This window comes from Mercenaria mercenaria, chromosome 2, assembly GCF_021730395.1.
Source record: "Mercenaria mercenaria strain notata chromosome 2, MADL_Memer_1, whole genome shotgun sequence".
Taxonomy (NCBI): Eukaryota; Metazoa; Mollusca; class Bivalvia; order Venerida; family Veneridae; genus Mercenaria; species Mercenaria mercenaria.
In genome coordinates, this window is record NC_069362.1 from 68,410,053 (window position 1) to 68,668,190 (window position 258,138).

Here is a 258,138-nt window from a genome sequence, read left to right on the forward strand (position 1 = left end):
CTGGTTAACGAACAGATGAATTTGCTGAATAATCAATTGTTACATAAAGTGTGGCCAGTATAATAAAGTTTCGGATTTCGAAAATAATTAAAGTATATGACTAAGATATCATTTACGAAGGAAAACGCCTTGCATTACTCATCAGTGGCACAGGGACAATATTTTGTAAATTTTCGTACAGATATGTGTAGTTAAAACCCTTATTTGATGCTAAATACATGTACATTTGATAATTATATGCCATTATATACACTTTCAACAAATTAGACGGGTAATTATATATAGATGGACGTTATTTGACAGTCTCTTTAGTAATTATCTCCAGGTGTATATTGATGATGTACTGGTTGCAATCTACAACCGACCAGACAATCCTTTCACTACCGAAGATGCTGTCGAGTTCCTTGTTAACTCAGGAGTAGGCTCCGGATATCTTCACAGAATTACAATACGTGTGTCCTAAAAAGCGGGAACTAGAACATTACAACCATATGACAGACCTGACTAATTCGAACATTTTGTGGACTCATGTACACTGAGTTGATATTACAAAAATAGGAGATTCACAAATGTTAATAAAACATTTTGTTGTTTGCCCCAATAATTCTTTTTACTTATCCTACACAGACTTTTATTAAAATCAGACTTCAGTTACAGGTAGGACATTAAAAAATGTATCAAAACTTATTCATTGATTCGCTGCCAACAACTATTCTATTACTGTACATAAAAAATCGAAAATCAACGTTCTGGCTGCTTTCATCGTATTTTTTTTTCAGTCATACATAAGTTGTTTCACGAATACTTATAAGTACTTTTTATTTTGTAGATTTAAGAAATAATAAGTTCCCAAACGTGGTTTATCGTAGAATAACCCGTGTTTTGAGTTAATTATTCTTATGCGTAAGAATATATCACGAACGCCGTAGGCCTAAGTGATATATTGTTTCGCATAAGGACGAAAAACTCGGGTTATTCTACGATAAATCACACTTGGGAACTTGTTATTTCGATTCTAACACGACACACTATATATAGCTAGTATCAACAGTGTTAGAAAAAAATGGTAACTACTTTTTACGACCCTGCTACGCACCTGGATCGGATGACGTCATTGCACGCGAGTGGTTTATTGCAGAATAACCCGAGATAGATTTTGCTCTACATATTTGTAGATTATTTGCTGGTCGTGTTAGAATATATTGTTTACTTAAGTCTGTTTCGTACATGGGCGACCTCAAAACCAAAACTAATCATACCGTATGCTTCTTGTATAATCTGAGATGTTATATCTGAAAGAATATGGTGGTTAAATGTCGTTAGATTAAGTAAGTACTGTTGTAATAATTGTACAAACTTCTTGAAAGTTTCAGTGGCAATTCTTGTTTTGATGGTTCACGGCTAGTTTACCTAATGTGGATGACATGGAAATAAACAGATTTTTCTTAATATGACATTATTATCAGTTCTTTTAAGGGGCACTGAAAGGTGGAGTCTAGCTCTACAGTGCGTGAATAATGGATATATTTCCAGCTGCTCATCCAGCAGTTAATGGGATTTAACTACGTTCAGTATAAGTGTGAATGCAGAAGACGGTTACTAGGAAGACTGCATTCTACTTGAAGAGGACTTTAAACTGGATGATGCAATGCAACGTCTTCAGATGTCAACTCTAACGGTTCCTACCTTAGTAACAATGCCTAAATATATTTAATTATTCTCTCGATAACAAAACCCTTGAGAGTGTGACTTCGTTCAAATAGGTTTCCTGCTGTATTCTCCTTTCGTGTATGTTTATGTATTTTTTGAACTTCTGTTTACTTTTAACTGCATCCAAGATTGGTGTATTCAGGTATTCAGTCGATGTACACGTGTAGACATTTACACGCACCCCATTTCTTCTGTGGCTACCAAGCCTATAAAATACCCTTGTAAGAACCAAAGTGTAAATTGTATCTCAGGTTTGGAGCCCAAACGCACAAAACGAAATACACATGTCAGAAATTGCGCAGAAAAAAAGTGGTAAGCCGATGTTGTAAAATAGAGAAAAGTGGAAACTTCACAGGTCGCTCAACACAACAAAAATGAAAATGTTGCAGGCTCGGTTTGATTGAGCATTGGAGTTATCAGAGTCACGTAGGGAATATGTGGGAATATCTTACTTGGCAAATTCTTTAGCAACGTAGTGATAACAACGGTTCACCACGGTTTTGTCTTAATTTACATGGACAAATAACTGTCTCCTGTTGAATCTTTACGCACCTGATAGGTCCGCCTAAATCTACCCTTTTCAGCAGTAACATCACTTGCCAATACTGATTTTTTTAAGTTCTCTTTTAAAGGATCTCTGTATAGTAGCCGTTTGTTTGGATTTGTCCAGTATGGCTGCTTTTAACAAATAAATCAGTGGAACATTACGAAAGTTCTCAAGGACATTCCAATTGTATTTTCGAGAAGTATAATCGCCAAATTTCATGGCTGTGCGAAATGTACTTAACATCTCCTAAACTCATAGAAATTGTTCAGCTTAATTCATGCCAGATGTTGCAAAATTTCGTTTTTATTTTAAGTAAAATCTAAATGTTTCGATTTAATTGATATAAATATATTTGGAAATAATGTCTAAGATAAATATGCATTAACTGTGATATGTTCAATGCAGCTAAAGACTCCAAAGGACACAAAACGGAGAGTGTGAACTTAGTTGCTATCCAAACCGTTACATGTACTAAATCCAAACCGTTAACTGCTTCTCAATCACCTGTATCCAACCGTTACACACTTGACACATGTGGCTGAGTTCAGAGGGTATTATTTCACAAAAGTACTCAACTTTAATACTAGAGAACGTCAACATATATATATATATGATGCGAAAATGTTCCTTCTTAATTTTTTCCTGATGACAAAATTGCAAGAAGTTTGATAATATTATTTAAGCTTTCGATGGAGGCCTTGAGAAACAAAAATCAAACAACACTAAATCATAGAAAGAAAAAGTTGTTTGACATGAAAATTGAACAGCATGTAAAACATGTATATTACTTTACGAAACAAGTGTCAGTATACTGATATAAACATTGAATTCCGGAAAAGGGCTGCCTAAAGGGGCTCCACTTCCGGACAGTTAAACGCCTTTTAAAACTCACCATTTTCAAAGAACTGTTACACATGTTTGTTTTGATGCATTTGCAATAGCGTGCGAGTGGTGAAATTTCACGTTACAAGGTGGAACATAGTTTTCAGCAATTGTTTATCTTTTTTTTCTTTACAAATGGCATTAATTTTCAAAAGGAGACAATTTTTTCTCAAAGATTACTTAAAATAATCGGAAAAAGTTGTTTCCCTTTGAAAATGAATGCCATTTGTACTTAAAATAATCGGGAACAGTTGTCTCCCTTTGAAAATGAATGCAATTTGTAAAGAAATAAAGATAAACAATTGCTGAAAACTGTGTCCACCTTGTTATGCGAAATTTCACCACTCGCACGCTATTGCAAATGCATCAAAACGAACATGTGTAACTGTTCTTTGAAAATGGTGAGTTTTTAAAGGCGTTTAACTGTCCGGAAGTGGAGCCCCTTTAGGCAGCCCTTTTCCGGAATTCAATGTTTATATCAGTATACTGACACTTGTTTTGTAAAGTAATATACATGTTTTACATGTTGTTCAATTTTCATGTCAAACAACTCTTTCTTTCTATGATTTGGTGTTGTTTGATTTTTGTTTCTCAAGGCCTCCATCGAAACCTTAAGGGGACGCATACTTTGAAATTAGAAAAAAGTGGGTGGGGTATTATAAAATTTACCTGCAAAAAAGTACAAGGTTTTGGTAAATGAAATGAATACTGTTTCAACTGTTATAAGTACACAAAGGATTGCTCACTAAAATAAAAATGAGAAAAACTGAAACAAGAAAGTAATTGTTGAATTACATAAGACTTCTTGTGTACATTCAAAGTCAACAATTATGACTTTTTGGTGCGAAAATAATAGTGCTTCACTTTGTCCAAACATTTATCAATGTCCTACAGATTCTAATTTAAAGAAAGAATGTGAAATAAGTTCACTGTCTTGTTTTTCATTTGGCATATGTGAGCTAAAACACATTATTTAGTTTGTTTACAAAGTAGTGCATAAGAAAAGATACGGTGGTCAAGGAATGCCACATTACAAAACTAAAAGAGTATATTCCCCTTAATACATTAAACATTTATCATTACAGAAGTCTAGTGGCTTACAATAAAGGCCTAGAAATGTTGCCATTATTAATTTTTAACTTGGTATTCATGAACTGCAATGCACTTAAATATCAAAACACATTCAACAAACTTTTGAAAATGTACTGTCTTAAAAATCCCTAAAATAAGTTATGAAATTTGGTTGAGAGGTCCAATCAATGTGTATTTGTGCAAAAGCAACATTCTAATCTTGTTCACAAAAGTTACTAATACACAGCAGGAATGTCAATAATCAAAACTGGACGAATATACAGTTATCCTCACTTTAATGTCATTTATAATTTGGCCTTGAATTCTCCACCATACTTTTCATAACTCTGTTTGCACGAGTTGCACGAGAATGCTGTCATTCACGTAAAAAAATGGGGTCAAATAAGTTGTAAATGCAATATCATGTAAACGTAGTTAATGGATTATGCAGTTCAAGATAAACTTTATCTCATAACGTAACGAACATGTATAATGTTGTAACAACAACTTTACTTACACTGATTTAAGTAGCAGTCGGTTTATAAGTGACTTTATTGATTCATTTTGTGTTTTGTTATTGTTGTCAAAAGTATAACGGAAGTGCCTCACAACTGAAGCGGAAACCAGTTTGATGCGCAAAGTAGTCCACTGTAAGTAATATTTTTTGACAAATGTCCACAGAAATTAATAATTTTCTAATATTAAAGACGAATATCTGAATAGGATTCATTATTTGATAAGAAATTATAATCATCGACATGTTTTTTTTAAAAATCATACACGTGCTGACACCTAAGTTGTCTCCCGTTGTTTATTAGAGTTACCTTTCGTCCGGCGCAGTAATACATTTGCATTGAATCGCCGAGAAGTCGTGGGAAAATTAAAAACCATGTAAACAAACTAAAATTAACCACCTTTTCAAGATGAATTTCAAGTGATCGACATAATGCATTTAACCTGCCTGACCTGTGTAGCATCTTAGATATCTGTTCTAAGGTATTCATTGTGTAGAATGTCGTGTTATGCCCTTGCAAAGCTAATCCCACTCTGATTTTTTTGTTTACATTTTTTATCAATGAGAAATATGGCGTCCATCCCGAGATGAACTGACGTGGCGTTAAATTTTTACACGTTTAAGCACACTTGGTGTGTTAGAAAGAAAATCTCATCCCTTCAACATTATTTGGAACACTGTTATTGTAAAAAACCTGTTTTTTCCTTATACAAAAGCTTAATATTTTGTGTTGAATGTACTTTCACAAACACCTCTGTTTTCCTATTACATTCATAGTACCACATCCTTATCCACAAAATACTGAATATTACAGGTGTCCATCAGTATTATATCAGTTTAGGAATATGTTTTTTATTTTCCCACCATCGATTTCTTGAATATGCACCCCTTCCGCATTGCTGTATGAACTGTGAATGTAGCAATATGCGTCCCCTTAACAGTTTCATTTTCGCGTCTTCATTGCAATAACTGCACGTTTTAATCGCTTGATAAATTAGACTGGAGTGATTTGATCTTTTTAGAACAAATAAATTTGACCTTAGGATGACAACTGAAAAATGTTTAATGTAGACCGTCACTGTCAGCAAAACTAAGATGATCTTTTTTTGCTCGGTGAGAGTCTATGTTAACAGACCCGACTACATGGCTACTGGTGTAGTTACAACACAGTGAGGATCATCCAACTATGCAAATGTTAACGATTTGACTTAGGTTCTGCGCTGTAGTATTTTGCTACAGCAACCCAATACTGCATTGTAAATGTAGGCAACCTGCCATGCTCTCGTTACGTTACTGTGGTCATAAAATGTTATTTATTTGATGGCATTACTTCTTTAATTAGCTATGGATTTCTCCCTTTCTATTTTTGAACTTATGTGTGCATACAATATCGAAAATCAAATGATTACAATCTGTCCATTTATTGAACCTTTTTGAAGCTTCCACAGCCTTCCTTTCTAAATCAGGTACATTTATATATGATGTAACAAAAATAACTTTCTGGAAACTGTAGAATGTTCCAGGATTTTCTGTTTGTTCTAAGCTAAACAAATGTAAATTTCTAAATCATATATATTTTGGGTATCAGTGCAAGTTATGAGACATTTCGGATAACATTTCTAGCTGGACTCAGTATTGATTTACTTTCAATATGGTGTCGAATCAAACATTTGTGTAACAGAATTCCACACAAGGCGCTTAGCGTGGGGACGGGGGCACTTATCATGACCTCTTCATAAACAGATTGAGACAAATCTGTTCTACTATCATATTGATTGATGGCATTCTAGACTCCTTATGGATCTTATAGGTATTGCTGTATATAAGGAATCAGGTTATCTTTTGAATGGAGCTATAATCATTTGTTATAAACTTATACTTAAATTACGCAGTTTGTATTAAAAGTATTGGATTCAATTAAGATTTTAATCAACAAGTTGTTAGAATTATATCGACAGTGATTTCGGATATAAGTGTGCATACAAAATGTTTAGTGTGGATTAAACTGTTTGGAACGTTGATAAAGCTACAAATCCATAAACAGATATATTCTAATGTTTTCAGGATTCTAATGTTTTCAGGACGTTATTCCCGGTATTATTCTGAAATTGCGTTTTTTGAATTTCTCTGCAATTGTTTAAAATTTGCTGCGACTTTTCCTACATCTGGCCACCAGTAACACTTACCTAAAATGTACATATTAATGCAGAAGGTTCTGTTATGTCATTAATATAGCAAATGACGATGATCCACTTAAACTGTATTGATTGAGAAGTATACTGATTAAAAATTAGCAAACACATTTTGATGTAATTACTTCAGTTGAATACACTCATTTTATGTAAATATTTGTAAATGAAATTACTTTATATCGAGTAGGCTTTTACATAAAAGACATATTAAAACTGAAACTTGAAACGAATATTGTCTGTTTTAACCTTTAATAACACTGCGGTACCAATTTCACAGCTCCGGGTTTTTGCAACATATTATTTCCCTATAATGTTTTAACAAGGCTTTTGGTCCATTTATTAATATAAAACATTTGTAAGGAAATCCTATAAGCCATGCAGATTAATTGCAGACTAGAGTTGACTAAGTCTATGTTCATATTCTAGATTAGTTATCTGATTTAAAGTTTGAATTGACATAATTTGCATGAAATTAAATTCTGGACGTTTCATGATTCAAATAATGTTCATAGTCTTTGAGGACTATTTTATTTGGCAAACTCTAGGTTTTTGTTTATTGTAGTATAATGACCAATGTTCATGACTTTGTCTGGGTAACTTCCTATGTACGGAGTTTCTTCTGTCATTTATAAAATGCAAGACTCAGAAAACTGAAACATTCCCGAAAGGACCTCAGTTACTGTCAGAATACATGTTATATGACCCAGGGAAGTGCCTACATCTTTAGTATCTTGAACAATGAAATTGGTCCAGTCGCTAAGGTGACTATGACGTCTAAAGACTAGCTGACAAACGATATAGAGTGTCCTTTGTTTAAACGTGTAGCTGGTGAGACCAAATATCTCATACATTTCTTATGGCTACCTTGCCTAAATGATTAGTGTACTAATGATTTGTAAATGATTTCAATTATGAGCTAGATAATTTCAGGGATCAGGCAAATCACCAAATGTTTCAACTATCAATTTTCAACTCAAAATCAGCAGCTGAAACTCATATAGGCTGGAGATGCTATACTTGACTGGTCTTTATGTCGAAGTTCCCTTCAGACAATGTCTTTGAACAACAACGTACTAGTCCTATCGCACAGATTCTCAGCCTATGTTCTCTTAATTAAAGCTGCAACTCAATAAGATTGCCCTGACTCCTGGATGCTCAGCGCTGATACGCTATCACTAAAAGCATTCAACTACCATATAGGTATAACCCTGATGCCTTGGCTGTACTTCGCCAATAACGCTGAGCCTCGTCTATAAGCTGGAACTCTCCTACTTTCTCAGTAGATCACCAAAACCTATGTCTCTGCCTCAGCTTTCCGATGCTCAGCCTATATTTGCTATCGTCTATAGCATTCAACTACCCTTAACGTAAACTCCTATGCAATGGCCCTATAGCTCGAAACCTTGTTGAAATTCTGCAACTCTTCTATAGTCTATGAACTTCAAACTTTTCTTTTTAATAATTTATCCGCCCTGACAGTGTAGTTGCAATAACTTCCTCATCAAGGTACTGGGATAAATTATTAGTTGAATCCTCGATGTGTCTTCTTCTGTCACTGTCGTCCATCTACCTATTTATACATTAGCAGACGTGAGCTTTGATTGGTGCTTTTTATAGAACTTGTTTCTGATTGGTCTAAAATCGAACATAGTATTTTACAAGGAGTACCTGTTCTAGGCCTAACTAAACTAAAGGAACCAGCGTGGGAGCCATCTGGTCTAGTCGCGTAATGGCTGCCAGGTATTTGAACACTAATTTTTCACTTGGCATGGCAACAGAGATCTAAATTGAGGCTAGTTTTTGTTTAAATTTCATTGTGGATGTATTGTTGACATTTTGGCAGGAAAAATGGGAGAGCAGGTTGTATTTGGTGAAGTCAAGCTCCATTTTAGTATGAGTAGTACTTTCAGGTCACAGCAGTGTGATTTTGATGTCAGTTTACAGTAAGTAAATGTGACCAGAGAAATCTTTCTTAGAAGATACATGACCCCTACTTTTCTTTTCATTTTATATCAGTTTTATCATAACTCTTTAAAATGAGGTAAGGATTTGTTCTCTGAAATGGGTCTAGCTATGTTTGGTAGCTCTTTGAAAAAGGTCAGTTTTATATAGAATATATAGGGGAAACTATTTAGGCTATTGTGACCTTCTAACAAATAGTTGGTTCCCTTTAACTATTGTATACAATATTATGTGTGATGCTGGGGTCCAGCTATCACTGTAATTAACCCAATTCGTCCATAAATGACCCAAATCCTATTATTTATAGCAATTAGAATATAATTATAGCCATGGTAGCATGAAAAGGGAGTCAGGCACTATCTGTGCTTATGTGTAACGTTATCAATATATCAAATATACAAATTATTCTGACAGTTACAACGATGTACATAAAATCCGTTAGTCGTAGCATTTCTGAAATCGTCATAAATAGTTGTCAGAGTTTACGGAGAGATTCTATTCAAAATGTAGGATTATGGAGGAATGATGTCTCCATGAAGTAGTTATAGGAAATGAAAGAGAGAACGAATTAGTATCATATAACCTATATGATATTAGGGAGAAAAACATAGTACTGAAGAGGCCACACAATTAAAGTGGAATTATACGCTTTTTTCAAGTAAAAATACAGCACAAATAGATATGTGTGTAAAAAGGGTGGAGGAAATTATAGTTTTTAACCAAGTATACCAAACTCTTCCTGTTGCCATTACGAAATAATAACTTTTTAAATATGACTTTTCTTATTTTGACTAGGGCAGTCTTTTTAAGAAAAGTCAAACAGCTTGCAGGAGTTGCTTCCCTTCAACCTCAGAAATCTCTACTTATAGTTAAGGGAGATCATTGCGTACAAGACTGAAGAAATGAACTATTTTTTATTAGTCCGATTTCTTCATTTCTAAAGCATCACTTTCAAATACTTATGCGGCATTATTGTTAATTAAACACATTTAAATGCACAGCAACCGAAAACTTGCTTTTATAAAACATTCACCAAAAACACACTACGTGCTGTAAGATGCGCATAATGCCACTTTAAAGCATCTCATAGATACTGTTGAATCGTCTTTTATTTTATCAAATTATCTGTTAGGTGCAATTTTGAAGAAAGCTAGATTGACATTTACTTTACCCCCTTAAATAGTTCAATACCTGTTGACAAGTTGAAGCTGGAAACTGATGCTTTGTATTAATGTGGTCTGTAGCTTACTTCATAAACTTTACGCATTAAAAAGTTTATTTAGTGAAAAATGTTATTTTATTCTTAAGTGTTTAGTAAAATGTTATCCTGTGAAGTTTTATGTCGGCTCGCCTCGGCGACACGGTATTTTATTGTGAAAACTTGCTAAAACTCTGAGCATTTCCAAAACAGATTGTATTTAAGCTTTTCTTTTCGTTATCAAAATGAAGCCCAATGCCGAAACACAATGATACGACAGTTATTGGCTTATTGAAAATTGACCAACAGAAACGAGTCTTTAAAAGCAGATATCTTCAGTACTTGAAAGCATTTAAAGTTCCAGTATATGAAAACAATCTGAAAAATGTGATAAGCCTTATTTGAAAGATCGATATTTTCGTAGTTTTGATCGTTAAATTTACTTGTATCTCCGAAATTGAACGTTGCCAAAATCACGCTTTCAATAGCATTGTTATTTGTTGCCTTAAGCTAGGGTCAATTAATGGCACGAGGACACTATCTTATATCATACGGTGGTATTGTGTTGGTTTAAAAGTGAAAGAAGATTTGTAAAAGAAGTTATACATCTGTAAATATCTACACAACAATAGCTATACTTAAATATATGTTCATAGTACCAAATTTGCAACTTGCCTAAATGTGTTTAATTAATTCAATGTCAAAACATATTAACTCCTTATATCTATATTTTTACAAAAAAAAAACACGTTATCTACTAAACTCCTTTTATTACCTCTTAAAAACTTATTCTAACAAATTTAAAATAGATCTTTGATTGCTAGAACACATGAACTGTTTGTGTAAAAAAAACTAAAGTTTTAACATGTTCTACTTTTTCTTACAAACATATTTTATCATAATTATATTTCAATAGTTTGGGTTTAAAGCAAGATTCTTTTTTTGTATGCTTTATGAAAACGTTTCCTTTGACAGAAAAAAAAAACGAAATCCAATAATAATATCATTCATGCGCCGATAGAAAAATTCGTTCCTTCTAGCTTTTATTTTAATTTTAAAATACATTTAGTGATAAAGTGCTATAAAAGTGCGACACACTTTGCTTGTTTGTGTATCAGCTTATTAATTGTCGCCATCGGTCACACGTCTGGAGGAAATGTAGTGCAAGAAACAGGAGAAGCTTTCATCGCCCTTTAGCGTGCTAGGTGTGAAGCATTTCTCCACGGGACTCTTATCCCAATTTAGTATTTCTAGTTGGAGGTACAAGGGCTCGAACTCACTACAGATTCTGGACTACTGTGTCTGCTCATTTGTCATACTACTAGGATTATATAACATGGCTATTTTACCACGTGATTAACTAAAATCACAGGCGCTTGAAGCTCTATCAATAAATATATGCATTACCATATCCCACCCACCCTATATACTAACTTGCGTATACTTTTTTTAATTGACAGAGCCTCAAGCGCCTGTGATAAAATCTTATATGTCTTAAAACAACTAATCTCAAAAACTTAGTGCGTGAGGTGCTGGAGGACGTGAGGGGTTTGGCATTTTCTATTACCTCTCATTAACAGACACAATCAAACGGAGTCTGCTATAATTTTGCTTGGATGTATTCTATGCTTCCAAAGAGTGTCTTCCTTTAGATTTAATTACAGAATATATTTACTTTATTTTCACATTTAAATTAGAATACACATGTAGGAGGAAAATTATCTCTTAGACTGTAATATTGACAATTACGAAAGCAAGTCTGATAAAAAAATCTTTTTCCCATTCGACTTTTATGTTTCACACTGGATACTTGGATGGTGAAACCAAGCCTGTATTTACGGGAAAAGAAGCCATTGTGAGACTTATTATATGCATTACAGATCTGGATCAATGCGATACAATCAATTAGATTATTATCGATATTATAGTCACTGAGGAATAAAATGTTTTAGTCAAACAGTCAGTCCCTACGAACTGAGATACACTTTACCTTACATCTCATTTATTTGAAAAGCTTTCAAACAACCACTTGTTAACAGGGTTGCGGCTGTTCGACAAACATCAGTAATGGGCTAAAACATGCACTTAATTTAATGACCGATATCTCTATCTTAAAAGATATAAAGAGAGCAGCTTTTTCCGTGACTTTTTTGCGCACATGTTATAAGTTTATCACAACTGAAGGTAGACCTGAACGGATATGGTTAACGAGGCATATTTTACGGTATGGCATATCGTGTATTATACAGTTATGATTCCGACAGTGTTTGGGAACGGGCTTATATTATACAGCGTTGCAAAATTTCCAAGACTGCGAAGCAATATTCATATTCTTATTGCAAATTTGGCAATTTCGGATTTAATCGTAGGTGCAGTTTTGATACCAACAGATATGCTTTCGGACATGTTCGGATGGAAAAGCAACAAATACGTTTGTTTGACTTGTCTAGGATTCTTTGTCCTAAGTTTAGGAACGTCTTGCTATAATTTACTTTTGATATCAATAGAAAGGTTTATAGCTATAAACTTTCCATTTCGTGCAAAAATGATGTTAACCAAACCAAAGATGGCACTTATGATATGTTTTGGCTGGACAGTTGTAGCAATCAATAGCTCGATACCACTGTATGGTGTGAACAGCTTTACAAACTCATCTACAGAGTGTGCTCATAATGTAGTCTGGCCTGAGGCCTATCAAATGTACAATGATTGGCTACTTACCACTGCTTTAATTGTGAATTTTGTATTTTATATGATAGTGGTGCGTATTGCTGTTAAAAAGGCACGTAGAAGGAATTACATTGGGGGTAATAAACATTTCAATATCCATGCAAAAGCTAAAACAGACTTACAGCACATGGTCACTATGGTAATTGTCCTCGGAACATTCGTGCTATGTTGGTTACCCTATGTTACACTTATTTTCATGGTCACATTTTGGGACACGCCTAATTTTCAATTTGTGAAAAGATGTACACTGATAATCGGTCTGTTAAATTCAGCAATGAACTGGCTTATCTATGGATACAGAAACAAAGAATTCAGAAAAGCATTCAAGAGTACATTGAAATGTAAATTCTGTTACAAGGATGACAACCGATTACCTCCGTCAGCAGCAACCAGCTATAGAGCTAGCAGTGTGGAATTTTGAATTTTACAAAAGGTAGACAGTCTGTCTAAAAAGATATTTATTTAAGTACATCAAATTTCACAAACTGAAGGAGATGGTAATATACCATTTCTTGCAAGAGAGGGAACGTTTTGAGTTGAAGGAATAGTAGTTATCTCTAAATCGTAATAAAATTTGAGGCAATATATCTATCTTTTTCATTGATGCAAATTATTTATTCCACCATATATATGTTTCGTATTTATTTAATAATATGTATTAATCTGCCGTAAGATTTTTGTTTTAAATGTATGATTGTTTTTGTATTGTTTTTTTGGGTTTTTTTTTGTTTTTGTTTGGTTTAACGTTGCACCATCACAATTATTGGTCATATGGCAACTTTCTAGCTTAGACCACAAGTGCCACTCCATGCATTATTTCATCCGACCTTCTGTAAGCCAGCTAGATGGCTTCCTCACATGAAGAATTAAACGCCCCGAGTGAGGCTCGAACAAATGTATGATTGTACCTATTTATAAGAATGGTGATGTAAATAACGTTTTTAATTATAGAGGGAAGTGTATAAACCTTGTTAATAGTATTGATAAAGTACTATCTCTAAAATAGTATATGTATAGTTTATGAAATGATGTAAACTCTAAACGAATACACATACAAACGTTGCAACCTATCATCGGAATTTTAAGGCAAAACATTATTTTTTTAAATGTGAACCAGAGCCATCTTTTACACTATCGGAACAATTGGCCTGCGGAATTGTACACGTGGTGCATAACTGTACAAACCCCTAGAGCTATACCCTCGTGAAATTATTCCGCAGTCGTAGAACTTCTTCCTAACATTTCGATATATGAAAACATGATTCTTCTTAGACCAATATGAGTAAATACAAAGACCTAATTAAGCTAAAAATTCAGCTTGCTCTTCGCATTGCATCAGACTTTCATAGCTCTTTGTTCTACGTTTTCCAGAACAAGGCTTTTTCTTGATGTGTCTTTACATATTTATGACAACACCATTCATAGTGGCCGCTATTCTACAGAACTACGTGTGTAGTTATATGCATTTATAATGTTCAAGATATCTTAATAAATTGTGAACAATGTTATTTATGGATTCTTTTCATTGCAAATTCCATCCATTTTGGACACAACATGTTTTAAAATTTGATTTTTTGGTTAACTGCTAATTGATTGTTGTAAAGCTTGCAAAATAATTATTTCGGCTTGATGGAAAGCAAAGCCTTTTAATTTTATTTGTATAGTTCACGAAAACCCCTACTAAAGATTTTGCAAATCAAGCTGTAAAGGGGTTTAATTAAGATGATCCTTGGAAAGTATAGTTAGAACGAAACACAGTTTGATTCAGTATGTTATAATAAATATGAATATTATATTGCAAATCTACGTAAGGAAGTGTCCCCGTACCAAACGAATAAAATTAGGAAGTAAGTAATCCTAAAATGAAAACACTTATCTCGGGGAAATTTTAGGAAAGATTAGCCGGTGGCTATATACATGGCATTTCATGAAAACGGGTCCCACTTAAGCGTTCATGCAGTACTCCTCAAAGGTACTTCAACCATAATGTAAAGGGTCTTCAGAATTGTCATCCGGTGTGACACTGTATGGGACGTCTACTGGTAGGATAGTCTCAAAAATGGTTATGATGCAGACACTCTTTTCCTGCTGTAAAAAAAGGAAGAAACTTGCACGGCCCTTGAAAACAAAAATTGGGAAATATACCGGTATTGAAATAATCTTTTCGGAAAACTTTGCTTTATAAAGATAACTATTTTACGACGATAGCTACCTACCTTTCTCGTGGCAGAAATAGGCCATGAAACATTTAAAATATATATGTTCTTTCCTTAGAAGAGAAAAAACTGTAAATGGAGATTATTTGAACATTGTCTCTCCGTTTGTTGGAAGTTTCTGACTGTAAATGACACAGGCAGTCAATGTTCATGTTTAATCTGATTAATTACTGTTTTGTATCCCTGTGTGTTATATCATCCTGTATAAATGATTGTTGTTTCTTGCACACCGGACTGGCGTTTCTTGCATACCGGACTGGCGTTTCCGGTGATTTTACCCATGTCGGCAAAACCCATCTGGCACCCCCCATGCCAAATAACTCTCGTGCCTCGGCTACCTGCGCTCGGGACGGATATTTCTATCCGATTCGTAAACACATGACAGATATTATTAATCCTGATATATTCCGTACTATAGTATCACTCTGCTTACTTTCAATGTTATTTCTGGATAACTGAGACCTGTCTTCTGCTAATAAAAGTAACAGATGACTCTTCACTATCGGTCAAAGGGAGACAAGACAAAATTGAATTATATTACCAACTATAAAATGAGCATGAAAAGGTCGCCATTTCTGATGCGTAAGCGTGCGTCCACCTGTAACAAAAAGTAAATAAAATAAAACACGTGCATATTTCATGATAAAAACGGATTTCAAAACTATAATTGTTACAAAGCCATCTATTAATGTGGCATTATGCGCATCTTACAGCACGTAGTGTGTTTTTGATGAATGTTTTATAAAAGCAAGTTTTCGGTTGCTGTGCATTTAAATGTGTTTAATTAACAATAATGCCGCATAAGTATTTGAAAGTGATGCTTTAGAAATGAAGAAATCGGACTAATAAAAAATAGTTCATTTCTTCAGTCTTGTACGCAATGATCTCCCTTACCTATAAGTAGAGATTTCTGAGGTTGAAGGGAAGCAACTCCTGCAAGCAGTTTGACTTTTCTTAAAAAGACTGCCCCAGTTAAAATAAGAAAAGTCATATTTAAAAAGTTATTATTTCGTAATGGTAACAGGAAGAGTTTGGTATACTGGGTTAAAAACTATAATTTCCTCCACCCTTTTTACACACATATCTATTTGTGCTGTATTTTACTTGAAAAATGCGTATAATTCCACTTTAAGATAACGATGTATGATACTTAAATATATGTATAAACTTATTTACCATCGCGTTGCAATAAAATTTAGCGTGGTTATATTTTCTGGTCCGTCGGGATCATGGAGTACATCACAAATCTAATTGTAAGAGAATTAGGAACTAAAAGCCGTTATTGGTGGCCGTGAGGAATTACCTGTTACCAAAGTCCGTATTCAGCCAAGTCTGTTGTTATTTTACTTGTTCTATGCTTCCAAAGGATATTTCTGTAGATTTTATTAATGACAATGGAAGTTCAGATGCGTAGACGCAGGATAATGTTGCATTTAATTAATAAATGTCTTTGCTATAAGGAATTATATTTTAACATCAGAATATTTACGAAAGAAATGTTGATTTTGATAGCATGCTCCTTAAACATAGCAGTCACAGTTACAGGTGCTGTTCAAAAATGATTTAACGTTTTGCTGTCAAAAGTCGATTGTTTTGTACAGTTCGACCTTTGTATAACATGGTCATATATGTTTACAGGTGAAACACACAGTAAGTTTCAATGGCTACACAAAGTCGCATTTATATATACATGTATCATGATTTGAATTCACCTCGTAATATCTTCATTCTTAGTCCACTAGTTTACCTGAATGCACGTCTAGACGCGCAGAGAAAGTATGACATCATTCAGAAGTGAACAACGTTTATAGTACAATGTGCTTGAATTTACAGTGTAGGATTCCGTTTTGATATTGTGCCTTATATAATGTATGTTCAGCGCATGTCCGATTCAAGACCAGCTTGTTTAGTCATTAGCTCGACTATTCATAGAATAGTGAGCTATTGCACTCGCCCATGCGTCGGCGTCGGCGTTGGCGTCGGCGTCGGCGTCCGCGTCCCGATTTTGGTTAAGGTTTTGTATGTAAGCTGGTATCTCAGTAACCACTTGTGGGAATGGATTGAAACTTCACACACTTATTTACTGTGACAAACTGACTTACATTGCACAGGTTCCATAACTCTATTTTGCTTTTTTACAAAATTATGCCCCTTTTTCGACTTAGAAATTTTTGGTTAAGGTTTTGTATGTAAGCTGGTAACTCAGTAACCACTAGTGGGAATGGATTGAAACTTCACACACTTATTCACTGTGACAAACTGACTTACATTGCACAGGTTCCATAACTCTATTTTGCTTTTTTACAAAATTATGCCCCTTTTTCGACTTAGAAATTTTTGGTTAAGGTTTTGTATGTAAGCTGGTAACTCAGTAACCACTAGTGGGAATGGATTGAAACTTCACACACTTATTCACTGTGACGAACTGATCTACATTGCACAGGTTCCATAACTCTATTTTGCTTTTTTACAAAATTATGCCCCTTTTTCGACTTAGAAATTTTTGGTTAAGGTTTTGTATGTAAGCTGGTATCTCAGTACTTACTAATGGGAATGGATTGAAACTTCACATACTTGTTCACTATCATGATCTGACATGCACTAAGCAAGTCCCATAACTCTACTCTCTTTTTTTTCAAATTATGCCCCTTTTTCGACTTAGCAGTTTTTGGTTAAATTTTTGTATGTAATCTGATATCTCAGTATCCATTAATTGGAATGGATTGAAACTTCACACACTTGTTCACTGTCATGATCTAACATGCACTGTGAAGGTCCCATAACTCTACTTGGCATTTTTACAAAATTATGCCCCTTTGACTTAGCAGTTTTTTGTTAAGTTTTTGTATGTAAGCTGGTATCTCAGTATCCACAAATTGGAAAGGATTGAAACTTCACACACTTGTTCACTGTCATGATATGACATGCAGTACAGAGGTTCAATACCTCTACTTTGTATTTTACAAAATTATGCCCCTTTTTCAACTTTTGTATTCATTCAATTGACAAGGCTGTTGAATAGTCGAGCGTTGCTGTCCTCCGACAGCTCTTGTTTTATAAATATTCTCAATATTCAAGAAATATTGACAACAAATGTAAGCCTTCTTTTTAATATACGCAGTAATTCACGAGGTATATCATTTTTAACCCTTAGCCTGCTGCAGGCGGATTTAACAGTCTTTGCAAACAGCTTGGAACCAGATCAGACGCCGATCAGGTTCCAAGCTGTTTGCTACTCTGACAATATTTCTTCCAATTTTGGAGCAAATTGAATGAACTTTACAATTTTAGCAGACGACATTTCCAGCAGACGACAATTTATCTAGCATGCTAAAGGTTAAGCAGGGTAACCTTTACAGCTTTACTCCTCTTTTCTGGAAAAGCGACTTAAAGTACAAATATCACGGAATCTATAAAAGGTGTAATAAATTAACGATAATAAATTACCGATTCAGTGCATAAAGATCTGGAACAATGTTGTCTTCACTGCTGCTTGTACCAGTTTTAAGACTCTACAGTTCACCAGAAATGTTTTATTTGGTTAAATGTGTGAAACACTGTGCCTATTTACTTGATCAAACAGCGCACTGCTGGCAACAAAATGTTGACGATACTCTCCAAGGGATTTCTGACAATGTTTTGATACATACACCCGGCTACAGGCACTTAATACACCATTAGGGCTTAAAATGCTACTAAACCACATCCATAGACCTGTTATTTGATCTGCCATGAAGGTAAGGAAATCTGATCTTTAGAAATAAGTTCTATTGATATTACTGATTCTATCGTTATGCAAATTCCATTCCAATTTACATAACTTATAAACGTTGCGTTTTATGCCTACACATTTTAATGAAATAATAGCTTGTATAATTACCTATAGAAAATATGATGACTTGGTCATGCATGAGCCAGATGTGTCAAAACTGTATTACAGCAGGAGCAACACACACCCAACTCACTAACTATATTACCAGCGGTTTTTTATCTAACATTATGCGTTCACGCGTTCACGCTTTTAACTATCATGTCAGTTTTGAGATCCCAACTCCAGTTACGAAACAGCGAACGTCCAGAGTTATCACCTGTATGAATAATGAGAGAATGGGATTAAATAGCTCTATATATGTCATATATATCAGTGCACTTGCAAAAGTATGCAAAAGATCGAGCATGCAAACCACATTGGAAGCTGGACTTACCATATAAACAACCCAGTCGTATTTCGGTTAAGAATAACATTTTCTTCTTTACTGTCAGAATAATACTTTTTGATTTATGTTCTAAAAACCAGTACTCGGGGCATGTGGGGTAATACACATTTCATTACCTCTCGTGAATGGACTCGATTAAAACGTGTCTGCTATTATGTTGCTTGTTTGTGTTCTCTGCATGCTATGAAAAGTTCTTTTTTCTGAATATATTATTATGAAATTTTATTTGATGATGAAAAAATGGTTCATGGTGGTAAAAACAATTGGGTTCAGCTGTGAGATATGTAGTAATGAAGTTTAGATATGTTTCGGTTAGATCAGCGTATAAATCAAGCACTTATATTAATGACAAAATTTGTACAATGTTTAAAGGACAACACTATTAAGAATGGCTCGGGACAATTACATATAACTTATAACTGTATTTGTATCGTGAGTGTCAGTTTTTTTTTTATTTAAACATATTTGAATTGGCGTAATATAAGGATATTTAGGCATTCTCGTGCAAAGCTAAGGTCTTCCTCATACAAGCTTGAAACAGAGAGAGGTAAATATAACAAGTAGGTTTTTCAAATCATGTATCTGGGTTTCAGTTTTGTTTTAGTTTACCCAAAATAGAAAAAGTGGAAACTCCATAGGTCGCTCAACACGACAAAAACGAAAATGTTGCAGGTTCGGTTTGATCGAGCCTGTTCACGGACGGTAGTGGAGATGCATGCTACCGTCCACGCACTCTAGCCCCGGGTCTAAGGCTGTTATGTATTAGAGACAAATATATTGTCATCAGTTTAGATTTCTAATGGGCTGCAAGTCTGTAAAGGTTATATTCAGTTTAAGGGCAATTTTGGATACGCAGTAGAACGTTTATTAAAGTATAAACAGTATGAAACTGTTGTTTGATTTTGTGTATAGATAAACCTTGACCAAAATGCAAACTATCAGACATTTGTATGTACAAAATTTTGTCATCAGTATATCTGTGATATCATAGGTATAATTGTAACACATTATTGTTAAAGAACGATTGATATACATAAAATAGATACATTTTCACTGACACTGAATTTGAGTTGTTTTTTTTTTTTTTATAAAAGTTAATGGTGAACTATTGTTTATTCAAGAGACGTTATGCAATTCGTTTCATTTTAAGCTCATCTGTTTTTTTGGGGGAAAAAATGATGAGTTATTGTCATCACTTGATCGGCGTCGGTGTCGGCGTCGGCGTCGGCGTCGGCATTGCCTGGTTAAGTTTTATGTTTAGGTCAGCTTTTCTCCTAAACTATCAAAGCTATTGCTTTGAAACTTGCAACACTTGTTCACCATCATAAGCTGACCCTGTACAGCAAGAAACATAACTCCATCCTGCTTTTTGCAAGATTTATGGCCCCCTTTGTACTTAGAAAATATCAGATTTCTTGGTTAAGTTTTATGTTTAGGTCAACTTTTCTCCTAAACTATCAAAGCTATTGCTTTGAAACTTGCAACACTTGTTCACCATCATAAGCTGACCCTGTACATTAAGAAACATAACTCCATCCTGCTTTTTGCAATAATTATTGCCCCTTTTGGACTTAGAAAATCAGTTTTCTTGGTTGAGTATTATGTTTAAGTCAGCTTTTTTCATTAACTATCAAAGCTATTGCTTTAAAACTTCCAACAGTTTTTCACCATCATTAGCGGACGCTGTACATCAAGAATCATAACTCTGTCCTGCTTTTTGCAAGAATGATGGCCCTTTTTAGACTTAGAAAATCATGGGTAGGACAATATTTCTATTATACAAAAAAAAATCAGATGAGCGTCAGCACCCGCAAGGCGGTGCTCTTGTGATAATCTGTTTGTCCCTTCGTCCGTCTTTATGTCTTTTCGTCAGTCAGTCAGTCAGTCTGGAAATGTTGATTCTGAGATAACGTAAAGATAAAGGCAGTTTGTAAATACGTTAATTTATATACCACATTCACCAGAGGATAACAATCATTCTGGTAAATTCCTCATGTTGTTTTACAAGATTTCTGAAACTAAAACTGAAACATTTTTATTTGATAAAACGCCTATTTTATACAACTATATGTTCAAAACTATTCAAACATAGACAACTCATTATGATGCATCTGGATAATCATAAAATACAATAAAAATATCCATATCACGTAAAATAAATACATAAATCCAAACTAACATTGAAGGAAAAGAGACATAGCTCCGCAATCCTCAATACCTAACGGATGTGTGCTAAAACATTACATTAAAATCTCTAAGATAGAATGGTTTTCAGATTTTTCTTGAATCGTCGAAGGATTAAGACTGTCTAATACTCAAAATATATCATTTAATAGTCTCGAACCTACATTACTTAACCTTCTTTCATTAAAAGACTTTTTTTAAATGGAAATTAAAAGGCTTTCTTTTATTAAATGGAACAGCAAACCACCCATCTGTAGTATCCGAAGACCTTAAACCTGCTCTATAGGGATAATACGGAGATAAAATCTCAGTCAAATAGATTGATGCATTTCCAACAGAGAAGTTGCACACGGACATAGATCGTGGCTTTGATAGGTAACCAGGTGGTAAAGGGCTTGTGTAGAACTGTCAAATTTCCAACGGTTTAAAACAAATTTGCACACGAATTTTAAATACAACGAATTTGTCTTTTTCACTCTCTGTTATACCATACAGTATTACATTACAACATTCCAGATGCGAAATAACTAGTGACAAAACAAGTATCTCTGTAGAATCCTTTGTGAGCCTTAATCCTAAAGTAGTTCAACATAGCTGTAAGACATTTCGTTTTAACGTGTACTTTGAAATACATATATACTGAGAAAAAAGCTTACCTGACATTAGTGCTTTTGACAGTAATTTAAAAATTATTGAATGTACAACTTTGAAATTTAGTCTACGCTTAGAACAATATATTGTTGATAAGTTTTCACAATTTCAACAAAATCAAATTATGCATCATATAAATTCGCTCATTTGTAGGACTTCAGCCCATCTTTGAAAAGTCACAAAAACACTAAAACACATAGAATTAACAAACTAGTAAAACCGCCATGAGAGAAGAGAATGACTACAACCCGTCCCCCCCCCCCCCCCCCCCACACACACACACACAGAATAATGGCGTTGTCGTGCCCTATCATAAAAAAAACCACTTAATTTGTGTGTAAATTTTATACATTTCCTAGTAAAAACTCAGAATCTACAAACCCTTATTTCTAAACAATATATTTATTCATTTTCTAAAAACGCATTTTTCATTTGTCTTTTTGTGACTTTTTAAAATAGACTTTAGTAGTAAAATTAATAAAATCATATTTTTGCGTCATTTAATACTATTGAAATTTTGATAAGTTAATATTAATAGATTGATCTAACTGTCCCCTTAATTAAAAAAAATGCCCTTTCAGTATTTTTAAACTATCTTTAAAATAGAAAATGGCGGATTAGCTCTTTGGTTCAGCACAGAAAAACACTCAAATACCTTATACTACATCCAGATTTTATATTGTCTCCCTCAATGTTAATTCCCTTGGTACAACATTAATTCCATTTTGCTCTACTGCCGTATATATAACAAGCTCAGTCTTCGAAGTGTCCATGTTAAGTTTGTTCTCATTCATCCGGCTGTTAATCATTATTGCACACTGTTCAAGTTCCAAGTTCTTTAATCACATGTAATTCGTTGATGATTGGTGTCGGTTCGAAACGTTTATTTGCAATATGATCATCACCGGATGTAAAGATAACTACTGTAAACGACTCAAAACATAAAGGTTCGCAGATGTATAAATGGCTACTGCAAAAAACTCATAAAAGCCATTACCAGATGTATAGATGTTTTCTTCAAACGACTCAACACGCAACATTACTAGATGAAAGATGACTGCTGCAAACGTCTCAAAACCCAACATGGTCAGATGTATAGATTGCTGCTGTAAAACGACTCAAACCACCACATTGACTTATGTATAATGACTGCTGCAAACGATTCAAAACAATACTGCCAGATGCACAAATTGCTGCTGGAAAAAAAACTCAAAACACAACATAACGAGATGTACAGATTGCTGTAGCGATACGACACGAAACATGAATTGATGGCTGCTGGCAATGACTCAAAAGACCATATTATCGGATGTATAAATGGCTGCTGGCAACGACTCAATATACCGTATTATTGGATGTATAGATGACTGCTGGCAACTACTCAAAAGACCATATTATCGGATGTATAGATAGCTGCTGGCAACGACTCATAATACCATATTATCGGATGTATAGATAGCTGCTGGCAACGAGTCAAAAGACCATATTATCGGATGTATAGATGGCTGCTGGCAACGAGTCAAAAGACCATATTATCGGATGTATAGATGGCTGCTGGCAACAATTCAAAAGACCATATTATCGGATGTATAGATGGCCGCTGGCAACGACTCAAAAGACCGTATTACCGGATGTATAGATGGCCGCTGGCAACGACTCAAAAGACCGTATTATCGAATGTATAGATGGCCGCTGGCAACGACTCAAAAGACCGTATTACCTGATGTATAGATGGCCGCTGGCAACGACTCAAAAGACCGAATTACCGGATGTATAGATGGCTGCTGCATTCGAAGTAGGTCGGTTACTGTCTTTGTTACAGAATTTACATTTTAATATAGTCCTAAACGCTTTCCTCAATTCATTGTTTCTATATCCATAAATTAGCCAGTTTATTGCGGAATTAAACAGACCAGGTATCAGTGTACATCGTTTCACAAATTGAAAGGTGGGCGTGTCCCAAAATGTGACGATGAAACTCAGTATAACGTAGGGTAACCAACATATCACGAATGTCCCTAATACAATGACCATAGTGATTACGTGGTGTAAGTCTGTTTGAGCCTTAGTATGAACGTTATATTCTGTTTTTCCTCCGATACTATTTCTCATGCGTGCTTTTTTAAGAGCAATGCGTACAACAATCATATAAAACGTAAAAGTCACAATTAATCCGCAGATAAGAATCCAATCGCAGTAAAGTTGATAGGCCTCGGGCCATACTACATTACGAACACATTCAGCAGACGAGTTTGTAAAAGTATTCACACCATAAAATGGTAACGTGCTATTGACTGCTACAAGTACCCAGCCAAACGATATCATAAATACCATCTTTGGTTTCGTTAGCAACGTTCTTGCACGAAAGGGAAAGCAAATAACTATATATCTTTCTACTGATACCAAAAGTAAACTGAAACAAGACGATCCTAAACTTAGGACAAAAAATCCTAGACAAGCCAAACAAACGTATTTTTTACTTTTCCATCCGAAAATATCTGATAGCATATCTGTTGGTATCAAAACTGCACCTACGATTAAATCCGAGAATGCCAAATTTGCAATAAGAATATGAATATTGCTTCGCAGTCTTGGAAATTTGGCAACGCTGTACAATATAAGCCCATTCCCAAACACCGTCGGAATCATAACTGTAGCATAAACAATATGCCATACCGTAAAATATGTCTCGTTTACCATTTCTGTTCAGGTATGTTATCGCTTGTGATGAACTGTAATACTGATAGAACGCGCAGTATATGAATTCACGGGAATATCTCCTGCATGAACACGTATTTGCTTTACCTTTAGACCTTCAGCTGATGCACTGTTTTTCTTATCTATGGATGTTCAAACCCATTACTGATACTTGTTGAACAAACACGCATTTAACTGAAAGCTTTCCAAATAACTCAAATGTAATGTAAATCGTATTTCCGTTCTTAGGGATTGGCTATAACTTAAAAACCTGTTATTCCTAAGCGACAGCAATATTGATAGATAATCTAATTGCTTTTATCGACAGGAAATAAGATAGCAATTGATACTGAATAGAAAACTCATTAAAGCATGCCATTATGATAACTTAAGCCATATAGTCCCCATGCAAGTTACTTGAAGTATGTTACGTTTATCTCTTTACACTTATAGTAGGAAGTACATAGAGTCAATAGAGTCAATAGGGCTAAGTTAAAGGATGTTGTATAGTGTAATAATGTTGGTCCTGTTCCTCTCATGATTAAACCCAATCAAACCGAGTCTGCTATCATTCTACTTGGTTGCATTCTATGATTCCAAATGATCTTCTTACAGATTTTATTAACTACCACAACGGCAATCTTTAAGTGCCGCGTGGCGGCCGTAAAATGTCTCCCCGTACTTGGATTCAGTGGGATCATGAAGTTCACTCAATATTCATGGGTAATAGAGTTCCGCTTAAGCTGGTGCTAGGGACATGAGTCGTGTTACACTTTCCATTACCTGTCATGAACAGACTCAGTCAAACCTAGTCTCCTACTATTTTGCTTGGTTGCATTCTATGCTTCTAAATGATCTTACATATTTTATTGTTATTGATTAAATGAAAATTTGAAAGTTATTATTTAACCTTTATATCTTGCAACAAGTGTTAGGAATGCTTTTACTGTAGCAAAGAATTCGCTAAAGTCTTAAACCTTTCGATTTGAAACATATTGTAACATATAACGACTAGGAAACCACAATGTTTAGGATTACAACTCAATCAAGCCAGCGGTTCCTAATCTCCTCTTGCCAGCGGTATATCCAGTGTAAACATTGTACACATGAGGACTTCGCGTGTCTTCCAGTTACGTTCCAGACTGTGGGACCGACACCATAATTTCAAGAATTGATTGATATCAGCCCAGTAGTGACGATCTAACTAAATGACAAGTTACCTTACCGGCGCCTCGAACAAGTACAGGTTATTCCTCTACCGGTTTCTTCCCAAGCATATTTGGCTTTTGTAAGATTCAAATAGATCTCTCCCTATGTCCAATCTTTTGATCTCAAACTTTCAGGAAGTTTGATAATGCATTTGGTAAGTGGTTTCTTCAAAAGGAATACACTGTAAGCCGGCTGCTTTAACACATATTTTGCAGATCAACGGTTTTTAAATATTATACAGTCGTGTTCCTTTCACATCTACAGTAGGCATATCATTCTAATATCAATAAGGTACTCAGAGTTAAGCATCAACACGTCTTATGTCAAATTGTGCCTTGGATGATACCAAGAAATACACACCTGGGTACAACGTCAGACGTCATACAGCACTTTAACTTAGTGTTATTATTAATTCCCTGTCGGTCCTGCCGGAGAAGACTTGTGGTTTGACCTTGTACTTCCATCCATCAGTCCGTCATAAAAGTAGAGCATGTGATTACATAAAAAATCTAGATATTTTTATGAAACATTTTACATAGGAAGACCGATGCAGTTTTGGGGATAAGCATTTCGTGGGCTGAGCGCGAGACTATTGTAACTGTATCTAAATAAAGAACAAGATACAATAATTTCGCGTTCAGCCGTCGATTTACATTTTGGTAGCATCAAACATATGGCTGCTATTGCAACAAGTAGACAAAAAGTAGATCCTACATATATAAGATATTCTAATGAAACATTATACATAAATGGAAAATATGCACGTCGTTTTATTAGGTCGGTTTGTTTTTGTCAGACTGTTGTTTTCCGTTCTGTCCACTAACCACTGAATGTACTGGCAATGTTCAAGTACAAGATATATTGTCCTGAAACCAGGTACATAAACTTGAAAGTTACACGGACGATTTCGTTATACATTTTTCCGTGCGTGCATCCGCACGTCAGTTAGAAAGGGAGGATCAAGCAATAACTTTAAAAGTAAACAAAAAGAAACCTGGTTTATCAATAAATAACATTTTTGGGAAAATACTACGAATGTAGTTAAAATATTTTTTCTAAGTTATACTCTACCATTTAAAATAAATATGCTATTATTTTTGCAGATATCTAAAACTTTCGAGCCAATAGTATTTACTTTATCATCTTTCGAAGCTCTATGTTCTGAAAAAATAGTATTAGAAATACAATCTATTGAGTTAAAACTTTTTATAAGATCTTCATCAAATCCAAACTCTTCTGAAAGGAAATCGTCTACCAAAATATAATCAGGTAGAACTGAAGTGTGCCCATTCGTGTCCCCTAACATAATACAATATTCATGTTTAGTACACATATCGGATACTTCAGATTGGAAAAGAAAAAACTCATCGTCGTTGTGAAAACGCGATTGTTGGATTGTTGAGGCGGGATATAAACTGCGCCAAAAATAATATCATTTTTGAAAGTTTTGTTAACATTGTTTCAACTTAATCCAGAATACGTATTCACAGTCGGATTGAATGATATCTATAAACTCTATCAGACTGTTTTAATAAAGTAGCATATACCTCCAGATTTCCTAAAATGAGGATCTTTTCGCGGTTTCGATAAAAAAAAAGTATAACCACTACCATTAACTATATCATACTGGCTAAGTTTGATTTCAGCAATGCACAAAATGTCAAAATTGTTTATCATTTTGATAAATTCAGGATATTTCGTTCTAGTCATCAAGCCAAAAACATTTATACAACCAACTTTTAAATCAGTTACTGAAAAAATATTTGATTCAGGAATGTTAACTGAAGACTGTTCATGTATTGGAACTTGAACAGGTTTTTGGCTGTTCTCTGTTATCAAACCAGAATTTTCTAAACTTACAAAGTGTTCACAAATAATTTTGGTTGAAGCACTTGGTAAATCCATACACATGTTACACAAGTACGTATCCACAATACCACAACTGTTACTGGTCGAAGTATCAACCATGCCAGAGCACACTACCCCCGGCACTTCCTATCCATAGTTACCGTTATCGTGCTACGTAGGCACTGAGCTCACAACTGATGCATCACAGTTTGATTTATTACTGCTTGGAGCCAACGAAGCCTCGTCCTCGTGTCTTGCAGTTTCCATATGATCAAAAGATTTGTTTTCATTAGAAACCTTTTCCAGAATAATGACAAGTGGAGGAGAAGTTGTCCCTGTATGAGAGTCAGATTTGTGTTCTGTCGTTTGACGTTGAGGACTATATGGCGGCCGGACAGGGCCATCACCAAAACCGGGGGGTTTTCCGTTGGCAAATTGTGCATCATACGCCTGACGTATACTGTCTGATTTAGATTTAAGTGAGTCTGAGATTCGTTTAGGCACATCCGTTATTCGAGGTTCCCTAAGAATTTCGTACCAGTCTGGAAAGAAATTACGAGTAACACGGCCATTCACTTTTAGAGCTGCCGGATACAGTAGTTTTACATTGTCTTTGCCAAATTCTTCCCGTTTTCACTGATCTCCCTGGGATAATCCCTAGACAGACCGATATTGGAATTCTTAAGACGAGGAGCACAGCCTATCAAGGCCTCGACCTCACCTGCATGGCTGAAGGCAGCAAATAAAAAATGGGATTTGCTTGTGACTTTTTGATTGTGGTGTGACGACCGTGGGGTGAAAACCCTACTAAGTCTAAAAGCACGAACAACGACACATTGTTGTGTTGTTGTTGTAGCATATGCAGGACAGCTTGACAGAGATATCAATATTATTAGTTTTTAAAAACCGATAACGAAGTAAATCCAAACCATTTATTTTTTCTATTAAGAGACGGAAAACTTATTGGGACTCAATTCTTTCTGTTAAATATACATAGTGTATGTATAACTCCCAATTAGGCAATAAATTATCAAAAAAACGAACATATTTTTTTGTAAAAGTCTATTTAAAGTTGTACAGAAAGTCAAATTTTGTGGACAATTCACTTCATGTTAGGTATTACGGTAGTTTTAGTTTATACAAGTTTATACTAATTTGTTTTAGCTCGATTGTGGTGAAAGCTTCAAGCTTATTATTCCACTCTCGAGTCCGTTTCCTGGAAAAACCAGTACTGGTGTCATATGAGAAGTCATGGCCGTGACCCCAGGGGTTGTCGAGCCCACAGCCCCTGGATTGAACGGCCGACACCTTATCCACTAGACCACCGCTCCCCTGCTGGCACGAGAGCACATAAATTGGTTCGCTAGTGAATTTTTCAAAATATATTATATAAATGATTGTGTTTCAACGAGGTGTAAGCAGTTCACTCATATACTTTTTCTACTGTAAAGGAAATGTCGTGTTCTTATACGACAAAGGGCGTTTTATCAAGCAGTTAAACATCTGTTAAGATTAACATTAGTAAAAGACTTGTAAGTAAACATTGGCCAGTAATTGATAATAATTTTGAAAATCTAGCACAGAACTTCACATTTTGTCACTATTCTGTCTAATTACAAGTCATCGTAAATTAAAAATTGAAAGTCATGTGGGATTTATCTGTTTAGACTAATATTAGAACGTTTATTTTGTCATCGAATACAAATTTATGTAAATAAGTTACAACTAGAACGCACATATTTTCTGTTAAAAAGGAAGTTTCCTAAATGATATAAACTTATGCGTAGTTTAACTATTGGTCGGTCAACTTTGCAGTCTAGTGAAGTACAGCCATCAAAAAACAATATTGACAGGATCTCCTCATTGACATGTTAAGTGTGTTGTTTTTATCAATATAGAACGTTCCTGTTTGTTTATCGTGCAGAAAAGTAATCTGTTCTTAAACATATATGCTTTGTCACAATATAAAAAATGGAAATATATTTTACGATAAGTACATTATTAATGACTGGAGTTGTGTTTGCGTTTGGGAGAAATATTCAGAGGCAGGTTGATAATCTTGAAAGAAGGTACGGGATGCATTGTTAAACTTACTAAATGTCTTAATATATGTAACATTGATATTACTCTTCTTTTTTTAAACGAAAAAAAATGTATACCAGCACACTGTTTTAAATTTCATGAGTCTGACACAATGTAAGTATTATTTTGTACGACTATCCTCTAATTTTTTCCAACACTCTGACCTTTGATGTGGGCCTACTATTAAAATATACGTGGCTCTGTGGCTGTGCTTTTTGTAGTGCTCTGTGCTTCCGAGAAAGAAATCTACCCTTGCCTTTTATCTTCTGTTGTTAATTCGGACCGTGACAAAATAGTATTAAACTGAATGGTTTATGTTGTAAATGTTTTAAAATCATTTAGACATAAAACATCTTTCCTCATTGCAAATCTTAAACCTCTTTTGCTTCATCTCACGAATTGAAAATTTTGTTACCTCTCATGAACAAACTCATTTAAACCGAATCTCTTATTTTTATTTTGTTTTGTTACATTCTATGCTTACAAAATATTTTCTTATAAATTTTAGTAATGTCATATGTTTTGGTTTCCCAAGGTATGAAAACGATTACATATCGGTGAGGGAAAATGTGAGAGATTTATGGAAAAGCATCAATCAGTTAGAAACAGTTTGCGGGATCGGTACAGAAACAACTACAGAAACAAATACAGTCAGTCCAAAAGCTAAACAATCTCCCGCGCAACATAAAAGTACACCTGTTATTTCACCTGTTTATGTTTCACAATTGGTACAGGGACTCTCCAAAGAGAAGGAATTTCTCCGAAACAGTTTGAAAGACATAACTGATTCAATCATTCAGGTGAATAACAGCTTCACCAACACCGTACACGAGAAAATGAGATATATGAGTAAAATTGATGTGACGTGTAGCAGTATAGAAAATGAAATGGAAAATGTACATAAGAAACAAGCTGTGATGTTGGTGCATATAGAAAGGACGAGGGAAACGTTGGAAACAGAAGTCGATGGGCTACGGCTTGTGATAAACCAAGCTTTAGAAGCGATGCAAAATAGTATCTTGAACAAACCGGGTAAGTAAGTGTCAAACTAGTAAACCATAAGCAATGCGTAATGAAGTAATCTGTCTTTCTCATAATGTTTGCTTCAGTAAGACACATGCATGTAACTCTTGAACATTGTTGGAGTTAAGAGTGTGATTTGACCAGTGCGCACCATCATGTTTACCAATGACCGGTCAAAGGAGATGCCCCACGGAATGCCTTCGTTTGTTGTCTAACTACTGTATTTATTCTAGGCATTTTGTGGAAATAACAATTATGTAAAAATCCATACATGAGCTGCTACAGGGATTCGTTCAGACAAGACTGATTTCTTGGAACTTGACTGTTCCAACTGAATCTTTGTTGTTGTTTTTTTGCGGTGTAATTACAGCCAGCAATTGCACCCTACAACTTATGGTTATGGTTTTGCGTACATGTTATTATTATTGTTATTATTATTATTATTATCATTATTAGTATACCAGATTTATATAGCGCCCTTTTCATGATCAATTTCACGTTCAAAGGCGCTTTACATAGTTCATGGTGCTTCAATGTTCTTTACTTGACGTATATAAGAATCATTGTGAAAATAGAATATCTTGAAATGATAAGGTGAACTTAATCTTTTAACAAAAAGTAATTCAACCTCTTTGCATTTCAGCTTCTTGTACTGACCTTGCTAAAGCCGGTGTTACCTCTAGTGGAGTTTACACTTTGCATTACAGAATGCAGCCGTTTACAGTGTACTGTTTAATGAATGAAAACGGTGGATATACATTCATTTCACCTGAAACATACATGAACGTTGATATTAAAAGCCTGTCTAACGACAACAGTCATGTCGTAATCCGACATAGAAGAACCAATGGGTTGCAGTACGAGACTCGGATCGAACAGATATCAAGATACAAGTCACGTCCATTGTCGGTCCAGTATAATGCTCATACAGGTTACAAAAGGTATTGTTAACAACAAAATGACACCTTATGTTTACGTTGGACTGAATCCTCTGAAGCTGGAAAATGGACGTAGCCATAGAGGAGACAGACAAGGTTACAAAGCGAATGGCAAAGATTTTACTTTCGTAAACTGTGACGGCAATCCTAATGGCTATTTTGCCTTCCTTTTCAATCACAATAATGTTGCTACACCAAGACGTGGAGAATCTCCAGCAGTTTCTAGAAAATGGATTGACTCCTCTACCAGAGTAACCGGCGACATATTGCCAGACAAGTTTATGTCTTTCTTTGAATTACACTTCGGCGGTTGCGGTGCATTTGCTGGGACAAACAACATTGGGGAAGTAACTGGAGGGGCTGTTGGCATCCCGTATACTTTACCTTAGGACTGATGTAAACAACACTCTCGATAACTGTCAAGCATCGTTCCCATGCACGTTCATGAATGGTGTATATCTTAATGATGGACGTTACTAACATTCGTTGCTCTCAGCGTATGGTGAGGGTTAATAGAACTCAATGATATATTGGACTTTTTATTTTCAGTCAAAGGAATCTTGCGTCTAACTCATGCCAAAATATACATAAGGAATCTGGCGTCAAAACTGCAAGTTTATTGTCGTGCATTTGCCATGTGGTACACATTAGCAGAATGATGAGTTTGCATACAATTCCTGGGCAACTTACCGTTGTTTCAAAACGGCCATATAGTATAAAATTTCATATCTCCATACGTTATAGCTATTAAATGTATTAATTAATCTAAATATAGAAGAATGAAACCTAAGAATTATGTTCAACCAATGTCTTTTTTTAACTTTCGTCTGTCTGTACGAGTAGTGGTGAATTTTAAAGAAAATATCAATATATACTCTACGAAAAAAATTCTGCAACAAAACATGTTTTATGCTATAACTTATTTATTACTTAACGTACAAGTATACTTCATATATCAAATAAAAAGCAATTTTGCAACTTTTGATTAGGTACCCTATGTGACTTTGAACATGACATTTGCCGAAACCGGTAATTCAATTTTCATTCTGTTTTCAGTATTTTGTTGAGATTGACTTGTACTTTTATTTGATATATGAATTATACTTGTACGTTAAGTAAAAAATAAGTGACAGCATAAAACATGTTTTGTTGCAGAACTTTTTTTGCCGAGTATATTTCAACTAGCGAATATAATGTTATTAGCTAATTTCTCATGTACCACTTGATGGATCTTTATCAAGCTTGATCTGTAGCATCAATATGAAGTCTTCCTAAACTTTTGTTCCAATGGGGCACTGGGCCCCCATTAAGGGCCACTAGCACTAAAAATAGAATACCTTTAAACAACTTCTGTTCATAGGTGCGCTTTGCACCTTTTAATGTGCATCTTGAGTTGAAGATAGAAATAAATTTTAACGACTTCTTCACATAATCCATTTCACGGATCTTTATCTTGATCTGTAGCATCATTATATGGTCTTCTCTAAAAAATTTTCAAATAGTTCTGCTTGGTCTCTTTTAGGGGCCACTAAAACTAAAAATATGAATTTGTATGTTTGTTTTGGGTTTAACGCCGTTTTCAACAGTATTTCAGTAATGTAACGGCGGACAGTTAACCTAACCAATGTTCCTAGATTCTGTACCAGTACAAACCTGTTCTCCGCAAGTAACTGCCAACTTCACCACATGAATCAGAGGTGGCGGACGAATGATGTCAGACACAATGTCTTTTATCAAATCGTCACGGAGAACATACGCCCAGCCCGAGGATCGAACTCAAAACCCCGCAATCCGCAGATCAGCGCTGTCCCTACTGAGCTAAGCGGGCGGACAAAAATATAAAAATATATATATATTCTTATCAAACTTGATCTGTAGCGTCTTTATATTAAAATTCGTCTCCTAAGTTTCTTTATATGAGGGTATTTGGACCCTCTTAGGGCAGATACAGATATTTAAAGTAGTATTACCTTTGAATGACTTCTTATCATGCACAGTTGATAGGTCTTTATTAGGGATGGGGGTCGAATACTGAAGTCAATATTCGAATATTCGGTTTGCCATTTTCAAATATACACAATATATTAAGTGATTGGCATATACACAATATATTCCGTTGTTTAAAACGTGAATCATCGTAATAAATATGGACTGTTTGATAAAATGATTTTCAAGATTTCATTTGACTTTACATTTAAAGTGTAATTAATTACAATCAAAAGTAAAACAGTCCTGTGTATCTACTTTGAGAAAGATAATATCAACAAGGCTTGAAGTTCTCTACAGTACTGGCTGATGCTACTCTCTCTGGCTTTTGCTCCATAATCGTAGTTATTGGTGAGTAGAAGTCATGAGTGTGGGACGATGAAACACATGCTGTTACTTCTTGTTGAATTCATTTTGGTTCCAATCAGGTAAGATTTTAAGCAAGCTAGTTCACTGTTATATAGAGCACAATGACCTTATTGTACATCAGATATTGTTTTAGGCTTGACCAGGATGAATTTTCTAGCATTGACGTTGCAATGCTAGTATATCTAAAATCCACTGTAACATATCGTGCATCTCTTCTATGCACTTGTCCAGTCTTGTTAGTATTGGACTATGTATATTAAAGACTTACCCTAAGCTCTCTTTACACAAGGGAAACAATCTGTTCATAGTGTGAAATTATTGAGTAAACACCGTTTGTCAGTCCTAATCATGTGTATGCCATATCAATCCAATGGAAAAGTAAGCTATCTATATTAAATGTTATGCAGGTTGGCACAGTCCTGCATCTAACAGTCTTGAAAATGTTTTCTTTTATTTTCACATATTTCTAGATATTTTCACATACTTGACCTAATATCCAGCAGTAGCTTTTTCAACATATTTTACCTTGTGCAATTCTGTGAGGTTTGACGTTTTTAAATAATCGTGTTTGTTGACATATTTCATCGCAAAAAAAAATTGTCACACTTTCCCCAGGGCATCAACTGATTTGATTTTTACATAATTTTCTTTTCAGACTGCTGATCTAGTAGTAATTATGCTACAGCTAGGCATGCTTTTTCGTGCTTAAAGGTAAAACGTGCATGGTTTGCACGAGGTATAAGGTCAATAGTGACCTAAGTCTACAATTAAGGACCCACCACGACCTAGTGACCTACTTTTTTCGCCCACAAAAACTTCGTAAAAATCATTCTTATCATACAGATAATATACAATTATACTACAAGTTTTTAGGTGGACAAATTAGGCCCTGAATAAATGTGTTTTCACAATTTCATCTGCAAACTTATTCAGTCAATCTCTTTTCAGCATAGTTGTAATACTAAAGGTGAATAACTATCTTACACTGTAGAAACAAAATGTGATTGAAATTTAACTAAATACACTGATTTCTGTACATATTGCTATATTATTTCAATAAAATGTTAAGACATTAAACACATCGTCTTGGCCTAATATGCCTAATATATGTCACTGTCAATTTGAAACTAAATACTTGTATATCTCATATTTTTCATGCAAATCATGTATAATTATCATCATGGAAATTTAAAGAAAATGATATTTTAATTATTTTTCAGACTGTGTACTATGATGCAATTAACTACACATTTATCTAAAATAGGTAGTGCCTACTTGAAGTTTGTATTTTTAGCTCCACTGCCTATGTTTATGGATCCCAATATACAGTAGAGTCATATTTCGTTATTGGTCTAACTAAGGATTTGTGGCAATCTGACTAAAGTACATCATCTTCTAAACGAAGATCTGAGGATGACCCATTCACATTCATTTTTCTGTATATTTGGATTTCCGACTAAGCTAACCGGCTGCCTGACACCTTACGTGACAAAGTCCGTTCCGTGACATAAGATACCTCTCAAAACACGAGGGCGCAGTCATGATGTGGTCGTCATAAGAATTGTAAACATGAAAAACCCAGGCTAAATATAGATTTTTTAAACTTCTACTTTCACTTTCAAAATGTTGAAAGCAAGGCTCTAAATGGCTAGCGGAAGGTCGTCAGAACGAGTCTATCAATAGCACTTTTTCAGATCCAAAGCGTAGCGTTAACTGGAGATGTACTTTAGTCAGACTGAGATTTGTGGCAAAGTTCTTTCACTATAGGTCGGCAATTGTATGTGTTTCTTCGTAGGAATATCATATGATGTTGTCATTCTGTGAAAGATCAGATGAAATATTGACTTGACTGTGTTGACTGTAGCTAGTGTTTTTCTATGTATATTATACGAACAAATAATTGGTTTTCTCTTTTTAGTTATAAATACGGATGACCTCACATTTGAATGGATAACCCTATCAACCAGTTGATCTCCCATGTTTGTATGTTTCTGAGATCTTACTGTAGAGTAATGGAATCTTCCACTGACTGTAGAGTAAGCAGTCATCTCTGAAGAGACGCGTGTAGAACTGTCTGGCATATCATAGATATACACAAGGAATAACAAAGGGCCGAGGACTGTGTCCTGTGGAAACCTAGATGTTACAGGACTTCGAGCAAACTGCTGACCTTCAAGCACAACTGACTGGTAGCATCCTGTTCAGAAATCAGAGATTCACTGATGCAGATTACTGCGTACAGTATAGTTGTATAGTCTTTCAAGTAGACGCAGGCGTGCTATCTTGTAGTATGCCCTACTAAAATCAAATAGCACAGCGTCCACTTGTCATCCTTCATCTAAGATGCTGTTTAATTCCTGAACTGTAACAATTAATCGCGATTCGTATGATTTCTGCATGCGGAATCCATATTGTGCTTCAGTAATAATACTATGGTTATCCAAATGTGAAATTGCTCGACTGTGTCTCGACTGTTGTTACAGTATCTTATTCAAATAGACTATAGCCACTAGTCCTAAATATAGCTGCTAACTCATGATACCATTATTGCTTAAAAGTGCAGCACCATTACGATCATAATTTTTAGACTTTATGGAACCTTTTTTGATTACTTTTTCTATCTTCATCTTTCGCGTCACTAATGCCGGTGTTGTGTTCTGTCCTGTACTCTTGTTGATATTTTTATCTTTTGTGTTTAGACATTTCCCAGTCAGGCTTGTTGCCACTAGCTTTTGCTTTTTGTAATACAAGTTTCTTTTTTCTAAGCAGAAAGGCGTTTTATACCTGGCACACAATGTTTGATGAGTTGTAGAATTTTAATAAAAAATAAGTTCCAAAGAGAAATGTTGTATGTATTAATTATCGCCGCTAAATTTGCTTTTATATATCTGCCTTTACTGTCTAACCCTTTGCAGCGACGTAGACATTTTCGTGCGCGTCCAGCCACAAAAATTGTTAGTAGAAAGTAAAAGAAAATCAGCCAAATGAAAAGGAAAGGAAAATTTGTCAGTGTTTAAACGATAAAAACAGGGATGAAGAGTAAGGTTATGGTGAAGTATGTTCAATGTTGCAAATAGCGGCACTGAACTGCTCAAGGGATTGAAGGAAGGAAATGTCAGGTGGAAAATTATTCCACATGACAATAGTCCTGGGGGAAAAGGAGTACTTGTAGTAGTCAGTGGTTGCAGAGACTAACCTGTAGGACAGCGAGTGATAATGGCGTGATTTCCTTGTTAGGAGGATGAGATAGTCTTCCATGGGGATTGCAACCAGTTGATATAAGAGGAAGTCGGGAGTCAATAAGCCGGAAATCTAGCATGCGCAATTTTAGACTGTATAATATGTCAGTGACACTGGAGGTGGACTTGAGGGGTTCGGAGTTGACAGTTATACTCCTGCGACAGAAACCTAAAGATTGATTTGCCCTTTTGGTTGACCTATTTATGTGGGCGTCCAACGAAAGATTATTTGAGATATCCACGCCAAGGTATTTTGCAAAGGTGACAGATTATAGAAGTGTATTATGCAGGTAGAATTGTGAGGGGCTAGGATGTTTCCTTCTTGTGACGTGGATAACTTAACATTTTGCGGGATTTTATTCCATGTCCCAGTCCAACTCCCATTTTTGTAATGTCTTAATGTCATTTTGGGTGGTATTTGAATGTTTGACAGAGGTAAATGACATGTATATCGCAGTGTAATCCGCTAAAAGACGCACTTTAGACTTGATATTTTGTGTGAGGTCATTTATGTATGCTTGGAAGAGCAGGGGCCTAAGCACGGACCCCTGCGGAACTCCAGAAGAGACATGTATGGGCCCTAATATTGTACCGTTTAGGATTACGGATTGAAGCCGGTTGTCAATGAAGCTCTTTTTCCATGTAAGGGTTTTGCCACGTATGCATGCCATAATTATACTTTTTGTCGTCAGAGAAAAATGTTGATATTTTGATATAAATATCGCAAAAAGTATTGAACGACCGTAAAGAAATTGTGTGAGAATGTTATTCAACATTAAGGGTGTGCACCCAAGGTTTTAGCACGTATGAGCACAAAGTGAGCTATTGTTGTAGCGCCGTGTTCATTGTTCTTCTTAGTCCGTCGTCATTCGTCGTTCACATTTTCACTGTTAACACTCTTTAGAGGTCGCAATTCTAGTCCAATGGTAATGAAACTTAGAATGTTATGTAGAAAATTTCGACAGTGTTTGACGATGGGTCATTGTGTGACTTGGTCAGATCATAAAAACCTTGTAAACACTCTAGATTCCTTTTTTTTTCTACTGCATCTATATAAGACCTGCTCACAAAATATTTATCTTAATAAAATCTTCATCAATTTAGTTTGAAAATAGATTATCTGGAATCAAAAATTACAAATTACAATCAAAAACAATCTAGTACCATCTGTGTGAATAAACTTTTAGTCAAAGTTTGTATAATGTGTATTAATTGATTTAGAATGCTAGCAGTTCTTGAGATGAATTGATTTCAGATTGCTGTATACTTTTCTCAACTTGCGATCATGTGTTCGCGAGTTTCTGGGTGTTTTTTTTTTACATACTCCACATGTCGGATCTACTTGGAACTGATTGAATTTCGCTCTATTTGCCCGTAGAGTGTATGTACCTGTTAAAAACTTTCAACTCTGCTTTCTGGATATCATGGATGTTAGGTCTGACTGTAGCATATACTGAATGGGTCTTTCCAACTTCCAAGGCGAGAGTGTTTATGTACTTTAGTAATGACTTCTCACTAATATCGTTCCTCCTTTCCTGTTCTACACTCTGGTTAATGCCATGTTTAGCATATCTTTCCACGTTTCCTTTTTGGTGGGTCAGATAGAATTTCATAATCTATGGGTAGGTTATACTGTATGAGTAGACGTCTTGCTCTGGAAATCATACTGTTATCTTCAATTGATTTCACTGCCATTTGTCGGACTGCGATATCATACTCTTTGGTATCTGGGGTTGTCAGGATGGAATAGAATAGGTTTAGCAAATTTTTATGAATCACTGTCTTCCTAGTAGGGCTGTTGTTGCAGTTGATGCAGTACGGTCAGGTAGCTGCTGAATTTGTTTTAAGATTTTAATTTTAATTTTTTCTAGGATTGATTCATCTTTCTTAGTGATTGGTAATGTTTCGAGTCCAGAGGTAAACCTTGGGACTACATACTTTGTCCAGTAGTGCGCTTTTATTTGTTTTGAAACCCCTGTTTATCCGTGGCATCCTGCTCCCATCAGAGAGTAAACAGTTCGTCTGCCACGCTCAACCCTTTCTTGGATGCTTAGTTTTCCGTCTTGACGTCTCGTGATACCTATATGCAAAGTTTTGTCAGTGAGATTGATGGCTTTACCATATACCTTGGGGTTTTCAAAAGTCATTTTGGAGTTATATTGTATGGTACTGCTCTTCATAGGGTTTATCTTGTATCGAGTATCATTCTTGGATTTGTAGAACCATCTATTTCATCTCTTTATCTCTCGTAGATACAAGTGCAAGGTCGTCTGCACAGGTTATGTGTTGTATTTTAGTTGTTCCTATTCTAACTCCATCAAAGTTCTGTTCCAGTTGTATTAGTAATGGGTTGTTGTATTTTTTGTAATGTCCCGAAGATAACACCCCTTCTTGTCTTACGCCCTGTAAAAGTGGGAAATTCCTAGACATTTGCCCTTTCTATTTGACAGCCGAGGACATGTTTGTTTCCGAGCCTGCAACATTTTCGTTTCTGTCTTGCTGAGCGGCCTGAGGAGTTTCCACTTTTTCTATTTTATTATCACAGCAGCGTTGTTTGTGCCGTGTGGCGGCCGTAAAAGGTCTCCCCGTACATTCAATCAGGGCTGTTATATTTCGATCTTCTCAGATCGTTCAGTACGACTTTTATGTCGTGAAATTGGTACTGTTTAGTTTCTCAGCTTGAACATTTCGGCCTGGGTGGTTCCAATACTCCGCTTCCATAGCTTTGGGTATTGTATAATCACCCCTTGGATATGGTGCCTGCTTTTTGATTTGTCTTTTGACAGTTCCTGTGATATGCAGGCTCCATAACCTCAGATCCCCTTTCTAAATTCCAGTTTGTTTAGTTCTGCTCATTGTTTTCTCGTTTAGGGCAAACGCATTATTCTAACTGGGGACCATACGCCGCTTTTCATGGAATTACATGCAAGTGTTTAATTGAAGGTTCCATCTGTGGATGTCTCTAAATTATTTTTGTACTTGTAGCATGTGTAGTTATTGAGTTCTACTCAACCCGGGGCTAGAGGGCGTGGACGGTAGCATGCATTTCCTCTACCGTCCATGAACAGGCTCAATCAAACCGAGCCTGCAACATTTTCGTTTCTGTCGTCTTGAGCGGCCTGTGGAGTTTCCACTTTTTCTATTTTGATATAGGTCTTTGAGAAGCAACCAGTCAGGATCTACTATTCCGTCAAAGTACAGCCTACGTAAAAGAACGCTATGGGATACTACGTCAAATGCCTTTTGTGTGTAAGAATCATTCTTGTTTATTTGTCTTCGTTCTAGTAGACACTCAGTTATCAGAAAGGCCGCAGTAAGGCTTGATTTGCCTTTTGTGAGTCCATACTGTAGTTGTGACTGAGATTGCAGTAATATTTCATCCTGACGGGTAGTTAATATTCGTTCTAGGATCTTGAGGACTATAGGTGTAACTGAGATACCCCGATATAGTTTGCAGGATTATCCGCGTTACCTTTTTGTGTATACTGGAGTGAGAATTCCGATTTTAAGATTGGTCGGTATCTTTTTGTCAGTGATAATGGAGTTAATGATATCTAGTAGTGTATTACTTTAGGACAGCTTTATCTCCGTTCAATATATTACATAAGCTTTGTTGTTATGTAGCCCATGTATTGCAACTCTTAATTAATTCATTGTTACCAACGGAATGGTATTAGTGCTTTTTTCACAAATATTCTCAATGAGTTTGGTGTCTTCTTATATTCTCTGTAGATATTCTTCACTGAAGTTATCGTCTTGAAGTGGTTGGGCCAACTTTTCAAAATGATCTGCCCGGGCTTTCGTTATCTCTTCGGGGGAATCACATACTAGGTTGACCGTCAATGGTTAGTAGTTCTCTTGGTGTTGTAGCTGTGGATCTTCTTCTCTTACAAGCTTGTAGAACATTTTTTCATCGCCTTTACTGTTCATTATATTCTCCAGTTTTAATTGTTTGTTTTTATTCTGAACTTGTCTCTGGGTTTTTCTTAGTATTTTCGTTGCTGCTATCATTGCTTGGAGTTTTTTTATTATTGTGAGTCTTTGCAGAGCAGCTGTTCTTCAATTCCCATCATCGCTGTTTGTTTTCTTTTGAAGCGTGTCTTATAGTTTTTCCCGTGGTCTTGAGATTTTATCTTTTGCGTCTTTTCTTTCTTAACGGGATGCTTCTCTTTTCTGCAGTTTTTAATATGTCTGTTAAGTAGTTAATCTGATTTTCAACATTTGTATCCTTTGTTTTCTTTGATTCATTCAGTAGATTTTTTGTAAGACTTTTATAATCACCCTTGTCACATATTTGTTCCAGTTTGGTTTTGCTTGACTGTTTGCCATTGTTAATCACGCGTAATTAGCACATTTATTTAGGATAGTATGGCCGTTATTTTTCTTATGTGTGACATAACATGTCAATATTTTTCTATTTTTGATAGGAAGACATGTCATACTAAATGACCATATATGGTTTTCATATCATTGAAATGCTCTGAAGTTCTGAAAATGAGGCCTGAATATTTTATTGTTTATTTGATATGAAGAAGGAACTGAATTGGTAGAATGTAACCTGATCGAATGTTTAGTGGCAGGGGCCAGTTACGTATTTGGCCCGGTTACGTTTTATAAATAAAATAGGTAGATGTACTTTAAAGGCATTTATATTCAATTGGTTATTTATGATGTTTATAGACCTATGAATTCCTGCGTACGAGTAAAGTAAACGGTTATGAGACACTTTTCTTTCCCCTATTATTTTCGTCTGGTCAGATGCTTTAAAAATATACATATGTTTTAGGTCAGTCATTTGCAGATAATACGGTATAGGTCTTGCAAGGTGTGCATTTTTGGCAATTTTTGCTTCAAAATTTAGTGTCCTGAAACCAGAGTTTTACTCGTTTTTATCATAGAAACAACAGAATCGGCAGGCTGAAAATGTCACATAATGAAGTGCTAAGTATATGCAATACATACGCTCAACACCTCCCTGGAATTTTTAATGATCATTTTTTCGCGCTGCTATCAGCGCAGATTTATGTAATTTTGAGATCGACTGTCCATTGCCCTCATTTAGGAATAACGTTAGTAATTCGGTCGAAAATGTGCTTCCGTGGTGTAGTCGGGCTAGAATGTAGTCGAAAGAAGTTCATAGTAAATAGATCCTAATGTTCCCATTTTTGCGCAAATTCGTGTAAACCGAGTGCTTTAATCACACTTTTTCACTACTAGAATCATACATGTCAAGTTTCTCAGACAAATTTCCAGGAGATCTGACTTGAAAATCCAGGAGATTTTATCGATTCGCAATTAATGTCTAATTTAGTAGTGTTTGGGCTTGTTTATTATATATTTAACACCAGTATTATAATTTAAATAGTTTATTAAATATAAAATACAACTATTACATATGAAATAGTTCATTATCTATTTAAAAACAGTATCACGCATGAAATACTCCACTGAACAGCAATATACTTCTCCAAACTTCAAAATACTTCTCCATACTTCAACTTATCATCTCTATGAATAAGATATTAAACAGTTTATTAAATCAATACTGTATTAATGCTTTTATCAAGATATTTTATTAATACATGTTTATCTTTAATATTTCTTATTCACTGGCTGTCTCTACTGTCAGTTTAATTTATTTTCATGAAACAATGTTTTTTTTCTCTCACAAACTTGCTTTCTTTGCTGCTGAACATAAATCTTTTGTAGGCATAAACTCTGTGCAATGTTTAACACTATTCAGTTTGCAAGAAATTAAAGCATTAACTGTGTCCTGGGCCAGATTGTCTCTACTGTCACGTTGTATCCTTCTTAGAATCGAAAAACGCCTCTCAGGGTCACAATTTGAGTGGGGCAGGTTGAGTGCTGCAAGTGTAACTTTAGACAGAACTGGAAATTGGAGTTTTTATATTTGATACGTCTGCCCACCAGCAGTCTAAGGGTGTGACCATGGGGTTCTCTTCACTGGCCTTCTGATTGAACTGAGGGAACACAGAGACTGATGTAAGCTGGTAGTCATGGACCTCGGCAGTTAGCTGTTCACAGTTGTCGTCATCTACTACACCCGGACGTCTTGCAAGTTTCTAAACTGAAAATACACAAACAAACATATACATCACTTTTGAGAAGATCATACTGTACTATTACCAAAACAGTAATAGGCCTGTTATATTCTAAATTTACTTGCCTTAATATCTGAAGTATCAATTTTATGCTGAAAATGCTATAATGCAATCACACAAGTAACTTAAATTAAATTTCCTGCATTTGTGTTTGTTATTTTTGCGTTATTTTGAATACTTGCCAGAATACGCATCAATGTCAGCCTTTGTGTGTGGTTTAAGTAGCCCAGTGCCTTCAGCGTCTCGTCTTTGAAAGGAAATTTTTCACCGTCTTTGATGTGACCTCTACGTAGAATGCTCGAACACCACTGAAATGAATATACATTGTAAAAGATATGAAACTGTTAAACAATGCAAGGATCAGAATTTAGCACTGTCACAATTAGTGCAGAATTATTTTTTTTAATACAGATGTACTATCAACAGTTAAAGATGGAATTTGATGGAGTGTTTATCAAACAGCAGCACACAATTTGTTTTACAACATATGTTCCTGAAAAATGTTGCTAGCTGAGTGGGACTGATGCTGTCGCTGTTGTCTGCAATGAACCGTCTGGCGCCCATACCAATTAAAAGTAGGTCGTTGTCATGTTGGCTACTTGGGTTCTTGAAGCCAACCTGAGTTACATGGTCTGTTGCACTGATGGTAGACATCTTGACAAACTTCACCTGGAACATCTTAAGCAGTCGCTCCATCTCAGCATGAAGGTATCCAACCAAGGAATCACCAGCCTAAAAGCACAAATACACTGAGGGTATCAAATACACTAAACAAAAATAAATAGCAGCATGAAATTTCTTTATAAATTCTTATCAACAGTTTTTTCTTTACGAGAGTTATTATTTACTATGCATAAATTGTGTTTCAAATCTCATCACTTTACCTGAAACATAGTGTTGAACTCATTGAGTGGCTCAAATATGAAGGCAAGGAAGTGGTATGTCAGCTGCATGACTGGGTCGGAGAGGCTTGTGGCACACCGATGGATACGAGTACCCTTCTTCTCTGATTCTTCATGGCTATTGAAATACGAACGGAGAGCAGGCCATTGCTGTAGGAGTCTCTTCGCACACTTGTGTAGGCTAAGCCATCTTGTTGAACAGTGCTCCACCAGTTTGTACTCTTCTGTGTCTGTGAACTCAGGGAATTCCCTGTAGACCGCTCGACGTTTGGCACTGAAAATACACATTAAAACTACTGCATGTATCTATCATTGTTATATTATAAAACTTTAACATTTTATCATTTTGTTAGTGCAGTCGAAGGGTTCAAACCCCAACATTAACTACAACTGTTTAGACATTTCTTGATGTTACTTATGTAGTAGAGGTGTAATACGGCGCTTCTACTATCAGCTAGCTTTTATGGTGACGTGGTAGAGTGTCCGCTTAGATAACTCAAGGTCCAGGTTCGGGCCAAGGAGATTTTTCGGTGTGATTTTTTTGTATAAAAACAATAATTTAAATCATGTTCTAATACCTGTGCTGGAAATGATAGTAAACGTCAATGAGTAGATCCTCAACATTGTTGTTCACGTACACGTGACAGAACGGAGTTGTTGGAACCGACCATTACATTGGCGTTGTCACTGCTATAGCCCACTAGGTTCTGCCACGGGCTGTTTCTTTCTCTGAAAACATAAGAAACTCATGATCAATATATGAAAAGTATAAACATAATATCAATCTAAAATTGTCATTTCATTTTCATTTTTTCACTTTGTAATTCCAGTCTATTGAATGCTTCAAGAAAAAGCACATTTACAACTGTATGAATCTAATATTTCAATTACATAATGTTATTACTTTTTAATACATAAAAATGAACTAACATATTTAAAGACATCTTGAAGACAAGTGAACAAGTTCTGTCCGGTGCCAATGTTACAAATTGGCATTGCCAAGAATTTTGTGGAGACACGGCGAATGGCTTTGTCATATACTCCTCACTAATATCGCAACACATTTTCATCTCCCTTGTCGTTGGACTCGTCCATGAGAATAGAAAATTTGTTATTTCTACGCAAAGTGGTTACTATATTGTCATACATCGGAGCTAGCGCTTTCTTAACTATATTTGTGCACTTTGTATTTTTGCATGTGAATTTTTTTGGCAATTGTCGAATCGTGAAACATTTTCTTCATCAGTTCTGATAGATGATCAGCGGCTAAGAACAGAATATTATGTTCTGCTATGAAGTTAGAGAACATTACTTTTGCCTTTGTCATATCATCTGCCGGATTACAGTTAAACATTTAACTGTGTCATTTTCGGTATACTAGCTGCTTCTTGCAATGTGAGCATTACTCTTTAAATGCCTGGGGTCGTATTCATAAAGCATCTTTCTAAGTATAAGATTAAGAAATTGATTATTTACTTAAGTATTACTTAAGTAAGAAATTTATTTTACTTAAGTATATTTGTTATTCATAAAACAGCTTAATAAGTAATTATTGGCTTTTATTGTGGACGAAAACATTAAAAAAACATTAATTTCAGACAGATACAACATGCATAGTTATGTTTAAAGTGCTTTTATCTGAAAAACAACAATTTAATCGTACTCACGACGCCATTTTGTTTTCTGACTTAAGTCATTTCTTACGTATCTTAAGTTTAAGCTGTTTTATGAATAGGACTTAAGTTTTTTACTTAGACTTAAGCTGAAATCACCACAAACCTAAGTAAATTTTCAACTTAAGTCAAAACTTATACTTAAGATGCTTTATGAATACGACCCCAGGTCAAACCATTCTTTCCACCACTAGCTATATTGATATGACTACTGCACAATTTGCAAAATGCACAAGTATTCCCTTTTCACTTATTTTCACACAGTTAAATTCATTAATCTATGAACTGTTGAATTTGCTAACATATTTTTTCTTTTTATTTGGCGTGTCTGCCAACGAATCTGCTGGTCTCTTAGCCATTATTTTGACTAATGATAATAGTGGAAGAAAAAATTTAATTTAAGTAACTTTCTACAATATTAATTATTTAACTCAAAATTAATTGATCATTTTTACAACAATAGAAAAAGTCATGCAACTAATATTTTTAAAGACTTCAAAATTCCATTTGATTCCCATCATTAAGAGGTCGGTTCTTCTAATCTTCCTTCACCCCATTCAATCAACAGACAGTTAATCGATAAACTTTAGCCACTGGAAAGTAAAAGTGTCTGGCTAAGGCTGACATCTGTCCAAAATTACACTAAAGGTATTTATTACACTATGCTTTTAAGGAAAAATGATTTTCCGGGAGATATTTAAGTTTTCCGTACGTTCAGGAAATTGGGTCTGAATCCGGGAAACTCCCGGACAATATATGTAGAATACATTCTGCATGAAATGAGACGGTTTTCATGTTCATACACCCAACATGGCAAGTTTTGCAGATCGAAACCGGAAGTTGGTGTTTATTGTAATATGTGCCATTTTTAGAGTAGCAGACCACCATTGACTGGCATTTCACTAGGAACTATTCAACCCCCTATTTTCTTTTCATTTTTTCGTTAATTTATTATATAACTTGAAAATCATGAAAAATAGGTGTAGGAAAAAGTGATGTTCTGTAAAGATAGGCTACTGGTTGCCGACCCAGATTCGGACAATTTCACAACTCTTTCATCTGTCATATTTTAATTTTTAATTCAAGATTCATGAAATGATACCTGAATCAAGTTCAGTTCTTCGGTGTCGCTAAACACAAATTTGTTTGTATATAAAAATAAACTGAACACGTCACTGAGGCCCGAAAGAGGGTACGTAAATTTAACGTTTTCAGCGTGTTGCAGGACCCAGAAATCGGACAGTAGGAAAATACTAATTATCATCACTTCTGTTTGACAGAATCACGTTTAGGTCGGTTTTAATGATAAAAAGACATTTTAAGTATTGTTAACCTTGTTTACATTCAACTGTAAATGTTTCATGCTGCTGAGAGTTTGAAAAATCCAGCTGGCCTACATACGACACAAAATTTTAGGTAAAACAATTTGGTTTAACAAGATACAAGATACAAGAAACTTTATTTTACGTCGGATATGAAATTAACAAATAACATTAGCTTAAAGCTATTTCCCGACAAACGTATGATATAGTAATAACAAAAATAAAATGAAAAAATAAAACGGCTGTAAAAAGAAAGCAGTCATAAAAGAACAAGGGAAGTAACTCTGTAACAGTACATAAACATTACTGACCTTGTTACTCCCCTTAAAAGCTAAATTAAAGCATACATGCTGAAAAGAGGGATACTAAATCAAGCAAAAAAAAATTAGTTAATTACAAATAAGTAGATGACATTATGGGTATTGTGGCAAGTGTAAAAACAAAAACCCTATCTAAGTAAATGTCCCAAAAAACTACCGAAAGAAAGTTGTAGATTTGGGAAAAAGGGCCTGGAGAGGTCATTCACTCCACCACACCCATATCTGTCATCTACCCTAGGAGAAAAGAAGCACACAAGTTAAAACATAAAAAACAAAACAGACAACTTACAGTACATATTTACATAAAATTAACTAAACTAAGACATACTAAGAGAGGAGCACATATTTAATAATAGGCTTTTTAAGCACATGCAGATTATTACTAGGAAAAACTAAACTAAATCTGTACCATGCAACTAAGAAAACAAAAAAAAAAAAATGAGGCATGAAGAGTATTATACAGAAGAAAGAAAAAAGAGAAAAAGTAAAACCTGTGGGAAAGCTGCTGATCTTGACCTAGGCCTAAAAACTGCCATAAAAGTAACTAAATAAAAAACTGATTAGCAAAAATAACACAAAAGTGTGACAGATAAGATGAGATTAAGAACAGATATCTCCTCAAATCAGATTTGCGAAGAACTGATCAGCAACTTTCTCGCAGAGAGTCATGTTTACATAAAATGTGATAACAGCAGCATTTTTTAAAATAAAAGCATGATAGAGAAAAAGCAAACAAAAAACAAGCAAGCAAAACAAAGCAAGCAGGACAACAGCACATACAATAAGCAAACATACAGCATACACTCACTGACACATGGCACATTTACATTTGGGGCCAGTCCAGGTGCGGACCAGTCTGACAAAGTCTTTGTACCTATCTATGGTTCTCATGTCATTTGGCAGACTGTTCCACACCCTGACGGCCTCAAACCTAAATGAGTTTCTTCCATACCTTGTTGTCCTTACTTGTGGCACTTCTAGAACATTTTCATACCTGAAATCATAATTAGAAGATTTTAATTTTACAATATTTTGCAGATATTCAGGCGAAAGATGGTGTATACATTTAAAAGTTTCGATGGCAATGGTTCGTAGTCTGTTTAGATGTAATGTTGTTAAATTTACTTTGTTTAACAGAGTTTCATATGAAGAAGTAAAGTCATTATAGACAATCTTAAGAGCTCTAAATTGTATTTTTTCAAGTTTTTCAGTGTTGGTTTTTGAACAAAAGTGCCAGATTAGAGGACAGTAATTAAAATTTGATCTAATAAAAGATTTAAAAATAATTAGTCTTGTATTTTCATTGAGAAATTTGCTCAGTCTCTGTAATACGTTAAGTTGTTTGGCGGCCTTTCTGCAGAGATTGGTAACCTGGGAGTCAAAATTTAGCTGAAAATCAAGATTGACTCCTAGTAGTTTAACCTCGTCTTCACATATTATTTCATTTTGACCTATGTTGAAGGATTTGACTGCTTTATTAGTTTTGTTTCCTATGCAAATGGACTGGAATTTTTCTGGATTAGCTTGCATTTGGTTTATATCGAACCAATCAATAAGGATTTGACTTTCAGATTCTAGAGTTTCTTTGAATACATCTAGATCCGTGTGTTGGAAAGAAAGGGTATTGTCATCTGCATAATTGTAAAGAGTTGACCTATGTACGAAATAGAATATATCATTTAAGAATATATTGAAGACCAAAGGCCCGAGGATTGATCCTTGAGGGACACCTTTAAGTATTTCATGCCATTCACTAGTAATTTTACCGAGTTTAACCCTTTGAGACCTATGTGAAAGGTAGTTTAGCATGAGTTTGCAGGCTTTCTCTGATAAACCATATGCCTCAAGTTTGAGGACTATAAGATTATGTGGTAAGCAGTCAAAGGCTTTGGATAAATCCATTAGTATGGCGCCTATATATTGATTTTCATCAAGGGATTTTTTCCAGTCTTCAACTAATTTTAACAAAGTTGTTTGGCAGCCATAGGATGACCTAAAAGCAAATAGATATGGATGGAAAATATTTTCAAAAAAGCCAGTTAATTGATCACTCATGATTCTTTCATATATTTTGGACATGGTGGGTAAGATGCTTACTGGCCTGTAATTTTTTTCAATGAAGGGATCATCTTTTTTATAAATGGGTCTAACCTGGGCTTGTTTAAGTTTGGATGGGAATTGACCTTTATCTATCATAGCGTTTGCTATTTCCTTAATTGGGTTTACAAGGCTGCTTTGACCTGCTTTTATGATTTTAGGTGGTATGGTATCCACACCCGTGGCCTTCTTACAGTCGAGTTTCTTGATGCAATTTCTCACTTTATTTTCTGTTATATGATTAAAATTAAAGTGCTCATTCTTACAATTGTTTAAGATGGCCTTGATACTAGGGTGTTCTTTATCTACCGGGTATTAATGGGAAAACATTGATACTTGTTTTATAACACGCAATTTTCTCGTCGGCATTTAGCAGATTGTAGATGAGTTCCTCTTGAATAATGTTGGGACATCAAAACATGTATGCTCATGCGCACTGAAAGCACATGCAGCTTCCCCCTGTGAGAGCTGTCACAACATTTCGTAACAAATGCAAATATTCCATTTTTGAAAGTTTAACTTACTGATTTGCAATTGTTGCAGATGATGTTGCACATAATGCAAACGTCTATGTACTTGTCAAGAAATGATCAAATATTACGCCAAAATAAGCGTTTACGCGACTGTTCGATATTCTGGGTCGTCCGAAATTCTGGGTCGCCAACCAGTACGTAAAGACCACCTGAAGTTGTCGTTTTTTATATAAAACAAAGAAGGATTTGAATTACAGACCTTCAACCTTCAGTAGTTTGGCAAATATCATAACATATGAAATATATGAAACACCGGTGCGAAAATTCGCCCCCAAACAACAACAACAACAAAATTCACAAATAAACAGGAGTAGAAAATGGATATTTTTTCTGAAAATAAACAGTATATGCTGGTAGTTACTATTCCTTTAACAGTGCTTGTATTGATTGCATCGATGACATACACAATTCGCAACATTTCCAGGATCTGGAACGCAGGCAAACCCGTTACCTCTGAAACAAAGTCGGAGACGGTTGAAAACAGCGATGATGAAGAGGAAGATGCAAATAAGCAAAGCAAGTGAATGTCTGCATTTAAATATGCAGACATTTTTGTAGAATAGAAAATGTTTAAAAATAAAAGTTTTCCCAATTTTTCACATGCACAGGAGTCTGAAATTGTGTCAATAACGCCCCAAAACTGGCAGAAGTCTTCATTTTGGAAAAGGAAGTGTCTAGCCGTCCGGTAACCGAACGCCTAGCCTGCGTTCTAGTCGTCCGGTTACCGGACGGCTAGCAAATCCTCAGGGTTTTTTCTAGTCGTCCGGTAATTGATTTCCTAATGAATAAGACATGATTTTATATAGTTTTAATGTTATTTACTTGAGATATCGATACTTATCTGTAAACAAAAGTTTGTGTAAATACATACAATAAACAGTTACGATAAATAACTGCATTATTCAGCTGATAAAATGGAAGTTTGCCGATCTCAATAATGGCGAAATCAACGTGACGTCACTTATTAAAATTTGTTCATCTTGAGGCTTCTATGGGATCGGAATTTTTAAAGTTTAATAACTTTTTCACTGGATTTTCAAAATTAAAACAGTTTTGAAGAACTTTCAATTTTCATATTTTAGTATTCAAATATTTTTTAATGCATTACAGTTTTAAATGACATCTAATTTCAAAAGCGGCAGCGTGATGTTCAAAACTTTAAGAAAAACAGTAGTTCAGCGTTCATAATTAATCCATTTTAATTTGAAATAATCATAGTCAAAATTAATGAATGCATTGCCCTTTTTTAAGCTTTCCATTGTTCAAAAAAATATATAGATCTATATAAATTTGTGTTTTAAAAATTAAAGTTTAGGCCGTTAGAAAAAACATCACTTTTTAGAATATCAACGGATTTGTAAACAAACACGATCTCTTGCGTTTAATTGACTGAAAAATCAGATAAGTATTGATATTTTAAGTAAATAACATTTAAAAGTATATAAAATCATTACTTATTCATTCAGAAATCAATTACTGGACGACTAGAAAATCCCCTGAGGATTTGCTAGCCGTCCGGTAACCGGACGACTAGAACGCAGGCTAGTCGTCCGGTTACAGGACGGCTAGACACTTCCTTTGGAAAAAGAATGTTTCTAGGGGTACTGGCTAGCATCCTACAAACGGACACTTTTGGAATATTTTTCATGATAACTCGGGGAAATAGATATATCTAGTGGTTGAAATTTCATGTGAACAAAGCTAGGTTCTCTTCCCAACTAAAAAGCTAATTTGTTTACTTCTAAAATTAGGTCAAGTACTTTTTCGAGGCCCGAAGGAAGGGCCACCAAATCACGTTGTTTTAAGGTCTAACAGTACCATGTTTCTGGACAGTGAGTTGTCACTTTATTGATTTTCAATTTATGTTCAACATTGCATTAAACTTTATTTTCAACCACGGGAAAGTAGTCATTCAGTGTCTGACTCATAGAATTGCACGAATTACCTCCCTTGAATCTATAATTTGATCGTATTTCTCCCGATCAAAACTTTTAAAATTTCAATTTTCGATTTTTGATACGAAAATGTGTTTTTAGGGTGTATTAAAATCATGCATGCACTAAATTATCGAAGCTGTGTGTCCCGGTTTAAGTGTTTACTAAACGTCTCGTCTGCTTACCTCAAATTTTGCATTTGGCCTTAATGGCGGGACGTCACGGAAATACTGTGCATGCGCATCGCGCCATTTCCAACTTCCCCCAACACGTAAACATGCTTCGTGAGTGCAGACAAAATGAAATTTAGCATTTCTTGTAAAATACTTAAATTGATATGTTGTAACCATGCGATGTTATTGAAAATCAAGCGTCTGTTTGATTGTAAACAGATAAGCAAGGTTTAAGACCAAAATAAAGCGTTTACGGGACTGTCCAGTTTGGTGGTCGTCCAGATTTGGTGGTCGCTAGCCACTACGGGTCCATACCTCTAGACAAGTCTGTTAAGGGGTTTTTAGGGGTATAACAGACCTCCTTTTTCTAGAGATTTAGGGTTATTTACATCTTAAATTTTGTTGAAAATGAAATAACAAATAAGACTTATTCAGTTTTCACCTAAAACTTTGATCTAAATGGTTTACAAATACCAGCGTTCACACAATTGTTTATAATATGAATTAAGGCACCGCCTGGAATGGGGATTTATCTTTTATATATTTGCATGCAAAGAAACTATTCTCTACTCAAAAGTGAAACTTCGAAAGAAGCTATTCACTTGAAACAGTATTTTTAGTTTACATTTAGTGTCATCATACATGTTACAGCAAATATCATACTTTGCACAATTTACGGGAAGCCGGTGTGACAGTGACTTCATTCGCCACGTTCTCATACGGTACTGGCTTTAGGATTTTTGTTTGTTTGTTGGCATTCCACGCAGAAACTTGATGGCCTTTACACTTCCTTACTGTTTAAAAAGTGTTTTTCAGTTGCAGATACACTTTCTTTACGAAAAAGAAATAAAGAATTATATGTTGGCATGGTGTACGAATTTCTGTGACTGATTCGGAGTGCTCTGTTGCTCATGCATGCAGACAACCAGTCTGCGGACTGTACATAAACTTGAAACGGAAAACGTTGAAAAAATTGCCTCGGTATATGCAGACAACAAAGACGAATAACTACATACGGACGTAACCGTCTCGGGGGATTTTCATCCCCTAATACTAAGGACTAATACTGTTTTCTGCTATTTTCACGTTATATGCGGTGTCGCGGTATTTGATATTTGCGAGAACAACAGTGTGCATAAAAATATGAGGGTCTGATACATTTTACACTTTCAAAGGAAGCGCTTTATTAAGTCGGATGCCAGACGGCGAAATTAGAATTAACTCCCTTGGCATAAGTGATGGTCACATGCACCAGAAATATGATTGGTTTAAAGTAAACAAGGACTAAAAAAAATGATTTTCTATTTGAAATAATATTGGAAAAGGGTTACGAAGTTAATAGGAAATAATAGCAACATAAACTTGTTTTTCTTTTCTTTATTCATTTATTCCCTTTAATAGTGCTTCGAATATTTGTGCAAACAGGCTACCTTTTCTTTCAAAACCTAAATAACGGAGGAACTCCAAATGAATACATTGTTCTGTGCCGATTAATTTATTGTGAAATAAACTGTTGATATTACACAGATAAATGAGCGTATCTAACCCTTGAAATTCAGCAGAAAAAAATAAGTTAGGCATAATAATAATTATGCACCTATTTGTTTTATTATTTAACAAGATATAATGATAATAGGCACTGAACTGATTGTTAAATGATCAATTATTTAAACCGACATATATGTAAAAGAAACTGTTTGTGGAATTGTCCCTTGTATCTTGTAACGGTTTCCAAATGTGTGAAAAACATAAATACACTAAGGGGTAATTATGATTAAAGAAAATTATTTTTTTCTCAACATAATTTAAAATTATTTTGTTTAATATTTTTTCTGCCGTTTGGACTTTGATTCCTTGTGATTTATTTGGTGTTCCTTGGTTATTTATGTTTCGAAAGAAATTGTAACCAATCGGATGAATGTTGGTATCTAATTCTGTAAAACTATTAATTTAGATCCAAGTTTAAGGTAAATACTGATTAAGTCTTACTTGTTTTTTCATTTTCAACAAAACTTTAAATGTAAATAACTCTTAATCTCTGGAAAAATGAAGGTCCATACCCCTAAAAAAAACCTAACGGGCTTGTCTAGAGGTATGGATCAATACCTTTAGAATCAGATTCTAGAGGTACGGATCCGTACCCCTAGACACTTCCTTGGAAAAAGTACCTGGGTTATTTTTAGCTCATCTGATTTTTTGAAAAAAAATGATGAGTTATTGTCATCACTTGAGCGGTTGTTGGCGTCTGCGTCGGCGTTGCCTGGTTAAGTTTTATGTTTAGGTCAGCTTTTCTCCTAAACTAGCCAAGCTATTGCTTTGAAACTTGGAATACTTGTTCACTACCATAAGCTGACCCTGTATAGCAAGAAACATAACTCCATCTTGCTTTTTGCAAGATTTATGGCCCCTTTTGTACTTAGAAAATATCAGATTTCTTGGTTAAGTTTTATGTTTAGGTCAGCTTTTATCCTAAACTATCAAAACTATTGCTTTAAAACTTGCAACACTTGTTCACCATCATAAGCTGACCCTGTACAGCAAGAAACATAACTCCATCCTGCTTTTTGCAATAATTATTGCCCCTTTGGACTTAGAAAATATCAGATTTCTTGGTTAAATTTTATGTTTAGGTCAACTTTTTCTCTTAAATTATCAAAGCTATTGCTTTGAAACTTGCAACACTTGTTCACCATCATAAGCTGACCCTGTACAGCAAGATACATAACTCCATCCTGCTTTTTGCAAGATTTATGGCCCCTTTTGGACTTAGAAAATATCAGATTTCTTGGTTAAGTTTTATGTTTAGGTCAACTTTTTCTCTTAAACTATCAAAGCTATTACTTTGAAACTTGCAACACTTGTCCACCATCATAAGCTGACCCTGTACAGCAAGCAACATAACTCCATCCTGCTTTTTGCAAGAATTATTGCCCCTTTTGGACTTAGAAAATCATTTTCTTGGTTGAGTATTATGTTTAAGTCAACTTTTCTCATAAACTGTCAAAGCTATTGCTTTAAAACTTGCAACAGTTTTTCACCATCATAAGTGGACACTGTACATCAAGAAACATAACTCTATCCTGCTTTTTGCAAGAATGATGGCCCTTTTTAGACTTAGAAAATCATGGGTAGGACAATATTTCTACTATTATACAAAAAATAATCTGATGAGCATCAGCACCCGCAAGGCGGTGCTCTTGTTTTTAAGATAGACTTCTGGGGTCTTATTGCTAGAATTTCAGACTCCTGTGATGTAAGCCTTACACGTTTGACTTATAAATCAGGATGGCTTATTTTATGATCTGATACATTGTACTTACCCATATCTGCGTGTTAGTGTTAATTTAGAAAAACAGTAATTAAACATCGAGTTTTTGGTCGGAATTAAGCCTAGTATTTTTGTACAGAGTCGGGTAAATATTGCTATCTTTGACCAAGTATGATAAATTGGATTAATTTATTACACTATTCATAAACAAATTGATTACCGGATGGCTAGAAAAAACACAGCTGATAGGCTCTAGAGGCATCCGGTTACTGGACAGCTAGAAAGCAGGCTAGGCGCCCAGTTACCAGATGGCTAGACACTTCCTTATTAAAGAAGTCCTCTCACAAATTTATCAAAATGGGGGAGCTTTGCCCCTTTAAGGGGCCACTAGTGCTAAAAATAGAAACAACTTTAAATGACTTCTTCCCATGAATTGATCAATTGCTAAATGGATCTTCATCAAATTTGGTCTGTAGCATTATTGAAAGGTCCTATCCAGACTTTGCTCAAATGAGGGTGCTCAGCCCCATTTAGAGGCTGCTAGAGCTGAAAATAATATTTTCTCTTGAACTGCTTGATGGATCTTCGTCAGACTTTATAGCATCGTTGTAATTTCCTCACCCAATTTTGTTCAAATGCGGGCGTTTAGCTGCTTTAAAGTAAGAGCTGAAAACAGAAATACCTAAAATGTTAAATGACTTCTTCTCATTAACTACTGTCTAGTCTGATTATCTTCGTCACAATTGGTCCATATTGTCATTGTGAGGCCCTCTCTCAATTTTGATCAAATAGGGAAACTTGGCCCCTGTTTGATAGCATTCATTGAACTTGATCTGAAGCGATTCATTATAAGGTCCTCTCCCATCATAAGGTCTGCTCATTTTGTCTAAAGATGTAAAATACTTTTATCAATTTACAAGTTCAGCCAGTCTCATTGGATTTTTGTCTGATAAATATAATAAAAAATATTAGTTAACTGAATGATGCCGGTAAATCTGTTTAAAATAAAATAAAGTAAAATCCCATAAACTCCAATCTACCTGAGGGAAATTGTAAACAAAACACCAAAATGATGCACATTTATGATTTAATTCTATCAAGCATTGGTGATACAATACTGGCATGTCTCTTGCTTTCTTTCCTGGATGCAGATGTTTCATTGATTTTTAGCTCGACTATTCATAGAATAGTAGAGCTATTGGACTCGCCCATGCGTCGGCGTCCGCGTCGGCGTCCGCGTCCGCGTCCCGATTTGGTTAAGTTTTTGTATGTAAGCTGGTATCTCAGCAACCACTTGTGGGAATGGATTGAAACTTCACACACTTATTCACTGTGATAAACTGACTTACATTGCACAGGTTCCATAACTCTGTTTTGCTTTTTTACAAAATTATGCCCCTTTTTTGACTTAGAAATTTTTGGTTAAGGTTTTGTATGTAAGCTTGTATCTCAGTAACCACTTGTGGGAATGGATTGAAACTTCACACACTTATTTACTGTGATAAACTGACTTACATTGCACAGGTTCCATAACTCTATTTTGTTTTTTTACAAAATTATGCCCCTTTTTCGACTTAGAATTTTTTGGTTAAGGTTTTGTATGTAAGCTGGTATCTCAGTTACTCACTAATGGAATGGATTGAAACTTCACACACTTGTTCACTGTCATGATCTGACATGCACAAAGCAGGTCCCATAACTTTATTTTGATTTTTTACAAAATTATGCCCCTTTTTCAACATAGAAATTTTTGGTTAAGTTTTTGTATGTAAGCTGGTATCTCAGTATCCACTAATGGGAAAGGATTGAAACTTCACACACTAGTTCACTTTCATGATATGACGTGCAGTGCAAAGGGTCAATAACTCAACTTTGCATTTTACAAAATTATGCCCCTTTTTCAACTTAGGAGTTTTTGGGTTAAATTCTTATATGTAAGCTGGTATCTCAGTACCCACTAATGGGAATGGATTGAAACTTCATACACTTGTCCACTGTCATGAGCTGATAAGCACTATGCAGGTTCCATAACCCTATTTTACTTTTTTACTAAATTATGCCCCTTTTTCGACTTTCTTATTCATTCAAGCGACAAGGCTGTTAAATAGTCGAGCGTTGCTGTCCTCCGACAGCTCTTGTTTGTTTAATGGTGAATATCTACAGATAAAGATGTACATGTACTTTGGTTCAGTGCTGTTGACTTTCAGCAGAATTATGTCCCTTAACTCTTATTATCCCCCGCCAATGAAATCAGGAGAGGGGTATTGAAATAGCGTTGTCCGTCCATCAGTCCGTCCGTCCGCAGCCATTTCTCAGTAACTAGCAGGTAGAATTTCATGAAACTTGAAATAAACGTAAACCAACATACTGTGATGATGCTCGTAAAGGTTTTTTTGATTGGTCAATTTCCCTTAGGGTTATTGCCCTTGATTTAATGAAAAATCCACATCTGCAGCCATTTCTCAGTAACAAGCTGGTAGAATTTCATGAAACTTGAAATAACTATGAACCAACGTACTTCGATGATGCCTTTTTTTTTTCAATTGGTCAATTTTCCTTAGAGTTATTGCCTTTTAATTGTTTAAAAATCTACAGATTTGTACATAACAAACCAACCAATCGGTAGAATTTCATTAAACTTCTTTCATTCTTTTCCATGAACATTAATTTTATTATAAACATGTGAAGTTTTGTACCCACACCTGGTCACCACCTTGCCTTGGTCACCCCCTACCCCCACCCCCCCAAAAAAAATCATTCCTTTTCTTTTTATTATTTTTTTTTCAAACCTTCCATGAAAATTTATTAGCATGCAAAGTTGTACCATTCCTCACTCTTCACTCAGTGTTGCCCACCACCCCGATCATGCATCCCCATTCCCCACCCAATTTTTTTTTTTTTTTTTTTTTCATTTTTAATTTTCCATCAATATTTACAATCAACATGTGAAATTTTGTACCCTCACCCAGTAACCCCCGCTGCCCCCCCCCCCCCCCCCCCAAAAAAAAAAGAAGCATTCATTTTCTGTTAAAATGATTTTGACTAATAAAATTATTTGCTTCTTAGTAACATCCTTAAATTTTTGCCAGATATTTTTTTGCCATTCCTCACCTCAAGCCCTTTCAGCGGGGGATACAAATTCATCAAATTTGCTTGTAGTTTTGAGTTCTTAGTTAGCTTGGAAATTTTGCCCTACAGGCTTATTATCTTATACATGTAGTATGCTTTTGATCTTGTTGGTGTTGATCTTGTTTCTTTTATCCTCACACTGGCCATAGCTTTATCAGATCAGGTGGTTCCAACATTGTTTGAGTGGTAAATGTTACGCAAAATGAGTGGACAAAATGAACATACCTGATCTTGTAGGTATGAATTTATGCAATTTATACCAGTTACAAAACAAATCAAATTAAAATGAGGCGTACCTAGAGCTAAAATGAGTGTGTTTCTTTGTACATTGTTCATTTAAGTGTGATTTGTGCTGTTTCCTCAAACACTTCTATGCAGTTTGATAGGGGAAGGAGATTTCGTCAGTTTTTGAGAAAATAGCAATGTATGCTGTGCTTATCATGATTGGGATATTACTGAAACACTTCATATTCAAAGAGCTAAGTTATCATACACTCGGAGCAACAGTTGCAACTGTGTTGCATTATATTTTTCTGGTGATATTAAATAACAAACCCAGATAATGTATGAAAATACACACATTTTGTTTAAAGATGTAGTCATTTGAACATGAAGGGTTTGAATAGTTACTTGATCACAATGAGCACTGTATATAACGCAGTATTCTCAAGAATTGATAAAATCTCCTTATCTGTCTGACTGTAAAATGGTTTTTGAGAAAACAGTACAGATATTACCTAAATGAACATGTGAAACTGAGAAAAACTCATTTGCACTCCAGGTGCACGAGTTGTTTTCATCTGGTTTGGTATACATGTATAACGGGAAGAAATTCCTTTAAAATATACTAACAATTTGTATACAAGACCAGAAATGTGTCATATTGTCCACTTGTTCTGCGTAATATTCACCACTCACACAGCGTTGGAACCACCTGATCTAAATAAGCTATGGCCAGTGCGATAATGTACTTCTACAATGTTTCAGGATGTTTATATAGATTTGTCATTACTGTTGTAGGTGAACAAGAGACAGTTGACAGTAAAATTGATCCAGTCCAGTACTGTGAGCATATCCAGAGTGAAGTTAAAAAAGCCCGGCACAGAGTAGCTACCCAAGAAATACGTCAGAATCTCACTGCAGAAGACATGGAAAAGGAGAGAGAAATCCAACGAAAACAGCTTGAAGACATTTTTAAGCTGATGGAACAGAATTCTGACAAATTTGGTGCGTCCAGTGAGGAAGATATTCGACAGCAGATGAAACTTTATGTTTAGTAGCATTTAAAAATTCCGAAAGCAGAGTTTTGTGATTCAGTACTATAACCAAAATTTGTTCAAAGTTAATTTGAATTGCTAAAATTTGTTTTAGAAGTTCAATATTTATGCATTGGTTCCATTACATCTACGTTAGAAATTATATGGGAGGGAATAAACTCTGAGTTCAATGTACCAGGTGAATCATTTTAGGACTTTGCTATAAACACATAAATTAATATGGCATCATTATGATTATGAAAATTTAAGAAAATTTTCTAATTATTTTTCTTTTTGTAGATTTTTGTTTATGCTGCAACAAGTGGTTAAGTTAGACTTCAATTGAATTTTTTGCTTATCTCGTACAGTCAGTACTCATTTAAGAAGTTTTGCGATATTTTTTGCCATCTTTCTGAGCATATCGAGGGCTCAGAACGAAATGGGTCTAAGTGTATATACAAATATACTTAGAAGCAGATAGACCAGTTTCGCTCTGAGCCCTCGATATATGAAAAGGGACTCGCTTCTAGATCTGTAATTACTCATGAAATGTTTCCTTTATGCTGATCTGTAAGTTGTGAGATTATCCTGTGATATTATGGTCTATACTGAAATAAGTCATTTTTCAGCTCCATTTTTCAATAAGATGTGTTAGTAATGTTTCAGAATCTTGCATGCAAATGTATGCAAACAATTCATGCTACTTTATATCATAATAATGTCAACCTTACTTCTTGTTTCCTGCAGTAGATTATGTGATGAACAGGTATTATTTTCCCTGTAAATGCCCATAAGTTGTCACCAACCTGGGATCGATGTAGATACTCAAGTTATTCATTAGAAGGTCATCTCCTGCTGGCTTCCCTTTCACTAACATTCTCAAGTCAAAATCAATGTCAGTTCAAGTCTGACATCAATGCAGGAAAATTCACGCAAATAATAACACAACTGTTATACAATTCCTTGGAAGCTGAGGATTTTGCAGCTTATGTGTTATTAAAACTCTGGGTCAGCTTTGAGAAAAAGTTTATTGAAATCTAGCATGAGAGCTTTCTTATCCGAGACAAATCTCAGACAGTGTTGAGACAGTCTTGAGAGGAGAATTTTCAAACTTAAAGAAAGTTAGTGAAAGTGAGACCTGATTTCTTACACATCAAATCTGTGTACTCATCAAAACCAAATCTGTGTACCAATCAAAACCAGATCTGTGTACCAATCAAAACCATAGTACCTTGCATATTATTTCTTAGGGTTGTCCTGGGTAGTGTTCAAAAATGACATAGATTGTATTTATGTTACAATGTATAGATATAGAAATATTTACTGGATATATACGTGTTTCAGTCCAGTGGTGTAGATATTACAAGTGTTCGTGGAACGTAATAATTATATAAGTGCCAGTTCTGTCTATTAATAGATTTATTTATGAATTCATTCTTTTTGTTATTACAAGTGATAGCTCTAGTATAGTTTATATTACTGGGTTATCTGGTGAAATTAAACTGCTTCTGCAAGAAGCTTCTACATGCAATTCATCTAGTTTACAAAGTTATGACTCTTTCAATACTGGTGACCTATGACTTTCATTGCATATCTTTGTTTATTAGATGAAGCGTACACCTTTAATACACCAATCTGCAAATATCTAAAATATTTTACTGTTTGTCAAAAAGTGCAGCCTTCATAAAAGACATTAATTTTAAATATTTCCCTGACAAAGGCCACAAAAACCATCATTTACTCACAGGACACACATTAGCTTTATGAGTCCGTTTTGTATGCAATAATGTTTTTTAATTTTTGCGACCTTTATATTGTTACTACATTTTGAAATGTATTTTCTCATATCAGCAATATATAAACGATATATTTACATTACAATGTATAGATATAAAAGATTTTACAGTGCAATAACCGGTAACTACTTGAACACACTGGCAAGTATTTAGAAATTTTTGTGCTAGATTGAAAATACTAGTAAATGAGTCTTAACATTTGGGCTAAGGGTTTATGACCCATACTAAAAATACATGTACATACAATAACTAGTCATTCGAATTAAACATCTTGAGAAAAAAAATGTTACTATTAAATCTACAATAAAATTTTAAAAGTACTTTTCATTGGTTTACAGACAGACACAGGTAAGGCTATACAAATGTTCGAGTCTGATAACTAAGTTCACAAATAACCTTGGAGATGTTGGATTTAGTAATAAAACAACTGTTGCATTTACGGCTGGGTCATTATGAGAATTGATCAACCTGGAAAAACTGATACCGACCTGAGGCTCTGCTCTCAGTCAATGTCCCTTTTCCCAGGTCAATACAACTGTATCAACTTCACTAAAATGCAATAATTGCCTAATGTATAACCACCTAATGTTAAAGGTTCAGTCGATAGTGTTGTGTTGATATTGTTTTGTTGTCGTCTTTTTCATGTTATTATTGTAAGCCTACATCTTTTGTGTTTCAAACCGTAGTGACAACATGTTTACCCAACTTTTATCACTTCTCATTCTGTGCTATTGCAATGGTTGAAAAACAATTTATATTAATGTAAATTGGACACAACATGCAAGTTCTGTATGATTCTATGTTCATCTGGCTTGTACTTATTTTGTTCACAACTGAGATCTATATCAGTATTGTCAGTAATGTTTAAATACACTAGTCACTAAAGCTTGCAAAGTATTATCTGATCTAATAATATATCTAAAATACTTTCACTAGTATCCAGTCCGACAGTATATAAAGAAACTTACACTATGACAGTATGTAAATACTAACACTATCCAGTCTGACGGTATATAAATACTTACACCAAAGTGTATCCAGTCTCACAGTATATAAATACTTACACTAAAGTGTATCCAGTCTCACAGTATATAAATACTTACCCTAAAGTGTATCCAGTCTCACAGTATATAAATACTTACACTAAAGTGTATCCAGTCTCACAGTATATAAATACTTACACTAAAGTGTATCCAGTCTCACAGTATATATATACTTACACTACAGTGTATCCAGTCTCACAGTATATATATACTTACACTACAGTGTATCCAGTCTCACAGTATATATATACTTACACTACAGTGTATCCAGTCTCACAGTATATAAATACTTACACTAAAGTGTATCCAGTCTCACAGTATATAAATACTTACACTAAAGTGTATCCAGTCTCACAGTATATATATACTTACACTAAGTGTATCCAGTCTCACTACAGTATATAAATACTTACACTAGTGTATCCAGTCTACATATAAACAGTACGTTATAAATTATCAGTCTCCAGATTGTATATAATACTGTTTACTAATGTGTTTATCAGTTATATTTATTGCAATTGTACTTTAGTTCTAAAGTGGAATTATCGCATTTTCAAGTTAAAATACAGCACAAATAGATAGTGTGAAAAGGTGGAGGAAATCATAGTTTTTAACCCATATTACCAAACTCTTCCTGTTACCATTACGAATAATAACTTACTTCTAAATATGACTTTTCTTATTTTGACTGGGGCAGTCTTTTTAAGAAAAGTCAAACTGCTTGCAGGAGTTGCTTCCCTTCAACTCAGAAATCTCTACTTATAGTAAGGGAATCATTGCGTACAGACTGAAGAAATTGAACTATTTTTTATTAGTCCGATTTCTTCATTTTAAAGCATCACTTTCACAAATAACTTATGCGGCATTATTGTTAATAAAACACATTTAATGCACAGCAACCGAAAACTTGCTTTTAATAAACAGTCACCAAATATCACCTTACGTGCTGTAAGATCGCATAATTGCCACTTTAAATTCGCATTAAAAGTAAAGAATTATATAATTTTGATCTGACTTTATTTCAAACTTCTGTGATTTATGAGCTGGAGTATTTTTTATTTTTGTTTTCGTGTTATTTCTATATGCTTTGTAATTATGCCCTACTTCGAAGAAGGAGGGGCATATTGTTTTGTAGATGTCGGTCAGTCGGTATGTAGACCGATCCGTTTCCAGATGATAACTCAAAAATGCTTGGGCCTAGGATCATGAAAGTTAAAAGGTTGGTTGGTCATAACAAGCAGATGACCCCTGTTGATTTTGAGGTCAGTAGGTCAAAGGTCAAAGTCACATTGACCCAGAACAGTTAAATGGTTTCCGGATAATAACTCCGGAACGCTTGGGCCTATGATCATGAAAGTTCATAGGATGGTTGGTCATGACCAGCAGATGACCCCTATTGATTTTAAGATTAGTAGGTTTGTCACAGTGACCCAGAACAGTTAAACGGTTTCTGGATAATAACAAAAGAATGCTTGGGCCTAGGATCATGAAAGTTGGTAGAAAGGTTGGTCATTACCAGCAAATGACCCCTATTTGGTTTGAGATCAGTAGGTCAAAGATCAAGGCCACAGTGACCAGGAAAAGTTTAACAGTTTGCGGATGATAACTCAAGAACGCTTGGGCCTAGGATCACGAAAGTTGATAGGGAGGTTGGTCATGACCAGCAGATGACCGCTATTGATTTTGAGGTCAATAGGCCAAAGGCCAAGGACACAGTGACCTGGAACAGTAATTCTGTTTTCAGATGATAACTTGAGAACGCTTGGGCCTAGGATCACAAAACTTCATAGCGAGGTTGATCATAACCTGCTGATGATCCCTATTGATTTTGATATGAGTAGGTCAAACATGCAATTACTGAATGCATCAAGGGGGGCATTTCGTGTTCTGCGAGCTCTTGTATTTTTGTTTTACATGAGGGATCAAGTTCGCATTTTGTGCATCATGGGAGCAAACTTTGAACCTTTATTATTTTGATCAAAGTAGTAATATTCATTTATTCCTGCCTGTGTACTGATTTTGTTTTAAACTTTAATGCAATTTCCACCCCATCTTTGAAATTACACTGTGGATATGTTCCAGCTACAATTTAGTTGTTCCTCATTATCATTTATATCATATTGGACAAGGTTCATAACAACTGTACAAACACAGACCTTTTACTTGCAATGGTAGGTGAAAGCTTTTATGTTTCTTATCTGCAAATTTGAAATTATTAATTTGATTTGCTTCAAGTTTTAATCTTTTTTGATTGCTTCATGTCAAGTAAGTGGTTGGATTTCTATGTATGTGTGAAAACCATGTTTTTTTTGCTCTGTCATTTTAAAGAATTGTTTAAGAAGTATTGTTCAGTGATGTTTTTTTAGCTCACCTGAGCCAAAGGCTCATGGTCAGCTTTTGTGACAGCTTTGTGTCAACAATTTCTAAAAAAAATCTTCTTCTTGAAAACCACTGGGCAGAATTACACCAACTTCACAGGAATGATCCTTGGGTGATCCCCTTTCAAAATTATTCAAAGAATTGATTTCCTTGCAGAACTGCCATGGCAACCGAAAGGAAAATCTTTAAAAATCAAAAGAAAGGAAAAACTTTAAAAATCTTCTTGTCCAAAAGCGCAAGGCCTAGAGTCTTGATATTTGGCTTGTGACATCATCTAAAGGTCCTCTATAAAAATTGTTCAAATTATGCCCCTGGGGTGAAAAGAGGCACCGCCACAGGCATCCTAAGTTTTGCATGGACTTATATAGGAAAAAAATTTAAAAATCTTCTTGTCTAAAACCACAAGACCTAGGCCTTTGATATTTGGTATGTAGCATTGCCTTGTGGTCCTCTACCAAAATTGTTCAAACTATTACCCTGGGGTGAAAAGAGGCCCTGCCCTGGGGGTCTCAAGTTTAACATAGACTTATATAGGAAATATATTAAAAATCTTCTTGTCCTAAAGTTCAAGGCCTAGGCCTTTGATATTTGGTGTGTAGCATTGCCTAGCGGATCTCTTACAAGATTATTCAAATTATATCACTGGGGTGAAAAGAGGCCCCACCCGGGGGGGTCACTTGTTATACGGGTATATAGGAAAAGGTACTTAAAAATTATTAGATCACAATTCCTAGACTGTTTAATTATATTTAACTGATGACCCCAAGTGATAAGGGGTCACCTGACTTTGACCTTGACCTACTTTCTTGTTTTTTAAGATACAACCTTGAAATTTGGATGACATGTACAGTTAAGTACACAGATCTTAAAACTGACTTTCAGTGATCATGAATGTGACCTACTGACCTACTTTCTTTATATTTTAGTATCAGTTTGTCATTTTAAACATGTGACTCATATTACTCAGGTGAGCGATCCAGGGTCATCATGACCCTCTTGTTTCTAATTAAAGATGCAAGTGATACAAAACACACAGGTATCATTCTCTTTCACACAGTTTCAAGTAGTTTTACCGTGTGACCATATGCAATTGTTTTTATTGTGAGAAGTTTGATGTAATATGATCCTCTCTTTATCACTTTGCATTTCACTCTAGTCTGACAGTTTGTGATTGCTTCAGGTTTTCAGAAATACTATTTGTCCAGTTTCATGAACATTTAAATATTTAGTTGCAATAAAAATAATGCTTCATGTAAGGTCATTTTATATTATGCAATAACCACGATCAGTCAGATGACCTTTTATTCTTAGGAAATATGTGTTTCCAGTGATGAATTTCAGGCTGTTTTAGTTTAGTTTAGTTTAGTTTATACTAATTTGTTTTAGCTCGATTGTGATGAAAGCTTCAAGCTTATTGACCACTCTCGAGTCGCTTCCTGGAAAAACCAGTACTGTGTCAAATGAGAAGTCATGGTCGTGACCCATGGGGCTCGAACCAACGACCTGGATTGAGGGCCGACACCTTATCCACTAGACACGCTCCTTAGCGTTTCATCCTAGCGTTCAAAGTGCACTGGCAAAAGTAGGAGTTTAACAATGTGAATTACCAGATACCACTTACAGCACTGTAAACCAAGGAATGAGATCATAATTTTTAAGTTAGAACAGTTCACCACAACAGTATATTCTCAAAATGAAGTAGTTTCAAAGTCCTTACTGGCTAAATATATAGCTACACTATCATTGTCAAGTTAGGAAGGTGTCAGTTGAGGGGAAAAAAACAACAAAATATTGCCATCGTGAACATTTCTAGGCTTACAGTATTTAGGATCTTTTGAACACACAGCAGATACACTGTAAATATGCAGTAATTTCAGGGTTTGAAACCTAAATCATGGTCATTTGTTGGTTGTGCCCATGTAGAAAATTTCAGATTTGTTAAAAAATGGTTTTTCATACCCATAATTTGTTTTTATTTATGTCAATTTTTTTTTTGTTAATAAATAAACTGTAAAATATTGCATGCACATTATATGTTCATGCAAGTGTACATGGTGTTTATAGGACTTTCAGTATATATTTTGTCTGAGAGATGTCAGAGGTCGGCCAGTAAAATATTTGGCAGAATTAACATATCTACATTTATGTAACATTTCTTATCTTTGTAACTGTCTTGTCATATGGTGAAGCACCTGATTTATATGTCTTGCAATGTTCAACAGATATTTTAACTGCTGCCTACAGCAATTTATGACACGTTTTATGAAATATCAAACTCTCAAATAGTGTATTCCAACCAATTCATTCATGAAACTGTTTAATTAGTTGTAGAGTACAAAGCAATATTGTATCACTTGAACTAAATTTAAATGGATCTTGAATTATATATTTTACAACCATTTATGTTTCTCTGTTATAGATTTTAGTGTTCTGATCTTTATGTATTGATCATTAAATGTTTAAAATGTTGGTGTATTATAATGTTCTTTATAGTTTAGCAAAGTTGTTCGATATTGTTGAATAAAATGTTTAAATTTTTAGTGAAGCTCATGTTTCTATTTGTTCATGAAGAATACAAGACATGCCTCCCTGGTATTGAAAGTTAATAACCCCCACAATGCCATTTACAAGTAATAAGAAAACCATAAAGGTCGTGTATCTCTCACCTGACCTAGTTCTCCTCAAGGTTTCATGAAAATCAGTTGAATATGTGACCCCTAGTTTGTTAACAAACCTTTAGTGTGATTCATCTAATGACCTATTTGGCCACATATGAGCCAGTTTTAGATTGGATGTAGACTACAGAGGAAAACATTCAAAGATTCCTGAAATTCGGGTATAAAATGTGGCTTCTGGAGTTTTGACAAGATCCAACCTGGTGACGTAGTTTAGACCAAATTTCATATCTGACTTGTATTTCATATAAACAAGTTATTCCACATCATCATCCACATCATATGACACAAGTTCCATAAATCTGGCACCAATTTTTCATGAATCATGCCCCCTTTTTACTTAGAATTTTAGGTTAACTTTGATGCATTTTCAATATATCTCTGTAGTTACAAAAGGGATTTGATTCAAACTTAAAACAATTGTTTGACATTACCACACATATCATATGACACAAAGGTCATAACTCTGGCACCAATATTTCATGAATTATGCCCACCTTTTACATAAAATTCCGGGTTAAAGTTTTGGTGCACTTCGACTCTTATAATTATCTGATATTACCGATCAGATTTTATTCAAACTGAAAATTGTAGCACATCATCATAAACATCATATGACACATGAGCTATAACTCTGGCACCATTTTTTCATGAATTGTGCCCCCTTTTTATTAGCTCACCTGAGCAATGCTGCTCTGGTGAGTTTTTGTGATCGCTCGATGTCCGGCGTCTGTAGTCCATCAACATTTAGCTTGTGTATGCGAGAGGCTGTATTTTTCAACTGATCTTCATGAAATTTGGTCAGAATGATTATCTTGATGAAATCTAGGCGGAGTTCGAAAATGGGTCATCTGGGGTCAAAAACTAGGTCACTAGGTCAAATCAAGGAAAAACCTTGTGTATGCGTTAGAGGCTGTATTTTCAATTGATCTTCAGGAGTTTTTGTCAGAATACTTTGAAGAAATCTAGGCCGAGTTCGAAAATGGGTCATCTGGGGTCAAAAACTAGGCCACTAGGTCAAATCAAGGAAAAACCTTGTGTATGGGATAGAGGCTGTATTTTTCAATTGATCTTCATGAGTTTTTGTAAGAATGATTACCTTGATGAAATCTAGGCAGAGTTCGAAAATGGGTCACCTGGGGTAAAAAACTTGGTCACTAGGTCAAATCAGGGAAAACCTTGTGTATGCGATAGAGACTGTATTTTTCAATTGATCTTCATGAATTTTGGTCAGAATGATTACCTTGATGAAATCTAGGCCAAGTTCGAAAATGGGTCACCTGGGGTCAAAAACTAGGTCAAATCAAAGAAAAACCTTGTGTATGTGATAGAGGATGTATTATTCAACTGATCTTCATGAAATTTGGTCAGAATGATAATCTTGATAAAATCTAGGCCAAGTTCGAAAATGGGTCATCTGGGGTCAAAAACTAGGTCACTAGGTCAAATAAAAGAAAAATCTTGTGTATGCAATAGAGGCTGTATTTTTCAATTGATCTTCATAAAATTTGGTCAGAATGATTGCCTTGATGAAATCTAAGTCAAATTTGAATATGGGTCATCTGGCATCAAAAACTAGGTCATATCAAATAAAATACTTGTTTAAACTCGAGACCACATTTTTGGTCCAATTCTTACGAAAATTGGCCAGAATATTTGGTTCCATGAAATCCCTAGGTCAAACATGTTTACACTGTTATGGTGTGTTTCTCAGGTGAGCGGCCTAGGGCCATCTTGTTTGAATTTTAGTTTAATTTTCATGCATTTTCAATATATCTCTGTTATTACAGAAGGAATTTGATTCAGACTTAAAACAATTGTTTGACATCATCACCCACACATGTCACAAGGGTCATAACTCGGGGCACCAATTTTTCATGAGTTATGCCACCTTTTTATATAAAACTTAAGATAGCTGTAGCACATTATCATCCACATAAAATGATACAAGAGCCATAAATCTGGCACCAATATTTCATGAATTATGCCCCCTGTTTACTTAGAATTGCAGGTTAATGTTGGTGCTCTTTGTTATTACATAAGGAATTTGATTCACCTCACCAGCCTCATCATGTGACAAGGTCCATAATTCAGGCACAAATATTTAGTGACTTAAATCCCCATTTTACTTAGAATTTCAGTTTAATCTTTAAGCTTTTTCACTATCTTTTTTCTTACTAAATGGATTTTATTCAAACTTAAAACAGTTGTTACACATGGTCACCCACATCATATAACGAACTGTCCATAACGCTGGCACCAAAATGCTGAGTTATGTCCACGTTTTACTAGAATTTCAGGTTCAAGTTATGTTGCACTTCTGTTCAATCTCACTTATTTGATTCAAACTTCAAATAGTTGCTCATTAGCCACATGATGTTACATAATGTCATAGTGTATTACTTTTGCAGAAATTTCCATTAATTATGTCCCTTTTATACTTATTTAATGTTTTGATACACTTCCCTATCTCTGTTGTTACTAAATACATTTGACACAGACTTAAGCTATTGTAAAATATCTTCATCCACAGAGTAAACAAACACTCCAGTGACAGCTCCAGCTTCCTCAGATGTGCCCTAAGTTTCACTATCCTGCATCGAAAGAGTAAAGCGTGCTGTGTCCTGTGACAGCTTTTGTGGAGTAATTGCAGAATCCAGATTTGCAGATGGACAGACAGATGGACAAACTGAGGGCATTCCTATAGTCCCCTGTGGAGTTCCACCAGTAGGGAACTAATACCAAATTGTCAATGAAAACGGAAAAACAGGTAATAAAAATCAAACTGCCCCAAATATCAATTGAAAATGGGTGTGATAACCTTTCTTCCACCCCATTTTCCAAATAAAATCAATAACCAACATTCCTTTTCTTATATTTCGAGTGATATTTCAATACATTAATATGAAAGCTGCAAAATATTGATCATTAATCAAAATGGAAGACTCGTGAATGATATTTTGGCAAATAGAGGCCCTACAGAAATGGCTCATAAATAGAGGATATTACATGAGTGTCTTTTTAGCTCACCTGTCACATAGTGACAAGGTGAGCTTTTGTGATCACCCTTCGTCCGTCGTCAGTCCATCCGTCCTTGCGTCAACAATTTCTTGTCTGCACGATAGCGGTTTCATTTATGATTTTATTTTAACCAAACTTGCATACAACTTGTATCACCATAAGATCACGGTTCCTTTCTTGAACTGGCCAGATCCCATTATGGGTTCCAGAGTTATAGCCCCTGAAAGGGCCAAAATTAGCTATTTTGACCTTGTCTGCATAATAGCAGCTTTACTTATGATTTGATTTTTACCAAACTAGCACACAACTTGTATCACCATAAGATCTTCGTTCCTTTCTTGAACTGGCGAGATTCCATCATGGGTTCCAGAGTTATGGCCCCTGAAAAGGCCAGAATGAGCTATTTTGACCTTGTCTGCACAATAGCAGCTTCATTTATGATTTTATTTTAACCAAACTTGCACACAACTTGTATCACCATAAGATCTTGGTTCCTTTCTTGAACTGGCAAGATTCCTTCATGGGTTCCAGAGTTATGGCCCCTGAAAGGGCCAGAATTAGCTATTTTGACCTTGCCTGCACAATATCAGCTTCATTTATGATTTTATTTTAACCAAACTTGCACACAACTTGTATCACCACAAGATCTTGCTTCCTTTCTTGAACTGGCCAGATTCCATCATGGGTTCTGGAGTTATGGTCCCTTAAAGGTCCAAAATTGGCTGTTTTGGCTTTTGCAGCCATATAGAGACTATATTTATGGTTTTATTTGATACAAACGTCCAAACTGTCTTCAACAACAATAAATCTTGGATTCCATGACAAATCAGATCCAATCGTAGGTTCCAGAGTTATTTTATATCTGATTACCTCCCATGATTGTAATCAAAATGGATTTATATCAGTAAGTACTTATAGGACCTATTTGAAATTTCATTATTGTTATTAGTTGGAGTGAGACAATCAGGGTAGATAACTATGGACTGATTTTATGTCAAATTACCTCCCTTTATTTCAAATTAAAATGGGTATATCGCCGTAACTAATGAAGATATAACTGATCTGAAATTTCATTTATGTCAACAGATTTATTTGGCAGATCTTTCTTTTGTTCACTTACAATATATATTTTTTTTAATTACTTCCCTTTTTCGTTACTATAAATAGCTTATTTTTAGTAACTTTTTTATTGGCCATAGGGAAAAACCGAGACCACTTTTCTGTGGTACAACATGGATGGTACCTCCAATTTATAGGTGTATTTTGACACATCTATACCTTGTAAGAATTTTTTTTTCTTTTTGTTTAAATTCTTCCCTTTGTTGTTCCTGTCCTTTGGATTTAGATATTTTTTCTGAGGACCTTCTTGTCCTCAAGTGCAATGATAACAAGTGAGCAATATAGGGCCATCATGGCCCTCTTGTCATATTGAATTTATTAAACGAGTTGAATAAAATAATAAAATGCAAGGCTCTGCCGAGCATTTTATGAATTTTATTCAACGAGTTGAATAAATTGAATGTGGAAAGTCACAAATGTACCGGTAATATTCTTTTTGTCACATGTTAGCCTTTCTTGTCGAAACGTAAAACATTTGACTTTCTTTTACTATATAAACAAGTCAATTTGACCGACGTCGCCTGCACTATAAATGACGTCGACGTCAAAGCTTTATTACACTAGTGTATTATCATTTTTATTTAATGGCTTTATTACACTCCCGCGACGTCAAACATGTGATAAACAAATGCTATGACATACTTTCAAGACAAAAACTACCAACTCTTGGTGGTAACACATAACATCACGATGTCCACGACATCATTTTAAAGCAACAATGTTTTGAAGTGTTTCTGCAGTAATCTATTTACTATGTTGGCATTACTAAACCATTTACCATCAAACAAATGACAGGTTTATGATACTGTCAAGAAGAAAGAGTATACAGACTTGTTTAGTTTGTAGTAAATTCACATACATTGTATCCATACTGGTTGACAATGCCCACATACAAATGTTATGGAATACTACTTCCTCAGTGGTGGAGGAAGACCCCTGGTGCAACTTCAATCATACGGATGGACACAAAGGTAGAACCATGAAAGAACTCAGTGGTAAGAGTGATGGAGCTTACCTGAGTAGTGAACACAGGGGTATGGATGATGATGATACTGACCCGAGCAGTGAGCAATGTGGTAAAATTTAACCAAAGTATTGAGCACAGGGCAATGTGGATACCCAGAGCATGAGCAAATGAGGTTAACATGAGGTGGTTTAGAGGAGCAAATGTCTATGAGCAGAAACAAATGTTCAATATTGATATCATTTTTAATCAATAATGCATGCATTGGTAAAAGCACTTTGAATTATCTAAAAGTCTCTATTCAATATCTTTAATAAAGGGACATGCAAATACTTTATTATTTTTTTTATAAAACTTAAAGATGAATTCCAAAAATGCATAGAAGCACTTTGAAATTACATTGTAATTGCAATTACAAAAGAAAACCTTTTCTAAATTTCAAAACAAAAAAGATATAAATCTGGAGAAACCCAGGTATTTTAACAAAGTAGTTTTATACACTATACACATTAAAATAAGACTTATCAGTATTTTATGAAGTATCAGTAAAACACATAATCAAGCATAAACACAAAATTGTATGTACTTAGTTTATCATTAATATTCAGTCCTATCTGGTATCATTATTCACTACCTGTCCGTTACAAATGATCTCTACTCGATGAGTTGACATTTTCAGATCTCTGTATAATTATGTTACGGTCATATCAATACCCACTTTGGACAATCTCTTACTGCAAGAATAGAATCAGTCTGGAAAATTAATGCTGTATTTAAAAACCAGTCCATCCGATATTATTATGCCAACATGTTCATTTGATAATCAGTCCTGGATCTTCACTTGTAAAAAAAGTATAAATTCTGCGCGAGAGTTCCTTCCCAACTCGTCTTGTTGTTTCTAGGACCCCAGCTCCCCTCCTCACCTGAAAATAGAGATGAATAAGGAATATTCTGCAACAATTATTGCAAAGTGTATTTAGACAGAAGGCAGAGCAATTGCCCCTAATGCTTATTATGCCTCCCCCAATTTCTGAAGGGACATATTGCTTTTCTTCAGTTGTCCACTGTGTATCTTTTACCCTGTGGAAGGATTTTCAAATAACTTTTAACAATTATCTGCTAAAATGAAAGCAACTTTCAGTCATGGCAGTACAAGATCAAGTTCAACTAGTGAAATCAAAGGTCAGTAGGCAGCATTTCAAGGTTATCTTAAGTGAGATCAAATGCCAGTAGGCAGCATTTCATATCTGCTCTGTTTTTTACCCCTTTTAAGGATTTTCCCTTGGAATAAATTTGTAAATAATTTTCATAAATGTGCTAGATTCCAGAACACTTGAAGACTTATCTAAGGAACAAAAAGACCCATTCCATATTAGTTAGATCCCTATTAGAAATCTATATTTTGTCTTTATAAAATTGTATAATTACCTACTTTTAGTATAAAAGCATTTCTTTTAGATTTTCACTCGATAGATATCAGGATATTTTAAAAATATGAACTTAAAGTAAGTCTGAGAAAGGGAGGTAATAAACCTTTCACAAACTTGCATTTCTAATTAATTTCTGGTAAATATTAGATATAAATGCAACTCTTTCACAAATACGATACAATTATAGTTCTAATTCAGTCCCTACTCTAAGTATATTTATCAGGTTTATATTTATGTTACCATATCTCTATCTTGGTCAGGCAACCAGAAAAATGAGTCTGTATAAACAAAATCTAACATGAATTAAGAACCATTAGTAAATGAACATATGTTGTGTAGATGATCAGATGATACAGTATGGACAAATAGCATTTTTATAAATACACATTTCTTTTTACTTCACCACAATATGATTTAACAAATCTAAATTCATATATGTAATCAATTATGAACAAACAAGAGTGCCAGACTTTCACAAAATACGCTCGTCTAAATATTCAAGGGCCATAATCCAAGAGTGCCTGGGGCAATTTGGTTGGTTATCAGACATTATGCTCAAAAACACTGTCATGAAGTTTGGTGAAGATCGGATGAAAACTGTTCGACTTATGAGGGCGGACAAGGTTAAATTCGCAGTTTTTTGAGTAATTCAAGGGCCATAAACCAAGAGTGACTGGGATGATTTGGGTGGTAATCGAACTTGGCCAGGATATTATGCCCACAAACATTGTCAGCAAGTTTGGTGAAGATCGGATGAAAGGTGCTCAACTTACAGAGCGGACATATGCCTAAATTGGCAGTTTGTTTTAGTAATTCAAAGGCCATAATCCAGGAGTACCTGGGGCGATTTGGGTGGTTATTAAATTTGGCCAGATATTATGCCCACAAACATTGTCAGCAAGTCTGGTGAAGATCTGATGAAAACTGTTTGACTTACAGAGTGGACATGCCTAAAATGGCAGTTTTTCAAGTAATTCAAGGGTCATAATCCAGGAATACCTGGGGCGATTTGGGTGGTTATCAAACTTGGCCAAGATACTATGCCCTTTGACCTTCAATTGTGACCTTGACCTTTGAGCTAGGGGTCCGGGTTTTGCACACAACATGTCATCTCATCATGGGGAACATATGTGCCAAATGATATTAAAATCCCTTAATGAATGACAGAGTTAAGTTATGGACCGGACACGAAACAGACCCTGTTCATACCATGTTAATATATGACTGCCAAGTGTGACCTTGACCTTTGAGTTAGGGGTCTGAAAGTTGGGCATGACACATAGTTTTATTATGGAGAACATCTGTGCCAAGTAATATTAAAATCCCTTCATGGATGGCAGAGTTATGGACAGGAAAAAAGCCCTGTTGACCTTTGAACTCCAATTGTGACCTTGACCTTTAAGCTAGGGTTGTGGGTGTTGCGAATGACATATCGTTTTATCATGGGAAACATTTATGCCAAGCAATATTATAATCCCTTCATGGATGACAGAGTTCTGGACCGTACAGGAAAAAAAAACTATTGACCTTTGACCTCCAATTGTGACCTTGACCTTTGAGCCAGGGGTCCGGGTTTTGTGCATGACACGTTGTCTCATCATGGGGAACATTTGTGCTAAGTGACATTAAAATCCCTGAATGAATGACAGTTACGGACAGACGGAATGATAGAATGACGGACAGATGGAAAAGAGCATTTCTATAGTCCCTGAAACTGGTTTTCAACCATTAGGGGACTAATAATTTAATTTGGCATGAAATTTATTAGCTTGCTTCAATTCTCGTGTTCAAATCTGAATTTAAATTTCAAATTGGTCATCCACTTATCCTGTTCATACCTTCAAAATGGAGAAAAAAATTATTTCAATATCTGTGCATCAGTGCTCAAGATAATATTTTGACACTGGGGGTAATTGACCTGTCTGTCACAGTAGCCTGTCAATCAAACTTATCCATGATCAAATTAGATATTGATTTTTGACACTCGCACGTGGACGGCTTACTGCTGCCAATTTCCTTCAACAAAATGACTGTCAAGATTAGCAGATAATTAGTAAGTAAAGTAATCTCTCTTCAAAATCTAACTTAAAACTGATTTCTATTGCTAAACTGTTGAAATGAAGTTAGAATTGTTAAAGTTATTTCTTTCCTTCAATCATAAGAAGTCTCTACAGACATGCAAACTTCTATCTTCCAAAATTAATAAGACTTAAATCTTTCATCAAACTTATATATGGCCAAATGAAAAGAAATGAATGGGCCTGCAACATTTTTTTTTCGTTGGAAATGAAGTGTTTTTTTTTCTTGAAAAATCTTAAAATACTAAAACTAAACTTCAGACACACATTTCATTTTAAAACTTCTATTAATTTAATAAATACCACATAGTTTTCCAAATACAGATGAAGGATTAAAAATCCTGAGGAATTCAAAACGAACTGGCTTGATAATGAAATCGGACAGAATCTCCAAACTTGGCACACAGGACCTGTGTGAATCATGTTGAAATACTAGAAAATTAAAACTTTTCATATGTGCTTCCAACTCAGAAAGCGGTCATCCAACATAGAGTGGTAAGAAACAAGTGAAGGTTTGCTTTCAGTGATACCTCTTTTTTAGACATCTCATTGGCTATGCTGACCTTTCAGGTTTTAATTTAAATGTATAAGAAACCACTAACAACAGCTAATAAAATATTGCCAGCAATTATTTCTGTTTTCATTTTTTTCATGAAAAAGATCAGGTGCATTGTTATCAACTCCCATGACAAAAAGACTAATTTTAGATATCCGTTTCTGGACCACTTAATACATCACTGTCCCTTTTTATGAATAAAACTTTTGCAGTGTCACCAGAAAAAAGATGAGCTGAAGTTTATTTTTATGTACAGATCCTTGAAATATTTACACCGGTGATTAAAACTGTCAAGGTTATCTCACCAACCAGTAAGTATTTAATAATCTGAATGTTAAACATACCACAATATTTTCAAGGAGTTTTATTGCCTCTTTTTCTGAAGAACATCTCTGGTATGCCTGAAAATGGAATATATAATTTCAGTGTCAGGACCCTTATCCATGAGACAAAAGACAGTATACATACTTCTCAGTTTTACCTCACACAAATGTTTTATTAAGCAACTTGCAAACAAATTACGGACATCATGGAAGGAACAAGCCAAAGTAAATGTTTCTTAACCTTTAGCCTGCAGGCGACAAGTGATTCAGCCTTTGCAACCAGTGTAGACTAATATCAGCCTGCACATCCATGCAAGCTAATCATGGTCTGCACTGTTCGCTATTCAGTCAGTAAATTTTCAGTGAACACCCCTTCGAATAATAACTGGTACTGCCCAAATTGGATGATGGACCAGTCCATTTTAGAAATTTAGCAGGGTAAAGGTTAATGCCAATGGTTAGAAACATGAACAAAGCTACAGACCCAAAATTTTTCTAAACGAGGAATATGTATATTATAATACCTGGAGTAGTTAAACTGTTTTTTCAAGGACTGTTTGAAAGTTTTGAAATTACAAGACATATACACACCTTCCTCAGTAATAATGGACTTGGATACTCAGCTATGATTGCCTGCGAGATATCTGGACTGATGTTCTTAAACTGTAACAATTGCTGTTTCCACACTTTCAGCAAACCAACACCATTCTTGTCCACCTTCACCCCACCTACTCCCTCCTCATGGAATGAGAATATAGGATCAAATCTGTCCTTTCTGAAATAGATATACAGTATAACCCCTATTAAAGTAGTTCTGCACATTTGGAATATAAGAATTTCTACATGTAAAATTTGATTAAACCTCAATATTTCAAAACTTCAAGACATATTAAAACAATTTGGCAAACAAAAAATGCAGGATCATGGCCTGAAGTTTTGCTAAACTCACATTTTTCATATACTTGTATGCCAAATCCAAGCTTATTTCTACCTTATCTTCATAAATGATGTCACGTCATTACTTCTGGTTTATCAAATGTGTAGAGCTACACCTCTCTAAAAAGGTAGACATTTTATTTTCCATTTAATGAATTCTAAGGTGTTTCAAATGGTAAGAATGGCACATAGGAAATAAAGCATAAATAAGGCACACTACAATTAAAATATAAAGTCTTAGTAAAATATAAATAAACAAGTGTGGTACTGGTGTGAGACAAGAAAATGTGAAATAAATTATCTCTCAGTCTCATACGGGTATTTTATTCCAAACTCTCTTGCTTCCTGGTGAGGATACGCTGCCTTCCTGCAGTGTTTGCAAGGACACACTATATACTTACGACATCTGAAACAAAACAGATGACAGTCATTGTCAACTTTAGAGAAGATTTAATCACATACTTAGCAGGTCTTTCAGCTACAGCTTTAGAGAACCTTCTGACCATGTCTGCCACATCTTCAGAGGTTTCTAGCATAAACGTGGAACAACCAGTCTGCAGCAGGGTATCTGTGACTGCTTCCTCTACATCAACACGAGAAACTGTAACCAGTCCAGGTTTATCTTTGCCTGGTTTACTTTTATGGTTGGGGTTAGCAGACTGGACTGCTTCTCTGTACTGTCTCTGTGTCTTAGATTTCACATCCCTGCATAAAAGGAAATTTTCACAGACATAATTAAATGTAACAAAACCATGTTAACCATTTTAAGCTTAATATGTTGCAAAATAGAGAAAGAATAGCTATTTTTCATTCTTTTCATTATTTCCAACATTGCGGGGACTCCGTGGCCGAGTGGTTAGAGTCGTTGACTTCAAACCATTTGCCCCTCATCGATGTGGGTTCGAAACCTCATTTGGGGCGTAGAATTCTTCACATGAGGAAGCCATCCAGCTGGCTTACAGAAGGTCGGTGGTTCTACCCAGGTGCCCGCTCGTGATGAAATATGCACGAAGGGGCACCTGGGGTCTTCCTCCACCATTAAAAGCTGGAAAGTCGCCATATGACCTAAAATTGTGTCGGTGCGACAATAAACCCAACAAAATAAATAAATAAATAAATTATTTCCAACATTATTATTATAGTCTGCTGCAATTTTCTCAATGACGAAGATGGTAAAATGTTTACTGGTGAATCATAGCATAGCAATTATGTGATGAAACTTTCCATTTCAGAAATTTAAGCTCAACATTAAAACACAGCAAAACTTGTATAACTCTAACTATAGAAATAAGACTGTAAATCAACTACATTGAGAATGTGTCAGTGTGATTCTGAAACACCTTTCAACTGAAGAGGACCCCAGATACAATATTTTTAAGAATGGAAAATATTTTGATCTTAAACAAGAGTGCCAATCTGTCACTGTATACACCCGTAACAGCGAATCAAGTTTTAATTCTAGAATATTCTACTTATTGAGTAGACAATATTAATTTTCACTTTTGATTAAGTCGAGGGCCATAACTATAGAGATAACATCCCAATCTGACTATTTATATAACCTGACCAAGATTCTATAAATAATACATCTTCTGTGTAAGTATGACATTAAATAAATAATACTAGCTTAAATGAGCACACTGCCAATTTTTGCAATTCTTTGAAATCCAAGGGCTACTACTTTGAAGACACCTATCTGATAACCTAGATTTTATAGAGATATACACTTTCTATAACTTTAGTCAAGTTTTGAGAATATACTGTGATATCATTTATATTCATGGGGGACTAGGATTTCATGTTATTCTTGAAAAAAAAAAACAAAAAAAAAACAAGCAAGCAAGTATGGTAAAACTTCCATCCATTTTATGTTTCAAATATGAAATCTACAATTTCAAATCCCTGTGAAACAGCTGTTCTGTCTAAAAGCATGAAATTCCTTACCAACAATTTAAATATCTTCACAGTATGTAATAGTTATTAATAGTTGTTATTCGAGGAATAGGTCTGCATGGCGTCTATAGACCTATGAGGACTTTGTGAACCAAGCAAGCTGATCATTGGTGCAAAGTTGTTTTTTCAAAATCTATCCCTGAACAACAGAGTTACAGAACTGACACAAAATCAGAATGGACATTCATTAAAGGGAGATAATTCAAAAAGTAAGACGAGTAGATTTAAGGTTCTTGCATGTGACACATCATCATGTCATATTGATCATTTGTGAAAAGTCTTTTTGTAATCCATCTATGAATGAACAAGTGCTGTTCGTAAGACAGCCAATGCTCAGCTATTCGAAATATTGTCCAAGAAGCAAGAAAATATTACTTAAAATGTTAAAACATCAAAAGAGTTTTAAGTTTAAAAGGGGACATAATTTGACCAAAATGCAGGTCAAAGTTATGAGACTTGATGCTATCAACAAGTTTTATAACCCCGAAGGCACATGTGAAGTTTCAACTTAATATCTGCATTTGTTCTGCAGATAGTAACTTGCACGCAAAACTTAAACCAGAATTTTCTAAGTCCAAAAGGGGGCATAATTTGCCCAAAATACATGTCAAGAGTTATGGGACTTGATCCAGTGAGGTTGGTAATTAATCTAGAAAACGAAAAAATATAAGTTTCAAATCTATATGCCTTTAAGTAATAGCTGTATGTACTTGCATGCAAAAGCCCCATGTGGTTCTGGGACGATCTGTGTATGAAAAGACTTGGAACCACTGCCTTACCCTTGCATGATCGTAAGAGGCGACTAATAGGGTCTTAACACTTGGTTTTGCTGTAACTCTGTGATTCCAGCAGGTATGCAAATTTTGATTCCACATCTCGTGTTTTTATTTCGATGTAAATGAGATGTGAAACCAAAATTTGTAATCCTGTTTGGCGCTATATAACCTATACTGTGTTGGTGCGCCGTAAAACCCAAATAAATAAATAAATAAAAGGGGCATAATTTGGCTAAAATGCAGGTCAGAGTTATGGGACTTGATGCTATCAACTAGTTCTATAACCTTAAAGGCACATGTGAAGTTTCAATTCAATATCTGCATTAGTTTTGGAGACAGTAACTTGCATGTAAAACTTTAACCAGAATTTTCTAAGTCCAAAGGGGGGCATAATTCGCCCAAAATACATGTCAGAGTTATGGGACTTGACCCAGTGTGGTTGGTAATTGATCTAGAAAAATAAAAAATGAGTTTCAAATCTATATGCCTTTAGTAATAGCTGTATGTACTTGCACGCAAAACTTTAACCAGGATTTTCTAAGTCCAAAAGGGGGCATAATTTGGCCAAAATGCAGGTCAGAGTTATGGGACTTGATGCTATCAACTAGTTCTATAACCCTGAAGACACATGTGAAGTTTCAATTCAATATCTACATTAGTTTTGGAGATATAAACTTGCATGTAAAACTTTAACCAAAATTTTCTAAGTCCAAAAGAATTTGCCCAAAATACATGTCAGAGTTATGAGACTTGACCCAGTGAGGTTGGTAATTGATCAAGAAAAATAAAAAATAAGTTTCAAATCTATATGCCTTTTAGGAATAGCTGTATGTACTTGCACACTAAACTTTAACCAGGATTTTCTAAGTCCAAAAGGGGGCATAATGTGCTCAAAATACATGTCAGAGTTATGGAACTTGACCCAGTGAAGTTGGTAATTGACTTAGAAAAAGAAAAATTAAGTTTCAAAGCTATATGCCTTTAAATGATAGCTGTATGTACTTGCATGCAAAACTTTAATAAAGCTGTGATGCCGATGCACACGCCAGGGTGAGTAGAATAGCTAGACTATTCTTTGAATAGCCGAGCTAAAAACTGACTGGTCATAAAGTTGGGACAAATGAACCAACAGACAGACGCTGCAGTTACTATACCACCCCAAAGGGGAGGGCACAAACAAGAGCTGTCACAGGAGACAGCGTGCTCGACTTTTTCGAAGCTGGATAGTGGAACTGGGCACATCTGAGGAGGCTGGAGCTGTCACTGGAGTGTTTAATGACTCCAATGTAGATGAAGATATTGGACAATAGCTTGAGTCTGTGTCAAGAGTATTAAGTGATAAGAGAGATAAAGTGTATCAAAACATTAAATATAAGCATAATTCTAAGCAAAAAGGGGGCATAATTCATAATCCATTCAAATCCATTTAGTAGTAACTGAGATATAGTGAAAAATCTCATAACTTATTTATTTATATGGTTACTAGAATAAAAATTTCAAAAGTGATTCTTTAATATATTTTGTACATAATCCGAAAGAAAACATGATACAAAAGCACTAATGCAAAATCCACTGTCACTATTGCAACGTCGGGTGATGCTAATCGGGGCAAATTCGGAAAATCGCGAAACATGTCAAGTGTTTACAATTGTGTCTTTAAAGAGTACATAAAGACATATTCTCAACGTAAAACACTGCCCAAAATATATGTGCATCTTTCGCGCCCTTTAGTCAATTCCTGCGTAACGTCATGAGCTGAAATCTGACGTCATTTCCGTAAACAACAGAAGTAGAGAACATTCGTCTTGCTGAAGCCATCAATATGGCACTTGAACAGCTATATTCCATGAAGTTTTGTGTATTAATGGGAAAAACAAAATCAGAGACACTCTCCATGACCATAGACAATTACAGCAAAAATTCAATGATGAAAACCAGCATATAAGAGTGGTTCACATCTTCAAGAACGATCCTTTGCACGATGTTGCCGACCGCCCAAGATCTGGATGCCCATGCACGTCAGGAAAAGCAGACGAAATTAGGGAGTTGTTGCAGAGTGATAGAAGGCTTACAATACGGAAGACTTAGCACGTCGACAGTCCATTCAATAGTTACTAGGGAGCTCGGCATGTCTAAGGTATGCGCTCAATGGATTCCTGGAATTCTAACACTTGAACAGAAAAATCAGAGAGTAGAAGACGCCAAGTCATTTCTTAGGCAGTATCGTAACCATGGCTACCGCTTCACAAACACAATAATCACTGCAGATGAAACATGGATTAGTGTATATGACCCAGAAAATAAAAAAAGACTCATGCATGTGGAAACATCCAGATTCACCATCACCAGTAAAGGCCTTAGTGAACCGCTCAACAAAGAAGCTAATGTTCATCATTTTCTTTGATTCGAGAGGCGTGGTTCTGTGTCATGCGGTACCAGCAGGGAAGACGGTCACAGCAAATTATTATTCGAAGGTAATTGTAGAACTTAAATGTTGATACATGTATATGTTATGAAAATGTATTTTACTGTTGTAATAAATATTTGATGTCACGAGAAAATCATTTGGTACGATAATTTTATCACAATTTCAGGTTATCAAGCGTGATCTGGTACGAGCAGTGAAGAAGAAAAGACAGGAACTTGATGGCAAATTCCTATTACATCAAGACAATGCACCGTCCCATTCCTCTGTGGTCACCAAACAACACTGAGAGAGTTGAGAATTGACACAGTGAAGCATCCTGCATATTCCCCGGATCTAGCACTGTGCGATTTCTGGCTCTTTCCCACCTTGAAATCAGAGCTGCGCGGCAGTAGGTTTAATGATGTTGATGACTTACCCACCGTTGTCCGGGAAACACTGCATAAAATTCCAAAGGAGCATTTCAGGTCATCCTTTGGCAAGTGGATTTGTAGGTGGGAGAAATGTGTATCATGCAAAGGCAAATATTTCGAAAAGATGTAAATTTTAGAGGTGTCAGACAGGCTTTTCAGATGCAATCATGAGTAGTTTGCCCCGCCCAACGTTACCATAGAGACTGTGGATCTTGAAAGGGTGCAATTTGTATCATTTTGTCATTTGGATTATGTACAAAATATATCAAAGTATCACTTTTAGAATTTTCATTCTAATAACCATATAAATAAATAAGTTATGAAATATTTCTGGATACTTTTCAAACACCCCTCGTAGGTTTGAAAAAAACAGAAGATATTATTAGTATACTGCAAAATTGAGTAATGGTGACCTTTCAACTTGACATCCAACATTTAATTCTGACTGCTTACAGAAAGTAAGCAAAAGAATTATAACACCATTCCGACTCCACTTCACCCACCATGTCTCTCCAAGGCACAGTCACAATGACTTTATAATATGTTTTAAGATTTTCAAGAGATTTTCGAACTTTTAAACATTATTTAAAGTAGTTTTGTACCTTCCCTCCATCTACCCAGTACATGTAGTACTGTTTCTTGTAACAGTTATTCTATGGATTGAGTCATACTTCTCAATGAATTATAATATATATTTTTACAGAATAACTCTTTTATCTGTTGTTTGGTTTAATTTAAGTCACAACATCAGGTATGGAAAAACAGCAATTTTCCTGCTTTTATCAAGATTGACATTCCCGGTTGTCAACCAAGGCATTATTTTAACCAAGAAACAACAACACTCTGACAGCAAGCCAGAATTTTGCTCACTCATATGAAAGAATTCTTTTGATCAACAGCTGTTACAGGGAAGTGATTCAACTTTCAACAGTTCTGACATAAAGACCCACCATCAAGCCGAAGCTGTGTTTCTCTGTTGTATCTAGTCAATGCTGTCTTTCCGTGATATGGTATTATACCTACCTAAAGTACTGTTCAAGCCCTGGTACAATTATTGTAATACTTTTGTCTGGTAGACAGGACTTCATCTGGTTGACATAACCTCTTACTGTAATACCTTCATTAAGCTGACCTCTCTGCTTCTGTAATGTAAAACATATTATTATTTCTCTCCTTTTACAGAGTTTTATGCCAATTTTCAACACCACCATAGTAATAAAATATAATCTTACCTATAATGACATTTCTATCAAGTAAAACAGGCAAATTCAGTCAATTTGTATCTTTAGCCTAATGGGATAAAGTTTCACCTTTAGAAAACATTCTCTGTCAACAAAAAGCCCTCATCTTTTTCAAAATGGATGTCAGTTTGGTCCCAATGTGTCATTCCTTACTAAAGCTATTTAGCTGAAACAGCTTAGTGATACATTTTTAGAAAAAAGTACCTCATTTCTAACAGAAGTTATTTGGTACAACATTTCATATTTTAAGTAGTACTACGTAATTATGTAAAGATGACCCTGACCAAAGCAAACAAAAAATGCAACAGAATCTTAGTCTCTGTGCAAGATGCCTTACTATGGAGTTTAGTTAAAAGTTCCACGCAAGCTTCCCAAATTCTATGTTTGGTTACAACACCTTATTTCTAAGAGATGTTATTGCACAGAAACAATTTTCTTCTTTCAGTAACGGGAACATTAACCTGCACCCCAAAAGCCAGAATGCATACCTCACTCTCCAAGAAAGCCACGTGTCCTAAGCTAAACAATGCCATTTGCAAAGTTATAAACTAACATTATACAGTAAACATTATACAAAGGATCATAACTTTTGTCTACATAAGGCAATCAAACTGAAATCTGCAGGGCCATACATGTATATCTCTAAAGCAAAAATTTAAGGGGCCATAACTCCGGAACCCATGATGAGATCAGTTTTCGAAAGGAACCAGGATATTATGCCAGTACAAGTTGTGTGAAAGTTTGATTAAAATTGAGTGCAAAATGTGGTCTCTATCATGTTCACAAGAAATTGTGTACAGATGAAGAGCAATCACAAAAGCTCACCTTGTCACTGTGTGACAGGTGAGCTAATACAACGATTCCTCTGAAAGGTTTTACTTTATTGTATTCTGTACAAGTGTCTCCATATTTGTTAATGGACAAACTGCAAATGCAATTATTAGTATTAAGACAAACAGTTATTGAAATATAACAGAAAAGAGTCTACCAAGGCTTTGATTAGTTTTGGGAGAATTTTTGGGTGTACCTATACCAAAGATGCAGCAGTGACAGTCTGGCAGGAAATCATTCTTCGAGTATATAAAACTGGTAATGTGACAGATTAGGTCCTCAATTATATTAATTAGTTCCTCAAGAATATTAACTGGTACTGTGAAAGACAAGGTCCTCAAATATATCAAATGGCACTATGAAAGATTAGGTCCTCAATTATATTAATTAGGTCAACAAGTATATTAACTGGTACTGCGAAAGATAATGTCCTGAAATATATCAACTGGCACTGTGAAAGATTAGGTCCTCAATTATTTTAATTAGATCCTCAAGTATATTAACCTGTACTGTGCAAGAATATGTACTACAGAAATAACTTACCAGTTTGAAAGTGTTGACCATATGTACAAAGTCTGTGACAGGTATCACAGCCATCATTTCTTGCTCCTCGATATCACTGTGAACTGTCTCTACCTGCAGAGTTATATACAAACATGCATAAAATCAATTATAGGTATGCACATCTAGTATCTCTATGAACTGTCTCTATCTGCAGGGTAATAATTATACAAATATGTATAAAATCAGTTATAGGTATGCACATCTAGCATCTCTATGAACTGTCTCTATCTGCAGGGTAATAATTATACAAACATGTATAAAATCAGTTATATGTATGCACATCTAGTATCTCTATGAACTGTCTCTATCTGCAGGGTAATAATTATACAAATATGTATAAAATCAGTTATAGGTATGCACATCTAGCATCTCTATGAACTGTCTCTATCTGCAGGGTAATAATTATACAAATATGTATAAAATCAGTTATAGGTATGCACATCTAGCATCTCTATGAACTGTCTCTATCTGCAGGGTAATAATTATACAAATATGTATAAAATCAGTTATAGGTATGCACATCTAGCATCTCTATGAACTGTCTCTATCTGCAGGGTAATAATTATACAAATATGTATAAAATCAGTTATAGGTATGCACATCTAGCATCTCTATGAACTGTCTCTATCTGCAGGGTAATAGTTATACAAATATGTATAAAATCAGTTATAGGTATGCACATCTAGTATCTCTATGAACGGTCTCTAGCTGTTATAAATATTTACAAAACAGCCATCATTTCCAGGTCTTGTGAACTGTTTTTTACTGCAACATCATTTTATCAAAAGGCAGCATTTCCAGGTGATGTGAACTGTCACTACCTTCAATAATCATTTACAAAGCAGCTAGCATTTTAAGGTGCTGTGAACCATCTTTTCTGGCACGAAACTTTTTTTTTTAAGCAATCAGCATTTCCAGGTCCAATGAACTGTCTCTATTTGTAATGAACATTTACAAAACAGTCAGCATTTCCAGGTCATGTGAGCTGTCTCTACAGCAAAAGATCTTAGGCATAACTCCAAAGCCTTCGAGACAATCAGTCCGGTTACAGAACTTGGAGATATTATACCCACAAACATTGTGATCCAGCTTAGTAGAACTCCACCAAGGCCAGTCCCAAGCCCTGGCTGAAGAAGGAGGAGGGTTGGGTGTAGGGCCAGCAACCCTACCCTGTAAAACCAAGCTCACTACAGAAACCAACACTACTGAACAAAGGATGGATCTACGGAATCGACCCTGGCGAGAGCTCATGACGTGGAGTAATCTGCAGACCAATTTACTCTCACCGAAGAACGTTACGCGGATTGCGACTTGGAATGTGAGAACGCTCTATGAAACTGGACGGACTGCACAAGTGGCTAGGGAAATGGAAAGATACCAACTAGATATTCTCGGGATGAGTGAAGTGCGGTGGACGGGTTCAGGGAGACTTTGCTTTGCATCCGGTCAGACCCTTTTATATTCTGGTCCAGCAGAAGGAAGTGCCCATGATGGCGTTGGTTTTCTCATCAGCAAGAGGACAAGTAAATGCCTCATGGAATGGGAATCAGTTAATGACAGGATTATCACAGCACGTCTCTGGTCAAAGTTTCAAATGACTTTAGTTCAATGCTACGCTCCATCTAACCAGGCGGATCAGCAAGTAAAGGATGATTATTACCAACAACTTCAGGGTGTAATTGACAATGTGGCAAAGAGAGACATAGTGTTAGTGATGGGTTATATGAATGCGAAAGTAGTTCACGATAACGTAGGGAGAGACAGTGTTATGGGCAAGGAAGGTGTTGGCCCCTTGATTGAGAATGGAGAACTATATGCGGACTTTTGTGGAAACAATGATCTTGTGCACCAGAATGGACAAGAGGAACAGGGTAGACCAGCTGGCCACAGACACGGGACTTATCACCAAGGACGAGATCATGGATGCAGTTGGGATGCTGAAGAATGGTAAAGCCCCAGGCCTCGGCGGGATCCCACTAGAAGCCCTAAAAGCTGATCGCAAAACAACTGCAGATCTACCTTTCCCCTCACTTCACTGTCTCAACAGGTGTGCATCAGGGTTGTTTGTTGTCTCCACTGATCTTCTCACTAGTGGTCGACTGGATCACGAAGACTGTGATCAGAGAGCCTAGGGGGCTTAGTAACAGTGGACCTTCACGAAGCAATTGGAAGATCTCGACTTTGCAGACGACATAGCTCTCTTGTCCCACACTCACCAACACATCCAGGAAAAGACACAGAGTCTGGACCTAACAGCCAAGCAGACAGGGCTCCACATCAACATCAGGAAAACAAAGAGCATGAGAATCAACAACAGGAATGAATCTCAGGTTACAATGGATAATTAGCCAATTGATTAAGAGTTTCACTTACCTTGGCAGTGTTGTGAGCAAGACAGGGGGCTCTGATGAAGATGTTAAAACCAGGATTGGAAAAGCAAGAGGTGCCTTCAACTCCCTATCCAAGATCTGGAGCAGCACAATTATTCGGCTGAAAACGAAGATAAAAGTTTTCAACTCCAATGTAAAGTCAGTTTTGCTGTACGGTTCCGAGACACGGAAGCACTCCAAGAGTACTGAACATAAGCTCCAAGTCTTTATCAACAACTGTCTCCACAGAATCCTAAAAATAAGTTGGCCAGAGAGAATTTCAAATGAAGAGCTCTGAAGGAGGACCGAGCAGAAGTCAGTAATACTCTCCATCAAAGAAAGAAAGTGGAGATGGCTGGGTCACATTCTGCGAAGAGAACAGGCAAACATCACCCGCCAAGCTCTTGACTGGAACCGACAGGGCAAATGAAAACGAGGTCCACCAGCACTGACCTGGAGAAGAACCCTGGATGCTAAGTTGCGGACAGTCAGGCTTTCATGGGGCGAGAAAAAGAAAAAGGCAGAAAACAGAGACGACTGGAGGACAGTGGTGAAGGCCCTATGCCCACCCGTGGGCGAAGAGGAATAAGTAAGTAAGTTAGTAGACACTGGACAAAAAGTGCTAAGAGAGAGACCTGACACTGTCAATTTTTGCAATAGTGTGCATTAAAAGAGTCATAACTCCAGACACTGAGGATCCAGCTGGTTTAGAAACTTGGCCAAAATATTTTACCCATAAACCTTATGACCAAGTTTGATGAACATTTGATAAGAACTGCTTAAGTTAGAAAGCAAACACTGTGAGATTTCATACTTTTCAGTAATTCAAGGGCCATAACTCCAGAGCCAGATGGTAATATATAACAGGAGCACCCCAATGTGAAGCAATATATGCCCGAAAGGTATGACTTTTGACCCCTAAGTGTGACCTTGACCTTAAAGTGAGTCATCCAAAACATGCACTCTGCACGTCATCTCTATGAGGTGGACATTTGAGCCAAGGTTTTTTAAAATCCTTCAAACAGTTCAACAGTTACAGAGTGGACACAAAACAAACTCATATGACCTTTGACTCCAAAGTGTGACCTTGACCTTGAAATGAGCCATCCAAAACATGCGCTCTGCACTTCATCTCTATGTGGTGAACATTTGTGCCAAGTTCCTTTAAAATCCTTCAAGCAGTTCAAGTTACAGAGCGGACACAAAACAAACTCATAAGACCTTTGACTACTAAGTGTGACCTTGACCTTGAAGTAAGCCATCCAAAACATGCGCTCTGCACGTCGTCTCGATGTGGTGAACACTTGTGTCAAGTTTCTTTGAAATCCTTCTTGGGGTTCAAGAGTTACAGAGCAGACACTAAATTGCTGACAGACAGACACTGGCGTCATAACATAATACATCCTTCAGGCATATAAAGACTAATTCAAGCTACCATAACCGGTACTACATTTCAGGGATGATACCTTCATATCTGCTGACATATTGCACTCTGTGACTTGTCTACGCCACATGATTGTAAATGGTAACGGAAGCTCTTTTGTTTCACATGTAACCCCTAGTTCTTCACACGCCTTGAACAGAACCACTCCCAGCCCACAGGTATTCACCACATGGGTGTCTATCAGTACTTTAATATACTGAAAACAGATATAAGATTTTGTTACATCTTTAACATCTTTTCTTAACAGAGAATGTTACTGAGAAAATTTTTCAATTCAGTCCCTCACTGATATAGAATATAATGAAATACATCAGAGTAAGTCACAAGAACTATGGACATGTTAATAAAACTTTATAATGATATGTAACAAAGTTCCTTATTTATATAATATTATAATCCATTTTCCTCACACTGTCAATTTATATATTCATAAACATCACAATGTATATTTTTTCATCTTTTTTTTTAGGTGCACATGGAAGGAAGTCCTTCTTAATGCCTTATTAACTTATCATACACTTTTCCATCACTTGCACTGGTGGTAAGCGATCGTCACAGATATGTACAAATACTAAAAAACATGCATACAAACAATTCTGCATCTATCATCACTGTTAAACTTAACATCAACAAGATCTGTTTAAAAATATGTTTTAAACGTGGACTTTTTTCCATAACAAACATATCTAACTGCAAACTTTGTGATAAATAGCCTGGCTGAGTAGTTCCCTTTTAAATTTATTTTCTAATTAATCTGCCAATTCTAGTAAAACTTAAAGCGGCATGCCTGAGGCAGGACCAGATCTTTCGACAAAAAAAAAAATAATTTTTTTTTAAGATATCTTGAAATAAATGCTATATTTCTTAAGAAGGCTTTAAAACTCAAGTACTGACAAACTTTATGTTACGGAAACACTGTTTTTACTACTTTTTACGATGAAAATCGAAAAGCGTTTGTCACGCTTTTACTCCAGGTAAACTGTCTCGATTATAAATATCTATATTTTGAAGTCATTATTCACTACTTCAGCTATAGCACTATTGGTTACGACGACGGGAAAATGTCTTTATTGTCGCGGCGGTCCGAGGTTCGATTCCCGATGCGGTCATCTTTTTTTCTTGATTTGGAACTTTTAAAATATTTTAGAATCAAAAATTCATATTCTAATGTTCGTAATATGACCAAACTTCAATCTGAAAGAAAGATAATTTTTTAGCCGAATCTCGAGGCATGCTGCTTTAAGAGTAATACTGCATAGTATTTCTACCATTGTCCAGTTGATAAAGGGAAAATCATTTTTGAAGTCTACAATACCCAGCCTCCACAAACCTTCAAACATGATCCCACAGCAAACTGCTTCTTGGATTCTCTCTCTACTTTTCTCATTTGCTTTTCTGCTTCTTTAGCTGCCTTTTGTTTTTCTCGCTCTTCCCTCTTCTCCTGGCATAAGAAATGAATGGAACGTTTAATTACCATTTGTATATTTTACATTCATATGTCAATCAGTTAATCAGACCGTTCATACTCAAAAATTATCTTGTGCAGCTTTTATAGGTACAGTATAAAGGTGTTTTTGAAATGTAAACAAACAAAAGAGTTTCATAAGAGTAAGTCTATACACAACTTTTTCAACAGAAGCACTGGTTCTTGTTGACCAAGCGGCAGTGTAATCTGTTTCAGATTTAAGTATTTCGGAGTGAGTTAGATTCCCAGTCCCGTATTTCTTAATTTTTAAAACTATTCAATTTCTTATTTTTCAACTGGTATGAAGACAACTCATGTTGTTGTCAAAGAAAAAGTGTTACAACCTTTTCACAATTTTAATAGAAAATAAATGCACAAAAATTATGTTTAAATACACTAATATGTTAATTCAGTATTGAACAATTTAAAGATACTGCCTATTTCATTTGAAAATAAGTACAAAACAATGAATAAGAAACCAGAGAAAAAAACAAGACTTACAAAAAACATGTAATGCAAAAATGTTTTAAAAAGACCGTTTTCAACACTGATGCAAGTTTTGAACCTCCACAACAACAACAAACTAGCTATTGGTGAAACTCCATATATCTTTTTTTCAGTACTAAATGCTACTGGCAGTCTATCTATACACTGCTCAAAACAAAGGGGCCATAATATTGTGCAGTGCTTAAACCAAAAAAGTTCCATGTCTATACTATTAAACAACTTTATGCATTTACTGAATGGCTTGGTGGTCAATAGTCAGAACTTATTGCCTGAAGACCAATTGTTTTCATTTTTCAACATTGACTGGTAAACCATTAAAGTGTTCAGTTACATGACAAGAGAATTTCAATGTCATATTTTTCCTTCTTCAAGCATGCAAAATTGAGCATTCATCTATAAACCAGTCAATAGCACGAACTATGCACTGGTGATTTATACATGTACTAAGTGTCATGTAACAATTTGTAGTAGACCTGTACACTTTCCTGAAGTCAATTATCAGAAAAAAGGTGCTATATCTAAACCAGTAACAAAGGTCAAGCAGCCAGTCTGCCTAACACAATCCCGTATAAGATGAACAATGTAAGTATCAAAATCAAACTGTATATCCACCTGAGCTTTCCTTTTGCTCTCTTCTATCTCTTCAGCAGTTCTTTTCTTCTTTGCTTTAACTTGTTCAGGTTTACCGACGTCCATTGATTTACCAATTCCTGGAGGCTTTACAATATCAGCTGACTTTTCAGTATTTGGTTCAGTGTCTACTTCCTCAGTCTCTACGGAGTTTCCTATTATCTGAGAGAGTGACAGCTTTTCTGCTTCGTCTCCTGAACTATCACTGAAGTTGTCTGTGTAATTAGTATCTGTTGATGGTGCAGTGTAAGTGCAACTGTAGGATTCACTATCTGGCTTCCTTATTTCCTCTGTATAACTGGTGCCAGGTTCAGACTCTTGCAAGACTGGCTCAGTGGTACTACTAGCACATGAAGACAAGGCACTGAACTGTCTTTTCCTTGCCAGCCTGTCTCGAAGACTACCCAGTTCTGGAAGACTTTCATCATCACTAGAGGAACTGTCTGATATGAAATCCCTTCTATTTGCCTGCTTCTTCATTTTGTCATCCAACAAAACTATAAACAGAAATAAATAATATATTTTTCTTTCACTAGGTCGAAAGCAGTAAGAGCAAGGAGAAATTTTCACCATGATAATAGTGGTAAGATCTGCCAGAAAATAATTGTCATATATACATACTGAAGATGTGTAACTTCTATGGAATGAATGAGGGGACAGTTTAAAGAACAGATTCAATAATAATTTCTACCATGCTAAACAAATATTAAACCAGATTTGTGAAAAATATAATGAAATAACTTCTTTAAAACACAGAATTTGTTGGGTTTAACATAGCACTAACACAACTATAGGTCATATGGCGACTTTCCAGCTTTGATGGTGGAGGAAGACCTCAGGTGCCCCTCCGTGCATTATTTCATCATGAGCGGGCACGAGTGATGACTGTGTCTACCATACAATATAACAAAATCCATAATGCAGAGTAATGGTGTTTGTTTTTTGAGCTATAATTTTTCATTTTGACTCCCCATTAAGATATTCTATATAATACAATTATAATCCTGACCGCTATCTTTGCTAAATAAAGAATTCAACTGTTTAGTTTGAAAGTTTATTGAAAATAATACAAAACTTGTACATGTTTATTTAATGGCCCAATAGAATTTCAAAGTGGTATTAAACAATAAACTTGACATTTAGCCATTTATTGAGTGTAAATAGTGATAATATAATTCAACATTGGAAAAATGGCGGAGACTGGAGTAAAATCACATAGAAAAAGAGAAAGACATGCTGGAAGCGTTTTGTCGGCCGAGAATAATTTAAATGTAGAATCTTTTACTGTTTCACTTGATTATTATCCTTGAAAACAGTTGAAAAGTAGTCCTGAAATTTATGGGGAAAATCCTTAAAAAGTCCTGAAATATTTGCTGGGTTGGTCTGTATTAATCCTTTTGAAATTTTGACTTTTATTCTCCAATAAATAAAATCAGTAAGGAGAATCTTTGGAAGCGCAGAATACAATCAAGCTTAATAATAGCAGACTGGTACATCATATAAAACATGTATATTACACACTATATAACAACTGCCAGTTTTCAACTTCAACTTTCTACTGCCGAACAATCGTCTAGGGATTATGACTGGCAGGCTACTGAGTTTACTGATATATACATTGAATTCTGGAAAAGGCCACACTTTTGGACAGTTAAGTGCCCTTAAAAACTCAAAAGTACAGTTACATATCTTTGTTTAGATGTACAAATGTATTTGCAATAATTTACCAGTGCTGAAATTTCACATCATTATGCTGGACATAGTTTAAAGCAATTCTTTATTTTAATAAATTTCTTTACAAATGGACCAGAATTCATTTTACAGGGAGACAACTTTTTGAGACTATTTTAAGTATCAATTGTGCCAGATAGTAACATGTAATGATCAGGCATATTGTTGGTAAAGATGTTTTCCTTTTTCAAATATTTCCATGTTTTGAAGGTATACTCAATATGGAAGCCATTAAGGTTTAGACCTAATTAAATGGCTTGGAAAATTCATTGAAACCTGAACTTCTACTTTCAAGCAAAAGTGATAATCCTACCACTATTAACAATCTTCTTTCGTCAATATGGGCCACCAGTGGCGAGTATATATAACAAACAGTTACTTACCCAGTCGCAATTAATGTGAAATATATCTGAATTTTTAGATTATTCTGTGAAAAAAAAACAACACAATTTTGCTTCTTCCTGTTATTTAACCGTATTTGGATTTTTTACTAGTGATTTCAAATTAAGCTAAACTTTGACCATTATCTCTCAGATATCCAAGAAATTACATATCTACTTATCAACAATTGTTATGAAAACAAAATAAATAACTGAATGTAGATGCATATTCCCTACTTTCACTTTATTTCCCGCCAAATGTCATATTTTATTCGTACGCCTAATTAATAATACAGTTTTATCAACAGTGATAAATAATGACTAGATAATTTTCATAATATATTAATTAAACTTTCTGTTAAAAGTTGGTGACATGGAAAGAATAAAATAAGTAAGTGTGCAACTTCTACTTAAGAACTCTTTTTTTTCTAAAGTAAACCAAGAGTACTACTTTAAACATGGCTGCGCCCTTGGTATCTGCCACGGCAATGTCGTTCAATAAATTAGCAGTTAGAACAAATTTACGGGGTATGTGCTTATATAATTGCATTAATATATTTAGATATAAAAACTTGCACCCTAAATCTTTATTGTTTATCCATTACATTTGACGCTTTGCGAAAGAGGGATCAATATCTGGGAACTTTGACCAAGGGAAACAACTTTTAATTTAGAAAGATGTTCGGATAAGCCATATGATCGGATAATACTTGAATGAGATAAATGTATATATGTTTCATCATAATGAGGTTTCTATAACAGAACACTATTTTTCTTTTAGAAAAAAAATGTTCAAGAAGCTAGAGTCAAAATAATTCGATGTTTAGATTGTTTTATAAATTATATTTGTGACAGTGTCATAGGTTGCAAAATTTTAGCCTAAACTATATTGCTGATACATATTGTCTATTGTTTCTCTTTCCATTGTAACAGTCTCAGGAAAAATGTGCAGCCTTGACCGGGATTCGAACCTTGGACCTTCAGCTTACCATGCCAACGTTCTACCAGTTGAGCTACCGTCGAGGCCACCCGATACGAGAACCACTACACACCTTAATTCCCTCTTAGTCTTACTGGGAGACATTGGCACTCCTGGCCAATGTCTGCCGCAGACTGTTAACCGAATTCAGATGCACACCCCAACCAAACTGCTTCGCCCTGCATGGGCTCCAAGGGTGAGCATCCCGGACGAGCCCCCAAATGTAACAGTCACAGGAAAAATGTGCAACCTCGACCGGGATTTGAACCTCGGACCTTCGGCTTACCATGCCAACGCTGTACCAATTGAGCTACCGAGGCCACCCGATACGAGAACCGCTACTCACCTTCCATCTTATTGCGAGACATTGGCACTCCTGGCCAATGTCTGCCGCAGACTGTTAACCGAATTCAGATGCACACCCCAGCCAGACTGCTTCGCCCAGCATGGGCTCCAAGGGTGAGTATCCCAGAATAGGCCCCAGATGTTACAGTCTCAGGAAAAATGTGCAGCCTCGACCGGGATTCAAACCTCGGACCTTCGGCTTACCGTGCCAACACTCTACCAATTGAGCTACCGAGGCCACCCGTCCCGATACGAGAACCGCTACACCATCTTAAGTACCATCAAGTAAACACCTCTGGTTCGTAAATGTAGTGTAACAGTATTACAATTGTAGCTTTTACTATAGTTAAATTAGTAAAACTAGTCGTTGCTCCCCCTTGACCATAAACAACGGACATGTACTGTTGACCCGTTACTTGGGCAGTTAAATCACATGACCTAAACTGACGGCCCTCAAATCAACATTCGCACTTGCCATTTTGCAAAACAACAGTGTAACACCATATTTTTATGCTAACAAATATTCCTACATTCTGTAGACATAATTTAGTGTTGTATCTAGACTTGAAAAAGGGCTGGGTGCTGAAGAATGAGGGCCATACATTCTTTGGCTCACAATTGCAGATGTCAAACTGATCTTTGACAACAAGTTCCATCACAAGTCATGACATTTGTTCCAGTGGTAGTCTACACAGTTCACTACCATCGTAATGATTAAACATATTTCCTGGCAATTTAGTAACAGTACTTACCAACTACCATAGCTTCCTGGAAATTACCAGTACTTTTCTATTTATTAATATACATATAAAAAAATGTTACAAAGTTTGTTTATTGGTTCAGTGAGACAATACATACTACTGTTTGCAGATCAAATTGCCCTTTCGCCATTTTTTATATCGATAGACTTTTACATTTACATCACAAAAACAGCGATGTTGAAGCTATTTTTGGATCTTGTCTACACAGGTTACTCTGCCTTTCCGACACGAGTAAAAAAAAAAATACACTGAATGAACTTGTTTACATTTGCTGCATTCATGACTACTTAAAAAATTACATTACAGGCATTTTTATGCCCCTGGCATCTACTGATGCGGGAGGCATATAGTGATCGTCCTGTCCGTCCGTCCGTACGAGGTTAACCAAATGGGACCGTTTCGTCTAGCGTCAATTACTAGAATGACTTGATACTAGTGCAGATGTAACCTGTGACCATTCCTCATCTTCAGACATCACCTGACCTCAGTTTGACCTTGACCTCATTCTGGACTTAGGTTGCTTTATATAGGCCATCTCTTGGTTAACCAAATGGGACCGTTTCGTCTAGCATTAATACCGCTTACAAGAATGAATTGATACTAATACAGATGTAACCTGTGACCATTCCTCGTCTTCAAACATCACCTGACCTCAGTTTGACCTTGACCTCATTTTGGACTTAGGTTGCTTTGTATCGACAAAGATGCCACCAGGGGCATCAAGCGTTTATTGAACGCAGCTCCTTGTTCTGCCTAAATTTCAGTACCTTTTGCTGCAGACTTTTCTTTTAAATAATGTGTATCATTCACAATAATTATAAAACGCGACTGACTCGTGGTCGAGTTGTTGGTTTCACTCCTCATTGATTGGAGGGCATAAGTTTGATTCCCGGAACCGACCATGCCTCTTTTAAAGTTTAGTTGAAAAAAGTTGGTAGTTTCTTACGGAATATGTGAGTCTTAATTAAAGTAGTCTGACTAGTTTGACTAGGAAACAGTTACAAGTTATTTTCTCCACTCGAAAGAAATTGTAATCGCTGGATTTGGGTTTAAATGCTGATTTTGTTGCAAATCTGAGATAAATTCAAATAAAACTTACATACATGTATCAAAAGGGGGATTCAGTTCCTCATTAATTTATGTAAAAATTATCATAACCCTAAAATACTAAATTTCTAGAAATTTAAACCTATGTATGTACGATTAACGTTACACATATATGTGTTAGAACCAATAACTTTACATGACCGTGTACTGTGCTTTAGCCTCAATTATTTTGTTCCTTTTAGATTGACCATCACAAATACAAAACAAACTACACGTCAGATTATTTTGACTTATGTGAGTCTATAACTGGTTCTTTCCACGAACGAAGACAGGGCTATCAACTGCCTGTTTGTAAATAACTGAAATAGTGTTTAAACGACTTCAAATAAATAGAGATATATAAAGTAGATAAATTCACATACACGTAAACCCCACCAAAAAAAAAAAAAGATATAAAAAAATTAGATCTATATTTGGAGTTAGATTCGCGATAGTTAAGCTACGGAAGACTCTCTGCAGAAGTTTGAATAACAATTTGTGTTGTGTAGCTTGAAGGTTCAATGATACCTTTCTATAAAACCTTATAGATCTATACCTTACTTGGTTGGAAATTTCATCGAACTAACGAAAAACGCTGTTTCCATTTGAACGTACCCTTACAGAAGAAAAAGGCCTGCTGCGTACTCTTGCTGTGTACATCAGCATATATGATGCGTACATGATGTGTACTGAAATCAAGGGCTTTAAATAGTACACAGGATATACACCGCACATACACCGATAGTACGTTTGTAGTACACTTTTGACATGCAAATGAGCTCTGCCGCATACTACTTGCTGCGTACATGCTGTGGACTACATAGTACACAGGATGTACGCTGGAGGAATTTAGTATGCGGGAAATAGTACGCAGCATGTACGCGGCACATACACTTTTCTCATGCAAATGAGCCTGCGGTGTACTACCCCTGCGGCATACATGCTGTGTACTCCTGTGGCGTACATGCTGTGTACTCCTGGGGCGTACATGCTGTGTACTCCTGGCCCGAGGCCTGCGGCATACATGCTGTGTACTCCTGCTGCATACATGCTGTGTACTCTTGTGGCGAAACTGCTGTGATAATGTAAATTCCTTACCCCACCAACTTTTGTATGCAAATGCTGATCATTTGGACAGAAAAAAGATATAACATCAATAAGTATTTACCCTTACCAAAATAATGTAGATTGATGTTATCAAATAAATTAGTATGCTTTTCTTCATCCACTTTTCAATGAAATAAATCAATTTTTGTAGCATGTAATTTGGTAAATATTTGAAGAAAATGGCGTAACTGCATCAAGGGGAAACAACTTTAATGCAACTAAATATAAGTGTTATGATTTATTATAGACGATGTGTGCGTAGTATGTATTTATTTTGATTAAAATCCATCTGAGAACAATCCAGGACTGGAATTATATAAGCATTTATACACTTTTACGTCCGTAAAAAGTAGCGCACCAAAAAATTTTGGATTGTTTTTTTCCAATGGGGCGAGCGCAATTAGCCAAAAAAGTTCTGAAAATATACGAGCGGCAAATCCGATGAACAACTTTTTAATCTGGTGAGGCCTTAATGAGTTAACATAATGAGCATTAAAGCTTTTATAAAACATGATAGAATGGTGTTTTGCTTAAGAGTATTCTAATAACAGTGAGAGCTATTAAGTCTTCTCATTCGGGCGCTGTTGAGGCATTATCTTGGTAATTATTTCATGTATTACAAAATGTAATGCAACGAAGTTCAAATAAGGCTTTTCAATTATCCAAGTTAGAAAGCTCCAGGATTAATTCAAAATGAAAAAGAATATATTTTTACCCTGCATGCAAGTTGCAGCTCAGAAATCACTAAGATGTAAGCTTCACAAATGAACATTGCAAATAGTAAATGGCAAATTTTCATTGTTCAGAATACCGGTAATCTGAACTATTCTATGCTATTAAGATAAAAGTTACTCGGAAATCAAGTTCTTGCTTCCAAAAACAAAAAAAAAATGTACAAATCCTCCCTGCATGAAGTGTACTTCAGACTTTTACCTAAAAAAATTCAAATTATAAACACCAAAAGAAAATGAACAAGTCCCTCCCGCGTATATGAAGTTTACTTCAGACTTTAACTTATAAAAAAAAACTGAGTATAAATGCCAAAAGAAATTGTACAAGTCTTTCCCGCGTATATGAAGTGTACTGCACAAATTTCAAAGTATCTGCGGTGTACATGCAGTGTACTATTTTCTTGTACAAGTCCCTCCTGCATACATGCAGTGTACTCCTTAAATTTTCAGAGTCTGTGCTGCGTACTTGAAGTGTACTAGTGACCTCCTGCGTACATGCTTTGTACTCGTCGAAATAGTATGCGGCATGTACGCGGCATGCGGTGTATGTAAAATGTACTCCTCTGGCGTACTACTGTGTTCGCGGCATATACACAGCAAATACGCAGCATGTACGCCACAGAGGCTTGCTTCTGTAAGGGTAGTTGACATATTCTATATTCTACTTTTAAAACAACATATTACCCATTATCACTTTATTGTACTTTACAATGTATGCAAGGCTTGACATTTCAAAGATAAGTCAGAGCGCGCTTTGTGTTATGTCAAAAAAACAAGGACCAATTCAACTCTTTCATGACAAGGTGAATGAATAATTTTTTGTGGATGGGGCGGGGTTAACCTGTCAGAATTACTCCAAAAATAGCTTCAGCATCACCGTTTTTGTGACGTAAACGTGCAACTCTATCAAGTTCAAAAAAGTTGAAGGGGCAATTTGATCTGCAAACAGTAGTATCACAATAAAGATGAGGTGTTCCTCTTCTGTTGTCCCATCCAACCCCAAACAAAACACTAACTGTCAGCCGGCGACAATTGTGCAATCTATAATTATGCTGTTTTCTCCTATTCTCAGGGGCCTAAGGGGTTGTTTTATTCCCATTAACAGATTAACTATTTAATAAATAGTATTTTGGTGTAATTTTGTAGAAAATTCACTTGTCTTTTAGATGAAGCCTTGAGCAATTACAGGAATTTAATTATTCGGATTAATTTTTTTGATACAGTATTTGATACCGCCCACAACCTCAGAAACTGACCAAGAGTTTCTCATATTTCCATGCATTTTGATTTGACTCTTCAGCACAAACAACTTGTAGAATTTAAAGCATTTAAATTACCATGGCGCAATAAAGAGATTATTCTAACACGACCAGCAAATAACCTATATACACAAAGGAGAAAATCAATCAACTGTTATTTTGCAATAACTCGTGCACGTGCAAAGTAGTGATGTCATCCTCTATGTATAGAATGATCCAGGTGCGTAGCATGAAGTGTAGATCATGTCGTAAAAAGTAGTTACCATTTTTTCTAACACTGTTGATACTAGTAAGTCATGTTAAAATCAAAATAACAAGTTCCCAAGTGTGATTTATCTTACCCCATCAGAAAAAAAAATAAGTATTATTATGAAAAAGCCAGTATTTTCATCCATCTGCGTTCAAATCACTTGAAATTTCCATTGTGTCAGTTTTGTCCCATACCTGTCTAGAAAATAACAAACGTGTATCATTTGACAACAGTTGAACTTTAAGGCAAAGAACGAGAATATGAGAAACTGGGATAAGTGTCAAAACTTTGAATGACCAAAAGGATTAATCACAGTTCACAGTCATGTAAAGTTATTGATTTTATAGTTTTGCTCATAATGATGTATAGACGCGATAAAAGTTAAATTATGGCCTTTATTTGACTAATTCTTTTGCATGGAAGTTGCTATCATTGCCAGAAAAGAACTTTGAATTGTAGGAAATTCAGTTACACAAATCTCTCCTAATGATAATGAAAGTCATGGCCCTTGTTGAACGTAGAAATAGTTGAATAGTCGAGAGCTCTGCCATACAGACAGCTCGTGTTACACGGCTACTAAACGCTAGCGCCACCGCCAAATTGTGGTGATAAGGAAAAGAGCTGTCAACATTTCCTTGGTGCAGCTATCGCCCGTTTCTGTGTCTGTTCATAGGAATGGTGTTCGAATACTGGCTGATATGAAAATATGCCACTGTCAGATTCGGGAGAAAAACTCCTGGCATCACAATTTGCATAATATTTTAATGAAATTACAGCCAACCTGTAGTAAAGGTGTTGTTACACGGAACTACATTCTCCGATTTTTGAAAAAAGTTCTATCAATAAAAATATACGATAAAATATAAATTTTACTCACGTGTTTACAAGTAGAAACGGGCGATAGCTGCACCAAGGAAATGTCGATAGCTCTTTTCCTTATCACTACAATTTGGTGGTGGCGCTAGCGTTTAGTAGCCATGTGTTATATATATTTGGGGTCTAATCCTCCGCCATCAGAATAAGGAAAATCAATATATAAACTAAATTGTGCAAGTGTATGCATCTTAACCTAACCAAATAAGTCCAGGTTCAGATTATATTTTATTGTATATTGTAAACTGACACACAGGGTTTAATGAACATGATAAATACTCTTTCTTGTGAGAAATTACAAAATGAAGACTTACTTCAGAATTTTTTTGTTATAATGAATGCAAGAATCATTAATGATATTCTATGCTTGATAATGTTTATTTAATGTTTGTTTATATTTCATATACTGTATATATGTTGAGGCACATATGGTAGATGTGGAAACCCAATGTGTAGCCTCTAGAAATAAAGTTGTTACTTACTTTCTTCATGTTTAAGAGTTACTTTCATTGTTCCAGTTTTGTCAGTGACATCACCTGTGCTGCAACATTGCTGCGGGAAGGCAACAAAGCCTCGAAGATCAAAGAACCCAAAAGGTGCAAAAGGAAAATATAGACGGCCTTATAAGTTTGATGGTGAATTTGTTTACAAAGGAGATATTTTAGTGAGACAGTTAGGCCTGACCAATTACCCAGGGGAAAATGTAAGTTGTTTGTCTTGAACTTTTTTTTTAAAGCCTATTGTAAATGAATCATACCTCTGAAAAGGTTTGCAGTTTAACTTTGTTAGGTGAATTAATATATCTTTAAAGTATGCAATTGAAGCAAGTTATAGGTGAATTACATTGCATTTTAGTATTAAAATTATAATGTCTCTAGGTGTATATATACAGTTGACACTTTCTTTTCAAAATTTTCTGGAATGCAATGAAGTTGTTTTAGTGTAGGTTATACATCATTTATCGACCATCTAATGGAATTAGGTTTTGCAGTTATGAATTGCAGCAAATTGAAAGCAGTACATAAATTCATTTGGTCAGTAAATGGTCTATAATCTATTTATGTTTAACAAGGAAAACAGTTCCTGTGGATAACTGTTAAAAACGCAAGTTTTTGCTAAGTATCTACTAAGTATGTAAGAGTGGTATTATGTACAAATAAGTGAGATGAAATTTGAAAATTTCAAGTTGCTACATGTAACTGGCTGTTCATGCTACTTAAAATTCAAATGCATGTGTATTGTGATCTGGCTAAAACGGACTTGTCTTAAAAAATTTGTTTAATTATTCAGGTAGGAATACAGAAGAACAACACCCTTTATGCACTCAGGGAAGGTATCGTTATGGTTTCCTGTGAAAAACTGAATCCATACCCAGACAGCCCATTATATGAGAGAGTAAAAAATGGAATGACAATATACAAGAAATTCTGGAATATATATCCTACACCTGTGCACGCCAAATTCAAGCTGGTCTCAGAAACCTGATTTTTATGGGTTTTATAGAACTTCATAACATTGTGGTATCTTTAGCTGAATGTTTATTTGTTCTGTTTGAATTCAGATTATAAAATAATGATTGAGAATATGTTCGTATTTTGAGCATTATTTTCTTCTATAAACTCAGTTAAGTTCGAAAACATGCAAATATAACAGATTGACTAGTTGTATTACATCATCTCACGCAACAGACTTTTAAAAAATGCTCTGCAATGGAATTTATAATTGTTGAATAACTAAGAAAATAGAAAGCTATTTTTAACTTTTTGTGCCAACTAAAGGGACCACGTTTTGTAGTAAAAAATCATGCTAGCATTAATAAAATTGAATTTTCAGTGTCACTCAAACTAAATGAGATCATCAACATGTTTACAGTATGATAAGATGCACTTGAAAGTTGAAACCACTGGAAAGTTTATGAAATGTGATTGTTGCTTACCTTGAATTTTGAAAATCTGGAAACATAGAAGGCAGGAAATGTTTGTCAATAAATAAAAGAAGGAAAAAAATAAATTTCTAAGTAGTATTTCTGTCATTCTGACCCTCACATATAACAGTGATGAGTATATTGATGCTTACTCCTGAGCTAAAGTTTTTGATATCTTTTTGGCTTGACAATCTGAAATTTTTCCAATAGTAGAGCTTTTGTTGTCACCCGTTCATCAACACTTTTGTCACAAATGTTTTGCATGTAATCTGATAATGCCCCTCTTCGAAGAAGGAGCGGTACCGTGTATTGTTTTGCAGATGTCGGTCGGTCTGTCTGCCTGTCAGTATGTAGACTAATCGGTTTACGGATGATAACTCGAGAACGCTTGGGTCTAGGATCATGAAAGTTTATAGGGAGGTTGGTCATGACCAGCAGATAACCCCTAATTATTTTGAGGTTTGTAGGTCAAAGGTCAAGGTCACAGTGAGCCAGAACAGTTAAACAATTTCCAGATTATAACTCAAGAACGCTTAGGCCTAGGATCATGAAAGATGATAGGGAGGTTGGTCATGACCCCTATTGATTTTGAGGTTAGTAGGTCAAAGGTCAAGGCCACAATGACCCAGAACAGTTAAACCATTTCCAGAAACCCTCGAGCTAGGATCATGAAAGTTGATAGGGAGGTTGGTCATGACCAGCAGATGATCCCTTTTGATTTTGAGGTTAGTAGGTCAAAGTTCAAGGTCACAGTGACCAGGAACAGTTAAACTGTTTCCGGATGATAGCTTGAGAATGATTGAGCCTAGGATCAGGAAACTTAATAGGGAAGTTATCATGACCAGCAGATGACCCCTATTGATTTTGAGGTGATTAGGTCAAATGTCAAATTCACATTGACGCAGAACAGTAGAACTTTTTTTGCTAGATAACTAGAGAATGCTTTGGTTTAAGATCACATTTGATACGCAGGTCACTGATCGCTGGTAAATGACCCATAATTATTGATTTGAGGTCAGTACATCAAATGTCCAGTGCACAGTGACCAATTAATTTCTGTTCCTTGTGCAGTTACTGTATGTATCAAGGGGGAGCATTTTGTGTTCTACAAGCTCTTGTTTCTCTAAAACTGCAAGGCATAATGCTTTCAAACATCACGTTGACCAAGAACAGTGTAAGTTTTGTGTACAGTGACCAAATAATTTCTGTTCCTTGTGCAATTACTGAATGCATCAAGGGGTGCATTTCATGTTCTACGAGCTCTTGTTCAGTTCAGATTTAAGACTTTGATGTAAGCATGTTCCTAAAAACTTCTTTAGGCTAAACATCACACACGTTTGGCATCATTAGATGACCTCATGGGGCACACGCTTTTAAGCAAATGTTAATGGAAGGACTTTTAAAATAGCTTGCTGCAATTAGGTTAGGCCAATCTCATTTAAAATTCACAGGAAAGATACTTGTACAACACATTACCAAAATCACTAAAGTAAAGTTTATCATTGCAAAAAGAACACCATGTCTTACAGTTGTTAAGCCTCGTAGGGTGATTGCCTTTGGTCAATAAAATCTTGGACGAGTTCAGTATTGGGTCATCTGGGGTCTAAAACTAGGTCACCAGGTCAAATAAAAGGAAAAGCTTGTTAACACTATAGAGAGGCCACATTTATGACCATACCTTAATGAAACTTGGTCAGAATGTTAATCTTGATGATCTTTAGGACAAGTTCAAATCTTGGTCAGGTGGGGACAAAAACTATGTCACCAGGTCAAGTCAAAGGAAAAGCTTGTTAACACTTTGGAGGCCACATTTATGACAATATCTCTATGAAACTTGGTCAGAATGTTAATCTTGATTATCTTTAGGCCAAATTCAAATCTGGGTCAAGTGGGGTCAAAAACTAGGTCACCAGGTCAAAATATCAAAGGAAAAGCTTGTTAACACTCTAGGGGCCACATTTATGACCATAATCTTGCTGAAACTTGGTCAGAATGTTAATCATAATGATCTTAAGGTCAAGGTCTAATCTGGATCAGGTGGGGGTCAAAAACTAGGGCACCAGGTCAAATCAAAGGTAAAGCTTGTTAATAATCTAGAAGCCACATTTATGACTTATCTTCATGAAACTTGGTCAGAATGTTAATCTTTATGATCTTTAGGTCAAGATCAAATCTGGGTCATGTGGAGTCAAAAACTAGGTCACTAGGTCAAATCAGAGGAAAAGAATGTTACTACTTGATCTTCATAAAACTTTGGCAAAATGTTTGACCCTATAAAATCAAGGTCAACTTAGGTTCTAACTTATCAGGGGTTAGAATTAGGTCAGGTGAGTGATAAAGGGGTTTCAGGGTCCTCTTATTGGGTTATTAGTTCAAAGGTCAAGGTCACAGTGATCTTGAGACTAGACACAGTTTCCACTAAAAAAGTAAAGAATGCTTTGGCCTACAGTTGCAGAACTTCATAGGATGATTGCCTATAGCCAGAGTAGGTGATGCTTCTTTTGTGGGGTTGGGCAGAAGGTCAAAGGCCAAGGTCACATATGGCAACCAGGTACACTTAAAAAGAGATTAATTGCACTGTATAGTGAGCTATGTCTCACTGTATATAAAAGTTCAGTAATTTGTTTCAGAACAATACTTTGTCTATCATGCAAGCAGTCAAAATATTGAGCAATACAGGACCATCATTACCATCTAGTTCTTGAACTGTGATAATGCACTTCTCAAGTATGGAGAAATCAGTCTATTTAAACTTGAAAAAATAAATACTTATAGAAGTCAAGTGATGTTTCATACATGCAATTAACATTTCACTGATTAGCACCTTTTAATAATGATTCTGCCCCTGGTGAGGTATTTTATATCCATGCTTAATCTTAGCAAATAACCAAATAGGGAAATTTTCTTGATAGTGTTTGTTCTGAGTATTGCCCAGAAATTTATGGGAATTTTTTGCCTAATAGGAAATGATTGAGCAAACTCTACTGACAGTGGTGATAAATGGTTGAGAATGAATCAATAATGTAAGATTACAATCCCACATGCATCATGTGATATGACAGATTGATGTATTTTTAGACATCCAGTGTTAGTGTATGATGTATAATTAAGTTACAACATTTCATTTTGTAACACACTTTAGCTTAACTCCAGAATACTTTCATTATGCCCTATTCGAAGATTTTACTCCAGACCTGTCACTCAGCAGATGGGTAACTATTATGTTTCCAAGTTATATCTGGAGAGCTATTGGCCTGAAAGTGTCAGACTTGATCAGATGAATGCTTGTGGTCACTGTACGATCTTTATTGTTTTCGGGGTCAACATGTCAAGGTCATACTGACATGGAGACTTGAAACAGTATTTTTATCAAGACCAAGAAAATGTTGGGGTTAACTGCTGTCTAAATTTGTTGTACATGTGTGGCAATTCTACTTGTCACAGAGACTTTGGTTTCTCATCACTGTATGGAGAGCACTACTAGCTGTAAGACACGTGTCTGTTTTCAGTAAATGCTGTGTTGTAGGTGAAAATTCAAGGTCACAGGGACTGTAAGTTTAAAATTTTGTCAAAATTTTTGTCTCTGTTAATAAAGTTCATTCGCTTTTTACCAGCTTGTCTCAGGTATGAAAATTAGATCACTAGGTCAGATTTATAAAAACAGTTACTGTAGAGCCTATATTTTCTTCTTCACTTGTTAATCCCCCGCCGTGGCGGAGGGATTATAGGAATGGTCTGCGTCCGTCCTTCCGTCCGTCTGTCCGTCCTTCCGTCCGTCTTTCCGTCCGTCCTTCCGTCCGTAACAAAATCGTGTCCGGTCCATATCTCCTAAACCCCTCGAAGGATTTTCATGAAACCTGGGTCAAATGATCACCTCATCAAGACAATGTGCAGAACCTATGAGTCAACCTTGTCGGTTCAAGGTCAAGGTCACAACTCGAGGTCAAAGGTTTGAGCCTGCCATTTTGTGTCCGCTCTATATCTCCTAAACCCCTTGAAGGAATTTTATAAAACTTGGGTCAAATGATCACCTCATCAAGATGATGTGCAGAACCCATGAGTCAGCCATGCCCGCTCAAGGTCAAGGTCACAAGTCAAGGTCACAAGGTTTGAGCCTTCCATTTTATGTCCGCCTATAATCTCTTAAAACCCCTTGAAGGAATTTTATAAAACTTGGGTCAAATGATCACCTCATCAGACAATGTGCAGAACCCATGAGTCAGTCATGCCGGCTCAAGGTCAAGGTCACAACTTAGGGTCAAAGGTTTTGAACCTTCCATTTTGTATCCGCTCTATATCTCCTAAACCCCTTGAAGGATTTTCATCAAACTTGGGTCAAACGATCACCTCATCAAGGCAATGTGCAGACTTTATGAGTCAGCCATGTTGGCTCAAGGTCAAGGTCACAACTGAAGGTCAAAGGTTTGAGCCTTCCATTTTGTGTCCGCTCTATATCTCCTAAACCCTTGAAGGAATTTATAAAACTTCGGTCAAATGATTACCATCATCAGAACGATTGTGCAGAAATTATGAGTCAGCTGCCAGCTCAAGGTCAGGGTCACACTCAAGGTCAAAGGTTTGAGCCTTCCATTTTGTGTCCGCTCTATATCTTTTAAAACCCTTGAAAGAATTTTATAAAACTTGGGTCAAATGATCACCTCATCAAGACGATGTGCAGAACCTATGAGTCAGTCATGCCGGCTCAAGGTCAAGGTCACAACTTAGGGTCAAAGGTTTGAACTTCCATTTTGTGTCCGCTCTATATCTCCTAAACCTCTTGAAGGATTTCATCAAACTTGGGTCAAACAATCACCTCATCAAGGCGATGTGCAGACCTTATGAGTCAGCCATGCCGGCTCAAGGTCAAGGTCACAACTGAAGGTCAAGGTTTGAGCCTTCCATTCGTGTCCGCTCATATCTCCTTAACCCTTGAAGGAATTTTATAAAAACTTGGGTCAAACGATTACTCATCAGAACGATGTGCAGAAATTATGAGTCCAGCCATTGCCAGCTTTAAGGTCAAGGTCACAACTAAGGGTTGAAGGTTTGAGCCTTCCATTTGGTGTCCACTCTGTATCTCGTTAAACCCTTGAAGGATTTTCATCAAACTTGGGTCAAATGATCACCTCATCAACAGCTCATGAGTCAGCCATGTCAACTCAAGGTCAAGGTCACAACTGAAGGTCAAAGGTTTCAGCTCTGTATCTCCTAAACCCCTTGAAGGATTTTCATGAAACTTTGGTCAAATGATCACCTCATCAAGACGTTGTGCAGAATTCATGAGTCAGCCATGTTAGTTCAAGGTCAAGGTCACAGCTAAAATCAAAGGTTTTACCCTTTCACTATCCATAGCAGTGGCGGGGGATTTAGCTGTCTTTCAGACTGCCTTGTTTAAAAGTTTTCAGAATGTTTATCATTATAAAGTCTATTTGAAATATGTATAAACTAGGTTGTCTTAGGTCACAAACTAGGTACCTAGCTGAAAAACATGTAAAAAAAAAATACTGTGGAGGCCACAATTTCTGAAATTTGAATATTCATTATTTTTCAGAATGTATCTTTGAAATCTATGATCATGTCAAAACTGGTTTATATCAGGTAAAAACAATTTTAGGTCACTAGGTCAAATCATAAAGAATCCTTGTCAACACTTTATACCAGATTTTCATAGATCTTTGTCAGAATGGTTGTTTCCATGAAATGTAGGTCAAGTTAGGAACTAAGTTATTTGAGATGAAAAATTTGGTCACTATTTTAAATCATATAAAGTCTTTGTTAATGCTACAGAAGCCACATTTTCTATCTCCATGAGTCTTTGTTATACTGTTTGACTTCCTAAAATCTAGGCTAAGTATGAAACTAGGTCAGCTGTAGTCAGAAACTAAGTCACCAGGTCAAGTCATAGAAAAGATTTTGTAAACAACCCTATCAGATTTACAAAAGACATGGTCAAGAGTTTAAATGTGATTTAGGTCCAATTGGATATAAGGTCATCTGGGGTATGAACTGAAAAGTAATGTGAGCAGTACAGGGACAATCATTAGAAAATCTTGTACTTAAGGACAAGCCGAAGCAGTAAAACGGTATTCTAAGCCACACTTTGAAGTGAATAAATAGTTTGGTCGTAGTTTCAAATTAAATAAATAATCTGGCCTCAATTTTAGGAATGTTATCCTAGAATCTCAAGATATAAATTGTTTGCTAACAAACAGCTTTTTCAATATTCCAGTTATTCTACAGATTCCAAGTAAATTTTAAGTTTGAAAGAAATGATTTCTAAACCTGATTTCTATTCTTAGATATCTTAGAATCTCTGAAAATATTTATTCAGATACTATTCAAGTCTTTTCCATATGCTGATCAAACCTCATCTTCTGTTAAAAAAAAAATAGAATTTTAAAAGAAAATTTGGTCCATTTTTGTCTCGCCCACTTTTAGCTCTCTAAGTTCAGAAGTTTTCATCCAATCTTCACCAGACTTGCTGACAATATTTGTTGACATAATATCTCGGACAAGTTTGTTAACCACCCAAATGTTCAACAGATAAGGGCAGTTGCCTTTGTTCAGAAGAAAGCCTCTTTGTTTTCTGGATCAAAGGTCAAGGTTATGGGAATCATGAAACAACCGAATAATTGTGTCTGATCAATAACAGGAACCTTAGGCCACAAATCTGAATAGCATTATAGTCTATGGTCTTGACCATGCTACTTTATGGTTTTGGGGTCAGACGGGCAAAAGTGAAGATCACATTAACCATCTGCAGTTGCTTTTCATCTATGATTTGAATTTTATGGATAATATTCACACTGATAGAAAACTTGTTTGCCAAAAAATATGTCAAAGTGCAGCAACATGTCTTGGCAACATGCACTGAGAATATGGCATCATTCGGATGTAGGAGACAAAAGTAAACAACATTTAAACTAAGTCAGTACCACTGTTTATAATGCATGTTATGTCATCATCGACTCGCATAGATAATCAGCAGTTGTTTAGATATGTAGAAATTTTGGCGAAAAGCAACTGAAATTTATAAACTAATGAAGCAGATGCCACAACAATGTTCGGTCATCTGTGTCTTGACTTTCAAGTAGTACAGACGATTCGCAAATGTCCCATACATGCTTAAAGACAGTGGAGGTGAAGGAAGAAAACAAAAAATCTGTGATTCCGCATTAACGTTAATGTACGACGCCATGGATAAAGACCAAGTATTCACGTTTAGCACCCTGTCTGAGATGCTTGGCATAAGTGATCTTACTTTTCGGTATTCAAACTAAACAAGTCATTATGAAAGCATCTCGAAGAAGGCACAACATCGTTAACGTCGTTAAAATATGATCACAGTGTGCCGGGTTGGTGTAAGTGACTGTTTTCAATGTGGCGTAACTCCTGGCTGTATGATCAGAATCATGTCAAATTTGCAGTACAGTGAGCAGAAAGATTGCGAATCACGATGGTATATTTTTTGTTTAGTTGCATTAAAGTATGTAACAGCTAGAGAAAAAGTCTACATTATTTTTGAACAACCCTCGTAGACTTTCATTCCCCATATCATGGAATCCTAGAAGAAGAACTATTGTTTATACCTGGTAATAAATTAAGAATAGTAGTAAAACTGATTTACAAAAGTTTCATTTTACAGCCAGCATTGATTCCATGTGTGGTTTTATGATAGACAGCGGAATACTTTAATACACAATTCAGAAAGCCATTCAACATATGACAGTCATTTACTTCTCCTTTCAATAATTTATGTATGAAGTATAACAGGCTTTGTCTATGATTTAGCATTAAAACATAATGGACTTGTCTATAAACATGTGTGCATAAAACAATTACATTTATGCCTGGGTTACAAATGTTAATGTATTCTTCGCTCCGGGAGAGCAAGCTTGTGAAGGCTTTTAAGTCTTGGATTACTAAGCAACTCTGTTCAGATATTATCCTTATGGTAAGAGAGGGGATTGGGTTTTGAGGTTATCAGTCTCTTACAGATAGGTACCTCACAGTGTTAACATATATTGCTAATATACAGAGATGAAACAGAAAGGTAGCACCTAGGTATTATGTAGCAGAGATATTTGGCATCCGCATGACCTGAATCTTGTTGAAGGATTTTCATGAAATTTTATTCTTGCTTTCCTAGCAGGGAAAGTATACATTTGTCCAAGCATGTGCCAGAGATAGGTATTCCTGTCTTTCCCTAGTCTAAAATATCGTGCACTTAGGTACTGGCACTACTATGATGTCATAAACTAATAAGACAAGAAAAATGATCTTTCATGCCTGTCTGTGTAAGACAGTTTTTTTCCCAACCCTCGGGACAGCTTGGATAAAGAAACCTTGCTAACGCTCGGTTTTTCATTCCACACTGTCCCTGTGGTAGGGAAAACCTGTCTTACAGTCAGGCAGGCATGTAAGATCTTTATACTCTGATGATCATCACATTATGCATCTTTTTGTGTTTCTGGCAAAAAGTCATGGTCATATCTCGAGATGCAAGGCCAGGATCATAACATGAAAGACAAAAGTTTGACTCTTGGATTATGTTAGTTTAGTTTATACTAATTTATTTTAGCTTGATTGTGATGAAAGCTTCAAGCTTATTTGAACCACTCTCAAGTCCACTTCCTGGAAAAACCAGTACTGGTGTCATATGAGAAGTCATGGTCATGACCCCAGTGGGGCTCGAACCCACGACCCCTGGATTGAGCAGCCAATACATTATCCACTAGATCACCACTACCCTTGGAATATGGCTTCTCATGAAAACTGAGTCAAATAATGGTCTTTTAAATTAATAAAATGAGCAAAATCACTAGTTATTGTTGAGTAATCATATGCCCATATTTCTTTTAAGTTCACCTCAGCACTGTGACCGGTCATTGTCCTTTGTTGTCCATCGTGCGTTGTGCATCGACATCTATCAACATTTGCCTTGTTAACATTCTAGAGGGATTCTTAAAGTTTGTTCATATTCTACCAGTATGTTAAAAACATCAGCCTCAGGCCACCAGAGGGGTAGTCTCTTTATATGCCCCCGCCATAAAATGGGGGGTGGCATATAGTCTTACCCCTGTCAGTGTTTGTGTTTGTTTGTGTGTTAGGGAAAGGGTGGTATTCGTGTCCGGGCCATAACTTTGACATGCATGGTCCGATTTCAGAATAATTTGACACAAATGATAAGCATGGATAGACGATGTGTCAAGCGCAAAACTATTTCATTAGCTCAAAGGTCAAGGTCACAGTCCTTGGTTGAACTTAGCCAATTTTCACTACATAAGTGGTCTTCGTGTACGAGCCATAACTTTGACATGCATGGTCCGATTTCAGAATAATTTGACACAAATGATAAGCATAGATAGAGGATGTGTCTTGTGCAAAAACCATTCACTAGCTGCTCAAAGGTTAAGGTCACAGTCCTTGGTTGAACTTTGCCAATTTTCACTACTTCTACAGATTACTAAATTTTCTGATTTCCTACAATATTTTTTTGTAAATAAATAGGGCCAAGGGTCCTTCTTTTAGTTTGTGAGCAGTACCATGCCTGTGACCTTTCTCATGTTGCGGGGGCATCCGTGTCTGACACATTTCTAGTTTATATATGTTATTATAATTCTGTATATAGTAGATACTTTGAAAACTTCTTGTCAGAAAACGAAATAATTTCACATCTATTACTCAGTCAAGTGAGCGATCTAGGACCACCATTGCCCTCTTGTTTTTAGCTGATCTGATTTTTTGAAAAAAAAATGATGAGTTATTGTGATCACTTGATCGGCGTCGGCGTTTAAGACATTGCCTGGTTAAGTTTTATCATTTATGTTTAGGTCAGCTTTTCTCCTAAACTATCAAAAGCTATTGCCTTAAAACTTGCAACACTTGTTCACCATCAATAGCTGATTCTGTACTGCAAGAAACTTAACTCCATCCTGCTTTTTGCAAGAATTATGACCTCTTTTGGACTTAGAAAATATCAGATTTCTTGGGTTAAGTTTTATGTTTAGGTCAGCTTTTCTCCTAAACTATCAAAACTATTGCTTTAAAACTTGCAACACTTGTTCACCATCAAAAGCTGACTCTGTACGTACAGCAAGAAGCATAACTTCATCCTGCTTTTTGCAAGAATTATGGCCCCTTTTGGACTTAGAAAATATTAGATTTCTTGGTTAAGTTTTGCGTTTAGGTCAACTTTTCTCCTTTACGGTTAAAGCTATTGCTTTAAAACTTGCAACACTTGTTCACCATCAAAAGCTGACACTGCACAGCAAGTACCATAACTGTACATTGCTTTTTGCAAGAATTATGGCCCCTTTTGGACTTAGAAAATCATGGGTAGGTCAGTATTTCTATTATACAGAGACAAAAAATCAGATGAGCGTCTGGCAAGGCGGTGCTCTTGTTTTTGTCTGGTCTAAAGTGTTTGGTATGCATTGAACTTGATAAAACACTCATTATATCAAGCCAGCGTGTCCCTTGCTCTTGGGTTAAGTTCACATTTAGGGTTCAGTCTGTATGTTCTTTTGTGAAAGTGCTGGTGGTAAACCACAGGACACATGCTTCAGTCTCCTTGCAACACACAGCTGGGTAGTGTGTCTGGACATATTTCCAGACTTAACTTAAATTTTGGGCTGAAAATGCATACTGTGAAGTCATTAATATTTGTGGGGGACTAATTTTCGTGGATTCCGTGGTTGAGTCAATCCATGAAATTTAATCCCAATGAAAAGTAAAAATCCCATTCATTTTATGTTCAAAAGTTGAAATCCACGAATTCGTACCCCCAAGAAATTGCCATTTTGACCAAAACCACGAAATTTCATGCCCAGGAAATTAAATGATTTTACAGTATTACCAGTTCTGCATAATAATACTAATTTTTAGGACACTACTTCACAAAAGAAGTCTTTGATGTAATTGTCAGGACGCCAATTCATTCCCTGGTTTACATTGAGACAATTAATATTCCTGTCAGAATCTGATGTTGATTTCTTATAATATTTGTTATCCTTTGCTGCAGAGTTGCTGCCTGACTGCATGTTAAATATCCATACATTTAATTTCCTTGGTGCATGTCATGGGGATAGGGACAGATTATATAAAGTAACTAACTTTCTGTTATAAAAGAAATCCACACGATCAATAGACCTTTACTTGTTACTCTTAACACAATAACTTGTTACTCTTAACACAATATCGGTGGAGATATAATGGGGTGAACTTTTCAATCATCACTTAACTACAGTCAGGGAATTTTAGAGGAACTGATGACAGACTTGTAGCTCTTGGGGCCTGTCATTATAAGATGATCTAAGAGCATGTGAAAATGGCAGCAACCCTTAGTGATTTTGTTTGTTCAGTGAGAAGAATTTGACTGGTTTATGTAGTTTGAGCACAGGTTGGATATGTAATTGGTCCATTCAAATGATTAGCATTTGCCATGTTTGGGAATAATTTGGCCTGAATATGATACCCATTTGCACTAGTAATTACAAAGTCAAATACATTCAGCATGTCAATTTGCATCAGAAGAAACAGCTTTTAATTTGATAGATTAAGCAACCTTTCTGACTAAATTTATATTAAAATCGGGCGTGCATTCCCCTTTGTCATCATCATTTTCAGAGAAAATTTCTAAGACTGTTTTCTTCAGCTGAGTTTTACTATTACATACATTGGAATGTATCTAATATAAGGCCTTGTTGAGCAATGAAATATATGATAAATGTGAATGTCTTGGAGAGATAAATTTTATTAGATATGTTCATGTGATATCCATTTAGCATATTGAGCCATGATCAATCTGTGTGACTTAAGTATAGCAGTAATTAAGTCTATAGTACATTATGTTGTTTATTTGTAAATAAATTCTGCAAGTAATAACTGTTATTTTTAATAACCAAATTATTCAAAATTATAAACAATATTGTGTTATAATTATTGGAGTGATATATCTGATCCAGACAAAAAACTGATTAACCTAACATGATTAAAGGGACATATTGTTGTGTGTTGGTGACATTTGATTCCAATAAAGGACAATATTGAGAAAACCCCTAGAGAGGACTAACAACCCTGTTTAAACAGGGATGAATCATTTTCTAATGATTCACAGAAGTCAGAACAATCAATGCTGGCTCACTGATTATTGCATTGGACTTATGTTGCATGGAGTTTAAGGGAGACATATTTTGCAACATGTGGCTTAAAAGCTTGTAGTGTTTTCTGTTGACGGAATTATAAACGGACTGCAGGATTTCTTGTCATATTAGTACAGGTTCATATTGGTATGTATATGCCAGCTAAAGTTAGTGTTATTTCACCTGCTTTTGGAATGATTAAAGATGGAAATTAAAGCAGTTGTTTGTATTTTTGTTTATTTATTTCAATAAATATTTCTGGCATATATATTATATCATATTTACAATAGTTGTAAATCCCGCATGATAACACAAACAATAACATGTTTGATAATTATGATTTTTCTTCATTAAAACATTCCAATACAGAAAATATTTTTGTATAAAATTACAGTATGCACTTGTCAATCTGACTAAAGTACATCTCCTATTACGCTACGCATAGGATCTGAAAACGACCTATTCATTGCCTCGTTCTGACGGCCCTTTCACTAGCCAATCAGAGCCTAGCTTACAACATCTTGCAAATCTACCTCTAGCATTGACTTTTGATATTTACAATTCTTATGTCGTAATGTATCAGATAGCCGGTTAGCTCAGTCGGTAGGCCACTTGCTTTGTAAGCGAGGGGTCCCGGGTTCGAGTCCTGGAATAACTGCAAATTTTTCTTACTCTTTGACAATCGAACAAGTCGCCTGATTGGATAACATAAAAATAGCAATAATGGAAATCCAAAATATACAGAAGACGAATGTGAATGGGTCGTTCTCAGATCTTCGTTTAGAAGATCAAGTACTTTAGTCAGATTGTGCACTTGTTAACTTCTATCATTGAAAACCTTTTTGAGTTCAATGATGCATGACAACCGTAACAATCAAACAATAATATAAACATGCTGTTGTTTAAATTATCATGCGGGGAGTAGTAACTTTTTTGTGTTGCATTGTTTACGTCTTGTTTTAAATATAATTTTTAATGATCAACAGCCAAGCAGAAATATTCATGGGTCATGTCTTCCTGCTGCTAGGTTACTTCTCTATCATTCTTTTTACAATGATTTTGTATGTGTGTTAGGCCTAAAAAAAAAAATTCTTTGTTTCCGGTTATGCCTTTAGAGCATCAGTAAGTTGATTTTTAACATCACGGGCCATGTTTAAAAAAGTATAAAAAGTGCAGTTTTGCAACTTTTTGTCAAAAAGTTGAAAAAAAATATTCTCCAAGGCCATAAAAACATTTAGGATAGGGCCAAAAATTTAGGGTAGGTCGGGATACCGGAAACAAACAATTTTTTTTTACGCCTTACTAAGGTTGGGGGAGGGTGAATTGGGGATGTCGAGTTTGCAAGTTAAAGGGTAATTTTGTCTTGATTTTATTAGTTTAGTGAATATTAGTTTTTGCCAGTAGCATCCAGGGAATAGTTGGAGAATCAAAGTGATAACACGTTTGTGGAGAAAGAGATTTTTTTTTTTAATATGATGCGATCAACAACACATGCAGTGATAAAATAGTATATTTTCATTTTTGGGTTTGAGCTTAATTATAGTCCTTTTCATGGGCTTCTACAGAATGTGAATGCACAGAAAATGTAATCTTAACCCTTACAGAAGAAAAAGGCCTGCTGCGTATTCTTGCTGTGTACATACAGCGTATATGATGCGTACATGATGTGTACTGAAATCAAGGGCTTTAAATAGTACGCAGGATATACACCACACATACACCGATAGTATGTTTGTAGTACACTTTTGACATTCAAATGAGCTCTGCCGCATACTACTTGCTGCGTACATGCTGTGGACTACATAGTACACAGGATGTACGCTGGAGGAATTTAGTATGCGGGAAATAGTACGCAGCATGTACGCGGCACATACACTTTTCACATGCAAATGAGCCTGCGGTGTACTACCCCTGCGGCGTACATGCTGTGTACTCCTGGCCCGAGTCCTGTGGCGTACATGCTGTGTACTCCTGCTGCATACATGCTGTGTACTCTTGTGGCGAAACTGCTGTGATAATGTAAATTCCTTACCCCACCAACTTTCGAATGCAAATGCTGATCATTTGGACAGAAAAAAACAGAAAAAAGATAAGTGACATGCATCAATAAGTATTTACCCTCACCAAAATAATGTAGATTGATGTTATCAAATAAATTAGTATGCTTTTCTTCATCCACTTTTCAATGAAATAAATCAATTTTTGTAGCATGTAACTTGGTAAACATATGAAGAAAATGGCGTAACTGCATCAAGGGGAAACAACTTTAATGCAACTAAATATAAGTGTTATGATTTATTATAGGCGATGTGTGCGTAGTATGTATTTATTTTGATTAAAATCCATCTGAAAACAATTTAGGACTGGAATTATATAAGCATTTATACACTTTTACGTCCGTAAAAAGTAGCGCACCAAAAAATTTTGGATTGATTTTTTCCAATGGGGCGAGCGCAATTAGCCAAAAACGTTCTGAAAATATACTAGTGGCAAATCCGATGAACAACTTTTTAATTTGGTGAGGCCTTAATGAGTTAACATAATGAGCATTAAAGCCTTTATAAAACATGATAGAATGGTGTTTTGCTTAAGAGTATTCAAATAACAGTGAGAGCTATTAATTCTTCTCATTCGGGTGCTGTTGAGGCATTATCTTGGTAATTATTTTATGCATTACAAAATGTAATGCAACGATGTTCAAATAAGGCTTTTCAATTTTCCAAGTTAAAAAGCTCCAGGATTAATTCAGAATGAAAAAGAATATATTTTTACACTGCATGCAAGGTGCAGCTCAGAAATCACTAAGATGTAAGCTTCACAAATGAACATTGCAAATAGTTTGGCAAATTTTCATTGTTCAGAATCCCGGTAATCTGAACTATTCTATGCTATTAAGATAAAAGTTACTCGGAAATCAAGTTCTTGCTTCCAAAAAAAAAATAAAAATGTACAAATCCTTCCTGCATGAAGTGTACTTCAGACTTTTACCTAAAAAAATTCAAAGTATAAACACCAAAAGAAAATGAACAAGTCCCTCCCGCGTATATGAAGTTTACTTCAGACTTTAACTTAAAAAAAAAAACTAAGTATAAATGCCAAAAGAAATTGAACAAGTCTTTCCCGTGTATATGAAGTGTACTACACAAATTTCAAAGTATCTGCGGTGTACATGCAGTGTACTATTTTCTTGTACAAGTCCCTCCTGCATACATGCAGTGTACTCCTTAAATTTTCAGAGTCTGTGCTGCGTACTTGAAGTGTACTAGTGACCTCCTGCGTACATACTGTGTACTCGTCGAAATAGTACGCGGCATGTACGCGGCATGCGGTGTATGTAAAATGTACTCCTCTGGCGTACTACTGTGTTCGCGGCATATACACAGCAAATACGCAGCATGTACGCCACAGAGGCTTGCTTCTGTAAGGGAAATTAAAGGGAAAATTTACCTGTTTTTGAAATTCATGGATCCATGATGACACTTCATTAAATTCATCAAATGACAGCACAATATTTCATGATAATTGTGCTATAGTATAAAATGGCCATTTCTCACATCATAAATAATCCTCCTCGCAGTAAGTTAATTCTACAATGAGACACCATTTGCTTCAGCATTGACAGTTAACCCTTAGCCTGCTAAATTTCTAAAATGGACTGTTCCATCATTCAGTTTGGGCAATACCATTTATTATTCGAAGGGGTGTTCACTGAAAATTTACTAACTGAATAGCGAACAGTGCAGACCATGATCAGCCTGCACGGATGTGCAGGCTGATCTTGGTCTCCACTGGTCGCAAAGGCAAAACCAATCGCCGCCAGCAGGCTAAGGGTTAAAGCACCCACAGACACCAACCAGGTTCTGATCTAGACATTACTTCCCTCCTAGCATAAAACTACTGTTCTTGTCACTGTTTTCGGGGTTGGTTTTGACAGGAGAACAGAGAGATTCTCCCACTCACCTGCTGTTAAAACACTTTTTTATATTATGCGCTTTTTGTTGCAAAGTGTACATGTATGAAGGCTACAAGGCGGATTCAAAAGGAAATGATGTCAATGTGATAAAACAATGCAGACATTGCCGCACATTTCATGGAGATTTAATGATGTTGAGAGACAATATATACATTTATAAGATTATGCTAGATTATAGCTTAGGCGCAATTGTTCATTTAGTGTTTTAACATCTTCAGAATCCCTCAGTTTTTATCTAGGTTTCAACCGTTTAAAGTGCATGACCCTGCAAATGTATTTGATATTGAAAGAAGAAGGAAAATAGGAAATAAAAATTCAACACATTTCAGTGTATTTTTGTTTCACTGTTAATCATCCGTAGAAATCTGCTTAGTTGATAATTTTATTAGTATGTGCATTAGCTTTCTAAGGCGTAAAAAAAATGTTTGTTTCCGGTATCCTGACCTACCCTAAATTTTTGGCCCGACCCTAAATGTTTTTATGGCTTTGGAGAATATTTTTTTCAACTTTTTAACAAAATGATGCAAAACTGCACTTTTTATGCTTTAAACATGGCCAGTGATGTTAGAAATCAACTTACTGATGCTCTAAAGGCATAACCCCCTTATTTGTGATCATTTTTTGACAAAAAAAAAAATTTCCGAGAAGTCTCCCTTAATAAAAAAAAATTCCAAAAAAAAAAAAATTCCGACCTACCTACCCTAATTTTTGTGAGCATGTTACCGGAAACAAGAGTTTTTGTTTTAGGCCTAATATAAGCCGAAAATGTATATGTTGCGGGATTCTTGTTTCCGTGGTAATGCATTAATTCTCTCACTTTTAAATGACTATGTATAATAACGGGTTTTTCAACAGCTTTGCACAGTGCCATTCTCATTATGACCATTCTGGAATATTAGGGTAATATCTGCAGAATATCTAACACTTTACATGGTACCCTATTTATTTTAACATTTAAGGTAACCATGGTGATAGAGATGCTTAAAATATCTTATATCATTTTTTATTAGCTTAGAAAAATATTAAATAATTTATCTTTCTCAGTTAATGTAGCTTCAGAGCATTTCAGTTCTAAAGGAAGCATTAATACCTTTTTACTTGCATTTTATTTAAACAAAATATCAAAGCTTATAACTTACAGCAGTATTTTGTATGAAAAAGTCATTGTCGTGCAATTATTATTTTCATGGAAAGTGTTGAAATACAGATAAAACAATGAAACTGTGTTCCTTAAATAGACCAGTGTCAATGCTTTTAAATTTTACATTTAGATTTAAAGGTTACTGGATTCGTTTCCATGGTAATATTAATTTAGTTCAAGGTATCACTGTTGTCTACGGTGGTATGTTTAGGACATGCAATTATTTTTTTAGGATTAAATTATCTTGAGCGATCAACGTCTTATCTCGTGCGCACGACATCTTATCTCGAGCGATCAACATATTATCTTGAGCGATCAACATCTTATTTCGTGCGCACGACATCTTATCTTGAGCGATCAACATCTTTTCTCGAGCGATCAACATATTATCTTGAGCGATCAACATATTATCTTGAGCGATCAATATATTATCTCGAGCGATCAACATCTTTTCTCGGTCATCTTATCAATATCTATTAAGGAACTTTGTGTTAATTCAGATCATTAGTAAAAACATACGGCTGCCACGGTTTTTGTTTTTATTTAGATTATACTTATAACCGTTTCACATGTTTGCAGGGTTAGACATTTAAATACGGAAACTGATAAAAAAGGCAGCAAAAAATCAGTGATGATGCAAAGAAATAAATTTAAGTCCTTGAAAAAAAAAATAGTATGTAGGCTTCGCTATGGAAGCCCTGGAGGGACAATTGATTCCCGTACTTCCCACTTCTGACTTCTAACTTTTGCACTTCTCACGTCCAACTTCTTGACTTCCTACTTCCTTCTTCTAACTTCCACACTTCTGACTTCTAACTTCCGCACTTCTGACTTCCAACTTCCCGACTTTCGACTTCTGATTTCCAACTTCCACACTTCTTACTTCTGACTTTTGACTGCTTACTTCCTTCTTCTAACTTTCGCACTTTTGACTTTTAACTTCCACACTTCCGACTTCCAGCTCCCTGACTTCATACTTCCGACTTCCAACTTCCACACTTCTTACTTCCGACTTCCAAAAAAGGAAAGTTGGCAGTCAGAAGTGCGGAAGTTGGAAGTCAGGAAGTTAGAAGTCAGAAGTGTGGAAGTTAGAAGTCAGAAGTGCGATAGTTAGAAGAGGGAAGTAAGAAGTGTGAAAGTTGGAAATCAGAAGTCGAAAGGCAGGAAGTTAGAAGTCAGAAGTGCGGAAGTTAGAAGAGGGAAGTAAGAAGTCAAAAAGTCAGAAGTAAGAAGTGTGGAAGTTGGAAATCAGAAGTCGAAAGTCTGGAAGTTAGAAGTGCGGAAGTTAGAAGTCAGAAGTGCGGAAGTTAGAAGAAGGAAGTAAGAAGTCAAGAAGTCGGAAGTAAGAAGTGTGGAAGTTTGAAATCGGAAGTCGAAAGTCGGGAAGTTGGAAGTCAGAAGTGTGGAAGTTAGAAGTCAGAAGTGCGGAAGTTAGAAGTAGGAAGTCAAGAAGTTGGAAGTGAGAAGTGCAAAAGTTAGAAGTCAGAAGTGGGAAGTACAGAAATCAATTGTCCCTCCAGGGCTTCCATACTTCGCCCATATATTAAACGATTTCCTTGTTTTCCCTTAATTCATACATGCAACTTTTCTGCGCGAATTTATCAGCCGAACTGAAATTTGTTGTTGTTCTAACATGCAGTATGCATCACTGGTTATGTTCATTTGATTTTGAAGATAGGACGACCAATTATATGCATTGCTTTCCCAATTGATGTGATAAACTTGTACATGTACTGCGGAATAGGCGGGACCCTAACTAACAACTTGTCCGTATGTTTTACTGATGACCTAAATGCACACACAAAGGGCCTTAATATATATAAATAAGATGTCGTGCGCTCGAGATAAGATGTTGATCACACAAGATAAGGTGTTGATCGCTCAAGATAATATGTTGATCGCTCAAAATAATATGTTGATCGCTTGAGATAAGATGTTGATCGCTCAAGATTTGATGTCGTGCGCACGAAATAAGATGTTGATCGCTCGAGATAAGATGTTGATCACTCAAGATAATATGTTGATCGCTCAAGATAAGATGTTGATCGCTCAAGATAATATGTTGATCGCTCAAGATAATATGTTGATCGCTCGATATAAGATGTTGATCGCTCGAGATAATATGTTGATCGCTCAAGATAAGATGTTTATCGCTCGAGATAATATGTTGATCGCTCAAGATAACATGTTCATCGCTCAAGATAAGATGTTGATCACTTGAGATGATATGTTGATCGCTCAAGATAAGGTGTTGATTGCTCGAGATAATATGTTGATTGCTCAAGATAATATGTTGATCGCTCAAGATAAGATGTCGTGCGCACGAAATAAGATGTTGATTGCTCGAGATAAGATGTTGATCGCTCAAGATAATATGTTGATCGCTCGAGATAAGATGTTGATCGCTCAAGATAATATGTTGATCGCTCAAGATAATGATAATATGTTGATCGCTCAAGAGAAGATGTTGATCGCTCAAGATAATATGTTGATCGCTCCAGATAAGATGTTGATCGCTCGAGATAATATGTTGATCTCTCGAGATAAGATGTTGATTGCTCGAGATAAGATATTGTGCGCACGAGATAATATGTTGATCGCTCGAGATAAGATGTCGTGCGCACGAGATAAGATGTTGATCGCTCGAGATAAGATGTCGTGCGCACGAGATAATTTAATCTTAAAAAAAAATAACATATGTCCTAAACATACCACCGTAGTTGTCTTCTGAAATATGAACAATTTTAGAGCATAGTTCTAGTATATGAGTACCAATCATCAATGGAAATGGAAAAAAGTAGGTATTACATATCAAAATGCCCAATTTTTATTTAAGACTGGCCGTAATAAGTAACCTCTTGCACCCAACTGTATTCCCAACAACATCTGTTATCATAATCCATTTTCTTACATTCCGAATGACATTTCAATATAAGTACATAAAAGACACAAAATATTGATCATTATACAAAGCGAAAAACTCATAAAAAACATTCCAGCAAATAAAGAGAAATTTTAAAATTTGTCAATGCAACAAAAGAGTAGAACCAATGTATTTACACATTCACTGAAATGTTGTTGTCTACCCTATGCTTATATTAAAGCCCATTCAAGCTATATGTAGAATAAGGAAAATTACAAAAAATTTAAATAACTTGTTCAAAGGATAATTAACTGTATGTGAATATTTACAATGAAGCTCAATGGTTATGAACTTATTGTTACAAAATATTAATATTCGAAGCTGGTGTTTGTTAAAAATTCATTGTCAGCAAGTGAAAATCTGACTAAAAATAATATATTACTGTTGCTTTTTGCTGTACAAACATAACTTTATAAAAAGCGATTGGAAATTTTGAACTTTGTTCCCTATTATAGCTTGAGCTGTTTATATTAGCCCAAACAATTGGGAGGGGTATCCAGACCGTTTAAATACAGAATGATGTATGATTTAATTTTTTCTATGATTTATTTGGGTCTGCAGTACCTGGAGGGTTCTTACAAATATAAAACTATAATGGTTTGGTTTTTAGCTCGACTATTCAAAGAATAGTCTAGCTATTCTACTCACCCTGGCGTCGGCGTCGGCGTCACACCTTGGTTAAGTTTTTGCATGCAAGTACATACAGCCATCAATTAAAGGCATATAGCTTTGAAATTTATTTTATCTTTTTCTAGGTCAATTACCAACCTCTCTGGGTCAAGTCCCATAACTCTGACATGTATTTTGAGCAAATTATGCCCCCTTTTGGACTTAGAAAATTTTGGTTAAAGTTTTACATGCAAGTTACTATCTCCAAAACTAATGCAGATATTGATTTGAAACTTCACATGTGTCTTCGGGGTTATAAAACTAGTTGATAGCAGCAAGTCCCATAACTCTGACCTTCATTTTGGCCAAATTATGCCCCCTTTTGGACTTAGAAAATTCTGGTTAAAGTTTTGCGTGCAAGTACATACAACTATTTCTAAAAGGCATATAGATTTTAAACTTATTTTTTCTTTTTCTAGATCAATTACCAACCTCACTGGGTCAAGTCCCATAACTCTGACATGTATTTGGGAAAATTATGCCCCTTTTAGACTTAGAAAATTTTGGTTAAGTTTTACATGCAAGTTACTATCTCCAAAACTAATGCAGATATTGATTTGAAACTTCACATTTGTCTTTGTGGTAATAAAACTAGTTGATAGCAGCAAGTCCCATAACTCTGACCTTCATTTTGGCCAAATTATGCCCCCTTTTGGACTTAGCAAATTCTGGTTAAAGTTTTGCGTGCAAGTACATACAGCTATTACTAAAAGGCATATAGATTTGAAACTTATTTTTTTTCTTTTTCTAGATCAATTACTAACCTCACTGGATCAAGCCCCATAACTCTTACATGTATTTTGAGCAAATTATTCCCCTTTTTGGACTTAGAAAATCCTGGTTAAAGTTTTGCGTGCAAGTACATATAGCAATTACTAAAAGGCATATAGATTTGAAACTTTTTTTTTCTTTTTCTAGATCAATTACCAACCTCACTGGGTCAAGTCCCATAACTCTTACATGTATTTTGAGCAAATTATTCCCCTTTTTGGACTTAGAAAATCCTGGTTAAAGTTTTGCGTGCAAGTACATATAGCAATTACTAAAAGGCATATAGATTTGAAACTTTTTTTTTCTTTTTCTAGATCAATTACCAACCTCACTGGGTCAAGTCCCATAGCTCTTACATGTATTTTGGGCAAATTATGCCCCCTTTTGGACTTGGAAAATTCTGGTTAAAGTTTTACATGCAAGTTTCTATCTCCAAAACTAATGCAGATATTGAATTAAAACTTCACATGTGCCTTCGGGGTTATAAAACTAGTTGATAGCAGCAAGTCCCATAACTGATATGCATTTTGGTCAAATTATGCCCCCTTTTGAACTTAAAACTCTTTTAATATTTAACCTTTTTGGGTAATATTTTCCTGCTTCTGGGACAATATTTCGAATAGTCGAGCTTGGCTGTCTTACGGACAGCTCTTGTTGGTTTAATTATTTTACTGGAAGAATGCAGTTGCTGAACCATTCAATTAGGGAAAAACAGGATATGGTTCTTGAGCTAATTGCTTACATTTGGTACACAGACAGCATTATTGTATGATATTAAAGTACATTTGTTGAAGTCTTTTTTATGCCAAATTTTATGCATTGTTTCCATACATTCCTGTTTTGCAGGATACATGAACGGCTGCAGCAAGAGGGAAAGTTAAAGGAAAGATCATCCTGAGTCAGAGATTAAAACAGACTGAAGTAAGAGAACTTTAATTTTATATTATTACTCCCAGTGTTTCTTCTGCTGGGAGAACTTTGAACATGAATCACAAATTTTCGTCAGTAAATGCTGGTAATGTTGTTTTCTAGCTCACTACAAATCAACAAACAACAGTTCACTTGTACTGACAATAAATGAACAATATGTAATCAATAGTTGTTTAGATTATCAGCTAATGTTATTTCAAAACAAAGGTTTTTATTGCTTTATTGCAGGCATTTAAAAACATGCCTTACTGATTCTCACATTGTCAGCTATATATGAGCCGCACCATTAGAAAACCAACATAGTGCATTTGGGACCAGCATGGATCCAGACCAGCCTGCGCATCCGCGCAGTGCGGTCAAGATCCATGCTCGCTTTCAAAGCCTATTGCAATTACAGAAACCATTAGCAAACAGCATGGATCCTGACCAGACTGCACGGATGCATAGGCTGGTCTGGATCCATGCTGGTCGCAAATGCACTATGTTTTCTCATGGCATGGCTCATATATTGTTCCGTTTTAAAGAGAAAGGAAACATTCCAAACATCTTATGTGAATAATATACATGTTAAATGATAGAAGTCCTGTTTGATTTTGAGGGTTGAATGTTCCATTTATATACTAATCCACGATTATGGGTCGGCATGATTAAAATACTTTGCCTTAACCACTATCCTATAAATAACATATAGCTAAATAAGACACTGACTGAATTTTTTTTTGTACTGTGACACAAGGCAAGTATGTAAACAATTGCAGGTAGGATATTAGTTTGATGCAAAAAGAAATCTCGTCATGAAATAGTGTATGGATTTCATTATACTGGTTTATGCTTTCACTTCTGACATGACATTGGCATCATGAGATGACCTCATGTGCCAGGATACATAACAACAGCTTTTATTTTGTCAAAATTTAATGCCCCTTTTTCAGGTTTAAAGTTTTGCATGTAAGCAGGTTTCTCAAAATCTACAAGGCCAAATGCTTTCAAATGTCACAAATATCTTTAGCATCATATAGTTACATAACTCTTGCTTTTACGTTGCCAAAATTTTGCCCCTTTTTAACATAGAAAGTTTTAGACAGAAGCAAGTTATCATCATAGATGACTTCACATTGGCAAGTTTAATAACTCTGGCTAATATTCTAGTAAAATTTGCCCCTTTTCCATCTGAAAAAATGTTGCTGAAACTATTGAATGTTAAAGCTAGTGGTAGGTGTCGAGCTTGCTGTCATTAGACAGCTGTTGTAATCATAGAAATTTTGCAGAACGTTTGCATTAAGCATTTTTCTCAGGAGTTTTTGACCAAATATTTTCATATTCTCCACACATCTTTTGGATCATTGTTTGAACTCACATGGCAAGTTTCATAACTCTGGCTTACACTTTGACAAAACTATGCCCCTTTTTAACAATTTAGCTAAGTTTTTATTTGTAAGCAATAATTGTGATGTGTTAATATTGGCTTCAAATAGTCAAGGGTGCTAGCTGTCATTAAACCACTCTTGTTATAATTACAGTTGAACTGGCTTTAGCAACCATCTGTATATAAAAGTAATTTGCTTTAAGAAGCCAGACAGCCAGCTTCCCAAAGTGATTTTCTGTTCATATATTTCAACTTATCTTAAGCAGCCATCTTGGCCACTACATCCACTGTCTGCTAAATACAGGTGTGGCTATTTATTTTGAAAAAAATAAATGGCCAAGTTTGATTAAAATTATAGTTGCCAGAATCACTATATAAGTGTTACATTGATTATTTTGTATAACTTTTCCTAATAAGCTGTAAATTACTCTCCGTTGTTACATCGCTTCCTGGTTGGTGACTGTTCAGAGCTGCGGCAAAATCAATTGTTTGTGTCACATGCAACTAACATTAAAAGCCGGCAGCCTTATCTGGTGTTTTATAACTCCCGGAAGATTAATTTGCTTCTATAAAGATGATTACAAAATAGATAGGAAATTAGAAAACCTCAGCCTGTCATTTACACAGTTTGTTTTCTCATAGTTAATCCCACGCTAAATAGTGTTTGAGAAATGGCAAGAAGTGTTGCAAATGGAGTAAGAAATCTTTTAGTAAAAAGGGTGTCTGATGTAATTCATTCCAATTTTTAAGATAGCCTCTTAAACTCGGAGAAAACTTGTTTTCTGAACTTTCTGTATAAATATCATGTATTTCTTGTACTGTATTTTGAAATATTCAGAGATCATATAATTTGCCGGTCACTGAAGTGTCTTTGTAAAGTGTAGTCTTCTTTTGACCTTTTTAAAACACATTGGTACAGTTTACAATAAACCACAAGACTTAGTTTGAAATCAGTATTGAAATATTAAACTGGAAGAAAACTTGAAGCAAAAATATATTGTGAAATAGAAATGTATTTTTATAGGCCCGTCTCTGAAAGAGCAGGGTGTATTATGTGAACACCATGGTGGCGGGCAGGCAACGTGCGGGCAGTCAGCATCCAAAGCATGTCCGCTCTCTAAGTCAAACAGTTTTCATCCGATCTTCACCAAACTAGCTGATAATGTTAGCGGGCATAATATCTCAGCCAAATCGCCCCAGTCACTCTTGGATTATGGCCCTTGGATTACTCGAAAAACTGCAAATTTAGCCTTGTCCGCTGTCTAAGTCAAACAGTTTTCATCCGATCTTCACCAAACTTGCTGACAATGTTTTTACAAAGTACATTAACCACCCAAAATGCCCCAGGCGCTCTTGGATTATGCCCCTTGAATTAGGCCAGGTTTGATGACGGGCGTATTTTGTGACAGTCAAACATTCTTGTTGTGTATTTTTTAACAAATCTGTTTGCATGCAGTCACCAACAAGAGTTAGTTATCATTTAGGAAAATATGGCAGGATAAACATGTTATTAATAATTACTTAATTACTTAACCTAGAAAATAGTAACATTTTATTCACTGTTATATCATAGGAAATACAGATGTGTTCATATATACCAGTGCAGGTATAACACAGATTTTTCATGTTATAACATCTGCAGAATCCTGAGGGACTGACAAGTGTGCAAGACCTGTAAGGCAAGGGAACCAGTGTATCCCAATGGATTATTACATGAAACAAACACATACTAATGTTATTCTAGCAATTAATGTGTAAAACACTACAATGAATATATTGTCCATAAATTTTAAAGTGTTTGCTTTGCTTTGGAGCACAAGAATCTCTCTGTTAACATTATGTTTACTCTTCCCTAAACAACCATGAAGAATGACAAGAACAGCAGTTTTCTGCTTAAATTATAAATAAAAAACATTTTTATAGACTTACAGAAGTGTATCCTTTGATGTTATGGCTCATAAATTGGAGTAAAGATAACTGGGTTTTTATATCATCATACACATCATATGAAATAAGGGCCATAACTCTCAAACTAATATTTCATGTATTATCCCTGGGGCCCCTTTTTACTTAGAATTAAAGCTTAAATGGTGCACTTTCACTTTATCTCTGATTTTATTCAAACTTAAAAGAGTTGTTTCATATCCACTCACATTATATTACATAAGGTCTGTAACTCTGGTACCAATTTTTCTTGAATTATGCCCCCTTTTTACTTAGAAATTTAGGATAATTTTGATGAACTTTGCATTTCACTATACATGTATCTTTGTAATTACATAATGAACATGATTCAAACTTACAGTAGTTGTTCCACATCATTGTCCTCATCATATGACACAAGGTCCATAACTCTGGTGCAAATATTTCATGAATTATGTCACCTTTTTTCTTAGAATTTCAGTTAGTATTGATGCTTTCACATCATATGATATCTCTGTTGCTACTAAATTGATTTGATTCAAACTTAAATGGTTGTTCAACATCATCACCCATATCAAATGACACAAGGTCCATGACTCTGGCACCAATATGATGTAAATTATGCCCCCTTTTACTTAGGATTTCAAGTTGTGATGCACTTTTGCTTAATCTCAGTTACTTCTAAACGGATTTGATTCAAACTTAAAATAGTTGTTTCACATTATAATGCCACATGATATGACACAAAGTGCATAATTTTTGCAGAAATTTTCCATGAATTATGTCTCTTTTATACTCATTTAATGCTTTGATACAGCTTACCTCTTCAGACTTTATATTTACGGCTATTAGGATGTGAAGGCAAAAGGTTTGATGATTAATTAATCCCCAGTGAATGCTGAATTGTCTGTTAGTTCTATAAGGTAATATAAACTTTTCATTCTTATAATTATAATTATTGTCATAGGAATATTATTGTACCCCGCAACAACAAAGTTGTAAGGGGGGTATACTGGTTTCAGGTTGTCTGTCTGTCCGTAGACACAGTCTTGTGCGCACAATCTCTCCTCATCCCCTTGACACAATTTAATGAAATTTCACAAGTGATCAGTGACAACAGCAGTTGTGCATGGGGCATGTTAGGTTTTTTCAGAAAAAAAAATTGCAGAGTTATGGGACTTTGTTTTTTGTTACTATACTATATACATAGACACAATCTTGTGCGCACCATCTCTCCTCATCCCCTTGACACAATTTAATGAAACTTCACACAAGTGATCAGTTACAACAGTAGTTGTGCATGGGGCATGTTAGGTTCTTTCAACAACAAAAATTGCAGAGTTATGGGACTTTGTTTCTTGTAAACATACTATGTACATACAGTGTGCATATGCAATCTTGTGTGCACCTAATCTTCCGAACCCTTGCACACTATTTAATGAAACTTCACGCAAGTGATCAGTACCAATCCTAGTTGTGCATGGTGCATGTTACGTTCTTTTAGATAAATATTCTGCATAGTTATGGGACTTTGTTTTTAGCTCACCTGAGCAATGCTCAGGTGAGTTTTTCTGATCGCTCGATGTCCGGCGTCCGTCGTCTGTCGTCCGTCTGTCGTCTGTCTGTCGTCTGTCTGTCAACATTTAGCTTGTGTATGCGATAGAGGCTGTATTTTTCAATTAATCTTCATGAATATTGGTCAGAATGATAACCTTGATGAAATCTAGGCTGAGTTCGAAAATGGGTCATCTCGGGTCAAAAACTAGGTCACTAGGTCAAATCAAAGAAAAACCTTGTGTATGCGATAGAGGCTGTATTTTTCAATTAATCTTCATGAATATTGGTCAGAATGATAACCTTGATGAAATCTAGGCTGAGTTCGAAAATGGGTCATCTCGGGTCAAAAACTAGGTCACTAGGTCAAATCAAAGAAAAACCTTGTGTATGCGATAGAGGCTGTATTTTTCAATTGATCTTCATGAATATTGGTCAGAATGATTGCCTTGATGAAATCTAGGCCGAGTTCGAAAATGGGTCATCTCGGGTCAAAAACTAGGTCACTAGGTCAAATCAAAGAAAAACCTTGTGTATGCGATAGAGGCTGTATTTTTCAATTAATCTTCATGAATATTGGTCAGAATGATAACCTTGATGAAATCTAGGCCGAGTCCGAAAATGGGTCATCTTGGGTCAAAAACTAGGTCACTAGGTCAAATCAAAGAAAAACCTTGTGTATGCGCTAGAGGCTGTATTTTTCAATTGATCTTCATGAGTATTGGTCAGAATGATAACCTTGATGAAATCTAGGCCGAGTTTGAAAATGGGTCATCTCGGGTCAAAAACTAGGTCACTAGGTCAAATCAAAGAAAAACCTTGTGTATGCGCTAGAGGCTGTATTTTTCAATTGATTTTCATGAATATTGGTCAGAATGATTGCCTTGATGAAATCTAGGCCGAGTTCGAAAATGGGTCATCTCGGGTCAAAAACTAGGTCACTAGGTCAAATCAAAGAAAAACCTTTTGTATGCGATAGAGGTGGTATTTTTCAATTGATCTTCATGAATTTTGGTCAGAATCATAACCTTGATAAAATCTAGGCCGAGTTCGAAAATGGGTCATCTGGGGTCAAAAACTAGGTCACTAGGTCAGATCAAGGAAAAACCTTGTGTATGCGATAGAGGCTGTATTTTTCAATTGATCTTCATGAATTTTAGTCAGAATGATTATCTTGATGAAATTTAGACCAAGTACGAAAATGGGTCATCTCGGTTGAAAAACTAGGTCACTAGGTCAAATCAAAGAAAAACCTTGTGTATGCAATAGAGGCTGTATTTTTCAACTGATCTTCATGAAATTTAGCCAGAATGATTACCTTGATAAAATATAGGACGAGTTCGAAAATGGGTCATCTGGGGTCAAAAACTAGGTCACTAGGTCAAATCGAAGAAAAACATTGTGTATGCAATAGAGGATGTATTTTTCAATTGATCTTCATGAAATTTTGTCAGAGTGATTGCCTTGATGAAATCTAGGTCGAGTTTGAATATGGGTTATCTGAGGTTAAAAAGTAGGTCACTAGGTCAAATTAAAGAAAAATCTTGTGTATGCGATAGAGACTGTTTTTTTCAATTGATTTTTATGAAATTTGGTCAGGATGATTGCCTTGATGAAATCTAGGTCGAATTTGAATATGGGTCATCTGAGGTCAAAAACTAGGTCACTTGGTCAAATCAAAGAAAAAACTTGTGTATGTGATAGAGGCTGTATTTTTCAATTGATCTTCATGAAGTTTGGTCAGAATGATTGCCTTGATGAAATCTAGGTCGAGTTTGAACATGGGTCATCTAGGGTAAAAAACTAGGTCATATCTAAGAAAATGCTTGTTTTATCGCAAGAGACCAATTTTTTGGTCCAATCTTAATGAAAATTGGTCAGAATATTTGTTTCCATGAAATCACTAGGTCAAACATGTTTTACACTGTTATGGTGTGTTTCTTAGGTGAGCGACCTAGGGCCATCTTGGCCCTCTTGTTTGTTACTATACTATATACATACAGTCTATATACATACAGTCCACATAATTCAGCAATCTTTTTGTACGTCAAATTGCAATGTACTGTGTCAGTGCATGCGGGGTGTACATTCATCACCTTTAGTGATAGCTCTAGTTTTGAGCTGGCAGTTAGCATCACATTCACTGGCATCACAAATTTAATGACTTATTAATCAGGCATAATCCCAGTACAGAATGTATGTTAAAATGATATAAAAATCATATGGATTGTATTGACAGGAAATTTTGCTATATTTATATTTTCTTTACTACATCATCTCTTAACTGACTTCTTGTCATAACTAAATGTTTCAGCAGTATACAGATATGTGATATATCATGCCACAAACACTTAGGAATGATTAGTTTTCCTCCATGTTCAGAATTTGCATATTAAATATATTGTCCAATAAGGACCCAAAGGAGTAGATATAAAAAGTCGAGTAAGTTTGACATGTAGCGCATGCTAAAAGCATATTATACTCTAGAGATTCCAGTCTGTGTACTAAAGAGGATATTTATTTCATATTAATCAAATAGTGTGAGCAAATTAGTTGAATAGCTACTTAAATTTATTAAAATCTGTCTCAGCTGAATTTGAAGGCTTTAATTCAATACAAAAGAGAGCATTTTGTTGGTTCTTGGCATATATTTCCTGAGGTGTTTTAATGGAATTGATCAGTTTAGCAGCATCCAAGTTTCATGAAATATTAATGTATTGAAGTGTTACAGTGGATGTGTTATGTGCTAAAGTGTTTTACGTTCCACTATAATTGACTTTCACTTGGAATTTGATATTACAATATCTGACTATAATACAATTATTTGGCATATTATTGGCATGCCACCTTAAGTCTGCACCTTTTTCGCATCATGCATTTCCCTAGAAATTTACTTAAATTAGATTTTACATTTTCCCCCCAAAGAAAATGAGGAAATTGTTACTTCTGATTCAGCTAAAACTTGAATTTTTCTTTAAAAAAAGCCAGCTTATAGCCAGTGATTTTGTGTTTTGGCTTAACAATTAAAACAATATGGAGTGTTACTGTACTCGCCCACAGAGTGGCAGTTTTTTGACAATCTTTTCAGTTGTCCCAACTACTTCTTGTATGATCATCAAACCTCATTAAAAGGTTTGTTTTTGAAAAGAGGCAGACATCATTTGGTATAGGTTCAGATACCCAAAAGTCTATGTCAGTGTGGTCAACAGTTGTAATAGTGTTGGTTGAAGTGTATTTCAGTTTCATTATTATTCCCCTGCAAGTTTCAGGGACTACAGGATTGCACCTTTCCATCTGTCCATCATTCTGCCATTCAGTCCATCAGTCCGCATTATTTTATGTGTCTGGTCCATAACTCTTGTCATGCATCAAGGGATATTCATAATTGGCACAAATCTTCTTCATAAACAGACTACTTGTCCTGCACAAAGCTTGACCCTTAGCTTAAAGTTCAAGGTCATACTTGAAGGTCAAAGGTCAAAAGGGCTTTTTATCCTGTCTGGTCTGGTTAACTCAACCATCCATCAAGGGATTTTAATATTTCTTGATGTGAAAGTCCCCATTAATAAGACAAATTGTTGTGCACAGTTTCAATCCCTTAGCTTAAAAGTCAAAGAATAGCATTTTCTGATGGTGCTTAGAGTTCTTGCCAATTTATGTTAATACTAAATTCTGCGTGATATTAATACTTAAAATCTATGATTCGTGTAGTTTATATCCCAGTGAAACCTGGTGTGACATACTTCTCCTTCATCTTTCATTCATGTAGAGGAAATATTTTTTTAAACAATATTGTAATCAACATACTTATGAAGCCACAAGTACCTAATGGAGAACAGCTGTATGTTACACCAGTCAGTCTTGTGTACTATTTTTGTCCCCTCACAGAAGATTTGCTGTGGGGCAGTTAGATTTGCCTTTTGTCCCTCTGAATTTGCAGGGACATGCATATCTCAAAAAGTATTTGACCTAGAGTCTTGAAGCCTTACAGGAATATGGTTCAGCTTGTGGAGTTGTGTGCCCAGAGCTATGTTTAGCAAGAAATATGCATAAAGGGCCTAAAAGTTTATGTTTCACATATCTCAAACTGTATTTGACCTAGATTCACTGACATCAAGTCCTATACACCCCAGTGTCCTATACACATAAATGAATTTAATGACATCATTTGAAGCAGAACTTCGATTCTGTCTGTTACATTAGCAAATTATATAAATTCTACCCCACTTGGGAGAAAAATTATATCTGGGTCAAATTTCAGTGTAAGTTTTCTGTTTAATTGCTTCTTCTGGTTGATTTAACTTTGTTAATGCAGTCAGCTTTGTTCACAATTAAATGTATTAAAATTGGAAACTGTTGCACAGTTGGAAGTGAATTGTTACAATACTGTACAGACATTCTACAAGGGACACTGATGTTATTTTTTTTAGAAAATTCAGTATTTCTATTTTTTGTTTGGGGCATATCAAACTGATGACAATATATTGCCCTTTGATCACATCATAAAGGCATCTCCCTGGGACATGACTATTTCATGACAAGAGTCTAGATTTACAGAAATAATTTGCTAATGGGTTTCCAGCTCAATTTGGTATGGTAATATAACAGAGAGCATGTAAATGATTGACAGAGGTGAAAATGAAGGATGATCTTTTACCGAAATGTTATATTTCATTAATAATGCACCAGATACACCATATAGTTCTGTTATGAGATAGCATTCACCATAGAGTTCTCTGATGACATTTTGTCTCTGACATATTCTAGTAATGAGAGTATGTATGGAAAGTGTCAATAAAAGTTTTTTTGGTACCTTTGACAATTGCAGTCTACCACTTATTTGTCTGTGCCTATTAAAGGTGGTTAATCAGATTTTGACCAAGTAATGGGTATTGTCGAAAGTTTAACAAATGATCATTTACACTTACAGTATTTGTGTTATCTGACTGCTTAATACATGTTAGACTTTCACATAAGGGGAGATAATTCAAATATGGAATCAGCTAGAGTTATGGTTCTTTGACTCTGCACTTCCTCTCGCTGACCTCTATCAATATATAAAGTACCAGTATCAAGTCAGTCCTTTTCATAATTTTGGACTTTTTGGCTCCAGATAAGCTTTTTACGAAAAGTGTGATAATTGAAAAATCGGACTACCTAGAGTTATTGTTCCTTATCACTGCACTTCTTCTCAATGAGCTCTATCATTGTGTCAAGTTACAACTTTGTACCATCAATACCTTTTTAATTATGCTCTAGGCAAGAAGTGTGATGGATGAACCGACGAGCAGACAAGGTTGCGACTATATGCTCCCTTCCTTCGGAGAACATAAACCTAGTCTTGAAGCATAGGAATATTGTTCATGATGTGGAGTTATGCCCCAGGAGTTCTGTTTAGCAAGACCAGTTTTGGCAGAAATATGCATAAAGGGCCTAAAAGTTTATGTTTCACATTTCTCAAACCGTATTTGACCTAGATTCACTGACATCAAGTCCTATACACACCAGTGTCCTGTACACATACATGAATTTAATGACATAATTTGAAGCAGAACTTTGATTCTGTCTGTTACATTAGCAAATTGTATAAATTCTACTGACCTACAGAAAAGTTTATGTCCATGTCAAATTTCAGTGTTAGTTCTCTGTTTAATTGCTTCTTTAAGTTGACTTAACTTTGTTAATGCAGTCAGCTTTCTTCACAATTAAATGTATTAAAATTAGAAACTGTTGCACAGTTGGAAGTGAATTATTACGATACTGTACAGACATTCTTCAGGGAACACTGATGTCATTTTTTTAGGAAATTCAGTATTTCTATTGATTGTTTTGGGGATATCAAAAATGATGACAAAATATTGCCCTCAGATCACATCATAAAGGCATCTCCCTGGGACATGGCTATTTCATGACAGAGTCTAGATTTTCAGAAATAATTTGCTAATGGGTTTCCAGCTCAGTTTGGTTTGGTAATATAATAGAGAGCATGTAAATGATTGACAGAGGTGAATAATGAAGGATGATCTTTTACCCAAATGTTATATTTCATTAATAATGCACCAGATACACCATATAGTTCTGTTATGGGATAGCATTCACCAAAGAGTTCTCTGATGACATTTTGTCTTTGACATATTCTAGTAATGAGTGTATGTATGACTTGTTCAAAAAGTGTCAATAAAAGGTTTTTTGGTACCTTTGACAAATGCAGTCTACCACTTATTTTTCTGTGCCGATTAAAGGTGGTTAATCAGATTTTGACCAAGTAATGGGTATTGTCGAAAGTTTAACAAATGATCATTTACACTTATTTGTTTTTCACTGGAGATATTGTTTTTTTAATTTGATCTTCATGTCCTGGTAGTAAAACCAGAGTAGAGTTATTTTAGCATATGTATAAATTTAATAAACAATCTTTGCCTAAGACGTCATATGAATATAAGAGCTATTTTATTAGCCCACCATCATCAGATGGTGGGCTATTCAAATCACTCTGCGTCCGTGGTCCGTCGTCCTTCCGTCCGTCCGTCCGTCCGTCAGTCCGTCCGTCCTTCCGTCCGTTAACAATTTCTCGTTATCGCATCTCCTCATAAACTACCTGGGGGATTTTGACCAAACTTTGTCAGAATGATGTATTGGTACCCTAGTTGTGTCCCCCTGAAAATCAAACTGGTTCAACAATTTTTTAGTAAGTTATGGCCCTTTGTTTATTTCTATAGTTTACATAGATTTATATAGGGAAAAACTTTGAAAATCTTCTTGTCCAAAACCACAGAGCCTAGGGCTTTGATATTTGGTATGAAGCATCATCTAGTGGTCCTCTACCAAGATGATTCAAAATATTCCTTGGGTCTAATATGGCCCCGCCCCCGGGGTCACATGGTTTATATACACTTATATAGGGAAAAACTTTGAAAAACCTCTTGTTCAAAACCACAGGGCCTAGGGCTTTGATATTTTGTATATGACATCAACTAGTGGTCTTCTACTAAGATTGTTCAAATTATCCCCCTAGGGTCAAATATGGCCCCGCCCCCGGGGGTCACATGGTTTACATAGACTTACATAGGGAAAAACGTTGAAAATCTTCTTGTCCAAACCACAAAGCCTAGGGCTTTGGCATTTGTAATGTAGCATCATCTAGTGTTCTCTACCAAGTTTGTCCAAATTATCCCCCTAGGGTCAAATATGGCCCCGCCCTGGGGGTCACATGGTTCATATAGACTTATATAGGGAAAGTTTACAAATCTTCTTGTCAATAACCTACAACATTCAAGTTTGGACTACCTGTATGGTTTTGAGTGGCAAGATGAACCTTGACATGAGTTACCTTTATTTTGACCTAGTGACCTACTTTCACATTTCTGTAGCACAGCCTGTCAAATATGGACCACGTGCATAGTTTTGTGCACTGAAAAAAACTTTGACCTTGACTTTGACCTAGTGACCTACTTTCACATTTTTTGAAGGTACAGCTTCAAATTTGGACCACATGCATAGTTCTGTGTTCCGAATTGGAATTTGACCTTGATTTTGACCTACTGACCTACTTTCACATTTCTCAGCTACAGCCTTCAAATTTGGACCACATGCATATTTTGTGTTACCGAAACAAACTTTGACCTTTACATTGACCTAGTGACCTACTTTCACATTTTTGATGGTACAGGCTTCAAATTTGGAACACATGCATAGTTCTGTACTTGTTCCGAAATAAAATTTGACCTTGATTTTGACCTAGTGAACCTACTTTCAACATTTCTCGAGGGCTACAGCCTTCAAATTTGGACCACTTGCATAGTTTTGTGTACCGAAATGAACTTTGACCTTAAGATTGACCTAGTGACCTACTTTCACATTTCTGTAGCTACAGGCTTCAAATTTAGACCACATGCATAGGATTGTGTACCGAAACAAACTTTGATGACCTTGAATTGACCTATGACCTACTTTCACATATTTTTGAAGGTACAGGCATTAAATTTGGACCACATAGCATAAATTTGTGTTCTGAAGTGTAATTTGACCTTGATTTTGACCTAGTGACCTACTTTCACGTTTCGTCCTTGAAATTGATCTAGTGACCTACTTTCACATTTCTCAAGCTACAGGTTTCGAATTTGGACCACATGCAAAGTGTTGTGTACGGAAATGAAATTTGACCTTGAGCTAGTCAGTAAGTCTTGAAATTTGGAACACTCAAAAATGGTACATTGGTGGGCGCCAAGATCACTCTGTGATCTCTTGTTATATTTGTCATATATTACATGTCATTGATAAATATATATTTAGCCGAAATTCATTAGAAATGCAAGTTGTTAGAATATTATTACCTCCCTTTACCTACCTTGGTTGCGCAACCAGGATAGATTGGAAATATATGAATTCCGAAGCTACAAACTATTTTAGAAATTGCCCTTTGGTTCAGATTGTTGAACTTTCTCAATATCTATCAAATGTAAATGTAAAATAAGAAATTACATTGAAATCAAAAGCTGTAGCCCAGTTGTTTAATACTTTCAAATTGAAGGAAGGTTATTACTTAAAAGTTGACAAAAAAATAAAAAACATTATTGCAGTAACATTTCTAATACGGATCTAACTCTATAAAATGCTTCCTTTTGTTTGTTAAATAAATCTCCGACAGAATATACGTAAACTAAAAAATGTCATGAAATTTTGCTTAAATGTGACTGACCAGGATTCTGCTTTTGCGACCAGTGCAGACCAAGTTAAGCCTGCAATAATAAATGGTATTGCCTAAATTGAATGATGGACCAGTCCATTTTAGAAATTTAGCAGCTCTTGGCATGTAACACTTGACGTTTACATGTAGCTGAAGATCTGAAGCAGTAAGAAATCCTGCACTTAACAGCTCATAGAGAAAATGTGTGCTTTAATTTATAGGAATGCAGGAAAGTATAAAATGGGTTTAAGAATAAGTCATGAATAAATCATTTCTTATCTACAGGATAGACTAGAGAACAACAGCCATTGAATGCCATAACATGTTGGTGTCAGGGCTAAGCTTTAATGAAAAGTTAAAACATGGGATTGATTATTGAAAGATAATTTGAAACGAGAATATTGATTTTGCATGCAACTGTCATCAGCTGCATTATTTGCAGGTTTGATTAAAAAGCAAGTCTTGTTTATTGCTCTCCAAACAGTTTTCCACAATAAAATGATGCAGAAATTTAGATTATATCTTATCAAGTAGAAAAAATGGAAACTTCACAGGTCGCTCAACACGACAAAAACGAAAATGTTGCAGGCTCGGTTTGATTGAGCCTGGTCATGGACGGTAGTGGAAATGCATGCTACCGTCCACGCCCTCTAGCCCCGGGTTGAGCAGAACTCAACATTTACACATGCTAAAAGTACAAAAAGCAATTTAGAGACATCTGCAGATGTATTCAAATGGCGGTAAACATGGAACCTTCAATGATACACGGGTTGTGGCATGTAATACCATGAAAAGCGGTGTTTCAAACCTAATTTCAGGGATTTGGAAAAGGTTACACATTTTAGCAGTGTGAAAAGTGAAAAAACAGGATTTCAAAATATTCTGACAGTATTTTGCTCAATTTTAACTGCTTCTGTAGCATAGTGATAGAGCACCCGCTTCAGGTGCAGAAGGTTGTAGGTTTTTTCCCCTAATTTGCTTCATACCAAAGATTTGAAAAATGGTACCAGTAGCTTCCTCCCTTAGCATTAAGAGGACAGGTTGGCGCCTGGTGTCAGTATAAAGTGACGGGGGGCGGGGGGGGGGGGGGGGGGGGGGGTTAGATATCATCCCCTGTGTCTAGGGTGTGATATTCCAATCAAACAGCACTATAAATTTGGTCATTGCACTCTATAAGACCCTAAGATGACACCATTGTTTATATGACTGAAAAATTGTTGAAAAAGATGCTAAACACGAACATACAGACGCATTTTTCTGGCACTTTTTGCAAGTTTCAGTGTTTAACCCTTATCATGCTACATATCTAGAATGGATTGGTCCATCATTCAATTTGGGCAATACCATTTATCATTCGAAGGGGTGTTCACTGAAAATTTACTGACTGGATAGCGAACAGTGCAGACCATGCAGTGCACGGATGTGCAGGCTGATCTTGGTCTGCACTGGTCGCAAAGGCAGAATCACTTGCCACCAGCAGGCTAAAGGTTAAATAAACTGATAAATCTGTAAGCATGATTATGTTCAGAACATGGATGTGAAAAATCTCCAAAATATTTATTTGGTTTATAATATTGTGCACAGTACTTAACAATGCTTCTAACACTTTCCCATGCCCTGTATTCCCTCTGTATTATGGCAATATCTTTCATTTTACTTAAAATGGTCTTTTCTGAAATTTCTCACATGTTGAAATATGTTATTCATTTTCTGACCTCAATCCATTTTTTAAAAGTCACAAAAATATACAGGGGGATGTTAGAAGTCAAACTAAGCTAATTGCACGGAACATGTATGTCTAAATAATTGTAATTTTGAGTTAGTTGAATGTTGGTATCTCTTATACACACTGAATTTCATGATTGATTTTACAAGCCTATAATCTCAACCTGTTTATTGCATTATTTCAGTATCTTGCATGAACACTAGAGCATAATTATGGAGTTTGAAGAGGTGGATATACAGTCTATCAGATTTCTGTGTTCTGATGGCGGCTTGCTGCAATCCAGCTTGTGTCCGGATATCACATGTAAGCTACCAGAGGGCGCTCTTACAATCGGCAAAAAAAGTTTTTGTAGGGTTTCTATACAGGTAAAAACGGCATTTGACTCTCTCTTTAACAAGTATAAAGCACTTAGTGATGCTAATGATTTAATCTTCAGCCAGTCTCACTATGTCTAATTGACCAAGTGAATAAGGTTGCAGACTTTGAATCACTTGTCCCCCACTGCTGTGGGTTTGTAACCTCATACAGGATGTAGAATTCTTTCATGTGTGGAAGCCATCCAGCTGGCTTACAGAAGATGAGTGGTTCTACCAAGGTGCACCTGAAACATTTTGCCTGGAGGAGCACCTTGGGTCTTCCTCTACCATCAAAGGCTGGAAAAGCTGCCATATTGTGTTTGTGAGACGCGGAACACAATAATACAAACATTGAACATTAGTCGGATATGTAAGTCTTTGCAAATCTCATAGCACATTTTCTTAATTGATTACACTGAAAAATTATGTAATTGGAAAGCCTATGAAAAAAAAAAAAAGCCTGAATAATTATGTAATATTGATGTTTCAGCTGAACTTGTGTTCCATCATAGTTTCTACCCTTCTCAAATATTTTTACTATTCATACACACATCATAGTTGTAGGTGATACAAATACTTATATATACAGGTGATGAATACAGATGAGTCGGTACTACACCGACATATGGGGAAAGATGCTTTTGTCTCACCTATAGTTGTCATTGAACCTGTAAGAAGAAAGTTCCACAAGTCTTTGACCAAAACAATTCCTCTACCAGGCTTTGGAGTTAAGAAATTTGAAAGTAAAAATGTGAGGATACTGTTCAGTATAACAGGTAAGGAATGAAACGTGGCCTGTCCTACAGACCTTTGCCTATATTGTCACTTCCAAGGAAATAAGCCAGGAGAAACATTTCATTTGTTTGTTTGGATTGATTCAATCAAGAAATCCACATATATTGGTCCCACATGAATATCAGTGATTCAGCAATATGCTGAAAGTACATTGTGTGATGAAATGCAAGATGCAAATATTGTGCTGTGTATTTCATTTGACAGATACTAGTATAGCACCAGATACAAAGTAGTCCACCCATCCATCTTGTCTGCTCCATAATTGAGCCATGCCATGGGAAAACCAACATAGTGGGTACGCGACCAGCATGGATCCAGACCAGCCTGCGCATCTGCGCAGTCTGGTCAGGATCCATGCTGTTCGCTAATGGTTTCTCCAATTCCAATAGGCTTAAAAGCGAACAGCATGGAGCCTGACCAGACTGCGCGGATGCGCAGGCTGGTCTGGATCCATGCTGGTCACATACCCACTATGTTGGTTTTCTCATGGCACGGCTCATATCATCTTAACTGCTGGGAAGATTTTCATAAAACTGACATCAGTTGTTGACCTCATCAAGATGATTTGCAGAGTGCATGGCCCAGTTGACTTGGTCTAAGGTCAACGTCACAGGGGTTAAAGGTCAATAAGCTTAAGTTTCTTACCACCTCAGATTGTCTAATCACTTGGAAGATTTTCATAAATCTGGTAATTTTACCTCATCAAGACAATGTGCAAAGCACACAACCCAGGTCACTAGGTCCAAGGTCAATACTTTGAGGTCAAAGGGCATATAGTTTATTCTAGATTTTGCTTGATATCTTCATAACCACTTGAAAATTTTTCACCAAACTGCTGTCAAATATTTACTCCCACCAAAATGTCTTGCAGAGCACACAACCCAGTTCACTAGGTCCAAGGTCTATTTCACACTTACAGGTAAAAGATATATTAACTCAAAGTTGTTTCTGCTCCATAATTTCTAAATGACTGGAAGCATTTTTCATAAAACTAGCATCAATTGTTCTCAGATGCAGTTTGCACAACCCAGGTAACTAGGTTCAAGGTCCAGGTCACATTGAAGATCGAAGGTCATGAACACAACATTTTACTTTCACTGTATCAAAGCTGCATCTTGGGGTATTTAAATCACCTTTAGTGATAGCTCTGGTTTTTAGCTCACCTGAGCCAGAGGCTCATGGTGAGCTTTTGTGACCGCTCAATGTCCGTCGTGTGACGTACGTCGTTCGTCGTGTGTTGTGTGTCCATCAACATTTTCTAAAAAAATCTTCTTCTTGAAAACCACTGGGCAGAATTGCACCAAACTTCACAGGAATGTTCCTTGGGTGACTCCCTTTCAAAATTATTCAAAGAACTGAATTCCATGCAGAACTCTGGTTGTCATGGCAACCGAAAGGAAAAACTTTAAAAATCTTCTTGTTCAAAACCACAGGGCCTAGGGCTTTGATATATGGTATGTAGCATCATGTAATGGTCCTCTACCAAGATTGTTCAAATTATCCCCCTAGGCTCAAATATGGCCCGGCTCCGGGGGTCACATGGTTTATATAGACTTATATAGGGAAAACTTTGAAAATCTTCTTGTACAAAACCACAAGGCCTAGGGCTTTGATATTTGTAATGTAGCATCATCTAGTGGTCCTCTACCAAGATTGTTCAAATGATCCCCCTAGGGTCAAATATGGCCCCGCCCCGGGGGTCCCAACTTTACATAGACTTGTATAGGAAAAAAAAGTTTAAAAATCTTCTTGTCTGAAACCACAAGACATAGGCCTTTGATATTTGGTTTGTAGCATTGTCTTATGGTCCTCAACAAACACTGTTCAAATTGTACCCCTGGAGTGAAAAGAGGTCCTGCCCTGGGGTCACTTAGTTATTATATGAGTTATATAGGAAAAAATACTTAAAAATTATCTGATCCTATTTCCTAGACTGTTTAATGATAACTACCTGATGACCACAAGTAATATGATTTCACTTGACTGTAACCTTGACCTGTTGACCTACTTTCTTGTTTTTTAAGATACAGCCTTGAAATTTTGATGACATACACAGTTTTGCAGACTGAATTTCATTGACCATGAATGTGATCTACTGACTTTCTTAATATTTTAGCTTTAGCATCAGTTTGACATTTGAAATATGTAGCTCATATTACTCAGGTGAGTGATCCAGGGTCATCATGACCCTCTTGTTTAAATGTGTTCTGTTCCAATACAGTGAACTGTATTTTCTAATTCAAGATAACAGAAGTTCATTTTTTTCAATCCATGTTCATGATCAAAGTCTGTACAAATTTTTTCTAAGGGTGTACTCATCAATTATTATGAACTGTCTGTGCATTTCGCTCCTTTCTCATTAATAATTCTCTTTGATGGGAAGAAGAATGTTTGTTGAATCATTGTTCCTTGGGTTCAATGGCGGCTGAAGAGGTACACATCAAAGGGGTATTTTCAGAATTTAGTAGGATTGCAGAATTTGTAGAGAGGTCTGAGGGCGGCTGCCTAATTTTTTTTTTGGAAGTATACCTCAAACGGTTCGATGCTGTGCCATCTTTTAGATTTGGATCTGCCCTTGCAACAAACAAAATTTTTACCATTTGTAGATACTGAGTTGAACAGACATTTTGCAATATATCATGTATTTATTAAATAGGGATATATTATAGGTCTGTTTGTGGCCTAATCTGTTCACCTTTTTATACGCCCGTTTGAAAAACGGGACGTATTATGGGAACGCCCCTGGCGGGCGGGTTGGCGGGCGGGCGGGCGGCGTCCACAGACCTTGTCCGGAGCATATCTTCTACATGCATGAAGGGATTTTGATGAAACTTGGCACAGTTGTTCACCATCATGAGACGGAGTGTCATGCGCAAGAACCAGGTCCCTAGGTCTAAGGTCAAGGTCACACTTAGAGGTCAAAGGTCAAATTCAAGAATGACTTTGTCCGGAGCATATCTTCTCCATGCATAGAGGATTTTTGATGAAAGTTGCACAATTGTTCATCATCATGAGAAGGTGTCATGCGCAAGAACCAGGTCCTAGGTCTAAGTCAAGGTCACACTTAGAGGTCAAAGGATACAAGAATGAAAACTTTGTCCGAGCATTTCTTCTTCAGCATAGAGGATTTTGATATAACTTGGCACAAATGTTTCACCACCATGAGTCGAGTGTCATGCGCAAGAACCAGTCTCTAGGTCTAAGGTCAAGGTCACACTTAGAGGTCAAAGGATACAAGAATGAAAACTTGTCCGGAGATGTCTTCTTCATGCATAGAGGGATTTGATATAACTTGGCACAATGTTCACCACCATGAGACGTAGTGTATGCGCAAGAACCAGGTCCCTAGGTCTAAGGTCAAGGTCACACTTAGAGGCCAAAGGTCAATACAAGAATGACTTTGTCCGAAGCATTCTTCTTCATGCATGGAGGGATTTTGATGTAACTTGACCAATTATACACCATCATGAGACGAAGTGTCATGCGCAGTTCCTTCTTTCGAATTACTTCCCTTGTTGTTACTATAAATAGCTATATTGTAACTTTTTCATTACAAGTCATAGGGAAAAATCGAGCCCACTTTTCTGTAGTACAGTATGCATGCTACATCCAATTTGAGGTGTATTTTGACCATCCTCTACCTGGTAAAGATTTTGCGAGGACTTACAATTTTTTTTGATTTTTTTTTTCTTTTTTTTTTTTTTTTTAAGATTAACTTCCTTAGTTGTTACTATAAATAACTTATATGTAACTTTTTTATAATTGACCGTAGGAAAAACCAAGACCACTTTTCTGTGGTACAACATAGATGTTACTTTCCAATTTTAGGTGTATTTAAGGTATCTCTACCTGGTAAGGAGTTTTTTGTGACTTAGAAAAACAAAACACTTAGTTATTACTAAACAACCACAAGTTAAAATTCCATTGCAAATACAGGTGCTAGAGTAAAGAAATTTGCTGTGACGGGCGTATATTGTGACATTCTTGCACTCTTGTTGAAAGGTATATAAGCATAATGATATGTATTTAGGTAATATGTCACAAAATAAGGGGAGCAGTGGTTTAGTGGTTAAATAGTCGAACTAATCCGACGCATACAGTCTGTTTTATATTGTGACAGTCAAACTGTAATGTCGCAGTGGCTGCAAATGTCAGAAATTAAAAAGCAGCCGCTCAGTGACAGTAAGCTTGTCTAGTGGTTAAAGTGTTGTCCACTGAATTTGGGGTTGTGGGTTCAGGCTCCACTGTGGTAATGACCACACCATCTCATGTGACAGCCAGTACTTGGGTGGAGCAGGAATGACATCAGACGTTATTACGTACTTGTTTATATTCTACTTTAAGTAACAATGGAATATGAACCATCAGCATTTTTCCATATTGATGTCTGTATTTCATGTCAGGTGTGTGACGTCATTTTAAATGTGTATCATTGCGTTATATTTTTTATTTACGTCAATATTGTCAATTTTATTCAACAAATTCATAATATCTATATAATATGAATATGTGTAGGGCCATAATTAAAAAATTGTTTGTTTGTGGTAACGCGACCAAAGTTTTTTGTGCAGGTAGGTAGGTAGGGATTTTTTTTTGCATATAATCATATAAGGAAAACAAATTCTTTTGACTGGCCAGAATAAAAAGTTGGGTGGCAGCGATTTTCATGGGTAGGTTGTGTTACCGCAAACAAATGTTTTTATGATAGCCTAGATGCCTATATATTAAAAAGCTTATTAGGTTTGCATCAAGAAATATGCAATTGCTCTTAAGCTGAATAGATTTATGCCTTAAGTTGCCCAGTAATTCCACGGCAGATCTCTTGCATATTTCGCATTACAAAGCTTTGAATAAACTATAATTATTGTCTTCTATCAAATTTTAGACAATATTCACCTCTCCAGCCAGGAGATCACTGTGTCAGGACTTTTATATAGAATTAAAAGAATTAAATAAAGAAAATTTAAAATACCTTTCTCAGGAAATGCAAGGCTTAGATGTAAAATATTTTACTTCAGGAATTGGCTAGTGGACTTGTACAAAATTTGTTCAAATTGGGTCCCTGGGATCAATTTTTGGCCCCCAAAACTTGCCTAAATTGATATTTACTTAACTTTCAGGGTCAGATGAGAATTCTGATTGGCAAGATATTAGTTCAGCAGTGAGTGAGAAGGCCCTGGATGAGGCAGTGGAACACGGAAAGCTGTTCATAGAACATGTAGTCACTGGCAGGTTGGTATGGACCTTTTAGTCACTGGTAGGTTGGTATAGACAGTGTAGTCACTAGTAGGTTGTATAGACTGTATTTTAGTTGCTAGCACGTTGGTAAAGAAAGTGTAGTCACTGGTGGGTTGGTATAGACAGTGTAGTCACTGGCAAGTTTGTATAGACCATCTAGTCACTGGCAGGTTGATATAGAGAGTGTAGTTGCTGACAGGTTGGTACAGACTGTGTAGTCACTGGCAGTTTGGTATAAACCATCTAATCACTGGCAGATTTATATAGAGAGTGTAGTCGTTGACAGATTGGTACAGACTGTGTAGTCACGGGCAGGTTGGTTTTGACCATCTACTTACTGGCAGGTTGGTATGAACTTTTTAGTCACCGGTAGGTTGGTATAGACCATCTTGTCACTGGCAGATTGATATAGAGAGTGTAGCCACTGACAGGTTGGTATAGACTGTGTAGTCACTGGTAGTCAATATAGACAGTGTAGTCACTGGCAGGTTGGTATAGACAGTATAGTCACTGGCAAGTTGGTATAGACTGTGTAGTCACTGGAAGGTTGGTATGCACATTTTAGCACAAGTAGGTTGGTATAAACAGTGTTGTCACAGGTAGGTGGTATAGACTATGTAGTCACTGGTAGGTTGGTATAGACCAGCTAGTCACTGGCAGGTTGGTATAGACCATCTTGTCAGTGACAGGTTGGTATAGACAGTGTAGTCACTGGCAGATTGGTATAGACAGTGTAGTCACTGGTAAGTTTGTATAGACTATGTAGTAACTGGCAGGTTGGTATAGACCATCTAGTCACTGGCAGATTGATATAGAGAGTGTAATCACTGACAGGTTGGTATAGACTGTGTAGTCACTGGCAGTTTGGTATAGACAGTGTAGTCACTGGCTGGTTGGTACAGCATTGTTTCTTTAGTGACTCTCTACTTAATTCTTTCAATTCATTGTTTAGTTAAAAACATGGCCCCCAGGGAGCGGGGCTTGTTTTTGGAAATTTTCGAAAATCTTTGCTATTGTATGTTATGAAAACTACTTATTATGCCCCTTCAAAGAAGGAGGGGTATATTGTTCTGCAGATGTCAGTCGGTCAGTAGGTTGGTCAGTCTGTCAGTTGGTATGTAGACCAATCCGTTTCTGGATGATAACTCAAGAACTTTTGGGCCTAGGATCATGAAGTTGGTAAGGAGGTTGGTCATAACCAGCAGATGACCCTTACTGATTTTGAGATTTGTAGGTCAAAGGTCAAGGTCACAGTGACCCGGAACAGTTAAATGGTTTCCAGATGATAACTCAAGAACGCTTGGGTCTAGGATCATGAAAGTTGATAGGGAGGTTGGTCATGACCAGCAAATGACCCCTATCGATTTTGAGGTCAATAGGTCAAAGATCAAGGTCACAGTGACCCACAACAGTTAAACGGTTTCTGGATGACAACTCGAGAATACTTGGGCCTAGGAGCATGAAAGTTGATAGGGAGGTTGATCATGACCAGCAAATGACCCCTATTGATTTTGAGATCAGTAGGTCAAAGGTCAATGTCACAGTGACCCGGAACAATTAGACAGTTTTCGAATAGTAACTCGAAAACGCTTAGGCCTAGGATCATGAAAGTTGATAGGGAGGTTGGTCATAAGAAGCAAATGACCCCTATTGATTTTGAGTTCATTAGATCAAAGATCAAGGTCACAGTGACCCGGAACAGTTAAACAGTTTCCAGATGATAACTCAAGAACGCTTGGGCCTAGGATCATGAAAGTTGACAGGGAGGTTAATCATGACCAGCAGATGATCCCTATTGATTTTGAGGTCAGTAGGATTAAGGTCAAGGTCACAGTTAAACCGTTTCCGGACAATAACTTGAGAATGCTTGGGCCTAGGATCACGAAACTTAATAGAGAGTTTGATCATGACCAGTATATGACCCCTATTGATTTTGAGGTCAATAGGTCAAAGGTCAAGGTCACATTGACCTAGAGCAGTAAGCTTTTGTGTACAGTGACCAGATAATTTCTTTTCCTTGTGCAATTACTGAATGCATCAAGGGGGGCATTTTGTGTTCTACGAGCTCTTGTATTGACAGGTTTGTTGTCGTATTTTTTGTGAACTGTACTTATATTGACAGGTTTGTTGTGATATTTTATGTGAACTGTACTTATATTGACAGGTTTGTTGTGGTATTTTATGAGAACTGTACTTATATTGACAGGTTTGTTTTGGTATTTTATGAGAACTGTACTTATATTGACAGGTTTGTTGTGGTATTTTTTGTGAACTGTACTTATATTGACAGGTTTGTTGTGGTATTTATGAGAACTGTACTTATATTGACAGGTTTGTTGTGGTATTTTATGAGAACTGTACTTATATTGACAGGTTTGTTGTGGTATTTTATGAGAACTGTACTTATATTGACAGGTTTGTTGTGGTATTTTATGAGAACTGTACTTATATTGACAGGTTTGCTGTTGTGTGTTGTGAGAACAGTATTATGGATGTACCAGAGACTATGACAGAAATGATGAGATCTTGTATGAATGGAGGTCTTTGTGCTGCTGTATGTATGTTTTTAGCTTTATTGAAATTATTGTAAGCCTTGAGGTAGACATGTTAAATGGTATGACACTTTGAAAATTTCAGTATTAGAAAGAATATATGTGAAGCGAATATGATCAAGTCCCAGATTTAGTGATGTCAGTATAAGTAATGGACAGATGACTTGAAATTTTACAAAAGTCAGTAACATAACATGCTCCTTGCATTTGGATTAAACACCTAGTAATGTTTTTTAGTGATTTACTAAAGTCATTAGAGAGTATTTGAGCTGCGCCATGGGAAAACCAACATAGTGGCTTTGCGACCAGCATGGATCCAGACCAGCCTGCGCATCCGTGCAGTCTGGTCAGGATCCATGCTCTTCGTTAACAGTTTCTCTAATTGCTATAGACTTTGAAAGCGAACAGCATGGATCCTGACCAGACTGCGCGGATGCGCAGGCTGGTCTGGATCCATGCTGGTCGCAAAGCCATTATGTTGGTTTTCCCATGGCGCGGCTCATTTGTTGTTGTTGATTTTAGTGTAATGACCAGCCCCACCTGGACCTGTTGCATGCTGCAAAACTGGCTGATGTTTCTGCACTGAAAGCCTGTCTCTCGTCAGAAGGCATGGACATTAACTACCAGAATAAGGTTTGTGTAGCACTGTAGATCTACTGCAGTTTGGTACAGACATTTCAAACAACATAGTAGTGGTTTAAAGCAAGTGTATACACCACTATACACCACTATGGATGGCCACTCAAATAAATAAATAATTTGGTTATGTTCACATCATATTTGGACATTTATGGTATTTAAAATGTTGCTGGCTAAAGATTTTCTTGGGGGTTGTGGGGAGAGGGGGGGGGGGAGGGGGAGAACCTGTGTATTATCGATGCATTTGTTGTTCACTTCAGTGTTTAACTTCCAATATTGATGAATCACACATAAAACATTTAGAAATAACACAAAACAAGGAAAGAACTCAATAAATATGCGCAAAAATGTACAAAGGCACTGTTTTTTACAGGGAGGTCAGACGGCCCTACATATTGCCTGTAAGGAGGGAAATGTAAACATTGTTAAAGAATTGCTCAACCACAGTGCGGACACCAACTTATATACTCAGGTATACTTTTGCCTACTATAATTTTGCTAAACAGAGCAGAGGTACCAAGCGATTCCCAGTGGGTGGGTGCTATAAATTTTGAGTAAATAAAAACAGGTATTTTACAGCTGTAAAATTTCGTACAGGAAATTCCGTAAACATTCTAACATTTCATACTCTTTTATTTCTTGTATTTTTTTCCCACTTTATGATAAGTTTTCAAACTAGCATGCTTTGTTGTCGGGGTTTTGCAGTCTTATAGTTGTATAGAAAGAAATTCCTTTGATACATTCTCGTAGTTATTCTTTAAAGCATCAGTTTCATGGCATATCCTGTCAGATCCCATCAAATTGCAAAAAAAATCAGTTATATAGAGAGACCTTGTCTTTGATTTCAACAAAAAAACAGAGCACTGGAGGAAGAAATAAAGATCTGCTTACATCATCTCCATGTAATAAAATCTTCTTCAGTTAATTAGTTTCCTCATCAGGAAGTATCTAGTAACAACAGTAGAAATATCTATACATTGATGCTGCCTTGTTGAATCAACTACTGTGAAATCATTGTTATTTGTGGGGGACTAATTTTCGTGGTTAAGTCAATCCACGAAATTTAATCCCAACGAACAAGTAAAATTCCCATTCTGAGATCCACGAATTCATAACCCCACGAAATTGCCGTTTTGATCAAAACCAAGAAATTTCGTGCCCACGAAATTTAATGATTTTTCAGTAAGCTAAGCATCTTCTTCTCATACAAAAACCAATGTTGGATCCCTGTATCTGCTTGATATAAATTTGTCAGTTTCCCTGTCTGCCTCTTTGTTAAAATACTTCTTTCACAAGTCCAGAAACATAAAGTTAAAGAAATCAAGTTGCAGTATCAGACAAGCAAAGAGATTATGGATATACATTGTAGTCTGTTTTCAAGTGAAAAGTTATTCATTCTTGAACAAAACCATGATGTATTTTGATTGTCTTTCAAAATTGTCTGTAAAGCAAAGAAAGATTATTGGATCAAACAAAGGAAAACTTATGAATTCTTTAGCAAGTCTCACACCTTATCTAAAACATGATTTGAAAATCATTGCCCATATTCTGTTAATTAGATGAAAAAGTCATGTACATCATTACAAAAAAAACAACAACAACAGATTTTGTTGAAACTTACTAATACTACATGTATGTGAAAGTGTTTTTTGAAACTTAGATTGAAATAGTGTTTTATGAAACTTAGATTGAAGTAGTTTCTGTTGAAACTTTAATTGAAGTATTTTTCCTTGAAACTCAGATTATAGTAGTGTTTGTCTGAATTTAGACTGAGATAGTGGAAGTAGTATTTGTTGAAACTTAGATTGTAATAGTGTTTGTTGAAACTTAAACGTTTTTTGAAACTCAGATTGAAGTAGTATTTGGTAAAAATTTAGACTGAAAAAGTGTTGAAACTTGGATTGAAGTAGTTTTTGTTGAAACTTGGATTGAAGTAGTTTTTGTTGAAATTTGGATTGAAGTTGTGTTTCTTGAAACTCAGATTGAAGTAGTGTTTGGTAAAATTTAGGCTGAGATAGTGTTGAATCTTGGATTAAAGTAGTTTTTGTTGAAACTTAAATTGAAGTAGTATTTGGTAAAATTTAGACTGAGATAGTGTTGAATCTTGGATTGAAGTTGTGTTTGTTGAATGATTCAAGCCTACATTCATTTTGATATATACAGTTCAACTTGGAGAGCACAAATTTGCCTGTTGGAAAACAAAAACTGTTGTTTTTATACCAGAAAGATTGCATTAATTCTGATTGTGATTAATATGTCTGAAACTAATTTTTTACATTTAATGTTGAGAAAACTCATTGTGTCCTGTTAGAAGCTGCTTAGTTCAGCTACATATATATTGTTTTTGATCAAGAAGTAATATTAACAACAGAATGTTAACTGGCATCTATCAAGTGAAATCACTTAACAATCACTATGATACCAATTAAACATGTACCTAGACACTAATTATGTAGTTTGAAGAAAGCTTCACTAAGGTTACAGAAGGTATGACAAGATTACATGCTGTAATGAGAGTTTCTGATCTGCTCTGTTTTATAGATCTTTGCATAAGCTTTAACATAAAAAATATTAACTTTCTGAGAGTGGCCTAGAATGCCAGAATTACTCAGGTGAACAACTACAGACCATCTGGTCATCCTGTTGTTTAACCTTCACCCTGCTAAATTTCTAAAATGGACTGGTCCATCATTCAATTTGGGCAGTACCAGTTATTATTCAAAGGGGTGTTCACTGAAAATTTACTGACTGAATAGCAAACAGTGCAGACCATGACGTGCAGTCTGATCTTGGTCTGCATTGGTCGCAAAGGCAGAATCACTTGCTGCCAGCAGGCTAACGGTTAACTTAAGTGTCCTATAAGAAGTCTCCTAAACTAATGATACTTTACAAGAGCTGAAAAAAGATTTCATATACCCAGCGGACAAATAGAGCTGTCATACAAAATCAGATCAATTTTATACATGGTGGAATTTATATTTCGGGATAAACTGAAGAATGAGCATTCTTTACATTTATTTATAAATGCACATGTTTTTGTCAGAATTCTGTGTGTAATTTAAATTGAATGTTTCTTATGATGCAGTCCATGATGTTGTATTTTGAATGTTATTCCTGTTTTCTTACAGAAAGGCAACACACCTATACATCTGGCATGTTACTATGGTCACCTTAATGTTGTTGAACTTCTGCTAGATAATGGCTGTGATGTCAACCAACCTTCTAAAGTGGGTATTTTTTTAACTTTTTCACAGTATATTTTAACATTTAGGAGATTGATTTTTAATCAACTTTTACTTTTTGAACATACAAGAGACATAATTATTCATTTTTCATTTAAAATTCTTAATCAGAATTAATAGTGAATTTGTTTGAAATTTTGATTTACATATTATTTATTTCAAAGCAAAACATACATACATGCAGACATTCAAGTGAATTACATATGAGTAAAATATACGTAGGGTTTGGAGACAAGACCTCTAAAAAGACTTATCAATTTGCTTCCTTAGGTGTGCAAAGTTTTGGCATTGCCCTTACAGAAGAAAAAGGCCTGCTGCGTACTCTTGCTGTGTACATACAGCGGTATATGATGCGTACATGATGTGTACTGAAATCAAGGGCTTTAAATAGTACGCAGGATATACACCGCACATACACCGATAGTACGTTTGTAGTACACTTTTGACATGCAAATGAGCTCTGCCGCGTACTACTTGCTGCGTACATGCTGTGGACTACATAGTACACAGGATGTACGCTGGAGGAATTTAGTATGCGGGAAATAGTACGCAGCATGTACGCGGCACATACACTTTTCACATGCAAATGAGCCTGCGGTGTACTACCCCTGCGGCATACATGCTGTGTACTCCTGCGGCATACATGCTGTGTACTCCTGCGGCGTATATTCTGTGTACTCCTGACCCGAGTCCTGCGGCGTACATGCTGTGTACTCCTGCTGCATACATGCTGTGTACTCTTGTGGCGAAACTGCTGTGATAATGTAAATTCCTTACTCTACCAACTTTCTTATGCAAATGCTGATCATTTGGACAGAAAAAAACAGAAAAAAGATAAGTGACATGCATCAATAAGTATTTACCCTTACGAAAATAATGTAGATTGATGTTATCAAATAAATTAGTATGCTTTTCTTCATCCACTTTTCAATGAAATAAATCAATTTTTGTAGCATGTAATTTGGTAAACATCTGAAGAAAATGGCGTAACTGCATCAAGGGGAAACAACTTTAATGCAACTAAATATAAGTGTTATAAATTTCGAAGTATCTGCGGTGTACATGCAGTGTACTATTTTCTTGTACAAGTCCCTCCTGCGTACATGCAGTGTACTCCTTAAATTTTCAGAGTCTGTGCTGCGTACTTGAAGTGTACTAGTGACCTCCTGCGTACATGCTGTGTACTCGTCGAAATAGTATGCGGCATGTACGCGGCATGCCGTGTATGTAAAATGAACTCCTCTGGCGTACTACTTAGTTCGCAGCATATACACAGCAAATATGCAGCATGTACGCCACAGAGGCTTGCTTCTGTAAGGGTGATCTAAAATGGAAGCATGTATACATGAGGTAAAATATGTGATTTTGGAAGAGAGAAAAATAAAATGAAAGAACAAGAAATGAAAACAAAAGAAATTTGCAACTTCTAAACTTTAGAAACTGATCATTTACATCTATTTGCGTTCACTGAGTGTTACATAAATGATTTTCTCTGTAGGTATTTTTGAAATTTTATTTTCCTATTCTTGTTGCCCAAACAAGATACCATAAGAGTTATTTTAGCAAAAGAGTAACTCTTAGACTTATAAACATACTTTGCCTAAGGATTGATATGAATATAAGAACATTTTTTATGCTCTCGCAATAGGAAGTCTCAGTAATCTATATCAATTAAGGACAAATATAGAACCACAGTTTCTTCAGGAGTCATTGATAATGCTGAAATTTATACATTTCAGGATTCTAGATTTCCACCATTATACCCAGCTATAATGGAGATGCAGTGTGATATAGTTAGATTGTTATTGTCAAGGGAAGCTGATGTCACCTGGATGTCTCAGGTAAACTATAGACAGGAATATATAACATAGCTTATATGATGCAAAAAAAGCAGGGTCTCCCCAATAAATTGAATGCCCTTTATGCACTATAAAAACTGAAAAAAATTTAAAATCCCCAAATTTTGTTCAAATTTGATTGCTCTCCAGAATATTGCCAAAAATTGAATTGTTCACAAAACTGCTTTAGCACTTAATATGAAAAACTAAAAAATTAAGCAGAGTGTTTATGCCTCTGCAGGTACCAAGAAAAACAACTTCCTTTTGAATGATATATAGCTTTTTTTAGCTCCTCTATTTGAAATATTTCGAAAATAGAGCTTTTATTGTTGCCCTTTCCTTGCAGCTGGTGTCCATGTCTAAAAATTTTTACATGTAAGCAGGTTTCTCATATCCTTTTAAACTTAACACGTCTTTTGCCTCATAAGCCAATCTCAAAGGACAAGATACAGAACTTTTTGTCAATTATATGCCCTTTTTGACCTAGCAATTTTATCAAAGTACTATGTTGCATGTAAGCAGGTTTCTAAGAAACTACCTGACTAAATGCTTTCAAAGTCATCAGAAGTCTGTGGCATCATGAGTAGGTATCACAGAGAAGGTTTCATGACTATGGCTTATACATGTATTTTGTCAAAATATTGCCCTTTTTGACATAGATATTTTGTTAAATTTTTGCTTGTAAACAGCTTTAAAATATTTCTCAGGAACTGCTTGATGAAATTTGTTCAAACACCACACACATCTTTTGAATCACTAGACAACCTCACATCATTATTTGGCAGAATTATGCATTATATGCAGGTCTCTTAGGAACTATTGTATTGAATGCTTTCAAACTCTTTAGAAGTAGTTTGCATCATGAAATGACAATTCTGAGCCAAGTTTCTTACTTACAACTTACAAAATTATACCCCTTTTTCAACTTAGAAAGGTTTGGTAAAGCTTTATATGAGCCGCGCCATGAGAAAATCAACATAGTGGGTTTGCGACCAGCATGGATCCAGACCAGCCTGCGCATCCGCGCAGTCTGGTCAGGCTCCATGCTGTTCGCTTTTAAAGCCTATTGGAATTGGAGAAACTATTAGCGAACAGCATGGATCCTGACCAGACTGCGCAGATGCGCAGGCTGGTCTGGATCCATGCTGGTCACATACCCACTATGTTGGTTTTCCCATGGCGCGGCTCATATGTAAGATAGCATTAAATGGAAGAACTTAACAAGTTAAGTGTGCTGTCAATACACAACTGTTTTTTTATTTTTAAGCTCAACATTTATCACTGATTACAATGAAACTACAGGGTTTGAATGCTTATGTACCTAGTTTCATTTCATAATAATTTATCTTCTCTAGTTTTACTGTTTTTATACGCACGTCTCTGAAAGAGCGGGCCATATGTGAACACCCGTGGCAGGTGGGCAGTCAGCATCCAAAAACATGTCCGCTCTATAAGTCGAACAGTTTTTATCCAATCTTCACCAAACCTGGTGACAATGTTTGTGGCCATAATATCTCGGTCAAGGGCGATAACCAGCAAAATCGCCACAGGCACTCGTGGGTTATGGCCATTGAATGACTCAAAATCTGCAAATTTAGCCTTGTCCGTTTCTAAGTCAAACAATTTTTATCCGATCTTCACCAACTTGGTGACAATGTTTGTGGCCATAATATCTCAGGCAAGTTCGACAACCAGCCAAATCACCCCAGGTACTCTTAGATTATGGCCTTTGAATTACTCGAAAAACAGTGAATTTAGCCTTGTCCGCTCTCTGTGTCCAACAGTTTTCATCCGATCTTCACCAGACTTGGTGACAATGTTTGTGGGCATAATATCTTGGCCAAGTTCGATAACCAGCAAAATCGCCCCAGGCACTCTTGGATTATGGCCCTTGAATTACTCGAAATCTGTTAATTTAGCCTTCTACGTTCTCTATGTCAAACAGTTTTCATCCAATCTTCACCAAACTTGGTGACAATATTTTGTGGGCATAATATCGGTCCAAGTTTGATAACCAGCCAAATCACCCCAGGCACTCTTGGATTATGGCCCTTGAATAAGGCCAAGTTCAATGACGGGCGTATTTTGTGACAGTCTGCCACTCTGGTTTATTTGTAGTTTTATTTCAAACTCTTAACATGGACCAATTTTTTTCCCTATAAAACAAATAAGGCTGAAACTTTGTGTTTTTATGCAACAGAATTATGTTAATACTTCTCAAAATTTATGTCATAGCCTCAGACGACTTAAAGACACCCATACAAAATGAACAAATATTTGGTGGATGTAGCCAAGGATGTAGTTAATTAACTGTTTCAATGATATCTTGTTACTATGGAAAATTTTGATTGAAAAACAGTTATTTGTCCTTGAATAAAATTATTGTTTGCTCATATGTGTATTATTATATCTTATAGGCTGCACCATTGTGATATATTTCTTTGCATGGAACTCCAGCAAAGATTCTTTCAACAATATGAGGCATGGAAAACCAACTTGCTTTCGCCAGATATCAGACAGCCTATCAGAGTCTGTAGATAGCGTGTACAGTACATACTGCGAAGCATGATGCCAACTGCGCGTCACTGTCGGATATGGTCCCAAACATATTGTTGCATTACGGCTCATCTATTGATATGTAATTGGTATAATAGCTCAATACCTGCTGTTTATTTCAGGATGGCCTATCATTATTGTTGATTGCAGTGTTCAGTACCTATGACAGGGAAAAGACTGTTGCCATGTTACAGTTACTGTTAAAGGAAGTAGATCAAACTAAATTGTTGCTTAGCGACCAATTAAGGAACAGAGTAAGTCTGAATCTGCTTTGCTGACTGGCCAAGCAATTGATTGCATATTGTTGCTAGTCTGAGATTGACTGAGCATGTGTGTGATAATAGTACGATGATTAAGCAGCATAAGGGAGAAATAATTGATTAATTCAGGAAATTGCCAGTAATAATGAAATGCTCTTTCACAATGCATATCAAATTCCTCTTGCTATGAACTAAGATTTTAATTTGGTCAGAAGATACCTGCTGTATAAATGTAAGATAACGGCAAACATTTAAGTATTGAAGGCTGAATGATTACAATTGGCACAGATTCAGTGGATTTTCACTAAGCCCTGTATGATATGTATAATGTAAATGTTTATATTCCTTGGAACAATCAGCCATATTTGGAGTGGATTTTTCACTCTCAATTTTAATGCATACCATTTACAGCTAATAAATGCATTTCTCTATATTCCGATTCTGCATTATACCTCATATGTCTTTCCAAATTTGCATTGAAACTTCACCAGTTTTATAGAGATTGTATTCATGTATCGTCAGAGATTGTACAGTGTGTTACATCAAGAATGAAATCTGCTATGTCATGATTTGTTATTATCTTTTACATCTTTTAATTATTTCAGGGTTTCTGTTGCCACGGTGAAGCCTTACTGTATAGTGTAACTACCAGACAAGCAGCAAAGGATCTCATTGGTCCAGTCAGACACAAACTAGCCAGTTACAGCAAAGATCTCTGGCAGAAAGATTTAGATAGCATAGAGGTTGAGTTTCTGTTTAGTATTTTCTGTCTATTCGTATTCAAATTAGTTTTGTATTAGTTTATATCTACAGATACAGAATTGTGTTTGCTTGATTAACCCTTAGCCTGCTAAATTTCTAAAATAGACTGGTCCATCATTCAATTTGGGTAATACCATTTATTATTTGAAGGGGTTTTCACCGAAACTTTACTGACTGAATAGCGAACAGTGCAGACTATGATCCGTGCAGGCTGATCTTGGTCTGCACTGGTCGCAAAGGCAGAATCACTTGCCGCCAGCAGGCTAAAGATTAAGTTAATTTTCACAAAGATGCTTTTCCCGTTTATTATGTTTTTTCTTCCAAAAACTTACTTTAGTTTTAGCCAGCCCATGTGAAACAATGATCTAATCACAATATAGAAATAATTGATTAAAAATGGCCAAGTAGAAAAAGACTTGACTCTCAGTCAAGAGGTCTGGAGTTTGAATCCCAGTCCATGTTCTGGAAATTTCTGAGATGCTCTCGAGTCTCTGTCTTAACTATGAGGCCAGTACTGGTTCTTCCTATGAAAGCTGGCTTGGCATGTATTGGTGCTACACATCAGGCACATTAAAGAACAAGACTGTCTATTCAAGAGCTAGGCAAAGTCTTAGCTGGACATGCCTGTAAACAAAGTATTTCTCTCTCTCTCTCTGTTCCGAGGGCTTTTGCTCTGGTCAGATCACTCTGTGTCTACTAGTAGAGGATGAATTTGGTTCCCTTAGTGGCTGTCTTTGTATGTACAGCACCTTTGAACGTGTTTATCAGGAAAGGGCAATATATGCTACAGTCATTTTGGGAGCAATGAGTCCATCAGTGTTACCAATCACCTTGTTATCAAATTTTCAACTGTAACATATCATTTATATTACAGAACTGTGAAGGGAAAACAAAAGAATATTTACACACAGTAAAGCATGGCGTATTGCTGAAAGTTTCAGAAATGTTGTCGCAGAATAACGAGCTTCACTTACAATACACAGAGGTAAAAATAATGTGTCATGCGTCTGCTTTTAAGGTTTCAGTGTCATGAATAACGTGTTTAGTTTTAATACAAGATTGTTCATTTTTATATAGCGGAATATCAAAACAGTATGAGGTTATATATTTGAGGAATAATTATACAGGCGCCATATAACTGTTTCGCATTGTTGAGATATGTTAAAATATGCTATTGCTATATATTCAATTCTAATATGTCTTTTATGTAAACAAATAGATGAAATAGGGAAGTACTAATTCATGGGGCATGTATGGTGCCAAATGTAGTAGGTTGTCATGACGTCAATTTGTAGTTTGAAAAAGTGTTAAATCACAGGAAGTAACACGTCGGGCAGAATAACTTAGTCCTGAGTGTATAGACATCTTACAATTTCTTTTTTTACGCCTAATAACCTATGCAGTATGTTTTCTAAAATATCATTTTGATTCTAAAATGTTCTTTGTATAAAATGGTACATCAAAATTTATGTAGTACAACTCTTTCTTGCACCTGTATGGTGCCAAATAAGTTATGTTGATGTGACATCATATTTCTGTGTTTTAACAGAAATGTGCATGGATTTTTTACATTAGAATACCTATTATTGCATGTTTATCTACCATATATTTTCATGCTTCTTTTTTTAGCTTGACTTTTCGAAGAAAAAGTAGAGCTATTGCACTCGCCCCGGCGTCCGTGTCGCCATTGGTTAAAGTTTTTGATAAAGTCAAATATCTCTATTACTATCAAAGCTATTGACTTGAAACTTAAAATAGTCATTTACTATCAAAGTCTACACCCGGAGAAACAATCCCCATAACTCTGTTTGAATTTCGACAGAATTATGCCCCCTTTTAACTTAGAATTTTTGGTTAAAGTTTTTGATAAAGTCAAATATCTCTGTTACTATCAAAGCTATTGACTTGAAACTTAAAATACTTATTTACCATCAAAGTCTACACCAGGAGAAACAAACCCATGACTTTGAATTGAATTTTAACAGAATTATGCCCCTTTTTAACATAGAATTTTTGTTAAAATTTTTGATAAAGTCAAATATCTCTGTTACTATTAAAGCATTTGACTTGAAACTCAAAATAGTTATTTACTATCAAAATCTACACCAGGAGACACAATTCCCATAACTCTGTTTGAATTTTGACAGAACTATGCCCCTCTGTAACTTAGAATTTTTGGTTAAAGTTTTTGATGAAAGTCAAATATCTCTGTTACTATCAAAGCTTTTTGACTTGAAACTTAAAATACTTATTTATCATCAAAGTCTACACCAGGAGGAACAATCCCCATAACTCTCATTTGAATTTTAACAGAATTATGCCCCTTATTAACTTAGATTTTTTTTTTGTTAAAATTTTTGATAAATTCAAATATCTCTGTTACTATTAAACCTTTTGACTTGAAACTCAAAACAGTTACTTACTATCAAAGTCTTCACCAGGAGACACAATTCCCATAACTCTGATTTGAATTTTGTCAGAGTTATATCCCTTTTTAACTTGGATATTTTTTTACTGGCAAAGCTCTTATTCAGAGTCAAGCACTGAGAAAAGTCAAGCGCACTGTCTTAAGGACAGCTCTTGTTTAATTTGTGGTTAGTGTACGTACTGCTACTGTTATGAATACTTTGAATTTTAAAACTGAAGATGGTATTCATGTATATGAACAAACAATATTGTAATATTGGAAAACAACGATAGAATATTGACAGATCGTAACAAAGTTCATTCTGAATTTATTTTACAAATTGTCCAGAGATGTGTAACTGTTTTATATTGAACAGAGAGATTTGTCAGACTTACACTGTGCCTGTCATTGTGGTCATGCAGATGTTACAGAAAAACTGATCTCTCATGGAGCAGATGTCAATCTTCGTACAAAGGTATACTTCTTGTTTCAAATATAAACTAAGCTTCTAGTAGATAGGCTAAAGTCATTTTCCCCAAAAAGGTAATGTGAGGCGTATATAACTACCTGTTTTGTTAGATTTATGTTTAGGAGTTAGTGAATACATAGAAAGACATAAAATAGAGCTTTTAAAGTATATGTTTAATATAATTAACCTGTTTTACATTAGATAATACTAAAAATTTGCATTTAACAGAACACTAGCCGATATCATATATTATCAGCTTATAAGCTACTTTGTGACTATGGCAACTATTGAAAATTTGCTTTCTTGCTTCTTGTAACACAAACATTGGTTTGTAATCAAAAGTAAAACTTTGAAATGTAAATTGTCAAGTTCCATAACTCTGGCACAAAGATCAGTCAGATGAGTTCAAAGAAATTACAGATTTTTACAACTGGCACAGCACTATAAATTTAATGATATATAACTGTGGTACATACTGAAATATTTGCAGTCAGAATACATTTCTTTTGATGAGGCTGTATCCAGCTATTTGATTTTAATTCCATTGCTGTCTGTTAGTGCTGAATGCAGAATAGACAAGAGGTTACAGTGCTAGAGTGGCCTGTTATTTACATGCATGTCATCCTATGAGCTTTGTGCATTTTACTGCATGTTGCCCTTAGAAGGTACATGTTATAACACAGTATTAGACCATTCACAGTTTCAGCAACTGATGCTAGTTGACAATATTATCTTTTCTGAGAATTATTCCCTTCAGACGTATGCAACACTTGAACAATAAACATAATCTGAAGGAAAGATAAAATAAAATTATAGATATTATACATGAATCACAAGTAAAGTAGTTTCAATTGGGTTATGAAATACAGTCTACACATATCATTCTGGGTTCTGAGTACTTGGAGATTAGCTTTAAATCCATGCATGTATTCATACCAAAAAGGAAGCCATTGAACTTTATTTCATTTCTGAAGTAAACATATTTGAGTGTCAAATCATTTTAAGTGGAAGAGTAACCGAGTGGTAATACAATCAGCACTATCAGAAGAGTTGTTTCCCTTTATTTGGATTGAAAGAAATCCTTACTGCATCATATGTGTAGAATATTGAAGTTACTTCATGCCAGGCTGTCCTCTATAGAATCAGTGCAGTGGAACTTCAGCTGAACTTGGATATTTCGAGCACCACCCTTTGCTAGAACTCATCCTTGGGTGTCAGCAAAATCCCTATATAACACATATATCTTGATGGCTCTATCTACTGATATTCAAGTTTAAGCAAAATAAGTTTGACTGTATTTACATATCATGAAACAGTATCTTCAGTTACAACTATTACTTATTGCATACTCTTTTGTAGTATTCAGACTTTAAATCAAACATCCTGAACTCGAAACGAACTAGAAATTTACTGAATTCAGTAAAATGCCCACATCATTTTATTAAGATATATACATGAGTTCATTAAATATCCACATAAATACATTAAAGTATCTGTATCTATTCATTAAGTACTTACATCATCAAGTCAGTAGAATATCCATTTCAGTTCATTAAATTATCCATATTAATTGACTTAAATGTCCATGCCAATTTATTTAGATATCCATAGGGATATAGTTTTGGCGTCATCCAGCCATTTGTCCAGAGCCATATCTAGGAAGTGGTTTGGAATATTTTAATAAAAATTCATGTATATCTTCACCACTATAGGGAAATGCAGCCTGTCAAGTTTCATTTAGATTGCCCAAGAAACACTAGAGTTATGGCCCTTAGTAGTTTCTAGGGTACTATAAATATGGCAATTTCTGCTTCATAACTTGACTGTAACATATTTGACTTAGAACTATGAAACTTCTATGAAACTTAAATTGAATTTAGATCACTATAATGTGGCAGTGCACACACAATTTCGTCAGGACTGCCTAAGTGATTTCAGAGTTATTGCCCTTTAATTGTTTAAAAATCCACATTCTGCACATATTTGTACATAACAAACCAACCAATTAGTAGAATTTCGTTAAGCTTCTTTCATTTTTTTCCCATGAACATTTATTATCAACATGTCAAGGTGTGTACCCACTCTTATCTGGTGACAGAGGTGATTTGAATTTAATACTGCTATGCAGTAAACCTCTATCACAAGATAGGTGCAAAAGTAATGTATTTATTTTCCAGGGAGGTCTTACCTGCCTATATCTGGCAGCTCAAGGCGGTAATATGGAAATTGTGAAAAAATTGTTGAAGGCAGGGGCAGAAACAAATACTGTTAACCAGGTAACAATCTTTGTTACATAACTTTTTTTCTAAATAAATGTTGGTCTACCACACAGGCTGAATGGTTTTCGAAAAAAAGTAATTTTGATATTGGACACAGGTGATGGCGGTTTGTGTTTATACCTAGCAATGGCAAAGAAATGTCTTCCATACTCAGTGAGAAGGTGCAGTCTGTTTATTTTGTTTATAAGTCACATTGACATCCAAGACCACAGTCTCTCACACAGTGCTCTCCCCTAACAGTAAAGAGACCTCTGCACCCACAAACATTTCTATCAAGGTTTTGATCAATCGTGGTGTTTTTTTTTTTCTTTGTTAGACATTTAATTTAAGTTATTGAAATTGTATCGAGTGTTTATTTGAAACATATGACAGATTTGGGTGATACAATGAAAAATAAAATCAAAAGTAAGGAAATAACATTTGAATTTCTTTTCAGTGGTCAGGTGATTTTCCTAGACATTGCAGTAGTTGTGACTAGCGCTAGGGGAGATAATCCCTGCTCAGTGTTTGCTAAGACCATTTGAAGACTGTCTGACTTTAATTTTTGCAAATAGATCTGCCATCAGTACATTATTTAGGTCCTGAGCAAGGATAGGGAATCAGCTGTTTATTTTGAAAGCATTGACCACATTGAGACTTGAGCCCACACAGTTTATTGGTAAAAACTCCATCAAACTCTGTGGTACTTGCAAATACAGGTCACTTGTCACTCTTCATAGATTTAAGAAGGATTAAAAAGGACGCAGTATCTGGTGTAGTTAGGTATAAATAAAGCAGCTGAAATAATAATTTTGTATTAAGTGTGAGCTAAATGTTACCAGCTTTAAACAGAAGCTGTTAAAATTTATAGGTACTTATACAAAGCTGAGGATTAAAATTCATAATATTTCTATTTACACCAAGTTATATGAGCCGTGCCATGAGAAAATCAACATAGTGGGTTTGCGACCAGCATGGATCCAGACCAGCCTGCGCATCCGCGCAGTCTGGTCATGCTCCATGCTGTTCGCTTTTAAAGCCTATTGGAATTGAAGAAACTGTTAGCAAACAGCATGGATCCTGACCAGACTGCGCGGATGCGCAGGCTGGTCTGGATCCATGCTGGTCGCACACCCACTATGTTGGTTTTCTCATGGCACGGCTCATATATAATTTACAGCCGGATGAATAAGAAAGAGAACAGTGTAACAGTAAAAACCTTTTATAGAATGATCCGAGTGTACAGTGTGTAGCTATACACACATTAAAATAGCGTTACTGGATAAAAAATCTGGTTTTAAAATCTATAACTTTCAACCAGTTTTGTGCGGGCTTCATTTTAACCATCAAAAGTATCACTGTATGAATGAGAAGTTTGGTAAATTAAAGACGAGTTGAGCGAGAGCTTATCGTTTCCATTTCCTTATCTGTAAACTACCTCATTTAACCCTTACCCTGCTGTATTTCTATAATGGACTGGTCCATCTTTCAATTTGGACCGTACCATTTATTATTCAAAGGGGTTTGCACTGAAAATTTACTGACTGAATAGCGAACAGTGCCGACCATGATCAGACTGCACAGATGTGCAGGCTGATCTTGGTCTGCACTGGTCGCAAAGGCAGAATCATCTGCCGCCAGCAGGCTAAGGGTTCTCTTTTATAAATGTTATTGTGCTCATTGATATGTTTCTGTATTTCCAGTACGGACTAAGTGCCAGTGATATTGCCACGGAGATAGGCCGCTTAGACATTGTATCAACAATTAAAGACTTTACCATCAGGAATGAATATCAGTTATCACAAAAAACTAACAGTAGTGCCAGTAAACCAAAAAGCAAGGAAGACATTGCTGTGAAAAAGTGCTGCTCTATACTCTGACCATTTCTCCAAGCTTTTTTGGTGTACGCTTCAGTGTAAGGTGTCATATCAGTGAACAACTATGGAGTGATGACTGTATACAGTCAAACCTGCCAGTATAAGTCATCCTTGGAAGATAAATAAATAAAGTGGTCTTTGTTAACAAGTTGTCTCACAATGTTACAACAAGCAGACTTATACGGTTTGTAGGTAAATAGGAAGCGAAAAAACAGATTAAACAGTTTTGTAAGGTTTAACATCACACTGACACTATTATTGGTGATATGATGACTTTGCCGCGTGAGTGAGCTTTTCATGGTGGAGGAAGACTGCTAGATGGAGAAAGATGCTAGATGGAGGAACACCCCAAGTGAGGTTTTACACCCACAGCATTGAGGGGCAGGTGATTTGAAATCCACTCAGCTGCAGACTCCCCTACGTTTGATTGTGATTAGCTCATTTTTTTCTAAGTGTCAGTTGTTCAAACTAAAAGACAGATGAAATATTTCCATAAATAACTAAACGGAAGCCCTAGAAATAAATAGTTATATACAGAAATGCTCCACTGTTTAACAATAAAAGTGGAAATTGAAGTGTATGATCACTTTTCCTCCTGCATAAGTTTAGTGTTTTAAGAAACTGCTATAGTGCTAAGTGGTATTTATGGAAGACAGTTATAGGTTAAAACGTCACATATTATTACAATAACTCACATAAAGATAGTCATATTGCCAAATGACTAAAACCTTTCAATGCAAAGTGTTATTATTTAATTTTCAGCAAAACGTTATCAATGCATCTTCAAACCTATATGAAAAGCACTCAAAATGCAGGGATCTTGTAAGGCATTTTGACCCCACCTACTTCCAGTGGAACGATCTGACAGTGACGATGTTCCACCTTTGTGATCAGTGCAATTCATCAGGAAAATATGTTTGAGTGGACCAAAATTGCAAGTTTGTTGTATTTAAGGTGATACAGATCCTTGGCATTGACTTTTGATGTAGTATTGTGTTACTGTTTACCTTAATGGCCTATATTTTCATTTTGATCTTCTGTGAATTCATTTATATTCATCAGTGGCAAATTGTTAGTCAAAACAAATAAAATTTCATGAAATTTTTAAGTAGACATATTGATCGAGAGGGCTAACATGCTTTCCTACGGAGGTGAAGGCCACGGGTTCGATTTCTGGCTACTCCCATTGCGGTGTGCCCTTAGGCAAGGCACTTTATCATGATTGCCTCAGTTGACCCAGCTGTAAATGGCTACCAGCAAATTGCTAGGGGTAAGGTATAATTGGTTTTAACTGTTCTTAAAATAGGGTCGCTCAGAAGCTCAGTAGAGCTTAGGTTCATTGTTTCACAAAGTGATGGTAAATAAACTTTACCACCACCTTTACCATCAATTCATTTTAAATCCACTAATTCATATTACCAGGACATAATTTTTTCGGCATATCAACAATTCCATGCTCATGAAATTAAAATATTTATTGTATGATCGTGTGAAAATTCTCATGTCAATCCTCAAGTGTGTACTTCTGTTATTTGTTTTGTAATATTCAAATCAGTTATCTGGGAGCCGTCTCCCTTGACTTGGTCAAAATTTCATACAAATAACAGAACATAGTAGAACCCGTTCACTTTGCTCAGTAGGGAGAGTGCATATAGGCGTACAACGACGTCCTGAGTTTGATCCCAAGGTTAGGTGTGTTCTCAAGGTGGAATTTGATAAAAGACATCGTGTCAGTAGTCATTTTGTCCTTCATGTGGAGAAGGTGGCAGTTACATGCGGAGAAGGTGGCAGTTACATGTGGAGAAGGTGGCAGTTACATGTGGAGAACAGATTAGTACTGGTACAGAATGCAGGAACAGTTGTTAAATTATCTTCCTGCTGTTACATAAATGAAATACTGTTGGCAATGAACCCAAAACAAACAAAACGTAATGGTATCTGCTCAGTGATTTGAAGGTTTATCAATCATATAGACGGTGATGGAGTTTTGAGGTTAAAGTGGCATTATGCGCATCTTACAGCACGTAGTGTGTTTTTGGTGACTGTTTTATAAAAGCAAGTTTTCGGTTGCTGTGCATTTAAATGTGTTTAATTAACAATAATGCCGCATAAGTATTTGAAAGTGATGCTTTAGAAATGAAGAAATCGGACTAATAAAAAATAGTTCATTTCTTCAGTCTTGTACGCAATGATCTCCCTTACCTATAAGTAGAGATTTCTGAGGTTGAAGGGAAGCAACTCCTGCAAGCAGTTTGACTTTTCTTAAAAAGACTGCCCCAGTCAAAATAAGAAAAGTCATATTTAAAAAGTTATTATTTCGTAATGGTAACAGGAAGAGTTTGGTATACTGGGTTAAAAACTATAATTTCCTCCACCCTTTTTACACACATATCTATTTGTGCTGTATTTTTACTTGAAAAATGCGTATAATTCCACTTTAAAAAGGACCAGTGTTACCTTCAATGATTACAACATCAAATTAATTTATTATATTGACGTTTCCTTCTGATAAAAGAATTGCTATAATAAATACCTTTTTTATCAGATCAAATTTACTATGAATGATATTGGTGCATACTTTTTTACATCTGTATAATTTGAAACTGAATTTGTCCATCTGCAAATAACTATCTTGCTTTGATTATGAAGTTTAACACAGATAAAATTTTGATTTCAAAGTTAACATTTTAACCTTAGTATAGGGAGCATTTTATCACTACATCTATATACCAAATTTCAGCAGATGTTATTGGTTACTAGGTATCTTGATGGGTTTTTTTCAACACTGATGGGGGGAAAGCTTACAAAATATTTACAGTATCGAAATATTTTGGTGCACCAAATACCAAAATGAAGAAATATTGGTTGTACTTAGCTTTAAATACATGTATAGTCTATTATTGATAATATGACATGTGCTTCATTGGAATTAAAGGTAAATTATTTTTTTAAGTCTTCATGTTTATATATTTATTCCCACCACTATTTGCTCTGCTAATTGCTGATCCATTCTGATCAGAAGTTAATAGAGAATGTTTGACTGTGGTCAGCAGATGACCCTGTTGTTTTTGGGAGTCAGTAGGGTAAAGGTCAGTGTCAAAATGACGTTTATAGAGTTTCCTCTCAATAGATAAAGAACACGTTAGCAAATAGTCATCAAACTCTGTATGATAATTACCATTGGCAGTAGATTGTTTGGGGTGTCAGCTGGTCAGTGGTGAAGGTGGTTACCTAGTTACACTCTATAACTAAAGAAAGTTATTGTCTACAGTTGTCAGACTCCATCAGATGATTGCTTGTTGTTAAGGTCAAGGTCACATTGACACTACAGAACGATTGCCTACTGTCGTCAAAATTGATTTGCCTGTGGTCAGTAGGTCATAGATGATATTGACCGTGAGTTAAACAAGAGCTTGTAGAACATGAAATGCCTCCCTTTATGCATTCAGTAACTGTACAAGGAACAGAAATTATTTGGTCACTGTGCACTGGACGTTTGACGTACTGACTTCAAATCAATAATTATGGGTCATTTACCAGTCATAAGTGACCTCGATATCAAATGCGATCTTGGACCAAAGCATTCTCTAGTTATTCGGCAAAATAGAATTCGGCTGTTTTGTGTCAATGTGATCTTGACCCGACTTACTGACCTCGAAATCAATAGGGGGCATTTACTGGTCATGATCAACCTCCCTATTAAGTTTCGTTATCCTAGGCCCAAGCCTTCTCCAGTTATTATCTGAAAACGGTTTAACTGTTCCAGGTCACTGTGACCTTTTCCTTTAACCTACTATCTCGAAATCAAAAGAGGTCACCTGCTGGTCATGACCAACCTCCCTATCAACTTTCATGATCATATGCCCAAGTTTTCTTGAGTTATCATCCGGAAACCGATTGCCGGTCTACGGACCGACCGACCAACATCTGCAAAACAATTTCTTTGAAGGGGGCATAAAGATAGTGTCTACTCAACAACAGTTACAAAAAAACGATTCGGCCCACAAACTACTTCGTAGGATGCTTGCCTGTTGTCTGTAGATGAAAGGGTTCAATATGTTTGAGGTAAAGGTTATAATGACTGCCTTTCAACTAAGAGGATGATTGCCTGAGGGCAGCAGTTGACCTGTTACGTTTTGGGGTTCAGCAGGTCAAAGATCGAGGTCACACCGATTGTTATTAGCTCACCTGTCACGCAGTGTCAAGGTGAGCTTTTATCATCGTCCATCCGTCGTCTGTCTACAATTTCTTGTGAACACGATAGAAACCACATGTTGCAACATATTTTTATCACACTTGCACACCACTTGTATTGGCATAATATCTCGGTTCCTTTCGAAAACTGGCCAGATTTCATTATGGGTTGAAGAGTTATGGCCCCTTAAACGACAAAAATTGTTATTTTTAGCTTGTGAACACGATAGAGACCACATCTTGCAATCTATTTTAATCATACTTGCACATTACTTGTACTGGCATAATATCTCAGTTCCTTTCAAAAATTGGCCAGATTCCCTCACGGGTTCCAGATTTATAGCCCCTAAAAGGGCCAAAATGTGCTATTTTTGGCTTGTGAACACGATAGAGACCACATTTTGTAATCAATTTTAATCAAACTTGCACCCAACTTGTATTGGCATAATACCTCAGTTCCTTTCGAAAACTGGCCAGATCCTATCATGGGTTCCAGAGTTATGGCCCTTTAAAGGGCCAAAATTTGCTATTTTGGATTTTGCAGCCATATAGAGACTTCATTTATGGTTTGATTTGATACAAACTTGCAAAATAATTTTAACAATAATAGATTTTTGATTCCATGATGAATCCGTCAGATCCAATCATGGGTTTCGGAGTTACGCCCCCTGATTGACTCTTGAAAAAGAAAAAAAATTGTTAATTTTTACCTTCTGAACACAACAAAAGTGACATTTTACATTTTATTTTAACCACACTTACACACAACTTAAGACACTATACGATCTAGGTTCCTTTTGAAAACCGGCTAGATTCCTTCATGGGTTCTAGAGGTACTGCCCCTGAAAGGGGCAAAATTTTCTATTCTGACCGTTTCAGCCAATAGAGGTTCCATTTATGCATTGATTTGATACAAACTTGCACATAATGTTTATCTGGATGATCTTTGGGCCAAGTTCGAAACTGGGTCATATGGGGTCAAAAACTAGGTCACCAGGTGAAATCAAAGGAAAAGCATGTCAAAAAGACCACTCTGACTCAAGATGCAAAAGCATCAACACATAAAAAGCAAAAACAAAGTATCTGGTTCAATCTTTCATGGAATTCTGAATTTCCTTGGATTAAGTAATATGCTGTAAGTAACAATCATGCATTCTGTACACAACTGTTGGCTCAGCTCAGTTCAATATAGGAAACTCGATGATTTTTTCATGAAAACTGCTATGTAGCACGTAAAAAAATGAGCGAATTAAAGTCTCCCTTATTTTCACCCAAATCTCCCTTAAAGTGGCATTATGAGCATCTTACAGCATGTAGTGTGTTTTTGGTGACTGTTTTATAAAAGCAAGTTTTCGGTTGCTGTGCATTTAAATGTGTTTAATTAACAATAATGCCGCATAAGTATTTGAAAGTGATGCTTTAGAAATGAAGAAATCGGACTAATAAAAAATAGTTCATTTCTTCAGTCTTGTACGCAATGATCTCCCTTACCTATAAGTAGAGATTTCTGAGGTTGAAGGGAAGCAACTCCTGCAAGCAGTTTGACTTTTCTTAAAAAGACTGCCCCAGTCAAAATAAGAAAAGTCATATTTAAAAAGTTATTATTTCGTAATGGTAACAGGAAGAGTTTGGTATATTGGGTTAAAAACTATAATTTCCTCCACCCTTTTTACACACATATCTTTTTGTGCTGTATTTTTACTTGAAAAATGCGTATAATTCCACTTTAAAAAAACCCTGTTGAGGCTAATCTCCTTTATTGACCATCAGGAAATATGGCATTTGTGCTTGTTAACACCCTAGAGGCCACATTTATGATCCTATCGTCATGAAACTTGGTCAGAATGTTTATCTTCATGATTCCTTGCTCGAAACTTGGTCATGTGGGGTCAAAAACTAGGTCACCATGCAAATCAAAGGAAAGGCTTTTTAACAATGCAGAGGCCACATTTATGACCCTACCTTCATGAAACATGGTCAGAATGTTTATCTTGAGGATTCCTAGGCCAAGTTTAACAGGTGAGTGATATAGGGTCATCATGACCCTCTTGCTTTCATAGTGTGATTGCGCTTGGTCAGGAGATGGCCCCTATTGTTTTGGTCAGTACCCCATGGGTCGGCATCACCATTGAGATTGAAAATACATGTTTCTGATATACTTAGGCCTATGACCTTCAAATTTCATAGGACGATTGTATTCCGATACCCCTGTTGTTTTTGAAGTCATTATGTCAAATGCCACAACATTCAAAGTACCTAGCTACTAGCTTTCACATGCCGTCATTGGCGTGAGGCATCATAATATGATTGTGTTAAAATCTTCGTGCATTTGGGCACTGGCTGGTCTGAATTTAAAACACAATCTTTGCACAACTTTTTCATGTCTCTCCTTTCTGAAATATTTTGCATTATAAGAAATGTGAGACCAAACATTAACACGAAATAGGAGAGCATAAATTCAGTACTTCCATATTCAGGCTGTATGCCAGTCATAGTTTAAATCAGTCCAATTAGCTGGTTAGGTCCTGTAATAGAGACTTTGAAAATAATTTTTGATAAGTGATGTCTTGTTGCTAACGGTTTGAAATGAAACGTTTCTTTCTATTAAATGGGCCAGACGAGAGAGCCGAATGAATTCTGCAAATTTTTATGCTTTACTCCGAACACTCTTGCTTCTACATTTACTGAGTAGTGTAAGAAGACAAATCACCGTCTCGCATATGAACTTCATAAATGAGTGTCCGGTGTTTTAATCAAAACGATACTTTCTTGAAACAAGAAATATCTTTAAAAAAGATGGTCAGCGTGATGTAACTGAAGCACAAGTTATATATGGGCAGAAACCTGTATTTTAAATCTTTTGGCAATGTTGAAAGGGGCCTCTGTGAAATTTTGTGTAAATGAGAACAGTAGTTCTGAAGAAGACTGTGTTTAGAAATTGGGAGGGACACACGACGGACACCAAACAATCACAAAAGCTCACTTTGAGCGTTTGGTGCTTAAAAGATGGTAACAGTAAGCAAACAATATTGAAATACGTTCTATACTTAATTTCTGGAATTGTTGGAAGCAACATGAACCCTTACCCTACTTCAGCTTATTATCAAATTTGTCTATCATTCAGAATATGTACAGTACTGTTTTCACCGGAAAGATTACTTTAAATTTTAAAGTCTAAAATTAAACAGTATCGGACATGTTGCAGGTTAGTAATGATTTGCACTGGTTAGAAATTGTTGCTGTAATGCAGGGTAAGAGTTAATGACTGTATAAAACAAATAACATTTTTGTAAAAACAAAACTTAAGGAAAGGAAACTTAACAAAACGGTAATAGCTTAACAAGAAAACTTAACAAAACAGAAATATGTCCGGATGAGCAGATGAATATTTGGTTACGCACACCTGTTCAAGTGGTACGCATATGCTGTACTTATAGGTAGCATTGTTTAAATATTGGTAAGATTTTATTTGTCATAGATCATTTTCTTAGAATCAGGTGCCAGACAGTCCATGGAGATGCATGTCTTGGTCCTTAAAAGGTAGCAGTTGGTAGTTTCCAGCCACAGATTCGAATTGGCCAGGTCAAAATCTGTCATTAGAGATAAAACCTTGAAGTGAAGGCTGTTTTGATGTTTGAAATATTTGTTGATGTGAGTTTGTGATTAACAAGTTTAAGAATGGTATGTTGCAGAAATTCTGGCAGATGCGAATGTAAGCTTGATGGCATCCTTTTCATATAACTGCTTGAAATGCATATATACCACTATCAGCATTGAGCGTGTCGTGAACTGTCAAATGTCATATAGGCCTCACACAGTTGAAAATAGTGAAAAATTTAATCTGATGACAGGTATTTTTGTCCAGCTCTGCAAGTAATACTTGAAACTGAGTATAGAATGCAAGTGGTCATTTGGCTCTATCATTTCCCCTAACATGTTAAGGCCAGTTGGAGATATGGCTAATTTGGGCTGAAATGTCATGTATTTTCGCGGGCTGAAATTATCTTTCAGGTGGCTTGTGGATTTAAAAATCTATGCTTTGTATGAAGTTTACTATGTATTTTATTTCTTCTTCAAGTAAGATGTAAAACCGGTATCTTTTTATTTTCAGGTCTGCATCTCGTAAGATATCGGAAGCCGTCTGACTTGGCCACATCGCTCGGAAGTCCGAAGTACTAGAAAAAACCGCCATCTGCTACCATAGAGGTTATAGATGACGAACGCGTTGTCATTTCACTCTGTGTCACACGTGACTCAGAGTGAAGCATTTTCAGCCTTTCCTCCAATCAGCGCCACTCTTACAAAATCTCTCATTATGGCTGAAAATACCGAGAATACCTTACCAAGCAATCCGATTGGAACATTATTCAGGCGGCATAAGGTCATACGAGGTCATAAAATCGTGCTTAATACGGCACGCCGAAAAAAAAATTTAAAAAATAAACGGACACGCGTAGGTGCAATAAATCATTATCTGGATCGGGTCTTGGTTGCTTTTGTAGCAAACAGTGACACGTGACTTTTGTGACTGTATAATTAATTTGGTATATCTTGTGGTCACTGCTCAGACAATTATAACAAGAAACTGTGTCGCAACTATCAATATATTTTCATCTATGTTATATATCCATAAGACATCGCTTTTACAAGACAAACGGAGAACGTCGACCAACTGCTTGACCCTGCAAAAATAAAAACAGATAGAAACCTCAATTAAACGAATTGCTGGGAGTGACGCTGAAAGCAACATTTCTCAGTGCCTTTGTAATTACAAAGCATGAGTGCAGTATCTTTGTGGTTCCATGTTACTTGCGGAATTGTAATCTTTCTTTTCTTCAAATTTGCCCTATTATCATTCGGTTATTTACTAATTCAGATTTTACACGAAATTCATAGTTCTAAGTCCACACATAATATATGATTCATAATATTGTATTTTTGTAAGTTTCTGTTTTAATAGTGTATGGAAATAGAATGAAAATAATACTGGTAAATGGAAGAATACTCATATAAAGAGAAGATCACTTGACTGTGTGCACTGTAACGTCGTTAATGGAACACCTTCCAGTACTGTAGTAACTTAAAATATGACATTAACTTATAAACTTACCGTTGCGGGCGCGCATTGTGCAGGGATATAGAACACTTCTCTGTTGGCAATGCCAGGACTGATGTTTGCAAATACAAGAGACTCCATAGTTTCCGCTGTTAAAACATAATTTTTTATAATTACAAAATGTTAGGAAAACGGTAGACCTATTCAGGAGCGGTCTGAAATAAGTTCTCTGCACTTAGATAAAAACAAAGATTTACATAACACATGCCATTAAAATTATTTGAGTCTCATTTTCTATCCACGACATATTTCACGATTATAGAAGTTGCATTGTAAAAACAATTATATATGTTAAAAGCAAAAGCACATCTACGCTAAAATACCATACTGTATACAAGAAAACTAGATAAGAAACAATTAATACATTAATACAGATACATATTTTTTTTAAAAATATATACTCTAGATAATCTATATATTTTACGCATATAAAACAGTTATGTTAATAATATAAAAAGGTATTATAATCAAAATAATTCATTTTCCGTTCTTAGGAAAGCCAGACCACCAGAAACTTCATTCCAACCATAACAAAACCGTGACACAGCCCGACATCAAGCCGATACTATAGGCGTCTTCCAATCGTTCTTCGTGTTACCTAGTACCGTACCTGCCATTTGAAAAATAATAAGAAAAAAGCCAAAGGTATTGTGTGACGTCTAATAGCATGTGAATCACGAGGGTAAGATTGTACAAAATTAACTCACTTGTAGCTCCATATTTCTGTCCAGTAATAGCCTCCAGATTGCCTGTAAGAACTTCAGAAACGGGTGCACAGGTGTCGGTAGTGACGGCTAGATATACCTCATACCCTTCATACTGTATCAAATATGCTTTTATTTTGACAGAGTTGTCCCCGAGGCCATAATACATGTTACTTGCTGTCTCTGTGGCATTGTCTGAAATGACAAGATATTCTCAAAACGTATACACAGATCGCAAACACACCTGATATTCTTCGTAAACTTTGTCAAAGTACGAAACCGAGACCAATTTCAGTGTGTATATCAGGTCTCGTGTATATCCCCTAGAACATAAAGATGAAATTTTTCTCCTTACAAAACGACAGGAGTTCTTAAATATAATTGTAATCATTCAGTCTTAGCCCGCTTTATGGTGTCTATGTGTAACATCTTAAAAACTGAATGTGATTCGACAATGATGTTTTAGATATATACAGTTACACTAGTGACACTTAGAAAGATTTTAACCTAAACATCTCATACACCTTTATTTAAATCTCTGGAGCACAGAAAAATGTATGTCACATTTCATATAACTTCTGTTGGATATCATATGAAATGTCCATAAAAACATAAGATACTATTTTTTCCATAACCAAATTTGTCCAAATGAAAGTCAATATGGCTTAAGAATAGTTTATTGCATGTTCATTGTGAATCCATTGATATCAGTTAAAAAGCCCATTAGTCAAAGCAAGGGCATAAACTGACTAGATATTTTCGCCTTTGGTCAAAATTTCTCACTTTTAGCAAGACAGTTGTAGGCGTGCAAATGATTACATATATTTTTCTTTGACCTGGGTTGGTAAGTTATTATAATACAGACTCATATACCAAATTGATTGAAATTTGATACAATTTTAATATAGTTCACATCCTTTTTTGTCCGACATAGAATGCGCATGCGCGACATTTTACTTCCATTACTAAGGAACGGGCTATGTATAAATTAATCTAAAACATAAGTCAACCAATAAGCACCTCTCTTGAAACTTTTAATCGTTTTTTTTTCAACAAAAACACGGATAAAGATTGATCAGCGCTACACTGCACAAATCCTTGCGGACTTAAATTAGATTTGGAAAAGCCTTTGATATTTCTGATGAGGTTATTGTTCACTTAAAGAGGAACCAATGAGCATAGCAAAGATCGTGAAAGGCCATGAACGCTAAGCGTGATTCTTCTGCTGCATGATTTATTGCTAAAAGTCTCGTTTCCATGTAATTATGAGATTCGAGCTTTAAACAAACTCTAAATTCTACCTTGTATATAGAAAGGGATTAAACTTTTTAAAGCCAGTATGTGCACAAAAATGTGCGTAGTATGTTTCCAGACGGACGAGTAGATCTTGCAGACATTGAACTGTCTTGAAACAAGAAAAGTAAATTTCGCAACACCTCTGCAACGGTTTTTAAAGCTCTCTGTACGCGGTCTAAAATATAGGGAATGTTGAAGATACTGTTGCAGTATGTAATTTTAAGACCTTTAAATGATTAAAAATTGATCTTAAGGGCACATGGAAGAAACTGTATCAATAAACCATTAATGCAACTTTGTTGTCTTTGTGTAAGTGGTCTAAAATGATTCATTACCGTAACGGATCTCAAATAAGACATTTGTGACAATTGAATATAAGTTTACGTTTATATTGTTCAAAAAGAATCTCGTATATTGGAAAAAAATCATTGAAATCTATCAACTGTTTTATTTCGGCTACAAAAGTAAAAGTGCTTGTTTACTATAGCGACACCCCTTCATGTTTGACTTATGGGACAGCTGTACATTAAACAGTATTCCTTCCATCGTCCCGATTGCGTTGCGTGCGACTTATCTTGCTCGGTTTTAGAGTAATGTCAGGTGACACACGTACCGGGTATGCATCCTGAGATCCATGGTGCGGCTACAGTACGCTTACAATCATTACCGGTCATAGTGTACATAATGTTCTGAAAAAGATAGTGTTTTAACATCAGTAATAATTCTCGTCTGACTACTAGCGTACTCAGCTAACATGAAATACAGTGATGGAAACGATTGATAATTATAATGTGCTTATATTTATGACCTGGCTGACTATTTATTAGAAATATTTTACATTGGCTAATTCTATCAAAATTTACTTTTTAGGGTAACTCGGCTACATTCATTAGATTTAGTTTCATTCTGTTCACGCGATATGCACCAAGTTACCTATTGATTTTAATGCTACAGCCTGTGCTAAAAATATCTCCGCCAGGTCAGAAAATATGCACTATACTGATTTTGAAATAAAGTTATAAATGTGATACTTCCATATAGGCCTTTATGACTGCCGACTGTTTAAACACCATGAATGATTAGTCAAATATTTTACATTTGTTAGTCTTTATTGCTCGCTTTTAAAATCTTTAAAGATGTCTCACATTTTTATGGTCGTTGACAACTCGCTGCATTACGGGATTGCCGTCAACTGTCAGTGTCTGGTTGTAGGCGACAATTCTGTTCACGCTGTCATAAGACATTCTCATCGTTCCCTGTTCAAACAAATATAAAGTAACCTCTGTTACTACATCTCGAACTACAGTGTAACCTCTGTTACTACATCTCGAGCTACAGTGCAACCTCTGTTACTACATCTCGAACTACAGTGTAACCTCTGTTACTACATCTCGAACTACAGTGTAACCTCTGTTACTACAGTGTAACCTCTGTTACTACATCTCGAGCTACAGTGTAACCTCTGTTACTACATCTCGAGCTACAGCGTAACCTCTGTTACTACATCTCGAGCTACAGCGTAACCTCTGTTACTACATCTCGAGCTACAGTGTAACCTCTGTTACTACATCTCGAACTACAGTGCAACCTCTGTTACTACATCTCAAAGTACAGTGTATACAAAACTCTGTTACTACCACATCTCGAAGAACAATTTTACCTCAGTTACCACCACCTCTTGAAGAACAGTGTAACATCTGTTATCACTACCTCTCGAACTACATAGTAACCTCTGTTATCACCACATCTCGAAGAACATTGTTACCTCTGTTACCAGCACAATCTAAAATTACAGTGTAACCACTGTAACAACAATCTCTCCAACTACAGGGTAACCTCTGCTAAAACACCTCTCAAACTACAATGTTACCTTTGTTACCACCACATCTCGAATTTCAGTGCAATCTCTGTTACCACCACATCTCAAATTACAGTGTTACCTCTGTTACCGCCACCTCTCGAAGAAACAGTGCAACATCTGTTACCACCACCTCTTCTTGTAATTTCTGCTAGCGACACCTCTCGAACTAAAATGTAACCTTTGTTATAACCAACGCTCCAACAACAGTAAAAGCTGTAATAATACATCCTCTTGCGGTACAGTTTAACCTCTATTACCAACACCTCTCCAAATACAGTGTAACCTCTATTACCAACTCTTGAACTACAGTGTAATCTATTCCAAACTTTGAACTACAGTGTGATCTCTGTTACCACCACCTCTCCAAATATAGTGTAACCTCTATTACCAAGACCTCTTGAACTACAGTGTGATCTCTGTTTCCACCAACTTTCCAACTACAGTGTAACCTCTGTTACCACCACCTCTCCAAATATAGTGTAACCTCTATTACCAAGACCTCTTGAACTACAGTGTGATCTCTGTTTCCACCAACTTTCCAACTACAGTGTAACCTCTATTACCAAGACCTCTTGAACTACAGTGTGATCTCTGTTTCCACCAACTTTCCAACTACAGTGTAACCTCTATTACCAAGACCTATTGAGTTACAGTGTGATCTCTGTTTCCACCAACTTTCCAACTACAATGTAACCTCTGTTATAACATCTCGAACTACAGTGTTACTTCTGTTACCACCACCACTCCAACTACAGTATTACCTCAGTAACCACCTTCTCTCAAACTACAGTGTAACCTCTGTTACCACCACCTCTCGAACTACAGTGCAACCTCTGTTACCGCCACCTCTCGAACTACAGTGCAACATCTGTTACCGCCACCTCTCAAACTACAGTGTAACCTCTGTTACCGCTACCTCCCGAACTACAGTGTAACCTCTGTTATCATCACCTCTCGAACTACAGTGTAACCTCTGTTACCGCCACGCCTCGATCCCAAGGTAATTTATGTTACCGCTATCTCTCGAACTACAGTGTAACCTCTGTTACCACCACCTCTCGAACTATAGTGCTCCCTCTATTATCGCCACCTCTCGAACTACAGTGTAACCTCTGTTACCGCCACCTCTCGAACTACAAGGTAACTTCTGTTACCGCTATCTCTCGAACTACAGTGTAACCTCTGTTACCACCACCTCTCGAACTACAGTGCAACCTCTGTTAGAACCACCTCTCGAACTACAGTGTAACCTCTGTAACCGCCACCTCTCGAACAACAAGGTAACTTTTGTTACCGCCATCTCTCGAACTACAGTGTGTAACCAATATCCGTAAAGAAGAAATAACTATTGTTTGATACGCCTCAAAATGTGTGTGTTTAAGAAAAGAACTATAGTCTGGTAGTGTAATATACGAGTGTTCACACTAGTAAAAATGTGAGAAAAAAAATCAAAACTGTACTTGCCTCCACGGTGATTGCATTGCCCTGGTTTACAATACCCATAACTAACCCCGCGTCCCCTTCCCACTGGTCCGGGGAACAGCAGAACTTTGCTGCGGATGCAGACGACAACAGGGCAGCGAAAAATACAAACATGGTGAACTGTTGGTAAAAAGGATTTAGAATTAGACTTGTTTTCATCTACACAACTCAATGGATGAAAGCGAAAACGGTATTATCTGCTTATCATTTTATGTACTTTTAGACCTATTTCGCTCTTACCAACAGAATTGCATTAATTGTGTATTCTCAAGTCACAGACTTTTCATTGTTATACATTTGCGCTCAGGCACCACCTGAAAATGTGCTCCAAATTAATAAACGAGTTTTTTTTAATATAGAGTAAGTTAATTTTTATGAACCAATCAAACATTTATGCAAATCAGATATAGTCTAAGTTTGCAATTTTATTTTTTAAATACTCGATGGTCTATGTGTGCACTTTAAATTGTATATAATTGTATAAATATTATTAAATGACAGTTACTCACTTCGTTCTCCCTGTCCACTGAGGTTATGAGATGAAGCTTGAGAGGTGTCGCAGATGATAGAAGATAACTTGACCTTTGCTTATCTATCTGTGTGAAGTATTGAAAAATGAGGCTCCGTGAAGGGTTATATACATACATGTACACTTGTAGAAAAAAAACGTGATATAACTCTACAACAGATCTAGAGACATTCAATTTAAATATTGTCAAAAGTAATTCTAATAATTATTGTACATTGTATAACATTTAGCCTCAATCTGACTAATAAAGTACTTGATCTTCTGAACGAAGATCTGAGAACGACCCATTCACATTCGTCTTCTGTATATTTTGGATTTCCAGTATTGCTATTTTTATTTTATCCAATCAGACGACTTGTTCGAATGTCAAAGAGTAAGAAAAATAGACTTGTTCGAATGTCAAAGAGTAAGAAAAATGTGCAGTCATTCCAGGGCTCGAACCCGGAACCCCTCGCTTACGAAGAAGGTAGCCTATCGACTGAGCTAGCCAGCTACCTGATACTTTACGACATAAGAATTGTAAATATCAAAAGTCAAGGCTACATGTAGATTTGCAAGATGTTGTAAGTTAGGCTCTGATTGGCTAGCGAAAGGGTCGTCAGAACGAGGCTATGAATAGGTCGTTCTCAGATCCTATGCGTAGCGTTATAGGAGATGTGCTTTAGTCAGATTGATTTAGCCTTACATCGACAGTGATTCATTCAACGTTCTAAACACGGGCTATTTATTCAAGTAACTTGCATGATAATTTAAGATGTTATTAAAACTATTCTATTTCACACACAAAGTATATTGAAAGCTATACATGGAAGCTTTCTTCTGTGTACTACAGACTTCATATGATCAGCCAACTGGTCTTCGGTTGTTGACCGCCCAGAGGGATGAAAGATGTTATTGTGCTGTCCTAGATGTGCGGTAGATTGAAACGGCATCCGTCCTTGTTTTCAGCTCTCCTTCACCCCCTTTTTCAAACCACGAGGGGTTCCAGTCGTCAGTTGTCACTGAATGTCCAGGACTATTATGGCGGATATGGTGCGATACTTCATTTCTACTTGAACTAGATCGTCCATGTTCACCAAAACGAGCTTTCCAGATTCTTTCTAATTCCCCGATGTAATTCTTTTTACATTGATATTGCTGATGTCCTTACCATTTAATATGGTGAACAGGGCCACAAACTTCCTTTCCTAGTCTGAAGAAAGTTGGTGTGTTAAAGTCTTCGAATCGAAGGAAGGATTCAAAGTTGCTCAGATGCAATATCTTATCTGAATACAATTTGCTTCAAACTTTTAGTGGCACATACTGCATGTGAAGATGGTCTGTACTAAACATTTTGCTATTTAGAGGGTGGCATAGTATTGGGGGCATCCATATTCAATGGACACAATTCTAGTTTCTTATAAAAATGTTGGTCAAAACATGTTTTTTCTTTTGAAAATATTAGTTTCAGCTGTTTGTTACATTATTTCCTGCATTAACTTGTATTTCAGGTTTGTCAGTACAAGACTAGTAAGTTATATCTACATGCTAATATTTTGCAGATGTAAATGCTATATTTGTGTATGGCCGGATGCCATCTTTGAACTTAAATGACCATCATTATAAAATAATAGCAAACCACCCAGTCTGAAGACATGATAGACACTCCCCATAACATTAACCATTGTTGCATCGTATTATAGTCCCGTGAAAGTGATATATACTGACCTGTTGTCATAGCGGTGGTCCCTTTTCATATTCATATGATACAGAACTGCAACAGTCACGTTTATCATTATACTTGAAAACACTTTCAAGTGAGCAAACTGCGAAAAAAGTCTGAGCGATGAGTATACAGACCTACCTACTTCTTTTGCTAAACATAATTCTGCTCACTACTGTCTGGTCCAACTTTTCCATTACAAGTTTTTTTTCTTTCATTTTTTTTTTAATTCGCCGGTTATAATACATCACTCGAAAGAACTGAGAGGGTCATACATATTTAAATTTTTAGTTTTTAATTTATCGACAAAAATGATTTTGATTGGGAAATTTTCATTGAAAATCTAAGCCATTTTTGAAATCAGATTTAAAAAGAAAATTTGATTTGAATTATAAAACTTTCAGTATAGCTTAGTTAGCGTACAAACAAGATTTCTATGTTAACGTTTTGTATAATTTCAAAATAAGTTATAACATTTGAACCCAGTGAACTTTAATGTTCACATTGTACATGTTGTATTGCATTATTTTCTTTAGTCTGTTTTTGTTATTACATGTAGACATTATAACAACATTATTGCCTTCTACTTTCTCGCGTTCTTCTCTCACATAACAGTTTTAAGGTTTTCTTGCGCGAATTACAAATGAATTTATTCTTTAGCCACTTCTTTCTAATATTGCCTAGAGAGCCTCGTTACTGCTTAAGCAAGAATTGTACCAAGTTGTATTAAAATACTTCAAAAAGACTCGGTGTTGTGACTAACTGAGGGGCAGCCATGGACTACTCGGGCTAACGATAAAATATAAAATAATTTGTTTCCAAGAAGCTAGTGAGACATAAATATAAGAATGACTGCATATAATACGCATAGAAAAACAAGTTCAGCTATACTATTTCAATTTATTTGTACATGTATAAATGTGCGTATAAATAACTCATTTTATTTGGATAAACAATTAATGTCTACCAACTGGCGCCTGAAAAAAGAAATAATACATACTAGAAAATCAAATTTCAGTCAGACATACTGATCTATAATATCACAGAAAAGTATAAATATAAATAATCATGTATCCGCAATTTTTTGAAAGTAAGAAACGTCAAAGACCCGAGTTTGCAAGGAATGAAACTAAAACGTGACTTGATTTATGAGGATTAGATGCTGACGATTTCATACCGACAGACTGACCTGGCGGATTTGATACCGACAGCCTGACCCTGAGGAATTGATACCGACAGCCTGAACTGGCGGATGTGATACAGACAGCCTGACCCGGAAGTCTTTGATTCGATACCCACTTGGGAAGGGATTGTCAACCCTCATACATAAACCTGATACAACTGTTGTTTTTTTCAGGAAGCGAAATCTTGCGATATTCAAGATGGCTTAAACCGATCTTTTGCAATTTAGCTAACATAGACCATTACTAGCAACAGTTTTTACTTGATTTCAACTATACATAATAATCATACAGGAGAAACGGACTGAAATCAAGAAAGTAGAAAATGCTTAGCTTGTCCGAGAAACAGTAGATGTTTTCGGCGGCGGAAGACGACATGACGGAACTGTCAAACGACATGGAAAAATTAAATGGTTCTAATGTTTAGCACATTCATTAACATTCACATCAGTAGTAGATATATGCGTGATTCGTTTGATAGGAAAGTTATAAGTATCATATGATTGTGTTGCTGATGAGATTCCAAATAGAATAACATGATCATAACATTCTGAACTAGTATGAAAAATACACTAGAAAGCTTCAGTTAATAGTACTTCTGAATATGATGTAACAACAACTACTACTATTTAATACTGTGTTAAGTTCAGCATCAATGTCTTTCTTTATAATTCTCTAACATAATTCTCTAGCATGATCTCATTTATTAACAGAACTTCTATTCTTTAATATAAATACTTCAACGTTAATTGCCCATGTCCAAAACTAACTTTCATAATAAAATACTTCAACGTTCATTGCCCATGTCCTAAACTAACTTTCATAATAAAATACTTCAACGTTCATTGCCCATGTCCTAAACTAACTTTAATAATAAATACTTTGAACAACGTTAATTGCCCATGTCCTAAACTAACTTTAATAATGAGCAAACATTCACCTCGAAAATTTTGGAAGTATATTAAGAAGTTCAGCAAAAAAGGTTCGAAAAATAATCAGATTAGTGAAGATGAGTTTGCTCAGTATTTTGCAACAATGTATAATACCAGAAATGTAGCTAATTTAGATTTCCATGACGTTACGAATGAAAACGGGATAACTATTGACTTCCTTGATGCTCCTATTACTGTTGATGAAATTAAGAAAACAATAAGTATGTTAAATAGAAACAAAAGCTCTGACATTGAAAATAATGTAGCTGATTTTTTTATTGATGCAAGTGAATTTATTTCCCCTTATCTTTGTATTATGTTTAATAAAATTTATGATTCGGGTATTTATCCTGAATCATGGAGTAAAGGTATGGTTGTACCTATACATAAAAAAGGTGATGTAAATAATCCTGAAAATTACAGAGGAATTACAATAGTAAATGTGATTTCCAAAATATTTTCATTACTGTTAAGAAATAGAATCAACAAATGGTGTGAAGACGAAAATGTATATAGTGATTCTCAATATGGGTTCAGGGATAATCGTTGTACAGCAGATGCCATCTTTCTATTACATTCCATCATTCAAAAGGTTCTTTCTAAGGGGCTAAACTCTGGTGCGTGTTCATCGATTACCAACGAGCTTTCGACACAGTCATTAGGGATGCTCTTTGGATTAAATTACTAGAGTCTGGAGTCAGTTGTAAAATTATAAATATGGTTAAAAGTATATATAATGTTGTTAAATGTTGTATAAAATTATCTTCGAGCTCGACTTTATCAGAATTTTTTGATGTAACATTAGGTTTGAAACAGGGTGAGCCATTATCTCCCCTGCTCTTTCTACTGTTTATTAATGACATCGAGCAAAGTATTGACTGTAATTCTTTGGCAGATAAAGACTTAGAACTGTTATCTATGTATCTTATACTTTTTGCTGACGACATAGTGTTATTTACAACAAGCCCGACCAGTTTACAAGCACAGATTGATAAATTGCATGAGTATTCCAATAATTGGGGCCTCAAAATTAATATCAACAAAACTAAAGTATGCGTATTTGAAAAAAGAAAATCAGTACATGATCATAATTTTCCTATTGATAATCAGAGAGTTGAAATTGTTGACAATTTTGTTTATCTAGGTGTTAAGTTTTCGTATACTGGAAACTTGCTGTCAGCTGTTAAAACTTTATCTGACCAAGCTCTCAGAGCATATAATAGTTTATTATCGCTTTTCGACCGTGTAAAACTAACTGTTAAAACAAAGCTTCAATTATTTGACTCTATGATTTCACCTATATTGTTATATGGATCCGAGGTATGGGGTGTTTACAACTATACTGAAATAGACAGAATTCTTATAAGATTTTGTAAGTATATATTAGGGGTTCGAACTCAAACACCTACCAGTGCTGTATACGGTGAACTGGGTAGGTTTCCATTATCTGTGATAGCAAAAGAAAGATCATTAAAATTTTGGCTGAAAATACTGAAAAATGAGAACTCTCAATTATATAACATGTATGCTGATCAATGCAATAGTATAACTGGTACTTGCTGGGCTAAGCGTATTAAGTCTATTATTGAACACCTTGGTTTTTCAAATATATTGTATAATTTTGACAAAAACATAAATTACTTCCCTTAATAAAACAACGCTTGTTGGATCAATACGTTCAAGATTGGTATAGCTCATTGAATGACTGTCCTAAATTAGACTATTATAGAAACTTTAAAACTTCGTTTTGTTATGAGAACTATTTAGACAAGATTGACAATGATGCACTTAGAAAACATTTTACCTGTTTAAGATTATCTTCACATACATTAGAAATTGAAGTAGGTAGATTTAGAAGAATTAATAGAACTGAAAGAGTTTGTAAATTATGTAATGCAAATGTTACGGAATCGGAATATCATTTTCTTCTGTGTTGCAATAGGTATGCAGATATACGTAAAACATATCTAGGCCACATATCGTGGCCTTCCGTAAACAAATTCAATAATTTGATGTCAACCAGAAATAAGAAGGTGTTATGTAATGTCTCGAAATTTGTTAAGGAAGCTTTTGAATTACGTAAAACTATCCTGGATGCTATGACTGTTTCTTATGATATTTGATATGATAATACTGTATGTGTTTTGCTGTACTTGTATATATGATTGTTGTCTTTGCCATTCTTGTATGCATTTGTAAATGGCCAAAGGCAAACTATTTTGCTGAATATGCCAATAAAATGAAATGAAATGAATAATAAATACTTTGAACAACGTTAATTGCCCATGTCCTAAACTAACTTTAATAATAAAAACTAACTTTGATAATGTCTACGTATTCTACGTTTGGTCACAGCCACGAAAACAACGTTTGCACTTAATTGGTTGTATGTTCTTAACATCACTGAAATCCTTTATCTAACTTACAAGATAAAGTATCATTTAATGTTTTTGTTAACAGTTCTTCAAATGACAGTTTTCAAGAAAATGAACCTAATATTCGAAATACTTTATGTATTGGTATTATTTTTATGAAGCTGAAATAGGTCAGTACTTTCATAGCATTTTGCATATCAAACTTTGAACAAATGCTGTTGTTTTACATACTAATATTGTATTTTCATATTGATACTTTATTATTCAATGCACAAAATACAAAAAAAAAACCTGCATGGGCGATGTGTATGCAGACATACGCAATTCAATTTTGTTTCTGGTATACAGGCACTAAATAGGAAAATGGCGCAAAAATGATCACATAAAAGCGGATTCAAATAGTTCTCAGATATTTTTTTTTGTTTTCTTCGTGTCCTGTAGAGCTATTTTCCGTACTTTCATAGCATTTTTTATGACAACATATGATAGATCCATCCTTGACATTTATGTAGCATTTTATTATACTGAATTTGAAATACGAAACCTTAGGTCATATACAGCCACTAAAATTAGGGGTTTCATTTTGAGTTGATTTTACAGATTATTTGACTGAGAATATTGTTCTAGCGTCAATCACGACCTCAACATTAATTTTGATTTTTATTCAGCTTTGCCAATATTCTTTAAGAAAATGTAAGATACAGACATTTAAACGGGTTGTGGTATGTGCCTCAGCCATATTAAGTCTGGAATAAAGAAGACTTGTTATTTAGTGTATTCATGCCTTCTATCGCTTAACCTTTGTCGTAACATGGTTTTCCAAAATCATTACCGTTGACATGTACCATTTTGATAGAAGGTAGTAAATCTGAAAATTTTATATTGTAAGTTTTGAATTTATCGTCAAAAATGGTTTTGATTGGGAAATTTCCGTTGTAAACTTAACCTTTAGCCTGTTCTGCCTTTGCGACCAGTGCAGACCAAGATCAGCCGGCACATCCGTGCAGGATAATCATGGTCTGCACTGTTCGCTGTTCAGTCAGTAAATTTTCAGACAACGCCCCTTTCAATAATAAGTGGTTCTGCCCAAATTGAATGATGGACCAGTCCATTTTAGAAATACAGCAGGGTAAAGGTTAAGCCATTTTTGAAATTATATTTAAAAAGAAATTTTATTTGCGAACAGATTAAATGTCATAAAACTTTCAATATATCTTTGTTAGCCTATAAATAATATTTCTATGTAAGCATTTTGTAAATTTTCAAGAAATGTTTTATCATTCGGGATGGTGATTTTATACAAAAACTACACTGTCATAAAATAAACATAATTTAGATTATTATCTTAAATATTCAAAAGGAGCCCACCACCGGGGCCTCTGCGTCCGGATGGTTAAAGTCGCTGACTTTGAATAACTTGCCCTTCATCGATGAATGTTCGAGCCTCACTCAGTGCGTTCTACCCAGGTGCCCGCCCGTGATAAAATAATGCACGGAGGGGCACCTGAGTGTTCCTACACTATCAAAGCTGGAAAATCGCCATATGACCTACAAGGATAGCTTTTAAAGAAGCTAGAAAGTGGCTTGCTTAGCTCTTGTTATGCGAGGGCTGGGATGGAGCTCAAAGGGATAGGCCATTGAAAAAGGGTCTTTGGACGTTTATAGTTCCGCCTCGTATAGAGCGTCCGCTTCTAGTGTGTAAGATCATGGGTTTAATCCTTGGCTGCGACCTACCAAAGACGTCAGAATGGTGCCAGAAATTACATTGCTTCGCGCTCAGCATTAAAAAAGAAAGAAGCTTCCCCTCTCTCACACACTCATGGCGATGGAACTCATCAGGAATGAGGTGTCGAGAGTTATTTATCTAAGTTAAAATAACTTATTTCACAATGGACCAGAAATAAGTATAAATCAAATAAAAAGCAAGGCCAAAAAGGTGGAATATGTTAGTGATTCCACATTCCGTACTACCTCAATATTAAGGTCCCGATGCAAATTTTGTCCTCACTCATTATTACCACAAAAAGAAGCAATCTGAATTATTCTGCCTTAAAATCTAAACGTGTAACCAGTCCCTGAAATATTTCCAGAGTTGAGATCTTAATGTCACTTGTTTCAGATATGCAAGCTTCTAAGAGCTCAACTGGCCCTGTTACCCAAAGTTTCCCTAACTGTTAAGCTCATTTCTGCAATTTGGGAGAAGCGATTGATGCTTCTACTTGCGAAAGATTGGTCCTTTGTGCGTCATTGAGCTCTTTTTGTCTGATGACAGAACAATCCTAGAATTTAGTGAGATAATGAGCAAATATGAGAATGACTACGATAGCTTGATTCAATACGCATAAAAAAACAAGTTCAGTTATACTATTTCAGTTTATTTGTACATGTATTAATGTGCGTACAAAGAACTCATTTTAATGGATAAACAATGAACGTCTACCAACTGGCACCTGAAAAGGAAAATAAGAGACAACTAGGAAATCTTCAGTCAGACATATTGATTCATAACATCATCATGGAAAAGTATAATTATATGTATTCGGATTTTTTTTTTAAAAAAAGCGTCAGAGGAACGAGTTTGCACGGTATAAAACCAAAAACAGACTCGATTTATGAGGAATTTATAGAACAAGTCTGGCTCGGACTGAAGTCTTGGGTCCGAGACACACTTAAGTCATACCTATCCCCCACCTTTCATGCCACTGATACTGCTTTTTTGCATGAAATGAAAGCATGCGATATTCAAGATTACTCAAACCGTTCTTTTACTATTTACTAGTAGCTAAAATAAATCGGTATTAACAACATTTTCAATTGATTTCAGTCATTCAAAAAATAACGTTGAAAAAAAGAAAAGGAAGCAATTCTAAGAAAGCTGAAAATGCTTAGGTTTGCTAACATATACTAACTAAAAATAATTACCTTCACGTTTTCTGACTGGCATTGTGCGGGTACAAAGAACACGTCCCTGCTGGCTATTCCACCCTTAAGGTTTGCAAATGTAAGTGCCTGCATCGTCTCAGCTGAAAAAAATCGAAATTTTATAAATGTACATAGACAAGGCAGAGAAGCCGTTTCTTGTTTTTTTTTCAAGATATTGTTCATTACATGAAACACTCTGTAAGTTAGCCATTCCAATATATTACAAAGGTATTCATACAATGAAGTAATAAGGTATTGAGCTTATTAAATAACAACGAAATCTACAAGACAGACTGAAGTTGTAAACTTACTTGTGTTATCTCCTGCAAAAACAGGATCCATTATTCCAGTTGATACTTCTGACACAGGAACACACGTGTCAGCGGTTACGGCAATATTTGTATCATATCCCCTTATTTTCATATTGTAAGCCTTGATGCGTACAGAGTTATCTCCAAGACCGTACCTGGAATTTGCAGTCGTCTCTGTGGCATTGCCTAGAAACAATAATAAGTATACAGAAGATGTCAAATAGTGTGAGGAAATACAGATAGAAATGCATTTAATTAAGGTAAAATTTCGCCTATCATGTTTTTCATTTTATATCTGGCCTCGTCAATGTTACAATTAAGCTAGCTCTTAATGTACATTTTCTCATCTACGTTACTAGCTAGCTTACGTGTTCTCGTCGGCGTTGTCAGAGAGAATATTTGATTGTTTCACTGTCTGATCGAAATATATTTCATCGAGTGAACACCATATGCAATTTCTTCAAGAATAGCGCAACATAGCGTAAATTACTGTGTTTACGAGTGAAATATATTTCGACCTTACTCTCAAACAAACACAATTTTATTTTATTTTATGTATTTTCAATGGTTTTTACAAGTTACACCCTTTTACCTGCGCAAAGACACGCGCATCGCATCATGATCATAAGGGTATGACGCCACGATATTTATATAGGAACACTGTTGATTAGTAATATGCTGTTTCCAGATTTCGTTTAGATTTATATCGCTTTATGATCCTGTAAGTATGTATATACATCAATATCTTTACAGAAGCATATTTTGCAAGGATTTTCAGATTATTTTTAATTCATATTGTTTCGCATTCAATTGTAGTTCTGTACCAGTTAAAAATAAAAATTGTATTTTCACTGTCTGAATATCAATTTTACTCCAAAGGGGTCCGGCACATTAGTGGATTAAGTTTAATGGCTTATTTTTGAGTACTAGAGCCATAATAATGTAAAAATCATACTAATATAACTACTCCCTAGTCCTAGAGCCATAATAATGTAAAATATCATACTAATATAACTACTCCAGAGCCATAATAATGTAAAAATCATACTAATATAACTACTCCAGAGCCATAATAATGTAAAAAATCATACTAATATAACTACTCCAGAGCCATAATAATGTAAAAAATCATACTAATATAACTACTCCAGAGCCATAATAATGTAAAAATCATACTAATATAACTACTCCCTAGTCCTAGAGCCATAATAATGTAAAATATCATACTAATATAACTACTCCAGAGCCATAATAATGTAAAAATCATACTAATATAACTACTCCAGAGCCATAATAATGTAAAAATCATACTAATATAACTACTCCCTAGTCCTAGAGCCATAAATCATACTAATATAACTACTCCAGAGCCATAATAATGTAAAATATCATACTAATATAACTACTCCAGAGCCATAATAATGTAAAAAATCATACTAATATAACTACTCCCTAGTCCTAGAGCCATAATAATGTAAAATATCATACTAATATAACTACTCCAGAGCCATAATAATGTAAAGTATCATACTAATATAACTACTCCAGAGCCATAATAATGTAAAAAATCATACTAATATAACTACTCCCTAGTCCTAGAGCCATAATAATGTAAAATATCATACTAATATAACTACTCCAGAGCCATAATAATGTAAAATATCATACTAATATAACTACTCCAGAGCCATAATAATGTAAAATATCATACTAATATAACTACTCCAGAGCCATAATAATGTAAAAAATCATACTAATATAACTACTCCCTAGTAGGGAGTAGTTATATTAGTATGATTTTTTACATTATTATGGCTCTAGGACTCAAAAATAAGGCAGTAAACTTAATCCACTCATGTGCCGGACCCCTTTGTTTATTTTGGAGGAGAATGATCTGTCTTGAAATGTGTGAATTACCATCTATATATTATATTTCATTTATATTGTAATGTATGTCAACAGTAATGCTTCAAAAGTAAAGTGTTTGTTTATTATAGTGTCATCCCTACTGAAAGGGCCAGCCAAGTTGGCTTATGAGACATCTACATACGTTGAACAGCATTACTTCCCGTTTCCTATTTTAAATGCCAGGCACCAGGCAGGTAGGCAATCGGTAACCATTATTTAAATAGCTGGCGGCTCATCAACCGGTCTCTTTTCAGTAATAAGACCCGTCTCTGACAGAGCTCGAACCTTCGACCTCCCGATTGCGGGGCAGGTGCCTTATTCATTAGGCCACCGCAGCTCGGTAAATAGAGGATTACAGCGTAAAATTATATTCGAGACTCTGTCGAGTATTTTATCAATTTTATTCAACAAATTTAATAAATTCAATGGGGAAAGACACAAATGTAACATTATTCTAAATTACACTTTTCCTGCTGAAACATCAGAATTTCTTCTTTCCTTACCTATTACGGACCAAGTCAAGGTTAATGCTTTATTTCACTAGTGTAATACCTAATTATGTAATGGCACCATGTCAGACATGCTGATTACTCATCGAGCCGTACCCATTTTTGAAAAAATACAGTGTACTGTGACAATCTATTGAAATATAATTCTAATCAGAATATACCAGGTATACAGTATGGGGCCCATGGCTCAGTGATCATAGTTCGGTTACAAACGCCGTCTCTGACTGTATACATTACACCCTGAAAATACACATTTCAGTTTTAATTAAAACACATGTTAAAAGGTCGGCACCCTATCAGTATGCATATCTTTAGAACAGACATGAAATGATACAAAACTATTAAGTAAACTTGCTTATTCATGGCATGGGTTGACAAAGTTCCCATTCAAGTCACAGTACAAATCTGATTTAATGCGAAAATTTACAATGAATTAAGGTTATATCTATCACAATATAATTTTGCTAAAACATGAAAGGGGCTGGAACGGGTGATGTGGATTTAGATGTATAAAAGCCTATGAAAAATGTGCGGCGGATGTTTACTGGGAATGAGTGGGGCACAATAAAATAAGTGCCTTACATTTTTATAATCGCTGACTATCCGTTGCTGTACATTAAAGGTGTCAACCTGCAAAGTTTGGTCGTAAGCAACAATCAGGTTGACTCCGTCATAAGACACTTTCATCATACCCTGCAATATAACAGTCAGATATATTGTGGTAAGAAAATTAACTGTACACGTGCATTATAAATAATTATTATCAACGAAAACCTGTATAAGTGACAAGAAATCAAAACTGAGATAACAAAATATTCATAAAGAACAATTTTTTTTCTTTCAAATCTAACATTTGAAGTAATTATCTTCTCTATTTCGAGAGTTACAATGATTTTAAGAAAGTCACCTAGGGCTTTTTTAGACGTGACGTTAAGAACCTTATGAAAGCAGTATGACGTCGCCGTGCATGGCGTGTATTTTTAAAATCATTAATACAACAAAATTTGCATATCTCTCACTAAACATAATATGTTTGAATATTTAAGAACAGTAAAATGATTTTACTGGAAAATAACGTAACCATATATTTTTGATTTTATCACTGGCCTTTTATTTACACGCCTCTATATTTTCATGTTGCATGGATGCTTTGGAATTTCCGTTACCATGACAACACAAATAACATTTATTTGTAAAATATGGTAGAATTTGATTTCCCTTACACAACTGTATTACAATATACTTGTTTCTAGTTTCTGCATGAACATACGAAAAACATGATTTTCCATTATTGCAATATTAATAAAGGTTTCCTCATCGAACGGCCTATATATATTCTCTTTATTTCCACCTTTCGTTGATAAATATTTATATTAATGCACGTGTACAATTCATTTTCTTACCACAAACATATTAAAAAGAAAATAGGAAAATACCAAATGCATTTATAAGCATTAATATACAACTTAGTTTGCTTTTGTTTCTAAATATCTAAATGAATAATATATTGTTAATAATACCCTGACAATTCATTGCTCATTTATATCATAATCATTTCCATTATAGGAAAATTTATAGTAGTTTAGGTAGGATTATTAAAACATGATGTAATTATTTAACACACCGCTTAGTACAGGCAAAGTGAACAAAAGCATCACATTTACCTCTGTAAAAGATGTTTTGCCATTCTTTACGGTTCCCATAACCAAACCTACATCCCCTTGCCATTGGTCCGGGGAACAGCAAATGTCCGCGGCGGCGGCAGACGACAACAGTGCAGTGAAAAATACCAACATTATGGAACTGTAAAATGACAAGGAAAGTTTAAATGATTAGAGAGTAAATGGTACATTTATGATTGAAATATATTAAGTATCTTGTTTCCAACTTTGCCAAGTATTTACTTGAATTGTACTTTATTTCAGTCTTTAGCTATGTTGATTAAGCAAACGCAAAGATAAATAAATATAATATATACTTGGAAACAGAAATAAGCACAAAAAATTCAAATCAAAGAGTAGATATATAGTCGATTCTTTCACTGGTGCATAACAATAAAGTTATAACAACCATCTGATTGTGTTTTAGACAAGATTCATAATGTTTTTATTTAATAAATAGAATAAAATCACCATAACATGCTGAACCAGTATGACAAACATCTGACTTACCTTGATATGTAGAAAGTTTCAGTCAATTGTATTTCTAATACAATTCAATAAATAAATTAATCCGATCAATTTAAATATTTAAAATAATGAATCAAAAACGAGATGGCAACATAAGCTTGCAGTAAACAAAGTTATAAAATAGGATTGCAAACGTACTCCGCACTCGCTCTCCAGATCAATTATAAGTTAGTTGGTCAATGTGTGCTAAGGATTTTATCTGCAGTCACTTTATCTCTGGGGCACACATGAGGGTCAATAAACTTTTCATGGACTGTCCACTTACACTGGTTTTCAAAATTTACAAAAAGACGACAGGTGTTTGATGGGTTCTAAGTTCTACACATGATATTGCACCGGCCGCTAATTACAGAATCTAACCCTGATGGAAAATACATTTCTTGGTTAATGAATTGTAACTGGTGAATACTTAGAACGGACAAATGACTTTGTTTCTTTTGGTCATAAAGTTTACTAATAACAAGAGATATGTCAAATTACCGTTATTTTAAGTTTATCATCAACTATCACAAAAACAAATTTTCTCTTTATATTTCGATGTACGCAAAAGGCCTCGTTTTTAATTCGCAGATCGGCGAATGACATATTTTAGCAGTCAGAATATGTAGAACTGTTTGACGATTTCGGCATACTTAGGTCAATAAGAAAAGGTATCATACTATCAGCCATAAAGTATTACAGTTTATTACGGGCAAAATAAAGTAAGAATTTTGAAAGTTTCATTTGCTTACTTAATGGAGGATGTGATGAACTTTTGATTGTTGTGATGTAATGTCTTCGCGCCACCAATGAATATGAAATAATAACAGACAAAAGTCGCAATCCGACATAGATTTGTCAAAAATCGCATGAAAAATGCTAATTTTGTCATGACGTTATACATCATTTTTAGAAGTAAATATAGTAAAACACCTCCAAGTTTTAATTTATTTAAGCTTTATTTTGAGAAACAAAGAGAAAAGAATTAATATTGAATATATTGTTGCTTGTTTGTTGCAAGTTAGATGTATACCATTCAAAATGGACTGAATTTCATGGTGATGTAGATCAACTTTACTAAATCCATACATGAAAACAATTTTTCTTCTTTCAAATATGTACCACTTTTTTTCTTTAAGGACACTCCATCATTTCATCATTCATTAATCATTTTCCATCCATCATAAGTATTTGAAAAAACATTTCAGGGATAGATATTATGTACAATATATTCTTTTTTCTTACTTTGTTGAAATATGTGGACAAAAATGTATTTTATGAGCATTGTATCCACATAATGAACATGCTGTTTATGTATAAATATCAATGTACTGAAAAGAAATAAAAATTGGAAAAACAAAAAAAAAGAATATTGCAACAAATATTATTTTTTACGTAAAGGCGGATAAAAATCAAATACCTCGATAGTTTCTCTTCGATTTTGATAGCATTTTTTTTTATTTCAATGGAGAAAAACTAACGTTTCATTGCAGATGACAAAACAAAATCGGAGCTGATACGTTGCTGTTTGCATTTGTAATGTTCTGACGTATTTCTTGTTTACGGACGTAAACTCCTTTCCTGCTTTTTGTTTAAATACGCTACTTTGAGAAATCTCATCTTTGCTGTTATTTGTTTAATATTTTAGACAAGAAAGAGATCATGACCTATCATGAATACCCGCCACTCAGGGAATAACTTGTCGCCTAAACAGTTACCCTCGAGCCGGACAATGCCACCATGAAGAATCTCATATTAATACCCGCAAACACGCCAGTCGATACGGCAGAAAACAGGCGCCATGGAGTCAGAAAAAAATGCGACTTTAGTGAGTTATTTTTTGTGCGCCCAAAGAAATGTTTAAACCTGATCGAATTCTATAAAAGCAAATATGTGCAGTTTTTTTACTTGTGGATTTGCTTTGGCTATAACTAGGTAATTTTCATGCAACAGAAACACATGTATATGAATCATTGTATGCAAATAAAAAATAAACAATTTGGAAATTACATTGAGATAAAAATGTATGCACTACAAATCACTAATAAATGATAAATTATAACAAACATATGAAAAATACACAATATAAATTACGTTTTTATTAAAACGAATGTTCAAATACAGAATACAAATGTACGAAGAGTAAATATAAATGAATGAAGAGCGAATACAGATGTATGGAGAGTGAACACAGGAATATTACGATTAAATGTAAGTGTCTGAATATCAAAGATTGAATGTAAGTGTCTGAATATTAGAAGTAGACGAGCATGGTATGAAAGTGCATTACTATCAAACACTTAAGGTAATATGCGCCACCTAGCGAAAGTCAACGGACCGTTATGAAATTTTGCCGAATCAAAATTGACGATATTTCCGATTGACTGGTATTTTTTTTTCATTTTTCTGTTATTCTCCATTTTGCTGCTGTAAATCTTCAAACTTGGCCACTAACGTCATTTTTTCAGCAGAGCGCAAAATGACGTACTTGGCTGGTTTTTCGAGTATTGTTTTTATATACAACTAAAAAACGGCAAAAATCCTTTATTTTCAAGTTTATATTAAAATTATCTCTCCAATGATATATAATATGTCATGTTTATTTCAACGTCACATCAGAGGCAAGCGATTTATGAACGCAAAATACGTAAAACTGACGTTGAATTTCACCCGAAATTTCGCGTAAAAACGCCTATATCTTAAGAACTGTGAGATAGTTTTTTGAATAAATTTCAACAGAAGTACAAAATTTCAATTGCTATCGATTCCTTAAAAGAAAAATAGGGGTCACCGATTTAGATTTCGCTCTATTTACCGTTGCACTTCCCCTACCCCCAGTAAAAATAACGATGTTTTCATACTTATTTCGTAAATTTCCATTAATTCAAATTCAGTGTCTTTTTCTGTTGGTGGATATAATGAAATAATATCAGTTTCTGCTGTTGGATATAATGAAATGATATCACAATAATGATAAAATGAAGACGTTTTTTTTTTTTATTAAATTTTTCAAACAGATGAATGTTTTCTAGAAAATGTTCTATACATGACAAACAGACATGTTTTATTACAGACAATTTTGCCTGAGTGCCTGTGCACTCTATATAGTATTTCGAAGAGTGCGCAGTTAATGATTCCATCTTTACATAGAAACAGTTTACAGAAATTTAGATTACGCATACGGTACTCTAATGAGGAGAGAAAGGAATTTGTCCCATAAGTTTATTTAGGGTGTTAAGAATCACATGTACCTCCAAGACGTCCACACTGCAAAGTTTCGCTCGTGGTACTTTTGATTAATGTTTAGTACTTTAACAAAATACTTGTTGTTTATATATCCCGGTAAACAAATGTTACAAACAACACCGAGGATAGTATGCGCCTGATATCAGAAGACGCAGGTTCATACATGTGCTATATATCCCGACAAGTTGTGGCATTTGTATGGTTTGAACCTACGTCTCCTGATATCAGACGCAAACTTTCATCGGTGTAGTCAATCTAGATGACGATCTTAACATTTGAGCCAAGCCATGAGAAAACCAACCAAGTGCGTTTGCGACCAGCATGGACCCAGACCAGCCTGCGCATCCACGCATTCTGGTCATGGTTCATGCTGTTCGCTAACAGTTTCTCTAATTGCAATAGGCTTTGAAAGCGAACAACATGGATCCTGACCAGACAGACTGCGCGGATGCGCATGCTGGTCGCAAAGCCACTATGTTGGTTTTCTCATGGCGCGGCTCATTTATGTTTTGACGTTTAAGTGACAGATATTGAATAGTCACTGTAGTAGCATGAATGACAAAGCAACTAAAATATATAAAAGAATGTGTAAGAACAAAGAATCAGTCTCTATATTTCCAAACTGCACTTTTAGCCCCGATAATCTATTGTTTTAATAGAACCTATGTAAAAACTGCACTCATGTATCGAAATAACTGCATTTTTATTAAGACCGCACCGTCTTCTGCGTTTTCTTATAAACCATTTTATCTTGTTTACCTCAAACGAACCGGCAAACTGAACTTCCGGCGGGATAGTTCGAACTTGTACCTGTTTCCTCTCCAGATAACGGTTTGTGCACACAAGTCACGTGCAGAATTATTTTCTAGAACGGTTCCTTTTGTCCCTATCATGCGTTCGACAGAATACCAAAGTAAGATAAAAATACACTGACATGGAAATATCCAGTACTGGCATGAAGCATACCTGCGTGAACATACATTTAAAAGTTAACGAAGTCTAAGAAGAACACCAAAATATCCGGTAATAGAATCTCTTTAAGATTGACTACAAACATTTTGCTTAGAACTTTAACATTTGATGTGCTTCACTTTTCTGCTAAGGTTTTAGCGTTTTGACAAATGTTTTTAATTTTATTAAATTTAAACAAAGTTTGCTTAAGAATTGAAGCTGCAACTACAAATAAAAATCAGCGTATTCTTGGTGAATACAACTTTCGGCTAAAATGCACTTTACCGATACCTATATCCTGTTTCAATAAAAAGGACTCTATGTGTTTCTGTGTCATGTATAGGAGAGCAATTTCCTGAAATTATTCATTTATTTCAATAATTTCATTTAATCATATCTTCTTTTTATCATTACTGGAATTTAATAGCATTATATTCACTAACAGAATAAGAAACGGAATTAAAATTTATGAAAATTTACGAAATATGTATAAAAACGTTGTTATTTTTTACTGGGGGTAGGGGTAGCGCCACGGTAAATAGAGCGAAATCTAAAACGGTGACCCCAATTTTTCTTTTACGGAATCGATAGTGATTGAAATTTTGCACGCATGCTCAAATTTATTCAAAAAACTATCTGACAGTTTCTGAAATATAGGCGTCTTCACGCAAAATTTTGGGTAAAGCTCGACGTCAGTTTTGCATGTTTTGCGTTCATAAATCGTTTGCCTCTGATGTGACGTTGAAATAAACATGTCATATTATATATCATTGGAGAGATAATTTTAATATAAACTTGAAAATAAAGAATTTTTGCCGTATTTTAGTTGTATATAAAAACGATAATCGAAAAACTAGTCAAATACGTCATTTTGCGCTCTGCTGAAAAAATGACGTTAGTGGTCATGTTTGAAGATTTACAGCAGCAAAATGGAGAATAACAGAAAAATGAAAAAAAATACCAGTCAATCGGAAATATCGTCAATTTTGATTCGGCAAAATTTCATAACGGTCCGTTGACTTTCGTTAGGTGGAGCATATTACCTTAACTTAATCATATAATTATTATCTCGTCTTTTGCAATAACAGAATTTCAAAATTCTTATCGTTTGGCAGTAATCAATATTAAATGACACGGGACCATCTGTGAGATTTTTATCAGTGTCATACTATGTGAACTAGCATCACTTATCGTAGAAAATGTCAGGTGGTCAGTGCTCCGTGCTATTACAGTACAGGGGCTCCTGAAGGGATCAACGGAACATGAGGGATGGTTAACAAGTGCAAAAATCATTAAAACCATCTTGTATCTAAATTGTTTCATCGATGGAATTTTTGTTTGTAACATATAAAATAACAATGTATATACGTTTTATACGCCCGTCATCAAAATGTTTACGAGATAAAAGCGTCCTATTTTCTAAAAGAGGTATTCCAGCATAGATGAAACTGGAACTTTTTGTATAGTCCCCTGAGAATAAAATTTCAAATGACCTATATTTTTATCCGTTATCTTTGGTGTGAAGATATATATCAACAGTAAAAGACCAGGTAGAAAATATCCTTGCAAATCATTTAGTGTTGATCCCTTAGCCTGAAAACATGTACTCTATTGTAGCTCTACTTGCGTGTGTCAGTGCTGCCGCGGCCTCTATCTGTTGTGTTCCTCCGCAATGGGAGGGTTCACACTCTTTCGTGACCACGATCGTACATAATGGAAAACCTATAGTCTCAACGGTAAGTTCACTTGTATCATTTATTTAAAAAAAAAACACACACACACACAACTTAGTTCCTCTTTCAGACTGTTTCTGTTCCTAAATGCATATTTCGATTTTCCAGTGTTTTTAACTAAGATTTGTAGAAATGAAATAAGTTTGTCCTAAAAAGTAGAATTTTCACAGACCTGTCAAATTCACAAAAGTACCAAGGCAATCGTTGAAATGTTGTAAATTTTGACTACGTTTTTTTTTTTTTTTTTTAAATTTTTTGAATAATTTGTACGTTCTCAATAATTGTTTATAAGTTATTTTCTGTATTAAACATTTAAAACATAAATTCTAATTCGTAATAGTAGCTTAATCAGGATTGCAGTTTTCAGATCTTTGTCTGAGAAATTGTGGCCATCACACGTGACTTTTGGATAACGTGCACATGGTTAAAACGTACCGATTTAGGTAACATTTTGCCTTCACTTTCCTTATTAGTTGATAGAGTTTCATAACATAAAGGGCATCGAATATAGCAAAATGAGTGTTTTTCTACGCTCAAAGCGTTTGCCGCGTCAGTACTTAGTGTTTTAGAAAAGTACTGAGAACTGATGGCAGACTCTTTGTGCGGAGGAAAGCTCATTTTGCTATATTCGACGTTCGCTCTTTATCTCAAGGAAAGTATATAGGAAAAATGTCAACTGAATAGGGACGTTTTCATCGTTTGTACGGTATTCAAAAGTCACGTGGGTTGAGCACCCTGGATTATCTGTGCTGTTGAAAATCAATGAAGATCGTTATCTCAAGGTTATGTGATAATTGTTATACTAGAGTAAAGTGATGACTGATATTTAAGGATTATGTGATGACAATTTTTTTTTTACATATTTAGGGTTATGTAACAATGGCCTTTGATGCTGTGAACCGCAAGATTGGACAATACGAGTACATCACCATTGGGAACACAGTTCAAAGAAGATACGGAGTGCTTTTAGATTATAACTCGGTTAGTTATATATTGTCTTTCATTAGTTGTCAGTAGCAAAATACTTCCCATGTTTGTTAATATCAAGCTTAACAGAAAGTATATATAACTTAATTAATGACGTGGGCCAGATACCAGTTCGATATTGAAAATATAGCAAATTTTTAAATCAAAATAATTTCGAACACCTTGTGATGAACAGTGTCAAATTTATAAAATGTTTACATTTCGCATATTTGTTTTCTTCAGAACACTAAATACATCATCAATGACCAGGGCAGATGTTACAAACATGCCCTTAACAGAAGGAAAGAAGATTTTGGAGGATGTATCCCAGGTAAATATACAGTATAGCGTTGTTTATCAATGAAAGAGACATGATTGCTGCATTTTAGAATATATATTCTAATATGCTTGTCTCTGTTAAAACACGCTTACGCTAGAATGTCGTCACGTTAACGTGTGGTGACGTCAAAGTTTTTGTTGCGACCAAGAAAGAGCGTTACTATATTTTATTTACTGTTTTAGATTAAAGGCATATTAGAATTGAAATAATTTATAGCAAAACCGTGTTTTAACACTATTTATACATTCAGGCGGTAATACGTCGTACAAATAATTTCACTCGGGCTGTGCCCTCGTGAAAGTATTACGCCCGACGTATTACCGCCCATCGTGCATAAATAGTGTTAAAGCACTCTTTTGCTATAAATTATTTCTTAAGTGTATATATTTGAAGCAATTCCAATACGTCATAAAAATGAAAATAAAAATACTAGATTCCACATTCAGTACACGCTTACAGTTTTATCGCTTCTAAAATGAATGGGACTTGCACTTAAAATTTACACTGCAGTATCAACTCGAATAGTTATTTAAGATACTTCATATACGTGTCAGCATGGTTATAAATAATTTCATACTTTGATGTCCATCCGGAGACGGGTTGCTTTAGAAACAAGAGCTTCTTTTTTCAGATAATTCCACTGTTGTCGGTCAGAAAGACGTAGTCGGTCTAGGCGACAATGTTATGACAGTAGACACATACCGTCTCGATTTCGGAGGTGTGGTCGCCTACATTTCTCTAACATCTGACAGTTGTGTCCCAGTGGTTGAGACTATCCGAGGATCACTTGACGGAAGTAAGTTAAGACTTGCCTAGTGTTTAATCCATCTTTTCAGAGACAAGTTTTTTTCTTTGATTTCTCTTTTAATCAAGACGATGTTTTTTTGTGTGTATTTATAATCATTTTAAAGAACTTAGTGGGCGGTAACAGGGACTTTTTGAATTTTCAAAATATCTTAATAATTAAAGTTGACTGAGATTGGGTATACTGTAAAGCTACTTTGACACCAAATAATTAAAAGTAATTCAATTTTGACATTATTTGTAAACTGACTGTAATAAAATTTCCATGATATCTTAGTAAGCACTAAAGCAACATTTACATGCAAATGCAAACATGTATCTGTAAGATTTTTTGAATTTTTTTTTTTTGTAACTTTTATTTTGCCAGTTTCTTTTTATAATTGGTAAAATACACTTTCGTATTAAACTTAACATTATTCAAGAAGTTATGAAAAGTGAAGAAAAAAGATTCTACTGACCTATATAGTAATGCATATAGGTTAAATCTTTAATGCCCGATTTTTTTTTATTGACTTTACACAATATTTTATCTACAGTTGAAATTACAAGTAAAACTGGTAGGAAAGGACATGTGCATCTAGTTGGTTCTTTCATCTCTAATTATTTTTTTCATTTATAACTTTTTTTGACGTTACAATATGTTTACAACTATTTCCGTTCACATATCCAATTCACATGAAAGCTATTATACATCAGCGACCTTGAGTGGACATGCGCAACATACTCTGTTTTCTATCTATCTATCCGGGTGTTGGTTCTCATTCTGGGTTTATGATATTAGTATTCTACCAAGAATTTTCAGTGTCGAGTGTGCGGGCATATGGCATTCCATGTTGACATTCCTTTTTTGATCATATAAACTTTTCCTACACCTATTAATAGATGATTTTTGTCAGTTTTGTAGAAATACTCTATAATAACCAGTAAATATCGGAGTTATAACACAACAGCTACAGTATAGTCGTGAACACAGAAACAGTCTTGAATGAAACTGAATATAAATATTTCATTTACAGACTTTGTGGACAAAATAATGCACCAGCTGAATGTCCCAGAAATTTTCTCACTACATACTTGAAAATACATGTACATTATTTCTTTCTAGGCCTGTTCCTCCAGAATTCACATTTCCTGAACATAACTGGTGGACTGAGTGCCCCAGAGAACCTGAACGCTCCACCAAAAGGTTGTGAAGCCGCAATAGAGTTCAATCCTCATTTTGTAAGTGCCTTCTTATTCCCGGTACATTGTCGTGCAGACCCACTTCTCAAAACCACGTGACTAGTGCATTCACATCCTTCATTAATAATCGAGTTTTGTAATGTTGCAAACTCTTGAAATATTTCTGTGCCAGAAAAAATGATACCCTACTAAAAGAACTGTGGACTTAGTATCGTTTCTATTGACAAAACCCTTCTTTTTGCACAAATGTGCGTTTTTTCATGGGATGATCAGGAGAAAAGCAATAGTCTGGAAACACCGAAACTCTCATTCAATCAATTGATATGTACGGAACAATTTTTCCAGACATAATTATTTAGATAAAATAGTACTGTTTACCATAAGTTAAGATTCAGTTAATGGTTTAGCTTTGCTTATTCCACGAGTTCACGCAGGAAACGTTAGTTTTATTTACTAAAACTCTCTCGGGCTTTCAGACACGCTCTTTTACTTAGCTGGTAATAGGACGTTAATGTTTACGAGTCTCACACACAACCGCAACCAAGCAAGTAGCCATACATGTATGATTTTCACATTAATAAGATACTACTCTGACAAAAAAATATTCCATATACGAAACGTCTGACCAAAGAAACTCTCGCAAACTATTTCAACTTGTCTTGAATTCAATTTTACACTCTCCAAATGAATGAGTGTTCTCTTCAAATAAATTTGCACGACTGTTACAAACGTATAACATTTTGCACATGGGTTTTGCATACAATGATTAATTTTTATTTCAGTCGAGCGGAGAAGCCGTGCCAAGCACGATAGGACGCCGCTCATACTTCCTTGGATTGTAAATTTCTTTGCGTGCAATTACCTAAATAAATACATGTTTTTCAATGACTGTATACACGTGTTTGATTATTTTTATTCTAAAATAAAACACACATCCAACAATAACTTTGTCCATCGACCACTGACCCCAAAAACAATAGCGGTTATATGCTAATCACAGGCAATCAACCTATGAAATTTGACGTCTGTAGGCCAAAGCATTCTCTAGTTTTCAATAGGGAATCCAGGGAATCCATGACAAGTGTTCTTCAGTTATAGACGAAAACCGAATTCCAGATCAAGGTCAAGGTCACCATGATTTTGCTCGTCACCTTTGATCAACCGACCTCAAACTCAATAGGATAATCTGTCAACCAGGTTGGAGTTTCGTCTACCGCAGCGTTCTTCACTTACCATTTTCGGTCTAAAGGTCACTGTCACTGTTGACCTTTGACTTTCTGACCCTTAAAACGATAGGTTCATCTTCTAACAACAGGCAATCAGACTATGAAGTTTGTCGCCTGTAGGCCAATGCATTCTTTTGCTATCGATCGGAAACCGTTTCATTGACCTTTTACTTACTTATTCAAAAAAAAACAAAAAAAAAACAATAGGGACCATTTACTGACCACAGGCTATCATCCTATGAAGTTTGACGCTTGTATTCTTTAGTTATCGAGCGGAAAGCTTTTTCAGTCTCAATATTACTGCGACCTTGACCTTTGACGAACTGACCACCAACACAAATAGGGATCCACTAATTTCCACAGGCAATTATCCTTTGAAGTTTGACGCCTATAAATATGCTTACGCACTCTTTAGTCATCATTCGGAAACGGACAGACGGACGGACGGACGGACTGCCGGTCCGACTACTATATGCCTCCCGGTTAGGACAGAAAACAATGCAATATATATGATTTAATATTTGTTCAGCGAAATATAGTACAGTCCAACTTTGTCAAGTGCTCCAACTTGCTCGGCCCATGGAAATTTATTCGAACCATAGGTAGTTCGAACCAACTGAATTTCAAATATAATTAGGTAAGAATTAGACTATCTCCTAGACTATGATATATTGTTTTAATTTTCATTGTTAAAATTGTGTATGTAACCAACCTATACCAAGACTAGCCACTAGACTGATAATAAATATATTTCTACATTTTTCTCCTTTTTTTGTCGAATTCAATTTCATAGAGACAAAAGCCAGCCTATTTTAGAGATTTCCACAGAGGAATGATATTGGACAAAGGATATAGACTGGCTCAGTTTACTATATTCAATCATAAAAATGTAAAAAAGATATATCATAGTCTAGGTGCTAGTCTAGCCTATACCCTATGTCCAATATCGATATTACAACTAGTTTTCTGTCAAAATCTCTAAAACAGGCATTTTCACCATCAAATAAAATAAGAGAAAAACTAGAGATGCTTTTGAGGAAAGCACATGTCTCCCACAACTGCCCCTATGAAAAATGTCTAGTGTCTCTAGATGGCTTAGATGAGTGGATCCAATTAGATGGTCTGGACGAGTGGATCCAATCAGTAATTCAAGGGCCATAAATCAAAAAAGACTGGGCGGATTTGGCTAGTTATTGAACTTGGCTAAGGTCTTATGGCCAAACACATTTTGTTCAAGTTCGGATGAGAACTGTTCGACTTAGAGAGCGGACAAGAGTAAAAAGGCCGATTTTTCAGTAATTCAAGGGCTGTAACTCCAAAATGCCTGGACCGATTTGGCTAGTTATCGAACTTGGCCGAGGTCTCATGGTCAAGCACATTTTGTTCAAGTTTGGTGAAGATCGGATGAGAAATGTTCGACTTAGAGTGCGGACAAGAGTAAAAAGGCAGATTTTTCAAAAATTCAAGGGCTGTAATTCCAAAATGCCTGGACCGATTTGGCTAGTTATCAAACCTGGCTGAGGTCTCATGGTCAAACACATTTTGTTCAAGTTTGGTGAGGACTGGATAAGAAATGTTTGAATTAGAGTGCGGACAGGAGTAAAAAGGCCGATTTTTGGTAATTCAAGGGCCATAACTCCAAGATGCCTGGACCGATTTGGCTAGTTATTTAACTTGGCCAAGGTCTCATAGTCAAGCACATTTTGTTCAAGTTTGGTGAAAATCGGATGAGAAATGTTCGACGTAGAGTGCGGAGAAGCTTTGTGACAGACAGACACACAGACACACACACAGACTGGAGTAAACTAATATGTCTCCCGCACCACTGTGTGTTGGGAGACATAATTACTATTGAAATTTTGTGACAAATTCTTTATTATCAGTCTAGTGGCTAGTCTAGGTAAGTCTTACTGGAGAAACATGATGTACTGCATTAAACAATTGTCTAAGGAAAGTATGGAATTGCTATAAAATTCAGTTGTATGCTTAGTCAAAACAATCACATTGATTGTATACCATATGAAGATAGGGATTTTATAAGGACCAAAGGTGGAGTTCAAGCAAAGCAGGCTATTCGATCGTTCTGAGTTCGTGCAAATGAAGTTGGATGTACCATAAAACTTCATACCATGCACTCAAAGTTTTTTATCCGTAAAACCTTTTTTTATATTTTTTACAGCTATAATTCCAGTAACTTTGTGCTGCCTTCAGATAAATTTATGATGTTAAGATTACTTTTAAAAACAGTGATGTGTTTATAAAGAATTAAAAAATGAAAAACTATTTTTTTTATTTGGGTTTTACGGCGCACCAACACAGTATAGGTTATATGGCGCCAAACAGGACTACAAATTTTGGTTTCACATCTCATTTACATCGAAATACTATTTAAATTCATATACATGTACTTTTCAACATTCTGTTCTCAGACAGACTGGAAAGCAAATGTGCATCATTGTTGCAATCTTTCAACAAGTGAATAAAGAAATTATAAAATCATGTATCTGTTCAGTCTTATTTCTGCAGATAGGATAGCCATGCAGTGGTTTCTTAGACAATAGCACCTTGTCTCAATAAACAGCTTTTGATTAACTAATGTCCATTAAATGGTCATAAAATTACATGCATGGATTAGGGGAAACTAGAGAAACTCTCTGAAGTCTGGGCAAAAAGTACAAACTGGAAGTACAATATCACCTGTGACTTTAAAGCTAACAAAACTCTACTGTTGTTAACTCGGTATAATGTTACTTTGACTTCAGCAATTGAGCAACGACGTTCCAGTAGGAGACACTGTACTGGATCGCAATACTAAATTCACTTGTTATGTGTATACTAATGCTAAAGTAACTCATTCTTCGTGGCGTAACCAGGATAGGAAAATCATATGTTAAAAATACTTCCAGCGAAAATCTTTCATATATTAATCCTTACCTGCTAAATTTCTGCAATGAGCTTGTCCATCTTTCAATTTGGGCAGAACCATTAACTATTAAAAGCGGTGCTTGACTGAACAGCGTTGAAAGCGGTGCTTGACTGAATAGCGAACAGTGCAAATCATGATCAGACTGCACGGGTTTGCAGGCTGATCATGACCTACACTGGGCACAAAGCATGATCAATCGTGTCTAGCATGATAAGGGTTAAGCACTCCTTGAACACATATTAATATAATGGTCATTTGTTTAAACTTCTTACTCATTACTATTGTTATAGAAAATTTGCACAACAATCAGCTTTGTCTGTAATGATATTTCAAAAAAGCTACTCGCTTCGGCGTAAGAGGAGTTAGTTCCGTTTTCTATCCGAAATCGGCATTGGACGAAATGTTTAATTGTATAACTTCTTTTTCCATAAATAACACTTTAGAACTACTACCTACTGGAGGAATAAGGTAAGAAATATTTTAACCATTCATTTTAACAATTCAACAATTCAATCATGATACATATTAAATACAACTCTCATGAATGGAACAAGTTTATTCCCCAAATTTTTACAGACAGATTTTTATTATTGTGACAAATTAGTATGTAGTGGCAACAAACAAACTGGTTGAAATACAAAATGTATAAAGTAAAGAAATAGTTACACAGAACCGAATTTAATAACTTTTGTAATGCACTTCTACAAATGAAATACATTGTATTGCTTGTATTGCTGCCGACAAAAACAATGTCAGGAAAATTACGAGAATTATACTGAAGATTAATTAAATCATCAAACATTCCTGTTAACAGCCCGAGAACTTAACTAAGAAAAATTCCTGCTTTGAATTATTAGACGTACTTCTATACTTAATAATGTAACTTTTTGTTGTTAAAATGTCTATTTCTATTGACATGCAATGCACATGAACTATGATAAACAATTTACATATATTCTTTATGTATATTCCAGCCAACTTATCTCATTACTTAAGTATTTTGGTACTCACTTAGACCTCACTCTTACTGTCTCTTTTAAATGTTATGTCTTCATGTATTCTGAATAGAATATTTAACATAAAAATTATTCTACATCTATTCTGTATACAGTAAAGTTTCAGTACAGAGACGCTCTGCCAGACACGATAGGACGCCGCTCACACTTTTTGGTATTGCAAACATATTTGAGAGCAAGCTTCATTAAAATTACATGCATATAGATGAATTATTTCTCAATATTGTGAGTAATGCGGAGAACCTCCGTTATGTACGATAAAGGGTCATACAAACTGGATATACATTACCATGAAAATAGTTTACTGCTGCAGTTACGATGATAGGTACTAGATTTTATTTTTACATCATTTCTATTTTGTTACCACAGAAATATGCCTGTTTTGCTTTGGCTACCTGGTTTAAAAACTAATAGATCTGTAAACATTATAAAAATCATACTTTTACATCGTATTTTTATATCTTACAAAAAACACTGTACTGTAATACAATGCATGACCTAACAAGTTTTTTAGTAAACAAAACAAGTAGCTCATTTCTATGATAATTTTTGGTGTAAATGGTGCTTAAATATCACATGTACTCTTGAGGTAGACTTATTGAATTCAAATTATTGTCAATAATTTCAAAATTAAGGTGACAGAGATTAAACTTGGGCGAAAACAGAGTAATACGGACGTGCAAAACAGGCAGACAAATAAGCTAGCCATACATTTATACAAATTGGCCGCACATACATATGAGCTGGCCACGCATGCTGGTCATACATATATATAAGCTGACCGCACAGATATATAAGTTTGCCGCACATATATACAAGGTGGCTGCACAGATATGTGCTAACCCGACAGATGTATAAGCATGTCACATATATACAACCTGGTCATACAGATATATAAGATTGCCGTACAGATACACAAGTTCAGTTGGCCGCACATATAAACAAGCCGCCTGCACAGATATGTGCTGGCTGTACAGATACATAAACTGTGCTGGCTGTACAGATACATAAACTGGCCACACATATATACAAGCTGCTCGCACAGATATATAAGATGGTCGCACAGATGTATAAGTTGGCCACACATATAAACAAGCTGCCTGCAGAGATATATAATCTGGCCACACAGATATATAATTTGGCTACACAGATATATAAGCTGGTCGCGCAGATATATAAGCTGGTCGCACAGATATATAAGATGGTCGCTTAGATGTGTAAGCTGGCCGCACACATAAACAAACTGCCTGCACAGATAAGCTGATCGCACAGATATACAAGTTGATCGCACAGATGTATAAGCTTGCCATACATATATATACAAGGTAGCCAACCAGATATATATGCTGGCCACATATATACAATCTGGCAGCACAGACATATGAACTGGTGGCACAGATGTATAAACTGGCCATACATGTATACAAGCTGGCCACACAGATACATTATCTGGCCGAGCAGATATATAAGCTGACCGCACAAACACTATGAGGCAACCTAATTATATTACTGAAATGTATGAAGTTTGAAAGCGTTTTCCTGAGTAGTGTTTGGGACACCTGCTAACGTGCATTAACCTCATTCGTGACGTGGATGCGTACAATGACAAAATGGTTTCAGTGAACGCTCTTCAAGTTGAATAGTCGAGATAAAAACAAACGTACGCCTAACTAATCAGAATAATTCTAAAAGAATATATTGCAAGGAATTTGATAGAGAGCTGTCCCTATGTTGACATTTTAAACTGAAACGAAACAATTTTGAATACAACTCCGTTAGAGCGGACTAAAGTCAAAGGGAATCTAATATCTATGGCAATGTAGCATGTGGTCATCGAATGAACCCTCGAGATACTCGTTGTGCCCAGGATAATGTACAGTAGGGCGATACTGGTCACGTTCTATAGGGACACCGTGACCATACTGATCTCGGTCTGTAGGGACACGGTGACCATACTGTTCACGGTCTGTAGGGACACGGTTATCAAACTGTCCATATTCCGTATAACTAAGGCGATTGCCTCCGTACGCATTAATATCCCGCTTATATTGTGAATTAACGTTTCCAACATAGGGTAGTGGAAGTAAATGGTTTCGTTGTGGCTGAACAAAATTATTTGGACTCGAATGGATAGGCTGACTATACGGTGATTTTGAAACTTCATTGTTACCTCCCCTACCAAGCCCACGACGATTTACGCGCCTGTTCGCAGGATAACAAGATTTTCCACGACCTCTACGATTTTTCGGTTTTGATAATTTAGATTTTGCTCTATCAGCGCCGGATTTTTTAGAAATGGAATTAGGTTTGCTGCCAGCTGTAAATTTAAACAGATTTGTATCCGTTTGTTTATCTGTTATCTTGATATCAATGGTACACGAATCATCCCTAGGACTGTCACCAGTTTGATCAATAACAACCCAGTCTTTGCTAAGTTCATCACTGTTTACTTCTTTATTTGAAGCAAAGTCTGTATCAGGTTTCTTAAAGGCATGTTTTTGAAAGTCATATTTATCACCTTTGTCTCCCTTAGAATCAATTTTATCGCCAGTCACATCCACAGCTTCAGCCGCAAGTTCCTCGGTCTTTTTCACATTTGTTTTTGTATCACACTCGTCGTTAGATCCATCCTTTGAAGAGGGTACTTCCTCCAACTCTGGCGGATTGCCCGAAATTATGTTTTCATCTATTTTTCTAGCTTTTGTCACTGGTTCAACCTCGTCGTCTTGCGAAGTGTTTATTGAGGCCGGTATGTCTCCGACGGATGTTTGATTCTTTGTTTCTTTCAGAACTTCCGGCTTTGGTGCTAGTTTTCTTTTTCCTTTCACTTTTCTCCTTTTCAAATCATTCATAAATTCAAATCTCGGTCTAAATGTCCCACGCGGGACATCGTCTGTTATTTGCTTGCTGCGAATCTTCTTCAACATTTCCTTACGTTTCTGGACATTAAACTGTGCTAATGTTTCACTGTGATGGTCACCACGTACAATAATTTCATGCCCACCGATCTCCGTCGTTAACTGCTCTTTTGGAACAAAGTGTGCTCTGATACAAGGGATAAAACTACATCTGTTCATCGCAGCCAGCTGTTTGTACACCCACAGTCGCCGGTTGTTCCTGAAAAAAAAAATCGTGCATCATCGCTATTTTTTTAATTGTTCAATTGAAATATATTAAACATGCAGAACATAAAAGTAATACAGGGTCAATAATGCCGACGAACAATTTGATACAACACTGTTAATGCTAAGGTTATCTTAGAGGTTAAAGATGAAAGGGACCTTAGAGGTTAAAGATGTAAGGGACTTTTTCTTGCCCACTCTAACTTTTCATGTATGCACCGACGTTGAAATACAAAGTTTTGTCTTATCAAAAACATTCACCATAACAAAATGAAGTATTGCATTCACGACCAATATGTAAGTAATGGTAATTTGACACGATTTATGAAAAGAAAAAAGACCGTACATAATTATTTCACCTTTTAATTACTTGCAAGACTCACACTTCTGTCACGTAGCGGAGTCTATATTTTGACCTAGTGACCTAGCTAGTTTTTGACCCAAGGACTCCCAGTTTTAAGCTTTACGTAGATTTCAGAGATAAAAACTTTAAAACGTTTTATAAAAATAAATTAGGCGAAAATATGACTCTTTTTTCAATCATCTGACCTAGTGACCTGGTTTTGACCCAAAGAGAAGCAATCTCGTGTAAATCAAATCGTAAATGTGGCCTCTAGTGTTTCTATAGTAACCATGTTTCTTTGATAGCGTCCTAGGTTTTGAAAATGTGTCCTTTAGAGTATTAACAAGTTTTTCTGTATGAAGAGACTGGCCAGGAAATGTATTCATTTGAGATTTTAATAAGGCAAATATTCTGACCAAATTACATTAAGATTGGGCCAAAATTATGACTTCTTTCTTGACAGAAAAGTTGTTATGCTGACGGGCGACGCCAGACAACGATGGACATGGCGCAACTACAGGCTTTCCAGTCAGCCAAAAAAGTAGGAGAAAAATATTAATAAATACATGTATGGCAAAAAGTAGGAGAAAAGTAGGAATTATTTAGGTATTTGATAAAGAGTAGGAGTTTATGTAAGCTACAAACTTTGATAAAAACACTTTTTTGGACAAAAAGGGCTTTTGCACTGAATTAACGACATTTCACTGTTTCACAATTGAATGCATTAAAGTCGCACCTACTGAATCCAAACTACGTTCATAAACCATACTATTACTATACAGTGTATATACTCTTTGAACATTGACAAAAACACTCCAAGGTGTTAATTTACATTCATTTGGGGTAGGTGGTTCTGGGGTTCTGGGCAGCAGTTTTAAATAACATAATTACATCATTATTACACTTTCTTTGATAAATTACTCGTGTAAAACACTGACAGAGACGTAAAAATGAAGAAATATTGTTTTTGAAAAACATCGTTCTCCATAACAAACAAAATCTACCTAAAACTTTGTACAAACCTTGTGAAAAAGACACCGTTTTCCTTAGCTACAGAGATGGGTGGAATTTCTGTTATAAATACTTCCATTCTCACAAGTGCATCTAAAGTTTTCCCGATGGCCTTTCCGTTGGCAAATGTGGCTGCGATAGTGTCCTGGGAGAAGCGTATATCATCCGGACTCAGGTATAAGTAGTTGCTAGGGTTACTAACTCTGTAAATAGATGACAAAACTGTAAATGAAGTGCATCTTTGCTTGCATTTCACTTATCATATTTTATATGTGTTCAGATTATCTTGTGTAATAAAAACAGCAAATGACCGCACGAGGAAAAATAAACCATTGAATTACTGCCATGCACTACAAATTCCCCTGATTTAGGCATTGTAACTAAAAACACAAAGTTCTGGAAGGCACTATGTATTTTAAGCTACAGTCACACATACGTATACCTCCTTGCGTTGAGGTACGGTGCGGATGGGATTGGTCTGTAGTGGACGGACACGGATAAATACGGAGAGCAGTACGTCTTAGTACGGGGAAAATGGTGAGAAACGGGGAACAAAAAATACAGGACGCAAATAAGTACTACCGTAATTACGTTGAACTACGTTTTACTGCGCCTGGCAACTTGCCCGGCGCGTGGACGGGTCTGCGGTGAACTACGTTGAACTACGCTTACGTACGGTCAACCTCGGATAACTACGTTCAGCTACGGATCAATACGGCAAAGTACGTTTCAGTACGGATAACTACATTTTAGTACGTTTAAATATGGATGAATGAGTTTCAACCAAGTTGGACATATGGCTACGGATCGCTCAAACTTTTGTTTATGTTTAAAGTTGGAGAAACTTGCAGGTTTGGGATAAGTCTTGAATACGTTTTGACCAAGTGTTGGTACGGATTGATACGGATTACTACTTTCAGGTACGACTCAGGTATGGATCGATATGGATAACTACGTTTCTTTCCGTGGCTAGACGTAGCTATCCGCGCCGTATGTGTGACTTGGGTATTAGATATATTGTAGCTGACTGCATCAAAGTACGCAGTTTTAAAAAAATATTTCAGATATCATTTTCTGAAAAAGAGTTATTTGAGCTTAAAAATGATCCTGGGTAAAATATATGAAAAAAAATGGAGACACATCCGCTAAAACTTTATTGTAGGCTTAGGTGGCTATGTACATAGTATCTCATGAAAAGCATGCATTTTTTACCTTTAGACACGAAAAAATCATGCATAATAAGAAGCAATTATGGTAAAGATCAGCACTTTGAAAAAAAACAATATGTAAAGATCAAATCATTTAATGCCCTAGCGGAAAATGTGACATTTTTGTGGTAAAATTTGTCAACAAACAGATGGTTTTTTAAATGTTAAAACCCAAAGAATTTCATAAGGTAAAATATGGTGAGAAAGCTGTTGCTGGAGACAGAATGATCTCTACTACCCATATATATGCACCAAAGAATGGGGAAAATATCTATAAATAAGAGAAACTCAAAGAAAACAATTTCAGGACTGTTAGATGCATGACTGTGTTATCATGTATAGCAGGTAACATAGCGTAATGCCGTAACTAGCTTTTTGATATGTTTGGAAAACGACGTTTAAAGATTTGTGAGTCATTGACTTTACATTACTAAGAGCTTTGTTGAACTAAAATTTAGCCTGTTTATGTCATTTCTACAAGGCCACAAATTCACCATCAAACAGAGGTCATAGAGACATATCTTATGCCGAAAAAATCTCAAATTTGCCAAAAATGTACTTACGGCACTCTGAAACTAAATCGACGGTAGCTTACTTTTTTTCTTACACTGGTATAACATGGACAGGATTATGATTGACAAACGGTGCTCATTTTAACAATTTCACTCTAGATTGTTTCCCTTGTGTGAAGAGGGCTTAGGGTAAGTCTCTGCCTAATACACCAACATTTTCTTCTATTTGGTCCGTATAACACACGAGCGTGTTATGTTGTATATTTATACAAAGTTATTTTAATATCTGTAAATGGTAAGGCCACAGACAGGACAAGAAATGTAACCTAAACTGTTTTAAAGACCAAACAAGAAAATACCATTTGTGACCTTAGATCTCAAAATGTGACCTTGACCTTTCAACTTGGGGTCTGTGTGTTTCATAGACAAGTAGACTCGTTATGGAGAATATTCGTGCCAATAATATATAAATCCCTTGACTGGTGGCAGAGTAAATTACCGAACAGGAAAAGATTGTATACTGACCTTGGACCTCCATTTGTGACCTTGACCTTTAAGCTAGGGGTCTTTGTTTTGGGCAAGACATGTCGTCTCATTATGAAAAACATTTTTGTAATGTTGTTTTAAAATCTCTTCCTAGGTAACAAAGGTATGGACAGTGACTGACATTGAGCAACGCTCAACAATTCAACAGCCTTGTCACTTCAAAGTTAATTGAACGAACACTACAGTCCAAAAGGACCATTATTTTTTAAACATGCAAAAAACAGTAATGAAACCTGTAATGTGCATGTCAGATCATCACAATGTCCATTAGTGGCTACTTTGATGCCAGCTTACATACAGAATTCAACCAAAACATTCGAAGTCGGAAAAGTTGCATAATTTTGAAAATTTGAAAAAGTGCAAAGTAGATTTAAAGAACATGTACAGTGCACGTCAGATCATGTCCATCAGAGGGTACTGACATACCAGCGTACATACAAAAAATTAACCAGATGTCGAAGTCGAAAAATGGGCCATTAATAGGTAAAACAGCAAAAAAAATAAAATAAAAACAAAAAACAACAGTTATGGAACCTGTGCACTGCAAGTCACATGACAGTAAATAAGTGTGTGAAGTTTCAATCCATCCGCACAAATGGTTAGTTAAATACCAGCTTAAAAAATATTAAACAAATCGGGTCGCAGACGCCGACGAATATGCGAGTGCAATAGCTCTACATATTCTTTGAATAGTCGAGCTAAAAACCACTCTGAAGTGTGACTTTAACCTATGAGCTGGCGGTCTTTGTTTTGCGCATGAAAAGTCGACTCATTATGGGGAACAATTTGCCGAGTACAACTAAAGTCCCTGAATGGATGGCATAGTTATGGACCGGACACAAAAACTTTATTGATATCTGACCTCCATCAGTGACCTTAACCTGTGAGCTAGGAGTCTTGGCTTTGCACAGGGCACATCGTCTCATAATGCGGAACACTTGTGCCAGGTTATATCATAATCCCTTGATAGATATCAGAATGATGGACTGGACATGAAGAAACCTTATCGACCATTTACCTCAAAGTGTACCAAGTAATATTAAAATCCCTTAACGGTCCTGACAGGAATAAAGAACAAATGACCATTGACCTATGTGTGTGTGTATCTGATTTTACGCAATACATGTTACCTCATTATGGGAACAGAGCTATAGACCAAAAAGTAACAAGAGCTGTCGGAGTACAGCAGCGCTCGACTACTCAACAGCCTTGTCAACTGAATGAAGACAAAAGTCGAAAAAGGGGCATAATCTTATGAAAAATGCAAAACATAGTTATGGAACTTGCATAGTGCATATCAGCTTATGACAGTGGACAAGTGTGTGGAGTTTCAATCCATTCCCATTAGTGAGCACTGAGATACCAGCTTACATACAAAACCTTAACCAAAAATTTCTAAGTCGAAAAAGGGACATAATTTTGTAAAACTGCAAAGCAGAGTTATGGGGCCTGTGCATTATATGTCAGATCATGACAGTGAACAAGTATGTGAAGTTTCAATCTATTCCCGTTAGTGGATACTGAGATACCAGCTTACATACAAAAACGTAACCAAAAATGCTAAGTGGAAAAAGGGGCATAATTTTGAAGAAAAAAAACAACAAAGTAGAGTTATGGGACCTGCTTAGTGCATGTCAGATCATGACAGTGAACATGTGTGTGAAGTTTCAATCCATTCCCATTAGTGAGTACTGAGATACCAGCTTACATACAAAACCTTAACCAAAAATTTCTAAGTCGAAAAAGGGGCATAATTTTGTAAAAAAGCAATATAGAGTTATGGAACCTGTGCAATGTAAGTCAGTTTATCACAGTGAATAAGTGTGTGAAGTTTCAATCCATTCCCACAAGTGGTTACTGAGATACCAGCTTACATACAAAAACTTAACCAAATCGGGATGCCGACGCGGACGCCGACGCACAGGCCAATAGCTCTACTATTCTTTGAATAGTCGAGCTAAAAAGCTCTGTTGACATTGAACCTAGAGGTCTAGGCGTTGCGCATGACACGTCACATTATGTCTAGTAATCAAGTAATCCCTCAGTAGATGGCAGCGTTCTTGACCGGACACGAAACAGACCCTGTTATTAGAAAAACATTTAACCTGAAAGCGCGGCGATGATCTTTCTGCTAGTGGTCTGAAATTTGTGCATGGCATATTATCCTTGCTGCCAGGCGGAATGTTATTGTTTAGGTCAATGAGCTTATATTCTCTTGTACAACCGTTTACAATACCGATATAATAATTTAAAAAATTTCGATTTTGAAATTAACAGTTCGTGGGCTGAGCGCGAAACTATTGTAACTGTATATAAATAAAGAACAAGATACAATAGTTTCGCGCTCAGCCCTCGAGTTGTCAAAACTGCATGATGCTCCCGTTTGCAGTGGAAAGGCTGTAGCCAAATGGATTTTACAAGCGTGTGTCATTCAAATACTCTGGACAAACTATTTTGTCTGTGCAGTATCTTATTCATACCACCTTACAGCATCAATAATGACAGAAGTGTCGGAAAATAGTTCAGGATTGTGTGTAGAGCGAATGATATAGATGTATATATATGTGCTCGACAGTAATCTGGAGATTGCAGCATCTTTCCATGCTTTTTGTACAAATCATCTTTTCAAAAATTGTTTAAAAAACAAAAGGGATGGAATTTACATAAGAAAATGGCTCCAAATTACGCTTACAACATGAAAAATTTATCACACTGAGGCTCAGACTAATAAAAGTTGTCATTAAAAAGATTGAAATTTTATTCAAAGTTAGTGGGGGTACATAAATTATGTTCGAATTACATGTATACAAGTTTCGTCATCTTGTGAACAAATGCATCAAAATTAGACTGTCTTCTTCACAATTCGTTTTCAGGGCCTTCTCCGTCACAAAAAGTGTTATAATAACCCTTAAGGGCTCGTTTTAAAATGATTAAAATTAAATAAATTACATGTTGTCATTAGCCTATCTTCTGAAACTCCCAAAAACTGGCTTTCATTTACCCTTTTTAAATCCTATGTAGGCCTATCATACTACCAAAGAAACAGATCTTTAAAAACTTTGTCAGATAATTTGTCTTTTATTTAAATACTAGTATTAGTCAACAGGGTCATCTAAGAATAATTTCTAGGTCATTTGGCCGAATCATAGAAAACACCTTTAACTGTCTAGAGGCCACATGTACTACCTTATCTTAATGAACAACAGTCATAATGTTTGAATGTATGAAATATAGAACAAAATTATTACTCAGTTCTGAAGCTAAGAAACAATGTTAAATCTCAGAAAAAAATCTTAATCACATTCCAGAGAATACATTTTTGCCCCATATACATAAAAACTCATCAGAACGTTTGAAATGAAATGAAAGTGATAATTACGTCACGAGCTGGACTAGGCTTTTGTATGCTATAGAGGTTGCATTTTAACTCGATCTTGATCAGAATGTCGTCAGGGGAGGTAACTAGAGTCACGGATTGGGACTAACAAAAGCCAAGTGTGAACAAACGACAGGCGACGCACGACGAACAACGACCGATCCAATAACTCACCTGAGGCAGAGCATCACTGGGTCACGTTTTAAGTATTTTTTACACGAAATATTGTTAGTAAATACTCTTACAGAGTGAGACAAATATCGATGAATAATGTCCAGAGACTGGCTCGTTTTCATGAAAGTTAATGTGAAATTTGGTCATCTGGGAGTAAAACTAGATAGGTGAGCGTTTTTGGACCTTTTAGGACCTCTTGTTGAAATTTCGGTCGAGCTTAAAACAGCCAAAAACACTCTCATTTTGACACTTTACTGTCCGCTAAGATTAGATTACCATAGTTAAGCTTCCAGGCGGGTAATTATGTCATTTGCTACATAGACAGTCGGGCATTTGGACAACAATTAGACAACAATTTAGTTATGACTGCGATAATCTTCAGATACTACAAACATGATTTGTTAAAATGTAGGTCTAATTGATGCCAAAATTAGTACAGTACTGTAGCGTAACGTTTCCTGTGGTTCCCTTTCCCCGGCCTCCAAAATAGGATGAAATGCCTAACTCGACCTGACTCTAATTAGTCCTAAAATCTGCTTTCAGCAAAGAAAATGAACAAAACCGTACCTTGCCCTCTTCATGTTATCAGTCGACAAAACACCTAGCTCCTCTTACACGAATATAATTTAACTCATTCAGTTCTGAGCAATGTTTTGTTTACATTGTAACCGCAGTCGCTTCCGGTCATGTGTAATAAATCGATATCTTGAAATAAAAAACGGATGAGATAAGTAGCGTAAGTCAGTGTGCGATAGGGAAAATTAAAGGGCTAATATTAATTAATTCATTAAAAATAACTTGTCTTAAATGGTAAAAGTTAAATCATGGTAGTCCTAAATACATATCCAGGATTAACTATAAAAGTACTCTATGGCACTGTAGGTGCGAAAGACTATGTTTTTATTGTGCATTTATTTCGTACGTTTTATACCACACTACAAATTGTTGGCGACAAGAAGATATAACAAATGTCAAATGAGTACTACAGTAAAAACATCCATAAAATAAAGGCAGACAATTATCAAAATCACCTTACTTTACTGCTTATTAGCACTATTATTATTTGACTGGAATTCTGGCTAAATAACGAATTCTCATTCCCATGAGCAACATAACTAAGAGATCATTTGATTTTAGCTCTGCATTTTATGTTGCTATATTAGAGACTATTCCTGGCGAAATCAAATTACTTGTTTTCCGAATCGATGCATTTAGCTAGCTAATTAGTTAGTCTTAGGTACTTCAAAGTTTTTATCTTTAACATTTTGCCTGCTGGCGGCAAGTGATCCCGCGCAAACCGAGATCGCCCTGCACGTCCGTGCATGCTGGTCATGGTCTTCACTGTTCGCTATTCAGTCAGTAAATTTTCAGTGACACCCCTTCGAATAACAAATGGCACTGCTCAAATTGCATGATGGACCAGGTTAAATAAACAATGATTTGTTAGTTTATTTGCCTGATGTTGGTGTCTATCTGAACTTTTAATCGGTATGATGACACTAATGAAACAGCCTGATATATGACAAATGTTTACATTTGTTTGCGTGTATAGACAAGGTAATCATGATTATGATTGAATGTCTGCTGTTTTCTTAATATTATTTATATATCAACTGCGTGATAAAACAAACTATCTAATGCTCAGACACATCCTACAGTTGCTGGAATGATACACCTGATTAAATCAGCGGAAGCTGCTTTTCTGTCTAATTAATTTGCAAAGACGATTCTCCACGAATGAAATTATCAGTTAGGGTTTATCTATGACTTTATTGAAAAATAAAGTCCGCATGTTTCTACAAGGAGCGACAGGAGTGAGGTAAAAATTGTAGTAATATACTGTACAAACATGACCATAGAATCCAATTACATGTATAAGCTATTACTAGTATTCATTGCCTGTTCAAAGACTGCAAAAAAATCCACCCGAACTCTATTCAGGGAGGAAGGTATACTTAGGCTAGGTATACTGAAGGTAGATACACTGAAGGTTTGACACTGAAGATAGACACACTGGAGGAAGGTACACTGAAGGTAGAGATACTGAATATAGGCATACTGAAGGTAGGTACTCTGAAGGCAGATACACCGAAGGTACACTGAAAATGAAGGTAGGCACACTGAAGGTAGGCACACTAAAGGTAGGTACACTGAAGGTGGGTACACTGAATGTAGGTCCGTCGAAGGTAAGTTCACTGAAGATAGGCACACTGAAAATAGTCACGCTGAAGGTAGGTTCACTGAAGGAAGATACACAGAAGATAATCAGATTGAAGGTAAGTACCTTGAAGGAAGGCACACTGAAGATAGGTACACTGAAGGTAGGTTCACTGAAGGAAGGCACACTGAAGATAGGTACACTAAAGGTAGGTATACTGAAGGTAGATACACTGAAGGTAGATGTAGCAAAGGTAGGCGTATTGAAGGTAAGTACACTGAAAGTAGGTACACTGAAAATAGGTCAACTAGTTGAAGGTAGGTGTATTGAAGGTAAATATACTGAAGGTCCGCTTGTTGAAGGTAGGAACATTGAAGGTAAGTACAATGAAGGTAGGTTTACTTAATAAGTACATTGATACACTGACGGCAGGTACACTGAAAGTAGGCACACTGGAGAAAGTCACACTGAAGGTGGGTACACGGAAGGTAGGTACATTGTAGATTGTCACACACTAGGTAGGCACACTGAAGGTAGGCACACTGAAATTAGATACACGGAAGGTAGGTCCACTATTTGAAGGTAAGCATATTGAAGGTAGATACACTGAAGATATGTACACTAGTCGAAGGTAGGTACACTGAACGTTAGTACACTGACGGCAGGAAAACCGAAAGCAGTCATGAGGAAGAATTGACCTCATGACCGATATGGTAGAAAATCGATATCAGGGGAAACAACAGCTATATGGTATTGGTAACGGGTGGCCGGCATTGCGGTGTGTTGTTTTAACGCTCCTTGTTTAGAGGTAATTGGGGGGCCAATAAAACGGTTATTTACGCGTGATGGATCAACAATTTCTATCACCTTTCATTACAGTATAGAAATGACATTCATGTGAAATCATTTCAAATTGAACATGTACAATCAATTATAAAAGTTTCATATGACGATTTTCATGATAACTGAAAAAAAGTAATAAAACCAGTTCAAATTGTCACGAAATTAAAAAAAATTATATTTTCACACAATGTAAAAAATGATCATGATCATTGTTTTCTAATTTCATAGTTGATATCATGAAAACATGTATTGCTGATGCAGTTTTTGCAGCACTGACTTAAAAATATTTTTTATATTTATCTTGCATTCATGGAAAATGTATCTGTTATCATCATTTCTCGTTTCATATTTAATTGACATACATTGTAATTGGCATAAATGACACTGATGTTTAAATGAAAATTAAAAAAGGTAAGAAAAACAACATAAGAAGAAATGCGCATCTCTTTTATTTCAGAACTAGGATATTAACTGCAATATTTAATTGAATTTCTCATGTTGTAAAATTTGTGATATCAACACAGAAGGAATTATTCGCGAAATAAAATTGATTTAAAACTTACACTCATTGTGTCAAATAAAACATTCAGTCACAAGTTTACTAAACTGATTAAATCTTTTACTTAAACCTATTGATCACGATACCGCATGTTCACGCCACATTGATATGTCGTCTGCACATAACGCTACAACAACAACTTCGCACTGAAGTTAAATATTCTTCAAAATCAGTGAAAATTAACCGTCTGAGAACGAATCAAATTTTTATGTTACAAAAATAAAATAGATATCATTCAAAAGATAAATTTATTGAGAATAGGAAATCATTTGCACCTAAGCTTACATATCAATGCTTTTATCCAAAAAAATGCTTTTAAGAAACGCATGTATGAGATTTTTACACATTTTATATGGAAAATAGAAGGGAAAAAATGACGAAATGATGGCATTAAACATCATGTCAAGAACGAATCAAAAATTAAAATAAAATTTAATTAAAAAACACCGTGTAATGATTCAAATGTTGAACTTTAGAAATATTTTTGCACCTAAGGTTTCTTATTTTTAGTTATTTTGTTATTAAGTGAAATGTGTACATGCCCTTCTTATTTCTATATAGAAAATCTGACCGCTATCGATTATTGGCCGGAGGAATATTCATCGGTATGTGAACTGAAAGTTAAAGGTAGGTACACTGACGATAAGAGCACTGAAGGTACGCTCACTCATTGAAAGTATAGGTACACTGAAGGTTAGTATACTGAAGGTAGGTATACTGAAGGTAAGATCACTTACGGTAAGTACACTTAAGGTAGGCCCACTAGTTGAAGGTAGGCATATTGAAGGTACGTACACTGAAGGTACGTACACTTATTGAAGGTAGGTACATTTAAGGTAAGTAGTCTACAATTATGGTATGTTTACTTAGGTACACTAATGGTAGCTACAACGAACGTAAGTACACTGAAAGGAGGCACAGCGTATGAAGGTACACTGGAGGCAAGCACAAGGAAGGTATGTAAACTGAAGGTACGTACAATGAATGGTGGTACACTGGAAGTAAGTACAAACATTTCATTTCATTTCATTTATTGGTTAATCGGTACATAATAATGCCTTTGACCATTTACAAAGCATACAAACAAATATGGCCAAGACAGAAAACGAATACATATTATAACTTAAATAATTGAACATAACTAATCAATACATTACCTACCATATCATAACATACACTAAACATTCATAAATTGACATCATATAATTAAGAAGCAGAAATATGTTCTAAGGCTTCTTTTCTTAAATCAAAAGCATCATTTAAGAATTTAGCAATTTTAAACAACATATTTTTTTCTTTTTGAAGACATAAAAAAGACAAGTTTTTGAATAGATGGCCATGATACATGCCCAAAATATTTTTGACGAATAATTGCATATCTAGGACAACACAGTAAAAAGTTATATTCTGATTCAACTGCATTATTGGTACACATTTTACATACGCGGTCTTGTCTATTAATACCTGAAAATCTACCAAACTCAATTTCTAAATTATGAGAACAAACTCTAAATGAAGTGAATTGCTTCCTTAATTTGTTTACAGAAATCACATCAAGATAACTTTCAAAACAGAACTGAGTTTTAAATTTACAATAATAGTCAAGTTTAGAAATATTTTTGATCGATGCATTCCATTCTTGGATATACTGATCTCTAATTCTTTGTTTAAACAAAGCAAGAAAATTTACATTTGAGTCTAAGTTAACATTATTCCATAGTTCGCTATAACCCAAGGTATCCAACAAACGTTTAATTTGATGAGACCATGACATGTTATTTGTGCTATTTCTCTGTTCGATAAGATTTTTATACATTGGTGACTCTGGGTTTTTCATAATTTTAAGCCAGTACTTCAAGGCTCTTTCTTTCATAATTATGGAAAGGGGAAATCTTCCAAGTTCCCCATAAACAGCTAAATTAGGTGTTTGGGTACGAACTCCCAAAATATGTTTACAAAACCTAAGATGAATCTTTTCAATTTCTTTACAGTCATAAATTCCCCATACCTCAGCTGCATACAACAAAATTGGCAAAACCATGGAGTCAAAAAGGGAAAGTTTGGTTTTAATATAAAGGTTGACTCTACTGAAAATTGACAGTAAATTGTTATACGCTCTTAAGGCTTGATCAGATAGAACTTTAACAGCAGTTTTCATGTTGTTTGTATATGTAAAATTAACACCCAGATAGCAAAAGTTATCAACAATTTCAACCTTTTCATTGTTAATATACCATTCAAAGTTATTTACATGTTTCCTTTTTTCAAATATACAAATCTTAGTTTTTTTCACATTAATCTTGAGACCCCACTTAACAGAATATTGATAAACATTATCGAGTTGGGCCTGTAAACTGGCGGGATTGGTGGTAAACAAGGCAATATCATCAGCAAAAAGTAACATATATTTAGACAATTGGTTTAAGTCGTTTTCAGAAAGATTATTGAAATCTATACAATTATTAATGTCATTGATGAAAAGGATAAAGAGAAGAGGCGAGAGTGGTTCCCCTTGTTTTAACCCCAGTGTTACGTCAAAAAGTCAGATAAATTCGTATCTGAAGACAGTTTCACACAAGATTTAACATTTTCATAAATGGATTTCAATATATTAATCACCTTACAACTGACTCCAATTTGAACAAGTTTGACCCATAAAGCATCACGTAAAACAGTATCAAAAGCTTTTTCATAGTCAATAAAAGCACAAAATAATTTAGATTTGTCAAAAAGTGTATTCTGAATAATAGTATGTAATAAAAATATGCAGTCTGTTGTACTGTGGTTATCTCTAAAACCAAATTGGGAATCATAATAAACATTTTCTGTTTCGCACCATCTATTAATTCTATTTCTGAGTGATAGTGAAAAGATTTTTGCAAGAATATTAACAATAGTAATCCCTCTATAATTAGAGGGATTCCTAGAATCACCTTTTTTAAAAATAGGTATGATAATACCTTTACACCACGATTCTGGATATATGCCAGAGTCGAATATTTTATTAAAAATATTTACAAGATACGGAGAAATAAACTGATTTGAGTCAATAAAAAAGTCAGCTACATTATTTTCAAAATCGCAGCTTTTATGCCTTTTGAGACTTTTGATAGTCTTGGAAATTTCCCCCACTGTAAAGGGGCAGTCTAGTTCATTGACTGATACAGTTTCGAATCCCTCCACAAAATCCTCGTCAGGTGTGTAATCACCATTGGAAGTATTAGACATATTTTTGAAATGTTTCACGAAATCGTTTAAAGTAATATCAGGTGCATTAAAATTACTTTTACTCTTATATTTGTTAATGTATTTCTAAATTTTCTAGGACTGTATTTACTTAACCTAGATAATTTATCCTTCTCTAAAACATTGTATCGATATTTAGCTCTTCTCTTGGTTCGAGCATATACACTTCTGCTATTCAAAAATTTTATCATGTTATCATCTGTAGGATTTGCTTTAAACGCTCTTTTATCGTTACAAAATACGGACTTTGCCTGCTTACAGGCGTCATTAAACCACTGCGCCTTTTTTGGAGCACTTACATTAGGGCGTGTACTAAATGTTTTACCGTGCATGGCATATGAAACATCGTAGACAGCTTTCGAAAAATTACTTATACTTGTATCAATATCTGATTCACCAGACATCAATTTTTGTTCAATATCATCAAAAATGTGTTTATTCTCACTAAGAATAGTATTAAGGCTAGCGGGATCCGTTTCATCCCATATTATTTTTTCATATGTTAATACATCATTATTATATAATATCATGTTTTCTATATTCAAACAAAATTCAATCGGACAGTGATCAGAAAATTCCGTTAGATCACGGATTTTCATACTAGATATATGAAAATTATTATAACTTGTAATAACATAGTCAACAACACTTGCCGCTTTCCTATTATGGGTTAAACTATAACATGTATACAACCCATCGTCTAAACGACCATTAGTAACAAGTAAATCGTTTTCTTTGCACAGCGATAATAATTTGAGACCAAAAGGATTAACAATGTTGTCTTGAGAATTGCGTAACGGAAAACCTCTTAACGGTACATTACCCTCAGGCATATCAACATGTCTATCAAGGTTTATACTTTGTACATAATCCAATAAATTACCTATTCTGGAATTTAAATCTCCAGTCATATAGATATCTCCACACAGGCTATATTCTCTAATATCTTCATTAAGTTGATCAAAAAAGTCAAAATTATATAGTTGCGAAGAAGCATTTTTATATACATTTGAACTTTCGGGCGGTATATAACATGTACAAAAATATGTATCATTAACATTGCCAAAATATTCCTTCGCCAATTTAAACCAAACAATGCCCTTTTCATTCAAGCTGACTAGTTGTATTTTGTTGAAAAACTTCTGCTTATAATAAATAATCACACCTCCACTGAAACGTTTTGCTTTTTTGTTTGTTTTAGGTCTAGGACATGAGAATGAGCAGAAGCCATTGATATCAATATTTGTAACTTTAGAGTTCCACGTCTCTGTAAAAAGCAGGATATCATAGTTACAGATATAAGCCAAAAAGTCATTGTCACTTAGTTTATTTACTAGCCCCTGGACATTCCAGACTAAACACTTTAACTGCTTCTCATCGACACTCTATTGATCTGATGCAAAACGAAACAGTTTGCCGTCAATATAAAGTTTTTCGTATCGAAGTAGTGCCTCTTTATCATCTTCTCTTGCTTTGATAAGCTCCGGTATGAGCTGCTTTCGCCGCTCTTGTATAATTTTCGGATACTGGTCACTGACTTTAACATCAATCTCCTCACGCTTGTCGTATACTCGCTGCTTCACTTCAAGTTTGTCTGGGGTATAACAGAAGTTTGCCACAATTGGCCTGTTTTTGCCAGAAACAAATTTTCCCAGACGATGGGCTCTTGCTATTTTAAACCTGGTTTTAGCGTCCTCAATTCCAAGATTATTTTTACAATGAAGGTAGGTAAAACAAATGTAGGTACACTGCAGGCAAGCGCAAGGAAAGTAATTAAACTGAGGTAGTACACTAAATGTGGGCACACCCGAGGTAAGTATACAAATTATCAGAAAAAATGTATATTATGATCATTGCAATTGATGCATACTATCAAACGGCAGAAAATGAAAAATGTCCATGCGGAAAAAACAACTGTGAAACGTATTGCACAGAGCCCACGGATACTATATTATATTACAAAATACTGGAATAGTTACTGCGAGCCAAGGGAGTAGGTATTGTATGAAAAATGTAAGTGTTTACTTACAAAGAAGTGAGATATTTTCTTTGAACTGACATCTGCTTTTGAATACAAAGGGCACAGAGACTTTTTTTTATTTCCCTTTAGGAATTAAAAGGCCCCATTTTTATTGGCATTGAAACTGAATCAAGATTTTTGTTTGGTTGTAGGAATATATAATATGAAACTAGGCGTGGCCTATCCGGCGGGAAAACACATCTACGTTCCGTAATATTGCTTTTTTCCGCATAAATTGTTCTTTTCGATATTTTCGGTAAGCGTGACCTTTTTGCTGTTATGAAAATTAGGAATAAAGGCAAACCTTCAAAACTGCATCTGAATTTTAAACTGCACTTAATCATTTTTTTCAATTACATCATTGTAAGACCACCAGAATAAGGTCGCAAAATGATGTTCACAAATAAAAGATACATTAATGATATTTGGGTGCTCAGAATCTAACTAAAAATGCACCAGAGGCCACAGTTCACTTAACTATATTTTAAAATGTACGGAGACCCCACTACAATAGGGGATACTCCCCTTCCGTACAAACCTCCATTCGGCGTCGACGATAACGCCTTTGCCATCAGCTTGTATCCATTATAAGAGAATCTGGTTCTGGGCCTGCAAAATTTCTTTTCATTTCATCTTTTCATTGTCATAAATTCTATCATCAATTTACACGTGTTCATGCATAGAAGCAAACTTGGTGGTTTTTTTTTCTTCAAAACATATCTTTTTTTAAGAGTATTGCAATTAATAAGAAGCCAGTCTGGTATGATTTTGAACAGTAGGCCCAAGCAATTTCATTTCACCGAATGTCGTTCTGAATTTTTTTTTTACTACGAAGAGTAGGCTTATCAACTTTTCCTGTCAGCCTCCTGACTGACTAACGTTTATCATTAAATCAGTACCTGCTGTTTACTCAACAGACGAGACTTTGCACGCATACATCAACGCAAATTCTTCTAGGTTGACTATTACCGTGGGTAATATGTTCTGAAAGAATGTGAAAGGGGGTTAAAGTAGAGTATCCTGATTTTTTCAGGTGTAACAGAATTGTATCAAAATCTGACATTACTTACTTATGTTTGAACAGACATAGCCCCAACCACAGTTGTCTGGCATATGTTTAATATTAGGTCATTTAAGTATTGTTTAAACCGGCGTTCTATTACTGATCATTTGTTATTACCATTCAGTCCTACAATAATAAAAAGACCTATATTTCTTATGCACATGTGAGCAGCCGAAGTTATCTTTTGCAGATGAATTTTTGGTGAGGTCCTTCAGAGAAGCAACACATCAAATGGGCATAGCCTTGTCGTACATTAGTCTGTGTTGGAAACTATTGCTTCTGTGTGCTTTATCATACCTTCTAGCAAAATTGTCGGTTAAAAGCCAAAACATTATAGAATATAGGTTCAGAGAGCACTTAACGAAATTTCTATCTTTGACAGTATTTGGCGTATTGCTAAAACACATTTTAATTTCCTCATATCTTTAGACAAATATAGCAAATCTAAACGAAATCGAGGGATGCGTTATTATCATTTTATTTATTTCACGATCACATCCAAATTTCATGCACACAATTTCATTCACTGTACGTAAAAGTGCATATTTACCGTAGATCTATACGATACTTTCCTGAAGTATTTCTAGGATCACGGCATATTTTTTACAACAGACAAAATTACAGAAGTATTTTTTGTTGACAGTTAAAGTACCGAGGCGAGATGTTGGGGATAGGTTGTTTTCGGTATGCCAATTTCATCCTCTACTTTTCTTGCACAATGTGTCATACAGTTTCCAAATAAGAAATTTTCTATAAAACAATTATTATTGATATTGACGTTTAACAGACACACAGACAACTTGTGTCAACTTCAATTTTCACTAGAACAACAATCAGGCGAAAAATCTCGCTAATCAAATTAATTTTTATGAGGAAAGTAGGATAACGCGATATTTTGCTTACACTATTTTCTGAATGACTAGCTGTATTACGTCTGATGTGCATTTAAGCATTGTTCTCTGAGCAGAAATTAAAGAAAGCGAGAAAAAAAAATGGAAGTTCGCGATCTATCTACAGATATTTGGTAAAGATTCTAACGGGCAAGTGAACATCCCTATGCATTTAACAAGACCTGACATTTTAGTGCTATGATAGCAGCTGTTCTCACAAGGTTGAAAATGATTTCCCAACACGCATGATTCGTTGATGGTACTCGTGCGAGTGAAAAAATACCGTTTGAAGCGGAATTTTTCAAATACATAAAACTCGGATAGAAAAATCCGGATCTCGGTTTGCTAGTCGTCTTGACACGGGACAGTGCGATGTAAATGAAATCCAGTCAGGCTGTACCGAGTTACTTTATTTCTATGTATTTATCAACAGACAGTATCCGAAAGTCTTTTACTATTTTGTTTGATTGAGTTAATGTTATATAGACTTTATATAATATCCTGAACATATGATTGCTTGTTCACTGAATATAAACCGTATGTATTTACAACAGCAATACCAATTAATATGCAAGATTATTGAAAGTCGTTGACAAAACTATGCTTCAAAATATTGATTTTGGTAACATTCTTTGTGTAAATATTAATGTAAGGTGCACTTCATAAATCAGTTTAAACTCGCCAATGGTGCGTTTTTCGTTGAGTGTTGTCAGGTGGTGCCCCAATGTGCTCCTCGGTTATATACTGTTCTCTGTCTATGTTTTTTGTGTATATTTATCGTGTTCACATCCAGCAATTGCAAGCTACAAGGTTGTGGTTTAAGGTGACTGCAATTTGTAAACATGACTTTTCCTGTTGGATATTAATCTTTGTATTTTTGTCTAAGTGAGTAGCACACAGCGTCTACATTCGTTCAACAAACTGATCTACAAACTTTTACAAGAATTTTATGTCATAGTGAAGTGTAGAAGCTGCATCATTTGATGCTATAGGTAATGGCTCCGAAATTAAGGTACTACTGCCTTCAAATGAATTCAGTCTGTTCTAAAAACAAATATCTGCTTTTAATCAGCACAACAAAACTAATTAAAGTCTTATATAAAAGGAAGATATTTTTCTTGTAGGCAGACCTGTCATGATTATGTTTATACCTTTTTATTCCTTCTGTATTGGAAAGATAGGTGGGCACAGACATTTATGTATATATTGCATGATAAAACAAATCTGATGCGGAGTCTCAAATCTTACAATTTTTATGGAATAATGCCTGATTAACTTGACGGAAGTTTGTTTGTTGTTCACGTAATTAGAAAATTCGATATATTGGTTTAAATCTATAAATGCCAGCTTATCGTTATAACGTATCTGCTACCGTCAATTTACAAGTCATGTTTTAGCAGGAAAAAAAACAAACCTTGCTTTCGTGTTTACATATATTAATGGTAATCAACAGAACATCAGATTTAAAGAAATGTATTGAAACTCATATCAGCTATCTCTGCTTATTTGATTGCTTTTCTGTGTTTCTTTTTTTCACGTATTTTACACTCCCCCCCACCCCCACCCCACCCCACCCCATTCGCGCAACGTCACTTGCAACACACTCCGTCACGCTAAACGAAAAGACGCGCTTAGAAAAAAATATATCAGATTTCTTCCAGAATACGATGGGATAGAATCAATAGACAGATGATTTCTGGTGTTCCCATATTTTATCGCATCATTTGCGTCAAATAAATAATATACAGTGATGTCTTATGAAAAAGTAACCGAGCTCGTCAACAAGTTGTATCAACTTTCCGTTCCATTTGAATAGTTTCAGATTTAAGACAAAGACAGCTTTGTTGTTGTAAGAAAAAAATGAAATGTGACGGAAACATCAGATTCACATTCAAGAGCAATAATCGAACATACAAAAATTATAAACTGTTACTGAACTTGTGATTGCTATAGTTACCAGCTTCATCCACCAACGACCGATCAACTTTTATCTTCCTTCCAAATGCAAAGCCCATTTAATGTCCACCCAAATATATGAATGTCATGTATCAAGAAACCCCTATATACCTTAAAAGATTGGAACAGACCTATGCTTTTTTACGACATACTGATATCAATATCTCGCAGGAATAGTTATAAAGTGCTGACTAGCGACTCAATTCAAAAAAATATTATATTTATGTTTAGAAGGATAGTAACGCTGTCGTTCTATAATTTTACGCTAGTGTTGCCTTTGATTCGTGGAATGATTTTCTTTTCCCTGTGCCGGTTCTATGCTTTCCGGATAAACAACGATGCATAATTACTTCTAAGTTATCAAACGTGCAGCGTACCTTTCCCCTGGACCGACCTGCTTTAGATATCTGTCTTCTGGCCTGTTTCGCCGAGCCATTAATGTTTTTACCGTAAATTTATAAGAGCTTTCCGTCCTTTATTTAGTATGATTTCTGTTACCATTAGTTTTTGGAGAGATCCACCTTATGGGAAAACTCCTATTTATGCTGGCCTAGTACAATACTAAATATAAAATCTTTGTGAATTACACGGCCGGCTGTCTATGCATTCATCACTGAACGCTCTGCAGTTCAGGTGGTTATGGCATGTCTCCTGTTGTTAGCCCGTTTTGAATACGTGTTTGAATTTAAGCTCATAGTCGCTATCGGCCTTACGTATTAAGTATCTAAATGTTTTTAGGGTCATTTAGAGTGCCAGGTGTAAAGCTTATGGGAGGGTCTAGCAGGGGGGGGGGGCGGAGGGGTTCAAGGTGTCCCACCCCCGCCCACCCCGCCAGAATTTTCAAAGTTAATAGTGAAAACTTTTATTAGACACAGCGATATTGCCTGAAGATTCATTAAGACAGGCAACAGGAGGCTATTTTTCGGTCGAGTTTTTTGTTGTTGTTGTTTAAGACAGGCGATTTGGCATAAATGTATGTGAATTATACTGGTTCATAATAAACAAAATCCAATTAAAAGATTAATAAAATAGGTAAAAGAAATAAATAATCAAAGCCTTGAGATGTCTGGTGGTTGCGGGTTTTGCTAGAGTTATTTTCATTTTAAATGCCAATCTATAAATATACAGGTATAAGAAAAAAATACTAATGTGCCTCATATCTAAGATAAACTCTGCCTGACCTTACATGAACAACTGGAAGTCAGTGATGTAACCATAGGCTGGAATACCTTATCATTGACATATCTTATATAATCTAAATGAGCAGTGTGAATGGATAGTGGATGAATAAGAACTGCTTGATCATTGATAATTCATCCGCATTGTTCATGGATGGGACTACTTTGTGTAGCACATGAACAAATTCCTTTGGATGTGATTTGGAATCAAATAAAGATGCTACATGATTGTCAGAAATACACTTAACTTTGGTAGCGGGATAAACCCGCAACCAAAAATGTTCTGAAAGTGGTGTTCTCTCCGTGATTAGAAGTTGTAACGTTTGAGATCAAAAGGCAAACATCCACATCGATAAAGGCAATACATGATTTATATCATATTTTAATAACCCTTTAGAAGTCAGCGAGCCATTGGCAGGGGGCTTAATCTCAGTCAAGGCCAATGATGATTTTTTCAATCTTGTTCATCCGTACCCCTAGTATGCTTGATTTCATATCATGGGAAAATTCATAGAATAGTATTGGATTTCTAATTTCCGAAGTGATGATTTCATTTTCGATTGGATTCAGATGTTTGTACTTTAAAACGCTACAAATTTGCTCTCCGTTGACCCCGAGAAACAATTATTTTCGGGGGAGACCTCTGTTCCCGCACCAGCACCTACCCCCATCTGGGCCCCTTCTGAAAAAATCCTGGATCCACCCATGAAGCATGTTACAAAGGACCCTTAGTCCAATGACTTTTATTCATATTCATACTGTATATATCATTTATAACGGTTTTTGCAGCCAGACAGGTAACGTGTGACCCAGAGGCGTCTGTATATTTCAAAAATGTATTATGTAGAGATAGTACCTAAGTTTTTCAAATCATAGGTTTGAAGTTAAAAAGCTTTGAAATGAATACAAATGTCCATATATTTCTCAAAAACAGAAATATAGACAATATTTTAACCAGAAGTGTGGAGTTATGAGCATTTAATATTTTCATGTTAACGAAAATTTTGTGATCAAGGAAATGTAACTCTTCTTGAACATGGAGAGCATAAACATCAAAGGGACATAATATAGTCAATATTTTCTAATTGGGTGCATTTGATTTAACATTCAACTTTGATCTGGATTGCTAAATAATGATCCATGATACTGTGTGCTAAAAATTGAGAACATCTGGAACAGTCTATTAACAGCAAAACTATGCTTTAGCAGAATCTAAATAGTTAAGCTCTAACTGGGACTCGAACCCAGGACCTCTCACACCTAAGGCAAACACTCTACCACTTCCCTTTAACAGCAGTAGCTAATAGCTATGCAGTTTAATTGCTGGATTACATTGCGTGAACTGGAACAATAATCGGTGAACTCCGGATTATCGGCGTATTCGCTTTGTTACCTAACGGCAATTTTTGTGTAAAGAAAAAGTATAATCTAATGCTGCCAACGTCATAATCGGTCAAATCTGCCCAAATTTCTCTGACGTGTTGTTCAGAGTATGAACTTACTAACTGGTAGTACCAGTGAAATATTACTTACACTGAATCTTTTATATTTGCCCTTTTTGCAGCTGTCGAACGGCAAAGACGGTGAGTTTTGTCCAAATATAAGTAATTATTTTACCAGTTTTGAGAGGATTTCAATTGATGGGAAATTACAGTTACAAACTAAATACCTTTCTGCAACACATGGAGTCATTAGCATTCACTGTCAGTCAGTATTATGACTAAGATCGACTGCCATTTCATTCATTTCAAAGTTTCATAGACAGAGTCGGTTGTGTTTACAGTTTTATCGTAACCGGTGCACTTGTAAAAATCACTTTAGTTTGAAAAATCAAAGTATGCGAAGAGCTATGGTACGGTCTCTATATTATGCGTGGCATGTGTACCAACATTTTGACCTTATCATCCATATTGCACAACGTGCAATGTCCAGTGTCATCTTTCCAGTAACCCTTCATGTACAAATCACTGAATTTACTTGAACATTTTTATTTCATTATTGAAATATCATAGGCCTTAAAACTGGACGGCTTTATTCCACATATGAATCAAAGCACTGAGAGGACTGATGTGGGAAGTGGTTGACAGCTTTTGGTAATGGGCAAGAACAGTAAGCTTAAGTTTGGTGATTCTAGTTAAATTACCACTTAATAAGCATTTTCAACATTTTTTTACCAATTCAAGGATAAAACTCTGCTTTTACTCAGTCAAGGGGAATAATAATGTTTAGAGATTCTATCTATAACAAAAGCTCATGCCCCCTTGATGCATTGGTAACTGCACAAGGAACAGAAATAAATTGCTCATTGTGCACTGGAAATTTGAAGTACTGACCTTACATGAATAATTATGGGTCATTTACCAGTCATAACTGGCCTCCGTTCCAAATGTGATCCTAGACCAAAGCATTGTGTATGATGCTTTAATATGCTATGCCAATATGCCTTGGGCAACAAAATGCCTGCTTATAAGATCTTTTAGGCTCTAGGTTGTAAAAACAATGTTTGTCAATAAAATACATTTGCTTAATGTATAAAGTTGGTGACGGGTGTTCTTAATTTTGTATTTAATGTTGAAATCAATACAGACGGAAGACACTGTCTGGTTAAAAGGACATGATATAAAAAGATGTTCGCCAACCACAAACGTCGTTAATAAATCATGTATACTCAGGAAATTTAAAAATGCCTCGTTATGCGAGGGGCTCCCTATTGCTTACATTTATTATATGTGTAGAATAAATAAATACATTGAAAGTGTTTATTTTCTGTGCTACCTGACTCGTGACTTATGCTCGCAAAATTCATTTTCGGAATATTCTATTCGATTTACAGAAAAGTGATCGCCGGAAAGGAAATTCGGATCTCTGTAGAAATATACCACTAAATAACAAATAAACTAACTATGAATTCCAAATGATTGAAGTTTGAATTGGTTTTTCCTTTGCAAAACGCCTTTGTACGTGACAGAGCTTAAGAATGTACGATAAATTTTTCTACAATTGAGTATTTTCATCCTCTGTAAGCCTGAAGTATATCAGAGCTGTCACTATTGGCGGCGCATGCCCCCGAAACGTGTCAAGAATGCTACAGTTGTCCCCACAAAATATGCCAGAGTTATTTAGAAATGAATCATTTTGTGACCTTGACCTGAGACACCAGGGTCATAAGCGCGAGGCACTTTCTCTACATGGTTAACATTTGTGTCAAATTAATGAATCAAATCCCTTGATAAATGGCAGAATTATGGACCAGACAAGAAAAAGACTATGTTAACCTTTGACTTCTAAATGTGACACGACCTTAGAGCTTGGGATCTGGGTCTTGCGCATGAAATATCATCTCATTATGCTAAGCAATTTAAGATACTAATCGATGGCATAGTTATGGACTGGACAAAAACATACCATGTTAACCTTTGATCTTTAAGTGTGACCTTGACCAAGGGGTTAGGGGTCTGGACCTTGCGCATGACACGTCGTATCATTATGGTGAACATTTATGCCAAGTTATTTCGAAATGCGTTTATGGATGGCAGAGTTTCAGCCCGGACAAGAATTTACACGTACGTACGCACAAACGGACGGTCTTAGCGATTTTAATGTGCCCACCTTAGGGCAAGGTTTTACGTCTGCCCCAAGGTTACTTTTGAATGAAGTAAGCAAAACCCAGAACAGAAACACAGGATTCGACATTATTTTTTAAATGTTGAAGTTAGAATTCTGTCTAATTAAACCCGTTTACTTGGGGCACCCTAGAAAAAAATTATATTGACATTTTTATTTTGTGTTTTATAATTGTTTACCAATAATTTGATGTTCCTTTTATCAAAATTAAAGGTAAAATGAGTTCTCTGCAAACGTTTTGGATAGTGGCCATCACTTTGAAATTTGTCTCTACTTGAGCTTGAGGAGATACCATTAAGTTATACAATTTATAAAAAAAAAAACAAAAAAAAAAACGGCACGGTAAAAGTTGTTAAAAATTGCAATACAGTGCGAAACACGGTCACGTTTAAGAATATACCAAGAAAATGCCATTTTGTAAACATTACTATTAGACATCTTATACCTTAATAAAATGTGTATTATGAAATTTTATTTCGTAGGGCTTTCAGGTCTTACAGGCCGCTATGAAAACATCAGTATTATAATCATATAAAAATATAACTCATTTGTTCACACACCATCCCATAAATTACGGATTTAGCCCTCAATGTATACGTAATATTCTCTAACAAGTGGAAAGTACAAGATGTTGAGGAACTGAAAATAACAGTGAATTCAATTAATTTTACCAACTTTTCTGTGATTGTTACTGAAAATAAGTGATTTTCATCGACAGAATAAAACACGAAATCAATTTAGTATTCAAATATTGTCTACTATTCCAATAAAGTTTGTCTCTCGACAGATTTTCAAATACATCTTTGTAGACTTCTTTGACATGCTGTAGATAAATTAATTTGCTACATTGTAACTCCATTTGGCTGTCTTCAAAGGAAAGATATGGACAATCAATCTATTATAAAAAATGAGCCGTGCCATGTGAAAACCAACATAGTGGCTTTGCGAACAGCATGGATCCTGACCAGCCTGTGTATCCGCGCAGACTGGTCAGGATCCATGCTGTTCGCTAACGGTTTCTCAAATTGCAATAGGTTTTGAAAGCGAAAAGCATGGATCCTGATCAGGCTGCGCGAATCCATGCTGGTCGCAAAGCCACTATGTTGGTTTTCCCATTGCACGGCTCAAATGTTTTAAATAAGACACATTGACTAATCTTGTCACAAATTGTAGGCTATGGGAGCATCTGATGACAACAAAGGGATTGTATTTTCGGAAGTTGTCATGCCGTACCAGACGATGAAATTATATTTTAAATGTCAGAATTTATCGGAAGCTTCTCATGCAAAGTTGTAAATGTATGACAAAAGATGTATACCTATATTCTGTAGTATTTAAATTATTGAAACACCATTGGTTTTCGATTTTGTGGTCATTATCACACAATAATCTTAGGAAGCTGGTGAAAATTTCAGTGTTTCGTACGTTTGGACCAATGTGGTTTGATATTAATTAATTGTTTTGCTAAATTATAATCACATCGGACACAGGCCCACATTTGTAGATGCTGCTCACAAAATCAATCATCTTCATATGAAAATGGAGAATAGAAACTAGCGTCGTAGGTAATACAGTTAGCTGGAAATAAAAGAATAGTTACGGACATATAATTTGTAATGTATTTACATCTTGGCTCACCCCATCAAAGGCGTAAAGTACCAGAACAAGAACGACAAATAGCGCGCCGATACGAAAAATAGAACCAATACGAAAAATAGAAACGAAAAATAGAACCAATGCGAAAAATAGAACCAATACGAAAAATAGAAACGAAAAATAGAACCAATACGAAAAATAGAACCAATACGAAAATATATACTAATGCGACAATTTATTTGGGTTTACGGCGCACCAACACAGTATAGGTTATATGGCGCCAAACAGGACTACAAATTTTGGTTCCACATCTCATTTACATCGGAATGAAAACATGAGGTATGGAATCAAAATTTGCATACCTGCTGGAATCACAGAGTTACAGCAAAACCAAGTGTTAAGACCCTATTAGTTGCCTCTTACGATCATGCAAGGGTAAGGCAGTGGTTCCAATTCTTTTCATACACAGATCGTCACAGAACCACATACAGTATATTTGTCGTATTGGCGCCCTATGGCAGATCCTGTCAATTTCTTCATGTGCCGAAAAGTGGCTAGTGACTTTCAATCTTTCAAAATCAGAATCTCTGCTAGTCTCAAGTAAAAAGAATTGTCAACCTCACCCATCCCTCCAAATGTTCAATCAGCATATACCTGAAGTAATCTAACATAAACTTCTGGGCATCTTCCTGTCAAATGACTGCTGTTGCACTCTCATACCGGTCTCATTGTAGAAAAAGCATGGAAAAGTGTTAATAATATGCGCAAACCAAAATTTTCATTGGACCGTCGATCCTTTGAAACAATGTATACTTCCTTAGTAAGACTTATCCTCGAATATGCTAATGTCGTATGGAGCAACTGTACAAAATATTAATTCGATCAACTAGACAAAATACAATATGAATGTGCGCTCATCACCTCAGGTACTACCAGACTTGTTTCCTTGGAAATTTTTTTATGGAGAAGTAGCTTGGGAAACCCTCTTAGACAGACTAATTATTCTCTTTAAAATGAAGTCTAATATAACTTACCTATCTTCTCTTGTCCCTGAGCAGGGTGATTCACGTTACAATTTAAGAAACTCTGAAGATATTCATATCGTTCCTGCCAGAACCTCTTTATATTATAATTGGAACCTACTGGCACCTGCAATACGCAACTCCAAAACGTTATCATAGTTTAAAAACAACCGTCATATTAATATTACTTTGGCGACAGGAAACTCCAAGTGCTCCATAAATGTAATTCACTTAATCATCACCTTTTCTGCTACTCCCTTATGCCGATGAAGTCCACTACTTTTTTTGAGTGTCTACTTCTTTCTGCCTGTCATAACGATCAATTAGATAATCTGCAGAGATCTGATATTGACCCGATTTTATTTGGTTACCCTAACCTTTCTGATCAGGAAAACACTACCATATTTTGAAATGTACTTGCCTACATATCAGATAGCAAGAGATTCCTTTAGTTTCCTAAGACGGTTTCACCCTTTCTCTCCTTTCTTCTATTTTTGTCTAATTGTCAAGTCACATGTATCGTAAGTTTCCAGCATTTTCGTCTTTACAATTATATTCAATTATATTGTTACTTAAGACTACATTCATTTTCCCGGTACAGTCAATTAAGAGCTCAAGTATTTGCACACATTATTTAGCCCGCAAAGGAGAAGAATTCTATAAGACTATGTGTCATAAGGTCATCTTATGCTGAGACTAACAGGGACCTGTTGCAATTAAAGACGCTCCGGACGGTCCTCTTTGGTTGGTGAGTGCGTAGGCTTCAAAAGCGAAATGATATTTCAGATTCTGTCGGAATTTAACTAGATCTACGTTCTCTGAGACTGACATCGTGAATCTTAAACATCTCTGTTGGAATGAACAACAACCTATCGGCAACAAAAATTGGGCAAGAAACATACCTGTTTAGTATCAGCCGTTCCACTTTCCGTCACCCTAGTCACTATCAGTTTTCTAAAATTTTGACAGTAAGCAAATACGCTAATATCGTGTATCAATATTTTTCGCTTTTCGCGTTGTAATTCCTTATGATTTTGCATGTTGCAGTCATCATAGTGAAAACTCTTGCTGTTTTCCCTAGTTGACGCTTGTAGCTTTTTAAATGTCAGATTTTATCATTCAAAAAGTTTTCTTGTTACTGTCTTAAAGCTTCTGCCGTTTGCAATTCATTTTTTACTTAATAGATCTGATAAATGTTGGAATAGCTCTCTATCTGGACTTTAATCAGTACGAGGGCACTAATTAAACATTCTTATATGATTTTATACATTTCCTTGCGTGTGGAAAGAACATGCTTAATGTCTTAATGCTAAACCTATACCTTCGCCATTCTAAAGATAAGATTACAAAGTTTTTTATGTATAAATTGCGTGATATTACAAAATATCTTGTGCTTCTGCACATATCTTACCTTTGCTAGAATAAAGCTTGATTAACTCGGCGGAAGTTCGTTTATCTGTGAAGACGATTCATCGTGTTCGCACGACTCAGTTAATTACATATTATCATTAAATGTATCTGATACCTAAAATGCTAATTTGTTATAAGGACAATCCAAAGGACAACACAACTAAAGAAATATTTTCAGTTTGAATTTATCAGGAAAGATAAAGCAAATATATGTTATTGAGTATACGAAACCTGCTTAAATATAACTTAATCTTATCTTCAACCTGAGAGAGCAGACTCATGGTTAAAGCAACACAAATTCAGGACGGAATGACGGTCGAAATCCATGTACTATTCAGTTACACGTGCAATGTTGATACTTTCTATCGTTTTTTTTTTCCAAATTAAACATGACATATTAAATAACAGAGGAACGCTTGCCATTAGCACTGGAGGTTTATAGTATGAATTAGTATGCATGCATTTCATGTCCCCTATTTTTCTCAAACTGGTGAACAAATTAACTGAAAAAGTTTACAAGTTATACCATAATGACTTAGGCTCAGCATATTCTATGGATAATGGAAATTGATAAATTTCTTTAGTTGCTCCAGCGCCGCCATCACCAATAATAAATGTTATTTAAGACATTAGACTGCTGAAGATTCCGCACCAGGTGGTATAAGTGGACCTTGAGGACATGAATTGTCGGGGCATGAAACCTGATCCTCGCAACTAAAATCTAATTACGACTGTCTTACGCCTTAACCAAAACTAAATGTAAATCCTGAAAATCATAAGAAATAAAAATTATTTAACTTTGCCAAAGGTATTATTACATAGTCCAGAATGTTACGAAGGTTGTAAATTCTATTCGTCATAAAAGTCAGGATTAATAAATTTGTCGCTGAAGTGTCCTTAGTGTACTATGAAAATTTTATTAAAGTTTTATAAAAACTTGGGACAGTTTATCGAATGGTAACCTTTTTGAAGGATTTTGTAAGTAATATGTAAACCAAATTGCGTATGATATAGTTAAGGAAAAATAGTGTAAACGCTTTTATGTTCAAAACTTATTAAAATTAGAGACCATCCGACTTTCAGATCTGAGGTTTTATTGTTTCTCTAGCATTCGGCGACTGGTATGGTCGTTTTAAGCGGTAACACGTATATTACTTTCGGTAAAAACTTTTATATACAAAACTGTGTAACAGCGTTCCGTGGCAAAATGTAACTATATTAAAGTGGCATTATGCGCATCTTACAGCACGTAGTGTGTTTTTGGTGACTGTTTTATAAAAGCAAGTTTTTGGTTGCTGTGCATTTAAATGTGTTTAATTAACAATAATGCCGCATAAGTATTTGAAAGTGATGCTTTAGAAATGAAGAAATTGGACTAATAAAAAATAGTTCATTTCTTCAGTCTTGTACGCAATGATCTCCCTTACCTATAAGTAGAGATTTCTGAGGTTGAAGGGAAGCAACTCCTGCAAGCAGTTTGACTTTTCTTAAAAAGACTGCCCCAGTCAAAATAAGAAAAGTCATATTTAAAAAGTTATTATTTCGTAATGGTAACAGGAAGAGTTTGGTATACTGGGTTAAAAACTATAATTTCCTCCACCCTTTTTACACACATATCTATTTGTGCTGTATTTTTACTTGAAAAATGCGTATAATTCCACTTTAAATGAATAAGAAAAAGAAGATCCTTTGAAAGCATGGAAAGCAACCTAAGTCTGAGAGAGTATGGTGATTTATTCGAGCCCTCTTGCGGAAGCAAATACATAGTTGTCCAAATGGCAGTTCCGTGTATGTGCGTGTGTCCGTTCGTCCGTCCGTCCGGATTTGTTTTTTCGGGCTATAACTTTAACATTCATGAAGGAATCTTGTTTATATTTGGCATGAATGTTAACCTCAGTGAGACTGAGTGTTAATGCAAACTCCAGGTTCCTGTCTTAAAGGTCAAGGTCACAGTTGGTGGTCAAATGTCATGTCAGATCTTGTCCGGTCCATAACTTTGACATGCATTAAGGAATCTTGTTAATATTTGGCAGGAATGTTTAACTTAATGAGACGGAGTGTCAAGTGCAAATCCCAGTTCCTATCTCAAAGGTAAAGGTCACAGTTAGGGGTCAAAGGACGGGCTCGACATGTTGCCCGTGGGCATCTATTTATTTTCATGGTAGAACAGCGTTAACTCGTTCTTGTTTCCTATAGCATTATCAGCAGAACACGTCGATGTAATGACACGAAATCACTTGCGTCATCCTTTGTTGTTCTATTTTTAATCTAACGTTTTACTTTTCATTTAAATTACAGTGAGATACATATAGGCCTAAACAAGACTCTAATTTATCAGAATTAACATGGAATGCATTTGAGATTGAGGCTTACCCTAAACCTTCTTTACTTAACCGAAACTGACTGCTTATAGAATCTAAATTGATGAGCGAAGCCGCTTGATACCTATAGGTATTTCAATGAAATAAAAAGTAATTAGTCTGAAAAACCTGCAAAACAGAATAACATAAAAGTCCTAATATTACTTTCTTTGATATTCTCATATCTAAACATTTGTCCCATACTTTGATGCTTATATATATATAAATTGCAGAAACTATTTCTTCAATATATTTCAGAAATGCTGTAAGTTTTGACTTTTTATAAATGTCCTCTGATTCGTGACAAATTTCACTACATAAAATCTCACGACTTTCACAGAACATCTCTTGATGAGATCTTTACATACTTTTATTTTCAAATCACTGATCGCAAACCATCTTTATCTCTTCTCAAATCCATATGCAGCCATTATGTATGCTTTTCCCATGCAGTTTACTTACAAATAAAAGAAATTGTTCTTTTTTCATATATAAGTCATTTACTTCAGATTCATTTTGATATAGTTTCTAGAGTTTAAATCCTTCATACACCTATTTTGCACAACATATCCATATAATACATTTGCTTCGAGGAAGCGAAAAGAAAAGGGGTGTTGAACAGTATGAAGAGAAATACATGTCAGATATTTCCCACGAGTGAAATGATGTTCTTTTGGCCCTCGGTTTATGCGCAAATGCGCTAAAAATGGAGAAAAAAAAGAAAGATAATATTCCGCTCTCAAAGCTATTTGTTTAATTACTTCTGGATAAGATGCCTGCTTTTCAGTTTAGTCTTTTGGCAGTTTCGATGGTATGCAGGCTCTGTAATCTTAGATCCCTCTTTTCTTTAAATTCTTATTTTTCAGTTCTGTCTATTACTTTCTCGTTTAGTACAAGCCAATTATTATGTCTCCCACCACACAGTGGTGTGGGAGACATATTGATTTACTCCAGTCTGTGTGTGTGTGTGTGTGTGTGTGTGTGTGTGTGTGTGTGTGTCACAAAGCTTGTCCGCACTCTAAGTCGAACATTTTTCATCCGATTTTCACCAAACTTAAACAAAATGTGTTTGACCATAAGACCTCGGCCAAGTGCGATAACTAGCCAAATCGGTCCAGGCATTTTGGAGTTACTGCCCTTGAATTACCGAAAAATCAGCCTTTTTACTCTTGTCTGCTCTCTAAGTCGAACATATCTCATCCAATCTTCACCAAACTTTAACAAAATGTGTTTGACCATAAGACCTCAACCAAGTTCGATAACTAGCCAAATCTCCCTAGGCACTTTTGAATTATGGCCCTTGAATTACTGGATCCATTTTCATGGGGGCAGTTGTGGGAGACATGCGCTTTTCTCAAAAGCATCTCTAGTTCTTACTTGGGACTGCAAGTATCTCGAAATTTCGAGTTAATGAATAGCACACCTGGCACTAATGCTCTGTCTCAGGAAAGTCAAATTTATTGCTATTTTCGTGGGAAGAATATAAATTGATTTGTGAAAATTTCATCACATACGACTTATCTTTTGCTATATTTAGCGGCCATTATCAATAATGATTATTTTGCAGTAGATTTCCCATCTGAAATTATGTAACACATTGTGCAAGATATTTTAGCGAATGTTCTGCATACCGTGAACACCTTTCCTTATGAAGTCTCATCGGCACTCTTACTGATATTTGTTAATCTCTCTGAAAGCCGCAGAGAACTCAATATGTCCTATACAATTGCACTGTAATGTCATTACGTCTGGTACCGGTAAACAATGTGCATTCTATTCACCTGTTTAAACACATAATTGAAAACAAATGTGAAGGACTGAGTTAGCTGCATGTGTAGAGATATTCTCAAAGCATTTAATCTGCAAAGACAAAAACCCACACAATATTCAAAATGGAGTCTTTTGTAGTTAAATCGAGTTGATAAATATGGTATTATTAGGCAATATGGATGTCAGTGGAAGTTTTATGTTTGGCTTACTATCTAGATCACTCCAGGTTTTACTCTATTCATTGACAAAATATCTGCATACGCTTAATTGCTAAACGAACAAGTTACAGAGAAGCATTTTCATATATAATGCATAACCCACTTACTTTATTACGTTTTTTTATATTATCTAGCATATCAGATTTGCTGTTGTGGTTTATTAAACCGTCTGTCCCTTGTCTGTCCTGTGACAATAAAATGATCATTATCCGATATAAGAACAATCGATCAAAAGATGAACCTTTAGGATTTGTAGGCTGTTTTTATATTTCGGATCACGGAGTCCATTCAATGCAGAAATAAGCTGGTGTCAGCAAGTTTGAGGTGGGTCTCATGAACATACTTGATCAAAACGAATCTACTGAAACTTTTCTTGACTATGTTTCAAAAGGATTTTCTTAAAGATATTTGTTTACAATTTAACGAGAAATACTGCTACATAAAATACTGAACGCTTAATCTTTCCAAGGACATAGTTACAAATGAACGTAGTGGAGAAAAACGAAACTTTAAAAGCAGATTAGGAAGTCTGTTTTAAGGGAAGACAAAGGAGCGTAAAAGTAGTATGTGAAGCACCTTATATGAATTGACGTCGAAAAAGTACTCAAAAACGAAAAAGAAATTTTTATGATTTTAGGAAACTATTGTTATATTAAGTAAGAAAGCTTCGAAACTTATGTACTTACAGATTTTCTTTTTTGTTGTCGTACGATCTGGAGGTCAGTCACGTTAACTGTGTCATAAAATTAGTCCAAGTGAGAAATAAGTTAGTAACCGCTTAGGAACTAAGGTAGGTGATTCTTTCATCTCCTTTAAACACAATTCCTACGAGCAATAATAGTTTGACCGAGTTTAACCGATAAATTACTTTTTTTTTGATTAATCGCCATGTAAAGTAACATGAATTGTTGCAGGTATTATGAAGGAAAAATAAAGAATATACAAAATGTACACAGTAAATAACGAATTGAGTTCGCTAAAAGTACATCGGCAAATAGACTGAGCTGTTATCAAAGTGAGCTTGTGTCAGCAATCTCAGGCGTGTAATTATTATTATCCTCCCATGCTAATTGTCAGCCGGTCTGTCAATCGGTTGGTAGACAAGTTGGCTTCTGGTCAATAAATTGGGTGTGCTTGGTTTCGCAATATTTAAACGAATTTGAACGCTTGCCGGCGGTCAGTAGATGACCCTTACTGTTCTGGAGATCGGTAGGTTAAAGGTTAAGGTCACGGTGATCTCGAGACTAAAATAGTTTTCGTTAAGAAACTTGAAGACCCACCGCAACTTAGTGACCTATTTTTTCCTCCCAAATGAACTTTGAATTCTTCCCAGACTATTTAGACATACGATATGCTTAATCCTTAAATTAACCATTTTCAGTCTATACAAGTATTTACGTAATAGATAAACACTTAACTATATTTCTACCACCATGCTTTAGTTATTTTTGTCAATACAGCCAAATATCGCTCATTTTGATTAATATTTGGACAATACATTATGTACTAATAAACTTTGATAATGTGGCAGTTGACCTGAATACAATCGACATTGTTTATTGTCCAATACAGGTAAATCCAATAATTCCTTTGCAATAGATCTATGACGGATTATCTTTGAACACCCCTGGACTTATTTGACTCAACTGCCACATTATCAAAGTTTATTAGTAGTTACTGTATTAATTAAAAGTGAACAAAATAACAGTCGAAATGAAATTCACGGAGCCGTAACAGTTACAATAAGGTAACACTGAATCATCGTTAAAGCTGCTCTTAATGACTGCATTGCACTGGAACATGTGAACTGTTATTATGCACTCCTTTGTAATATCCATCAGTATTTTCCAAATTTATGTGAATTTTTATATTAGGTGTGTTGCGTCACTAATGGCACCGCCTGAATGAATGCCATACAAATGTCTATATAAATCTGTTATTTTATCTATCTGTTGTACTTGTCACAATAAAGATTAATAAACATTCTTTTAACCAATCCCTTTTTCATGTTTTGATTGGTAACCCTTTTGCCACTATACAGTGGAAAAGGGATAACGTCGTGACAACATGATAAATTTGATAAATGGAATTCCGCATCCACCCCGTCTCAGACATCAGCCCTAAATAGGCCTAAATGAACAGTATTTTTGCTTTATTCTGACGCGGAGAAACTTGTTTTAAATTAAAATATCAGATCACAAAAAAAAAAATGGAAACTACATTGAAAACATAGAAAGTATCACAATTCCATTGACTCAATATGCAAATAAAGTCTTACCAAAATTACAATATTTCTGTTTGGAACTAAATAAATCATATAACATGTTTGACGTCGCGGGAGTGAAATAAAGCTAAATGACGTCGACGTCGTTTAAAGTATAGGATCGGTGGTCAAATTGACTTGCTTATAATAGTTAAAGAAAGTAGTTATCGTTGTTTCGGCAGGAAAAGCTAACATGTGATAAAAAGAATATTACATTTGTGACTTTCCACATTGAATTTATTAAACTCGTTGAATACAATTAATAAAATGCTCGGCAGAGCCTCGCATTTTATTCAACTCGTTTAATAAATTCAATATGAAAAAAAAAAACTCTCATAATATATCCTCTATATATGGCACATTTTGCTGAATGACTTTGTTACATGGTTTATGCGCAATTTCCAGATACAACTTTGGACGTACTGTTATTAGTAGTTATTGCCTTCAGATATCATTAATTTCCACATAGAAAATAACTTCATATCATGAATTGTCAATACGCCTTTAGATATGAGGCGAATGCCCTTTGTATTACAAAGTTGTGCATATATCTGACTAGAGTGAAATCCCAAAGATAGAAATCAAGTTTGTGTCCATTTCATTTCAATATGATAATGTCATAGGGTATTGAAGTGTCATACAACATGCAAGGTGTATTTCTAAACTGCTTCATGTGCGAGGAAGAGGATCAAACAGGCAAAGCGTTTTGTATTATTTTAGTTATAGGCGGTATGGTGAATGCTTCAAATAAATCGATGTTAAAAGTTTTAAAAAATGAAATAGAGTTTGCGAATTTTTATTGTCCTTAAATATTCACCACAATACGCGGTATGATGAATGCTTTAAATGAAGCGTCTTTTTATCTTGAAAAAAAAAAGAGATGAAATGAAAAGAGTTTGTGAATTTTGGAATCGTCCTTAAATATTATAAATTTTGTGTGATCTGTAAGTTCATTTTCTTAGTTACGTTTACACCAGCACACGGCTTTCTGTAAACTACAAAAATGAGTTCTGAAACGTTAAAGCTTAATAAGATACTGTAAGGATATTAAAGCCATTTGTGCTTATTCTCCGGAAGATAATTTGATTTGTACAAGTTTATTACCGAAGACCTGTTTTAGGCTCTCCGTATTGTTGTTTTAGGGATAATTGAAGCTGACAAATTTCCTCTGTGCCTGTTTACCCACAGATATCAATGCTTTAAGATGATTTCCCGATCCGTCCGCAAATATGTGACACATTGTATAGAGTGTATAGGAAGGTAAGCTTATACATGTATAGAAAGTCATCAAAACAAAATACTTATTCTGCTAAACAAAATACGGTAAGAAAAAAATGTTATAATTTGTCTTCAAATAAACTACTTTAAAGAGGTTAAGTGCGCGCCAGTACGAGTAGTTAAGCTCAGAATATGTTTTTAAGAAGCATTGTGTATTGAAAACATTCTCAAAATTTGAACATGTGATATTTTGTTATTGCTTGTAAATTGGATTTTAACGACTAAGAATTAGCCAATCGAAACGAATGCTTTTTCTTCGCTGCTGTATAGGAGTGCAAAATAGGAGCGCACAAAAGTGTCTACGTACCAGCAAATGTTAAACAGGAATAAAAGGTAGATATATGGATGGATCGACGGAGGGACAGACCGATGGACGGATGGATTGACGGACGGATGGATTGGATGGTACATACCTATCTACCTATTTATTTGTCTTTCTGTCCGTCTGTCTATCTTCCATTCCTGTCTAACCCGTTGCAGGGACGTAGACACTTTTATTCACGTCCATTTTGTAAGGATGCTAAATTCTGCCAATTCGCGTTTTAGCCCAATTAAATTATATTTTCAGCCCGCGGGCCCGTCTAGCGAAAACACGAGAATTAGCAAGTTATAATGTCGAGAACGCAGGCCGAAACCCCACAAGGGCGATTTAGTAACTGGTATGTCTGGGGCGCGGTGCAAAAATACGATAATTAGCACTGCTTAAACGTTTAATAACGGGTTTTCGACTGGTGGCCGCGCACAGTGAAAACACGTGAAATTTATAAGTTAAAATGGTGGGTGTCCGGCGTGATAACTCGCTATTTAGTGGGAGCAAGGAGCTGAAACATGATGTTTAACAAGATCGCGGGGTGAAATTTGGTAACTGGATGTCGGGGCGCGGTTCGGAAACACTATGTTTAAGCAGCGCTAATTATCGTGTTTTCGCTCCCCACCCCTGACATACCAGCTACTAATTCTCACCCCGTGGCCCCGGTAATTATCGTGCTTTCGCTCCGCTTCCCAACTCAAAAGAGAGTTTTCAGCCTGCGTCCCCGCATTTAAATCGTTAAATCTCGTGTTTTTGCTCAAAAAGGGTCGCAGGGAGATAACGCTAAATGGCAGAAATCAGCAACCATACGAAATAGACGCATAAAATGTCTACGTCACTGCAAAGGGTAAGACAGTAATGGAAGATAGATAGACGACCGGAAGTGCTGACAAATAAATAAGTAGGTAGGTACGTAAGTATCATCCAATCTATTCATCTGTCAGTTTGTCTATCCATCTATTTATAGTTTCGATTTGCTGATATAAGTCGTGGTCACGAGTTATTATATTGTGGCCCCAAACTTATCAAATTGTGGCCACAATTTACTAAATTGAGGCCACGATTTACTAAATTAGTCTAATGCTTAGATTAGATACATATCTTACATTTGCAGGAATAAAGATTGGTCAACTCAATGGAAGATTTAGTAACTTGTGGCCACAAGTTACTAAATTGTGGCCACGATTTACTAAGTTGTGACCACAATTTACTAAGTTGTGGCCACAATATAAATAAAGTGTTGCGGAAGTCACCTCTGTGCCACCGTACATGTATGAGAACAACTAACGCATTTACTTTTTAATGGTTTCGGTTATATGTTTCATAGCTCTAATATTGTTTTTATTCATGTAAGATATATGTCATGTGCAACTTCTGTGCTAATTAATTGAACAGCAAACAATCTTCCATTGAGTTGACCAATCTTTATTCCTGCAAATGTAAGATATGTATCTAATCTAAGCATTAGACTGTATACATGTTTGTTATCACGCAATTTATATTTAAACAATTTTGTCATCCTATCTTTGGAATAGTGGGGGTTTTAAAGGAAGTACCAGCATTAAGATGTATACTTTTGTAATTATTGAAATTAAGTCTGTGCTATCGTATCAGTTAAAAGTCCAGATAAGAGAGCTATTTTGTCTTTCAGCATCTAATCAAGGCAAAATAACCTGTTATTCTTTAAGTTAAAACGAATTTCGTGATTGATACCATCTGACGCCTAAAAACTACATGCATCTACCAGGGAAAACGAATGGATCTCTCACATAGCCTAATTATTGTGTCAAATTCTAGAAGTAATTAAATGTTTGCTATTTCTAATTATAATATTCACGTAGCCTCTTGGCGATTAGCAGAACCTCTGGCAAACACATAAATGCATGTCAGAGTTAAAAACTGACTTTGCGATATATCAACAAGGACAAAGTTAGAAAAGGAAATGACCATTCCAAAATTACATTGAAGCAGTATATGTCCAAAGTCAAACATATGATAAAACATAGACAACAAAGACCAATAAAGAAGCAGTGCGATACCACCATGGAAAGATCATTGACAAAAACGTGAATGAGAAGTGGTGGGGTGAGGTTAACCTATCAAACACCATTCTTAAGCCCAATCATATTGCATGTACTGACATTGATCACAGTAACATAAGATTAGAATATAATTAATACGCCATTTGTTCTATCGACACATTGGGTCAACGATACTCGACTCGGTTTAACTGAATCTTGTCATGAGAGGTAAACAAATGTGCAACACAACCCATGTCCACTAGCAAACTCATGTCCACTAGCAACACCACTCATGTCCACTGGCAACACCACTCATGTCCACTAGCAACACCACTCATGCCCACTAGCACCGGCTGAAGCAGAATAAGACTATAGTAAAGATCAATGTTCTCCGTGATCCCAAAGGACCAGAAAGTATAAGATTACTGTGTTCATGTAAGTGAAAAATTTACACAGACGCCACACTTAAAGACCACACATGTGATAGTTAACAATAAGTAAAATCTCCGAAAAGATTCTTTGGAAGCGTAGAACGCAGTTAGGCAAAATGAACACTAACAATTTTTTGTCCTACATAAAATAATTGTATTCGCATAAATATCATTATTGTTCTTTGTCCAGACGAGAAAATAAAACAGATAAAATCGAGTATTAAGCTTTTACGTTATTACATTGTTTCACTTTATCACGACATTGATAAACTATTAATCTTCGTTGAAAAAAGAAGTCAATAAAGATGTCAAAACTATTTGACTTTCCGCCTTACAAAAAAGGAACCTGATACCATTCAGCTGAGGCATTCTTAATGTCCGGCTTATTCAAAATATATTTTAACAACCTTTGATAGCACATGCAATAAATGGAACTGTGTTTAATGCTTTCTTTCACTTCCAAACATTTACAATTTTATGCCAAATTCCACCAGGCTGATTCTTCTCTTTTTTTCTCCCTTTTTAAACATTATATTTATTTGTTAGTTACTTAAAGCGGTACGTATGATTTACATGAAATAGACCCATTTTCTGAAATTCTGAAAGTAAATTACAATACGTTAATTGAATTATTTTATTACATTAATGTATAATTTAATAGAAAATGTCAATAAAGCATGAAGATATTTACTTGTATAGATTTTGAATTTACACACAGGAAAGTATTTGTACCTTTGGCTTTTACATCGACTGATGCGTGTACTTATGTGTGACAATTATCTTTATTAGACATCAGTGTTGTCATTACAAGATCAATTTTGTCATCCACTTTCTACATTTCCAAAAAAGATTAGGTCATTTTCCTTTGTAAATCCTTCATAGGCAATTTAGAGTAATCAATATGTTCAATGAAGAGTAATCGGAAACTCTGAGAATCTGACAGACGGTAAACTTCTTATAAATAACTTTTAAATGGGATTATTTTTTCTTGTACATTGTTATTGTTTTTCATAAAGTTTTCTTTGATTCTTTCATAAACAATGCTGTTTGTAAAAAATTAGGTTTATGATTTACATAAAAGTGAATCTCTAAGTTTAAGCATTCCTAAGATTATTTGAGACATGAACGACTCGGTCTTGTTTGATAGCCTCGCATCTTTTACAGAGGCTACAGAATCCGAAATAGAAAGAAATACTTCCTAAAACGAGGAGTGTAAGAATTTTAATCCAATCACAGACTTAAGAGTATTTCTAAAAAGACCTTACCTGAACGGTACTGTGTTTATTAAGATAACCTCCTAAAACTTTTCTCTAACAAAAAATGATCTCTCAGACTCTGACACCAGTAGAGATAGTTCCCTATCGTATGATGTTTTTCTTAGTATTCTATATTGTTTTGAGATGAGGACAAAATTCCGGATAGTTCCAAAATAATAGGAGTAAAATTTAATATAAAATAATATTTATGTACTTTTTGTACAAGAAATTGTTTCCCTGATTCACAGAAGTAACAGAATTGCCTTAAATTATGTACTCATAATCAGATCTAAAATTACATGATTGTTCCTTAGTTTAGTAAGAAATGATTCAAACAATAAAATTTCGTCAGTGCCACAGGCAGTACCACTTCGTTCACTAAAACGAAAATCGCTACGAATATATATATGCAAACGCTGTCTACATTTCTGTTTCTGTATTTTCGAATTCGTTAACTGGTATTCCATTATCCACAATTTAATCATTTAGTCAGGTTTCGGTTATTGATATTTCAGTGGCTTTAGAATTTTCAGCTAAGAAGTCTTATTCAGACAGCTTTGGTAAAAAAAGACCTATTAATGTTAAAAGTTCCGGCCCTGTCTGGAGAAACATTGGATGTGATCAGAGTTGGCATATGATAGTAGAGTGTAAGGAGTGTCCTGTAAGGTCGATTCATCGTGTGATTGTTGGGAATGAATGTGAAACTATACTTGTTACGATAGAACAAATAGCTGTAAGCGAACGATCGTAGTTACGCGGGTTCAAGACACACGTACATTTCACATGTGTTACGACTATTACAAATAACCGACTGCTTATAGTTAGTCTTACGACCAGACTTTGTAGGGGAACTACACTTACGGCATTCACTGTCAGCGTTGTCCAGTCCTGGGTTTAATTTTTGACCATGTTCGTAAATATATTTTTTCAGATTTAATTACATATTCGTCTGTTCAATAGTTTATTAGCTAGGTAAGGCAGAGCGTCAGTAACAATTACATGAAATATTTTAGTAATACATACTTTGCATAACATACATGTATTCATATTGTATTGACATTATATCTATGTTTACAAGTGAAGTATTTAACTCTAGCATACAACACTACGGTATTCTTATAAACAGAAACGTGTATTTATTACACAGATATTATGATTTAGTTGCTCACATTTTCAACTATAAGTTTGGGTATACTTCAATATAAAAGAGGTAAAGCCGTATACGGGAAAATGCTATGAACTTCTACAAGAAACTAAACAGTTGTGGACTTGTAACCGGTACCCCAAAAACACTTTTATACTCTATACAGAGTGGACAAAATTCATTGCGACATTGTTTTCGTAGATTTTCAAGTGTCTGATTCCTGTTCAAGCATACAGCCATTCTTGTTACATAGACTCTTACATATATTCAGATGTTATAAGGCAACATGACACGTTATCTATGTTTATATTGACGCACTTTTCCTTTTTGTACAATAGACATAACGTCTATTTAATGTATTACTGCGGAATAAAAACACTACACAATACAGTTTCACATGGTGTTCGATTGGTGTCATGTAAGGCGTGATCACGCATACACACATGCGAAAACATATATTCCAACAAATGCAAACGCGCCAGAGTCTGTAATATCGCATTTCTTCTCTGAATACCACATGTCATTATTACATAAAGAACCAGAGGGTATTTCACAAGACCCTCCTAAAGTCTGTGATTTTATTTTGATTAAATCTAATTGTAGGTGTTTTCCTGGCAATTTTTAAAGAAACACTGTTCTGCAAAATTGAGTTTACATTAGAGTTTGACCTGGAGGTCTGTAATTAGATATTGCGAGATTCTAGCTTCGTCTTGCTGAGAAGTAGAAGAGTGAAAAAAAAACATCTATATTAAAGAGCATATACAACTACAAATTGAGGGCTAAAATGTTACGAACATTATAGCAGACACGAAAAACAAAATTGATGGAAGGATTGGTTTCTGTTGTAATGAAGACCGGTTGTATTGTTTTCAGAAACGTCTGCTTCACAACATAAAAGTAATATACATTGTAAATAATAAAATATCCCATAAACAAAAGCTGATTGGCCATATACCGGACTATTTGGAATTCTAAAATATAAATTGATCGTTCAATGTTTACGGTTTGTTAAGAAATATAGATTACAATGTATGGTCAAATTTTGTCAAAACCTGCCTGTTTAAATTTAGAACAATTAAGTTTGACCAAACATGTCGATTTCCAGGTAAAACCCATTTTTGGACATTGTAAGGACTTCAAAATCCTTCAACATTGAAAACTTTCATTTTAGATTTTTTTATGATTTGGCAATGTCTTGTTTTATCAATACACGCTGCCAGTAAGCATATTACATTCAACACATAACACTGATAAATGCGTTTAAGAAAGGATGAAAATCTATTGTAAGATGTTTATTTTAATGTACATTAAAAAAGAACATTGCGTACGTGGATTACCCAACACCTAACACAAAGCTTTGTTTTAATATTTGAACGCCGGGCAAAGTGTTCATTGTACCACAAATGACAACACAGAATGAAGGCTTATCAGGTAAGCTAGTTTACACAGAGTTTTAAGTAAAGGGGCCAAGAAAGGTTCATGGTATGGCTACATCCCATAATACTCGCTAAAAGTATTCCAGTATACATTTTTGTAATGTGTCGCATATTTCCAGATGGGAATTCTACGGCAAAACAATAATTATTGATACTGACAGCTAAACAGGCACAAAGGCAATTTGTCAACTTCAATTTTCTCTGAAACAACAATATGGCGAGCACCAGATAATCCGTATGTAATGAAATTTTTACAAATCAAATTATTTTCTTCTCATGGAAACAGCAATTGCGGTTAAACATTACTTGAATTACTGCCGTATAACATTTAATGTTCTTTTTAGCCTTTTTTGCTGAATAAAAATTAAAGACAGTGAAAAATTGGAAAACCTTGACAAAAATAAAAATCTTTCTGTACAGTATTAGACTTAGTGTTCTGACGAATGTATTAAAGCATTTATAACAAGTTATCCCAAACTCACACAAAATACTCGAACGATATATAACAGCACATTCGTTTAAACCTTTATAAAGATCGAAAATTATTTTGTTAAAAGAAATGGAAGTGTTTTGAAACCTTTCGCCGTTACAACAATTTCAAA

General features: G+C 35.5%; 12 protein-coding genes across 15 annotated transcripts; 6 read left to right on the forward strand and 6 right to left on the reverse strand.

Moving 5' to 3' along the window:
• The first annotated feature begins 12,616 nt into the window (after window positions 1–12,616).
• On the forward strand, window positions 12,617–13,731 carry LOC128555202 (lysophosphatidic acid receptor 3-like). The gene has a single exon (XM_053536841.1). It carries the CDS (start codon window positions 12,622–12,624, stop codon window positions 13,225–13,227), a length of 606 nt encoding a protein of 201 aa, XP_053392816.1. The 5' UTR covers window positions 12,617–12,621; the 3' UTR covers window positions 13,228–13,731.
• A 10,006-nt stretch (window positions 13,732–23,737) lies between these two features.
• On the reverse strand, window positions 23,738–24,774 carry LOC128549532 (trace amine-associated receptor 13c-like). The gene has a single exon (XM_053526384.1). The coding sequence runs from the start codon at window positions 24,772–24,774 to the stop codon at window positions 23,824–23,826; it is 951 nt and encodes a 316-aa protein (XP_053382359.1). The 3' UTR covers window positions 23,738–23,823.
• Window positions 24,775–29,709: 4,935 nt separating this feature from the next.
• LOC123564196 (uncharacterized) lies at window positions 29,710–32,674 on the forward strand. The gene is made up of 3 exons (XM_045357569.2): window positions 29,710–29,897; window positions 30,446–30,942; window positions 31,577–32,674. Exons 1-3 carry the CDS (start codon window positions 29,800–29,802, stop codon window positions 31,882–31,884), a joined length of 903 nt encoding a protein of 300 aa, XP_045213504.2. The 5' UTR covers window positions 29,710–29,799; the 3' UTR covers window positions 31,885–32,674.
• Window positions 32,675–43,775: 11,101 nt separating this feature from the next.
• LOC123562814 (uncharacterized) lies at window positions 43,776–45,335 on the reverse strand. The gene is made up of 3 exons (XM_045355414.2): window positions 45,068–45,335; window positions 44,472–44,763; window positions 43,776–44,319 (listed from the first exon to the last, which is right to left on the reverse strand). The coding sequence occupies exons 2-3, from the start codon at window positions 44,538–44,540 to the stop codon at window positions 44,014–44,016; spliced, it is 375 nt and encodes a 124-aa protein (XP_045211349.2). The 5' UTR covers window positions 44,541–44,763; window positions 45,068–45,335; the 3' UTR covers window positions 43,776–44,013.
• Window positions 45,336–50,684: 5,349 nt separating this feature from the next.
• LOC123564197 (matrix-remodeling-associated protein 7-like) lies at window positions 50,685–61,624 on the forward strand. Its single transcript, XM_045357570.2, has 2 exons — window positions 50,685–50,950; window positions 59,959–61,624. Exons 1-2 carry the CDS (start codon window positions 50,752–50,754, stop codon window positions 60,213–60,215), a joined length of 456 nt encoding a protein of 151 aa, XP_045213505.1. The 5' UTR covers window positions 50,685–50,751; the 3' UTR covers window positions 60,216–61,624.
• Window positions 61,625–73,091: 11,467 nt separating this feature from the next.
• On the reverse strand, window positions 73,092–95,506 carry LOC123562257 (crossover junction endonuclease EME1-like). Of its 2 annotated transcripts, none has more exons than XM_053536838.1 (10): window positions 95,457–95,506; window positions 93,115–93,629; window positions 91,861–91,971; window positions 90,553–90,726; window positions 86,697–86,789; window positions 85,105–85,223; window positions 78,977–79,219; window positions 78,170–78,353; window positions 77,600–77,656; window positions 73,092–74,114 (listed from the first exon to the last, which is right to left on the reverse strand). In XM_053536838.1, the coding sequence occupies exons 2-10, from the start codon at window positions 93,610–93,612 to the stop codon at window positions 74,004–74,006; spliced, it is 1,590 nt and encodes a 529-aa protein (XP_053392813.1). In that variant the 5' UTR covers window positions 93,613–93,629; window positions 95,457–95,506; the 3' UTR covers window positions 73,092–74,003. The 2 variants fall into 2 exon arrangements, with proteins under 2 accessions (XP_053392813.1, XP_053392812.1); XM_053536837.1 differs by having other exon boundaries at window positions 95,385–95,496.
• A 178-nt stretch (window positions 95,507–95,684) lies between these two features.
• On the forward strand, window positions 95,685–104,657 carry LOC123562815 (50S ribosomal protein L27-like). Its single transcript, XM_045355416.2, has 3 exons — window positions 95,685–95,771; window positions 103,153–103,337; window positions 103,925–104,657. Exons 1-3 carry the CDS (start codon window positions 95,702–95,704, stop codon window positions 104,117–104,119), a joined length of 450 nt encoding a protein of 149 aa, XP_045211351.2. The 5' UTR covers window positions 95,685–95,701; the 3' UTR covers window positions 104,120–104,657.
• Window positions 104,658–113,663: 9,006 nt separating this feature from the next.
• Window positions 113,664–167,672, forward strand: LOC123564198 (ankyrin-3-like). Of its 2 annotated transcripts, XM_045357571.2 has the most exons (16): window positions 113,665–116,848; window positions 127,025–127,099; window positions 142,548–142,728; window positions 143,309–143,495; window positions 148,635–148,746; window positions 151,210–151,306; window positions 151,827–151,937; window positions 152,317–152,415; window positions 155,072–155,170; window positions 156,925–157,026; window positions 159,702–159,833; window positions 160,445–160,582; window positions 161,476–161,586; window positions 163,385–163,483; window positions 165,655–165,753; window positions 167,439–167,672. In XM_045357571.2, the coding sequence occupies exons 3-16, from the start codon at window positions 142,576–142,578 to the stop codon at window positions 167,613–167,615; spliced, it is 1,716 nt and encodes a 571-aa protein (XP_045213506.2). In that variant the 5' UTR covers window positions 113,665–116,848; window positions 127,025–127,099; window positions 142,548–142,575; the 3' UTR covers window positions 167,616–167,672. The 2 variants fall into 2 exon arrangements, with proteins under 2 accessions (XP_045213508.2, XP_045213506.2); XM_045357573.2 differs by lacking the exon at window positions 127,025–127,099 and having other exon boundaries at window positions 113,664–116,848.
• Window positions 167,673–176,396: 8,724 nt separating this feature from the next.
• Window positions 176,397–182,927, reverse strand: LOC123562817 (uncharacterized). The gene is made up of 7 exons (XM_045355417.2): window positions 182,775–182,927; window positions 182,248–182,385; window positions 180,068–180,178; window positions 179,536–179,611; window positions 177,630–177,821; window positions 176,917–177,011; window positions 176,397–176,488 (listed from the first exon to the last, which is right to left on the reverse strand). Exons 1-7 carry the CDS (start codon window positions 182,910–182,912, stop codon window positions 176,450–176,452), a joined length of 789 nt encoding a protein of 262 aa, XP_045211352.2. The 5' UTR covers window positions 182,913–182,927; the 3' UTR covers window positions 176,397–176,449.
• Window positions 182,928–191,343: 8,416 nt separating this feature from the next.
• Window positions 191,344–197,015, reverse strand: LOC123562818 (uncharacterized). Of its 2 annotated transcripts, none has more exons than XM_045355419.2 (7): window positions 196,962–197,015; window positions 196,299–196,437; window positions 195,217–195,327; window positions 194,796–194,874; window positions 192,218–192,403; window positions 191,907–192,007; window positions 191,344–191,434 (listed from the first exon to the last, which is right to left on the reverse strand). In XM_045355419.2, exons 2-7 carry the CDS (start codon window positions 196,428–196,430, stop codon window positions 191,399–191,401), a joined length of 645 nt encoding a protein of 214 aa, XP_045211354.2. In that variant the 5' UTR covers window positions 196,431–196,437; window positions 196,962–197,015; the 3' UTR covers window positions 191,344–191,398. The 2 variants fall into 2 exon arrangements, with proteins under 2 accessions (XP_045211354.2, XP_045211353.2); XM_045355418.2 differs by having other exon boundaries at window positions 196,806–196,972.
• A 5,524-nt stretch (window positions 197,016–202,539) lies between these two features.
• Window positions 202,540–206,917, forward strand: LOC128555201 (uncharacterized). The gene is made up of 6 exons (XM_053536840.1): window positions 202,540–202,735; window positions 203,600–203,713; window positions 203,942–204,029; window positions 204,670–204,834; window positions 205,948–206,063; window positions 206,807–206,917. Exons 1-6 carry the CDS (start codon window positions 202,601–202,603, stop codon window positions 206,864–206,866), a joined length of 678 nt encoding a protein of 225 aa, XP_053392815.1. The 5' UTR covers window positions 202,540–202,600; the 3' UTR covers window positions 206,867–206,917.
• Window positions 206,918–210,717: 3,800 nt separating this feature from the next.
• On the reverse strand, window positions 210,718–222,185 carry LOC123564200 (uncharacterized). The gene is made up of 3 exons (XM_045357577.2): window positions 222,052–222,185; window positions 215,680–215,871; window positions 210,718–214,309 (listed from the first exon to the last, which is right to left on the reverse strand). The coding sequence occupies exons 1-3, from the start codon at window positions 222,063–222,065 to the stop codon at window positions 212,995–212,997; spliced, it is 1,521 nt and encodes a 506-aa protein (XP_045213512.2). The 5' UTR covers window positions 222,066–222,185; the 3' UTR covers window positions 210,718–212,994.
• Window positions 222,186–258,138: the final 35,953 nt, after the last annotated feature.

Excerpts from the sequence above, each read along its gene's own strand:
- LOC128555202 (XM_053536841.1), top strand. The coding sequence starts at position 12,622 with ATGATGTTAACCAAACCAAAGATGGCACTTATGATATGTTTTGGCTGG.
- LOC128549532 (XM_053526384.1), bottom strand. The coding sequence starts at position 24,774 with ATGGTAAACGAGACATATTTTACGGTATGGCATATTGTTTATGCTACA.
- LOC123564196 (XM_045357569.2), top strand. The coding sequence starts at position 29,800 with ATGGAAATATATTTTACGATAAGTACATTATTAATGACTGGAGTTGTG. Across the intron at positions 29,898-30,445 it reads GTTGATAATCTTGAAAGAAG|GTATGAAAACGATTACATAT; the intron begins GTACGGGATGCA and ends TGGTTTCCCAAG. Across the intron at positions 30,943-31,576 it reads TAGTATCTTGAACAAACCGG|CTTCTTGTACTGACCTTGCT; the intron begins GTAAGTAAGTGT and ends TTTGCATTTCAG.
- LOC123562814 (XM_045355414.2), bottom strand. The coding sequence starts at position 44,540 with ATGCAGCTGACATACCACTTCCTTGCCTTCATATTTGAGCCACTCAAT. Across the intron at positions 44,320-44,471 it reads AGTTCAACACTATGTTTCAG|GCTGGTGATTCCTTGGTTGG; the intron begins GTAAAGTGATGA and ends TTGTGCTTTTAG.
- LOC123564197 (XM_045357570.2), top strand. The coding sequence starts at position 50,752 with ATGGATATTTTTTCTGAAAATAAACAGTATATGCTGGTAGTTACTATT. Across the intron at positions 50,951-59,958 it reads GGAAGATGCAAATAAGCAAA|GTGAACAAGAGACAGTTGAC; the intron begins GCAAGTGAATGT and ends TTACTGTTGTAG.
- LOC123562257 (XM_053536838.1), bottom strand. The coding sequence starts at position 93,612 with ATGAAGAAGCAGGCAAATAGAAGGGATTTCATATCAGACAGTTCCTCT. Across the intron at positions 91,972-93,114 it reads AGAGCAAAAGGAAAGCTCAG|GAGAAGAGGGAAGAGCGAGA; the intron begins GTGGATATACAG and ends TTCTTATGCCAG. Across the intron at positions 79,220-85,104 it reads GGGCTTGAACAGTACTTTAG|GGATGTGAAATCTAAGACAC; the intron begins GTAGGTATAATA and ends CCTTTTATGCAG.
- LOC123562815 (XM_045355416.2), top strand. The coding sequence starts at position 95,702 with ATGGCTGCGCCCTTGGTATCTGCCACGGCAATGTCGTTCAATAAATTA. Across the intron at positions 95,772-103,152 it reads AGTTAGAACAAATTTACGGG|TTTTGTCAGTGACATCACCT; the intron begins GTATGTGCTTAT and ends TCATTGTTCCAG. Across the intron at positions 103,338-103,924 it reads CCAATTACCCAGGGGAAAAT|GTAGGAATACAGAAGAACAA; the intron begins GTAAGTTGTTTG and ends TTAATTATTCAG.
- LOC123564198 (XM_045357573.2), top strand. The coding sequence starts at position 142,576 with ATGGAGTTTGAAGAGGTGGATATACAGTCTATCAGATTTCTGTGTTCT. Across the intron at positions 148,747-151,209 it reads GAACATGTAGTCACTGGCAG|GTTTGCTGTTGTGTGTTGTG; the intron begins GTTGGTATGGAC and ends TTATATTGACAG. Across the intron at positions 151,938-152,316 it reads ACATTAACTACCAGAATAAG|GGAGGTCAGACGGCCCTACA; the intron begins GTTTGTGTAGCA and ends TGTTTTTTACAG.
- LOC123562817 (XM_045355417.2), bottom strand. The coding sequence starts at position 182,912 with ATGTATGTATATAACCCTTCACGGAGCCTCATTTTTCAATACTTCACA. Across the intron at positions 180,179-182,247 it reads GCAATGCAATCACCGTGGAG|GGAACGATGAGAATGTCTTA; the intron begins GCAAGTACAGTT and ends TTGTTTGAACAG. Across the intron at positions 179,612-180,067 it reads TTGTCAACGACCATAAAAAT|AACATTATGTACACTATGAC; the intron begins GTGAGACATCTT and ends TATCTTTTTCAG.
- LOC123562818 (XM_045355419.2), bottom strand. The coding sequence starts at position 196,430 with ATGTTGGTATTTTTCACTGCACTGTTGTCGTCTGCCGCCGCCGCGGAC. Across the intron at positions 194,875-195,216 it reads TAGTCAGCGATTATAAAAAT|GGTGTAATGTATACAGTCAG; the intron begins GTAAGGCACTTA and ends GTGTATTTTCAG. Across the intron at positions 192,404-194,795 it reads GGCCCCATACTGTATACCTG|GCAATGCCACAGAGACGACT; the intron begins GTATATTCTGAT and ends TATTGTTTCTAG.
- LOC128555201 (XM_053536840.1), top strand. The coding sequence starts at position 202,601 with ATGTACTCTATTGTAGCTCTACTTGCGTGTGTCAGTGCTGCCGCGGCC. Across the intron at positions 202,736-203,599 it reads GAAAACCTATAGTCTCAACG|GGTTATGTAACAATGGCCTT; the intron begins GTAAGTTCACTT and ends TTACATATTTAG. Across the intron at positions 204,835-205,947 it reads CCGAGGATCACTTGACGGAA|GCCTGTTCCTCCAGAATTCA; the intron begins GTAAGTTAAGAC and ends ATTTCTTTCTAG.
- LOC123564200 (XM_045357577.2), bottom strand. Across the intron at positions 214,310-215,679 it reads AACGGTGTCTTTTTCACAAG|GAACAACCGGCGACTGTGGG; the intron begins GTTTGTACAAAG and ends TTTTTTTTTCAG.